General features: G+C 38.9%; 6 protein-coding genes, 3 long non-coding RNA genes and 1 pseudogene across 41 annotated transcripts in view; 7 read left to right on the forward strand and 3 right to left on the reverse strand.

The window, feature by feature from the left end:
• Nucleotides 1-56,798: 56,798 nt before the first annotated feature.
• LOC121766889 lies at nucleotides 56,799-60,762 on the forward strand (the record flags this gene model as incomplete). The annotated part of the gene is made up of 3 exons (XM_042163121.1): nucleotides 56,799-57,929; nucleotides 58,287-58,958; nucleotides 60,334-60,762. Coding segments are annotated over 3 exons (2,232 nt in total), but the record flags the coding sequence as incomplete, so codon positions are not given.
• Nucleotides 60,763-67,351: 6,589 nt separating this feature from the next.
• On the forward strand, nucleotides 67,352-68,125 carry LOC121766890 (uncharacterized mitochondrial protein AtMg00810-like). The gene is made up of 2 exons (XM_042163122.1): nucleotides 67,352-67,396; nucleotides 67,583-68,125. The coding sequence occupies exons 1-2, from the start codon at nucleotides 67,352-67,354 to the stop codon at nucleotides 68,123-68,125; spliced, it is 588 nt and encodes a 195-aa protein (XP_042019056.1).
• Nucleotides 68,126-68,766: 641 nt separating this feature from the next.
• Nucleotides 68,767-71,701, forward strand: LOC121769453 (G-type lectin S-receptor-like serine/threonine-protein kinase B120). Of its 2 annotated transcripts, none has more exons than XM_042166259.1 (7): nucleotides 68,767-68,961; nucleotides 69,036-69,963; nucleotides 70,041-70,145; nucleotides 70,246-70,448; nucleotides 70,534-70,748; nucleotides 70,825-71,185; nucleotides 71,261-71,701. In XM_042166259.1, exons 2-5 carry the CDS (start codon nucleotides 69,759-69,761, stop codon nucleotides 70,708-70,710), a joined length of 690 nt encoding a protein of 229 aa, XP_042022193.1. In that variant the 5' UTR covers nucleotides 68,767-68,961; nucleotides 69,036-69,758; the 3' UTR covers nucleotides 70,711-70,748; nucleotides 70,825-71,185; nucleotides 71,261-71,701. The 2 variants fall into 2 exon arrangements, with proteins under 2 accessions (XP_042022193.1, XP_042022192.1); XM_042166258.1 differs by having other exon boundaries at nucleotides 70,825-71,068.
• Nucleotides 71,702-71,739: 38 nt separating this feature from the next.
• LOC121769452 (G-type lectin S-receptor-like serine/threonine-protein kinase At1g11330) lies at nucleotides 71,740-74,740 on the reverse strand. The gene is made up of 6 exons (XM_042166257.1): nucleotides 73,459-74,740; nucleotides 73,280-73,387; nucleotides 72,984-73,186; nucleotides 72,439-72,893; nucleotides 72,212-72,362; nucleotides 71,740-72,138 (listed from the first exon to the last, which is right to left on the reverse strand). The coding sequence occupies exons 1-6, from the start codon at nucleotides 74,729-74,731 to the stop codon at nucleotides 71,854-71,856; spliced, it is 2,475 nt and encodes an 824-aa protein (XP_042022191.1). The 5' UTR covers nucleotides 74,732-74,740; the 3' UTR covers nucleotides 71,740-71,853.
• A 40,508-nt stretch (nucleotides 74,741-115,248) lies between these two features.
• On the forward strand, nucleotides 115,249-117,072 carry LOC121769454. Of its 2 annotated transcripts, none has more exons than XM_042166260.1 (2): nucleotides 115,249-116,553; nucleotides 116,760-117,072. In XM_042166260.1, exons 1-2 carry the CDS (start codon nucleotides 115,977-115,979, stop codon nucleotides 116,798-116,800), a joined length of 618 nt encoding a protein of 205 aa, XP_042022194.1. In that variant the 5' UTR covers nucleotides 115,249-115,976; the 3' UTR covers nucleotides 116,801-117,072. The 2 variants fall into 2 exon arrangements, with proteins under 2 accessions (XP_042022194.1, XP_042022195.1); XM_042166261.1 differs by having other exon boundaries at nucleotides 116,769-117,072.
• A 12,101-nt stretch (nucleotides 117,073-129,173) lies between these two features.
• On the reverse strand, nucleotides 129,174-135,656 carry LOC121766891 (annotated as a pseudogene).
• Nucleotides 135,657-148,721: 13,065 nt separating this feature from the next.
• Nucleotides 148,722-164,426, forward strand: LOC121769457. 3 transcript variants are annotated; one of them, XR_006043582.1, is made up of 26 exons: nucleotides 148,722-148,867; nucleotides 148,937-149,069; nucleotides 150,721-150,879; nucleotides 151,012-151,198; nucleotides 151,335-151,449; nucleotides 151,537-151,638; nucleotides 153,989-154,192; nucleotides 154,345-154,598; nucleotides 154,690-154,807; nucleotides 155,127-155,267; nucleotides 155,474-155,557; nucleotides 156,219-156,321; nucleotides 156,397-156,484; nucleotides 157,246-158,482; nucleotides 158,581-158,775; nucleotides 159,576-159,654; nucleotides 160,012-160,392; nucleotides 160,479-160,562; nucleotides 160,690-160,771; nucleotides 160,923-161,050; nucleotides 161,118-161,183; nucleotides 161,772-161,934; nucleotides 162,047-162,341; nucleotides 162,795-163,097; nucleotides 163,694-163,793; nucleotides 163,862-164,426. It is a non-coding gene; the product is annotated as an uncharacterized LOC121769457 (long non-coding RNA). The 3 variants fall into 3 exon arrangements; XR_006043583.1 differs by lacking the exons at nucleotides 148,722-148,867; nucleotides 148,937-149,069 and adding an exon at nucleotides 149,754-149,770; XR_006043584.1 differs by lacking the exons at nucleotides 148,722-148,867; nucleotides 148,937-149,069; nucleotides 150,721-150,879; ... (1 more) ...; nucleotides 151,335-151,449; nucleotides 151,537-151,638 and adding an exon at nucleotides 153,265-153,886.
• Nucleotides 164,427-169,105: 4,679 nt separating this feature from the next.
• LOC121769211 lies at nucleotides 169,106-184,261 on the forward strand. 28 transcript variants are annotated; one of them, XR_006043499.1, is made up of 26 exons: nucleotides 169,106-169,370; nucleotides 169,440-169,572; nucleotides 171,144-171,245; nucleotides 173,597-173,800; nucleotides 173,953-174,206; nucleotides 174,298-174,415; nucleotides 174,735-174,875; nucleotides 175,082-175,165; nucleotides 175,827-175,929; nucleotides 176,028-176,092; nucleotides 176,854-177,189; nucleotides 177,258-177,344; nucleotides 177,636-178,090; nucleotides 178,189-178,383; nucleotides 179,184-179,262; nucleotides 179,620-180,000; nucleotides 180,087-180,170; nucleotides 180,298-180,379; nucleotides 180,531-180,658; nucleotides 180,726-180,791; nucleotides 181,380-181,542; nucleotides 181,655-181,949; nucleotides 182,403-182,705; nucleotides 183,302-183,401; nucleotides 183,470-183,561; nucleotides 184,114-184,261. It is a non-coding gene; the product is annotated as an uncharacterized LOC121769211 (long non-coding RNA). The 28 variants fall into 28 exon arrangements; XR_006043505.1 differs by having other exon boundaries at nucleotides 177,890-178,090; XR_006043504.1 differs by adding an exon at nucleotides 178,605-178,696 and having other exon boundaries at nucleotides 176,854-178,090.
• A 55,096-nt stretch (nucleotides 184,262-239,357) lies between these two features.
• LOC121767259 (heterogeneous nuclear ribonucleoprotein F-like) lies at nucleotides 239,358-244,277 on the forward strand. 2 transcript variants are annotated; one of them, XM_042163494.1, is made up of 2 exons: nucleotides 239,358-239,500; nucleotides 243,481-244,277. In XM_042163494.1, the coding sequence occupies exon 2, from the start codon at nucleotides 243,702-243,704 to the stop codon at nucleotides 244,176-244,178; it is 477 nt and encodes a 158-aa protein (XP_042019428.1). In that variant the 5' UTR covers nucleotides 239,358-239,500; nucleotides 243,481-243,701; the 3' UTR covers nucleotides 244,179-244,277. The 2 variants fall into 2 exon arrangements, with proteins under 2 accessions (XP_042019428.1, XP_042019427.1); XM_042163493.1 differs by having other exon boundaries at nucleotides 239,360-239,500; nucleotides 243,392-244,277.
• A 43,699-nt stretch (nucleotides 244,278-287,976) lies between these two features.
• The window catches only part of LOC121767831, a 1,583-nt gene continuing 1,201 nt past the window's right edge, over nucleotides 287,977-288,358 (reverse strand). Inside the window, exon 2 of the long non-coding RNA XR_006043215.1 lies at nucleotides 287,977-288,341. This is a non-coding gene — a long non-coding RNA (uncharacterized LOC121767831). The remainder of the gene's footprint in view (nucleotides 288,342-288,358) is intronic.

Consider the following 288,358-nt stretch of genomic DNA (forward strand, 5'->3'; position numbering starts at 1 on the left):
CCTCATGGACCATAAAGTGGCATTTCTCGAAATTCAAAACCAAATGCTTCTCCTGGCATCTTCTCAGCACTAAGTCCAAGCTCGCCAAACATGAGTCAAATGAATTCCCGTACACAGTGAAATCATCCATAAAAATCTCGATGCAATCCTCCAGAAGATCCGAGAAGATACTCATCATACACCGCTGAAAAGTGTCTGGCGCATTGCACAGACCAAACGGCATCCTTCTGTAAGCGTACGTTCCAAAGGGACACGTGAAAGTTGTCTTCTCCTGGTCTTCGGGATCCACATAGATTTGAAAATACCCACTATATACATCCAGGAAACAGAAATATTGCTTTCCCGCCAATCTTTCCAACATCTGGTCAATGAAAGGTAACGGGAAGTGATCCTTCCTAGTAGCCTCGTTCAGCTTCCGGTAGTCAATACACATCCTCCACCCAGTAACAAGTCGAGTGGGGACCAACTCATTTCTATCGTTCTTGATCACCTGTATTCCTGACTTCTTCGGTACCATATGTACTGGACTAACCCATTCACTGTCTGGTATGGAATATATGATTCCTAGGGATAGCAACTTCAATACTTCCTTCAGCACTTCTTCCCTCACGTTCGGATTCAATTTGCGTTGCGGATCCCTACAGGCTTTTGCTCCTTCTTTTAGGCGAATGTGATGCATGCACATATCTGGACTGATTCCAACCAAGTCAGAGAGTGCCCACCCAATAGCCTTCTTGTTCCTCCGAATTACCTTCAGCAATTCCTCTTCTTGTCCCTCGGTCAAGCTGCTGTTAATAATCACTGGGAAATTTTCATTCCCCTCCAGATACGCATACTTGAGCCCAGGTGGAAGCGTCTTCAATTCTTTCTTGGGAACATCTTTTTCCTGGGGCAAGGGATTTTTCTCTGTCGACTCAATTGCTATTCCCTTCTTAGACTCTGTAGAACTGTCCATGCTCGCCACATAAGATGTGTTCCTTGATCGAGCTAGCTCCGAGTTCGTACAGAATTCCAGAATCGCTTCAGCTAGCTCATCGTCTGATAACTCACTCGTGTTCATTTCTTGACACCAACTAGCTACTTCTCTATCAATGGCATGACTCATCTCGGAATTCTCGATCTGTCCCTGCATTAACTCTGTCTCAAGATATTCTTGGACCAAGGGGTTAATAACATCTACAGCATGCAAATTTTCAATGTCAAGATAGTCTTAGCGGTACGCAGGAAGGGTCTCCCTAGTAGTACGCCGCCAGACTCTGCAGACTCATTATCACTCATTCTAATTACATGGAAATCAGCTGGGTACAAGAAGTCATGTACCTTTACTATTACATTCTCAAGCACTCATTCAGGACAAATGCATGACCTGTCTGCCAATTGGATCACAACTTTGGTGTGCACCATGCCTACACCTACTAACTTCTTGTATATAGACAGTGGTAACACATTTATGGATGCACCTAAATCACACATAGCATGGTCGATTTTTACATCACCAATAGAGATGGGTAAGGTAAACATACCTGGATCATTGCATTTCGAAGGCATCCTCCACTTTTGAATCACTGCAGAGACGTTCTCGCCTATCAAAATTTTCCCACTGGGTCTAGCCTTCCCAGCTATAAATTCCTTGATGAACTTGCTAAACACCGGAAATTTCAAAGCCTGTAAAAATGGTAGATTAATCTCCAATTTCCCAAAAATATCCATGAAATCCACCGGTTCTTCCTTCTTCTTCTTGGCTTCCCCCGGCTTGGGAAAGGCTTCAGTCGCCTCCCTGCTCCGATAGAGCTTTCAACTGAGAATTCTCCGATTTCTTCCCCTACTGCCTTACTTCTCAATGCTGGCTCTGGATCGAGGAAGATGGTTCAGTTGACCTAGGCAGAGGTTTCTCCAAATCTCCTGTCTTAAGGTCATCTTGACCAAGGAATTTTCTCCCTCCAAGTTCCTAGACCTAGGAATTGTATCCTCTTCCTTTTTGCCTTCCTTGGGGTCTGTTGCTTCCTTCATTCTTACCTATGGCCAATCATATCCCCTCCCGGATCTCAAAGTAATCTGACTTATATTCGCTCTGTCCGGTGGCCTTACCGAGGCGGGAATCTTTCCTTCATTCCCCCTCATATCACTCAAAGAAGTGGCTATCTGGGATAATTGCTTGGCCAGCATATCCATTGCTGCCTTCTGCTCATGTTGAGCGTCTCAAAGCTTGTGCACGACGTCATTGTTAGATTGCAGGTTGTTTTGCATATGTTGTTGAGAACTGACGAGATCGTGCACCATATCATCGATACTCTTTGGTGGCTTTGGTGGCTGGCTGGGCCCTGACCCTATACTCAGAGTCGGTCCACCTATTTGACCCTGACGAGCGTTTCCTTGATCTCCTGAAGAGTTGTTGTATTGATTTCCTTGACCCTGGTAATTGTTTTGAAAATTCCTTTGGTGCGGTGGTACATAAGAGTTCCCTTGATTGTTCTAATTTCTGTTTCCCCAGTTCGAGTGGTCTCCTTGGTTCCGATTGATCCAGCTGCCCTGCCCCTCGTGATTCCTTCCTGACCAGTTAGCTTGTCTCTTGGGCTGAGGTTCAAACTGCTGATTTTGTTGTGGTGCTGGCTGATTCTGCTCATTGTCAGTCCATCTGAAATTTGGATGGTTTCTCCAGGGCGCATCTCTCTATCTCCCTGGATTCCAGCTCCCATCGGGATTCCAACTTCCTATTGCATTGACCTGGGCCTGATAATCTCCTTCCTGGGTCCCGTAATATTGCTGAATTTGATTATCTCCTTGACCAGGAGATTTATCCTTCCCTTGTGAAGCTTGAGGAATTGTCTTTTCAATCGCGTTCAAAAGAGCCTTCTCGAGCCTGTCAATCCTCGCTTCTACTTTATCATCTTCTTGTTCTCTTATGGCATGCACCGATCCTCTTCTCACTGCATTCCTAGGGTTATCGTACGCCTTCTTAGCATCGATCAACTTCCCCAGGATTTCTCTTGCTTCACTTCCCCTTTTTCTTGTGAAATTCCCCCCACTCGAGGAATTCATTAAAGTCTTTTGACTCAAGAGTTGTCCCTTCGTAAAACAGAGAGTAGGTTTCTGCCTCTATCATTCGGTGGTTCGGGCACGCATCCAACAACCCCTTGAATCTCGACCAATACTGACTCAGAGACTCATCGTAATCTTGCTTACACTCTAGTATTTCTTTTTTCAGTGCATTCGTCTTGTTAGATGGGAAGAAATAATCTAAGAATTCCAACTTGAAGTCCCTACATGTGCGGATAGAATCCGGGGGCAACCTCAATAACCACGTATTAGCTTCCCCTTTCAAGGTAAACGGAATTGCCCGTAGGCGATAATCCTCCTCTGTTGTTTCATTCGGCCTCTTCTGAATTCCACACAACTTACTGAATTCATTTAAGAACTCATACGAACACTCATTTCTGCGCCCAGAGAACGTTGGCAAGATGCCGAGTATGTTTGTCTTGATCTCAATAGTCCTCTAGCGCTGGTTCATTACTATGGCTTGGGCTGGTTCTCCATCTAAATGGGCAGTGAGCGAGCCGATCTCTGGATCTGGATCTACTACGTGCGTCATGACTACTTCCTCTGCTTCCCCTTTTTCTGACTCTGTTTCTGATTCGGGTGGTGACTCTGGATCTTCGCGTCCTGACGACGTCCAAGATTCGTCGCTAGTAAATTCACTCGGAAACGGATCTCCCGTGGTAAACCCTGATCTGGTGGTCACAGTAGAGACTGTATCCTTAACCCGCCAATTTAACTGGCCGTGCTTCCACCCAGATGAGTTGCTCCAGTAGGTAGATCTTGAGCCTCTGCTCATAAACTACAAATAAAAAAGAAAGAAAATAAATCAAAACTATTTACACCACAGACTCTGAACACTTAACACAAAGCACCCCATCCATCCCCGGCAACGGCGCCATTTGAAGGTAAACATCGCTGTGTTTGTGTATTACGAAGTAAGCAAGTGTGCACAAAGAAAACTAATGCAAGTGCTTGGTCAAGACACCACGCTCCTTAAATCCACTGGATCACCATGTCCAGGAACTCAAGAGAACACAGAGTATTTTTGTCATTGGACACACTCGACTCCCCTTCAAAAAATATTAAATCCCTCAACCCGAATACTATAAATTAGTATAGGGAAGCGGGGTCGATCCCACGAAGATGGATTCGTGAAGTAGTGCTTAGAGACTCTGGAAACAAGCGGTTGCTGCCACGCAAAAGGGTTGAGAATTTTAACTACTTCTAGACCTAGACACGAAATGTAAATGCTAGACCTAGGACACAGAACATGTAATAGAATCAGACTTCAATACTGAGAGACACATTTTGCTTCCTAGATGGAGTAGACGACTAACTAATTAAGACTAGACAGGGAGAATAAAACAGCAGGGACCAAGACTCCAATTATAGCAAGTACGGCTAAAGCTACAAATAACAAACTCATGCTCCAACTAACAACGACATGCAATTTCCTTACCGATTCAAGCACGCAAATGGAGAAAACAGAGCATATATCTAGATTCGAACAGAATATAAAGATTTGGATGCCGGAAACTTGCTATGAACCGGAAATACATCAGATCTACAAAACTAGGTGAAATGAAATAAAAACACGTAAACTAGGCATGAAATTAAATTAATCTTGCTCAGATTCACGTCGGATGCTTAATCCACTTCGGATCTAAGCGAACCGAACCCAACAACAGACACAACCGACTCCATTACTCCGGTTTTCGCAGATCTGCTCCGATCAACTCCGAATTCAAACAACCACAAACAACTCCACAACTCCAGTGAACTCAACCCTCTGATTTATCCACAAACAGACTCCGATCACCCAGATCTAACTACAAACTTGCATAAATTCAGAAAACAACTGCGAAACGCATCCAACTCGAACAATCCAACTACAAAATTCCGAAAATCAATGTAACAGAAAATCAAACTTGCATTAAAATTATAGAATATTCAGCAAAACAAACAAATAGAGCTCCGAGCTTCGAACAGCGAAGCTCGGCGAAATCAGGAAAGTATGAAAGCAGAAATTAAATTGTTTCTTCGCCCCACAGAAGGACGGTGTTACAACCCACAATAGCTTCAAAGAAAACTAAACATGAACCCCGGTGCGAACCCTGAATCTCCCCACGAAAAGAACCCAAGTGTGTGAAAAGTGAACTAAGCTACAGGCTGTTAGCGAGGCCTCCCACCCAAAAGGTCCCTCCAACGTGCATGCTTCTCCCTTTTATAGATGCGGACATAGCCTTCTAGAGTCTTCGTAGAAATCTCTATTCTACCCTTCAACTCCGAGGTTTCCTCCGTCAAGTAATTTTCCGCATAATGTCCACTCATGCGCCTATTTCCTAGGTCCACGCAACTGTCCTCCTCCTTTCCTGGACCTGGCGAAAAATCTTCACACACCTGGCTTAAAACGTGCGTTAGACCCAGAAATTTCACGAATTAAAGCCCCTAGACCTATGCATGAAATTAGCCTTATCAGGAATGTTAGGAGAATTCAGGTGAAAAGGGCGTCAGGATGTTGCTATCCTGACCAGTATGCATGCTAAAAAGGCTCGAGATGGAGAAGAAGGATAGCTCGGAAGATTAGCCGCAAGCAAGGGGGCAAAAGAGTCACTTCATGTTTGAAGTCTACCCTAAAAATCAAGGGCAGACCTCCCTATAAAAGGAAGCCACTTGGAGAGAGAATCATCATGAATTAGTTCATGAACTCCTACGCTTAGTTAGCAATCTCTCTTCGGTAGATCAATCCTTCAGCATTGTCCTTCATATTCTCGTTCCTCGCCGACAGCCATGGTCACCTGAAGCTCATCAGTTCGCCGGAGTTCCACATCCTCTCGTTCCAGCTAGCGTGTTTCGTAGAGTTAGCAGTTTCATCGCCCGGAGTGGCAAACAATCTTTAATTGCTTTCTTAGTTAATCTTTACGTGTTTCCTTACGTTGGACCTGTTGCACTTTCAATTTCCGTTTGCTTTTGAAGAATTTCGTTTAGATCCAAACACCTTTTATGCAATGAAGTTGTCTTTGAGCATCGTTTTCTGTTGAATCTGTTTCATTCTGCCTAGGTAGCTTAAATCCAGTAGTTACGGTAATTTCCAGTGTTGAATCGCATGTTTTCATTTCTATAGTTAATCTGCCTGAGTTTGCAAGTCTAGATAGCTGTTAGATTTTAGATCTGAAATGGTTAAATGTGAAAGCTTAGTTTACGTAGTTTCTGCCACCTTGCATGTCACCCAGTAAGCATGATTTCAGTTTCGCTAGATTAATCTTTTGATTTGGAGTTTTTAATTTTGGATCTGAGCTGTGAAGTTTGTTAATCTGTGTTTCTCGTTCATGAAATCTGAGATTGTTGATCTGAGTTATTTCATGTTGAAGAAGATAACATCCACATCCAAGTTCGGGACCACTTTTACTTTTTAGTTACTTTTTACTTTTGTCCTTTACTTTTTCTACCTTTTCAGCTGGTACCATACAGATCTGTCAGTCTAGTCACCTAACTACCTCTTTTCCTCTGATATTCTGTTTATCTTTTTATAGTAATCCCGTACCTTACACATATTTTCAGAGACATAATGTCCCCTACTCTCACGTACACAGTTGTTTATCAAACGTCTCTCACACCTCCTAATCAGTAGAGTAACATCTTAACTTCCAGCCTAGATAAAGTCTCAACCCAAAGCGTGGTAGCTAACTAAACCTCTCCAGAATTTCACCACAATTCCCATAGCGCATTCATCTCTGTGGGATTCGACCCTTACGTCTACTATACTAGTCAGTAGAAGTGGGCTGAGGAATTATTGATACCATGTTCAAGCATAGCTGGGGTTCCATCCTGATCAGTAGGATACATCCTGTGCTCGATACGACACCTGACACAATCCTGCTCTTTCAGCGTGGCAGCAGCCGTTTTCTAACCAAAAATCTCTAGATGCTTTCTTATGTGTCCATCTTCGTGGGATCGACCCCTTGCTTCTCTATACTAGTCTATAGTATAACGGGTTGAGGGATCTTTGAACGCGAGAGTTTGTGTGTCCATCGACAGAGTCTTCCGCGTCGCCTTGAGTTCCTAGACCTAGTGTGTAGTGGATTCATTGGACTTGGCAGCTCGATCTAGAAGTTTATTATACACACACTCACACTAATGACAAGCGTGTTTCAAATGTCTTATTCATGCCTTCTGCCACACCATTCTACTGTAGTGTATGTCTAATAGTGTTGTGTCGAACAATCCATCCGTTCTTGCAGAACTCATTAAACTCAAACGAACAGAACTCCAAACTACTATCAGTTCTCCGTCGCTTGATCTTCTTCCCTGTCTGTTTTTCCACCAAGGTCTTCCACTGTTTGAACTTCTTGAATGCGTCACCTTTATGCTTCATCATAATCACCCAAGTCATCCTCGAGTAGTCATCAATCATCGAACAAAGTACCTGTGACATCCAATAGATTCAGTCCGTGATGGACCCCAACAATCCATGTGAATATAGTCGAGTGTCCCCTTGGTCCGATGAAAACCCTTCTTTGGGAACTTGTTGCAATGAAGCTCCCAAAAACACAGTGTTCGCAGAAATTCAGATTCTTTACTTTATGCCCATGGAGAAGATCACGCTTTGACAAAATTTATATCCCTCGTTCCCCCATATGACCAAGTCTCATATGCCATAGCTTTGTCATATCCTCTGCCGGAATCTCGGATGATGCAATATCAACAGTGCCTGTCATGATGGAACCTTTCAGAACATACAAGGTACCACGTTTCAAGGTCGTCAGAACCACCTTTGAACCTTTCATAATATGCATTATTTTACCTTCACCTTTGAAGTTGAGTCCCTTACTGTCAAAGGTACTCAGAGATATCAGATTCTTCGTCATCTGTTGAACATGCCTGACATCGCTCAAGGTGTAGAACACCACATCATGCGTCCTTATCTTGATAGAGCCAATGACAAGCACCTTACAAACAACACTATTGGCCATGGTAATATTGTCTCCATCCATCTGCTCGTAAGTGGTAAAATACTCCATGTGTGGACATAGATGGTACGATGCTCCTGAGTCAAGAATCCACACATCATTACAGTGTGGTTGTTCATCTGCAACCAGAGCCAGGCTTTCTTCAGAATTCGTTTCATCACCTTTGAAGTTGAGTCCTTTACTGTCAAAGGTACTCAGAGATATCAGATTCTTCGTCATCTGTTGAACATGCCTGACATCGCTCAAGGTGTAGAACACCCCATCATGCGTCCTTATCTTGATAGAGCCAATGCCAAGCACCTTACAAACAACACTATTGGCAATGGTAATATTGTCTCCATCCATCTGCTCGTAAGTGGTAAAATACTCCATGTGTGGACATAGATGGTACGATGCTCCTGAGTCAAGAATCCACACATCATTACAGTGTGGTTGTTCATCTGCAACCAGAGCCAGGCTTTCTTCAGAATTCGTGTCATCAGTTTCTGCCACAGTTGCTGAACCGTTAGCACCCTTTTTCTTGCCCTCTTTCTTTTTCTTCTTTGGATAATCAAACTTCTAGTGCCCTGGTTCTTTACAATATCTGCAGATGTTGCCGAGCTGGGGACCTTTGGAACCTTTTGAGTTTGACTTCTTCTTTCCAAATTTCTTCTGCCCTGTAGTAGATAATCCCAACGCTTGACTTTCTGTGGCTGAACTAGTTGCCTATTGCCGATCTTCTCTGATGTGGAGAGCAGATCGAACATCTTCCAGAGACAGAGTTTCCTTCCCAGTCATAAAAGACTCAACGAAATTCTCGTATGACTCAGGTAAAGAAACCAGCAGAGTTAAAGCAGCATCCTCATCTTCTACTTTAACATCAACATTACGCAAATCCAGCAAAAATTTTCCAGATGATCCCAAAGGGGCATACCTTCATGCATGCGTAATCAGAACATACGTTGCTTCAGAAGCAGCTTATTAGTTAGAGAATTCGTCATATATAAACTCTCCAACTTTGTCCAGAGGGCGGCCGTGGTTTCCTGATCAGTGACTTTGATGATAACATCGTTAGACAGGCACAACATGATTGTCGAGTGAGCCTTTTCATCTAGGGTTACCCACTCGTCATCCTTCTCATCTGTCTTTCTTCGCTCTTCCCTTTTTTCGTTAGCGGCGCCCACAACCCCTGCTGTTTCAGCAGAGATCGCATCTTGATTTTCCATAAATCGAAAATATTTCTCGCAGTGAATTTGTCGACCTTCACGTTTAAAGTAGACATCTTGATCGATTAACACAGAAACCCTAACAGATGCGGAATTCAAAACCTTAGTTCGAAAACCAGGCTCTAGATACCAGATTGTTGTGACGGAATAGAGTAATTGTGTAATCGAGGTAAACAGAAACGTAAAGAAGACACAGATTTACGTGATTCACCAACGTTGTTGGCTACGTCCACGGGCAGGACACGGAGAACAGATTGTATTCAGAGTGTTTTCAGATTGTGGTTACAGATTACAGAATTATGTCTACGGATTTCAGATTGGATTTCATATCACAAACTTATGTGACCTACTCTCATATAAATAGGCACACATGAGATCATATCCCAATTAGGAAACATAATCTATACAGATTCAAGGCATACTAACAATGAAAATTCCATTTTGAACCGTCCTGTAAAAAATTGTCTCTTCTATTTTTTGGTAACTTCTTTCTCACAAATAAGGTAAGCTTTGTTCTCCACTAATAATGCTATAATTACTTTTTCTTTCTATTTTTCTTTTACTTTACCATTTGTGCATCAAGTATTGTCCCAAATGTTCATATTTTTATGAAACAGGGGGAGTAGTTATTTATGTTGCATATATATAGAGTTAGTTTCTCATAATAAATTGTATCCGAAAATGATAGTGAAAGTCTCTAGCTTGACATCATCTCTAGACGTAAAAACTCATCATATCAAATTATGTAAATAATTCATTATATTCATCTCTTTTATATTTATGATTACATGTATTATTTTCCAAACAATTAGTATCAAGAGCCTAGGGTTGGAAGGATTGTTGGGGTTTTGTGTCCCTTGCAAAACGGAAGTCTTGCATTCACAAATAAATCAGACATACATATCTATTTGGCTGATTATGGGAACAATTAATCATATATTAAATAATCAATTGCATAGTAGAACATATATAATTCATAAGCAAAGAATTAAAACTCTAATTGATGAATTCCCACGGTTTAGAATTACCGGTTTGATTCTCCAAGAATTGTCGATTGCTTGCGCCTTCTCCACATGATGTTCTTCGTACTCAACCACGAACCTTCTAATCTGTATTTTGAATTCAGATAATGACATATGGGCGGGCAAAGCTTGTCAGAATCAAAAGGACTTGACTAGGTGGAAGACTGAACTTCAGTTCTGTGAAACTGAACATTTAGTCCACCCTCTAAAAGAGAGGGGCACGAATTTTGATGATTAAAATCATTATTAAAAGTTTACTATCTAGTCTCCTTTTATATAGAGTTATAATGGACTAGAATAGGGATCCATGGATGTTGGACTTGGGCCAAACCTATTGGGCTTTAATTAAATTGAGCTCCAATTTTAATACGAGTCTAATAGAATATTATTATCCGTCACTACAGTAATCTAATATTGACTGCTTGTTCAATCCCAAATTACAAGTAATTCGGGCTTTTACCTCTTTAATTAATTATTTTCTGTGTTTAAGATATAAAAATATTCATTAATTTATTTAAGTCAGCTATTTGACTTTAATTAATTAATACATTTTCCAAGAGTTGTCTAGTTCAAAATCTTTATTTATTATACTGGAATAAATTACAACCGGTCAAGTTTCTAAATAATACTCCCTCCGTCCGTGATTAAATGTCTCATATTTGACCGGCACTGGTTTTAAGAAATTGTTTGACTTTATGCAGTAAAGTGGGTAGAAAAGTTAGTGGAAAGTGTAATATACTTTTATGTATTAATTTTATAATAAAATGAGAGTGAAATGAGTTGGTGGAATGTAATGTCCATTTCCCAAATATAGTAAAAATGAATGGGACATTTATTGGCGTACAGACGAAAAAGGAAAAATGAGAAATTTAATGGTGGACAAAGGGAGTAAAACCTTTTGGGAACACATCTTGATGATATTATCAAACTGGAATTACCCAGCACACGATTTATTGCAATAACAATGTTAGCACCTCTAGACATTGATCACCACTACCCAAGATATCAGGATTCTTGGATTACGAAAATCTACATCATTTGATAAATCAAAGTAGTGTATAATCAATAGCGTATGCTCAATGTTATGTCAATAATGATTAAAAAAATATAAATTATCGAGACCTTGTATTTCAGTAAATAACAAGAAGTTTTATCTCAACTGTTAGATCCTCCAGTGCTATACCACACCAGTGTCGTTTAATTCCTAAGGTAAGGAAATAGGCGGACAGACAATACAACATTTCACGATATGTAGTCAAAGCCTATCTAGGTTATGAAATTTTATTTCTCTTCTGCAAAAAAATCGACTGCGTCACCTTCCGTGAACGTCGTACACGACCAGCTTACTATGTAGAAGAATTGGACTTGTTTGCTTCTTATAAACATATTATAAATGCATAAGCAAATACCAATGCGATAAAATTGCTTCTTCTCGGCCTTTGGTTAAAAATAGATTGTAGAATTCATTGTATACAAGATATTCTATCCGTGCAACATGCTCGAAATATGTTTTTCAGTATATCAATCATAACAGGGACTCATGACGTCGATAGTTGTGGAGAAGTTCAACAAATCTGATTTCAAGGAACTTTACGTCCCTATCGTTCATATTAGTACAAGGCACCCCATGTGGCCTCTCGATTTCCCTATAGAAAAGATCAACTATGTGCATGACGTCACTAATCTTCCGCATAGAATAAAGTGTGTCATCAAGCAGAATCTATCTACCACAACGAAAATGTTATCATTTTCTTATGTTAAGAAGGTAGGCCTAATACAAAATCCATTAACAAATCTATTCAAAGATAAATAAGTATGGGTAGATGTGTACAAAGACCAAAGTTGCAACTTCTAAACTTATCTTGCCTACATTTAACATAAGATCAGTTCTCACTCAAGATGTCGTATGTTTTTGTCAACCCAAAATTCTCACTCAAGACGTCGTATGTTTTTGTCAACCCAAAATTCTCTATAAATCGTCAATGTGACTCTCTGCTTATAAATATCGTCAAGCTTCATCTGATGTGCTAGTAATTTATACTCCCTCCGTCTCATCATAAGCGAGTCACTTCTTTTTGGCACAAGATTTAAAGAATTAATATTAAAAGAGTTAAAGTGGAGGAAGAAAAAGTAGAAAGAATAATAAGTGTGAGGATAAAGTAATATTGAGAGAATGTGTTACATTTTGCTAATTATGCCTAGTAAATAATGAAGTACACACTCAGTAAGTGCTCGGGCATGTTCTCACTCAAGATGTCGTATGTTTTTGTCAACCCAAAATTCTCACTCAAGATGTCGTATGTTTTTGTCAACCCAAAATTCTCTATAAATCCTCAATGTGACTCTCTGCTTATAAATATCGTCAAGCTTCATCTGATGTGCTAGTAATTTATACTCCCTCCGTCTCATCATAAGCGAGTCACTTTTTTTGGCACAAGATTTAAGGAATTAATATTAAAAGAGTTAAAGTGGAGGAAGAAAAAGTAGAAAGAATAATAAGTGTGAGGATAAAGTAATATTGGGAGAATGTGTTACATTTTGCTAATTATGCCTAGTAAATAATGAAGTACACACTCAGTAAGTGCTCGGGCATGTTCGTGTTTACCGAGTGCTTGTATACTCGGCAACTCAACAAACACATTCCTAAATGATAATTAGGTGAAAATTTCTACCACAATTTTACTATTCATCGTTGCTTGCAAACTGCTTGATAAATTTTTCATTGCTCATTGAAGTGTCACACATTACTCAATAATCGAGTCAAGTTAGTGGTAAGTGTTTTTAGCTAAATCCCGTGATTTTTGTAGTGAATTATCATGAAAATCTTATATTGAAATAAATTTTATGTCTTGACTCTCATTTGCACCTTTACAAATTCAGATACTTTGTGTAATACGTATCAAAAATACTTTTTGCGCGTACCGTTAATTGAAAAGTGAACAACCTTAGTATCATTATTCAATTCCAATTCAATCCTTTCTTATTCCATTCTATCATACCAAGAAGAATCTAAGAACGATTTTAGGTTAAAAAATCTAAGGGCTTACTAAAAATCCGAGTTATAATTTTCAAACTACATCGAGGTTATGGGTATCATGATCTCTTTTATTTATGAAATAAAACACATGCTCAAGCCTGCATTTGAGACTAGTTGTTGTTCGACAACCAAACGTCCAACTATAAACACAATAACACAACTGTTAGTATGCCTTGAATTTGTCTCCTAATTGGAATAGGATTATGTTTCCTAATTGGGATAGACTTATTTTCCTAATTATGATAGGATCTCATGTGTGCCTATTTATATGTGATTAGAGCACATAATTCTGTGATCGTGATCTTAGATCTGAAATCTGTAACAACAGTCATAATATAATTTGTTCTCCGTTCTTGCCCGTGGACGTAGCCAATTGGCGAACCACGTAAATTCTGTGTCTTCTTTACGTTCTTTCGTTTGTCGATTGCACAATTACTCTATTTTGTCACAACAAACTGGTATCAGAGCCTGGTTTTTGAACTAGGGTTTTGAATTCCGCATATATTAGGGTTTCCGTGTTAATCGATCAAGATGTCTGCTCTAAACGTGAAGGTCGACAAATTCACTGGGAGAAATAATTTTGGCCTATGACAGATCAAGATGCGATCCTTGCTGAAGCGGCAGAGTTTGTGGGCGCTGCTCAAAACAAAGAAGGGAAAGGAGGATGATGAGGAGTGGACAACCTTAGACGAAAAGGCCCACTCGACCATCATGTTGTGCCTGTCTGACGAAGTTATCATCGAAGTTGCTGAGCATGAGAGTGTTGCAGCCCTTTGGACGAAGTTGGAGAGTCTTTACATGACGAAGTCTCTAACCAACAAGTTGCTCCTGAAGCAACGTTTGTTTCGATTACGCAATTAGGAAGGTATGCCCCTTCGGATCATCTGGAAAATTTGAACAAAATTTTGCTGGATTTGTGTAATATTGATGTCATGAGTTGTTAGTTGCCCGTGGAGGATAAATTTGAGGTAATGATGAAGAAGTTTGTTTGTTTGGTATTATGATGATGCATTTGGAAGGAGGATTCAAGTAAAGGTGGAGATTTGTTAGTATGACTTGAATTGTATCCTAATTGGGATAGGATTATGTTTCCTAATTGGGATAAGCTTATTTTCCTAATTAGGATAGGATCTCATGTGTGCCTATTTATATGTGAGTAGAACACATAATTCAGTGATCGTGATCTTAAATCTGTAACATCAGTCATAATATAATTTGTTCTCCGTTCTTACCCGTGGATTTAGCCAATTGGCGAACCACGTAAATTCTGTGTCTTCTTTACGTTCTTTCGTTTGTCGATTACAAAATTACTCTATTTTGTCACAACAACAACCAAAGGAAAAAGCTAAACAACAACCAACACAAAACCACAAACACAGATATATCGAGCCATAACCTAACAACAGTAAAAGAGAAAACTAGCACATATAGCACACCACCCAAGAGAGAAACCTAAAGCTAAAGCCACCTAAAAACTCTCCCATGATCAAGACACGAGGAGACAAAAGAGAAAGGTTAAACAAAAAAATGAGGCCAGCCCTGCATTCCTCTAAATCAATTTCTTGAATTCTGTTTTGGCTTTCCGGCTCCCGTTGGAGCTTTTGTCACTTTGTTGATTCTTAGAGCATGCACATCGGTGCTCTTGCGCAATGACGGCGTCCGTGCCGTCGGCAAGAGCAGACCCCTGCTCGCCGCTGTGCTCTTGCCGACGGCACGGCCCTGCTCGATGCATCGAGCACGTCCGTGCCAACGGCAAGAGCACGAGCATCCGGCATGGCATGCTCTGGTTGGCCGGTGGGTTATAATTTTTTATTATTTTTTTTAAAAAAATTTTGAAAAAATCTGAAAATTCAGATGTGATAAAAAAAATTCCACTTCCTAATAAAATATATTCATTTTTTCCACACTTTAAATTTATTTTTCATTATCTTTTCCCCAAAATTCATACTTTCATCTATAAATACTCCCATTTCAAACAAAAAAATATCACACTAAACCAAACAACTCTCTCAATCTCAATTTTTAGGATTTTAATTATGTAATTTTTAATTTTTAGGATTTTAATTATGTAATTTTTAATTTTAGGACTTTAGTTATGTAATTTTTAATTTTTTAGTAATTTGTAATAGTATTTTGGGTATTTTAATGCATTTTAATATTGAGGAAATATTTTTATTTAAATTAGATAATAGAATGGTGAGACCTTTGAGTATGTCCTTGCGGAAGAGCATGGATATGGGTGTTGTGCTCTTGCCAAAAAGCAGGGAGCAAAAGCATGAATGTGGATGCTGTTAGGTTCTCTCCAAGTTCTAAATTAATTCCATTCATCTCCTTTAAGTGATATGAGAAATTTTGGGCACTAACCTCAAATCCAAGTACTGAGTCTCCAGAATAAACATTTTTTCTCGAACTCCCAATTGAGTTGACACTCTTGAAGGCTAAGGCTAACCAAAGTTTCTTATTAAACTTTTGGAATGAGGGGCTTTTCCATGCTATGAAGTTACTAGTGGTTCTCTGTAAAGACTCATCACAAAATACCCTATAATTAAAGACAATGTGCTCCATTGTCTATGGTTCCCTCTTGCAAAGAACACAGATCATTCTTGGTATCCCGGACATCCATTGTTGAAAGTCTTTCTTTAGTATTGAATTTGCCATAAAAAATCACAAAAAAAATTACATAATGGCGGATATCAGAATATCATAATTATTTAAATCATGTAGTACCTCATAAATAATTAGAGAAAAACAATTCCAAATTCGAAATTAAATAAAATTTAATACCAATAATTACGTAACATCGGATACAAAGAATCTCATAATTATTTAAATCATGTAGTACCTCATAAATAAGTAGAGAAAAACAATTCCACCATTCGAAATTAAATCAAATTTAATTAGAGTATAATTTATCTTATGGTTTTCATTGGGCCACCATTATAACCTTGTCTACCAGAAGTCAGAACTCATCACAGACAAATGTCGAAGGTTCCATTGAAATTCGTTTACAAGTTGTACATATCCAAGAAATGTCAATCCCTCAACTATAATTATTTAAAAATAAACTGGGTACATTTAATCATTTCAATATTTCTAGACTTGACGAAAAGTGGAAATTGAAATGGTCTATGTTGGTGTGAAATCATATACAAAATCTCGCCCACAATTCCAGAAACTCTTTTCGATTATTTATTAGGGAACACTCGTTTAACGTATTTGCATGTCTTGCGTGCTTAATTCAACTAATTATAAAAAATATAAAGATACAACATGAAATTCTACTGAGATAAGGTTTTATTAGTCAATTACTTTACCCCCTCCCCCCTCCCCAACCACCTACTGATTTGATTTTAAACTTCCTAATTCAAAAGATAAAATTTAAAACTAACTATCGACTTGATAGTAAAATAGGCCAAACTAACTACATAAATAATGAGACGATCATTGGAGTCCTATACTAAAACTAAGCTTTAGATCTTCTTATGCATAAATGATTCTAATCCCTTCCTCCTATTAAAATAGACATTCTTTTCATTTTAGTTCGTCCCATAAAAACAGACAACTTTTATTTTTAATAACTTTTTTTTCTAATGAATTGGCCTCATTTTTCCACTATTAATCTCCAATCAATTTTTTTTATATCTCTTCTATTTTACCAGTTGTCCATTCAAACTCGTATCATTCAAAAAATTTCCATTTTACGAGACGGGGGAGTATTATTTAGCATGTCGAGAATGAGATATTATTGTTCAAGGTTTTCTTTTTTACACTCTTTTATACTTAATACAGAAATAGATTAATCTTTTATATAGCTGATTTTGTGATGGATCCAGAATCATAAATCAGTCAGTCAATTACTTTTAAAATAAGTAAGTTCACTGCCCAAATTCACATTGAGATAGGTTTATTTTTTTATGATGATGAAGAACGAGATTTAAGAGATTATTAGTTCTTAAACCATGTAAACAACATTAAGTATACCTTGACTGATTATGCGCTATTTTGATATACTCCATCTGTCCCATTAAATATTGCATATTTAAGAATCGGCATAGGATTTTATGTAATACTCCCTCCGTTCCTTATTAATAGAGGCGTTTCTTTCCGGCACGGAGTTTAAGAATAGTGTGTTGAGTGGATGGTGAATAAAGTAAGAGAGAATAAATTAAGAGAGATGAAGAGAGAATAAAGTAAGAGAGATGGTTGCTTTTTGCCAAAAATAAAAATGACTCAATTAACTTGGAAATTTCCGAAATAGTAAAATGACTCTATTAACATGGAACGGGTGGAGTATTGTTTTGTGAGTTAATGCATAGAGAGAAAAGTAACAGAGATGAAAAAGTAGAGAGAGAGCTGTTTCCATTTCAGAGAACGTTTCGTTTTTAATTTAACAATCCAAAAAGAAAAATGTTTCATTTTAATGGGACATGAGAAGTATATACTAGTAAGAAGGTATAATCAATTGCTAAATCATCCCTTAATTATTTATTACAATTAATTTAAGACCATAAAATATTACAAATCTAATGGTTTATAAAATTAAAATGCAAAAGAATTAAAATGTCTTACAATTACTTCAAATATATGGTGGATAAAATACATAAGAAAACTTAAAACCATAAAGAAGAATTTAAATATAGAGATACAAAGTACAATGAATTAAAAGAGAAGAAAATAAAATGTAATTAAGTAAGCTAATAAGATGCACAAAACGGCTATATATGGGTTAAAACTATGTAAAAACACACACACGCACACACACAATTAAAAAAAAGCGACGTTTTCTGAATCTAGACTTTAATAATACAATTATTAAAAAACAATTAGACTAATTAGCTGCATAAAATTAAACTACGACGATAAAATTATAAAATACACATGAAAAACAGCTCGGACAGAAATGAAACATGGGACAATAACACCATTACCTTCTTTTTATAATCAAACAGTCTCAAACCACTAAGATGGTGAGTGAAAATCCGCAAAGCAACAACATCAAGACAAGATCCTAAAAACAATAAAACCAACCAACAAACTCCATATAACCACTAGCACCAAAAACACATACTAGAAAAAGCAGCACCAAACAAGAACTAAGACCCAAGGAAAAAGGAGCAAGACACCACTTCGAAAGAAAACAAGATAGACATAGAGGCTATCCGGACACACTCTGATGGTTGGGCGAATTTTTGATGGTAGTAAATGCAGGTAATGAATATAGATCACGACACAAGGAATTACGTGGTTCGATTTACTGAAGTAAATCTACGTCCACGGGAAGAAAGGAAGGCAAGATTGTATTGCTTGATCTGGTTTACAGCTTACAAATACAGACTTGCTATATGTTATTTGATGTCTCGAGCCCCTCCTCTATCTGATCTAAGTTCTATTTATACATTGAACTAAGATCGTGGCTTGCATCACCACTAACTAGGTCGTGGCTTGCATCACCACTAACTAGGTAGTGGATGTCGTGGAGGTCATGAGATCCTGCATGGGTCCACTATCTCTTTGTTTGGTCCGCTATCCTGCATGAGATCCTGCATGAGTTGACACCACTAAATAGATCGTGTAGTGGAGGTCGTGGAGGTTCTGCATGAGTCCACTATCTCCCAGTTCGGTCGAATACTGAGACCGAACTTCTGAACTATTGCCGAGCAGCTTTTGCCGATCTGAGAGTAGAGCTTGATTGGTCGGCTTTTACCGAGCTGTAGGCTGGGGCCGAACTCTTTGGTAATGCCGAGCTGTAGGCTGGGGCCGAACTCTTTGGTAATGCCGAACTGATACTCTTCCTTGGGCTTTGGGCTGATGGGCCGTCACTGCTATTGGGCTTGTTTAGTACGTACCCCATCACTACCCCCCCCCGAAAAGCGAAGTGAATCACTTCGGCGAAGCGAGTCACTTCGGCATTCTGGATAAAGGTACGGGGGAGGCTGACGTCAGGGGACGTGCCTTGCGCGTGACTGCATTAAATGCGACAGTAAAATCCGGCCGTTGAATCCTGAAAAGGTGGGATTCGAAACGGTGCGATGATTTTGAAATCTTCTCCGAATCTGATAAATACGTCCTTTCTTCATTAGTTGAACACTTTTGCTATTGCTTCTTCTGCAATCTCTCTCTTTTGCGTAAAAATTTCCTTCCGCTTTCGAGAATTTCTTCAGAATTTCTTCAGACTTTCAAAGAGTAAGAACCATGTCTTCTTCTTCTTCTTCTGAGTCAGGTAGCGGTAGGAAAGGGGATAAGGGGTCTTCTAGCCGGAAGGAATCCGGGGAGAAGACCGTAGAGTATTTTCACAGCATCTTGAGTAAGGATACTGTGATATCCTTACACGAAAAATATTTTTTTCCTGGGGGGAAGGTTGCGATTCCCGACGACCTTCATAGGGCTGACTCGCCGCCGGAGGGTTACGCCACCGTTTATGAAGCCGGCTTGGAATGCGGGCTTCGTTTCCCTCTTCCCCCTGCCTTTGTAGAGCTGCTAGATTTTTTTCAACTCCCTTTAGGTCAGGTGACTCCGAACTCTTGGAGGCACTTATCGGCCTTTGCTGCCGAACTGCGTAGGCTAGATAAGGATCTGTCTCTGAGGGCAATCCTTAATTTCTTCCAGTTTAAGAGGAAAGGATCTTGGTTTTACTTGATCCCTTTACAGCCTTTTAGGGCCTTCTGCAAAACCAAGTGGCCAAAGTGGCAACATCGCTTCTTTTTTTATAATAGGACAGCGGCTCCGGGCTTTCCCTGGAGAGGGCCGAAGTCCGTGATTCCTCATCCTCGGTTAGAACCGTTGGACGAGCTCGAGGGCGAGCTCAATAAGATTCCTATGATTAGGAAGCAGTACCTGGAGTCTGAGCTCGTCAAGGGCGACTTCGTGTTCGACTCCTCGTCTTCGGACGAAGAGACTGAGGGTGAGGAATTCTTTTTTATGCATTACTGCCTTGACGACGAAAACTAACCTTGTTTTCTTGCTTTTTGGCAGTGAACTTGCTGAACAAGATTAGTCGCAAATCCTCCGAATCTAAGGAACCGGAGAGGCCGAAAACCACCAGCTCGGCGTCTGATGCCGAGAAGAATCCGAAGAGGCAAAAGACCTCTTCGGATCCAAAGAAGCCGGAGTCGACTTCGGCAAATAGGAAGGGGAAGACCCAGAAGCCCCCAAGAGCGCCAGAGAAAGACGTGGTCTTGGCGCCTCCTTCGGAACATATCTGTGAGCCATTTTTATGGCCCACGGACTTCGCCGAGGTGAATTCTCTTCTTGATTTTCTGGCCTTGCTTTTTTCCTATATTTTTTGTGGCCCCTCGGTTGACTTTTTCCTTTTTCCATTTTCAGAGGAACGATATGCTCTCCAAGCTCGTCGCCGTTGAACTCTCCAAAGCGTCCAACGATTATGCTGAGATGCAGAGGAAGTTGGCGGCTGCTCGTCACCAGGCCGAACAGGCTAAGGCAGACTTTGAGAAGGCCAGAGCTGCTAGGATCTCGGCCCAGGATGAAGCCCAGTTTGCCAAAAATCAGCTCGTCATCCAGCGAGAGCAGACGAAACGGAGGGATGCTGCCGCCGTGGTTGCCCAAGGGGAGGTTCTCCGTGCTTTCGCGGAGAAACTCTTTCTGAGCAATCAATTTTCGGCCTTTGTCGGTGATCTGCTGAAACTGATGACCGATAATGCCGAGCAGGGGCCCGAAGTCGTTCTGCCGCTGTACGGCCGAGAGATAGCAGCTCGTCTCCAGAGTCTGCCGCTCCTTGAGGAGCTTGCTTCGTCCTCGGTCCTGCTTTCTGCTGACCGAGTTCGTAGTTGCCGAGCTGACCGGGACGGGAATATGGAGGCTATCTTTGCCTCCTTAGGGCCAGTTTCACCCGCTCCAATTTTCCACGGAGAGGGTGAGAGCGAGCAGCTTGATCTGCAGACCGGAGACAGGCAGGCCGAGCAAGAGGTGCTGCTGATCGGTGATGGGGGCACCGAGCAGGCTGGGGGGAGCAAGGAGGCCGAGGCTGAAGCTGAGGCAGACAAGGAGAAGGAAGCTGAACTTCACCGAGGAGCCGGAGACGAAGCTGGCGGAGTATGATTTCGTCTCCCTTCTCTTAGTTTAGTTTCTTCCTTCTTGTAAAATGGCCTTGAAGCCCGCCTTGTGTAAAATTTTTTTCTTATGAATGAAAAAATTCTTCTTTCTGCACTTGTGTCTTCGTATAGCTTTTCGTACTCTCTTTTACTCCTGTTGTGGTTTACTACCTGCTCAGCAAACTGAAATGCCGAACTGACATAGGCTGCTTTGTATTCTTAACTCTTAAGGAGCTGGAGGTACTTCACTGGAAGCAGCTGTACTCTTCCGCTTTAGACGAAGCTGAGAAAAAAGCCATAGCTGACCAGATGAAGAATGACGAACTCTTGGCTTGTTTAGTGAAGCTGGAGGCCGACAATAAGGACTTAGAGTCCGAAAAGAAAGATCTGGAGGCCGAGCTGAACACTGCCGTCGCTGAGAGGACTGCGTATGAGGATTTCATCTGCAGGCGTGGGGGAATGACCATCTCTGAAGTTCAGGAACGAGTTGACGAACTGTGGGAGGAATATCACGTACTCCGGAGGAACAATGCGCTGGAGAGCTCGGCTTGCCAACAAGTCGTGAAATCATTGCGGCGCTGGGCTTCTCGGTACGACATCATTCTTTCCCGGCGTCCCTCAATCGAGAGATTCCTTAGGCATTTCCTGCCAACAGATGGTCGCACTCCAGCTCAAACCCCTGATTCACTTGCTCAAAACCCTACTCCACGTCAGCAACGAACTCAGGAACAGCCGGAAACGTCAAGACGAGAACGGACTCAGGAGCAACCGGAAACGTCAAGACAAGGACGGACTGAAGTTCGTAGAGGAGCTGTGATTATGAGTGAGCAAGATCAACAAATGCTTCGTGAAGAGACTCTTCACCGCCGAGGTGCTAGAGCTTCCCGGGCTCAGGGAAGAGGCGGTAGGTCGATTAGAGCACCTCGTCGACCTGCTTATTCTTCAGCTGCCGAGAACGCCCGAACTCGGCTTCACGAGGATTTTGTGAATAGATGGCTCAACTTTAGCAACCAGGGACAGTAGAATAGTCCTTTGTAATAGCGTAACGCCTTCTCGTAGGGCAGCGGAGTTGTATGCCGAACAAGTTTTAATAAATGAAATCTTCATTTCGCTTCTATCACTGCGTATTTACAGCTCAGCGAAAAGATTTCATCGTGCTCGTCCTCGGTCTTATGAAGTAAACTTCTTTGACCGGACTCGTCCTCGGTCTTATGAAGTAAGCTCCTTTGACCGGACTCGTCTTTGGTCTTATGAAGTAAACTTCTTTGACCGGACTTGGTCCTCGGTCTTATGAAATAAACTTCTTTGACCGGACTCGTCTTTGGTCTTATGAAGTAAACTTCTTTGACCGGACTCGTCTTTGGTCTTATGAAGTAAATTTCTTTGACCGGACTAAGCTTGTGTCCTAATTTGGCGAGTTTTATCGCTCGGATCGGACTTTCCCTTGTCCTAATTTGGGGATCGGACTTTCCCTTGTCCTAATTCGGCGAGTTTTATCGCGTGGATCGGACTTTCCCTTGTCCTAGTTCGGCGAGTTTTATCGCGTGGATCGGACTTTCCCTTTGTTGCAGTTCGTTTCAGACGAACTGCTTGTTTCTTAAGCTGAATTGTGGTCTTGTATCCTCCTTAGAAGCTTGGACTCACAATCGTTGGCTTATATATGTTCTAAAAAGGGGATCAGCCTTCGAAGAACAAGATACCTCAGTAACATTTGTAAGAGACGACACGCATATAGACAGACAAAACGCACATAGACGAACAAAACGCACATAGACAAACATGAAAAACAAGTAAAAAACAAAGAAAGCACATACCCCTAGGACCGAACTAGACATAAGACTGACTGACCGGACTGTCTCTTACAAATGGAACTTCTTGAGGTTGGAAATGTACCATGTTCGGGGTACTTGTTCTCCTGACATGTGAGTCAATTTGTAAGACCCTTTGCCGAGGACTTCTGACACCCGATATGGACCTTCCCATGTGGGTTCGAGTTTGCCCAGCTTTTCTGCTCGGCTTACTTCGTTGTTTCTCAAGACGAGATCTCCCACTTGAAATTGCAGCTTTTTCACCCTTTGGTTATAATACCGGGCTACTTGCTCCTTGTACTTGGCTGCTTTTATGCAGGCCAATTCTCTTCTTTCTTCGGCCAGATCTAGTTCGGCTCTCAGTCCGTCATCATTCATTTCTGAGGAGAAATTTAGAGTTCGAGGACTGGGTATGCCGATCTCAACCGGAATCACGGCTTCAGTGCCGTACACCAGACTGTACGGAGTTTCACCGTTGGAGGTTTTGGGTGTAGTTCGGTAGGACCATAGGACTTGAGGGAGATTTTCTACCCATTGTCCTTTGGCTTGTTCTAACCGAGCTTTTAACCCTTTCACCAAGATACGGTTTGTTACCTCCGTTTGTCCGTTCGCTTGTGGGTGGGAGACCGAAGTGAACCGCTGTTGAATATTCAGCTCTTGGCACCAATTCTTGAATGTCTTGTCGGTGAACTGAGTCCCATTATCCGAAATGAGGATGTGGGGTATGCCAAATCGGCACACTATGTTCTTCCAGACGAAATCCAATGCCTTCGAGCTCGTTATCGTAGCTAATGGTTCAGCCTCCACCCACTTCGTGAAGTAATCCACGGCAACGATAAGGAATTTCATTTGCCGAGGAGCTTGTGGTAGTGGTCCTACTATGTCTATGCCCCATTGCATAAAAGGCCAAGGGCTTTGCATAGCACATAGATCGGTCTGCGGCATCCTTGGGATATTTGCATGAATTTGGCACTTCGTACATGTCTTGACGAGCTGCACTGCTTCTTGTACCAAAGTTGGCCAATAATATCCCCATCTCAGAACTTTTTTAGCTAAAGCTCTAGCTCCATGTGGCTACCGCAAGATCCTTCATGAACTTCTCTAAGGATGTAGTCCGTCTCTTCTGGTCCTACACATCGCAATAACGGTTGAAGGTAGGACTTTCTGTATAGGACTCCTTCATGAAGTTCATACCGAAGTGCTCGGCATGTGATTTTCCGAGCTTCTCTCTTATCCTCGGGCAGTTGTCCTTGATCTAGATACTGTAAGATCGGCGTCATCCAGTTCGGCGAGCTGGTTACTGAATGTACCTCAGCTTCATCAATGCTTCGGTGTAGTAATTCCTCCACCTTTGAGCTCGGATATGAGGCCAACTTACTTAAAGTATCTGCTCGGCTGTTTTCCGCTCTGGGAATGCGGATTATCCGAAAATAAGAGAAACTTCGGCTAATGCTTTGCGCTTTGTCCAAGTATTTTTTCATCCTCTCATCTCGGGCTTCACTTGTGCCCAGCATGTGATTCACTATGACTTGTGAATCACAATGGATTTTGAGAGATTTGACAAATAGACTTTGCGCTAAGTGAAGTCCGGCAAGGAGGGCTTCGTATTCGGCTTCGTTATTAGTAGTTGGGAATAAGAACCGAAGTGAATAAGTTACCTCGTGTCCGTCGGGAGCGATAAGTAGAATACCAGCTCCACTTCCCGTCTTATTCGAAGCTCCATCTACGAATCCACTCCAGCAGTCCGGCGGTTCTACTTCGGATTCTTGGGGCTGTGTTAGTTCGTCATTGGCAGGATTTTTCTGTTCGGCAATAACAGGGATTGCTTGATCGAACTTTGCCTCTGCAAGAAAATCTGCCAAGGCTTGTCCCTTGATGGCTTTCCGAGGTAGATATTCTATTGAGTGTTCTCCCAACTCTATGGCCCATTTGGCGATTCTGCCTGATGCTTCTGGCTTGGTCAAAACTTGCCGAAGTGGCAGATCGGTTAAGACGCATACCTTGTGAGCATAGAAGTATGGCCGCAGTCTCCTTGTTGCATTTACTAATGCCAGAGCAATTTTTTCCAGAGGTTGATACCTTGTTTCTGGACCTCTTAATGCTCGGCTTGTAAAGTAGATGGGAAGCTGCTTTAGGCCTTCTTCTCGTACAAGCACCGCGCTAATGGTTTGATCTGATGCCGCTAAGTATAAGAATATCACTTCGGCATCTGTTGGAGCAGAGAGAATTGGAAGCTTGGCTAAATAACTTTTGAGCTCGTCAAAAGCCTTTTTCTGCTCGGCTCCCCACTCAAACTTTGGTGCCTTTTTCAATACTTTGAAGAACGGTAGTTGCTTTTCGGCTGCTTGGGAAAGGAATCTATTCAGTGCGGCTAGACATCCAGTTAGTCTTTGCACATCATGTATGGACTTCGGCATCGCCATGTTCTGAACAACTTGAACTTTTGAGGGATTTGCCTTGAGTCCGTCCCTTGAAACCCAACAACCCAGAAACTTTCCCGAATCTACCAAAAAGGTACATTTTTGGGGATTGAGTTTGAGGTTGGCTTTTTTGAGCACGTCGAGGGTGGATTTGAGGTTGTCTTCATACTCCGAGGTGCTTCTGCTTTTGACGACTATGTCGTCAACATACACTTCAACCTCTTTTCCGATCAAATGCCGAAAAAGCTTATCTACCATCCTTTGATATGTGGCTCCGGCATTCTTTAAACCGAATGGCATCTTTTTATAAGCAAAGATGCCGAAGTCAGTAATGAAAGCCGTTTTTGAAGCATCATTCTCATCCATTAAAACTTGGTGGTAGCCTTTGTATAAATCAAGAAAACAGAAAATTTCGAAGCCGATCAAAGCTTCTACTTTTTTATCTATGTTCGGAAGGGGATAGCAATCTTTAGGACAGTGCTTGTTTAGATCAGTAAAATCTATGCACATCCGCCATCCTCCTTCTTTTTTCTTGATCATCACAGGATTGGCCACCCAAGAAGGATATTTCACCTCGAATAATACATCCGCTTTCAGTAATTGGCGGACTTCGTCATGGATGACTTGATTTCTTTCTGCCGCAAAGAGTCTTTGCTTCTGTTTTATAGGCCGGACTGAAGGATCAATATTTAACCGATGAGTGATTACCTCAGGGGGCACTCCGGTCATGTCCAACGGAGACCATGCAAAGACATCTTTGTACTTCTTGAGGAGCTGGATGGTCTTTTCCCGGAGTAGAGGCGTTCCCGCGAAACCGATCTTGACCGTTCTGGATGGATCATCTTCGTATAACTGAACGGTCATTGAGTTCGACTCTGGTGTGACTTCGGTCATTTCGCTTGCCTCAGACTCCGGCTGCTGTGATTGCTATGCTTGATGATGCCGATCTGATTGCTCGGCGCTTTTAAGCGCAATCTGCAGACACTCTTTTGCTCTCTTTTGATCACCTCGGATGACCGCTATCCCACCTTTAGTGGGAATCTTGATGGTGAGGTGATAAGTAGAGCAAACGGCCCGAACTGCGTTGAGCCAGTCTCTTCCCAAGATGATGTTGTACGGGGACCGAGCTTTTACCACAAAGAACTCGATCATCGTACTGGAGCTTGTAGGCGCTTTTCCCACCGTGATCGGAAGGCTGATAATACCTTCAGGGCGGGTGTCCTCCTGGGCGAAACTTTTCAGAGGAAGTGGAGCTGGACTGAGCCGAGCTGGATCCACTTCTAGTTTATCGAAACATTCTTTAAAAAGAATGCTGACTGACGCTCCGGTATCCACAAACACTCTGTGGATCAGTTTGTTTGCCACTCCGGCTTGGATGACAATAGCGTCTTGATGAGGAGAGATGGCCGGGACGGGATCTGCATCTGAAAATGTAATCACTTCGTCCTGCTTCAGCCTTTTATGCGTTGGCTCCTCTCGATTGAAGCCTCTGCGCTCTGACTTCAGGGACGATTTAGTCTTCCCGGCAGGGAGAGCATCAATAGTCAGGATTACTCCATCATATTGCAGCTCGTCATCGTCTTCGGGGTCCTGTTGCTTTTTCGGATCCTGAGGAGCGCAGTTCGCACCTCTCTGCTTTTTGTTCTTTTTCGGCTGCTTGCTTTGGTATTTTTTTAACGTCCCTGCTTTCACAAGAGCATCAATACCTGCAGCCAAATGTCGGCACTCCTCGGTATCGTGACCGTGGTCTTGATGGAAGGAGCAATATTGATCCTGAGGTCGACGCGCGGCCGATTTCGTCATCCGCTTTGGTTTTTCGAACATATCGGAATGCAGTTCGAAAATTTCCGCTCTCGACTTGTTCAATGGTACGAACTGAGCGGGCGGCTTCTCAGGATTGAGACGTGGCCCCAATCGGTCTTGCACCGGAGCCCTTTGAATCCTTTCAAAAGGAGTTCGGCGAAGATGTCCCTGATCGCCAAAAGGAGTTCGGCGAGGATGTCCCTGATCGCTATGATCGGGCTTTCTCCTGTCTCCTCGGGATGAGCTGTCTAAAGACCGTTTGCGACGGTCTGCCTCATCGGCACGGGAGAACTGGTCCGCAATGTCCCACATCTCTTGAGCTGTTTGCGGACTGCATTCCACGAGCTTTCTGTAGAGAGCTCCGGGCAGGATTCCATTTTGGAATGCCGAAATGACAAGTAGATCATTGAGATCATCTACTTGTAGGCATTCCTTGTGGAATCTCGTCATAAAGTCGCTGATCTTTTCGTCGCGACCTTGACGTATAGAAAGCAGCTGAGCCGAAGTGATTCGGGCTTCCGCTTTCTGAAAGAACCTCCTGTGGAAAGCATCCATTAGATCTCGGTAAGATCTAATGCTGCCTTGGGGGAGGCTATCGAACCACCTTCTTGCGTTCCCGATAAGCAGCTCGGGAAACAGCTTGCACATATGGACCTCATTGAGACCCTGGTTCGCCATGTTATACTGATAGCGTCCCAGGAAGTCATGAGGATTCTCTAACCCGTCATAAGTCATCGACGGAGTTCGGTAGTTCTGTGGCAAGGGAGTTCGGGTGATATCGTCCGAGAACGGAGTCTTCAATGCTCCGTACATGGCGAACCCGACATCTCTTCGGTATGGAGGAGATGGAGTTCTCCTGTGATTCCGGTACCGAGGAGGAACAGGAACATGTCGGGGTTGAGGATTCTTCTTCCTGGAAGACACGGCACTACTGCGGTAGTGACTTTCATGTCTGGATGAGGAGGGAGAATCCACCGTTCTCGTCTCCAGCTTTTGGCCCTTTTGCAGGAAAATTAAGAACTCTTCCTGCTTCTCGGCCAAAAACAACTTGACAGCCTCGTTCAAATCGGGCTGCTGGGAAGACTCGGTGCGATGAGTCTTTGAGCGGCTTGTTCCTTCTCCGTGAGAACTGGAAGTAGATTTCTCCCGAGGCTGTTTTCCAGACCTGCGGGCTGGACTAGCTTCCTCATGGTTATCATGAACGGTATTACGGGTGTTACGTGATCTGGTATGCATTTTTTTTTTTTTTTGGGTGGAAAAAGGGTCAAAAATTCGCTTTATCACAAATTTGGTTCTCTATGTTCCCACAGACGGCGCCAGTGATGGTTGGGCGAATTTTTGATGGTAGTAAATGCAGGTAATGAATATAGATCACGACACAAGGAATTACGTGGTTCGATTTACTGAAGTAAATCTACGTCCACGGGAAGAAAGGAAGGCAAGATTGTATTGCTTGATCTGGTTTACAGCTTACAAATACAGACTTGCTATATGTTATTTGATGTCTCGAGCCCCTCCTCTATCTGATCTAAGTTCTATTTATACATTGAACTAAGATCGTGGCTTGCATCACCACTAACTAGGTCGTGGCTTGCATCACCACTAACTAGGTAGTGGATGTCGTGGAGGTCATGAGATCCTGCATGGGTCCACTATCTCTTTGTTTGGTCCGCTATCCTGCATGAGATCCTGCATGAGTTGACACCACTAAATAGATCGTGTAGTGGAGGTCGTGGAGGTTCTGCATGAGTCCACTATCTCCCAGTTCGGTCGAATACGGAGACCGAACTTCTGAACTATTGCCGAGCAGCTTTTGCCGATCTGAGAGTAGAGCTTGATTGGTCGGCTTTTACCGAGCTGTAGGCTGGGGCCGAACTCTTTGGTAATGCCGAGCTGTAGGCTGGGGCCGAACTCTTTGGTAATGCCGAACTGATACTCTTCCTTGGGCTTTGGGCTGATGGGCCGTCACTGCTATTGGGCTTGTTTAGTACGTACCCCATCACACTCCATGATCCAGTTAATCCATTTCCTTCCAACGCCCATGCCTACTAGCGTATCCTCAAGAAATTCCTAGCGAATTGTATCGTATGCCTTTTGAAAATCTAGTTTAACGATCGCACTGGACTACCATTACTAATTTGGTATTAATACACTCCCTCCGTCCCATAAGAATATGCACTCTTTTCTTTTTCATCTGTTCCACAAGAATATGCACTTTCTAATTTTGGAAACTCTTTTCTCTCTAAGGAGGTGAGATCCATTTCCCACTAACAATACTTTAATTATTTTTCTCTCTACCTCTCTTATTTCATCAATTTTGCATTAAAACCTGTGTCGACCTTAAAGTGCATAATGATAAGTCTCGTTTCATGCATTGATTTTGGATTAGAATTCTGTGTTTTCGGAGCACTAATGTATGTTTCTACGTTCAGGTGCGTAAGAAATTTTCCAGACCCAGAAGTTTGTGCTAATTGACCTGGCAGATGCAAAAGAGATGATTTTGAAGTGAAACACCAGAAATTGTCGCTCGGACCTAGGAGAATCAGGAAGTTGACGACAGGAGCGGAAATAGAGTAAGGATCAAACTTTAAAAGATCCTACTCAAGGGGCACAAGCGTCAATTCACCAAGAAGATGCTCTAGGGATCAGAGCCTCACCTATTTAAAGAGTTCAACATTGCAAAAGAGAGCATCTTGACACACACATTCGCTCCAACACCTTTCAGCTCACTTTCTTAGCTCCACACTTCAAAATACACTTCAATTTACTGCACACTTAGACATGGGGTGATTTTCGGCTGCCGTGGTGGTTTTTCGTCTAGATTCTGCTGTGTAACACCGTCCTACGTGGGCGAAGAAACAATATTTCATTTTCTGCTTTAGATTACTTCTTAGTTTCAAGTATTTGCTGGTTTTTAGCTTAGTAGTTTCTGATTCTGACTTTGATCTGGTGGATTTGAACTTAGTTATGAATATTATGGAAGTTTCTGTTGGTTTTTATTTGGATCTTGCTGAGTTGATGTTTACATTTTGTTATTCTGTTCGTATTGAGTGATTGTTGGTTGTTTGGAGTTGGAATTTGTTGGATTGACGTTGGATTTGGTGGATCTGGTTGTGGAGACGTTGGGATCTTGTTGAATCGTGGTGGATCTGAATCTGAGATTGGTGGATCTAGAGTTTGCTGTTTAAATTTTGCATGATTATGGCTGTTTACTGTTCATTCTCGTATCTGCTTGGTCCAATAGTTTAGATCTGTTAGTTTAGGCTTTAATTTCTTGTTTAAACTTAGATCTGGAACTTGCTCTGTTTTCATGGTGTTTGATGCTCTGTTTTATTTTATATTCTCGTTGGATTCCTGAAGAAGACGAAGTTTGTTAGTGGCTAGGATCAGATCTGCATTTGTTTGTGCTTTCTGCTTGTCTTTTGTACTTTCTGCAGCTTTTCCAGAACCTGGTCAGTTAGGGCAATTGAAAAGGCCTTAATTTAAGCCAACTATGAAGCCCTCTAAAAGTGAGTTAAAAGCCTAGAGTAGAACACTTTCTACTAAATAACGAAAAAAACAGAGAGGTTGTCATTGATGCTAAGAGACAAATGACATAGGTAGTGAGGACTAAAGGCAATAGGGATAGCCACTTGAGCTCAATTCTTTCGAACCTGCTGAACCTGCCTCATTGGAAAGGCACCCATTAGTGAACACTTTGAGCCTACATTGAATCTTCCCCATCTTTTTGAAACTATTGGCCTTCATGCCATGTGAACAAGGGGACAGGAATGGAGCAGCTCACCAATCGGGGTAGGAAATAGGGTAATAGTGCTGGGGTTTGGAGCCCCTTGCACAGCGGAAGACATGCATTCACAAATAAATCATACATATGGATCTATTTGACCGATTATGGGATTAACTGATTCACATGTAAAACATTGAATTGCATACAAGAACGCACAAAAATCATGCTTAAGGAATTAAAATCCTAATTCATGATATTCTACGGTTTAGGATTATCGATCTGATTCTCCAAAGAATCGACAATTGCTTGCGCCTTCTCCACGTGATGTTCTTCGTACCCAACCACGAATCTTCTAATCTGTATCCCGAACTCAGATAATGACCTTTGGGTGGGCAAAGCTTGTCATAATCGAAAAAGGCTTGACTAGAAAGAAGACAGAATATCAGTTTTCTCAAAAACCGATTTTTTCGTCCACTCCCACTGGGGAGCACGAAAATTAAGAGTAAAATCACTTTTATTTTGTCTTCTATTTAGTCTCCTTTATATAGAGTTATGATGGGCCAGATTAGGGATCCATGGAGGTTGGACTTGGGCCAAACCTGTTGGACTTTTACTAATTAAATTGAGCCCCAATTTAATACAAGTCCAATACAATATTATTATCATCCACTATAGAATAATAATATTGACTGCCCGTCCAATCCCAAATTACGAGTAATCCGGGCTTTACCTCTTTAATTTATTATTTCTCGTGTTTAAGATATAAATATCCATTAATTAATTTAAGTCTGCTATTTGACTTTAATTAATTAATATCTTTTTCCAAGAGTTGTCTAGTTCAAAATCTTTATTTATTATTCTGGAATAAATTCCAACCGGCCGGGTTTCTGAATAATAAAACCTTTTTCGAACACCTCTTGAGGATATTATCAAACTGGACTCACCCAGCACACGATTCATTGCAATAACAATACTAGCACCTCTAGACATAGATCACCACTACCCAAGATATCAGGATTCTTGGATTGCGATAAATCCGCACCATTTGATAAATCGAAGTAGTGCATTATCAATATCGTATGCTCAATGTTATATCAACAATGATTAAGAAATAACAATCACCGAGACCTCGTCTTTCAGTAAATAGCAAGAAAGACTTATCTCAACTGTTAGATCCTTCAGTGCTATACCACACCAGTGTCATTTATTTCCTAAGGTAAGGAAACATGCGGACTGACACTGCAACCTTTCACGATAGGTAGCCAAATCCTATCTAGGTTGTGAAATTCTATTTCTCTTATGCAAAGGACCGACTGCGTCACCTTCTGTGAACGTCGTTCACGACCAGTCTACTATGCAGAAGAATTAGACTTATTTGCTTCTTATACATTTAAATGTTTGAGAAACATCTTATAAATGCATAAGCAAACACCAATGCGATAAAATTATTTCTTCTCGCCTTGGGTTAAAAGTGAATTGTAGAGTTTATTGTATACAAGCAATTCTATCCATGCAACATGCTCGAAATATGCTTTTCAGTATACCAATCCTAACAATCTCCCACTTATACTCAAAATCATGCTTTCGAGTATACCCACTGCCAAAACTCTCTCACTTATACTCTAAGCAGGTCTCGAACCATGATACATCGAACTACCATACTTTTCACCTCATGTGTAAATCATGTTACCATATAGGCATTTTGTGAAAAGTTCTGCCAGGTTGTTCTCTGATGATATCTTGGAAACCATAACGTCTTGCTGCGCACTTAATCCTTAATTAATTTCATACTTCATCTCTATGTGATTGCTTAGCTTTATCAGATCGTGTTTCCCTCGAGTTAGACATATGACTAGAGTAATTATAACAAAATATAATACTCATACACATACTCGGAATCACGGTCAAAGCTATTAGGAAATTACTGAGATGAACAACTACCTTAGTAGTTTCCGATGAAACCATACTTGTAATTTTCATGATAGAGTCTATGATTTGATCAACACTCCTTCATGTCTCAATATTCAACTCCTAGAGTGAACACATAGTCAGAGGATGACTCGATCACCGATCAATTATAAAATCGAGTCGATGTAACCTAAAGGACATAACATAGATATCTGGTAAACTAGAGCATACCGTTTAGTCTTCTTCAAGTACTATAGTATATTCTTTACCCAATCCAATGTCCTTGGCCATGGTTAAAATGATATCATGCTTCTATGCCAACGGCAAAACTAATATCTAACTTAATACACATCATAGCATACATGAGACTTCCGATTATGGAACTTGTCTCATTCTTCTTGATCTCATTCAATGTCGAAAAACACTTGACTAGAGACAAAATAATTCCGTCTAGAAAAAGAAAAACCTTTTCTTGGAATTTTCAATGCTAAAGTGTTTAAGTATTGTGTAGATGTAGGATTCTTTAAGAAAACATACATTCTTTTTCTAGCAATCTAATGACATAGATGCTTAGAATGTAACTAGATTATCTTAAATCCATCATCCTTAAACTGGGTAGACGACCAGTTTGCTGCTAGATAACCCTCTTAGTTGTTTATCAACTTTTATAGTGCACTTTCAACTTTCTTGCCCTGTATTACATAACCATTAAGATGTTCCATGCAGATGATCTCCTCAAGACTTCTACTCAAAGAAACATGTCTTGACAATCATAGTACATACATCCTAATTTATGTAGGCTACAATAGACAATATACAGATCGACTTAGGCAAAAATAGCAGACGAGAATATAATTCTCTCTGGGTATAACCCTTTGCCATTATTCTAGCCTTTTGAGATCCATGCTTACACTTGCAGGTCCACTAGCTCCCACTGACTGAAATAGTCTATGGGTAGTATCGCAAGTCTTGCAAACATTCTTGTCTATTTAAGATTGTTATTCAGAATCTATCATCTTATCAAGAATGATTATCTGAATAAGTCATTGCGCCCTTGTAGTTACAGGGATTATGTTCAAGTTGATCTAAGACTGAGTCTTAAGACTCTTCTAGACCCATGAACTTATTATGTTCGCAAAGAACGCTCCCACTACGACACGACTCTTACAATCTTAGGTACAAAAGTTGATTTTCTTAGTGCATAAGTTTCTAATGGTATGACTTCTTGGTTAAGATGGAAAATATATATTCTCATTATCTTGAGAATTATCATGCTTGTTAGGCTTGTAGTTCTTCACATAATCTTCATGAAAGAATCTAGTATTCGTGTAAACAAACACTTATCTTGCGTGGAAGATTATAGAACTTGTACCTTTTCTATCATTTGGGACAACCTTAAAACATACCTCAGTACACAACTCCAATTACTTGGATACCTTTTCCAAAACATGTCTTGGAATAACTTCACACCTTGAGATGTGCTGGACTAAACTTACCTCTAGTCCACAACTCGTGTGTTGTAGAAGGTAGTGATGTTATGGTAGTTTCTTTAAGGTATAACTCGTTGTTTCCAACGTATATCCCATCAATGATAAGGTGTTATTGAGTAAAACTGTTCACTTATCGAACTTGTCTTCGAGAGACTTCGATATCTTCTTATATGACTATCCTATTCTTTAGAAGAATGCTTGGAGTAGTCAACTAGGATTTAACTCCCACTACTGATCTTAACTCATTTGCTCGTCTCCCATGGTATAAACCATTGAGACTTACTAGTCTTTCTATGTTGCATCTCTATAAGTATTCTGAATCCCTTGAACCACCAAAGGATTCTAACTTTTAGTGCATCAACCAGACTTTCTTGACCTTCAAGCTATTTAACAAGCAAGTTGTTAAAATCTCGATAGTCATTTGAGTTAGACAAAATCAGTTTGAACAATTACTAAGTACTTTCTTGGCCTTAAGTCTAAGTGCCATAAATACTTTATTGTTCATTGTATAAGAAGTTGAACTGTTGTGTTAAACTCAATCTTGTTGCAATTACATTGTTTAGATACTATGATGTATAATTTGTTTTTCTATGGTACCATGATTTATATTCAATCCACATTTCTCAATAATGCAAGCATTATAAAATGAAATTGAACATCGTAGAATCATAAATGAGTTTAGAAACTGAATATAAATTCATTCTAAACAAGACTGTACCAATAAAACAAAATCTCTAACATCAAAACAAAACAATAAAGTGAGCATAAATAAATAGCTCCCACTGTAACAACTGCCCAACTGGATCTAGATCTCTCTTTTAGAAATTGCATTGTTATCTAAGTCATTGTCCTTCTGTAGAAGAGGTCAATCCGACTCACAATGCATCTTCTCTTTGCATTTTCACCAAAATTTTTCTTGTCTTTCTTGTTTTGAGCAGACATTGATGACAATTCAGCTCTTCCCTCTTTCCATTACTAGTCTTCTGTTCGATTGAACTAAGACATAGGAAAGATGCAGCTTTAACGAATTTGTCATCTATCATGATATCTTCCTCTATTAGTAATAAAGTGAATATCATGTAGAAGGTTTCCAACTTTTAAGTACTAACCTTCATATAATCACTTCCTATTATATTTGGCGATGAACTGAGTGTAGAAACTATTTGAGTAACTGAATCAGAAGATTCCTCAAAACATTCTATCTCTTTTGGATGTTTCAACAGAATCTGGACAACGTCCTCATTGGATATCCCTCTTTCATCAATATAAACCAAGACGTGTCTTACTATTTAAAAGAAAGTAGTTTGACCTTCTATCTCAAAGAACTTGTCAAGTACATGCATGAAATGCATTCTTGAACTTTCTTTATAGAATTTTGTCGAGGAAATGGAGGACATGAATTGGTGAGTACAAACTTTAAGTTTTCAGCAATGAGAATCTTATCCATTTAATATTTCCAGTCTACATAATTTTGGCCTTCGGGTTTGATTTCATTAAGGTTCGCGGACATTATTAAGAATTTGGCTAAGAAGAAATAAAAATATTTATCACATACTATGCTTAATACATAATTGCAAACAACCACAAAACAATTTATGTATCTCGCAGCTGCCAAAACCAAAATAAGTACGCCTCTAGGGAGGTCATACAAATTCGGATTCCAACAATTTCCTGGTCACAATACCGACGGATAGTCCAGAGACCACTAAGGTGGCATGGCCGCCAAATATTGCCTAAGCATTTACCATAAATATTTGCATCTAGGAATTTCATTTCTGTTTTGATACTCCTTCTAGGGAAGGTCGTACGCCACTAACAAAATTCCATAGCTATCTTATAAATATGTTTAAACATATGAACTTGCAATTTCACAGGATTATGGCTCCCACTAAGGTGGGTCGCGATCATATTAGAAACTCGCTTCTAGTTTAAACAATTTACTATTAAGAAGTCTAATCTTATGAACTTGCTATTTCGTAGGATTATTGCTCCCACTAAGGTGGGTCACGATAATATTAGAAACTGCTTCATATATAGACCAATTTATGGAGACCATATACAACGCACTGTTGTAATTATCGCTTAGTCATTTTAAACATGGTTTTTGCATAATTACCACATAAGTAGATAAGGCAGATAATCCACTTAAAACATATTAACACCAAATAAATAGATAAGTCCATTTACTTCATGGTAATTAATCACACTGGATAATTATTGAAATTATTTAATAAATCTAGGGAGATTTAATTAAATAATTAATTCTTATCTTATCCAAAATAGGAATATCGAATTTGATAAGATTTTTCTTGGATAATGATTATCCAAATTAATTTAGGATTTATCTAGATAGAGTTGAATCTATCTAAATCCATTTAAGATTATTCTAGATTTTATAAGAATAAAACCAAATCCAAAATTCAAGATAAAACTGACCTTGGATTATCCTTATCTAAATCATACCAGGATATTTCAGGATGAAAACAAATTTCTCCAAATCCATAAGATAAAGATAAAACCCAATCATTCCAAGATTTAAAGAAATCTTAGATTATTTAGAATAAGAACCTAGAATATAATTAGGATTTATTCTAGATAAAATTAATTTTATCAAAATCCAATTAGAAAAGGATTATCTTGTATTATCTTTATCCAAATTTATCTAGGATATTTTCTAAATAGAAATAAATCTATTTATATCCATAAAATTAAGATAATCTATAATTAATATTAATTTAATTCAAACATGATTTAACTTGATAGAACTAAATCTATTTTAAATCCAAAAGATAATACAATACTGGATTAATAATTATATAAATCTACTAAGATATATTCTAGATAGATATGAATCTATCAATATCTATAAGATATAGATAAACTTAATCATCTAAATCACATGGATATTTTCTTAATAGAATTAAATCTATAAATATCCACAAGATAAAGATAAACATGGATTTTAATATCCAAATCTACTAAGATATATTCTAGATAGATATAAATCTATCAATATCTACAAGATATGGATAAACTTAATTAATGTTTATCTTAGTCTATCTAGGATTTATTCACATAGAATTAAATCTATATAAATCCATAAGACAATAAAATTAATTGTTATCCAAATTTATCTAGGATTTCTCTAGATATAATTAAATATATCTAAATCCATAAAATGAGGATAAAATCCAAACTTTATTAATTTATCTAGTCTATCTAGGATTTATTCACATAGAATTAAATCCTACGTAAATCCATAAGACAAAATAAAATTAATTAGCATTATCCGAATTTATCTAGGACTCATCTAGATAGAATTTAATCTATCTAAATCCATAAAATAAAGATAAATTTCCAATTAATCCATAATTTAATTAAAAATTAAATTTTTAGATAATCCAATTAAAGATATATTCATATCTTATTCTAATTCATATCTCGAAACATATCCAAAATTAATTCCTAGGGTTTAGGAAACCCTAACTCAATTTTGGAAAGGTTTGTCGAGTCCCACTCAATTCGAACTCCGTGCAACTGCTGATCGGAGTTCTACCGTCACAGCACTTCGAAAAACTCAATTCGCACAGCTTGGCCAAATTCCCAGCTCGGCCAGTCTGCTGTGCAGCTGATGCACAAGGTCGCCCAGCTGCCGCCTGTGATGATCACCGCAAACTGCCGCTGCTCGGAGATGTCACTGCTGCTGCAAACAGCCCGACGTCGCAGCTTGTCTAGCTGGTCGGCCTGCCCAGTATCGCAACAGCCTCCACCGCGCTGCTGCCCCGTGACTTCATATTGACGCCGCCATCTTGGTCAAACAGCCCAGCCCGATAGCTAAGGGCAGTTAGCGTCTTTCTCTCGTCACATCCGGAATGGACGACGCAATCCGCCATGACGCCAAACAAATTGATTCACATATTTGATGTTATCAACAATAATAATATTGTAATTCAATTCATACATCAAATAATCAATATGTAATCATTATATGTTAGAAGTCGGCGATTCAAGCATAACGATTCACAATTCGAAAATTACGGCAACAACATAAAATAATTCAAATCCATGTAATCATTACATGTATATAATGAATACAAATTGAATATTAAGTATACTCATTACAAAAATATAATGAATTATACAAACTAATTCACGTGATTGAATTGGTCAAGCGTCATTGTCGCAAAAACATGAATTTCGTGATCTTAAAGTTCGAACTTTGTTTACACGTTAAAAAACACATAAACAACGAACACAAATATGCGATCAAGCATTTCACATAACATGAAATTAATCCACACAATCAGAGCCAAAAATTGGCTCTGATACCAATTGCTGGGGTTTGGAGCCCCTTGCACAGCGGAAGACATGCATTCACAAATAAATCATACATATGGATCTATTTGACCGATTATGGGATTAACTGATTCACATGTAAAACATTGAATTGCATACAAGAACGCACAAAATTCATGCTTAAGGAATTAAAATCCTAATTCATGATATTCTACGGTTTAGGATTACCGATCTGATTCTCCAAAGAATCGACGATTGCTTGCGCCTTCTCCACGTGATGTTCTTCGTACCCAACCACGAATCTTCTAATCTGTATCTCGAACTCAGATAATGACCTCTGGGTGGGCAAAGCTTGTCATAATCGAAAAAGGCTTGACTAGAAAGAAGACATAATATCAGTTTTCTCAAAAACCGATTTTTTCGTCCACTCCCACTGGGGAGCACGAAAATTAAGAGTAAAATCACTTTTATTTTGTCTTCTATTTAGTCTCCTTTATATAGAGTTATGATGGGCCAGATTAGGGATCCATGGAGGTTGGACTTGGGCCAAACCTGTTGGACTTTTACTAATTAAATTGAGCCCCAATTTAATACAAGTCCAATACAATATTATTATCATCCACTATAGAATAATAATATTGACTGCCCGTCCAATCCCAAATTACGAGTAATCCGGGCTTTACCTCTTTAATTTATTATTTCTCGTGTTTAAGATATAAATATCCATTAATTAATTTAAGTCTGCTATTTGACTTTAATTAATTAGTATCTTTTTCCAAGAGTTGTCTAGTTCAAAATCTTTATTTATTATTCGGGAATAAATTCCAACCGGCCGGGTTTCTGAATAATAAAACCTTTTTCGAACACCTCTTGAGAATATTATCAAACTGGACTCACCCAGCACACGATTCATTGCAATAACAATACTAGCACCTCTAGACATAGATCACCACTACCCAAGATATCAGGATTCTTGGATTGCGAAAAATCCGCACCATTTGATAAATCAAAGTAGTGCATAATCAATATCGTATGCTCAATGTTATATCAACAATGATTAAGAAATAACAATCACCGAGACCTCGTCTTTCAGTAAATAGCAAGAAAGACTTATCTCAACTGTTAGATCCTTCAGTGCTATACCACACCAGTGTCGTTTATTTCCTAAGGTAAGGAAACATGCGGACTGACACTGCAACCTTTCACGATAGGTAGCCAAATCCTATCTAGGTTGTGAAATTCTATTTCTCTTCTGCAAAGGACCGACTGCGTCACCTTCTGTGAACGTCGTTCACGACCAGTCTACTATGCAGAAGAATTAGACTTATTTGCTTCTTATACATTTAAATGTTTGAGAAACATCTTATAAATGCATAAGCAAACATCAATGCGATAAAATTATTTCTTCTCGCCTTGGGTTAAAAGTGGATTGTAGAGTTTATTGTATACAAGCAATTCTATCCATGCAACATGCTCGAAATATGCTTTTCAGTATACCAATCCTAACAAATAGAACATGGGAGAAAATGAAAAAAAAATTAGGAAAGGAATGGGCAGGAAAAGCTGTCACCCGGGAAAAAAATCAGAAAAGGAAACGGGCAGGAAAAGTTGTAACTTGACCTGGGAAAAAAAATTAGAAAAAAAAATTAGAAGAAGGAAAAGCTAAGGGCAGGAAAATTGTGTAACCTGGCCCAGGAAAAATAGGAAAAGAAAAAGGGCAGAAAAAAAAATTTGATCTGCCCCGGTAGAAAAGAATAGGGAATAAGGCCAAAATGGCTAGGGAACATCTCCAAATTTTAGGAAATTAGAATTGTACATAGGGAGGTTATCTCCAAATTTTGTCCCTAAGTTCACATGTCTGCAGTATGTTTTTACTTATACTTCTTGAACTTCGGACCCCTAGGACTCTCACCTATATACCCTGTAATCCCCTAGCCTCATTACAACCTAATGAAAAGACCTTAAGGAACTATTCTGTGTCAGTCGACCTCAAGGCATCAGTGGGATGGCAAAATGATGAGAGAATGATCCTAACATTCCTGGTGAGGAATGAGTGATCGAGTGAATCCAACAGATGGTAAGAATAAGGGCTATCTTGACGAACTGACAAGCTGACCAGATAGAAGAAGGGAGGGAGAGGAATCTGAGACTGTAGACGATTGGATTAACCTTAAGCTTGTGGGGACGGCTGCTAGAAAATCAAACCAGTTTATGCACTTATGTTTTGATGTGTTTTTTCTTTGTGTCTTTCTGTGTGTTAGAGTAGTGTTTTGTGTGTCCATATGTGTTTGAATCTTAGTTTGGTTTTTGTTCTTTTTCTTTAGAGTCGGTTAAAAGGGTAACCATGCATTGAAACTTGTCTTATTTCTTTTTCCTGTCTTTTATACTAGAGGACAAGTATGGTTTAAGTGTGAGCAGTTTGATAAGGCTCGTTTCATGCATTGATTTTGGATTAGAATTCTTTGTTTTCGGAGCACTAATGTATGTTTCTAAGTTCAGGTGCATAAGAAATCTGTCGGACCCAGGAGTTTGTGCTAATTGACCTGACAGATACAAAAGAGATGATTTTGAAGTGAAACACCAGAAGTCGTCGATCGGACCTAGGAGAATCAGGAAGTTGACGATAGGAGCAGAAATAGAGTAAAGATCAGACTTTAAAAGATCCTACTGTGAAGATTGGGATCTTGTTTAAACACTAGTTTGATTGGGATCTTGTTGAATCGTGGTGGATCTGAATTTGAGATTGGTGGATCTGGAGTTTGTTGTTTAAATTCTGCATGATTATGGTTGTTTACTGTTCATTCTCGTATCTGCTTGGTCCAATAGTTTAGATCTGTTAGTTTAGGCTTTAATTTCTTGTTTAAACTTAGATACAGAACTTGCTCTGTTTTCATGGTGTTTGATGCTCTGTTTTATTCTGTATTCCCATTGGATTCCTGAAGAAGGCGAAGTTTGTTAGTGGTTAGGATCAGATCTGCATTTGTTTGTGCTTTATGCTTGTCTTTTGTACTTTCTGCAGCTTTTCCAGAACCTGGTCAGTTAGGAAAATTGATCCCCACTTTTTGTTGCTAGTTTGTTTGGCCATTTTAGGAAAGTTAGTCTAGTTCTCCAGCTCTAGTTACGTTAGTTTAGTTCTCAAGCTCTAGTTACTTCAAGCAGTCCAATTTCGTTTCTTAAGTTATTTTAGTGTTCTGGGTCATGCATGTGTCGTACGTTCTTGTTTCCTAGACCCAGTAGATAGAGTAGTCTAGTTTTAATTTCCCAAGTCCAGTAGTTTAAATACTTAACCCACATGTTGCGTGACAGCAGCCGACCCTTCCCAAAACATCTCAAATGCAGTTTCGTAGCACGTCCGTACTCGTGGGATCGATCCTTTACTTCCCTATACTAGCCAATAGTGTAGTGGGTTAAGGTTTTGATGAGCTGTAATTTCGATAGTGCACCCAACGACACCCGAATAGGTTTAGTAAATCCTTTGGACCAGGTGGTTTAGTAAATCCTTTGGACCTGTTTGCTTGCTTCTTATTTGATCTAATTAATCCAGTGTGTGCGCAATGAACTTTAAAAGCTAACATCACATATCCTTTGGGGATGGAGGGAGTATAATACTAAAGTTTGGGGGAAGAGTTGTACTCCTTTATTAGCTACTGGATTCACAACTATTAAGTATAAAGTGTCCACTATAGGGGCGGCGCGCTGGCCGCTCCGGAAGCGGCTACGCCGCGCCTGTCTATAGTGGGCGGGGCGGGCGTCCGCCCTGAAGTGGACAAAAAATCGGGGGTGGAAGGGCGTTCGGCGAGAAGGGGGCGAGGACGCGGCTGAGGAAGAAGGGGTGGGGCGAGGGCCACGGCGCCCTATTGCGTGGAAACGGGGCGGACGCAAGCGGAGCGGCTATGAAACGGCTGTGCGAGAAGGGGGGCGGCGGTGGGAGGCGGCTGTCCTCCTATAGTGGACACCCTAAAACCCCCAAACTATTCTCATTCGGATTTTAATTTTTGTTGTAAATCCCTTCGTCTCCTCTGTTGTCGCACCGTTTGTAGTTAATGCCTTCCCCTAGAGGACGAGATATTGAAAAGACATCCGACAACAAACCATAGATCATTTGTTTGTTTCCTCCATTATTATTATTATTATTATAGCGGTTAATAATTTTGTATTCTGCGTGAAATTATCGAGGAAATGGCGCATGCATTATCAATGTGTAGAGTGATATAAAAACTTGGAATTGTAGCATATATGTTGGGTGTAGGTCAACGTTAATTTATTAGAGTAAATTGGGGATCATACAATATGTATATGTATAACGAAACATATCACAAGAGAATAGTTATTGTTGTTGGTATTTTAGTATATATGTTGGTGGTACGTCAACATTAATTCATAGAGTAAGTTGGGGTTCATACAATATGCATATGTATATGTATAACGAAACATATCACAAGAGAACAATTATTGTTCTATGGTTACTTGACACATTTTAAATGACTTATGCCAATAGTGCTTGCATTCTCCATTATGGTTTCATCTAAAAAGCAAAGGATTAAGTGCATGCAATATCCAGAAGTATAAGTCAAATTTTGGTTTGTTTCGTAATTTTTAAATTTGAATAAAAAATTATCAGTTTAACAAATTCTCAATTGTCTAAAATGAATTTTAAGTAATGTGTACGCATATAAAAATTGTTGATGTCGATGAACAGTGATGTTACGTGACAATATGAATGATTAAGAATCTAAAAAATTTAAAAATAAAATGATATAAAACAAATTTGTTGAAACATGACGATTAAGAAATTTTGAGACTTTGTGATTTATCATTCAAATTTGGAAAGAGGGGGGACAAACCAATATTTAATCAAACAATATGATTTTATATGCAATTAATCCAAAAATAGATAACTTTCCTACATTTTTAGAAACTGAAAGAGGGTACTGATGGAGTTAGTAGATTATTTAGACAAATTCTATTCGTGCAATTATAAACATGTATCATGCATATAACTTGAATTAAATTATGTTTTTGATTAATTGAAATCTTAAACATGATTTTCTACAAAGAGAATAAATTACCCTCTTGATTCTCCAAAGAATCGCAGACAAGTGGCTTGCTACTTCTTCACGTGATGATCTTCAATACTCGACAGCGAATCTTCTAACTGGTACCCAAACAATATTCTGATATCAGGGTGGGCTGATCTTATCAAAATATATAGGAAAAATAATGAAGAGACGGAAATCTCACAGAGAGAGGGAGTTGAAAATTGTGATGTATCCACATTATCTCTCATTTATTCTCCTATTAATTAAGTTACATATTGAGCTCAGATAGGAATCTATGGAGGTTTGGATGCAAGCCACCCCAATAGGCTTTAACTATTAAATTGAACCTCAATTTAATTTAAACATAATATGGAATATTATCATCAGCCACTATAGTAATAATATTGATTTACCTATCAAAATCTGAAATTATAAGCAATGTGGGTTTCCTCGTTTAAATAATTATTTCTCACGCTTAAGATATAAAGATCAATTGATTAATTAATGTCTGCAATGGATTTAATTAATTAAGATCTTATTTACTCCAAGAGAGGACTCAGCAAGAAATGCTTATTAATTATTCATGGAATAAAATTCCAACTAGCTAAGTTTTGAATAATAATTTTATTTCCTCTTGAGAAAATCATCAAACTAGAATCACCTGGGGCTCGATTCAACATACTTGCAATCCTAGCACCATTAGATATTAGTTAAAGCTACCCAAAATATCATGATTCTTGGGAAAAACCCGTACCATTTTATAAATCGAAATAATGCAGAATCAATAATGTATGCTCATGCTAAATATATTAATTAAGAAATGGCAGTTTATCAAGACTTCATCTTTCAGTAAATAGCATAAAGATTTGTCTTACTGTTAGATCCGTTCAGTGTTATATCACACCAATGCCATCTTATTTCGTTAAGGCTTAGAAATATGTGGACCGACATTGCAACTTTTTACGATAGGTATGCAAAGCCTATCTAGATTGTAAATTACTATTTTTCATTTGTTCAGAACTGACCATGTTACCTTAAAGTGAACGTCACCCACAACCGGTTAACTAAATTAAAGACTTCAACTTGTTTTGTTTCTTATATATTTAAATATGTAAAAATAATCATTAACTGTAAAAACATAACACTATTATGACAAAATAATCTGTTTTATTCCATGGAAAATAAAATAAAAGTTTTTACAATATCCAATCACTCAAAAGGTGATTTAAAGTATACAAAACTCTAACATATTCGTTTTAAAAATATATGATCAATCCAAAATTTAATACTAACACTTACGAAGTACTACCTTCATCCCATCTTAAGTGAAACATATACTCCCTCTGTCCCTCTGTGGTAGAGGCGTTTCATTTTCAGCACTAGTTTTGAAAAAATGATAATAAATAATTAAAATAGATAGAAAGTAAAGTAAGAGAGAGAACAATATAGAGAAGACTCTGATACGAGAATATCTCTACGAATATCCCCAAATCTCTCTTATTTAGTTTAATATTGATTTAGCATATATTTCCCATATATTATTAGGATGTTTATTTTCTTGTTCTCTAAGTCGGGATAGTCTTATAAATATGAGGCATTGTATTCTTCTCATTCATTCAAGAAATATCAATTATCCTTCTATTTTATTTTCTCTTACTCTCTTTTCTTTCAAACGTGCAAAACGCACAAAACCCTAATTTTGACGCCGGATTGATCGACGGGCAAAAGCTCCCGCGACGTTCGACGCAAAATCTACGAGTTAAGGAACTTCATTCTTAACAATTGGTGCTTTCATTGAGATCTCTTCCTCCGAATCACTGTCTACATGTCGTACAGCTACACCGGATATCAACTCCGGCAGGCGGATTACCACCCATGGCAGCCCGTCGTATCTCAACCTCTGCTCCATCGCTGCCTCGCCGACCAACCGGGCGATTTCGGATTGAGGGACTACCCACGCTGATTGGAAGATGTCTATTATCTTCCCGTGCTTAGACTGCAAGCCCTCTCGGTCTATCTTCTCCAAAGGCCAACGGCAGTTACGCAGTGGCTGCACACAGTGGGCGGGGTGTACATCGACAAGCTGGAAGTCAGCCGAGGGGGGACGAGTTGGACCAGACGGTAAGTCGGCTTTACGCACCAACCACCGGACCGGCGCTGCACCTGCCGCCCTACGGAGATGTTCAGATCTAGGGACCAACTATGATGTTTGGGAGATGTCTTATATTCTTTCTCCTCTCCACGTGCTTAAACTGCAACTTCTCCAAAGGACACCGGCAACTATGCATTGGCAAGCAATGGGCAGTGTGTTGAGCGACAAGCTGGAAGTCAACCTAGGGCCGACGTTGGACCAGACGGCAAACTCGTCTCTACACACTAACCATGAGACCAACGCTGCCCTGCTGCGCCTCCATGGAGATGTTAACACCTATGATATTTGGGGATATTCGTAGAGATATTCTCGTATCAGACTCTTATTTGTATTATTCTCTCTCTTACTTTACTTTTTCTTTACTTTTTCTTCACTTTAACTATTTATTATCATTTTTTCAAAACAAGTGCTCAAAATGAAATGCTTCTATTACAGAGGGACGGAGGGAGTATTTTTTATTACGTCACAACTTAAGTGAGACATTTTTTTAGCAATATTTAACTCATATGGGATTAGCTTTCTTTCATTTTTTTTTTGTTTGTTGGAGATGTGTTGTTGCTCTGAGTATTTAGATTTTTCTATTTCTTGAGTTTTTGGTGTCTTTTTAGGCCAAGGGATCTCCTTTGTCTCTACAACTTTTTTAGCTTAATGTGTATGGTGCTCTAAGTTTTTTTGTTGGTTTGTTGTTTTGTTTCTTTTATTTGCTTTGAGACTCTCTACTCACCAGTTGTCGGGGGTTTGAGCATTTTAATGCATTGATTGCACTTATCAGAAAAAAAAAATTCACTCATCTCTTCTATTTATGATAAAAAAAAAAAGTAAGAGAAAGTAGTGTTAGTGGATTGTGAGATCCGCATTATAGTAGTATTTAAATGTTTAAAACTTTTCATATTTAGAAATTAGTCTAATTTTAATGGACGGCCCAAATAGTAAAACTAATATATTTTTTATGGACATAAATAATAGTTTATGTCCTCTTTTTATTTCTTACTTTATTTTCACTCTTATTTTATTACATACTTCTATTCTCACTTTTATTCTATTTGTTGAAGAGATATTGTAATGGTAAGTTTTAATCACATAAAAACTCTTATTTTATTACATACTAGTATTAACCTCCTTACTATGCACGGGACATAAGAGTTTCAAATAACGAATACAAAATATAATAAAAATATAGAAAAGAAGAACTCAAAGCAATGTGAAGATTTAAAAAAAAATGGACTTATCTTCTCTCACTCTAAATGAAGAATTTACTACTCCTTAATGAATGTATTATTTATATACAATTTTAATTTATGATCCAAGTGGAGTAAAAATAATAAAATTAATGACAAAAAGAATATGTGTAACTAAGGATCAAAGAATATAAGTTAATTAGAATAAAGAAAATATGTGTGAGTAAAGATCAAAGAGTAGAAATTGGAATAAGAAACGTACAATAACAATATACTCATATTAGATAATTCAAAAAATATTTTAATTAATTAACTATAAATTTTAAAATAAATATTAACTAAAACACACTAAAATATATAATATATATAGAGCATTCACACTTCAATGACATACTACAACTTCGTATAAAAATAGTAGTATTTTTTTAATATTCAGTTAAACTCAAGCATAATTAAAACTTTCGGTCATTCAATTTAATCGAATATAAAAAATGTCTTTATTTTTATGAGGATGAAATATTAAATATTTTAATTAAATAAATATAGTATGAAAATTAAATTATATATTTGTGTTGCCATTTAGTTTATAGATTAATTCAGAGAAGTATTACAATGATGAATAAAATTTTAATTTTAATCCAAATAGAAGGCAAATTAAACTCTTTAGCACAATTCCAATTTTAACTCAAATAAAAGGCAAAATAACAATACATGAAGAATTAATTTGATGGCCCGAACGAAATTAAAACCATGCCTAAGTTCATCATTTTTTTTTGGCCCAATTCAATTTAACACAGAGAAAAAAAAGTAGCCCAATTTAAAAAATATACTCCCATCCGTCGACTGCCTCTCTCTCTTCTCTTCTCCACAATCCATTCCTCCCCCAAAATTGAGGATCGGCGAAACCCTAGCTCCATCGCCACCACCATTTCCCGTTACCATCGCCGACCACCACCGTGCCGGACTCCGCCTCTCCTCTCTCGCCTCGCTTTCAAATTTTCCAGCTTAGGTAGGAACCTTAGCTTGACGTGAAACCGGAATCCCCCCCTTCGCCGCCAGTCGACCACCGCTCTTAGCGGCACCGACGCCTTGGCGGAAGCCACCGTCCGTCGGCTCGCTCTCACGACGGTAGGAATACATCCGTCGATCATCAGTGCCATGCGCCCACTGTTCGTCGTCTCCTCTCGTCACTCCACGGCGACCCGGCGCGCCGGCCTTGGTGTCGCCGTCGTCCAGCCTCAGCAGAGGGAAAAAGAGCATCGATCCCCCCTCCGAGCTCCGGTTCCGATCGAGAGCCCAGCCACCCGTCGGCCAGTAGCTAAGCCCCCCCCCCCCCTTAAGTCCTCGATGCACTCTTTCTCCTTCCTCTTTCTTCTTCTCACCCTTCTCTCTCTACGTTTCATTTTGCAGATTCAATGTTGCTTTTTAATTGTTCCAAAGCTTACTTGGGAAGCTATCATTTTATTGGACCAATTTTCTTCCAATGTTGCCATTTTTTTAAATGACCAAAAGGGTAACTACAGATGCTTTGAAGTTTCCCGTCAAAAAAGGCAAAAACGTCTTTTCAACAAACTGGCACTTTAGATTAGTACAGATTTCTATTCTCACTTTTATTCTATTTTGTTGAAGAGATATTGTAATGGTAAGTTTTAATCACATGAAAGCACTCACCATTCACTACCTTTTCACTTTCAATCGCATTTATAAAATATCTGCATTATTTTTTACAACTACCGATGTTATATCTTTTATTTTCATTGTATTGACGTGCTTGTACTCTCAATTTATTGATTTATTCGTAGAATTAAATTTGGATTTAAATATTAATATGCTCTTGCAATAATAGACTCCAGCAGATTGGAGTCGTTAATTTTATCTCCGGGCTTCTAAGCCCACTATGAGCATATATCGGTTTAAAAATTAGGCATCAGCCCAATAAGTACAAGCTGCATCGATCACCACATAAGTTGACCGGTTAAAGAAGTTGGGCTTAGAATTAGAATTAGAACTGGAATTGAAATTAAAATTTGATTTTTCAATTTCAAATTTAATATTTGGATTTAGATTTAGAATTGAATAACAATGTTAAATTTATCAGTTTCATAATTTCATGTTAATCACTCAATTTACCGAACTATAGTAATTTAAAATTAATTCAATTCAATTCAATTCAATTCAATTCAATTCAATTCACTTTCATAGAATTTTAACCCAATTCAACTTCATTTCCATATACAAATAGAGCCTCAATAGTCAATATAACAATTTAGTACTTCCGAAACTATAAATGGTCACTTGTCTAAAAAGAGAAATATATAAAAATCAAGCACGGACTATGTAATCATCACTCATCACATGATTTTTCTTAACATGTGGAGTACTAATATTATTTTTTTAGTCCGTCCAAAAATTATTAGCAAAATCGAAAAACTTGTCCAATGCACATGCTTTCGTTAAACGACTACATAGCCTACATGTTTTCTCTTTATTTTTTATTCATTCATATATATAAATATCCGTTATTTATTTCATTTTTACTATGTAATTCCAATTCTTTGCAATTTTTTCTCCAGCTTCTTTCTATATTTGAATAATTTTAACAATCAAATTCTTCTTCTTTCGATATAGATCAATGCAGCGCCGGTAAGATAAATCCGACGAAGATAGTTCGTCACATGACATTTTGAAATTACCGAGAGTGTTGTTGTGAGTTGATCATGCACGATCGTGAAGCTATAATAAGATTTAATTATAGAAATTTGCGTTCACTTGAGTCCTTAATAGATGATTATAGTTTTTAAATACCTATTTAACTTTTTAGAATGGTCTAAGGAATAGTACTCCATCCGTCCGATATAAGATGACACATTTTTCTTTTTAGTTCGTCGCAACTAAGATATTACATTTCATTTTTGGAAACTTTCTCTCTCCAATTAAATACAATAAATAATAACTCCTAAAATTCCATGCCAAGAAACCATTTACTAGTACAAACAATAAGCCATGAAAATGAAATACAATTACATATGATGATGATGAGTTGATTAGATATGTCACAACTACTTTCTTCCGGTTTGGGACAACTACTTTCTTCCGGTTGCCCAAAATAATCATCTCACCAAAATTGGCAGAATCACCAAACCACCAGCTCACTTAACTGATTACATTTGTAACTCAGTTTCTTCTTCTTCCTCATATCCCATCTCATCATACTTTTCATTATCAAAATTATCACTACCTCATCTTAAATTTATCATTCTGATGACTGCTATTTTCGAGCCATCATCCTACTCTCAAGCTATCACCAGCAGCAAGCTATGGCTGAAGAACTAGCAGCTTTGATAAAGACCAACACTTGGTTAATCACTGCTCTTTCCCCGGGAAAGATTCCTATTGACTGCAAATGGGTTTATAAAGTAAAATTTAGAGCTGATGCATCTGTGGAGAGATACAAAGCACGTTTAGTTGCTAAAGGCTACACACAACATGAGGGAATTGATTATCTTGATACTTTCTCTCATGTGGCTAAGTTAACAACAGTCAAGTTTATTTTGGCTCTTGCTGCTATCAATGGTTGGTCTCTCTCACATCTTGACATTAACAATGCCTTTCTCTATGGTGATCTAGAGGAAGAAATTTATATGAATTTATCCACTGGGCTTCTTGTTGAGGAGGGCACTAATCCTACAGTAAAGCTTGTATGCAGGCTCAAGAAGTCACTTTATGGTTTAAAATAGTAATGTGAATCTTATGGATTCAAGATACATATGTTTGTCCCGGACTTGCTCTTGTAAATATTTCAATAACTCAAACAAACCCAACAAGAAATGAAACAATAAAAATGGTGGAAAAGGGAGAAGGTGAAGGTGTTATGATTTAGATAGATGCTTTGTAATGTCCGTTTTTTTTAATTAAAGGGTGTTTGCTTTTTGTGAATATCTTGTTTAAGATATGGTGTGGTATGTTTTATTTGTTTTACATTATTTATGGGTGTGAATATTTAGTTTATGGTTTTTGAAAAGCAAATTAATATCCTAATTAATAAATTAAATATCTCTCTCTCTCTCTCTCTCTCGGTTTCTCTCCCCCTCCCCACTACTTTCTCAACCTCCCCACTCCCTCTTAACCGATACATCATCCCCTTTCCAATCTCTCCCCACATCGGTTTTTCTCTTTTCTCTCTTGCAATTGCTCTCAACACCGGTAAGCTCCCTCTCTCCTTCTCCCTCTCGGTTCTCATCTTTTTCATTCACTCCCTCTCATCATCGTCTTGGATTCCTCAAGGTGATACCCCCTTCGTCGTGAATCAGAGTCGTAAGAGGAAGTAAAGCTTTTTCACTACGTTGAACTATCCGGGAAAGGTAATACAAGGCCTCAACTCTCGTTTAATTCGAAAAACATGCATGTAGGACGTTTTGGAGGGGTAGAATGCTGAATAAGTTGTGGGATTATGTGTTTGTGTGAAGCATGTTTTTGATGGTAACTGACAGTGGGTTCCGACCCCTTTTTGACTGAGCAAACGATCTCCTTTTGGTACGAAATTTTAACCGTATAAACTTGGATGTGTCTTCGGTGTGGTGTGTAAATTTCAGCTTCATTGGATGTCGTATAATTTTACTATGATTTTTGCAAGTAAACTGCGCAGTTCTGCGTGTGGTGTGTTCTGGGTGATGTTTTCATGTGCAATGGTTGGGTTTCTGAGTGTTGTGCTTTTGTGATGTATGTGGGTGTGTTTGGCCAAGAGATGGCTCGGAGGAATCAGTGTTTGGTTCGAGAGTTTTCGTGTGTGTTGGCCGAGAGTTGTTGGGTTCAGCCTAGGGCAGATTTGTGGAGAGTCTGGAAGGGATGATCCCAGGTGTTTGGGTGTGTTTTGGGATGTAGAATGCGTGGTGTGTTTGTCGTATAGGGTTTGAGAATCGGGGGTCAGAGGAAAAGGGGTGTAAACTAGGTGCCGAGCAGACGGCCGAGGTGGTCGGCCGAGGTGCCGAGCATGCGGCCGAGATGGCCGGCCGAGGTGCCGAGCAGGCGGCCGAGACGGTCGGTCGAGGTGCCGAGCCGGACGGCCGAGATGGTCGGCCGAGGTGCCGAACAGGCGGCCGAGACGGTCGGCCGAGGTGCCGAGCCGGACGGCCGAGATGGTCGGCCGAGGTGCCGAGCTGTGCCGAGACAGGTGCCGAGCTGTGCCGAGACATGTGCCGAGCTGTGCCGAGACAAGTGCCGAGCTGTGCCGAGACAGGTGCCGAGCTGTGCCGAGACAGGTGCCGAGCTGTGCCGAGACAGGCGGCCGAGGTGCCGAGCCAGGCGGCCGAGACGGTCGGCCGAGGTGCCGAGCCAGGCGGCCGAGATGCCGAGCCAGGCGGCCGAGACGGTCGGCCGAGGTGCCGAGCCAGGCGGCCGAGACGGTCGGCCGAGGTGCCGAGCCAGGCGGCCGAGACACCGAGCCAGGCCGAGACGCCGATCCTTTTTCCGAGCTTTTTCCGAACCTTTTCCGAGCCAAGTGAGCCGTTGCACAGTAAGGGTATGCCAGGAGTTTGAGTGTTGTGTGTGTGTCGTGTGCGTGTTTTGGGTACGTCGTATGCGTGTCGGGTGCGTGCGGGGTGTGTTTTCGGGCGTGTCTTTGTGTGTTTGGCTTATGAGATGTTGTTAAGTGTGTGTTCGTGTAACGTGCTAGATGTTGAAGTCGTCCACGTAGGAATCATGCATTGTCGTTTAAACATCGTCTACCCTGACTCTAATCATGATTTATTTATCTTTCAAAAAGGGTGATCTTTTACGAGGAAAGTGTGGTTGAAGGGAACTGTTTTAAAAGCTAAGCAATCGAGGTGGGCTTTTCTACCCTACTTTTATGTGGGTTATCTTTAAATACGGACTTTGTTCCGGAAATGTTTATGGAGGTGAACTGTTTGTCTTGCCAATTGTTTTGTTTTGAAACCTATCTGAAGTGGTTTACCACATATGTTTAATCGAATTCGGGTCTGTTGGGCTGCGAACCCTCAGGCTAGTGTACACGAGACCGGGAGCCATCTGAGAGCAAGTTGGCCGGTCTAGTTGACCTGGGGTGTGGCCACGCCCCTTGTCATGGTTGGATCAGATAGTGTATGTTAGTGGGAATAAGGGTGGCAATATCTGAAAATGACTGCGCAGTCGAATTTATGAAATATATTTTGTGTACTTGGGTTACTTTCTTACACTTAAAACCCCAAGGTTACACTGATGTGGCATGACAAACTATGATTTTGGCGTGTGTCCACTGAGTGCAATAAGTACTCAGCCCTGCATGTTGTTTTCTTAATGTGCAGGTTGAGCGGCGATGGGGATGACGGATGTTGAGCAGTGAAAGCCAAATGAGTGTTTTTACTTGGTCTTTTGGATGGTGTCGTGTCGTCATACCCGGCATCATCTGTCTTTTGGTCTTTTCCGCTGCTTTGTAATCCGATACATTGTTTTTATTTAACTCTGTTTACATTAACTTTAGAAATGTCTTCTTAGTACAATGTTTGAAGTGAACTTCTTTTTAATAAATGTTTTTGGGTCAAATATTCCTGTTCTCCCCTTTCTTCCCCGCTTCTTTATCCCTCCCCTAGTCGCGGTCCACCGTACTTCCTATCCTTAGGAAATGCGGGCGTGACAGAGTGGTATCAGAGCCTAGGTTTTCTCTTTCTGCTCTGGACCCAAAAAATTCTTTTTCTGACTGGAGTAAGTTTTCAAAAGTGTCATTGGCTCAACATCCGACTCATCGCACTCAACCTGAAATGAGGTAATGAAAATTTTGAAATTTTGGAAAGTATATGGAAGTGGAGGAAATTGTGATTTTGGTGTTGAAAATGATTTTTATGTAAAGTTTAAGTAAATGTTGAGACATGTGGAAGGGTACAACGTGATGTGGAAAAGTTGGAAATTATTTGAGTTATGAACTGTTATGGTGTTATGAACTGTTGATGTATGATGAACTTATATGAAAGCATGTGGCTGATGTGTGATGATATGATGACGTGAATGTTGATGTGAGCTTTTATGTGAGTATGTGTTGGCCTTTTGAATGTTTGAACTTAGACGTGATAGAATTTCACTAGTGCTTCTTGGACCTATGATAGATAAGAGCTTTTGGCCTTTGAACACCAGCGGGTTTGGGTTAGAACAGCGATACGTGCATACACACTCTCTCTCTCTCTCTTCTTCGGTTATGTACTCTGTTTTTTATACGCGAGGCGGTTGTTTCTGTTTTTCTATAGATGGCGCGTATGTTCCGAACCCCGCGACGGAGTGATCGCGATAGACTTAGGGCACAGAGGGTGCTCAGGGATTATAGAGTGTACCGGAAGAAGGATCACGTACCGTTGATCGAGTTCGTGGCACACTTCGACACCCTCTGGAGGGCAGCTCAGGAGTTCGGAGTGACAGAGCATGACGGCATTGAGAAGCTAATAGATTTGCTTCCCGATAGCTGGAAGGAGTGGGCCGAAAGAACGGCGAGGAGGTACACGTGGCATGAGCCCGCTACCGACGACATGGTGGGTGACATGGCTGGCTTTCGGAAAGCCGTGTATTGTGCACTGGTGGACTCTCGAGAGGAACAGCCCCCACAGGAGGTGGAAGAGAGGGTCGTGTATCAGGACAAGTATGTGAGCATGTACGAGGGTGAACAAGGGTATGAAGATGATTATGAGGAGGCTCTGCCAGGGAACTCCGAGGAGGACGACGACGAAGACCCGGAGGAAGGGCCTATGGATGAGGATGATAGAGTCGTAGTCTAGAATTAGAATAGTTCGTTGTCTTTTCAGTTTTTGCTTTCAGTACGATCTACTCTTGGGAACAATGTTGGCCTTCTTTCTTTTAATGAGAATTTGATTTTGATTTATATCCTATGTGTTGCATCTTATACTACATGAAGGTTTTATAAGAAAATTTTGAGAAAGTGGTAATTTTGGATGAGAATTGTAGTAACACTTTTTGGATATTGAATCAGAATGCCGCCAAGACGTGCACGCCAACCACGACAAGGACCCAACGTGGAGGCACCACCTCCACCACCACCGCCACCACCACCTCCACCCCCGCCTCAACAAGAAAGATTCATAGTTACGTTCTCAAGGCAGAATCCCCCAAAATTTGACGGACAAGGAGACCCATCCAAAGCGGAAGAGTGGATACGCGGCCTCGAGCGTATCTTCAGGGTCATGGAGTGCACAGATAGGGAGCGCATTGCTGGTGCTACCTTTCAACTGTCAGGTGCTGCCGATTACTGGTGGGAGACTCGGCAAAGAACTATGAATCCTGCCCGCCTGGAGGCGCTAACATGGGAGGAGTTTAAAGTGGAGATCGATAACAAGTATGTCCCAAAGACGTACAGACGGGCCAAGGTGGTAGAATTCCACACGCTAAGCCAAGGCCGAATGACTGTGACTGAGTATGACCGAGCCCTCGCGCAGATGGCACGATATGCGCCCGAGTTGATGGACACCGATGAGAAATGGGCGGTGAAGTTCCGGGCCGGGCTCAGAGATGAGATAAAGGCCGCATTGGCCTGTCGAGGAGAACTCTCCTACTCGGAGATCTTGACTTGTGCACTGGACGTGGAAGATGCACTCCCTAAGCCAAGAGTTGTGGCAACAACAAACGCGACACCTCTACAAGCTCAGCCGGGCCACCAAGAGAAGAGGAGGTGGGATGGTGACCAGGCTCAGTATGGTGGTAAGAGGCCACAACACGTGAGGAACCCACCCTACAATGGCGGGAGACAGAATACTTTCCAACCGAGGGCAAACTTTCCGCCGAGGAACCCTCAATGTGGAAGGTGCTTCAAGTACCACGCCGGGGAGTGTCGAGACCCTAGGTGCTTCAACTGTGGTGGGAGTGGCCACTACATCCGAAATTGCCCAAACAAGCACATGGGAACGGGAACGAGACAGAACCAGCTAGGTTTCCGTCCACAATCCCAGGCACTACCTGCACCTCCACCGCAACAACGCCGCCAAGGATTACCATCGCAAGCAATGGCCTACGCCTTGAAGGGGAAACAACCGGCAAACGGGAAAGAAACCTTTGAGCAAGGAAACTTGGCAGGTATGGGCACACTTCTCAATATGCCTATAGTTGTCTTGTTTGATACGGGTGCGTCGCATTCCTTTATATCAACGTCTTGTGTGGATACTTTGGAATTACCTACTGTTAAGACCGAACCCACTATGAGTGTGACCTCACCGATAGGCGGGGCTATAGATATATCCCGATCTTGTGCATGTGTGAACTTTGGAATAGGTGAACTCAGTTTAGTGGCTTATAATTTGCAAGTAATGACGATGGGTAGCGTAGACATAATCTTGGGTATGGATTGGTTAGCGGAGAACCACGTTACCCTTCATTGTAGAGAAAGGGAAATTTCGTTTGAAACCCCCGGAAAAGAGCCGATGAAGTTTCACGGAGTCCCAATGAGCCGACGCAAGTCCATTATCTCTGCGCTGCAAGCCACTACAATGATGAGGAAGGGATGTCCAGCGTACCTTGTTTATTTGAATGGGGAGGAGAAGAAAGACAGGAAGATAGAAGATGTGGCGATAGTGAGTGAATATCCCGATGTCTTCCCCGATGCATTGCCGGGACCCCCACCCGACAGGCAAGTAGAATTCACGATCGATCTGGAGCCCGGATCGGCACCAATATCCAAAGCACCTTATAGAATGGCGCCAAAAGAGTTGGAGGAGCTTAAGGTGCAACTGCAAGAGCTACTGGAATTGGGATTCATTAGACCTAGCGTGTCACCATGGGGAGCACCAGTGTTGTTCGTAAAGAAGAAGGATGGAACGATGAGGATGTGCATCGACTATCGGGAGCTAAACAAACTAACGCTGAAGAACAAGTATCCACTACCAAGGATAGACGACTTGTTTGACCAACTTCGAGGGGCAGGAGTCTTCTCTAAGATGGATTTGAGGTCTGGGTACCATCAGCTGAGGGTTCGGCGAGAAGATGTACCCAAGACAGCTTTTCGAACAAGATATGGTCATTATGAGTTCGTTGTAATGCCTTTTGGACTGACGAACGCCCCGGCAGTGTTCATGGACCTTATGAACCGCGTGTTCCATCCTTTTCTGGATCGGTTTGTCCTGGTTTTCATCGATGACGTGCTCGTTTACTCAAAGAACGAAGAGGAGCACAAAGAGCACTTGAGAACCGTCTTAGCAACTCTAAGGGACGAGAAACTATATGCCAAGTTCAGTAAATGCGAGTTTTGGCTCAAGGAAGTAAATTTTCTTGGACATGTAGTAACTTCAGATGGAATTCGTGTAGATCCGGCCAAGGTAGAAGCGGTGCAAGAGTGGAAGTCACCTTCTACACAAAACGAAATCCGAAGCTTTTTAGGACTGGCGGGCTATTATCGAAGATTCATCGAGGGATTCTCGAAGATAGCAAGGCCAATGACGCAACAACTGAAAAAGGGAGTCAAGATGATTTGGACGCCAGAATGTGAGGCGAGCTTTCAGTTGTTGAAGGAGAAATTGACCACCGCACCAATCTTAGCTGTGCCGGAGCCAGAGACTGACTATGCGGTATATACGGATGCGTCGAAGGTGGGACTGGGATGTGTGCTTATGCAGAAGGGGAAAGTGATTGCATATGCATCGAGACAATTGAAGCCCCATGAACTGAATTATCCGACGCATGACTTGGAACTGGCAGCTGTGGTACATGCTTTGAAGATCTGGAGACATCATCTTTATGGAGTCCGTTGTGAGATATACACGGACCATAAGAGTCTAAAGTACTTCTTTGAGCAAAAGGAGTTGAACATGCGCCAACGTAGGTGGCTCGAGTTGGTAAAGGACTACGATTGTGGTATAAATTACCATCCGAGAAAAGCAAACGTAGTGGCCGATGCTCTTAGTAGGAAGTCTCAATCTCAGCTGGCCACCTTTCTTACTATCGAGGAGAGTATAATCCAAGAGTTCAGTAAGATGCGCTTGGAAGTGGTGAGAATGCCCGAGACTGTGGAAGGGATAGTAGCCACGTTGGTGATGGAACCCGACTTAAGAGCCAGAATTGTAGAAGCTCAACGGCGAGATACGTTACTAGAAAAGATTCGCTCAGAAGTGAGGACGGGTGAACTCGGAAATTTTCGTGAGGCAGCGGATAATGGTCTCACATACAAGGGAAGGTTGTGTGTGCCTAAGGATGAAGGCCTGAGGATGGAAATCATGAGAGAAGCACATGAAACCCCATACGCTGCTCATCCAGGGAGCACCAAAATGTATCAAGACTTGAAAAGACAGTTTTGGTGGAACGGTATGAAAAAGCATGTTGCGGCATTTGTGGAGAGATGCCTAGCATGTCAACAAGTAAAGGCGCTACACCAACGGCCCTATGGGAAATTGCAACCCCTCGAGATTCCGGAATGGAAGTGGGAACATATTGCAATGGACTTTGTGGTAGGACTGCCAAAATCCCAGCGAGGGAACACGGTGATTTGGGTGATTATAGATCGCCTCACCAAATCTGCCCATTTTGTGCCGGTTCGTGCCACTTATGGATCCGATCAGTTGGCTAAGGTATATGTACGGGAAATTATACGCTTGCATGGAGTTCCAGCGACAATCACATCTGATCGTGATGCTAAATTCACTTCTAGATTTTGGACAAGCCTGCAGAGCGAGTTGGGGACTAAGTTGAATTTCAGTACAGCGTTCCACCCGCAAACCGACGGGCAGTCGGAGAGAACGATACAAGCATTGGAGGACATGCTACGAGCCGTGGTGCTAGATCGAGGTGTAGGTTGGGAAGAAGTGTTGCCCTTGGTAGAGTTCGCTTACAATAATAGTTACCAGGCGACTATCAAGATGGCCCCATATGAGGCCTTGTATGGAAAGAAGTGTAGATCGCCACTTTATTGGGATGAAGTGGGTGAGAGAAGAATTCTCGGACCAGACTCTGTAGAAGAGATGATAGAGATTGTCCGACAAATCCGTGGGAGGATCAAGGAGGCACAGGATCGACAGAAATCTTATGCGGATGTTCGAAGGACCGATTTACAATTCGAGGTCGGAGAAAAGGTCTTTCTGAAAGTTTCCCCTTCTAAGGGAATAACTCGTTTTGGAGTGAAGGGAAAGCTGAGACCCCGATTTATTGGTCCATACGAGATTTTGGATAGAGTCGGCGTGGTAGCATACAGGTTGGCTCTACCACCAAGCTTTGGAAATGTGCACAACGTCTTCCATGTGTCACAATTGAGGAAGTACGTGTTTGACCCCACACACATCGTTCACCAAGAAGAGATGATGGTCCTAAATCCCGATCTAAGCTATGAGGAGAAGCCCGAGGCCATTTTGGACCGAAGAGTGCAAGAATTGAGGAATAAGTCAATTGCTTCGGTGAAAGTACGGTGGAGGAATCATGGAGTCGAAGAAGCAACATGGGAATTAGAAGATAAGATGAGAGAGAAGTTTCCGGAGCTGTTTGAATGATCTTGGACGAAATTTCGGGACGAAATTTTTTTTAAGGTGGGAGGAATGTAATGTCCGTTTTTTTTAATTAAAGGGTGTTTGCTTTTTGTGAATATCTTGTTTAAGATATGGTGTGGTATGTTTTATTTGTTTTACATTATTTATGGGTGTGAATATTTAGTTTATGGTTTTTGAAAAGCAAATTAATATCCTAATTAATAAATTAAATATCTCTCTCTCTCTCTCTCTCGGTTTCTCTCCCCCTCCCCTTAGAATGGTCTAAGGAATAGTACTCCATCCGTCCGATATAAGATGACACATTTTTCTTTTTAGTTCGTCGCAACTAAGATATTACATTTCATTTTTGGAAACTTTCTCTCTCCAATTAAATACAATAAATAATAACTCCTAAAATTCCATGCCAAGAAACCATTTACTAGTACAAACAATAAGCCATGAAAATGAAATACAATTACATATGATGATGATGAGTTGATTAGATATGTCACAACTACTTTCTTCCGGTTTGGGACAACTACTTTCTTCCGGTTGCCCAAAATAATCATCTCACCAAAATTGGCAGAATCACCAAACCACCAGCTCACTTAACTGATTACATTTGTAACTCAGTTTCTTCTTCTTCCTCATATCCCATCTCATCATACTTTTCATTATCAAAATTATCACTACCTCATCTTAAATTTATCATTCTGATGACTGCTATTTTCGAGCCATCATCCTACTCTCAAGCTATCACCAGCAGCAAGCTATGGCTGAAGAACTAGCAGCTTTGATAAAGACCAACACTTGGTTAATCACTGCTCTTTCCCCGGGAAAGATTCCTATTGACTGCAAATGGGTTTATAAAGTAAAATTTAGAGCTGATGCATCTGTGGAGAGATACAAAGCACGTTTAGTTGCTAAAGGCTACACACAACATGAGGGAATTGATTATCTTGATACTTTCTCTCATGTGGCTAAGTTAACAACAGTCAAGTTTATTTTGGCTCTTGCTGCTATCAATGGTTGGTCTCTCTCACATCTTGACATTAACAATGCCTTTCTCTATGGTGATCTAGAGGAAGAAATTTATATGAATTTATCCACTGGGCTTCTTGTTGAGGAGGGCACTAATCCTACAGTAAAGCTTGTATGCAGGCTCAAGAAGTCACTTTATGGTTTAAAATAGTAATGTGAATCTTATGGATTCAAGATACATATGTTTGTCCCGGACTTGCTCTTGTAAATATTTCAATAACTCAAACAAACCCAACAAGAAATGAAACAATAAAAATGGTGGAAAAGGGAGAAGGTGAAGGTGTTATGATTTAGATAGATGCTTTGTAATGTCCGTTTTTTTTAATTAAAGGGTGTTTGCTTTTTGTGAATATCTTGTTTAAGATATGGTGTGGTATGTTTTATTTGTTTTACATTATTTATGGGTGTGAATATTTAGTTTATGGTTTTTGAAAAGCAAATTAATATCCTAATTAATAAATTAAATATCTCTCTCTCTCTCTCTCTCTCGGTTTCTCTCCCCCTCCCCACTACTTTCTCAACCTCCCCACTCCCTCTTAACCGATACATCATCCCCTTTCCAATCTCTCCCCACATCGGTTTTTCTCTTTTCTCTCTTGCAATTGCTCTCAACACCGGTAAGCTCCCTCTCTCCTTCTCCCTCTCGGTTCTCATCTTTTTCATTCACTCCCTCTCATCATCGTCTTGGATTCCTCAAGGTGATACCCCCTTCGTCGTGAATCGGAGTCGTAAGAGGAAGTAAAGCTTTTTCACTACGTTGAACTATCCGGGAAAGGTAATACAAGGCCTCAACTCTCGTTTAATTCGAAAAACATGCATGTAGGACGTTTTGGAGGGGTAGAATGCTGAATAAGTTGTGGGATTATGTGTTTGTGTGAAGCATGTTTTTTATGGTAACTGACAGTGGGTTCCGACCCCTTTTTGACTGAGCAAACGATCTCCTTTTGGTACGAAATTTTAACCGTATAAACTTGGATGTGTCTTCGGTGTGGTGTGTAAATTTCAGCTTCATTGGATGTCGTATGATTTTACTATGATTTTTGCAAGTAAACTGCGCAGTTCTGCGTGTGGTGTGTTCTGGGTGATGTTTTCATGTGCAATGGTTGGGTTTCTGAGTGTTGTGCTTTTGTGATGTATGTGGGTGTGTTTGGCCAAGAGATGGCTCGGAGGAATCAGTGTTTGGTTCGAGAGTTTTCGTGTGTGTTGGCCGAGAGTTGTTGGGTTCAGCCTAGGGCAGATTTGTGGAGAGTCTGGAAGGGATGATCCCAGGTGTTTGGGTGTGTTTTGGGATGTAGAATGCGTGGTGTGTTTGTCGTATAGGGTTTGAGAATCGGGGGTCAGAGGAAAAGGGGTGTAAACTAGGTGCCGAGGTGGTCGGCCGAGGTGCCGAGCATGCGGCCGAGATGGCCGGCCGAGGTGCCGAGCAGGCGGCCGAGACGGTCGGTCGAGGTGCCGAGCCGGACGGCCGAGATGGTCGGCCGAGGTGCCGAACAGGCGGCCGAGACGGTCGGCCGAGGTGCCGAGCCGGACGGCCGAGATGGTCGGCCGAGGTGCCGAGCTGTGCCGAGACAGGTGCCGAGCTGTGCCGAGACATGTGCCGAGCTGTGCCGAGACAAGTGCCGAGCTGTGCCGAGACAGGTGCCGAGCTGTGCCGAGACAGGTGCCGAGCTGTGCCGAGACAGGCGGCCGAGGTGCCGAGCCAGGCGGCCGAGACGGTCGGCCGAGGTGCCGAGCCAGGCGGCCGAGGTGCCGAGCCAGGCGGCCGAGACGGTCGGCCGAGGTGCCGAGCCAGGCGGCCGAGACGGTCGGCCGAGGTGCCGAGCCAGGCGGCCGAGACACCGAGCCAGGCCGAGACGCCGATCCTTTTTCCGAGCTTTTTCCGAACCTTTTCCGAGCCAAGTGAGCCGTTGCACAGTAAGGGTATGCCAGGAGTTTGAGTGTTGTGTGTGTGTCGTGTGCGCGTTTTGGGTACGTCGTATGCGTGTCGGGTGCGTGCGGGGTGTGTTTTCGGGCGTGTCTTTGTGTGTTTGGCTTATGAGATGTTGTTAAGTGTGTGTTCGTGTAACGTGCTAGATGTTGAAGTCGTCCACGTAGGAATCATGCATTGTCGTTTAAACATCGTCTACCCTGACTCTAATCATGATTTATTTATCTTTCAAAAAGGGTGATCTTTTACGAGGAAAGTGTGGTTGAAGGGAACTGTTTTAAAAGCTAAGCAATCGAGGTGGGCTTTTCTACCCTACTTTTATGTGGGTTATCTTTAAATACGGACTTTGTTCCGGAAATGTTTATGGAGGTGAACTGTTTGTCTTGCCAATTGTTTTGTTTTGAAACCTATCTGAAGTGGTTTACCACATATGTTTAATCGAATTCGGGTCTGTTGGGCTGCGAACCCTCAGGCTAGTGTACACGAGACCGGGAGCCATCTGAGAGCAAGTTGGCCGGTCTAGTTGACCTGGGGTGTGGCCACGCCCCTTGTCATGGTTGGATCAGATAGTGTATGTTAGTGGGAATAAGGGTGGCAATATCTGAAAATGACTGCGCAGTCGAATTTATGAAATATATTTTGTGTACTTGGGTTACTTTCTTACACTTAAAACCCCAAGGTTACACTGATGTGGCATGACAAACTATGATTTTGGCGTGTGTCCACTGAGTGCAATAAGTACTCAGCCCTGCATGTTGTTTTCTTAATGTGCAGGTTGAGCGGCGATGGGGATGACGGATGTTGAGCAGTGAAAGCCAAATGAGTGTTTTTACTTGGTCTTTTGGATGGTGTCGTGTCGTCATACCCGGCATCATCTGTCTTTTGGTCTTTTCCGCTGCTTTGTAATCCGATACATTGTTTTTATTTAACTCTGTTTACATTAACTTTAGAAATGTCTTCTTAGTACAATGTTTGAAGTGAACTTCTTTTTAATAAATGCTTTTGGGTCAAATATTCCTGTTCTCCCCTTTCTTCCCCGCTTCTTTATCCCTCCCCTAGTCGCGGTCCACCGTACTTCCTATCCTTAGGAAATGCGGGCGTGACATGCTTGGAACCTATGGACCTTCTACAAAACAATGAAGACAACTCAAGGCAACTTTCACCAAAGCAAGAATCTAATGGCTCCACAAAACTAGCAACACAAGAACTAGAATTGCATACCTTAACATTCAATCTAAGCCCGACAATAGATTAAAATGCAACCACAAGGGATTTTGATAAATCTTCAAAGATGAAGAGGAATGCTCACAATGGAGTCTTTGGTAGGTTTATAAAATGTTCAAAAGCTGCTCAAGAAAAAACCCTAACATGTCTATTTATACTAGAAGTGAAAAAGGAGCAAAATAAAACAATTCTTGGTAAAAAAGACAATTGATCTCTCGACAAAAACGCCCGACCGGGCGTTTTGCATGAGGAAAAACGCCCGCCCGCACGTTTTGTTCTGCATTGCGCGGCTTTCTTAAAACGACCATAGCTTCCTCATCCTGGATCCGATTGAGGCGTGCAAGATACTCACGCGAAGCTATTTCGACAATGAAGACAATGGTAGTCTCTGGAGAGGATTTGGACTTTATCTTCATAGTGAAATTCCAGTTTGAATCAGACCTCTGAATCTGGCTTGGCTCCTTGTCATGTCTCCACCCTCTTCTCAGACCCCAATCAACCCATGGCCCTCGATGTCATTGTATCCTATGATTGTGAATACCCGGATTCACATCATCCTCTCCATCTTTGCGAAAGGATTTGTCCTCAAATCCGGTCTTCGATCCTTCTTCGGGACACCCGAATTCACATCATCCCCTCCTTCTTTTGAAGGATTTGTCCTCAAATCCAGTCCGCGCGTACCTACAAGAGTAAACACGAACATATCAAGTATCATAGGACGATAAAAGAGATAAAAGGGATGAAGACCACAACAACCTCCAACTCTAACCTCAAGATCATACAAGGGAAGGTCAATAACAACCATTAACACCTCAGTCATGCCCAAGTAAGTGCTATTCCACAAATTGGCAAACTTATATGCAACACATAGAGTAGGTTCATCACAATTCACATCATGTTTGCAAGAAGATATATCAATCAACAAACAAATTTTATCAAAAATGATTTCACTCAATTGCCCCAACAATTTTAAAACATGAGCACAAATATGAGAACAATACATTGTTATGCCATTAGTCACAACACAAACCACATGTGACATGTGAGTGGCAAAATCCTTCACAAAACGGCCATAAAACATTCCAATCCCATTGAAGGGTTTAACCATTTCGCAACGAGAATATAGCAAACACCAAGTTCTAAATTCATTAATAATTTCACTCCTCTTGGTTCTACTATTCCCATCCACATAATCATGAAGCACAAAATCACCAACAAACGAAAGCTTAGTTATCTTTGTATGAAAGGAAGTCATTCCAATATTCAATATAGAATCCACGAGAAAAATCTCATGTCTATTAATACTTGGATTTATCAAGAAATGATCAACATACGAAGCAAAGATGGATTTATGATTTAACAACTTAAGCTCTTGATGCCACATATCACACACATCAATAATGACAAATCGATCAACACAAATAAGCTTCTCTAATCCAACCACATTCAAAGTGGCATCAAAAGGAGACAAGGCTAGTGCACTTGAACCTTTGGCAAGGAGTTCCTCGACTTGCTCTTGTTCTTATTGATCCATCACCGCTAGCGTAGTCTCCAAGACAAGTGCAACATGATGCTCCACTCCCGTGCCTTCACTTTTGCTTCCTACAAATTTATCAACACAAAAAGACATACAAGAAGTGTTAGTGGGTAAAAGCTTATATTCCTCACCAAGGGCAAAGGGTAAAGGATTATCTAGTGCCCACCCAAGGTTGGCCTTAGAATCTAACAAGCACCCTTCACTCACTTGTGCTTGTGGTAATTCTCTCATTTGGTGTTTATCTTTTCTCTCACCCCCTCCACTCTCTCTTGACTTTTTCATCTCACGCTCAAGTCTTTTTTCACACTCACTTGGCTTTTTAGGCTCACTTTCACTCTCAAGCCTTTTTTCTCTCTCTCGGTTCTCTCTCAAGCGCTGTTTCCATTAGCAACCTCATGTAGCTTTGGTTCGGTGTTCAAGATTTGAAGGGCATTCAACGGCTCACATTCATCTTCGGCTTCCACTATGCTAGACACGCCATCATTGAAAGTTGGGCGTGCGTCTTCTTCATATATGATTGTGGACTCTTTTTCATCGTCACATTGCTCTTCATCTTTGTTGGCAACAAAATTCACCCTATATTTGACACACTCTTTAACAATGCGGTTAACATTGTCATGTTCACTTTGAATCAAGCTCTTTGAAGGAGCGAAATTGGATGACAACCATGACGAAACCTTCGTTCGATAGCTAGAATGAGATAGGTCCACCTTCTTTAGGGAAATGCTCCTTTGGATCGTGTCACCACCACCAAGTCGGGGGTTAAAGCCTTTCCAACTCGAAGTAGTGTTTCTTGGATAAACTTGCTTGTTTATAGAGACACTGTCTTTAAGCATGGTATAGGTACTAGCTTGCATTGTGGACACACGTGTATCTATCTTGTCCACCTTATTTATCAAAGTGGCCAACATCTCCTCAATTGAGGACTCGGCATACGAACCCATATTGATGTACCTATAAAACAAAATGTACAAAACTAGGGACAAGTCCCTTTTGTTAGTAACACAAATAACACACACACCCGAGAATTGAGAATTTAGTGAGGAGCTCACTTCCCATATTTTGTACCCCTTTTCCCCAAAACTCACACCCAATGTCACTCGGAGGGCTTAGAAATTTTGGTGGCTAGGATACTCTCCCTCACTTGCTCTCAAGATGATAATCCACAAGGGTAGCACAATTCACAAACAAGATATGCAACTAGGCAAGTAATTACTAGTTCTAGAAGCCAAAAGATAAGTGAAAGTAAGGTGCTAGGCCAATGGGACAAATCAACAAACACTTTGTGTGCACAATTTCACCCAACAACAATAGACCCAACAATTGATGTACTTTTGGTCTACAACTTTGGAACAATCACATTGACATACCCAAGAACACATATATCAATTTATAGCTAAAGCCCATGGATATATTTTGAAGTATCTTTTTTTTTATAATTTTCTAACAATTACAAGAACAAGAACCAATGGCTCTTGATACCAAATAATGTGAATCTTAAGGATTCAAGACACATATGTTTGCCCCGGACTTGCTCTTGTAAATATTTCAATAACCCAAACAAACCCAACAAGAAATGAAACAATAAAAATGGTGGAAAAGGGAGAAGGTGAAGGTGTTATGATTTAGATAGATGCTTGGAACCTATGGACCTTCTACAAAACAATGAAGACAACCCAAGACAACTTTCACCAAAGCAAGAATCTAATGGCTCCACAAAACTAGCAACACAAGAACTAGAATTGCATACCTTAATATTCAATCTAAGCCCGGTAATAGATTAAAATACAACCACAAGGGATATTGATAAATCTTCAAAGATGAAGAGGAATGCTCACAATGGAGTCTTTGGTAGGTTTACAAAATGTTCAAAAGCTGCTCAAGAAAAAACCCTAACATGTCTATTTATACTAGAAGTGAAAAATGAGCAAAATAAAATAATTCTTGGTAAAAAAGACACATCCCGGACAAAACGCCCGATCGGGCCTTTCCCTAGGTTCATTTCGCCCGCCCGAGCGAATTTTCTGGACAAAAACTGATCTCTCGACAAAAATGCCCGATCGGGCGTTTTGCATGAGGAAAAACGCCAAGACAATGGTACCTAAAACTCTCTGAAGATTTAGCTAATTTTGGTCTTCAACAATCAGCCTCAGACCACTCCTTCTTCAAACATGACAACATCTGTTTCTTTGGCATTGTTGTATATGTAGATGACATTTTGGTAGCTACAAACAACCCTGATCAGATAGAAAAATTCAAGGAATTTTTTACTCTACACTTCAGGTTAGAGACCTTGGAGTCCCAAAATACTTTCTTGGTTTAGAGATTGCAAGAAACAAGAAAGGGATCATGATCTCTCAGAGAAAATATGCCATGGATCTTATCAGAGATGCAGGGCTATTGGGATGCAAGCCCTCTCCCGTTCCTATGGATCCTCTAAAACAGCTCAAACAAGATTCTGGTAACTTGATGGAGGATCCATCTAAGTATAGAAGATTGATTGGGAGATTGCTATACTTGTGTATAACTAGGGCGGATATAACTTTTGCGGTTCACAAACTCAGTCAATTTGTGTCAAAACCTTGTGAAAAACATTGGGAGGCTGGTGAAAAGGTCCTAAGATATCTGAAGGACACACCTGGGCACAGCTTATTCTACTCAAGTGCTGCTAATTCTATACTTAGCAATTTCTCAGATGCTGACTGGGCAGCATGTCCAGACACTCGAAGATCAATGACTGGTTATTGTTTTATTTCTTGGAACATCATTAATCTCCCGGAGGGCAAAGAAACAACATACCATATCAAGATCATCAGCATAAGCTGAATATCGTGCTATGGCACAAGCATCTTGTGAGGTAGTGTGGACTGCATAGCTGAATAATTTTGGGGTCGAAAGAAGAAGGGCGGTGCCCCTATTTTGTGATAATCAAGCTACAGTATATATATGCTCAAATCCAGTTTTCCATGAACGCACTAAACACATAGAGATTGATTGCCACACGGTGCGAGAGAAGTACTTGGAAGGAGTCATCAAACCAATGCACATCAGAAATCACTTGCAGTTAGCTAACATATTCACCCTTAGGAGCATCTGTGTAATACCCGCTTTTATTATTACCTTTTCATGATAAGATGTTGTTTGAGAACGAGCAGATGATATGATAGACCGTGAATAAAAAAAACTGTATTTATTTTGATTGGTTGCGACTGGAAATATTAAATACTTGAATTGTTGTTGATTAATCGTGTGGTGTAAGTAGTCGACGAGAATGACGTGTGATTCGTCGATGGAAAAATTTGAGCGTTCGTTTAGTACTTGGAATAACACCAAAGTACTAATATAAAATACCACAATTTAATCAATACTCAAAATCAAATATTTCGCCCTATCACTTTTATCTATTTTGTTAATTCTTTCTGCCGTCAAATATTTGGTTAAATAATTATCCTAACTTCTCCCACACGGTTTACCCCATATCCCATCTTTTCTCCAAAATCTCCAACTGAAGAATCAAATCTTTCTTCCTCCTTATTGTAACGCACGCAGTCTTCTTTTCCTCACACATTCTTCCATCCGAAATCTGAGAAAAAAAAAAGAAATCGCAAAATACCTTGAGTTTGACATCCAATCTGCCGTTATTTTCTTCTCTTCCACGAAAGGTATTTTTCTCCTCCTAAACTCCATTAAACAAAACAATTTCGTGTATTAATCGCCAGCCACAATTTCTTAACAGAGGAGAACCGAGAGAGCTCTCAAACCCTCCTATTTTGCTGGCAAGTTTTCTTCTTTCCAAAGGTATACCCCTTTATTTCAGAAACTCTGTGCATTCATCCCATGACATAGTCCCATATATTCACAGTAGTTCACAGGAACAAATTCTTTTGAAAATCTGGAAACATGTATGTTGATACATTTTGTTAAAGCCTCGATCTTTAATGCTATTAGAAGTTGCCATTTTGTTTTATCTCTTCAACCTTAATTCTGGAAGATACTTCTGGCCACTAATATTTGATATTTGAATAATTAGAGAATTTAATAAAAGGTTTAGAATGGGGAAAAGGGGATGGGACTTACCTGTTATGCGAGCAGTGCTGCTCGGCGACGGCTGCGAATTGCAGCGGCCATGGACGGCGGCTGCTGGTACAGCAGCGAGCGAGAGGGAGATGGATACTCTGTTTCTGACTTTGGATGAAAATTTGAGGGAGGGAGAGAATCTGTTTAAGGGATTTTTTGTGTCTACTTGGATATAGAGACGAGAACTTGAGCTTGGTATTGAGGGAATTGTTTGTTGTGAATTTGTGGAAGCTCTAATGGTCTGGAATTGCCTATTTGTAGTTGTTTGAGAGGGTTTGAGCCTGTGAATGAGGAAGAATGGGGGAGAGGGAATTGGACTAATGGTTGTAGGAGGAAGAGCCAGTTGCAGTGTGGAGACGATGGATTTGAGAGGTTGCGGTATATGAAGGTTCCGGACTTTGCTCAACCCTTGCTTTCGAGGGTTCAAGACGAGTGTCAGACCACGTGTCTGAGGAACTGCTCATGCATAGCTTATGCTTATGATATTAACATTGGTTGTATGTTTTGGAGTGATAGCTTGATTGACACACAGGAGTTAGACCGTGCTGGTGTTGATCTCTACGTTCGTCTCTCTGCTTCTGAGTTTGGTAAGTTTCTTCAAAATTTTTACTAGTTAATGATGCATCAAGGTTGAATGAATTTAAATGATCTCTTTTTTATGCAGATAACCACAAGGAGAGAAAGTTGTTCATTATAATTGCAGTAGTTGTGGGTTTTGTATGCATATCTTTTATACTGTTTATTGCTTGGTGGTTGATGAAGTGGAAAGGTGATTGGCCTATTGATATACTATTAGTTTTGAAACATTAAGTATATAAATTGTTGCATGTCACTCTTGAAATGATCATGTCCTTTATCAAATTAATCAGGGAGAAAAGCGCAAGATTCAAGTATTTTGGAATCAGGGCAAATGTTCACGACGGATTCAACTGCAATCGTGCAAAAAAATGAAACAAGGGAGGTTAATATTGGCGATTTGCCAAAGTTCACATTCGAGATGCTTGCTAATGCAACCAACCAGTTCCATGAAGATAATCTTCTTGGGAGGGGAGGTTTTGGTCCTGTTTACAAGGTACAAAAACTTTACAATTAGATGCACTCAGTTTTGAACTGATTGAATGGCAAGATCTTATGATGACTGGTGTGTGTTTTGGCAGGGAGTTCTGGCAAGCGAGAAAGAAATTGCTGTGAAAAGACTATCTGCAGAATCTGGGCAAGGGATGCAAGAATTCATGAATGAAGTGATAGCCATTTATTTCCAAACTCCAACGCAGGAATCCTGTGAAACTGCTGGGAGGTTGTGTAGAGAAAGAAGAAAAGATTCTAATATATGAATACATGCCAAACAAAAGCTTGGATGCTTGTCTCTTTGGTCAGTTCAACGATCTTCATACGCATGTAAAAACATGTTCAACAGAAAGTTTTCATAATCTGTATGTTTTGAACAGGTTCTACCAACTCAACAAAGAGGTTATTAGATTGGAATATGCGTTCCAGCATTATCGAGGGCATTGGGCGAGGCATCCTGTACCTTCACAGAGACTCAAGACTAAGGATCATTCACAGAGACCTCAAGCCAAGTAATGTTCTGCTAGATAAGGACTGGAATCCAAAAATCTCAGATTTTGGGATGCCAAGAATATTTGCAGGCAATGAAGACCATGGCAGTACTGCAAGAGTCATGGGAACATAGTAAGTTGATATTCAACAGTTGTATACAGCTTCGGAGTGCTGATTCTTGAGATTATAAAAGGGAAAAAGAACACACACTATTTCTATGATGAATTGTCCTTGAGTCTCATAGGATGTGTAAGCAGTTGTAAAATTTTTTATAATAGTTTGAAACTATTCCTGGTAGTTAAATAAGTTATGCTTGAATTTCAGGCATGGAAAATGTGGAATGAGGGTAACGGTTTGAGTTTCGTGGAGGAAAACATCGTAAGTAGGGAGACGGAGGAAGAGATGGTTCGATGCATTCAGATAGGCCTACTGTGTGTGCAAGAATATCCCAAGGATAGACCTTCCATTGAAATCGTGCTTTCGATGCTAAGTGGTGATATTGTGGAGCTACCAGTGCCTAAGCAGCCAGTGTTTGCGGAAAATGGTTCGACACCAGGCCTTAATGGATCAACACAGCAAAATATTTACTCCAATAACGGGCTCACTCTCAGCGTGCTTGAGGGACGATGAATATATTAATTGTTATCCCTTCTTGCTTTGTAGTAGTACTACAATTTTGTTTCCAAGAGCTGTTTGTATTGTTAATGTCCTTTCTTTTTATATTAATTAAAGATGAATACCCGAAATAGATCCAAGAACATCTTACTGAAAGTTGTGTAGCTATGAAAAGATTCGACGAGGAATGAGACGCCAAAACTATATATACCAACCAAATATTGATTTAGAACGTGAAAACACTATAAAAAAAATAGTATATCAATCAAAAGTGAATAATATAATGAGAGTTGGAAAAAGATTCATCGTCCATCAAGCACACTATGAGTGAGCTCGTAGCTTGTGTAAACATTCTGGTCTGTTGATCCATTTTCCGAAAGCACTGGCTGCTTTGGTGCTGCCAGCTCCACGATATCATGATTCAACATCGAAAGCACCATTTCAATGGAAGGTCTATCCTTGGGATGTTCTTGGACACAAAGCAGCCCTATCTGAATGCATCGAACCATCTCTTCCTCTGTCTCATTACTTGCGATGCTTTCCTCCACAAAACTCAAACCGTTACCCTCACTCCACATTTTCCAAGCCTGAAATTCAAACATAAATAATTCAATGGCTGGATTAGTTCACAATAATATTTGAAAGTTGGGAAGTGCTTACACATCCAATTAGGCTCAAGGACCATTCATCATTGAAATAGTGTGTGTTCTTTTTTCCTATTATAATCTCCAATATCAGCACTCCAAAGCTGTAGACATCAGATTTTTCTGAAAATCTGCCTTCCATTCCGTATTCTGGCGCCATGTATCCGCTGTAAAATTATCTCACCGTGTTAGCAAAACTTACTGGTTTATTCTTAGCATGGTAACTGATTAAGACCAACTTACTATGTTCCCATGACTCTTGCAGTATTGCATTGGTCTTCATTGTCTCTGAATATTCTTGCAATGCCAAAATCCGAGATTTTGGGATTCCAGTCTTGGTCTAGCAGGACATTACTTGGTTTCAGGTCTCTGTGAATGATCCTTAGTCTTGAGTCTCTGTGAAGATACAGGATGCCTCGACTTATGCCTTCGATAATGTTGTAACGCATATTCCAATCTAACAACTTCTTTGTCGGATTCGTATGACCAAAGAGACAAGCATCCAAGCTTTTGTTTGGCATGTATTCATATACCAGAATCTTCTCTTCTTTCTCAACACAACCTCCCAGCAGTTTGACAAGATTCTTGTGTTGGAGTTTGGAAATCAGAATCACTTCATTCATGAATTCTTGCATTCCTTGTCCGGAGTCTGCTGATAGTCTCTTTACAGCGATTTCTTTCCCATTTGCCAGAATCCCCTACCAAAATACACATCAAACATCGTATGATCTTACTGTTCATTCTATTGGTGCTGAATTGAGAACATCTAACAATTAAAGTTTTTGTACCATGTAAACAGGACCGAAACCTCCCCTTCCGAGAAGGTTATCTTCATGGAACTGGTTTGTTGCATTAGCAAGCATCTTGAAAGTGAACTTTGGCAAATCACCTATATTAACTTCCTTTGTTTCATCTTTTAGCACGATTGCAGTTGAATCCATCGTGAACATCTGTCCTGCTTCCAAAATACTTGAATCTTGCGCTTTGCTCCCTGATTAATTTGATAAAGAACATGATCATTTCAAGAGTGAGATGCAGCAATATATACTTGTTGAGTGAAAAGCAATACTAATAGGTCAATCACCTTTCCTCTTCACTATAAACCACCAAGCAATAAACATCACAACAGATATGCAAACAAAACCCACAGCAACTCCAATTATGATGTACAACTTTCTCTCCTTGTGGCTATCTGCATGCAGAAACAGATCATTCAACCTTGATACTTTATCATTAACTAGTACAAACTATGAAGGAAATTACCGAATTCAGAAGCAGAGAGACGAACGTAGAGGTCAACACCAACACCATCGAACTCCTGAGTGTCAATCAAGGTATCACTCCAAAACATACAACCAATGTAACTATCATAAGCATAAGCTATGCAGGAGCAGTTCCCCCGACATAAGGCCGCACACTCGTCTTGAACACTGGAAGACGAGGGTTTAGCAAAGTCCGGAACCTTCATATACTGCACCCTCTCAAATCCATCGTCTCCACATCGCAACTGGTTCCTCCTCCTGCAACCACTAGTCCAATTCCCTCTCCCCCATTCTTCCTCATTTACAGGTTCAAACCCTCTCAAACATCTACAAATAGGCGATTCGAGAGCATTGCAGCTACCAAACACCCCACACTTGCCATAAACATCACACTCGTTTTTCGGATAGGCCACCACGTCCCATCTCTTCTCCATTTTATTCCACACCTTTCGTATCACACTTCCTGAAGAATTCCATATGACAATCCCATCAATCGGCGGAGGAGAGAAGAAGATATTGCCAGCACCATCACTATTCACTTGAGCGATCGCATCTAAGTAGGCGTAGAACACGTCCTTTATCCCAAGAAATATCTGCCCGTTCCACGGTCCGCTCCTCCAGTGCGGCCGCCCGTCATTCCACGAGAAAAGCTGCACGGTCCCGCTCATGGCGTCGATGCCCCCTGTAAAGCTCCCCATCCCCGGGTCGGTCTCGTTTTTCCATGCCGTCAGCAGCACCTGTTTCCCGGTGTTTACGTTCTGGCTTATCCTCATTCCCTGAACCATAGCATCCGTAGGATGTGAGAAAGACTCCCACAACGTGTCTCCAGAGTCCTCTTCCCGCAAGACGAGATTCCCAGTATCCAGGATTTGGACGATTGAATTAATGACGGGAGAGGTAGTGGTGAGATTGGTCGACCAAACAGTTCGATTAGTCCCGTCCAAGACGACGAGATTGCCGTCTTTAGACAGAGTAGCGGCGCCGGAAGAATCTTTAAGGGGTGTGTCTCTGTTGGCGACCCAAATCACGGTTTCTTCCGACAAGGAGAAGGAGATTCCTACGTAGCGGTTGGTGGTGTTTGGAGGAGAGAAGAATCTCAATATGTAGTTCTGCTTTGCTGATACCATGGTTTCTCCATCTTTGATCACCACACCGGCTGAAATTGTGTCATTTTGTAAGCTCAAACATACAGTGCTTTGAAGAATTAGAATAAGTGTTGATGTATGAACAAAGAATTGAGTGATTATTTGAGACATCGTACGAGCCAAACACATCCTTATACGCATAAGAACTCATCTTTATAGTTTTGAAGATATAAATAATTGAATAGTAGACGCATGGCAGTAGAGTGGACTTTGATTAATCTTAATTACATCATGTGACATAACGGCATTTTCTTATTTATTTTTTTAAAAAAATTAACTCCTATACAAGGAGGAAATTACAAATAAACTCATATACTATAGAAAGGAGGAAATTACAACTGATGTCAAGATGGCTCAAACTCGACACCTCATACAATAATGTCTAAGCTCCTTGCTGCTAGAACAAAAATGAGCATATGATTTCCAATAATTGAAGTACTCGCATGGGCATTTTATTTCAAATTTTTTCAATATAATGCATGTACAGTACCGTGTACTTGTGTTGAAATACTTTTGTAATTGTGTTCACATTTGTAATTCGCCATGTTAATATACAAAAACCATGAAAATATCATATGATAATGGAATGACAATTTTACCGATTTTATTTGCTATTTATTGAAATTCATGAACTTTAATTTCATCTACTCATCTCGAATCTAGAAGTGTAGATTTAATCATAATTTTGAATTATAATACTATAAATATTATAAGAGGACTACTGGATGGTACATGGGTATTACTCTCTCCGTTCCAGATAGTTTGTCTCACTTTGACCGGACATGAGTTTTAAAAGATGTAATGAAAAGTGAGTTGAAAAGGTTAGTGGAATGTGAGTCCTACTTTTATATATTAGTTTTATAATAAAATGTGAATAAGAATGAATTAGTGGAATATGAGTCCACTACCAAAAATGGTAAAAAGTGAAATGGGACAAACTACGTGGGATGAACCGAAATGGAAAAATAAGACAAACTATCTGGGACGAAGGGAGTAACTATTAAGATCGTCTATTCACACTTTAGTGTCCTAATTCCAATTATCACTTTTAATACAATCTTTAATCATTTTATTGCGTTAATTAGAATGAAATGATGTTGTGGTCACCAAGGGGGAGACTTTGAAAATTGATTGCAGGAGACTTGGACTTTTGATTCTTCCAATTAAAGCCAAATAAATTTTGTTTGCAATTGCAGCAGTATCATTTTTCTCCATTTTGTGGGACCGGTGCCTAGTAAGTTGGCTTAATGATTCCGCTCGGTAGAAGAGAATGACACGTAAGAGTAATTTGATTATCACATTGTGATTAAAAAAAAATCAAAAAATCATGTTTACTAATTTTATTTCATGTTGAGTTGCGTTTTTCCTAAAATTTTGGTCTATGAGAATGTATCTTAGCCACTTCATAATGCCAAAATTAAATTATATTTCATGATTAACAATTTCACTTTTATCCTAAGTCTAACTTAACTTTAAAAAAATCTTATTGTTGTTTATCGCATATTGTATTTTATCTTTATCTTGGATATTGCGATTGGTGTTAATCCATAGTATTATTCAAATATGTAGAATTTGAACTATAATGGCACCAGAAAGTATAGGCATTTAAAAAATCAAATTGAGGTATAATTTTGGATTAATTCCCCCTAAAATGGACCGATACATAAAAACACGTATTTTTTTAAAAAATTTGAGACAACATCATGTATTCTATGCCCGATGAATCAATGTAAACATGTGCCCCCATTGTCCGGTGAAAGCCGTGCCCCCATTCTCCGGTCAAAGCCGGGATTGTTTATTAGGCCAGAAATCGGGTTCGGATATCCAAATTTTTTTGACGTGGATACTCGATTCGATACCCTAATTTCTGGGAATAACATCTCCTTCTTACAAGTAGATGATAACATCCATGTCCTCTTAAATAATTTCCATGATGAAATTATTTCATAGTTCTTGGGCTTGTTTATTTTTCTTTAGTGAGTACGGATTTTAAATTAGTGCAACTAATAATGCAATTCCAAGTGTGGTTGGCCGTTAAATTATGCTCTTCCGATTCTCACGTAACCACAGAAAAATTACATACTCGTTAGAATTTTCTCCATTTCATAAAGATTTTAGCTATTATAAAAAAATTTAGAACTTATTGATATTAACACTGCCATAAACCATGACGTAATTCGCTATAACAGAACCCGCAACTTTCAAGAATAAAACGCATTTATTATATTACCCCTTCACTCCCTTATTGAATAAGTCCATGAAATCGAAATAAATGTAGGATAAAGAAACTATCTACCACTTCAAATTTCAAGCATCAACTCTCAAGTCGTGGAGTAATTTATTTTTAAATTTCAGGCATGGAAAATGTGGAGTGAGGGTAACGGTTTGAGTTTCATGGAGGAAAGCATCGCAAGAAGGGAGACGGAGGAAGAAATGGTTCGATGCATTCTGTTGAAGGGAGGAATTATATTCATTCAAGTATATACAAAGGAGAGGGAGTACACGCCTCATATAGGCAGAGAGCATTCTACATATGGTAAGATATATACATGATTTACCCTAGCTAAAATTAGGGAAAGAATAATTATAATTGATTCCGTAATCTTCGTGTTTCTTCCGTGATTTTGTATATCTTCCAACACTCCTCTCAAGTTAAGTAAGGGGATTTCTCATTCTTAACTTGCCTAATACTTCACCAAAACTTCTCGCATCCACTGCTTTCATGAGGATATCTGCTAGCTGGTCTTTTGAACGGACATATGGGAGATCTATCACTCTTGCTTATATGTTCTCTTTGATGAAATGTCGATCTACTTCAACATGCTTCGTTCGATCGTGTTGTACCGGATTTTCAGATATACTGATCGCTGCTTTATTGTCACAAAAAAGCTTGCACGACTCCTTTGACATCAAGCCAAGTTCTGTCAGTAATTTCTTTAGCCATAGGATCTCCGTTATCCCTCTCTTGATCCCACAAAATTCTGCTTCTGCACTTGATAGGGCTACCACCTTTTGCTTTTTTGCTTCTCCAAGTCACCAGATTACCCCCAACGAAGGTAAAGAACCCTGCAGTTGATTTTTGATCATTCGGGTTCCCTGCCTAGTCTGCATCTGTGAACCCATGCACTTCCAAGTTCCCGTGGTTCTCGAATAGGATCCTATGCCCTGGTGTTCCCTTCAGATAGCGCACAATTCTTAGGGCTGCTTCCCAGTGATCAACTTGGGGTTTGTGCATGAATTGACTGACTACTCCCACGGCGTATGCAATATCAGGTCTAGTGTGGGAGAGATAGATGAGTTTACCCACCAGTCGTTGATATCTCGTTTGATGAGTGAGTTCGGCTCCTTCAGTCAGTCGCAGACCGTGGTTCTGCATCATCGGGGTGTCTGCAGGCTTGCAGTCTAGCGTTCCTGTTTCAGTCAAGAGGTCCAGAACATACTTCCGTTGGTTTATAAATATTCCCTTCTTTGATCGCATTACTTCAATACCTAGAAAATATTTCAATAGGCCCAGGTCCTTCATCTCGAACTCGGTAAACAAGTTCTCCCTCAACTGTCTGATTTCTTCCTCATCATCCCCAGTAAGGATCATATCATCCACATAAATAATTAGACAAGTGATCTTTCCCTCTTTCCTTTTTATGAACAGAGTATGATCGGAATTACTCTGTTTGTATCCATATTTCTTCATTACCTCATTAAATCTTCCAAACCATGCCCTTGGTGACTGCTTCAAACCGTAAAGTGTCTTTTTGAGTCTACACACCTCCCCTGCCTTGAACTCTCCATCGAACCCTGGTGGAGCTTCCATATAGATTGGCCGAGTCAGCTCTCCATGCAAGAACGCATTAGTTACATCAAACTGATGTAGTGGCCAGTTTTTCGTCGCGGCAATAGAGAATAGTACACGAATAGTGTTCATCTTTGCTACGGGTGAGAAAGTCTCTGCATAATCGACTCCATAGGTTTGAGTATAACCTTTCGCCACCAGTCTTGCTTTGTAACGGTCTATCGATCCATCCGGTTTCCTCTTGATGGTAAAAACCCAGCGGCATCCCATGGGTCTAGATCCCTTTGGCCTCATACATACTTCCTACGTTTTATTCTTCATTAGTGCCTTCATTTCCACAAGCATTGCTTCCCTCCAATGTGGGATTTTTATTGCCTCCTCTGCTGTTCGGGGAAGCTCTTCTTCCTCGTATAATGCGGCCATAAAATCCTTTGCCATTTCGGTCTGATTTGCCGTTGCCAAGTTCGCCACTGAATATCTGCTTTTCTTTGATATACGCTCGGGACTGTATCTTTTAGATGGAACACCCCTTGTGCTCCTGTCTGGGAGTATGTATTGTCCAGTGTCCCCATCAATCGCAGCATTCTCCGTGTGTTCTACATCAGTACTGTTAGGAATAGTTGCACTATTGACATCAGTTTCAGTGGTTACCCCGAATATCACTGGAGGAGAATGGTCGGGTGTGGGTGACTGAGGAGGCTCTGCTGGTGACAAGACGGGCTCGACGGCAGTGGTAGCTGTCTCTGTTGGTTCCGCCGCAGGGTCGCTTGGTGATGACACAAACCAATTTAGGGGTCCACTTGACCGATCAATAGTTCTACTCTCCCCCTGACCACTAAGATTGGTGTAGTAGTACTCACACTCCAAGAAGTTACAGTTCATGGTCGTTATAATCTTCCTAGACGATGGATCATAGTACCTATATCCTTTCTGATTTATTCCAGAAAACACACTTTATTGCGCACGCGGAAAATTTTGTTCTCTCGTGTTTAGGTACATGGACATATACCGAGCATCCAAAGATTTTAAGGGGTAGGGTAAGGGGTTCAGGCACATCGGCTAGAGAAGACAAAAGATGCAACGGAGTTTTCATTTTTAAGATTTTCGTAGGGAGACGGTTCACCAAATAAACAGATGCAGCAACAGCTTCATGCCATAAAAATTTTGGAACATTTGAGTCAAAAAACAAAGCACGAGTTATTTCCATAATGATCCTATTCTTTCTTTCGGCCACTCCGTTTTGTTCGGGGGTATAGGGGCACGAGGTTTGGTGAACTAACCCTTTATCCATGAAAAACTTTGACATGTCCCTGTTAACAAATTCCCTCCCATTATCAGACCTAAGGACCTTTATAGTTGTCTGAAATTGGGTCTCGATCAGTTTGTAAAAAAGGATAAATTTTTCATAAACTTCAGATTTGTTTTTCAAAAAATATACCCACGTCATTCTTGAACAATCATCCACAAATAATACGAAATATCTAAAACCATGATCACCAATAACGGGCGCGGGGCCCCAAACATCAGCATGCACGAGTGAAAAAAGACTCTTAACACGAGTTTTAGTAGACTTAAACGATTGTCTGTGGCTTTTCGCCAAAACACATTACTCACAATCAAAATCCTTAAGATTAGAAAATTTTGGATAAAGTAGTTTAAAATAACCAAGAGATGGATGACCTAAACGTCTATGCCACAACCAAGCATCTCGAGTAGCAGATCCGTGAGCCAGCATTGCTGCACTGTCTTGGTGAGCCATCTCGTCAACATAGTAGAGGCCTTGACGCTCAGTGCCACGCCCAATTATTGTTAGGGTTTTGTATACTAGAAATCACATTTCGAGTGATTGGATACTGTAAAACTCTAATGGCTATTTTCCAATAAATGCAACAGATTATTTTTGTCATAATGTTGTTATGTTTTACATTTAATGGTTGTTTATTGCATATTTAAATGTATGAGCAAACGTAACAAAGTCTAAGTCTTTGTTTTAGTAGACCGGTTGTGGGCGTCGTCCAATTTAAGGTAACAAGGTCAGTTCTAAACAAAGAAAAATAAGAATTTCACAACCTAGATAGGCCTAGACTACCTATCGCGAAAGGTTGCAATGTCAATCCGATTATTTCTAAACCTTATTGAAATAAGATGACATTGGTGTGGTATAGCACTGAATGGATCTAACAGCAAGACGAGTCTTTATGCTATCTACTGAAAGACGAGGTCTTGAGAATTAATTTCTTAATCAATGTACGTTAGCATTGAGCATACAATATTGAGTATCTACTACTTTGACTTACCAAAGGTGCGGATTTTTCGTAACCCAACGATCCAGGTATATTGGGTAGTGGTGATAATTATCTAGAGGTGCTAGGAATGCTATTATGTTGAAACGTGCGCGAGGAGAGTCTCGTTTGATAACATCCACAAGAGGAGCTCGAAACGAGGTTTTATTATTCGGAACCTAGCTAGTTGGAGTTTAATTACTCTATGAATAATAAATAAGAGTTTCTTGCTAAGTCCACTCTTGGAATTCGAAATATGTTAATTAATTAAGTCTATAGCAGACATTAATTAATTAATGGGTGTTTCTATCTTAAGCGCGGGAAATGAATCAAATACAATTAAAGGAAACCCGGATTACTTGTAATTTCAGATTTGGAAGGCAGTGCAATATTACTTCTGTAGTGGCTGCTCGTAATATTCCAATATAAGCTTATATTAAATTGTGGGTTCAATTTAATTAGTAAAAAGCTAATTGGGTGAGGCCTGTTCCAGATTCTTCCTTAGATCCCTGACTGGGCCCAATATGTGACTTATATAAATAGGAGAATAAAGGAGACAGAAAACACAACAATTATTTTGCAAAATTTTCGTCCCCCCCTCTTGAGAGAGTTTTCGAAAATTGTGCTCCCTCCATGAGCTGAGTTCTGTCTTCCATTATTCGAGTCCTAGTACGTTGGTGAGATTTGCCCACACAAATATCAGCGTATAGTCCGGGACACCAGTCAGAAGATCCGAGGTCTTGTATTGAAGATCTTCACGAGGAGACGGAGCAAGCCATCATCGATTCTTGATTGAATCAACGAGGTAAATTGGCTAATTCCGTAGTAAGCATGTTTTAGGAATTTTATGTGCTAAAGCATGTTTTAATTCAAGTTATGAGCATGATACATGTAATAATTACGCGAATAGATTTTGTCTAAATAATCTGCTAAATAGATCAAATTCATGTGATCCGTTTTGTACGCACGCTTCCGCTGCCAGCCCCTTCAGTTGGTATCAGAGCTAGTCTTTGGCTCTGATTATTTGGATTTAAATTTCGTGAAATTCATGTATGCATGTGTTATTTGATTGCGAAGCATGTTCTTGGTGTTTTTATTTAACTTTATGCATGATGAACTCAAGAACTATCGAATCAAAGAACTTGAATTGCTCGAACGCACCACGTGCGATCGAGGTAGGGATGTCGAGACAGTGGGAGCCGGGAGCCGTGATCACGGGGTGACGCGTAGATGAGTGGGGACTCGTGCACGCTGCCGGCCGAGACCACGCTCACCAGACGGAACCCAGGTCGAGGCCGACACGGCGGTGACTGGCACGGAGTGGTGGCTCGTCCGAGAGCCACCGAGACACCGGCAGACACCAGTCCGAACCCTAGGCGGAAGGCTCGAGCTGGCCGAGAGCGGCCGCGCCACCGCGCGCACCGCTGGCCGAGAGCTCGTGCAACCCGACGGTTCGGAGGATCGAGCCGGGCGCCGAGACGCTGGCCGAGAGGCGCACGCCGCCGCGCGGGCGCCTGGCCGAGAAGCGTCGGCACCCGTCGAGCCGGGTGACGAGACGCTGGCCGAGAGGAGCCGCGCCACCGTGCAAGCTCCTGGCCGAGCACCGCGTCACCCGACGGGGCCGAGACGGGCGTCGAGCAGCTGGCTGAGAGGTGCGTGCCGCCGTGTGCGCGCCTGGCCGAGAAGCTGCGACACCCGACGAGCCAGGCGGTCGAGACGTTGGCGCGCCACCTGCGCGCCGGTGTCCGAGACGCTGCGTGCGTCGTGATTCGACGATGAATTCGTCGGATCTTCGTCGTTCATCGTTCGTTCGAACCTCGTACGATGAGATAACGATGAAAGATTATTTTAATGATTATTTAATTATTTTATTAAAAGATATCATTAAAATAATATTATTTAATGGAAATAAAATCTTTTTGGAAGATTTACCTAGATTTTAGGAATATTTTTATTATTATCTATATCTATGGAAATAAATAATATTATTTTATTCCTAGATGATATAGAAGAGAATAATTTAATAGTTTCCTAATATTTATATATCTAAGATCTTAAAAAGGATAGATATGTATGAATACATTAAATAATGAAATATCTCTTCCTAATCTTGAACAAGGAATTAATTTGAATTTAATTTTTCATGTCTTATTAAGAATAAAATAATTCATTTATTTTAGTAAAATCTTATAGTAGACATGAATAAGAATTATATTCTAGAATAATTATTCCCTAAAGGAAGATACCGATTAATAAAAGATTTAATTATCCAGTAGATTAAATACCAACAGAATTTAATTAAGCCTTAAACTGCCTCAAGGCTAAGGATAATTAAAGTAAAACCATAACCCAAAATATCTAAGCTATAATTACGAACTCAACGTTTGTATATGGTCTCCATCAATTGGTCTGCAATTTATGAAGCCTTTTTCTAATATTATCGCCACCTGATCTGTGGGGACAATAATCCTAAGAAAATAGCAAGTTCATGAGGGCGGACTTTTCAAATATAAATAGTATGAACTAGAATGTAGTTTCCAATATTATCGCCACCTGCTCTGTGGGGATAATAATCCTAAGAAACTGCGAGATTCAGAAGTTCACACAGGATTTATGAGATAGCTTGATCTTGTTAGCAGCACACAAGCATTGTTATGGGAGTGTGTTGTAGAAATGAGACTCTGTAATGCTAAATTCGGTGGTCTTGCTTAGGCAACATTAGACGGCCATGCCACTCTGTGGTCTCTGGACTATTCGTCGGTGTTGTGACTAGTAAAATTGTAAGATTTTAATGCGTATTGACTTCCTCTGGAGGGTACAAAATTTTAATTTTACAGTTGTAAGATTTTGAAAAGTTTTATGGTTAATCTAATCAAACTTCTTACATAAGTTTATGACAATAGTAAAATACTCTGTTTTGCAGTGCAAATCAAATCGTCAATATGTCGTTTAATCCTCTTTCCGCAATTCTCAAAGAAAATAAACTCGAGGGCCAAAATTACATAGAATGGAAACAAAAATTTGGACATCGTTCTCACAGCAGATTAGTACATCTTTGTGCTCACCACCCCGCGACCTCCAGTGCCGGCGGCTACCACTGCGGCAGGAGTCAGAGATGCACACAGACGGTGGCATAAGGCGAATGAGATGGCTAAGTGCTACATGTTGGCATCTATGTCTTCAGTACTCAAGCATCAGCATTCAGCCATGGAAACAACAGCCGAGATTATGCAGAATCTCAAAAATCTTTTTGGTACTCAGAATCGAACGACGAAGTCTCAAGCCTTTCGGAGTATCATGTCGAAGACAATGAAGGAAGGCTCGTCTGTGAGGGACCACGTCCTCGAGATGATGGGCCACCTCAACCAAATTGAGGTCTTGGGAGGGACGATCGATCCCGAGTCCCAGGTGACTATCATCCTTCAAAGTCTTCCCCCTAGCTTCCAACAGTTCAAGCTCAACTTCGAGATGAACAAAAGGAATTACACCTTGGCAGAGCTGTTGACTGAACTTCAGTCGGCAGAGGACCTTATGGTCCAGGCTAAGGCGACCATGATGATTTCGGCGCCTCGTTCCTCTGGCTTAAAGCCTAGCAAAGGAAAAAGGCAGGCACCGAACTCAGGACCGACCTAGATAGCTAAGGGAAAGAAGAAGAAGAGGGCTAACAAGAAGCCCACGGGGAAGTGTTTCAAGTGTGGAGAAAAGGGGCATTGGAAGCCAGACTGTTCTAAATGGGGCAAGGCTACAGGTATGCACCAGGCTCTAGTTGTCGAGTCTTGTTTGACTTCGACATCAATTTGCACTTGGGTTATTGACACAGGAGCCACTGATCATATTTGTTTTGATCCTGACTTATTGCAGGTGACAAGACGGCTACATGATCGTGAGATCGAAGTCCAGCTGGGCGACGCTACCAAAGTGGCGGCCGTTGCAGTGGGAGACATTTATTTGCGTTTTAGTAGTGATAGATTTTTTATTTTGAAGAATGTTTTGTTGATACCTTCTTTTAGAAGAAATTTAATTTCAGTTTATAAATTGGTTTATAATGGATATTCGATTTCTTTTAATGACAACTGCGTTATTAAGAAAGATGGTTCTTATATCTGTCGTGGTATCATGGAAAATAATCTGTACACAATCACTTCTACACAGTTTAATAATCGCAAATCAGAACTCAATACAACATCAAAAATTTCAAAGAAACGAAAAGAACCTTCAAATTCAATGAACGAAACGTACTTGTGGCACCTTAGACTTGGTCATGCCAATGAAAGGAGGATCCATTCTCTTGTTCAACAAGATCTTATCAAAGGTTTAGAGGAGGAACCTTTTCATAAGTGTGAGTCATGCTTAGAAGGCAAGATGACCAAGAGGCCTTTTAAGGCTAAGGGCAATAGGTCCAAGGAAGTACTTGAGCTCGTTCATTCCGATGTATGTGGACCAATGTCAACTGAGGCAAGAGGTGGTTTTCGATACTTCATCACATTTATTGATGACTTCTCGAAAATTGGATATGTCTACTTGATGCGTCACAAGTCAGAGTCTTTTGACAAGTTTAAAGACTTTAAGACTCTTGTGGAGAAGTATCATGGGAAGAATATCAAATGCCTACGATCTGATCGTGGAGGCGAATACCTCAATGCCGAATTTTTGGACTACTTATCGGAAGTGGGAATTCAATCCCAACTGACTGCGCCGGGCACGCCCCAGCAGAACGGCGTGGCTGAAAGAAGGAACAGGACCTTATTAAACTTGGTTCGATCGATGATGAGTTATGCACGTCTGCCTATTTCGTTTTGGGGGCATGTCTTGCTTTCCGCAAGTCACATTTTAGACAATTTACCATCAAAATCCGTGACTAAAACTCCATATGAGTTGTGGACTGGGCGTAAGCCCAATCTAGCACATCTCAAGGTTTGGGGTTGCCCGGCTCATGTATTGGAAAAGGATCCAACTAAGCTAGGATCTAGGACGGAGGTATGTTTGTTTATAGGATACCCCAAAGGAACGAAAGGTTATGAATTCTTTAGTCTCCGAGATAAGAAAGTCATTGTGAGCACTCACGCGACATTCTTAGAGAAAGACTATGTAATGAATCATAAACCCAGCAATGAAGTGGCTCTTGATGAGCTAACTTCAGTCACAAGTTCCATTAACCAAGAACAAGTACCAAGTGTACAAACAATTCCCGAAACTTCAACTTCTACACAAAATATTGTAGTGCCGCGCCGCAGTGGGAGGGTCTCACATGAGCCCGACAGATACATTGGTTTGGGAGAATATATGGATCACTCCTCGGACAGCAATGTATTAGATCCCTGGAACTTTGCGGAGGCGCAGACAGATATCGATCATTGCGAATGGGTAAAAGCAATGGATTCGGAACTACAATCTATGATAGACAAAGACGTCTACGATTTGTCCGTCCTACCCGAAGGTTGTACTGCCATTGGGAGCGAGTGGATATATAAACGTAAACGTGGACCCGATGGACGAGTTAAAGTCTTCAAAGCAAGACTAGTGGCCAAGGGGTATACCCAAAAGGAAGGCATCGATTATGATGAGACCTTCTCCCCAGTGGCCATGCTTAAATCGATCCGGATACTGTTGTCTATTGCAGCTTATATGGATTGGGATGTATGGCAAATGGACGTTAAGACTGCATTTCTAAATGGCAGTCTTGAGGAGACCATCTACATGGAACAACCCGAAGGATATGCCATAAAGGGCAAAGAACACATGGTTTGGAAGCTTAAGAAGGCCATTTATGGCCTCAAGCAAGCATCCAGATCGTGGAACCAATGTTTCGATCAAACTGTATGCAAGTTTAGATTCGAAAAGTGCCCAAGTGAAAGCTGCGTGTATAAGAAAGTTGATAAGGGGAATGTGGTGTTCTTAGTTTTATATGTAGATGACATTCTTCTAATTGGAAATAATAAAAAGATGTTGTCATCAGTTCGAACATGGTTATCAAACCAGTTCGAGATGAAGGATATGGGAGACGCGGGACACATCCTCGGGATCAAGGTTCTTTGGAATCGAGAGAAGAAGATGTTGTGCTTATCTCAAGAATCTTACATCGAAACAGTACTTAGTCGTTTTAGCATGCAGGACGCCAAGGAAGGTTTCTTACCTTTTAGACATGACATCCATTTATCTCAATAGATGTGCCCTAAAACGCCGTCTGAGATACAAGCAATGAGAAGGATTCCATATGCTTCGGCAGTTGGAAGTCTCATGTATGCTATGCTTTCTACTAGACCAGATATTTGCTTTGCTGTTGGCATGGTGGCAAGATATCAGTCGAATCCGGGCCAAGGACATTGGACTGCCGTAAAGAACATACTCAAGTACCTTAAACGGACGAAGGACTATGCTCTAGTTTTCAATGCAGCCGAGCTCTTTCCTTTGGGATATACTGACTCAGACTTTCAAGCTGATCAGGACTCGAGAAAATCTACTTCAGGATATGTGTTCACCTTAGGAGGTGGAGCCGTAATTTGGAAGAGTGTGAATGTCACAACCGAACTTCCTAAGGATAGGAAGCACGGGAAAATCGTGACTAGTGGGGGAACTAAGAAGCAGGGAAGAAGGGGGAATAATCAATTCCAGGCAATACAGCTTAACAATTCAAGAGGGAATTCCATTTAAGTCGTTCAACGTTTCAAAACCCAAGTCTCATAATGAAAGATAACAGAGTGCGACCATAAAGGAAGTAACAGAGTTCAACAGTTCAAAGAAAATAACAGAAATTCTGAAAACATTGAGTAGCGGAAGCAAATTTTGAGAGTGTAGCTACTACTACGTATGAAGACATAATAGTAACCGGAACAGTGATTTGATACGTTCTTGGATCATCGCTCAACATCCTCCGCCTCCCGACCTGGCTCAACCTGCACATAGGGAAAACATATGCAGGGGCTGAGTACTTAGTGCACCCAGTGAACTCATGCCCAAAAAACATTCACCGTTAAGATATGTCAAGCCATCGTCGAGTGAATCCCGGGTTTTACTTTAAAAGGCCGAGAGACACTAAAGTTCATTTCCTTAAAAAGTGTCCGCGCGGACTAACATCATCCTCCATCATATACCATATCTGAACCATCATGTGAAACGAGACTGTGGCCACAATCTCGATCACTGGACCGGCCGACCTAGGGGACGGCTCACGATCCCCATCAGTGCACTAGTCTAAGTAGGGCGTAGACCCTAGTTAGACCCGAATTCGTTAACCATCAAAGTCTAGTAGAGTTTTATTCTAGTAGACAATCAGATAGACAGTTTCAAAACATAAACACGGCATGACATACTTATAGAAACATCCTTATAACATCGTAAGCATATTGATTCAAAATAAACGTTAAAGAATAAAGCCCACCTCAAAAGCTTAGGATTTTCGTAAAATTCCTCGTTCCGACTTTTACCGTGCGTGCGAACCACCTTTTCGGAAAACACATAAAATTCATATCAAACCTCTGTAACGACGATAATTAGAATGCATGCACTCTAATTAAAATCTTTTAATTCTCTTTCTCGATTTTCGCGCATTTTCGGTTATTCGGCGGCCGCCCAAGGCGTCGCGTGCGACGCCGGTCGGTCGCTTACGCTCGTTCTTTCCTCCGTTGGCCCCTCGTATTTTCCATAACGTCGAAAATAATTTCTATAAATTATTTACGCGCATACTTTAATTTCCGTAATTATTTACCGTTGAAAAAGTATTAATTCATACTTAGGTAAATTATTCGTTCCTTAAAAAAAAAACAAAACTCCCGGGAATTAATTAAATAATTTCTCCCGATTAAAATTTTAATTATCGGCCCAAGCGAAATAATTCCTTAGCCATTTTAATCCTCCAAGAATTAATTAGGAAGTCCATCAATTTAATTAGACTTCCATTTTTTTTAAAGCCCAACAACAATTAAACTATTCCAAGGCCCAAATAAAAACACATGGCCCAAACCACTTATCTCACTCTCTAACATCTCTCTCTCTCTCTCTCTCTCTCTCTCCTCCATTCTTTCTCTCTCCCCGTCTCCTCCCTCTCGGCCGGCTGCACCCACCGCAGAGCCGCCGCCGCACATCGTCGGGAGAGCTGCTGCCCGTCGGAAGACATTGCTGCCGTCGGGAGCTGCTGCCGTTGCCAAGGGCGCTGCTGCCGTCGCTGCCATTTGGTCGTCGCCGTCGCAGACTGCAGGGGAGGAGCCGCTGCTGTCTCGCCGGGGAGCTGCTGCCACGGGAAGGGTCGCACGACGCTGTTGCCACGGGGAAAATCTCCTGTCGTCGGAAGCCGTCGCCCGCCCCGGATCGTCGAGCACGGCTGTCCGCCGCTGCCCATCGCCGGCGGCGGTTTTTCCTCCACCGAAACCATTCCGAACCCGCCCGGAAACACTCCGCAAAGGCTCGCAACATGTGATATTAACATAAAGCTAAGTTCTTTCTAAGTTTCGGTTACGCGCGGCGATCGTTTGGAAGATTCTAAGTTGGTTTCTATTTAGTTTGGTTACGGAAGAAGATCAAGGCTATATGCATCATGCAAGACTATATTAAACTCATGCTTTGAGGATGGAAGGAATGGTATACCTCAAGAGCTTAAACTTGATGTGGTTGAAACAAAAAGAAATGGAACCAACTCCTTCTCCCCTCTTCTTCCCGTCGACTTCTCTCGCCGCTTCTCCTTCTTCTCTCTTCTGTCTTCTTCTTTTTTTTTTTGCCAAATGAAAGTGATGAGTGGGTTAGAGGAGGGTGTAGGTATTGAAGAGGGAAGTGGAGGGGTGGAGATAACCGATCGGTCATCATGGGGGGGGAGAGGAGAACCGTCGACGTGGGGGAAAGAAGGAGGAAGGAAAAAAAAATTAGCTTGGGCTTAGTTAATTTAAATTCATACTTGGGCTTCCATGATTAAATTCTATTGGGCTAAAATCAACAATTAAATTACAAGCCCAAGAGTTATTAAAATTCAAGTTACTTTATATTTAATTGGACTTCAAATTTATTTTGGAAAGTCCAAAATAAATTCATACATTTATATATTTTTTTTTTCGTATTTTCCTTCATCAATTAAAATTCACGGTCCTTTATTAAATTTTGTTATCTCGTTCTTCATAACCAAAAATAAGTACGAGAAATCGTACATAAATTATATTTGGTGTTGTTCCAAATATAATATTCATTCAACCGTTCCTTGCTTTACGCGCGTCGTTATCCATAAAACATATATTTCTTTCCGCTTAATTCATTCGTCTTGCTAAAGAATAGCAATTTCATCATCGACCTTTTAACGAGACCTTAAACGTGTCTCCCAACGTTCATTTTTAAAAAAGAAAACACATTCCTTTTTTTCCATCAAACCCATAAACCATAATTTTTCCCAAAACACATCTATCGAGAAGCATAGCATTTTCGAAATAATTTTATCAATTATTCCGTTACATAAAAGTAAATTTCAAACTTAAGGTACGGGTGTTACATTCTACCCACCTTAACAGAAATTTCGTCCCGAAATTTACTCATTTCCAACGAAAAGTTCCGGGTATTTCTCTTTCATTTTAACCTCGAGTTCCCAAGTAGCCTCCTCGTGGCCATGGTGTTTCCAAAGTACTTTCACGGACGCGATCGATTTGTTCCTCAACTCTTGCACTTTCCTGTCCAGAAGTTTCTCCTCGTAACTCAAGTCAGGATTCAGAATCATTTCCTCTTGATGAACCACGTGTTTGGGATCGAACACGTACTTTCGTAACTGTGATACATGGAAAACATTGTGCACAGTCCCAAAACTTGGTGGTAGTGCCAACCTATACGCTACGGGTCCCACCTTCTCAAGGATTTCATAAGGCCCTACGTATCGTGGCTTCAACTTCCCCTTTACACCGAACCTCGTTATCCCCTTCGACGGAGACTCTTTCAAGAACACCTTATCTCCCATATTGAACTGTAAATCCGTACGCCGGACATCAGCATATGACTTCTGTCGGTCTTGAGCTTCTTTTATCCTTTGTCGAATTTGTCGCACAATCTCAATCATCTCCTCAACCGAATCTGGCCCGAGTATTCTTCTTTCACCAACCTCATCCCAGTAGAGTGGTGATCTACACTTCCTCCCATACAATGCTTCATATGGGGCCATATTTATTGTCGCCTGGAAACTATTGTTGTAGGCAAACTCGATCAAAGGTAGTACTACTTCCCAATTTTCTCCTCTGTCGAGCACCACAGCTCTTAGCATGTCCTTAAGAGTTTGAATCGTTCTCTCGGACTGTCCATCGGTTTGTGGATGGAAAGCAGTACTAAAATTCAGTCGTGTACCAAGCTCCCGTTGCAGACTTATCCAAAATCTTGAAGTAAACCTTGTATCCCGGTCTGACGTGATTGTCACTGGTACTCCATGTAGCCGAATGATTTCTTTTACGTAAATCCGAGCTAGCTTGTCGGATCCATGAGTTATAGGGATAGGTATAAAATGCGCACTCTTGGTGAGGCGGTCTATGATTACCCAAATGGTCGTATTCCCTTGCCGGGTCTTTGGTAAGCCTGTCACAAAATCCATAGTGATATGTTCCCATTTCCACTCCGGAATCTCCAACGGTTGCAACTTCCCATAGGGTCGTTGATGTAAAGCTTTTACTTGTTGACATGCCAAACATCTCTCTACAAACGAAGCTATGTCCCTCTTCATTGCATCCCACCAAAATGATCCCTTCAAGTCCTGGTACATTTTTGTACTTCCAGGATGGGCGGTGTATGGAGTCTCGTGTGCTTCGGTCAAAATTTCGTTTCGAAGTCCTTCGTCGCCTGGCACACATAGTCTCCCCTCGTAGGTGAGAGCATTATCAGCCTCTTCTCGAAACTTCTCTTGTTCGCCCTTCCTCACCTTCAGTCGAATTTTCTCCAAACTTCCATCATTGCGTTGCCCTTCTATTATCCTCGTTCGTAGATCGGACGCAATTACCAAGGTGGCAATCGTTCCCTTCACAGTTTCCGGAGCTCTCACCACCTCCAATCGCATCTTGCTAAAATCGCGAATCAACTCCGCTTCCTGAGTGAGAAAAGTAGCCAACTGCGGTTGAGCTTTCCGGCTCAAAGCATCCGCCACCACGTTTGCTTTACCCGGATGGTAGTTAATACCACAATCATAATCCTTGACTAGCTCGAGCCATCTGCGTTGCCTCATGTTCAAATCTTTCTGCTCAAAGAAGTACTTCAGACTCTTATGGTCGGTAAAAATCTCACACTGAACTCCATAGAGGTGGTGCCTCCAAATCTTCAATGCGTGCACAACAGCCGCTAGTTCTAAGTCATGAGTAGGGTAGTTCAACTCGTGTGGCCTCAACTGCCGCGAAGTGTAGGCAATCACCTTACCATTCTGCATCAGAACACACCCCAGTCCAATCTTCGATGCATCAGTGTAAACCACGTAGTCTACTCCCAGTTCCGGCACGGCTAGAACAGGTGCGGTGGTCAATTTCTCTTTCAACAACTGGAAGCTAGCCTCACACTCCGGTGTCCAATTGACCTTGGTCCCCTTCTTCAATTGTTGAGTCATTGGTCTTGCGATTTTAGAAAATCCTTCAATAAATCTTCGGTAGTATCCCGCCAGACCAAGGAAACTCCGAATCTCGTTTGGGGTCTTTGGCGCCTTCCACTGTTGTACGGCCTCCACCTTTGCGGGGTCAACTCGAATCCCTTCGGCTGTCACAACATGCCCCAGAAAATTTACTTCCTTTAGCCAGAACTCACACTTACTGAACTTGGCGTATAACTTCTCTGTTCGGAGTGTTTCCAGTGTGATCCTTAGATGCTCCTCATGTTCCTTTTCATCCTTCGAGTAAACTAGCACATCATCTATGAATACCAGGACGAACTTGTCCAAGTATGGATGGAATACTCGATTCATTAAGTCCATAAATACCGCCGGTGCATTTGTCAGTCCAAATGGCATTACTACAAACTCGTAATGCCCATACCTCGTTCGGAAAGCCGTCTTGGGTATGTCCTCCCTTCGTACCCTCAACTGATGATATCCCGACCTTAAATCCATCTTCAAAAATACTCCTGCTCCCCTGAGTTGGTCGAACAGGTCGTCTATTCTCGGTAGAGGATACTTATTCTTGAGAGTCAACTTGTTCAATTCCCGATAGTCTATGCACATTCTCAGTGTCCCGTCTTTCTTCTTCACAAATAGCACCGGTGCTCCCCACGGCGACACACTCGGTCGGATGAAACCCAAGTCCAGTAGTTCCTGTAGCTGGATTTTGAGTTCTTCCAACTCCTTCAGTGCCATCCTATATGGCGCTTTCGATACAGGTGCGGCTCCTGGTTCCAGATCGATAGTAAACTCCAGCTGTCGGTCAGGAGGAGGGCCTGACAACGCATCGGGAAATACGTCGGGAAACTCACGTACCACTGCCACATCTTCAGCTTTCCTCTCTTTCTTATCATGTCCTTGTAGATACACGAGATAGGCCGGACGCCCCTTTCTAATCATCGTGGTTGCTTGAAGTGCTGATATCACACAAGTTCGTTGATTCATCGAAATTCCGTGGAAGGTAGAGGGCTCCTTCCCCGGGGTTTGTAACGAGATTTGCCTCTCTTGGCATCGGATAGTGGCATAGTTTTCAGCTAGCCAGTCCATCCCCAGAATAATGTCCACATTATCCATCGGCATAACGTGCAAGTTGTGCGCCACTAAACTAAGTTTTCCCACCGTGAGTTCTATGTTCGAGCAAGATTGTGAAATTTCTACAAGGCCTCCTACCGGTGAGTTCACATTAATCTCATGTTCTAGTTCATCAACAGGCAGTCTTAAAGCATTCACGCAGGAGTGCGATATAAAAGAGTGCGACGTACCCGTATCAAACAGAACAGCAACAGGCATGTCAAGTAATGTTCCCATACCTGCCAGATTTTCTTGTTTCGGCTCTCCCTGTGGGGCTTTCGCTTGCTTGCGTCCCAAGGCATAGGCCCTAGCTTGAGTCGGGTATGGTTGGCGACGCTGCTGCTGCTGCGGAGGTGGTGTAGGATTCCCTCGGGGTCCGTTCGGCATTCCCCCACCTCCAGTATTATTGTTGCTCGGGCACTCTTTGGTGAAGTGTCCGACTCCACCACACTTGTAGCACACGTTGGTCCCAACTCTGCATTCTCCCATGTGGTTCTTTTGACATTTGGCACAAGGAGGTGCTCTCTGACGGAAATCTCCACTTTGGAAGGGAGCAGCTTGCTTTCCTTTTCCCTGGGAAGAGTTTGGGGTACTCTGGAACCTCTTGTTGTCGAAGGGTGCGCGGTTCCCGTCCCATTTCCTCTTATCCCGGAAATTCTGCTGTGAGGTCGGCGGTGTTGGAGTAGTGGGTATAACCGTCCTTTCCCGTGGCATCGCTTCCTCCACGTCCAACGCATGAGATAATGACTCGGCATACGAGAGTTTACCACGGCATGCCAACGCCATCCTGATTTCGTGCCTCAGACCGGCACAAAACTTCTCCGCCATCTTCTCATCGGTGTTTACTTGCTCGGGTGCATAACGAGACATGTCACATAGGGCCCGGTCATATTCTGTCACAGTCATCCGCCCCTGTTTTAAATTGTAGAACTCGGCCTCCTTTGCCTTACGGTAGCTCCTTGGAATGTATTTGTCATACAGTTCCTCCTTAAAGTCTTCCCACGTCAGGGTGTCTAACTGCTCCTGCGTCATTGTCCGTTGCTTAGTCTCCCACCAGAATTCTGCGGACCCGGTGAGCTGATAAGTCACGCACGATAGGCGCTCCTGGTCAGTGCACCTCAAGAACTTAAAGATGCGTTCTATGGCCCGAATCCAGGTCTCAGCCTTGGTTGGATCTCCCATTCCATCGAACACGGGAGGACGTTCCTTTCGGAACTCTTTCTCGATGTTCCATTCCAGCTGTGGCGGTGGAGGTGGTGGTGGTGGTTGTTCTTCAGGACCCACACTGCTTTGGGTCTCGTTGCTTGCCCCATTCTCGTGGTGAACTGCGGCACGTCGGGGAGGCATTCTGTTCAACACATGCATTAGTATAAAAACCAACTTTACCATCACCACTCCACGCAACCTTTCCAAAGCGATAACACAACTTTCCATACACAACATGGTAAAACGAACACAACGATAAAACAACGGGAAACTTCATTATCTTAAAACCAACAAGTACGTGTTTCACAAGGTCTTTGAAACAGGGAAGGAAAAACAAACGTCAAAAGAAACTACTACATAGTTCGTCAAAACAAAACATTCGAAACTAACAAAACAGTAAAAGAACACTACTCCTCGGGAGCTCTCTCATAATTCGCCCCTTCCTCGCTATTAACTTCAACCTCTCTCGCAAGGGGCTCTTCTTCGGGGTCTTCCTCTTCCTCCATGGGATCCTCCTCGTCTTCAAGGGGATCTTCTTCCTCTTCCTCACCACTCTCCCGCACATCAGTAGCGTCGTCGATATGCTCATCGACTACAAGGACTTCCGTCGCGGGAGGTGCGGAGGTGCGCATCCCAAGCCTTCTCCTCTTAGGGCAGTTTGGTTGCGGCGTCTCACTCTCGTATCGACCCCCGCTGTAGGGACTGCGGCTCGATGAGGACACCTCCTTCCTAGGAGGAGCATAGGGTGGCGGTCCACCACGAGCATCGACCAGTGCTTCCAAGAGAACCTTCACAAAACCATGCATGTCTCCCTGCATGCTGTAGTCGGGAAGCTTATGCCAGATGTATGACCGTGAAGCCTCGTCGGCCCACCTATTCCAAGGTGCCGGTAGTCCATCAATCAATCTCTTGATTCCCTCATAGTGCCTCACTCCACAGCCATGAGCATCCCGCCATAAGGTCAAGTAATCGGCGACATAAGATATCAAAGGGGCCCTCGCGTCCCTCTCGAACTCGCGATACATTTCCACCGCCCGCAATCCATTCTTGACGTACCTTCCCCTTAGCGGTGCGTGGATCGTGATCGCCATCTACATAAAAGTAAGTTCCCTTAGCAACCAATCGTAGAAAAAGAATCAGCGAGGTAGAAAAGATAAAACGCGTAGAGAACGTCATACGTGTTACCGTGCATATACCTGTCAATTTCCATAGGAAAAAGTCATAACAGTTCTTTTCATGTTAAGTTATCATCTAAGGATAGATGTTTCGTATTTTATAATCGTGGTACCTTTGCAACTTCGTCTATCCTTCAATCTAACGCAAACCGCGCTTCACAAGGTTATCCTTGTCTCGTCATTTCATCGTCCTTTGGAATTCGCACCTTTCTGCGCTCCATTCATTCTATCATTTCTATTATGCTTCGTTTCAACTTTTGTCTTATTTCATGTTGAGCGCGGCGAGACGGAGTGTTGAGCTTTAAACGGATACTCTTTTAGTCTAGCGAAACGAGTCAAGACTAGATTGAATAAACGACTCTCGGTCCAGAGCGGAAGGAAAAACACGGCTCTGATACCATTCTGTCACGACCGAACTTCCTAAGGATAGGAAGCACGGGAAAATCGTGACTAGTGGGGGAACTAAGAAGCGGGGAAGAAGGGGGAATAATCAATTCCAGGCAATACAGCTTAACAATTCAAGAGGGAATTCCATTTAAGTCGTTCAACGTTTCAAAACCCAAGTCTCATAATGAAAGATAACAGAGTGCGACCATAAAGGAAGTAACAGAGTTCAACAGTTCAAATAAAATAACAGAAATTCTGAAAACATTGAGTAGCGGAAGCAAATTTTGAGAGTGTAGCTACTACTACGTATGAAGACATAATAGTAACCGGAACAGTGATTTGATACGTTCTTGGATCATCGCTCAACATCCTCCGCCTCCCGACCTCGCTCAACCTGCACATAGGAAAAACATATGCAGGGGCTGAGTACTTAGTGCACCCAGTGAACTCATGCCGAAAAAACATTCACCGTTAAGATATGTCAAGCCATCGTCGAGTGAATCCCGGGTTTTACTTTAAAAAGGCCGAGAGACACTAAAGTTCATTTCCTTAAAAAGTGTCCGTGCGGACTAACATCATCCTCCATCATATACCATATCTGAACCATCATGTGAAACGAGACTGTGGCCACAATCTCGATCACTGGACCGGCCGACCTAGGGGACGGCTCATGATCCCAATCAGTGCAGTAGTCTAAGTAGGGCGTAGACCCTAGTTAGACCCGAATTCGTTAACCATCAAAGTCTAGTAGAGTTTTATTCTAGTAGACAATCAGATAGGCAGTTTCAAAACATAAACACGGCATGACATACTTATAGAAACATCCTTATAACATCGTAAGCATATTGATTCAAAATAAACGTTAAAGAATAAAGCCCACCTCAAAAGCTTAGGATTTCCGTAAAATTCCTCGTTCCGACTTTTAGCGTGCGTGCGAACCACCTTTTCGGAAAACACATAAAATTCATATCAAACCTCTGTAACGACGATAATTAGAATGCATGCACTCTAATTAAAATCTTTTAATTCTCTTTCTCGATTTTCGCGCATTTTCGGTTATTCGGCGGCCGCCCAAGGCGTCGCGTGCGACGCCGGTCGGCCGCTTACGCTCGTTCTTTCCTCCGTTGGCTCCTCGTATTTTCCATAACGTCGAAAATAATTTCTATAAATTATTTACGCGCATACTTTAATTTCCGTAATTATTTACCGTTGAAAAAGTATTAATTCATACTTAGGTAAATTATTCGTTCCTTAAAAAAACAAAACAAAACTCCCGGGAATTAATTAAATAATTTCCCCCGATTAAAATTTTAATTATCGGCCCAAGCGAAATAATTCCTTAGCCATTTTAATCCTCCAAGAATTAATTAGGAAGTCCATCAATTTAATTAGACTTCCATTTTTTTTTAAAGCCCAACAACTATTAAACTATTCCAAGGCCCAAATAAAAACACATGGCCCAAACCACTTATCTCCCTCTCTAACATCTCTCTCTCTCTCTCTCTCTCTCCTCCATTCTTTCTCTCTCCCCGTCTCCTCCCTCTCGGCCGGCTGCACTCACCGCAGAGCCGCCGCCCCACATCGTCGGGAGAGCTGCTGCCCGTCGGAAAACACTACTGCCGTTGCCGAGGGCGCTGCTGCTGTCGCTGCCATTTGGTCGTCGCCGTCGCAGACTGCAGGGGAGGAGCCGCTGCTGTCTCGCCGGGGAGCTGCTGCCACGGGAAGGGTCGCACGACGCTGTTGCCGCGGGGGAAATCTCCTGTCGTCGAAAGCCGTCGCCCGCCCTGGATCGTCGAGCACGGCTGTCCGCCGCTGCCCGTCGCCGGCGGCAGTTTTTCCTCCACCGAAACCATTCCGAACCCGCCCGGAAACACTCCGCAAAGGCTCGCAACACGCTATATTAACATAAAGCTAAGTTCTTTCTAAGTTTCGGTTACGCGCGGCGATCGTTTGGAAGATTCTAAGTTGGTTTCTATTTAGTTTGGTTACGGAAGAAGATCAAGGCTATATGCATCATGCAAGACTATATTATACTCATGCTTTGAGGATGGAAGGAATGGTATACCTCAAGAGCTTAAACTTGATGTGGTTGAAACAAAAAGAAATGGAACCAACTCCTTCTCCCCTCTTCTTCCCGTCGACTTCTCTCGCCGCTTCTCCTTCTTCTCTCTTCTGTCTTCTTCTTTTTTTTTTTGCCAAATGAAAGTGATGAGTGGGTTAGAGGAGGGTGTAGGTATTGAGGAGGGAAGTGGAGGGGTGGAGATAACCGATCGGTCATCATGGGGGGGAGAGGAGAACCGTCGACGTGGGGGAAAGAAGGAGGAAGGAAAAAAAAAATTAGCTTGGGCTTAGTTAATTTAAATTCATACTTGGGCTTCCATGATTAAATTCTATTGGGCTAAAATCAACAATTAAATTACAAGCCCAAGAGTTATTAAAATTCAAGTTACTTTATATTTAATTGGACTTCAAATTTATTTTGGAAAGTCCAAAATAAATTCATACATTTATATTTTTTTTTTTCGTATTTTCCTTCATCAATTAAAATTCACGGTCCTTTATTAAATTTTGTTATCTCGTTCTTCATAACCAAAAATTTAAAGTACGAGAAATCGTACATAAATTATATTCGGTGTTGTTCCAAATATAATATTCATTCAACCGTTCCTTGCTTTACGCGCGTCGTTATCCATAAAACATATATTTCTTTCCGCTTAATTCATTCGTATTGCTAAAGAATAGCAATTTCATCATCGACCTTTTAACGAGACCTTAAACGTGTCTCCCAACGTTCATTTTTAAAAAGAAAACACATTCCTTTTTTTCCATCAAACCTATAAACCATAATTTTTCCCAAAACACATCTATCGAGAAGCATAGCGTTTTCGAAATAATTTTATCAATTATTCCGTTACATAAAAGTAAATTTCAAACTTAAGGTACGGGTGTTACAGTGAAGCAGAAATGCATCGCGGACTCGACCATGGAAGCCGAGTATGTGGCCGCTTCAGAGGCTGCAAAAGAGGTTGTATGGTTCAAGAACTTCCTTATGGATTTAGGTGTGGTTTCGAATCTGCCCAAGAGCATCACCATTTATTGTGACAATGCTGGTGCTGTGGCAAACTCGAAAGAAGCAAGAGCTCACAAAACGAGCAAACACATAGAGCGGAAGTATCATATCATTAGAGATATAGTGCAGAGAGGAGACATAAAAGTGGTCAAGATTGCGTCAGAGAACAACCTGACAGATCCTTTTACAAAGGCTTTGGCGGTAAAACCGTTCGAGTGCCACGTTGAAGGGATGGGAGTTCGACTCATTCAAAACCTCAACTCGCTTTCAGTATAAGTGGGAGAAATTTAGACGTGTGCACTACTATTTTGTGTACTTGAAAGCTGTTTTGAGTATAAGTGGGAGATTGTTAGGGTTTTGTATACTAGAAATCACCTTTCGAGTGATTGGATACTGTAAAACTCTAATGGCTATTTTCCAATAAATGCAACAGATTATTTTTGTCATAATGTTGTTATGTTTTACATTTAATGGTTGTTTATTGCATATTTAAATATATGAGCAAACGTAACAAAGTCTAAGTCTTTGTTTTAGTAGACTGGTTGTGGGCGTCGTCCAATTTAAGGTAACACGGTCCGTTCTAAACAAAGAAAAATAAGAATTTCACAACCTAGATAGGCCTAGACTACCTATCGCGAAAGGTTGCAATGTCAGTCCGATTATTTCTAAACCTTATTGAAATAAGATGACATTGGTGTGGTATAGCACTGAATGGATCTAACAGCAAGACGAGTCTTTATGCTATCTACTGAAAGACGAGGTCTTGAGAATTAATTACTGAAAGACGAGGTCTTGAGAATTAATTTCTTAATCAATGTACGTTAGCATTGAGCATACGATATTGAGTATCTACTACTTTGACTTACCAAAGGTGCGGGTTTTTTGTAACCCAACGATCCAGGTATATTGGGTAGTGGTGATCATTATCTAGAGGTGCTAGGATTGCTATTATGTTGAAACGTGCGCGAGGAGAGTCTCGTTTGATAACATCCACAAGAGGAGCTCGAAACGGGTTTTATTATTCGGAACCTAGCTAGTTGGAGTTTAATTACTCTATGAATAATAAATAAGAGTTTCTTGCTAAGTCCACTCTTGGAATTCGAAATATGTTAATTAATTAAGTCTATAGCAGACATTAATTAATTAATTAATTAATGGGTGTTTCTATCTTAAGCGCGGGAAATGAACCAAATACAATTAAAGGAAACCCGGAATACTTGTAATTTCGGATTTTGAAGGCAGTGCAATATTACTTCTGTAGTGGCTGCTCGTAATATTCCAATATAAGCTTATATTAAATTGTGGGTTCAATTTAATTAGTAAAAAGCTAATTGGGTGAGACTTGTTCCAGATTCTTCCTTAGATCCCTGACTGGGCCCAATATGTGACTTATATAAATAGGAGAATAAAGGAGACAGAAAACACAACAATTATTTTGCAAAATTTTTGTCCCCCCCCCTCTTGAGAGAGTTTTCGAAAATTGTGCTCCCTCCGTGAGCTGAGTTCTGTCTTCCATTATTCGAGTCCTAGTACGTTGGTGAGATTTGCCCACACAAATATCAGCGTATAGTCCGGGACACCAGTCAGAAGATCCGAGGTCTTGTATTGAAGATCTTCACGAGGAGACGGAGTAAGCCATCATCGATTCTTGATTTAATCAACGAGGTAAATTGGCTAATTCCGTAGTAAGCATGTTTTAGGAATTTTATGTGCTAAAGCATGTTTTAATTCAAGTTATGAGCATGATACATGTGATAATTACGCGAATAGATTTTGTCTAAATAATCTGCTAAATAGATCAAATTCATGTGATCCGTTTTGTACGCACGCTTCCGCTGCCAGCCCCTTCAATTATCCTCCTCGTCCTGATATCCTGTAATACACAGAAATTGGGATGCATCAGTAAAGTACAATTCAATTCCTTCGTCATGTGACTAATCGACATCAACTTATGTGACAATTTGGGAACATAAAGACAATTTGACAATTTCAATGTCGGAGAAATTTCAATTGTTCCACTCCCCTCTACGGAAGTAAATTCCCCATCTGCAGTCTGTATTTGACTTTTCATAGTCCCACTAAAATTCACGAAATCCTGTTTATCATGGGTCATAATATCGGTCGCCCCATAGTAAAAAATCCATCGATTATCTTTTTCTCTAGTCTTATGTTGTACCGCTCATGCAATGGGTAATTTATGCAATATTTCAAAACTGTTGGGGCTAATACACAAATCATCACACAGCATGGGGTTCCTTTTATAATTAATCAAAGGTCGGGGGGCAGAATGCTTATTTCGGGGGTTAATTAGTAATTTTTTAGAAATTGGAGGTGCATATGTAAAATGATATGGGCTAGGTTTCAAAAACTCTAGCCCATTACCTCATTCGTCGGCGCCGCTCTCCATTCCCCCGAATCGACCGGCGAAAGCTGCCTGGCCAACCTCCTCCGCTCGCTTGCCGCCGCCGCCGCGTGGAGTGACGACGTCAGTACCCCGTCCATGGGTGGTGCTCTCTGTTCCGCCGGTTTCCTCCACTCCGATAGCCAATTTGGCCTTCCCCTTTTGGCTCTCGTCCTACCACTCTGGGAATCCGATCAATTTGAAGTAATTATCCCGGGTATGTTTGTTCATCCCGCAGTTTGAGCACCATAACTTTGTTTTATCTGGCTTGGTGGCTCCGCGGCGATTATTGGTGGCAGTGAGCGGTTGTCCGGGACGGATCGGCGCCGGTTGTGTCTGGAATCTGGTTTGTCGGGCTCCGAATCCAAGCCCTACCCCGTTAGCTGCTGTGGTTGAGTCGGGGTTCGCCGATAGCATGATTTTAAGCCGTATGGCTTCTCGCTTGACCCAGCCGTATGCAACGTCCACTGGAGGCGTTGGACTCTCTTTGAGGATGTCTCGTCTGGTTCTTCGAATTGGGAGTTTAATCCCGCCAAGAACTTGTACAATCTCTTCTGATTAATGATGCTACGATACTCACATATTCCCTTATCACAGCAGGTGATGGTTTTGGTTTGGCATCGATCAATTTCGATCCAAACCCCATGTAGAGTCCTCCAATAAGTCTCCAGATCCATGTCCCCTTGGACAATCCGGCTGGCCTTGTCCTCCAAATCATATATCATGTATGAGTCCGACGTACTCTGGTACGTTACGGCCAAACTATCCCAAATCGCCTTCGCACTCTGGTGGTGTGCGAAATCTGCCACAATCTTGATCTCCATGTTGTCTACGATCAAGGAGAAGACCACTAAATCAGTCTCCTCCCACTCCAGATAATCTTTATCTGTGGGTTTTGGGGGTTCCGGCACTCCGGTGATATGCCGCAGTGCCCTTCGGCTTCCGATTGATACCCGCATTAATCGGGCCCATAGTGCATAGTTTCTTCCATTTAGCTTGAATGCTACTGTCACATTCTTGCTTGCTTTCAATTTGAGATCACCGGTCTTGACATCTTCTGGTATTCGGGCAATGATGAGATTATATTCTGAGCCTTTGATTATTTGGCTCTGATGCCATGTTGAAGGGAGGATTTGTATTCATTCAAGTATATACAAAGGAGAGGGAGTACACGCCTCATATAGGCAGATAGCATTCTACATATGGTAAGATATATACATGATTTACCCTAGCTAAAATTAGGGAAAGAATAATTATAATTGATTCTGTAATCTTCGTGTATCTTCCGTGATTTTGTACATCTTCCAACACATTCAGATAGGGCTCCTTTGTGTGCAAGAACATCCCAAGGATAGACCTTTGACAAACACGGATTTTACATGTTTTTAAGGACTAGATTTGACTTATTTTAAATGTCAATCATGCAAATTATGTTCTTAAATTGCATATTTTATGCATTTCTATTTTTGACGTATTTGTTGATAAATGATAGAAAAGGGTGAAAAAAAGGCCAAAGTGCAGCAGCATCAGTTCAAGCCGATTTTTCCAGCAAATGTGAAGTCCAATCAATGCTTAATGCATACCATTCTCTTTTTCTTCGAAAGAGCTTCGCGTGGATATCTCGCACGTCTCAATCGGAGTTCTGTGGAGAAAGTTATGACTATTCTACGAACGTTGCACAGTACAGTCAAAGCTGACTAGAATTTAAGTGGAAATTCACGAAAGAAAAGAAATTATTATATTGTGAAGCCAAATCTCTCCCATTTCTTGAAGGTCATGAAGTTATCAAATATAAACCTTTTTCCAACCTATAAATACCTTTAACCTAATTCACAATCTTCATCTAAGAGCCTCCAATCCTTCTCCTCTCTACACATTCATCCATCTCATATTCCACACATAATTCATCCACCTTCCACTGGAGCGGAGCTCTGGATGCTCTGCAGATCCAGGCAAGAGAAGACTAAATATTGAAGATTCAACCTTGGGTTTTATCAATTTCTTTCATATCTCATACTTTATTTGTAGTTTTTACTTGTCTATGAGTAGAACTTCAATTGTTGAATTTTTGGTGAAGATATTCAATTGGTTTTCCTTGTTAGCTCTTGCAGTTATTTGATTTATCCTTGTGCCTTCTATATTCAATTGATTAACTACCTCTTGAATACAAGTTAGAGTTGATTATAGTACTCGGGAGACACGAAATAATTGATTTGGAAAAGGGATAATTCACATTTTAATTCAATAGAACTCGGTAGAGTTGAGGTTTCAAGTGAGGTCATTGGTCTTAACGATCTTTTAGGAGTTAGATGTTAGAGATATAAAGGGGACTTTGATTTCAACACCTAATCTACGGATTTCTCACCTCGGGAGGGGGTTTAATCTAGTTAAGTGGCCGACTTCTAGAGACCGTAATTCAAGGAAGTCGATTGTGTTTTGGGTCCTAAAATTCTACATTCATTCGCCTATTTTGTATCATATGTTTTTACGCTTTTTGTTATTTGTTTATTTATTTTCCGTCTAGCTTTATAAATCAAATCCAAAAATCTTCATGTCTCTAGATAGTATATGACGCTTAGTATATGGTAGTCAGTTGCAATCTTATTCCCTTTGTTCGATATCCCGATACTGACCTTTAGCTATACTAGATCTACCTTATATGTTTGCAGGTATTTTTAGTGCTAATAAATAGTGCATCAACCTTCCATTGAAATCGTGCTGTTGATGCTGAGTCGTGATATTGTGGAGCTGCCAGTGCCGAAGCAGCCCGTGTTTGCAGAGAATGGTACGACACCCGGCCCCAAGGGATCAACACAGCAAATTGTGTACTCCAATAACGAGCTCACTCTTAGTGTGCTCGATGGACAATGACTCTATTTCAGACTCTTATCATTATAATGTCCCCAGTTTCTTTATACTAGTAATAGAATTTTGTTTTCATAGATCAATTTGAATTGTTTATATCTTTCATTATAAAAGTAATACGTACTGTAGTATTTGACTGGTCTTTGTTTGTGGACTAATTATACTAATAAAATTCTGTAGGGATTGGTAGCGGAAGCGTGCAAACAAACGGATCACATAATACGGATCTATTTAGCAGATTATTTAGACAAAATCTATTCGCGTAATTATCACATGTATCATGCTCATAACTTAAATTACATACATGCTTTAGAACAAATAAATCCTAAAACATGCATACTACGGAGTTAGCCAATTTACCTCGTTGATTCTCCAAAGAATCGTCGATTGCTTGCGCCTTCTCCACGATGATCTTCAATACTAGACCACGGATCTTCTGACTGGTGTCCCGAACTGTATTCCGACATCAGGGTGGGCTGATCTTATCGAAACACTAGGACTCGAATAAAGAAGACAGAACTTTCTCACGGAGGAGGAGCTGAAGAACTCACGGAGGAAAATTCTTCAAGAAAATCGTTCCTCACTCAAAATATGAGGGTGGACGAAAATTTCATAATGAAATTCATCATCAATTTCTGTCTCATTTATTCTCCTATTTATAATAGTTCATATTGGGCTCAGTCAGGGATCTATGGAAGGTTTTGGATATGGGCTCACCCAATTAGCTTTTTCCTAATTAAATTGAACCCACAATTTAATACAAGCTTATATTGGAATATTACGAGCAGCCACTACAGACGTAATATTGAACTCCCCATCCAAATCCGAAATTACAAGTAATCCGGGTTTCCACTTTATTAATTATTTATTTCCCGCGCTTAAGATAGAAATGTCCATTAATTAATTAAAGTCTGCTATGGACTTAATTAATTAACATCTTATTAATTCCAAGAGTGGACTTAGCAAGAAACACTTATTTATTATTCATAGAGTAATAAAACTCCAACTGGCCAGTTTCCAAATAATAAAACCTTGTTCAAGCTCCTCTTGAGGACATTATCAAACGAGACTCACCTCACGCACGATTCATCATAATAGCAATCCTAGCACCGCTAGATAATGATCACCACTACCCAATATACCTGGATCGTTGGGTGATGAAAAACCCGCACCTTTGGTAAGTCAAAGTAGTAGATACTCAATATCGTATGCTCAAAGCTAACGTACATTGATTAAGAAATAGATATTTATCAAGACCTCGTCTTTCAGTAGATAGCATAAAGACACGTCTTGCTGTTAGATCCATTCAGTGCTATACCACACCAACGTCATCTTATTTCAATAAGGCTTAGAAATAATCGGACTGACATTGCAACCTTTCACGATAGGTAGCCAAAACCTATCTAGGTTGTGAAATTCTTCTTGTTCTTTTGCAAAGCATTGCATAGAACCGACTGTAGTTACCTTAAAGTGGACGACGCCCACAACCAGTCTACTAAGCAAAAGACTTAGGCTTTATTTACTTCTTATGCATTTAAATGTTTATAAAACATCTTATAAACGCAAAAGTAAACACAATGTAATAATATACTGATTCTATTCGTGCAAACTGCTCGAATAATACTGAATCGGGTTAAAAGTGGATTGTAGAGTTTTTCCGTATACAAGCAAAATTCCTATTCGTGCGAATGTGCTCGAAACATGCTTTTCAGTATACTAAACCCTAACAATCTCCCACTTATACTCAAAACATGCTTTCGAGTATACCCACTGCCAAAAACTCTCCCACTTATACACAAAGCAGGTATTGGAGCTAGATATATCGAACTACCATTCATTTCACATCATGTTTGAAACATGTTGCCACAAAGGCATTTTTATGTGAAAAATCTGCTTGGTTGTTCTCTGATAATATCTTTTGTGTCACTATGTCTTTGCTGCGTTCTTGATCTTTAATTAATTTCATCTCTCTATGTGATTGCTTAGCTTATGATCTCGTGTTCCTCTTGAGTTAGCCTGTGCTAGCGTAAAAATACTCATAGGCATACTCAAACTTACGATCAAAGCTACTAGGAGTATACTCCTAATGTAAACACATAAACTGAGGATGACTTACTCGATCACTGATTAGTCATAAGGCTTGGTCAGTGTAACCCTAAGGACATTACAAGAATGACTGGTAAACTAGAATATAGCGATTAGTCTTTCTCAAGTACTATGGTATATTCATTACCTCAATCAAAGTCCTTTGCCATGGTTAATATGATATATACTTGCTATGCAAAAGCACAACTAATATCAAACTTAGTACACATCATAGCATACATGAGACATCTATCTGCAGAACTAGTCTCATAATTCTTGTTCTCACTAAGCGTCAAACGACACTTGACTAGAGACAAGACAATTCCATCTTGAAAGGTAAAAACCTTTTCATGGAATTTCCAATGCTAAAATGTTCCAAGCTATGTATAGATATAGGATTCCTAAGAGAATCTGAACATTCTTTCTAGCAATCTTAAAGACTTAGATGCTTAGAATGTAATTAGTTTCTCTTAAATCCTTTATCTTAAACTGGGTACAAACCAGTTTCCTACGCTAGATGCCAATCTTAGTTGTTTGCAACTTTTATAGATTTCATCATCGTAGAGTACCAATAATACCATATTTAATGCACTTTCAACTTCCTTGTGCTTACAACACATTTAAGGGCACATGTCAAATTTCAAACATTTGACAATCTTGATAAAACACATATACTCTGACTTAGACGCTTGCCAAAGACCACAAAGGTCTTCATAAGCTTCCAATCATGTGTTTCTTGCCCTTTATTACATACCCATTAGGATGTCCCATGTAGATGATTTCCTCAAAACTTCTATTAATAGAAAGCTGTCTTGACAATCATCATACATACATTCTAATTTATGTAAGTTTCGAAAGACAATAGGATCGAACAAATTTTGGCACAACGACAACGAGAAGATGATATTTCTCTTTGGGCATAGCCCATTGTCATTGTCTAGCCATTTGAGATCCACGTTTACACTTGCAAATGTACTAGCTCCCACTGACTGACACAGCCTGTAGGTAGTATTGCAAGTCTTGTAAAACATGTTGTCTATCTAAGATTGTAGTTTGGAATCTATCACCTTTCCAAGGATGAATATCCAAATGAACCAATTATACATTGTAGTTAAAGGGATTATGTTCAAGTTAATCTAAGACCGAGTCTTTTGACACTCTTAGATCCATGAACTTGTCATGTTCCTGGGAACGCTCCCACTACAACATGGTTCTAACAATCTTAGGTGTTGAAGTTGATTTTATTAGTGCAAAAGTTTCTAACGGTATGATTCCTTGGTAATATGGAAAAGCCGATATCTCTCTTTTTGAGAATTATCACGTTGTTAGGCTTGTAGTTCATCTCTTGATCTTCATACAAGAATTGTATCTTTGAAGATTACAGAACTCATAATCTTACATCATTTGGGACAACCTTAAACATACCTCAGTACTCAACTCCAATTACTTGGATACCTTTTCCAACATGCGTTGGAACAACATTACACTTTGAGATGTGCTAGACTAAAGTCGCTCTAGTCCACAATTCGTGTTTTGTAGAAGGTACTGATGCTGGTAGTTTCTTTAAGGTGTATCTCGTTATATCTAACGTTTATCCCATCAATGATAAGATTTTCATGAGTACAACTCATCACTTAATCAAACTTGTCTTAGAAAGACTTCGATTCCTTCTTACATAACTATCCAATTCTTTGAAAGAATGCTTGGATTCGTTAATAGAGATTAGATTCCCACTACTGATCATAAAGCTTTGCTCGTCTTCTTATTGGTGTAAACCATTGAGACTTGCTTGTCTTTCTATGTCGCACTTCTATAAGTATCCTGAATCAAATGATCCTAACTCATAGTGCATCAGACAGACATTTTCTACTTTCAAGCTATTTAACAAATTGTTAAAATCTTGATAGTCTTAGATCAGTTTGAACAATAACTAAGTATTTTCTTGGCCTTAAGACTAAGAGCCATAAATACTTTATCATTCATTGTTTAAGAAGTTGATGTGTTGTTTAATACTCAATCTTGTTGCATCTATATTGTTTCAATACTATGATGCCTTAAACATCAACCATAAAACAATAATTGAGCATTAACAGCTCCCACTGCAACAAAGAGCCTATATGGATCAAGATCTCTTACTTAGAAGTGCATTTTCAAGTAAGTCATTGTCCTTCTTGTAAAGAGGTCAATCTAACTTACAAAGCATCTTCACTCGCTTTAAACAAACTTTGATGACAATTCAGGCTCTCCCATTTCCATATCTAGTCTTTTGTTCAAATGAACTAGGACATAGGAAAAATATAGCCTATACGAATTCGTCATCTACCATGTTACTTTCCTCTAACAGTAATATAATGACTAATATTCTGAAGGTTTTCTACTTTTCGGTTAAACCTTCTTTTAGTCATTTCTTATTACTCAAGGCGATGACTTGAGTCAGAAACTATTTGAGTGATCAAAAGATTCCTCAAAATATTCTGTCCATTTAGGATATTCCAATCGAATCATCTTGACAGATTCTATTGATATCCATCTTTCATCGTCACTAACCAAGACTTGTCATGCTACATAAAAGAAAATAGCTTGACCTTATTCCTCAAAGAACTTGTCAAGTACATGCAAAAAGCATTCTCGAACAATCTTCGTAGAATTATGTCGAGGAAATGGAGGACATGAATTATTGAGTATAAACTCCCAGTTTTAGCGATGAGAATCTTATCCATTTACATTTCCAGTCCACATAATTTTGGCATTCGAGTTTATTCCATTAAGATCGCAGACAAAATATGAATGACATAATGAAGATTTGGCAAATAAACTTATTATCACATACTTATGCTCAATACATAATCGCAAATAACCACAAAACAATTATGTATCTTACAACTGTAAAATTAAAATTTTGTACCCTCCAGAGGAAGTCAATACGCATTAAAATCTTACAATTTTACTGGTCACAACACCGACGAATAGTCCAGAGACCACAGAGTGGCATGGCCGCCTAATGTTGCCTAAGCAAGACCACCGAATTTAGCATTACAGAGTCTCATTTCTACAACACACTCCCATAACAATGCTCATGTGCTGCTAACAAGATCAAGTTCTCTCATAAATTCTGTGTGAACTTCTGAATCTCGCAGTTTCTTAGGATTATTGTCCCCACAGAGCAGGTGGCGATAATATTGGAAACCACATTCTAGGTCATACTATTTATTTTTGAGAAGTCCGCCCTCATGAACTCGCTATTTCTTAGGATTATTGTCCCCACAGAGCAGGTGGCGATAATATTAGAAAAAAGCTTCATAAATTGCAGACCAATTGAGGGAGACCATATACAACGCACTTGTTGTAATTATCGCTTAGATATTTTATATGGTTTTTGCATAATTATCACATAAGCAGATAAGACAGATAATCCACTTAAAATAGATAAACACCAAATAAACAGATAATTCCATTTAATGCATGGCATTTAAACACACTGGATAATTAACGACATTATTTAATCTATTCAAGGGAGATTCAATTAGGATTTATCAAGATAGTGTTGACTATCTAAATCCACTTAGGATTATTCTAGATTTTATTTCGATAAAATCTAATCCTTCAACTCAAGATAATGTTGATCTAGGATTATCTTTATTTAAATCGTTCTAGGATATTACTAGATAGAAACGATTCCATCATAATCCATACGATTAATAAAATCCAATCAACCTAGATTTATACAAATCTTTAATTCTATTTAGAATAGATGTCTAGAATATATCAAACATTACTTAGGATTTCTTAGATAAATAAGTTTATCTAAATCCAATTAAATAAGGATTTTCTCATATATTATCTTTATCCCAATCTATCTAGGATATAATCCATAAGATAAGGATAACTTGGATTAATGTTTATTTTAATCCATCTAAGATTTGTCTTAATAGAATTAAATCTATTCAAATCTATAGGATAAAATAAATTAATATAAATATTAATCCTAATCCATCTAGGATTTATTCTTGGAGTTAATCCATATAAATCCAAAGAATTAGATAATATTATATTATAATTATTCATATCTATCTTAGATTTATCTAGGAACAAATCCATACAAATCTATAAGATAAGAATAAAATATTATATTATCACTATCCAAATCCAACTAGAATTTATCTATGAGTAAATTCATATAAATTCACAGGATAAGAATAAAATAATATTATCATTATCTAAATCCATCTAGGAAATATCTAGGAATAAATCCATATTAATCCATAGGATATAGATAAATGATTAGATTATTATTTTCCAAATATAACTAGGATTTTATCCAGGAATAAAATCCATATAAATCCAATAAATAAGGAAAGAATCTAATTAATCCATGATTTGATATTAAATCAAATCTCATATAATATATATAATTCACAAAAGATATATTCAAATCTTATCACCATATTTATCTTGAATCTAGATGAATATTAGGAAACTATTAAATTATTCTCATCCATATCATCTAGGAATAAAATAATATTATTTATTTCCATAGATATAGATAATAATATAAATATTCCTAAAATCTAGGCAAATCTTCCAAAAAGATTTTATTTCCCTTAAATAATAATATTTTAATAATATCTTTTAATAAAATAATTAAATAATCATTAAAATAATCCTCCATCGTTATCTCATCATACGAGGTTCGCACGAATGATGAACGACGAAAGTCCGACGAGTTCGTCGTCGGATCACGACGCACCCAGCGTCTCGGCACCAAAGGCCAGGGGGCGCACCAGCGTCTCGGCCAGGTGACGCGTCGGGTGGCTCGGTTCCTCGGCCAGCCCGTCGCCTCCGTCTGCGGCCAGCGTCGCGCACAAGGCGCAGATGCTCTCGGCCGTCTCGACCATCGGGTACCGACGTATCTAGCCAGGTGTCTCGACGGATGGCGCTGGCTCTCAGCCAGCGCCTCGCTACCCGTCTCGGCCTATCTGGCTCGTCGGGCGACGCGTGCTCTCGGCCAGGAGCTTGCGCGGTGGCGCAGCTCCTCTCGGCCATCAGCTTGTCGTCGTCTCGGCTCTCCCGAGCCACGATGCTCCCACTCATGCGGCACACGTCGCGCCAGTCGGCGCGCACGTCTCGACCAGTGGCTTGGAGCTTCGTCTCGGTCCTTCCGCCTAGGGTTTGGGCTCTCGGTGCCTCGGTGTCTCGGCCAGTTCTCGGTCGAACCGCCGCACCGTGCCAGCCTCCGTGTCGATCTCGACGCGGGTTCGTCTGGGGCGTGCGGTCTCGGCCGGCGGCTTGCACGAGCCCTCACTTGTATGCGCGTCGTCCCGTGATCGTAGCTCCCCTGCTCCCACTGTCTCGACATCCCTATTTCAATCGCGCGTGGCGCGATCCGCCTCGGCGCAAACGCCGACGGATCGCACATCTCGTACGATCGAAAAATTCAAGTTCCTTGATTCGATAGTTCTTGAGTGCATCATGCATAAAAATTAAACAAAACACCAAGAACATGCTTCGCAATCAATTAACGCATGCATACATGAATTTCGCGAAATTTAAATCCAAATAATCAGAGTCAAAGACTGGCTCTGATACCAATTGTAGGGGTTGGTAGCGGAAGCGTGCAAACAAACGGATCACATAATACGGATCTATTTAGCAGATTATTTAGACAAAATCTATTCGCGTAATTATCACATGTATCATGCTCATAACTTGAATTACTTACATGCTTTAGAACAAATAAATCCTAAAACATGCATACTACGGAGTTAGCCAATTTACCTCGTTGATTCTCCAAAGAATCGTCGATTGCTTGCGCCTTCTCCACGATAATCTTCAATACTAGACCACGGATCTTCTGACTGGTGTCCCGAACTGTATTCCGACATCAGGGTGGGCTGATCTTATCGAAACACTAGGACTCGAATAAAAAAGACAGAACTTTCTCACGAAGGAGGAGCTGAAGAACTCACGGAGGAAAATTCTTCAAGAAAATCGTTCCTCACTCAAAATATGAGGGTGGACGAAAATTTCATAATGAAATTCATCATCAATTTCTGTCTCATTTATTCTTCTATTTATAATAGTTCGTATTGGGCCCAGTCAGGGATCTATGGAAGGTTTTGGATATGGGCTCACCCAATTAGCTTTTTCCTAATTAAATTGAACCCACAATTTAATACAAGCTTATATTGGAATATTACGAGCAGCCACTACAGACGTAATATTGAACTCCCCATCCAAATCCGAAATTACAAGAAATCCGGGTTTCCACTTTATTTATTATTTATTTCTCGCGCTTAAGATAGAAATGTCCATTAATTAATTAAAGTCTGCTATGGACTTAATTAATTAACATCTTATTAATTCCAAGAGTGGACTTAGCAAGAAACACTTATTTATTATTCATAGAGTAATAAAACTCCAACTCGCCAGTTTCCGAATAATAAAACCTTGTTCAAGCTCCTCTTGAGGACATTATCAAACGAGACTCACCTCGCGCACGATTCATCATAATAGCAATCCTAGCACCGCTAGATAATGATCACCACTACCCAATATACCTGGATCGTTGGTGACGAAAAACCCGCACCTTTGGTAAGTCAAAGTAGTAGATACTCAATATCGTATGCTCAAAGCTAACGTACATTGATTAAGAAATAGATATTTATCAAGACCTCGTCTTTCAGTAGATAGCATAAAGACACGTCTTGCTGTTAGATCCATTCAGTGCTATACCACACCAACGTCATCTTATTTCAATAAGGCTTAGAAATAATCGGACTGACATTGCAACCTTTCACGATAGGTAGCCAAAACCTATCTAGGTTGTGAAATTCTTCTTTTTCTTTTGCAAAGCATTGCATAGAACCGACTGTAGTTACCTTAAAGTGGACGACGCCCACAACCAGTCTACTAAGCAAAAGACTTAGGCTTTATTTACTTCTTATGCATTTAAATGTTTATAAAACATCTTATAAACGCAAAAGTAAACACAATGTAATAATATACTGATTCTATTCGTGCAAACTGCTCGAATAATACTGAATCGGGTTAAAAGTGGATTGTAGAGTTTTTCCGTATACAAGCAAAATTCCTATTCGTGCGAATGTGCTCGAAACATGCTTTTCAGTATACTAAACCCTAACAAATTCATCCTAGATCCTAAAGGTAAAAACATCAATGTGAATGAATTTGCATGTCTTTGTCACCGACTAAGCTGAAACGAGACGCAAACTTTGGAATTGGTCCAGCAAATTGAGAAAAATGCTACTCCATATTTCTGCAATAGCAAACAAGTAATTTTCGGAATTACATGAAAGACTCAAAATCCAAGTCTCTAGTCTTGTAAAATGAATTTTCAAAGTCTTCCACCTTTGGTTACCACAACCTCTTTCATTTCTTTCTTATTTTCTAAAGTATTTTCAAAACAATCGATACGAGTATTGTAGTGGTGTTAGATTTTGATAAAAAAATGGCACCCAAATTCGAGCATATCGTAATTCATAAATCAATTCTTCTTCTTATAATCATCCAAAGTGTTGCATGTTTGAGCATGGAAACAGACACAATTTCTACCGGTGTAGTGATCAAAGATCCACAAACAATCACATCCCAAAAACAGATATACAAATTAGGATTCTTCAAACCTCCAAACACTACCAACCGCTACTTAGGCATCTTCTTTACCTTCTCCCAAGAAACCGTGATTTGGGTCGCCAACAGAAACAAACCACTCAAGGACTCCTCCGGCTCTGTTACTCTGTCTCGAGACGGAAATCTCGTGGTCTTGGATGGGACTAATCAAACCGTCTGGTCCACCAATCTCACCACCACCTCTCCTGTCAGTCTGATCGTCCAAATCGTCGACACTGGCAATCTCATTTTGCTGGAAGAGGCCACAGAAGACGTGTTATGGGAGTCGTTCTCACAACCAACAGATGTCCTGGTGCAGGGAATGACGTTAAGCCAGGTGTTACATTTTCTAACACCTGGATGATAACGGTTACAGGTGTTACATTTTGGAACTGAGCTACTACCTCTCCACTGCTTGCAACAGACATAGATTGGGGCTCTGATTGTCTCCCGGATCTTCCCCCTTGAAATTTGTATGGCGTGGAGTGTTGGTCTGCTTTTGCACTTTTGGACTGTCTTAGGAGGTGCGGCATATCTTTTACCCTCTGATTTTGTTTCACATGGCATTTGCATATATTCTTCGGCATAACGTGCTCGTGCTACCATGTCAACAAAAATAATATCCCGATGGGGGGCAATTCTATCTCGAATGGCAGGATTAAGGCCCCTAAGGAAGCGGCTGCACTTGTTCTTGTCTGTTGGAACAAGTTGTTGGCAAACTTGGAAATCACCATCAACAAGCCATGGTCATCGAGCTGAAGGATGTTGACATGGATGCAAATCCTGGGCAAATAATCAAGACAGTGAGTGAGCTTGCCTTGGATGACAAGATGCCTACACGGCGCTCCACGTCGCACAATGTGGTCCCTATGCTGAGCTGGAAGGATGTGCTCCTGAGAGGAAAGCAAGGACCGGGCAACGTGTTGACAACACGTGAAAGTGTGGCCGGATGAAGACAAGTTTGTTATTGTGTCTTGTCTCTTTGTTTGAGCTGTCATATTGTTGCAGCTAGGGTTTAGTAGACTAGTTCTAGATCCTTCCCTAGATGAATATAAATAGCCTCTGTAATAGAGCATGAACCGATGAAAAATCTGAATACACAGTTTGAGCTCAAAAACAATGTCTTCTTTATATTTATTTATTGCTTCTTTACATGAAAGTTTCCTATTTCATCATGGTATCAGAGCAGGATTTCGATCCTGACTCTATACCTCTCTTCTGTAACCTCTTTTCTTTCATTGTTTTGTATTCATAAATGGCAGATAGCGAAGGTTCAAGTTCATCCTTTGGAGATGCACATGCCTCACTCCTTTCAAACACACCAGCCTTACCCCAAAACCATTCTATCTCGCTCAAGTTAACAGACTCCAACTACTTGATCTGGAGTCAACAAGTGCTCGCTACTGTCGAAGGATATGGATTGGAGCATTTCCTCTACGGGAATGTAGAGCCACCCTCTTCGACAAGAAACACAGCTGATGGACTCACGGAGATGAATCCGGAGTACCTGGCGTAGAAGCGCCAAGATCGAAGGCTCTCGGCATGGATACAGTCTTCGCTGTCCGAAAGCTCCATGGTGATTGTGGTTGGTCTGAAGACCACGAAGGAGATCTGGGAAGCCCTCGAAACAAACTTTGCGAGTCAGTCCAAAGCAAAGATAATGCAGTACAGGCTACAGCTGCAGACTATCAAGAAGGATGGACAACCGATGCAAGAATACTTGAACAAGATGAAGGAGTGTTGCGACCTCTTGGGCGGCTGGATGCCGCATATCAGACGATGATCAAATTCTCTATATACTTGGAGGACTTGGGCATGAATATGACCCTGTCATGGTGTCGATCACTTCGAGAATCGACCCTTGGAAAGTGCAAGAAGTGAGAACAATACTCTTGAGTTATGAGACCAGGCTCGAGGGTGATAAGCAGTCAAGTGTGAATTTAGAAGGATCACAACCTTCCATCAACCTGGTCCATCAAGCTCAACATAAGAAGGATGTGCCTCCTCAACAAGGCCGAGAAGGATACCACACGAGCGGAAGAGGAGATAGCAGCCGCGGAGGTTACAGATCAGGAAGAGGTGGTAGAGGTAGAGTCTCCGGAGGCAAGTTGGTTTGTCAGGTTTGCCAAAAACCGGGACACGGAGCAGAAAGGTGTTGGCATCGTTTCGAGCATAACTTTGCTCCTCAACCGCAACAAAACAGAATCAGCCATTATCCTCAGTCCAGTCCCTCAGCTCACCTTGCTCACATCAGACAGCCACCCCACCATCAAATGGCTCCCTCGATTGCAAATACATCTGAATATGGCTATGATGGAGCGAATGCAGTGTGGTATCCAGATTCGGGAGCCACCAATCATGTGTCCAATGACCTCGGAAATCTCAACATCAGCTCCGAATACCACGGAGGTAAGAAACTTATACTTGGTAATGGTCTAGGTGTATCTATCTCTCATATTGGTCAAGCACATTTTAAGACTGGGAACTCTAGAACTTTACTTCTCAATAATCTTCTTCATGTCCCTGACATTTCAAAGAACCTACTTAGTGTATCACAATTTGCTAAGGACAACAAAGTATTTTTTGAATTTCATCCAAATGTTTGCTTTGTCAAGGACCTGCAGTCCAGGGAAATCGTGCTCAAGGGAATCCTTGATCAGGGCCTATACAAATTCCTCATCTTCAATTCCAATGCCAAGAATTCCAGCCATTCCAGCCTTCCTGCTTTCAATCAAAATGATATTGCTACACCAGCAGCATGTTCAGCCACTCTAGGAAATTTCAGTTCATCTTCTTCTAGTCTAGCATCTAGTCTTGCCTTATGGCATCAGAGACTTGGGCACACTGCCCTCAATGTAGTTAAGCTAGCTCTTAGCAGTTGTAATCTTCCTTTTCAATCAATGAATTTTGATTCTACTTTGTGTCATCCTTGTTGTGTTGCTAAAGCTCATAGACTTCCATATAATTTATCAAACTCTCTCTGCACAGCTCCTCTACAAATTGTACATAGTGATTTATGGGGTCCTTCACCTGTCCTCTCTAGAAATGGCTACTCTTATTATGTTGCTTTTGTTGACCAATTTAGTAGATACACCTGGATTTATTTACTAAAGCATAAGAATGATGTATTTGCTGCTTTCAAACAATTTAAAGTTGTGGCAGAGAACTCCTTATCTTGCAAAATTAAAACTCTCCAAACTGATTGGGGAGGTGAATTTCAAGGCCTCACATCCTTACTCAAAGACAGTGGTATACAACATAGGCTCTCTTGTCCGTATACCCCGCAACAAAATGGAATTGCTGAAAGAAAACACAGACACATAGTCGAGATGGGATTATCTTTGTTGGCTCAAGCTGGTCTACCTTACAGATTCTGGGATGATGCTTTTATAACTTCTATTCACCTCATAAACCTCATTCCGTCTAGTGTCATAAAAAACATCTCACCATATGAAAAACTCTTTCATGCTAAGCCCAACTACTCATCTCTTAGAGTGTTTGGATGTTTGTGCTACCCACTTACCCGTCCCTATAACAAAAATAAGTTGGAATTCAGATCCCAACGAGCCACTTTCTTAGGTTATAGCCCTTCTCACAAGGGATATAAAGCTCTCCTCCCTCAAGGAAAACTCATCATAACTAGAGACATAATCTTTGATGAATCAGTGTTTCCTTATATCACCAAACCAGATTCACCGTCTTCTCATCCTCAGCCAGCTCCCACTGTCACTTTTTCTCTAAACCATTATCCTACACCTGCAGCTCAATACTCAGCTCCAGAAACCTCCATTTATACACATATTCCCTCATCACTTACTTCCCCACCATCACCTATAACAGCATCTCCCATTCTTTCAAGTGAGGCCTCTCCAATATCTTCACCTGAAGTGACTTCCTCTGCTACTCCCCCACCTATAGATCTACACACAATGCCCTCACCTCCAAATGATGTCCCTTCTGCTATTTCCCCTGCTGATCAACCAACACAAACTAAGCATCCCATGATTACTCGTGCTAGAGCTGGCATTTTTAAACCCAAACTCTTTACCATTTCTGTCCCAGCTTCATTAATTCCAAAATCAGCACTTGAAGCATTGCTCATTCCTATTTGGAAAGCTGCTATGCTCTCTGAGTTTTTGGCCCTACTTAAGAACAAAACTTGGGTCTTAACAGGTCTACCACCTGGTAAGAATTTGATTGGCTGCATTTGGATTTTCAAATTGAAGAAGCACACATAGCCAGACACAAAGCAAGGTTGGTTGCACAAGGCTTTGCCCAACAAGAAGGATTTGATTTCAACGAAACATTCAGTCCTGTGGTTAAGCCAACCACTATCAGGCTAATCCTAAGCATTGTTGTATCCAATGGGTGGATCACCACTCATCTTGACGTCAACAATGCATTTTTGCACGGAGAGCTTCAAGAGGACATCTACATGAGGCAGCCACTTGGATTTGAACAGGGAGGTCCTCACCTAGTGTGCAAGTTGAAGAAAGCAATCTATGGATTAAAACAGGCTTCAAGAGCTTGGTTTTACACAGTATATTCTGTCCTACTAACTCTTGGTTTCTCACAATCCAAGGCCGATGCTTCTTTATTCTACAGAGTTAAGGGATCCGAAATTATTTACATACTTATATATGTTGATGACATGCTTGTCACTGGTAACGTTCCTTCATCTATCAAGGCTGTCATTGCTCAACTAAGTTCCCATTTTTCCCTAAAAGATCTTGGGGAGGTGAGTCAATTCCTGGGAGTTGAAGTAATGAAGACTACTCAAGGCCTACTTCTCTGTCAATCATCTTATATCAAGGATCTTTTGCAAAAAGTGAACATGGTTGATGCCAAAGGATGTCCGACTCCTATGATCTCAAGTTGTGAACTCAGCAAATTTGTGGGAGATCCTATTGCAAATGAAAAGATCTATAGAAGCACTGTAGGAGCTCTTCAATATGCGACAATAACAAGACCGGACATCTCCTTCGCGGTGAATAAAGTGAGTCAATACATGTCTGCACCTCTAGACACGCACTGGAAGGCCGTCAAAAGAATCCTAAGGTACTTGTCTGGAACAATGGACTTTGGGATTCACATTCGTAAGTCAAATGCTACAATTACAGCGTTCTCTGATTCGGATTGGGCAGCCGACCAAGATGACAGAAAATCGACTAGTGGCTACTGCACCTATTACGGCTGCAACCTGATTTCCTGGTCTGCCAAAAAGCAATCTGTGGTGTCGAGATCGAGCACAGAGGCTGAATATAGAAGCTTGGCCAATGCAGCAAGTGAAGTAACCTGGATGAACTCATTATTGAATGAGTTGAAAATCAAACAAGATAGGCGTGCAGTTATCTGGGTTGATAACATGAGCGCAATAGCTTTAGCTTCAAATCATGTTCTTCATGCAAGGACCAAACACATAGAATTGGATGTGCACTTTGTTAGAGACAAGGTGTTGGCAAAAGAAATTGAGCTGAGACATGTGCCCTCACTGGACCAAGTGGCAGACATTCTGACGAAGCCACTGGGACAACAATTCTTCACTCGGTTGAGGAACAAGCTCGGGGTTGTTCCAGCATCCGCGCTCGAATTGAGGGAGGGTGTTGGCAAACTTGGAAATCACCATCAACAAGCCATGGTCATCGAGCTGAAGGATGTTGACATGGATGCAAATCCTGGGCAAATAATCAAGACAGTGAGTGAGCTTGCCTTGGATGACAAGATGCCTACACGGCGCTCCACGTCGCACAAGGATGTGCTCCTGAGAGGAAAGCAAGGACTGGGCAACGTGTTGACAACACGTGAAAGTGTGGCCGGATGAAGACAAGTTTGTTATTGTGTCTTGTCTCTTTGTTTGAGCTGTCATATTGTTGCAGCTAGGGTTTAGTAGACTAGTTCTAGATCCTTCCCTAGATGAATATAAATAGCCTCTGTAATAGAGCATGAACTGATGAAAAATCTGAATACACAGTTTGAGCTCAAAAACAATGTCTTCTTTATATTTATTTATTGCTTCTTTACATGAAAGTTTCCTATTTCATCACAAGTTCACGAGCGTACTTGCTTAATCTTATAAATTCGGCATAATAATCTTTAACCTTCCTCTCTCCTTGCTCGAGGTTCAAGAACTGAAGCTGCATATTTTCCATAAAAAGCTCCCCCACATATTCTCGCTTGAATTCATCAAGAAAGAACTTCCAAGTAACCTCATTCTCTGGGACCGTTGCACGAACCATTTCCCACCAGTGGTGGGCTTCTCCCTGGAGAAGGGACTCAACGCACCTCAACTTTTGTTCTGGGGAACATTCAAGATTTTTCAATACTCGCTCAGTACTTTCTAACCATGCTTCGGCCTCAGAAGGGTCGATTCCGGAAGTGCCATAAAATCTCTCAGCCCCCATCTTCTTAAGACGAAAGATAGGGTCACTGGGAGGCGTATGTGCTACTGACGTCGCAGGGTTTGAGAAGGCTCGAACAGTTTGGCCAAGAAGTCCCATAAAGTTATGCATGAATACTTTTGGATCAATGTGGTTTTCTTGAGCCGGCGCTCTAGGCGGTGAGTGTGTAGCACTCTGATTTACTTCCCCTTCAAAGCCATGAGGGGGAATGTCTTCAGGAATATGTGATGATAAGGACTTAGGATGACTTTCGTCACCCGTTTGACCGACACCAGAATTATTTTCAGACATTCTGCATTAGTACAAGGAAAATAGAGGGGTGAGGCACGTCGATAGCACATTAAAAACACATCCTAGTGGCATATACATAGTTTAGTACCTCATAAAATCCAACTAAAGCATGAAACATAACCCAAGTTATGAGTCCGAGAATCGACTCAATTTTGAGTTAACCATGCTCTGATACCACAACTGTAACACCCCAAACCAAAATAGAGGATACGGCTCATGAAAAATTCTAATGTTAAACATTTAACTAAGATCATAGCTAATTAAACTTTATCACCAAAAGTCAGTTACAGGCAAACAAAATAATTACACTCCAAAAGCTTAAGTATATGCCACTAGAGTTTAAGTTCAAAAGTATATACAAGCAACACTGAAGGAACAGAGACAGGTGTGCTATCGTGCCGAATTTCCCCCAATCTACTTTTCCCTTGTTGAATCTACAAGAATGCAAGCAATAGAAGAGTAAGTTATTGGTTAAATTAGTGGGATTGCAATAACATAAATAACAGAGTGCAATATCAGACACACTCCAATAATTAAATCAAATGTGCACTTTGTAGCTAATGGACACAAACTATTTGAATATTAAATCTTTATACAAAAGGCCTTGAACCAAGACTCTCAAATACTTCGTATTTCATCACAGAAGCACCATAACAGGAACTAAACCATCTATAACGAGTACGAGATGGAGACTACTTGAGCCTTTGGGATAGATTCAGAATGGAAGTTATGCCATCCATAGAATATTACAGAATGGAGGCTAATCATTCCATAGGATAGGCCTGGCATCCTACGGACTATCTATGTGCCATTCCACAGAATCCCAAGGCTATAACATTTCATCCACCACTCTACAATAACAAGGAAGTACAACGTAAAATATTATGGAATTCTCAACCATCAGTGTAATAAATTCCACAAATTCGAAGGTACAATTGTAATTTTCAAAACTCATATTCCTACTGTGGAAATTTCCATCTCCATTTCCATAACTATAATAGGCAATGCAGACACTAATTCAAACATATTTAGTCTTCCACAAGTCACCAATATTTATGAAATAAGCAAGAGTTCATAAAATGAAACAAGGATAAACATTGTCTCCAATAACAGGTAAAAATACTCCACTCAAAGGCAATTAAAGGAAACAACACAAAATCGAAAAGTAAGAGAGTTTCTATGATTAATTTCGTGTCTACAAGGCGAATTAAGCAAAAGTTGAGCTCCTACCTTATTATGCCAACTTAACCTTGGTGTTGCCTTCAAGCTCTAAGTTTTTACTTCCATGGAGGAAAAAGTGAGGAGATTAGGAGGGGGTAGTCTAATCAAGGAATCTTGGACCCTAGAGTGCACGGTGGTGAGCGAATTGGTAGTCCGTTCACAGCAGAAGGTCGATACCGAGAGAGAGAGCTTCTATTTTACTTCAAGAGCTAAATTTTTCAATGTTGGGCTCTTTCTCGATTCTTCTCTTAAAAGAGAAGAATTGAGCTCTTTTTGTTTGTAATTATCCCCAACTAGGATCACTTAATGGCTTTCCCCTTATTTTTCTTCTATAATATTTTAACAAATCTAGTTTAAATACATAAAAAAATACTTATTACTAGATGCATAAACCAAAGGTCTAATAATTTCTTGACCCAAGTTCTTGGGTCGTCACAGGAGGACCCAGATTCGGAGGGGCACAGATGCAGCGCTTGTCGTGTTCACGGCGACGGAGGAACCACGGAAGAATACGGCGGGTGGCAAGAAGGAAGTCAAGAGGAGCATCGGAGAATGACTGAAAATGAGAAAATCCACTCCCAGACTAGTCAAGAAAGGAGAAGGCAAAAAGAGGTAATCTAACACCTTCACCTAAGATTAAGCCGGTGTTCAAACACTCAATAGTTTGTGATAAATATGAAGGAGGAAATCCCAAGGAGGTTCACAAACGCAAGCTTTTGGAGGACCTAGACGATGCGTCGGAAGAAGGTGAGGAAGAGGCTAATATTATATCGCGCAAAGATGAGAATCAAGGGAACGAAATGGTTTAACCCTATGGTGCAGAGATGGAGAAGAGCCGGAAAGGGGGGTTGGAAATAGAGTTAGCACTGGTGGAAGGTCAGATTACGCCAGAGACCTTGGCGGGGGAACCTCTGACTCGGAAAGAATCCTCTGCTGGGCAGATAGCATCGCCGGAAAATGTGGTGGCTCAACCGGAAAAATCAGAGTTGACCGTTGGAGGGGACAACCCACATCCACCAATGGACAACCAGGCGGTACAGGACATGCAGGCCATTGTTTTAGTGGGTTCTCAATTTGAATACCAGATTGGGAAAGTGGAGTACAATTGAAGTCAAATATAGAGCCTAGCTGGTCAACATCCCCCTTGCCTTTTGTCTCAAAATGACATACATCTAGATAAAGTAATACCCCAATCTTGGATGATGTGGAAATTCAAATGGCAGCCATACCAGGTTCCAACATCCTCTGTAGCGAAAACTTCCCTCCCCTTCTCCATGGAACGACGAAGTCTCTTACTGTGAAATTTGAAGGTATGCGGCAAAAGGAGAATGTATGGAGTCGGCAACCAGCATCTGCAGGGGATTATATCTTTTTAAATGACCAAAACGGTGGTTCGAACGTGGTGGTGTTTCGTAGAGAGGAGGAACTCGTTCTCCCGATAAAGATGAACTTGTTAAGGACCTAAATCCTTAACGTCGATTTCCACACAAAATCAAGAAACGAGATGTCGTCGTTGTCGAGCACCCAACGTTGGGTCGTGACTTGGACGGCAAAAAGGGGCGGTTGAGCACGAGATCAGCCTCGTCGGCAACCTTAGGAGATGTTTCTTGTTTGCTACTCAATTGAGCCAAAAGAATGATAATTTCATATATTGATTGAATGAATAAAAAGGATAACAGTTTATCCTATTTATAATACTACTGACTTAATGAACAAGAAAACAAAGATATAGAAAAAGATATGCTAAATCCCTATAATATTTAAACTAAATAATAATAATAGAGGTTCGTATCAACTCCCCACGGTTAAAATCCACCTTGTCCTCAATGTGGGAACCACGAAGCAAAAAGGAGAGTTGAAAGCAGAAGCTTCGGCGAGGCAACTCCTACCGAACAGATGAACGTTTCCCTTCTTCACTTCCATAAAAAATCAACAAAGGAGACCCAACTTTGTCGGAAAAATTCCTTGCCAAATCGAAAAACTTGTCCACGCCTCCCAGAATGCCCAAGCATGGCATGTCATTACTCGGAGGGATCAACCTTGCATCTTTGTCGAGCGATGTTGATCGATGATTCATACTTGGAACATCATCACCGAATACTATCGTGGGAGTATTATCAGTTTTCTCTTCGGCTAAATTCTCATCTTGAATGTTCTCCTCAAACTCCTCCTCATCATCCGCATAACAGAGAATGCGTTGTTTACACACATGTCCCATCACCCATTTCTTGGGACAGTGCCAGCAGAGACCCAACTTGGACCGTTCTGACTTCTCCGCCTGGGAGACCCGTATTAGCGGCAGGTGTGGCTGCTTCGGAGTTTGACTGGTCACACGTGCGGGCTGACTGTACAGGTCCCGTATTGGCTTTTCGGTGAAGTAGCGGGGCTGGTGGGAGGCGGGCTGGACTCGCGCTCTTACCTCCTCCCGAGGGCGAGGTCGGTCCCAACACGTCTCCGAGCGTCGTGCCCGGTCAACGGTCGGGTAGCCGCGGTCCTGCTGTTGCGTTGGTAGGTCCCAGCACGTTGGGCGGTGCCGCTGCGTTGCGGTTGTCGGGTACCGATCAAACCCTAATTGGGTCTGATGATCTCCGCGATCAGATAGGTGGCCACCCCCCTCGACGTAGCCACCGCGGTGTCGGGGCCAAGCATCTTGCGCGCGATCGCGGCCCCCGATGGCCTGGTATCTCAGCCGTGGGCGACGATCAGGTGGATCCAAGTGGTGTGAGACGTAGGGTGATTCTGGATCAGGCCACGACGGCGGGCGGAGTACTTCCACCCAGCTGCTCGGAGGGTCCCAACTGGTTACACGGCGAGGTTGGGCCGGCTGGTAGGGACGGAATGGCTGTGTGGCCTGAGGGAAGTCGTATTGACGACGGCGATAGCTGGCGTAGTCGTATGACATGTTGACGGACTGAATCGTGGTTGCGGTAGAAATGGTGGTGATTTATTTGGGGATATGGATGAACGTAGACGGAGGATGTTGAGCTCTAAATGAAAGCACCAGTTGTTAAGGACCTAAATCTTTAACGTCGATTTCCACACAAAATTAAGAAACGAGATGTCGTCGTTGTCGAGCGCCCAACGTTGGGTCGTGACTTGGACGGCAAAAAGGGGCGGTTGAGCGCGAGATCAGCCTCGTCGGCAACCTTAGGAGATGTTTCTTGTTTGCTACTCAATTGAGCCAAAAGAATGATAATTTCATATATTGATTGAATGAATAAAAAGGATAACAGTTTATCATATTTATAATGCTACTGACTTAATGAACAAGAAAACAAATATATAGAAAAAGATATGCTAAATCCCTATAATATCTAAACTAAATAATAATAATAGAGGTTCGTATCAGAACTCCTCTATTCCAAACAACTTTGACAGGCCATCTATGGCTAGTAAGGTGGTGAATGGAGTTACTGCTACCAAAAGCAATGAGCCGTTCGTTCTCCAACCTGATAAGATCAAGAAGATTGGCTGCACGGGACTAAGGGAGGGTCGGCCTTCACTTTATTTATAGGGAGAGGACACAAACTTCCTTGCGGAGAAGATGGGGCACGCGATTATTGGTAAGTTCTCTCACTCGACTACGTCCACTAACCAAGTCCAGAAAATGCTAGGAAATATCAAGTTCATCAAAGGCTTCAAGTGGAACTACATCAATGCAAAGCATCTCATCATCCAATTTGAATTTATCGAGGATTATGCAAAGATGTTGAATGGGCCTAGCGGTACACCGGTATGGTATGTTGATCATCATCCGATGAGGGTGTTCAAATGGACGCCGGACTTCGACTCATTCTTTGAAACGACAATTGCAGCAGTTTGGTGCAAAGTGATAGGTGTGCCTATCCATCTATTTGAGGTGTCAACACTATACGCAATCGGCAATCCCATTCAGCTCGATCATGACACGACAAGCAGGAAACGACTATCTTTCGCCCGCATTTGTGTGGAAATTGACATATCTAAACTGCATACGGAGGAGGTAGTGCTAGACATTCTCGGGAAAGAGACGATCCTCAAAGTCAAGTGGGACAAAATCCCATCTTATTGTAGGGAGTGCAAGCACGTTGGCCACTCTAGTAGAAACTGTCATGCTTTTGGTAAAAAGGATACTCCACCAGCAAACTACCCCAATCTAGCCTATAATAGGCGGCAATAGAACTACCAGGCTAAGCAACCTGCACAGAGCGAGGGGCAAAATCACACCCTCAAGAATATGAGAGAGCTTGTTTTTGAGAAGGAGAAAAGGAAGCAATAAGAACTGCAAATGATGAATGAGGAGGGCCACACCCATGGGAAGGACTCGGGTAATATTGTCCGTCCAAAGTCTCCGACAATCGCGGACTTCATTAATGAGGATGGATTCATTAAACAAGGTCACCGAGGGAAGAAAGATAAGCAAGGTAACAATAGAAATGGTCAGATACCGAGATCAAACTCAGTGGGGAAGAACATAATGGATGCCAAAAAAGTGGATAATGTGGAGCTGGGAGTGAGGGCCTCTTCTGCTACGGCAGATTCTCTAAAACCGAGGAACTCGGAGAGCCGATCACAATGGGATCAGGCTACTTGGTCATTACAACAATTTGCGAAACCCAAGTTCTTCCGACATCTTGAACAGAGGGCATTTGTGGAGGACCCGATTGGTAAAGACTATGTGATGGAGGAAGTTTTGACTCTACTTAGTTGGGACGAAGCGAATAAGTTTTGGGGTTTTTCTTGTACTTTTGGATTTCATGCATTGCATTTCATTAGTATTTTTTAATCTTCATTCCACACCTTTCCATTCAGTTCCACACTACCAACTTTCAATTTCCACCGGGACTCATTCTTCCTTCGCCTCAACATTTGTCATCGTCGGCTTATCATTGCCAAAGCTAATTAAGACAAAATCTAGAATTAGTCTATCAAAAATTTTAACATGTTAAATGTTTTATTAGTAATTTATGTAAGATATGATTACTAATTTGCATAAAGAATTAATTATAACTAATGCCGAAATAATGACACGAACACAAGCTTTAAATCAAATTTAGTGCTTTAATTTTGATTTTATCTTTGTGTTAACCAAGATGAAGGGCTCATCTCCAACTAATATTGAAAACCATGAAAATTTAAAGATTTATATGATTTTAAAACTAAGAAAAAAATGTCTAAAAATTAAAATTATTTTACAGTGGAAAATTTTGATAATGAGAGGTTGTTTTTAAAAGCTTTTTGGCCAGACATAGTCCAATGAGTTAGCCAGAAACGTGATGGATAAGGTTAGGGTTGAAACCCGAAAAATTCATAACTCGAATAGCCCCACCAAATAGCCTGACAACCCGAACGAATTAGCCCGATAGACATCCCTGCCACAACACAAAATAAACTAAGCAGTAGCGTGGTTGATGCTCGGACCAAAGGTCATGGGTTCAAATCCATAGTGGCAGCTTTTAAAATTTATATTCATTTGCTATTTGCTAATAAAAAAAAGGATAGACCATCACCAACATACTAGTCTTCATTCCAGCTATTATTAGAGGTATTATAATCTGTTTGATCTATATTTATTTTAGAAGGAGTTGATCGAACTGAAGAAAAAAAATACTCCCTTTGTCCCATTAAAAATGAAAAGTTTTACTTTTTGGGTTGTCCAATTAAAAATGAAACGATTCTTAAAATGGAAATAAAATCATATCCACTTTTCTCTCTCCGTTACTTTATTTTCTATTTATTATCTCACAAAATATCACTACATAAAATCACATGTCGAAAAGCAAATGTTTTGTATTTAATGGACGGAGGTAGTATTAAATGAGTTGAAATTAAGTGCTAGTTCCTTATATATTTCTAAAACTTTCGTGAAATTCAATCAATTTTAAAATCTACTTCCTCCGTCATGCCACGTGATGGTTTTCTTTTGGACACAATATTTAAGATAATGATTTATATTGATAAAAATAATGTATGAGAGAGGAAAAAGTAGGAGAGATAAAGAGAATAAAGTAAGAATGAAAGAATAAAATAAGAGAGAGTTAAAGTTTTATTTTTTGTTAAAAGAGGAATTTGATCACTTGTGGTGGGATAACCCAAAATGGAAAGATGATCACTTGTGGTGGAACGAATGGAGTATATGTTTGTCACTGAATCATTGATTTGGTATAATTATACAACAAATATGTTGATTTCAGCCAAAACAAAATAATTTTTGACAAGAACTCCCTCCATCTAAAGGAAGATGACCCATTTCTTGGGTGGTACATAATTTTAAGTAACTTTATTTTGTGGGTTAAGTGGAGAGAATAAAGTAAGAGAGATAAAATAAAGTAGAAATAAAGGTTTTTCCATTTTTAGTAATGGGTCATTTTAGTTGGGACAAGGACAAATCGAAAAAGTAATGCAATCTCAATTTAATCCGCCTTCACCGTCAAAATTAGAACAAGTACCATTTCAGAAACAATGGAGTGAATATAATACAATCTCATTTTAATCCGCATTCAGTATTGGCACGTCAAATTTAGAACACCATCCTCTAATAGTACCATTTCGTAAACATATACTATTTAATAAGATAATATCGAATCATTACTCGATGATAAAGCAAAGAATTAGTAGTCACTAGTTATTAGGCTTCACAAAAGCTTGTGTGTAATATTTTATCTCACACTCCTAAAAAACTAATTATTAATTTTGACAATGAGATAGATAGACAGGCTAGTCTCGTTAAGAGAATAGACGTCTTAATCCAAGTCTAACTAGAACCAAAAATAAATAGAGTTTCTCAACATTACTGAAACAGTTGAAAAATGAAAGATGAAGCTCCACCTGTTCTTGGATGAAGCAAAAAATATCAGGCATCTAGCGAATCGACTCTTAAACTTAGGCGGAGTTCATGCGTCAAAGCAAGGTAAAACCAAACTACTCCATGTTTGTTCAAGAGATTTTGTTGGGTTTTTTTGGAAAAAGAAAAGAAAATATTGGGGGGAGTGGGGGGCCCATACCCATTATCAGCTAATGGATCTATGGTACAATCCTTTGACTGCCCTGATCTCAAATCATTCCCAGCAGCAGATCCTGTTTGACCCATCCCCAAGCCTAAGAGAAATATTTGCTGAGAGGGGTCGTTTTCATTAAATGCCAAGAGATTGTCTACTAAATAAATATTAGTATTAGAGCAGCAGATCCCATGGCAGTCTCTGTAGCAAATGCATAGCCATTTAAAGATGAACGGCAATTAAGATGGCCAAGCTGCATTTCAACTAAAGAAATCAGAGTTAATGTGATGATGGAAACTGAACTTTACCATTATCTAGACCAGTGTTAATGTGGTTGGCAGCAGAAGAAATCAGAGGTTCAATTTCTTCGTCAGAAGCTATTCGATCATTAAATCCAAGTGTTGGATCAATGCTAAGAGAATTAGTTTCATATTCAATACCATTTACCATAGAGAAATGAAGGGTTCCCCCACCATCCTGATTAACAAACACTAACATCTTCACAATCTCTACCACTGCCAGTAGCACTGCTGCTCATATGATAATTTGGCCATTGTTAATAAAATTTCTTCGAACCTATATATGCAGGTAAAATTCCCTAAAAATCATCTGATTTCCCGGCTACCTTTCTGGTTGTTTATCACCCCTAGTCAAAGACCAGCATTACTATCTGAAGCGACGACATCAGGTTTAACTGGTTTATGATCCATTTTCTGTCTCAATGGATGCACAGAGAGTTCCGTTAGGTGAATGCCATAGGCCAAGCTCCCCAAGACCCTGGCGGTCACTCTCTGCTCTGCCTTAACACACCACGAGCCATCAGGCTTCACCTCAATCTCTGCTACATCTTCCCCACAATTTTTCATCTGTAATGCATTTCTGGAAAGTTAAGAAGAAAAAAAATTGACCTCATGACAATCCATGAAAATACCTTAGATGTGATCCGATTGAAATAGGCATGGCATCTATGATGATTTTCTCCAAAGAATAATTCTTCAAACATATAGGACATTGCCACTACATCCACAAACAACAATTGAAATACATGAGCAGGAAAGTGAAAAAACATTTAAGTTCTGTAAGCAAGTAATTGCAAACCAAAGACCAACTTTTTTTATAATTGAAACTATAAGGCAAAAAATAAATAAATAAATCTTATATTTACTTACCTTCCTTGACCGCTGGTTCATTTCCACGATCAAAACAGCCCATGTGAGCATGGAGTTTAAATCTTCCAGCTACCTTCATTCTTATACCGCTCACCTGGCAAGCATTAATAGGATTTTCAATTTGACCTGGGCAAATGAAGCAGATCCTCCCCGTGTGAAGACATAATAATAGAAAGGCCCCTACAACAAATCACATTGAGCCACTTACTACTAAGAATACGTTGAAACTTGTAGGTAATTACATATAAAGATTTATTTTTAATACTCCCTCTCCCTATCACATTTCATTTTCTTATGTGCTCGTTTTAGAAAAATGATACTCCCACCGTCCCAGCTCAAGTGATTGATTTCTTTTTGGCCGTTGTTTTGCGAATGTTAGAACTCGTAGGGGAAATTATTCGTGTTATTCATTGTGGACATACCGATTACATGTTATACAGACTAGGATATTCTACATATAAGGTAACCCTAATTTACAATTAATTACAATATATTTTCCATATAATTCCCCTGATTTGGTGTGATCTTCTCCTTGATCTTCTCCTTGATTTCGTGTATCTTCTGACAGCGAAGATGATAATAAATAGTTAGAGTTGAGAGAAAGTAAAGTAGTATACAAAATAATACTCCCTCTGTTTCACCATAGTTGAGGCGAAACTTTTCGGCACGGAGTTTAAGAAAGGGATATTGAGTGTGTTGAATAAATAGATAAAATAAGTAAGAGAGAGAAAAACGTGGAGAGAATAAAGTAGAAAGTGAATAAAATAGAGAGATAAAAGTAAGAGAGGGTAAAGTAAGAAAGAGAAAATAATTACTATATATGGAAATGACTCAACTATGAAGAAACTTCCCGAAATAGAAAAATGACTCAACTATGAAGAAACGGAGGGAGTATATAAGTGAGTCGTATCTACATTGTTCTCTTACTTACTTTACTTACTCTTCACTTTAACTAATTATTGTCATTTTTTCCCAAACACGTGCCGAAAAGCAGTCAATCACTTGAGACTGGACGGAGGGAGTAATAAATAGTTAAAGTGGAGAAAGTGGGTAAAGTAAGAGAGAGAAATGTAATAAATACTTCTCTACATTATTCTCTCTCTTACTTCGCACTCTCTCTACTTTAACTATCAATTTTTCAAAACGAGTGCAGAAAATAAAATATGACAAATTTTCCCAAGGAAAAAAGTTTTTCAAAAAGTTTCATGGTAAACTATTTATGCAACTATTATTGTAGACCGAAAACATAAATCAGAGTTCATAGATTGGTGCGTATAGTTTTTAGAATAGACCTTGCAATAGGTACCAGTTTCCGTTGTGGCCTCAACTTTTGGCCAGCGCATCGTTGTCCGCCTCCTTACTCGGAGACGGTTCAAAGGTCCGCGCACCTAGAGACGGTTCAAAGGTCCGCCCTTCAGGGATCTGCCATGGGATGCAACTTTGGATGGCAGCCGAGGTTTTCCCTAGCTCTTGTTACGTATTTCCATTGCGGAATATCGATGTTATTTTGGGTGTTACGTGGCTAGCCTCGCTAGGCAAGGTCATGGCAAGTTGGCGGGGTTCATCGATGGAGTTAACTTGGAGTGGTAGGCTGGTGAAGATTGAGGGCGACCCCACCCTCCCTCGCAGAGCATGCTCATCCCACGACATCAACACTCCGAATGACGACGATCCCAATTAGATTCTGCATTCCATGCTAAGCAATGACCCAACTGCGGATTTCGCGACCCCTCCATGCCGCCGAAAAACCACTCTCAGTTACAGGCATTAGTGGAGGATTTTCCTTCGGTCATCTGACAAACGACGGAACTACCACCATTTTGCTACACTGATCATCACGGTTCACCCATACCGATACAATCATATGCAGAAGGATGAAATGGAGCGTTTGGTAGCAGAAATGTTTGCCTCGGAGATTATACAGCCTAGCACTAGTCCCTACTCTAGCCCAGTGCTACTCGTCCGTAAAAAAGACTATTCGTGGAGATTTTTTTGTAGATTATCGAGAGTTAAACAAGCGCACCTTTCCAGATAAGTATCCAATCCCGGTCATTCAGGAATTGTTAGACGAGCTACATGGAGCTCGATGGTTTAGCAAGCTCGACCTTAAGGCGGGTTATCATCAAATCTGAGTGGCCACTTCGGATGTTCCCAAGACAGCTTTTCGCGCGCACTCAGGCCACTACGAGTGTCTGGTTATGCCTTTCAGGCTAACCAATGACCCTGCCACTTTTCAAGGCCTTATGAATGACATTTTCCGGCCCTGGCTTCTCAAGTTCGTTCTGGTGTTCTTCGACAACATATTGGTTTATAGTGCATCTTGGGACTCCTATGTGGAGCATTTGCGTCAGGTGTTTCGCACCTTAGGGGACCACTCTCTCGTTGTTAACCCAAAAAAGTGCCTCCTCAGTCGGCGGTAAGTGGAGTATCTTGGTCATGTGGTGTCCGCCAAGGGAGTTAGCATGGACCCAGCCAATGTTTTGGCTGTCCTACGTTGGCCCACACCCACATCCCTCAAGGTTGTTCGCTGGTTTCTTGGCCTCACCGGATATTATCGCTGGTTCATCCGCGACTATGGCAAGATAGCTGTGCCCCTTACCCAATTACTTAAGAAGCCGGCAGACACCAACAAAAGCAAGCTTGGGTGTGGCCGGTCGAAGCAGAGCAGGCTTTTAAGGCTTTGCAATCGGCTTTAACCTCTGCCCCCTCTTGAGGATGTCGGATTTCTCAAAAGATTTCGTCATCGAGTGTGACGCATCAGGACGAGGTTTGGGGGCAGTCCTTATGCAAGATAAATAACCGGTGGCTTACTTTAGCAAGACCCTATCCAGCAGATGGTTCGCAAAGTAGGCATATGAAAAAGAGCTCATGGCATTGGTCCTTGCCATTCATCACTGGCGGCCATATCTCTTGGGTCGTATTTCGTGGTTCACACCGATCAACAAGTTTGAGGCAGCTTCTTGTCCATCCCCTTTCCATGCCGACACAACAAAATTGGGCAGCGAACTTGCTCGGTTATGATTTCACTATCGCCTATAAAGATAGCAACTTGAACAGCGCGGCTGATGCCCTATCGCGGCGGGACGAGGAGGCAGTTGAACTATCGGCTTTGTCTCGCCCAACCTGGCCCGAGTGGTTGACTATCCAGGCAAAACTGACGGAGGCCCCTGACCTCTACAAGATCAAAACCAACTGGGAAAATGGGCGGAAGTCCAGACCCCATTTTGAATTGGTCCACAATGTTTTATTCTATAAGTGTCGGATCGTCGTGCCGGCTCATTCCCCTTGGACTCAGCGGCTGATGGCGGAGTATCATATCACACCCTCGGGAGGCCATGCAGGAAATTATCGTACATATAGATTGCAGGTTTGCTGGTTCCGTTACCTATTCCGGAGCGGGTTTGGGAAGACTCGGTATGGACTTCCTCTCAGGTCTACCCAAGTCTGGCGGCGTTGATTGCATGTTTGTGGTGGTGGATCGCCGGTCAAAGTACGCCCATTTCATCGCTCTTCGCCACCAGTTCTCCCCAAGCAAGTCGCAAATGTTTTTACTAAGGAGATCGTTCGCCTACACGGGATTCCAGGCTCAATCGTCTCTGATCGGGACCCGATATTTTTGAGATCCTTCTGGCGTGAGTTATTTCGTGCCACTGGGACGAAACTACGCATGAGCTCCACCTACCACCTGGAGACGGATGGCCAAACGGAGGTCCTCAACCGATGCCTCCAAACATACTTGCATTGTTTTGCCTCCGAGCGGCCCAAGCAATGGCATAAATGGCTCGCGTGGGCGGAATACTACTACAACACAAGTGCCCATTCCGTGTCAGGGACCACCCCCTTTGAAATAATGTATGGCCGATCCCCACCTATGATTCACAGTTATTTTTCGGGGGAGATTCGCGCCCAGGCAGTAGTCGACTCCCTACAGTCCAGAGCCGCGGCACTGGGCGTTGAGATCAGAGAGCAAACGAACATGAACATGTCTTAACAGGAGATGAAAGAAAACAGTTTTATTATAGTCATATTACGTCTGAATCTGAGGGATCTCAACTCTCAATGGAAGTTAGGGGAATAAGTAATACCATTGATTTGCAGATCTGCATACAGTGGCCACTGCATCCTAAATGTACCTTGTCATTAAGAAGCATGCACCATGCCTAATGACAAATACCTTCAAATCAGCACTGAAGCAATAAAATACTGATGTCATAGCAACCAACCTGAATATCATATTCCTGTTTTGACAATCTAACCTCAGGAGTTTAAATGTTCTCTCAATGCTCTGACAAGGGTTAGAGTTGAAAAGTAGCATATCCAAACCAACAAATAAGACCTAAAAATGTTTTTTTTTAGTTTTACACATCCACAATTACATAAAACTTTTGATACCTTCACAGGATAAACCAGGCAAAAACCCGGTAAACCAGAAAGGCGTCATTATTACAGTGACATAAGGTGAACAGCACAAACTCATCCGGCTGTTGGAACATTACTGATATTCAACTTCACTGGGTGTAGGGGATTTGCATCTATCAGCCAGAAGCTGCATATTAAAAATTAAACAAAATTGTAGCATTCAAATAGTTTTTCTTTGGGTAACATAAGAATAACATTACAAATAATGATGGTAATAATTAACATAATCAGCATCACATTGGAAATATCAGCTGCAATATAAGTACCAACAAAGATCATGTAAAAAAATAGGAATAACAAACTAAAACTCTCCCCCCCTCCCCTCCCCTCCCCACTATATAGCAGTTGAACTTGAATAACATTATGATACGATCCCACATCGGTTTCACACGAAAGTGTGGAATAGCATATAATAGGGAGTCAACCCTTTACCTTTGACCATGGTTTTGGGTTAAGTTAGGGCTTCCTATCTTATATGCTTATCAATTTGGTGCGGTGAACGTGGATCCGGATGTCCTACGGAAAGGGGCTACCCGTAGGTGTGACCAAGGGGTGCCACCGAAAAAAACGTGGGCCCGAAAGGAAAAAGGGCCGTAAAGCGGATGGTGGGCCCGTGGCGTGTGCCGTCCGTGGACGTCCGGTTTAAAAGAGGGATGGATTGATACGATCCCACATCGGTTTCACACGAAAGTGTGGAATAGCATATAATAGGGAGTCAACCCTTTACCTTTGACCATGGTTTTGGGTTAAGTTAGGGCTTCCTATCTTATATGCTTATCACATTATTAAAATATTGAGAAGCATTTACAAGTTATAAGCTGTCCAGGGGATATGTTGTGAGCTTATACTTGAATTTTGTACTTTTGGTTACATATACGAGCAAGCAATGCAGTGAATTTTTAAAAGAAAGAGTTAGTGGAGTGATCAGAAAATCGAATATTCTATCAATATGAAACGATAAATATGAACAGGATGATCTTACATGTAAATGCACATAGAAATGTGGAAAAGTCCACTTACGGGTCAGCTCTATTCATGTAAAAGATGATGAAATATGATCATGCAGCGTGAGCTTTGCAGCAGAGAAAGATATAGAAATTAAAGTTGGAAGAGTTGGTGCTGTGATGAATAAAATGGCGCGGTGTGCATGCATGCTAAGTTAGCATCTGATGAGTTGGCACGTCATCAGCAAATAGATAAGAATAAAGAATTAGTTGTGAGTTAGTTAGATGTGGATATTGCTTGTTTAGCTAGCTGGCTTTGTAGCCTTAGTATAAATAGCTTTTGTTGCTGCTTTGTAACTTCTGAAGTTTTGAATCAATAAAGTGCTGGTTTCTACATGGTATCAGTTGACAATTAAATCCTTCCGCTTGTTTGTTTCTTCATCTTCTCCGATATGAATCGCAACAAACGAGGTGCTAATGCAGCTCCTCCGGTACCTCCAATGGAGGATAGCTCTAGCCCGTATTATCTGCATCCCAGTGATAATCTGAGCCTTCAACTTGTTCCTCATGTTCTCACTGGCTCCAATTTACTTCAATTGGAGTAGATCGGTGACGACTGCTCTTATAGCGAAGAACAAAATTGTTTTTATCAACGACATTCTTCTTCAGCCGGGCGATGATGATTTGTTATTCTTTGCTTGGATTCGATGCAACAACATGGTTGTATCGTGGCTGCGGAATTCTGTTTCTGCTTAGATATGTTTCATTATCATGTACCTTGATGGTGCTCATGAGATCTGGTCCGATCTACGTCTGCACTTTTCTTAGCTCGACACTGCTCGAGCTTATCATTGCAACAGAAAATCATGTATCTCTCATAAGGGTAGGCAGTGCTTATTTCACCAACTTGCGTATTGTATGGGATGAATTCAAGCACTCTCAGCCTAGTGCTTGGTGTAGCTGTGGAACTTGCAAATGCAATAGTGCGTCGAAATGGCATGATTACCAGGAACAATAGTGCACGATGTAGTACCTAATCGGTCTCAACTTAGTTTTTTCTCAGATCTGATCAAGCATCCTTTCAATGGTTCCTCTTCCTCCTTTCATAAATTAAGCTCCCATTCTACAAAATTTGCATTGAGGTGGTCGACACACACCATAATCACATCTATGAGAAATGCAGACAACCCCGCTTCATTTAGAGTATCAAATAGGAAAGCCCAACTCACGATATCATATGCTTTCTCCATATCAACCTTTATTGCCATAATGCCCTTCTTCTTTCTCATAGAATGGATCTCCTCTTTCATCCACTTATTATTAGAACTAAAAATACCTGCAAGTATAAAGGGTAAATCTAGTATAGCTAAAAGGTCAGTACCGGATATCGAATATAAGGATTAATTTTACATATTGTCTACCACTACTCAGCCTCATATACTATTTGGACACAAATTTGGGATTTGATTAAACTAAGAAAAACTATAAATAAGAGCAAGTAAGAAAGCAATTAAATGGAAACCGTGAAATAGTTTCGCAGTTTGCATTTAACTTGGTTTGAGAAAACATATGAGACAAAAAAATTCTAGGGTAGGGATTTCATTAACTCATTAGTAATTCTAATTATTTAGTTTTATGTTCATCTGACTCAAGCTCTACTCAGGGTTATGTCTATCGTGTATCAACACTCATGTCACAAATATTGCATTGACACATAAAATATAAACTAATCAAAGTCATCACTGATCAAAGATTGACAATAATCAAGGTAACAGCCAAGCAGTTAAATATAAACTATGGAATAATAAAGTAAAAAGAGTTTTGAACAGTAAACAAATAAAAAGAACTACATAGAGTCAATTACTTTCATCCCGTAGGATTCTATAAATTTAGCTATCCATAGACAGACAAATGAAATAAATATAAGTAAAATAAGACATGTTCAATCTAACAAAAACTAGATAAAATCCGGAAGAATTAATATTGCTCTTGTTTGATCTCCTTTTGAATTCTTTGCTCCTTGTAGAAGATGGAGTAATGAAGGAATTTATGGGTAAGGTGGGAGATGGAATGAAGGCTCAAGATTGGTGATTAATATGAATTAGGTTATGGGGTATTTAGGGAGTGATCAATTGTTAACTCAATCTTTAATTACTTACTACAACTAATTTAAAATCAAAAGATTTATAGAAATCTAGTGGTCTATAAATTGTCATGTGTAATTTCGTTTTATTACTCCCTCAGTCCCAAAAAAGTATGTGCATTTGGGATGGCACGGAAATTAAGAAAAAATTGGTAAAGTAAGAGAGAGGAGGAGAATGATAGTTAAAGTATGTTAGTGGATATTGAGACCTACATTATTAAATTGATATAACTTTCTAAAAATTGAATGCACATATTTTTGTGGGACGAACGAAAATGGAAAAGTGCATATATTTTTTTGGGACGGATGGAGTATTATTTAAATTTAAAAAGATAAGAAAATTATCAAAATTAGGATTTTGGATCAAAATGTCAATATAGTGTATTAAACATATCAATACGATTCATTGAATATGTCAACACAATTTAGCATTGACATTGTATATGTATTATATTGACATATTATGATAGCTACATTGACATTGAGCTGCTTTTTCAAAAATACAAAAATTCAAAAACAAAATACAAATTTTGACATCAGAACATATGCAAGTTAGACCTCGTTAGAATCCTTATAAAATTAACTTTAATTTGATATAAGTTGTATAAAAAATAATTTTAATTGAGATAGTTATAATCATTTAAAACTTGTAGATATTTTTTAAAAGTTAGTTATAACTAACTTTTGGTCAATTGACATTAATACCCCTAATTGACATTTATGTGTATTGCATTGATACTCATGAATGAATGATATTGTGCATTGATTTCATGATACAATATCTATCATTTAGTTGAAGTAGTTAGCAATTTAGGAATTAGTTAGCAATATAACACACCCCTACGGTATTTATAGGCTAGAAAAAGGTTTGGAGAAGGTAAATTTCGTGCTTCATAGGTTAAGGAAAATATTTGGCTTCATAAGGTAATATCTTCTTTCCTTCCTTGAATTTCCACCTAAATTCCCACCAGCATTTGACTACAATGCGCGACGTTCATAGAATTGCCATAACTTTCTCCACATATTCTGATTGAGATGTTCTAGGTACCATCGCTAAGCTCTTTCGAAGGGGAATAGAATGGTGTGTAGAACGCCCTGATTGAACTTCATAATCTCCGAAAAAATGGGTTTGAACTAAGACTGATGTGCGCGGAACTCCCAGCAAGGCGCTGGAATGGGCCTGATCTCTCTGTGCAGCTTTTAGCGACTGCTGGCCCAGCGGGCTGCTGGGTTGTGCTTCTTCTCCAACTTCTAGATTTTGACTTTGTTATGCCCCTTTTCAGCTCTATTTTGCACATTTCTCACAAAACATGTTAAATTACCAAAATGGATAAATATGCAAATAATGGACATGTAATGCAAATTTGACACTCAAAACGGACCAAATAATGGCCTTAAGACAGTGCAAAATTTGAGCGTATCACTCTTGTGCTATGACTACATTATCAGTAATATACCTTCCTGCTATAAAGCTAGATTGAAAAGGCCCAATGATGAGAGGCATTAGCTGCTTCAAGCGATTTGCAATAGTCTTTGTTACCAATTTATACATCACACTGCAAAGAGAAATAGGTTGAAATTGGGTTGTGAGTGTTGGGGCTTTCACCTTAGGGATAAGACAGAATGTCGTTCAATTCACCCTGCCATCCATCATTCCACTCCACAGAATTCCAAGAATATCAGCGCAAACATCTGCACCTACCACGGCCCAATGTTTTTGAAAGAAGTATGCTTAAAATCCATCTATGTCGAGTGCTTTCCATGACTTCATGGCAAAAAGAGCATCCTTGAGACTTCCTTTGAAGAAAACTGCACTCTTATCTCATCAGCAATGGTCAATAGCTGGGAAACAATCACGTTGCGAGTATAGAGGCCTATGAAGCTTATCTTCTTCATATAACTCCTTATAAAAGGATACTGCCAAGCGTTTGTAATCTAACCCGGTCATTTACCCACTCGCCATCTCCATTTTTAAGCAGCTCTATTATGTTGCTCTTTCTTCTTCGAATCATCCTCAAATAGAAGAAAGAGGTATTTTGGTCCCCTAGTTTGATCCAGTCACTCTGAGATTTCTGTTGACATAATGATTCCTCGTGCTGGAGAACTAAATCCAACTCTTTCTTTAGTTTAGGCTCTAGTGCCAAAAGACTAGACGACCCTCTATATTCTAGTATTCTTTATAGCTCTGTAATTCTAATATAGAGATTCTTATCACCGAAAATATCCCAAAAACTTCTTTATTCCATACCTTAATTTGCTCCGTAAAATGATGGATAGAATCTATGCAACCATGTCTTTGTATCCACGAGGAAGTGACAAAGTCATTATATTGATCACGTGACATCCCAGCTCTAAAAAAATGGAACGGTCTCAAGAGGAAAAAATGCAAAGCTTTAACAATAATGGTCGATGGTAACGTGCTAGGTGAGTCATTGAAGCCTGTGGGAACACCAACCTCCAATTTGAACAACAAAGGCTTTTGTCCAAACTCTCACAAAGATTTCCCCGTCGCCAAGTAAATTGTGGCCCTAGAAACCCAAATACAAACATGAATATATTGCGAAGCTGTTGCAAGGATCTCAACATGCCAAAAGTCATCCCATAATAACCAAATACCTCTAGAAAACCCTATTGCTTCCACTGTTGCGTAATACCTCTTGATTGTTCTGTCAACTTGATCCCCACTAATGTGTGGTTCAAACAACACAATTACATGTAAGTTATGCATTTTAATCACAGTTTCCAAAGCTTCGATAAATAGACCTTGACAATTCCAACTTTAAATCATTAAAAAATGACTAAAAATTCCCCATAACCATCTCCCTTCCTTGCGTATGGCACGGTACCACCTCAATCATATTTCCATCATCATTTGTGTTGAAATTCTTAATATCTTGTCCCACATCGACTTGGTAACGATCCTAGCTCACCTACAAAAGTATGGATAACCCTCCCCCTTATAAGGCCATTTAAGGGGTGAGTGGCTCATTTCTAATATGGTATCAGAGCAGGCCCAAGTCGATGCTGGATTTTATTTCTTTATCTCTTCTCTTGCCTACCCACGTGATGGAAGTCCGATGTGTCATTCCGGCCCACACGTGAGGGGGCGTGTTAAAATTCTTAATATCTTGTCCCACATCGACTTGTTAACGTGAGTGGCCCATTTATAATATGGTATCAGAGCGGGCCCAAGTCGATGATAGATCTTATTTATTTATCTCTTCTCTTGCCTACCCACGTGATGGAAGTCCGATGTGTCATTCCGCACGTGTGGGCGTGTTAAAATTCTTAATATCTTGTCCTACATCACTTGGTAACTTGAGTGGCCCATTTCTAATATGGTATCAGAGCGGGCCCTAGTCGATGATGGATTTTATTTATTTATCTCTTCTCTTGCCTATCCACGTGATGGAAGTCAGATATGTCATTCCGACCCACACATGAGGGGGCGTGTTAAAATTCTTAATATCTTGTCACACATCGACTTGGTAACGATCCTAGCTCACCTATAAAAGTATGGATAACCATCCCCCTTATAAAAGTATGGATAACTCTCCCCCTTATAAGGCCTTTTAAGGGGTGAGTGGCTCATTTCTAATAATTGGGGCTTAAACCCGATGTCATCGTAAGAACATCATTCCCTCGATCTGGTGGTCTTCCCAGTTCCTGCATGTCCTGCATCTCAACCGTTGGTTTCATAATCATATCCTCACACACCCTCACCTATGCACTACTATGGTTGCCAACCTCATGTATTTCTCTCGACTTTTGTGACAAAACCCCTTGTGCATCTTTCGTCACCGAACGCACTATCTTCTCCTCTAATCGCGCCTTGCTTTTGTATTTAAACAGCTCACCAAACGTGGCTTTAGCTGGTTTAGAGTTTCTTGACTGAAATCTGATGAGACTCATTTAGTGCCTTGGTTACTGGTTAGTTTACCATGTTTTTAACGGGTAATATGTAAAACAGTTGCTGAAGTGTGCAGGATTAGGTGCAAGTGAAAGGAGTCAAGAGGAGTTCGGATGAAGGAATTGAAAAAAGAGTGTTATACTGCCCAGAATACAAGCTATCAAGCTCAAGTTGGAGACAGAAGAAAATTGCTCATAATAACCAACTCCTAAGAAGGGCAAGGATGCCATTTCATGAGGGGAGAAACCCTAAAGATCAGAGGAAGTCGTTCCATAAATAGGAGGTCACAAGAAGAGAGAAGTGTGCTCGGTTACCAGTTTCACTTACCTTCGGAGGCAAGCCCTACCCTTTCCATTCTCATTCCTCATTTAGATCCAACGTTCACTTACCTGCTTTCGACCACCTGCTAGAGGAGCGTCATCACTATTCCAGTTCGCTGTCCAGTCAGAAGCTTCACCGGATTCTGCAACAATTTCACTCATTTCATCTTGCAATTCTAGTTTAATGTTTTCTAGTGTGTTAACACTTTGAAGGAGATTTTAGTTTGATTAACAACTTGGGTATCGTGTTTGGATCGCGGTTTCAATGGAGTCTTTCAATTTATTATGCATGATTTTTCATTCCAATTGCTTATTTACCTTTATAGTTGTTAGATCCGAGGATTAACCTTCTATCCTCTCGCTTGCATGAAGAATTGTTTAAGTTAGTAGATCTAGAGGTTTTGATTGAGTATTGGAAGGGTGGTCTTGATAGAATGCATGAGATCTATTTGATTTTTGCAATCTTGTACTATCTGTCAACCAGTCGGCGTAATTGTTGGGTTCAGTATGATTAGTCATTTGATTTTGCAAATCGAGTTCCAATTGTAGGAATATTTATTCCTATATGTGACCTATGTAGATATTGGTTTAATATTAAAGATCAAGTTCAAACATATCAGTTGGATTCTAATATAAAAGACGATACTGTGATGGATCGGTTTCGATTAAAGAATTAGAATCGGGTGTATTGATAACCCTCTTCTCTTGCCTTGCATAGATGGTATAAATATGTGTACATTAAAGTGTATAGAAGATGGAAAGCTGTAGAATAAAGTCTACAGAAAATCTGATGGGTTTTACATGAAAGGGTATAAGTGAACGGATGCAACCTTTCGTGAAAGGTTGCGTATAACTTATATAAACAAATCAGATTTTCAGATTTGAATGTTACCAAAATCTCTACAGAATTCTATACACATAAAGGGAATACAGAAAAGTCATATTGTTATCAGATTCTTCTCCATCGAAAGAATTTGGAAAGAAAAGGCGAAAGAGACGATAATATCAACCGCAACTTTTAGGGGAAACATCAACTCATGGAATACAACCCTACATCAAATATAAGCTATGGATGGAGGTTGGTAAATCTTCTCTTTGATGATGTATATGTAGTGGTTGAATTAATACAAATCTAGTATCAGATTTCGGTATAGAAATCGGTAAAGGGGCTAACACCAATCTGATATTGCGTTGTGTTTTTGTTTGATCCTTCATCCATGGAGTTGGGTTTTTGTATTTTTGTGTTTCTTGGTGAGGACGATAACCCAACCATCTGAAATAGGGACCACCGTGTGCTTGTTGCCATCTTTAGCTTTCCGTCCTTTCGTCTTTACAGCTTTTCTGTGCCCACCAACAGACTAGATTGGAAGTCCAAAACCATTATGTGTTTAATGCACAACAGTTTACCAATAGTCACGTAATCACATCTTATTTTTATTTTTCTTCTCAATAACACTGAACTATTTCTATGTTACATATGCGGCACAGGTTAGTTACCTTCGTGAACGCCTATCTTTTAGAGGAAAGGCGTAGGATCAAGGAGCATGAGAAGTGCTCGTCCAAGTGGCGAGGAAGAAATAAACTTCAACTCCACAAAATATATATTTGATGAAACAGTAATGAAATAGCAGGAAGGGAAAGTCGACAATATTATTGATAAAAAGAATGACAAGGAAATAAGAATCCTCCACAGGAGGCCTACGAAATTAATTGTCCCAAACTCTAAGTTTTCCAAGATATTTCAATCTCACGCAGGAGGTCCTTATTTATACTAATGGTTGCAGCTAAAATAAAGGGAATGAAATAACAATAAGGAAATAACAATAATTTGTTGATGACTTCTGCAAAGGTGAGTCCTCATAACCACTCAGCCTTCTTCCGTAACAAACTCCTCTTCTTGCTCTGCTGACTCGGTCGGCCAAACAACCTCCCGAGATCCTCTCTGATCCACTATGTATCACATGTTTATTCATGTTCCTCGGCCAAACACTACTCTCTCTCTCTCTCACTATGTTTTGTCCCTCTTTCTCTCTCCCGCCTCTCTCGGACTATGTTCAGAATCCGACCGTTAAGAAAATTAACAATTAATCTGGAGTCAGTCTCTGTGGTGTAGAGATCAACCTCAAAGACTCTTAACTATGGGAGCCAACACAGGTATAGCAGCAACAACATTTGAATTGGGCTTCAGTCTCGGGACCTTTTACTGGAAATTTCTCATGCAATTAGAAGAAAAGACCGCCTTGCCAAGTCCAAAAAAAAGATAAATATTAGTAGTAAATACAAACAAACATGATTTTGTCAAGTGTTTAGTGATGGTTATATCTTCGAAACTTGAACAAGAAACTCTCTAAATAATAATTTTGTTGAACAAGAAACTGCTACATTGTTGTTCTTGAATGTGACCAAATCACTTTTTTGCCACCCTCTTCACATAGCTCATGAATGTAACGATACAGACTTGACTTTTACTGTAGATGTAAATAGCATCCATCGCATGAAACTGAAAGAATCAAACTTTTACCTGTTTGCTTTCTGGACTCCATGCGAGAAGATTTGATCGTCCACCAACCTGAAAGTATGAGTCGACTAACCATGACCATTGTGTTAAAGGGAACTGTTTTGAATTTTATACGCTCCATGTTAGAAAGGTGAACTTTCGGCATTGTAGCCGAATATGATCATTGTATTGCACCACTGACATCACAAGTCAAACATAATACATCTTTAAATCAAATCCCATAAGCCCCATTGAATATATTTCCTGAACCTGGCAACCTCGTATTGCATTCTTCATAACCACTGTAGAACTTGCTGCTATGTCCCAACCGCTCAGTTCTGAGCAGCTCAGCCATAACAAAATTATTTACACTCCGGGCTTCATTCCACCCATCACATTGACGATTAGAAGTTATTCCATTTCTAGACTGATGTAGGTTGAGCTGTGAAAATGGAAAGATATTATTGGATAGCATCTGCTCGACAACTGGAGATACAGATACCTGAGATCTTGAAATTGTTCAAGGAAAGTAGAGAAAGAGATTAAGGGTACCAAATCAAACAAATTACTAGTAATCTAATTTGAGAAAACACAAACAGAGTAGCTAGCGTAGATGTTTGCGTAGCTCAAACAAATTATCTAGGAACTTGCTCAAACTAATCAGCCAAATCATATAAAAAGAAAGACAAAGATAAAGGTCATCAAATGTTTTTTTGTCATAGATTGTTTAAACTAAATAAAGGTGAAAATAGATATATCAGATAAGGAATATATCCCATATTCTCTAATGTTACAGATCAAGAGCACTCTATCTATGCCACTCCAAGAGGGATGAACAAGCACCCAAACTATGCAAGTCTAACATTACCGGGGGAGTGCTATATTGCTAACTCAATACTTAATTGCTAACTATAATTAAATAATAGCCATTACATATTCAAATCAAGGGCCTAGATCATTAGCCCCGAAATGTCAATACGATCAAGAAAAAACGTCAATAAGGGTGTTAGTGTCAATTTACAACAAATTAGTTGTAACTAACTTTTGAAAAATATCTCATAACTTTAAAACGCATATAACTTTCTCGATTTGAATTATTTTTTCGCACAACATATATCAAATTAAAGATAATTTCATAAGGATTCTAACGAGATCTCACTTGCATATGTTTCCATGTCAAAATTTGAAAAAAATTTCAAAAATTTTCATAAATTTCGGTAACAACTTTATATCAATACACGACACATAATATGTCAATACAATGCCTGTACAATGTCAATATGAAATTGTATTGACAATATCATGTCTTTGTGTTGATATATTTCATACACTGTATTGACATTGTGTTTCTAAACCCTAAATTTGCTAGTTGCTATTATTTTTTAATATAAAAAAATGAAAAACAAAATTACACATGACAAATTGTAGACCACAAGATTTTCAAAATCCTATGATCTTAAATTAGTTGTAGTTAGCAATTAAATGATGAGTTAACAATTGATCACTCCCCAACATTACTAAATAAACAGATATTTTCAAGATAAATTTGCATAATTTTGAACCCCAAACAAAAGTGAAAAAGATAGTCAAATACTACCTCTGTCCCTTAAAAACAGAAACAATTTCCATTTGGTCCATCCCTAAATAATATAAACTTTCTATTTTATGAACTGGACCCCATAATCTACCAACACTACTTCATCTATTTTTTTCTCTTCCTCTCTCTTTACCCATTTTTCTCTCCCTCTCTACTACTCTACCCTTTTTCTCTCTATGTCTTTCTTACTTAACCAATTGTGCATTAAAACCCATGCCGTTTCAAAAGTTTCTATTTTTCACGGCCACATGTAGTAGGTAGTACTTAAGAAAATTATGAATTACTATTAACTTACAAGGAGGCTTGTTGGAAGAAAATTGAGTAACATCGTTAGTAAAATAATCTTGTTATGTGCCAGTTGAAACAGGTAAGCCAATCGTACAAACATTTTCGTTTCCTCCTCTCTAGCAAACGAAAATCTTGACTGACTGCTATTCGGAGCTTTCCAGGAACCTAGTGCTCCATAAGACCCTTGTCGTCTATCAGTTTCACCTAGCAACTTTGCCAGGTTCTGAGGTGAAGTTACAGACTTATCCCATGAGTCAAAGTCTAGTGATAAAATATTTGATATAATGTTGCTCTCCCCTGTATCAATAGCAGAAGCACCATTGCCCACTTCAGTTTCATATCTCCCAAACTGAGATATTTTCTCTTTTCTAAATAAAAGAGTGGAATCTACAGTACCATTATTGAATGTATCCTCGAGATACACACTTAGAATATTAGAAGTTGGAACCTTCAAATTACCACTTCATATACAGCTTGCCTATTAGAATCAATACTGGTCTTTGTCAAATGCAGGAGAAATAAAATCAGAATGCTTTAAAATAAGTGCATCATAAAACTCTGGTACTCTATGGGAATCAATCTCATGATCCTTAATCCTTTGGCTATGAAAAGATAACAAACCATCGTCCAGTTCTGGAAGGTCGACTTTAGTTACTTCATCGGGCCTTCCAAGATTTTTAAAAATAATTTTACAATAAAATAATTGAATGTGAAATAATATTATTATTTATTTGGATGGTAACATTAAGAAATTGAGTATATATGCATGTAGTCATTTTATATAATTTACAAATCTAAAAATTATTTAATACTAATAAAACAATTTGATGCGGATGACTATGATGGTTTCATTTAATGATAAAACTCAAAAATTAAATATATATGGGTGGATGTAGTCGTTTTTATATTGAAATTTTAAAAATTATTTAATAATAAAATATTTGATGTGAATGAGTATGTTTATTTCATTTGATGGTTTCATCCGATTCCTTAAATTTTAAATTCCTATGTTTGTTTCCGTTTTTAATCAAACTGGGAAAGTAATCAAAATCCTGAAACAAGGAAAATTAGTACAACTTTACAGGATTCTGAATCCTAACTTTTCTTAGTTATTCTTTTTCCCAGTTTTAGGATTCTTACATATTTAATGCAATATAGTATAGTTTTATTATTATTATTATTATTATTATTATTATTATTATTATCATCATCATCATCATCATCATCATCATCATCATCATCATCATCATCATCATCATCATCATCATCATCATCATTATTATTATTATTATTTATTACACTGTTTTAAAAATAATTTAAAAGTATAAACCATACTTAATTTCAGGGTAATAAATAACTATAATTCAAATTATCATAATTATAACTATATAATTAATATTTATATTTAATTTTTATTATCATAATAATAATAATTTATTAAATAAGTAAATATAATTATAATTATATAATAATATAATAATTATTACTTTATAAATTAGTAATTAACAATAAAATTGTAGTAAAATTTTAAATTATAAAATTTATTCAATTAAAAATTTAGTAAATATAATAATAATAATAATCTGATTTATTATTATATTATTATATATTATGATGTATAATCCATATTTAAACTATCCATCATAATAATAAATAAAATAATATAATTATTATCATTTGTAATTAATATTTTATTAAATAATATGTATTATTATTTTTTATAAATAAGAAATGATAGGTATATTTTTAGTTTAGTGTTTAAATCAAATATAAACTTTAAAATCTTGATATTTTCCAAACAAGGGAAAGTAAAGTTATTAGGAATCATATTCCCGGGATTCATTTTCACAGGAATCATTTTCCTTGCCAACTTTACTTTCCCGCCAACCAAACATGGCCTGAATGTATGTAAATGATTATTATGAAAAAATTAGCGTTTCCTAAATAATCATAGAAGGTTAATTATGTAAAATATTAAATTAAATAATCATCATAAATTTAATATAAATGTAAAATACCCAAACTATCCAGTTTTGTATACACAATTTTTGTTAATTTATCACTCCTCTCAAGAGGTTAAATTTTAACCATGAATTTACCTTACTCCAATTATGAAGGGCACAAACATTTAAAAGAAGATTTAGACTCAACTATTAAAATTTTAGAGAATTTATTTCATAATAAAGAATAATTAAAAATAAAACTAAAAACTTAATTAATTGAAAGTCCATCCTTTAGCCAAGAAATAAAAATGAAACCCTACTCTATTCAAATTCAAACTCTCGCTTGCGCCTCCTTCCCCCCACGCCTCTCTCTCTCTCAAATCTCCCTTCTCTCTCGCCTCTGCCGGAAACGTCTGCCACCGCCGGCACCGATCAGCCGCCGCCGGCCATCTCTCCCTTCTTCCCTTCTCTCCTTCTTTCCTCTCTTCTCACTCTCTCTTTCGGTCTCCCTCTCCGCCAGCACCGCCGCCGGCTGGAAACTGCCGCTGCTGTCGTCGGGCTGCCGCCGCCGCTGCGCCGGCCGCCGTCGCCGTCGTCGCTCGGGAGGTAAGTATATTTCACTTTTAATTTGTAAAAACAAGTTTCTAAACCTTGAATCTTTGCTTCAATTTTCAGAAATTAAGAGGGGTTGAAAAGGAGCCAAGAAGTGTCGTTGTTTGCCGGATTTCGCCACCACCGCCGGATGCTGTCGCCGCCGCCGACCCGGCGCTGCCTCTGTTGCTGACAGAGGGCAGAAACTCCAGCCAGGGTATGATTTCTTACTTCCTTAGTCAAATTCTTAATTGAGTGGCTTATGTATTTGTGATTGAAGAGGGCTAAGGTTTTTCCTATTTATGCATAAAAGTGGAGATCTTGAAGAAACACTAAGCATGCTTGTGTTTTGGGTTTTGGGACAGAGATATGTACTAAATTATGGCTTGCTTTGAACAAAGAATTTTGGTAGGGAACTTACTTAGATATGAGAAAAAGCTTGATGAATGAACAATATGCAACTTTCCTTTCCTTGCTAGCTAGACTCATGAAGCACTTTCTTCTAAACTTGAATGTGTGGAAACATGGATTTTTGTGGGTGGGATAGATGAATTTATGTGATGAAACTGATGAGTGATTGTGATGGGAAAAAGGTTGATAGGGATGTTCTATATATAGTGAATTTCTTACCGAGTGATCTTGAATGTGGCGACAAGATACATAAGGCTCCTCTCCTCTCATTCTTCATACTCATTATGGTGTTGGGGACTTTGTTCCTCTGATTCTAATTAACTCACTGTTGGAGCATGCATGGGGAGGGATTGTTCTTGCAAGATTTTGAAAGATGATAATGCGTGTGTGCTTTGGTGTCACCACAAAGAGAATGGCGTCAAAGTTGTTGAACCAACCCGAAATGCCCCGCAAGAGGTCCCCTCTTCTGCTTGAAATTACTAATTGGGCTCTAGGTAGCACTACTAGGTACAGTCCGTCCAGTTTTGAGAAGTAAATGATTTTGTGTGCTAATTTGTTAATCCTTGTTCAAATGAGTCTGGCTAGTTGCTAAATTTGCCTTGGTTTCTTTCTCAGCCCTATCTGTTCGATTGGAAAATGGGCTGTGCTTCTCGTTGGTGAAATCTGATTTTTTTCACCATCTTCCTGCATCGATAGATGTTTAGAATAGTTTTGAGGTGTGGGTGTTTGGATGCATGCTTCTTTTTGTGGTTGTAATTTATCCTATTTGTGTGTGCATGCAAGGTTTTCTCTTTATTGATTGTTACCAGACACTTTTTTTATCGTTTATTACGGTTGGCCTGCAGTACGTTGTTGTCACTTACTAACTTCTGGAGAACTAAGATTCCCTAATTTAAAAAACCTAATATTTTAATAATATGTTAAAATGAATCTATGCGGCTTCTAAATAAATTTGTTAATCCTTATAGCTATAGTTTCACTTTTGACTTTTGACTGCAGTACCTTGTGACTTTTGTTTCACTGGTAGGTTTCACGATTTAGTTTAAATAAATTTGGAAGCCTTTATCAAGATTAAAGAAATACATAGGCAATGCATGTTTCCGTGTCATGTAATCATTGATGCATATCATGTCTGAAAAACATACTTACTTTTAACCAACTGGATGATGAAGTTCCTTCCAGCGTATATTAAGTGGGTCCCTAATCCTGATGGTATGGCCACATGATTTAGATGTGTGGAGAGTTATAATGGTCTCTTGATATTTTATCTGTGCTGAACGTGTTCTATTGATGTTTTTTCTGTTGGGTGGGATTTACTTATTGGAGCAATAATACTAGCAAATAACTTATAAATAATTTGTTCAAGTGTTATGTTAATTTAGTCCAGTATGTATGGGTTTGGAATTCATATTGTTTGTATTTTGTCCTTGTTGCATATTAACCTTGTTTACATGCAGTCCAAACCATTGAAGGGGAAACAGATAAACAAATTTCTGTTAGGAGAAAGCATAGAGACAGCGTTGAGCCACTTTTTTTATGCTAGCCTATATGCGCAAGGTCAAATGAGCCCTTTATGCTAACCAGGCCACTTTTCACATTCACAACGAGTTTATGAGGTGATTCTTTAACAAATTCTAGGATATCTAAGTTGATTCACGTGGCCAGATATGTATAGTCTCTAGTTCATCTTTGTGATCTTTATTTGTATCTCATTTAATTTTGTCATTTTGTCTGCTGTATTTTTCTAGTTTTCTAGAGAATCGGTCCACCTAGAGCTCAAATGCGTTTCCAATTCCCCCCCCCCCCGGCTTCGTCAGGAATAAGTGGTAGCGTTTACTCATCTAGCCTTGTTAGCATTGGAATGGGTGCTATGCCCTAAACACCGGAAATTGGCTCTGACGATATAGAACCTGTTGGATCCCAGATTCCTTCTAGGTTTGTTTAGTTTATGTTTTCTTTTGATTTTTATATCATTTATTAATTATTAGTTTTGTTTTCCTATCAGTAAACCTTGCGGGCAACTAAAAACAAAAATGAATCAAATTAGTAAAATTATGGTGATCGTTTTCAGTTCCTTCATCTCACATTTCAATTGGCGATGGTCCACAAACTCTTGAAAACGACATCATTCCTTCATTCTCTCTTGCTTTGGCTAGCTACTGATGGAACCTTCCAGTTATGCAAAAGTGAGTACAATCTGTTTGCATATCAACCATTGTTTGCTTGTGCAATTTTTTACCTGTGCACTCTATTAATGCACTTTATCAATGCAGGAAACTGGAAATGCTGCATATCCTACTAATGCAACTCTGTCTTCCTAGCATCTTGGGACTAATGTCTGTGAGCCATTTATGTACCATACTATCTCAGAGAAGGTATATATACTATGAGCCCTTACTATTTAAATATCAATTTCTTAAAACTCGTGCTTTAAAAAGTGCCTCGCTTATGGTTGGAAGGAGGGAGTAAAAAATTACAAACTATAGCTATAAGTTTATTTGAGTATTACCTTAGTTGTTATCCTCCAATATGTTGATGTCAGCTTATTATGTGGTATTCCTTTTTCTAAAATGACATGGTGGATTGAGCATAAAACATTTAGAATGTTGACTTTTCCAACTCTTGATACGATCATGCATTTTACCTAGACTTCAATTGAAGAATCCACATCTAACATGGTGCGAGTGTTAGGTGATAAGCTAATTACTTGTCTAAAGTTGCATTTGCATCATTCATGGACATTAGATTCCTATGTAGGTGAATTACTAACTTAAGCATATTGTTCTTGATTCATAACTGTTTGCAAAGAACCGAGCTTAAGCATATTGTTCTTGATTTGCTCAAAGTACGCACTAATTCTCCAATGATGCACTGTATAATTTCATATGCTGGCCTCGGTTTAGATGTGGGAATGATGTCAATCCTACATTGTATGTAAAATTAATGTGCACAATGTATTTATTGTTTTGTTAAGATTTATATGTTCTTCCTCGATATTAGAATGAGTTGTTTTGATGATAAAACCTCATTTTTTAATATTTCTACAATATGTGTGCCTGCGTTAGATAATGAAGCACAAGTATGAATAGCAGCAGCCGAAAAGGTTACAAATTCTATCGGATTCTTTATCTAGAACTTGCTGTCCAACATATTAAGTTGTATTTAAGTGGATACTTTTGAATATGCACTTTAAGTATTTGTTACTTATGTTGTGCTTCATTTCTTTATTTTTATTTATCAGCTGCTTTATATAATTGATTTTATTTGTTTTGTGTTTGTTGTGTAGGAGTTGAGGAGGAGCTAACTTCTAAAGGGGTTATTAGTGTAGACTTCGTTTTTCTCAAGGGTTGATCTGCAAACTTAGTTGTTGCTTACTAACTTCTGAAGTCCTAGGTTTCCCGTGCTTCAAATAAGTGATAACAGTGTTCTTTGTTGCCCGATTTCTTGAGCTAAGGAGAGAGAACTATTCCGGTTTTGAAAAATTAATTGAAAAAGCCATAGGGCCGATCGACTGAATGAGAGCTTTATGTGTTGCAATCTTGTTGATATTGGTGCATAAAGATGATTTAGGCAATAGGAATAAAGACCTCATATCCAAATTATCACATGCCTGACCCTGCATAAACCCCTAGTGAGCCAATTTGAGCCCCAAAAGCCTAATTTCTTTGTTGAAAATTTTGAAGTCCTTATATCTGCTTACCTATTATATCCCATTTGTTGGCCTATATTTTCTACCCTAGTCACTAAAATTAAAGTGCTAGCACATTCTTGGGAGGGTATTATGGTGGCAAGAAAAGATGGAGGTTTTGTACCATTCATTAGGTGGTATTTATTTATAAGATACAAAGTGAGTGAAAAGCTGTCCCCTTCAAACGAAAATAGAATAAAAAGGCAGCCTTTCATGAGTAAAAAAAAAGCCAAGGCTAGAAAAAGATAAAAAGGCAGCCTTTCATTAGTTAAAAAAGCCAAGGCTAGAAAAAAATAAAAATAAAAAAGGCAGCCTTTCATGTCTAAAAAAAAGCCAAGGCTAGAAAAAAAATAAAAATAAAAAGGCAGCCTTTCTTGAGTAAAAAAAAGCCAAGGCTCGAAAAAAATATTGAGCGAAAAATAGAAATGATTCAAAAGAATAAGTTGACAGATGGTCGAAAAATCTTATGTTTGGGGTGTTGAGCTGTAAGAAATTTGTATGCAGTGAGTGAGATGTGAAAGGTTTTGTGATGGATGTGCTAGTATTTTAAGAATGGTGGTAAGCTACTTAACCAAATATTATCTCACCTCTACCAAAAGCCCCATTACATCCCAATGAATAAGACCTTTTGATTTGTGCATCATATTGACTTGGGAGTGATGAATTTTGCTTGATTTTGGGAGAAAGATCTTATGTGCTTAAAATAAAGAATAGCTAGAAGAACTTCTCTTTATGAATTAGTGACGATGGTTTGAGACTCCCAAGACACAACTCGAACTTAGATTGAAGCATGGGATGCCTAGTTCTTAGGGAATTAGTTCGTGTACAATTCTTGTTCTTAAGTTTTACCCGCGAGTGAATTCGGGGTCGGCCTAATTTCCCTACTGATTCATATGGTTTGGCGTGACTTGAAGCAGAGGATTATCCAATATCTTGTGAGTGTGATTTATTGTGTAACTTGCTCGAGGGCTAGCATGACTTAAGTTTTGGGGGTGTTTGATGTGAGTGGGTAATTTTCTAACTTGTTCCTCGTACAGTATACAATGGAATGGAGGGTAGCGTATTACTGCTCCTAGCCAATTTTGGCCACTTTGATATTAAGTGTCTCTCAGTTCATACTAAAGCCGTCAATGAAGAACTACTGCAAAATCTGTCTGATGCTCTACGCTTGACTGTACCTGATAAAATTGGAGTTGATCTTGCTTTGTCTAAAACTGACGATCACGATATCAGGATGTGTGGTTAGCTATTCTCCTCCTTATACATACATTTAGATATAATTTTTGTTTAGTTGTAGGAAGTGGAATACATACAATAATTTATTATTTTTATTTCCTTGGATTCTTTCTATATGTTCCACTAAACCCTTTTACCCTTTTCTTGTTGTATGCAGGAAAGAATTTTTCTTTGAGTCAGATTAAAGAGCTGTGTGCCTATCTATTGCATTTGAGGCGACTGAGATGATTCAAAATATGCTCGTGTTACACTTAGTTGATCTAACGGCTAAGCATTCAGATTCATTCTTGCAAATGTTAGCTCTTGTGCAACTAAGGTGCTTTCCGTGATAGTTCCTCGTGCAAAAATAGACTAGAATTTCTTAGTCAATCTGAAGGCCAAGGCCCAACTACGTGGAGATCACTTCTTCAGGTGCTTTCAGTGAAACTGCCTAGTGCATAAATAGACTAGAATTTGTTATGGAAACCAATTTTTACATTTATGCTTGTTTATATTAGCGTAGTTTAAAACGCGCCGCGCAGGTGGAAGAGCAAGATCTGGGGACGGCGGCCCGGTGGGGGCAAGTCGTATGGCGGTAGGGGGAGACTTAGTTCTTAACTTATAAGAAGCCGGGGGAAATGGTGAGCCTGCTTTGCTTAATCTTCTTCTTCTTGGTTGTAGCGAATATATTTTTCTACTTATTTGATTCAATTTCTGCTGCCTTTTGCAGCTTCATAAATCTATCACATATATTTTTGGGTATTATACTGTGCCTGGTGATTTCCTACTTTTTCTAATCCACTTCTTGCTACCTTACATCTATTTAATTAATATATACTTATTATCCTATTTTTTTTCGTCATATGCCGTGTACATAAATGTGCTATAATAGTATTTCTTTTCTTTGATATATAAACCCCATTGATTGTCAAATCTTGGCATGTTAAATTGTTTTCACAGGCTCTTTCCCAAGTACTTCCTAGATATGTTTCTTTTTTACTTTGGCATTCGGTTTGCTGTACCTGCATTAAAAAAGAAATCATGGGCCTTGGAAGCTGGATGAGCACTCAATTAGTGTCTAGTAAAGATGCTTTGTATGAGGTTAGTGTTTTCTATTTTTAAAAATCCCTCCCTATTAAGGTCCCAAGGACACATAGAAAAGCAAGTTAATTTCTGTTGTTGTGTAAAGAAATCATTCTGTGAGATATTATTTGCCAAGACTAATTTTTGAATTTGCATCTGCCAGTGCCATCTTGTGGTCTGTTATAATTGTAATTTCATGCTCCGGTTTACGTGCATGCCTCCAGGAATAGATCATGTTTCTGAAGGATGTTCAGGACCTATCTCCTAGTCACATTCAATCTTTGGGTTCACTTTTGAATATCTTTCTGGTATGAATCTGGGCATGAAATTATTGAATCCATAGTCTGGTTTTGTTGTTGTATTTGTCATGATGTATAGCCAAAATTTCATGTACTATATACTGTGACATGTTGTGCCTCTTAGGTTATGATTTCTTTTTCTTATGTATGGTGTTGGATTGATTTAAGCATCAAGTAGCTGGTTCAGAATTTTGAAGTCAATTTCTTTGTATGAAATGGTAACTAATGGATTATGCTATCATATTAGAGATGTCATATGCAAGCACTTCCAAGAAAACTAAAGACTATCTCTATTTATTACATTAACTCTCCACTTCCTCTGATCATTCTCAAGATTTTAATATTTCTGCAATGCCAGCTTATTGCTACTTCTATGGCTGGGTGACTCCAGAAATCATATAAGCTCGTGTAGGAAAATCAAATCAAAATTTGGACATACATATTGGAGAAGTTTCCTACATTGCTTGATTTTAGAAACAATTTTCCTGCAGTAAATTATTTGATTACCGCTCTGGAAATGTTGTGATACACCCAAAATTTTAAATATTATTCCAGCAGTTGAGTTTGTCTACAACAGTTTGATCAACTATCGCGGGACCAAATTTTCTATAGATTGCAAACTTGAGTTTACTCGTATTGCACATCTAAATTCTGCTGTTGTTCATTCCAGGTTGTGTGTAAGGCTGCGTAGCAAGTAGAACTCAGTCCCGTGTTGAGAGCACTACTTCAGTGTTGATAAGTTCTAGAGATGTCCCCTGTTCTTCTTCAGTGAGGTGTTATAGCTGTAACCACTAACCTCTACTCATAGCATTCTTATGCCAGTACACTTTGATCACTCACTTTTGTAGGGACTATTCCCGGAGTTGTCCAGGTTTTCGCTTCCTGTATAGGGGTGTGATCCTGGCACCACCCCTTACTTGCTTTCGACCCTAACAAGTGAGTATTCTATCTCCTTTTACATTTTCTAGTCCTTCACATTGAGGTGTGGGTGTATGCGTGCATTCTTCTTTTCTTTGTTTTTGCATGCAATGTTTTTTCTCTTGCATGCAATGTTTTCACTCTTGATTGACACCAGACACACTTTTAATGGGTTATTAGTGTACCCTTAGTTTCTCTCAAGGGTTGGAGAACTAAGATTTCCTAATTTCAAACACCCAACTTATTAATATTTTAATATGTGAAAATGAACAAGACATGCTGCTGAACAAGACCAAGTACATATCTTATATTTTCGATGGTGTCTTGATACATTCTTTGTGGTGATGTTTTCATTGATGAATGAGATTTATTTATTAAAGCAATAATACTAGCAAATAACTTATTAAAAATTCGGTAAAGGCTTGTGTTAATTATGTCCATTGTGTATGTGTTTAGAATTCACAGTTTTTTTTTATTTTGTCCTTGTTGCATTACCTTGTTCACATGCAGTCCAAACCAATGATTGGGAAATAGATCAACAACTTTCTATTAGGGGAAAACATAAGAGATAGTGTTGTGCCACTTTTTAAAATGCTAGCCTTTAAGTGGCAGGTCAAATGTGACCTTTGTCCTAAGCTAGGCACCTGTCACATTCACAACCACAAGTTTATAAGGTGATACTTGACAATTTTTAGAACATCTAAGTTGATTCACGTGGTCAGATATATATTATCTAGTTCATTTTTGTGATCTTTATTTGTGTCTAATTTCATTTGCAGGAATCACTAACAGAGTTGACATCGATGAATGGAATCCATCCACTGATACACATCTTCCTTGATTGATAACCGCTCTGCAAATGTTGTGATGCACTCAAAATTTTAAATATCATTTCCAGCTTTTTTGTTTGTCTACGACAGTTAGATCATCTATCGAGGGACCGAATTTGCTTTAGATTGCAAACTTGAGTTTGCTCATACTGCTCATCGAAATTCTGCTGCTGTTCATTCCTGGTTGAGTGTAAGGCTGCGTAGCAAGTAGAAGTCAGTCCCGTGTTGAGAGCGCTACTTCAGTGTTGATAAGTTCTAGAGTATCCCCTGAGCTTCAACAGTGAGGTGTTATAGCTGTAACCATTACTCGTAGGATTTTTATGCTAGAGCACTTTGAGCACAAACTTTTGCAGGAACTAACCCGGAGTTGCCCTGGTTCTCACTTCCGGTATAGGGGTGTGATCCTGACACCACCCCTTAATTGCTTTCTACTCAAACAAGTAAGTATTCTATCCTCTTTACATTTTTTGTCCTTCACATTGAGGGTAATGTTTAGAATAGTTTTGAGGTGTGGGTGTCTGCGTGCATTCTTCTTTTTGGGGTTGTAATTTATCCTATTTGTGTGTATATGTAAGGTTTTCTCTCTATTAATTGTCACCCGAAACACTTTTTAATGGTTTATTAGTGTAGACTTAGTTCTCTCAAGGGTTGGAGAACTAAGATTCCCTAATTTAAAACACCTTACTTACTTATATTTTAATATGTGAAAATGAATTTGTGCTGCTGAACAGGACATGCTGCTGAACAAGACCAAGTACATATATTTTCTATGGTCGCTTGAAATTTTCTCTGTGGTGAACGTGGAGTCTGTTGATGTTTTTTTCCGTTGAATGGGATTTACTTTTTAAATCAATAATACTAGCAAATAACTGATATAAAAACATTGGTAAAGGCTTGTGTTAATTTAGTCCATTGAGCATGGGTTTGGAATTCATATTGTTTGTATTTTGTCCTTGTTGCCTTTTTTAACCTTGTTTACATGCAGTCCAAACCAGTGATGGGGAATAGATCAACAACTTTCTATTAGGAGATAGCATAGAGACAGTGTTGTGCCACTTTTTTTATGCTAGCATTTATGTGCAAGGTCAAGTGAGCCTTTTGTCCTAAGCTAGGCCACCTGTCACATTCACAAAATGAGTTTATGAGGTGATTCCGGACAAATTCTAGGACATCTAAGTTGATTCAGGTGGTCAGATATATATTATCTATTTTCATCTTTGTGATCTTTATTTATGTCTCATTTCATTTTTTCATTTTGTTTGCATCATTTTGCTCGTTTTCTAGGAAAGAATCGATCCATCCAGAGCTCAAATGCATTTCCAGTTTGCCCCTCTGCTTCGTCAGTGGGTGGATTTTCCTGGAAATTTGCATCTCTACTTCTGACCAAATGAGTGTTAGCACTGGAATTGGTGCTATTCCCCACACACCTGAAATTGGCTCTGACGAGATGGATCCTGTTGGATCCCAGATTCGTACAAGGTTTGTTTAGTTTATGGTTTCTTTTGATTTTTATACCATTTATTAATTATTAGTTGTTGTTTTCCTATGACTAAACCCTGCGAGCAACAAAAACAAAATTGAATCAAATTAATAAAATTGTGGTGATCGTTTTTAGTTCCTTCATCTCACATTGCATTTAGCGATGGTCCACAAACTCTTGAAAATGACATAATTCCTTCATTCCTTCTTGCTTTGGCCAGCTACTGATTGACACTAATGCAAATCTGTCTTCCGAGCATCCCGGGTCAAATGTCTCTGCGCCTTTTATAACCTTTGGTGATGCATTGCACATGTAACATACTATCTCAGAGAAGATATATATACTATGCGCCTTAACTCTTAAATATCAATTCCTTAAATCTCGTGCCCAAAAAATTGCCTCGCTCATGGTTGGACGGAGTGAGTACAAAATAACAAACTATAGCTATATATTTATTTTACTATTATCTTAGTTGGTAATTGGTATCCTCCAATATGTTGATGTCAACTTATTATGTTGTTTTCCTTTTTTAAGACATGGTGGATTAAGCATAAAACTTTTACTGACTTTTCCAACTCTTAATTTGATCATGCGTTTTACCTAGACTTCAATTGTAGAATCCACATCCAACAAGGTTTGAATGTTATTTATTGAGCTAATTACATGTGTAAAGCTACATTGCTTTGCATCATGGACATTAGATTGCTATGTAGGTAAATTACTGCTTCTATACTGTTTGCAAAGAACCGAGCTTAAGCAGATTGTTCTTGAGTTGCTCAAAATATGCACTGATTCTCAGGATAATATTTCCGATGATGACTATATAATTTCAAAAGCTGGGCTCGGTCTAGAAGTGGGAATGATGTCAATCCTACATGGTATGTAAAATTAATGTGCAAAATATATTTATTATATTGTTTTAGATTGATATGTTTTTTCCTTGATATTAGAATGTGTTGTTTCGATGATACAATCTCATTTTTGTATGTTTAAACATATGTGTGTCTGCTTTAGATAATGAATCACAAGTCTGAATAGCAGCTGCCGAAAAGGTTACTAATTCTGTCGGAATCCTTGTCTAGAACTTGCTGTTCAGCATATTAGGTTATATTTAAGTTGATATTTTTGAATATGCACTTTATGTATTTGTTACATATGTTGTGCTTCATTTCTTTATTTTATTCATCAGCTGATTTATATGGTTGATTTGGTTTGTTTCTGTGTTTGTTTTGTAGGAGTTAAGGAGGAGCTAACTTCTAAAGGAGGCAAGATGAGGGAAGAAATACCTAACTTCCCATGCAAACAAGAGAGTATTTTGTTTCCCCTCACATTTTTTTCCTTCACATAAAGGGCAATGTTAAGATTAAGATTTGGGGTGAGGGTGTTTGTGTACATGCTTGATTATGTGGTTGTAAATAATTTTATTACTCTATCTCCGATGTGTTGATTCTGAAGGACCCTTTTTCTGAAGTGTATATAACGATGCGAATACTAAAGAAGTTATGTGTTTTAAATAGCAGGACTATGCCATGGAGCCCGATGAGAAACTTATGCGAAATGCAGCACATTAGATGGTAGCAAGGTTGGCAGGAACTCTTGCTAATGTAACTTGTTAGGTATAGATAACCTTTGCTTTATTACTCTCTTGTGTGCTGATTGAAAAGGCCCGTACATCACATTTAGGAACCTTTACGTGGTTCAGTATCAAGCCAACTCAGAAGGTCACTTCAGGGCTTGGCCATAGCAAAGGATCTTCTGGAGCAATCATTTTAGCGGGTGACTAATGGTAATCTCCTTTCATACAATGTGTCTTTATTTCCATGATTATATTAAATTAAAAGAGATGCGAATAAAAGATGTTAGCATCAACCAAACTAATTGGTTTTAATTAGAAATACCATACGGCTTTGCAGGAATCACATGCAGCGATGATACCGATGAATGGAATCCATCCACTGATACACATCTTCCTCGATCGATAGCCGCTCTGGAAATGTTGTGATACACACAAAATTTTAAATATTATTCCATCATTTGTATTTGTCTATGACAGTTAGATCAGCTATCGATGGACCAAATTTGCTTTTGATTGCAAACTTGAGTTTGCTCGTGCTGCTCATCTAAATTCTGCTGCTGTTCATTGCAGGTTGAGTGCAAGGCTGCGCTGCAAGCAGAACTCGGTCCGTTGTTAAGAGCGCTATTTCAGTATTGATCATGTTCCAGAGATGTCCCCTGATCTTCAACAATGAGTTGTTATAGTTGTAACCACTAAACGTAGGATTTTTCTGCTAGTAAACTTTGAGCACACCCATTTTTAGGGACTAACCCCGGAGTTGTCCAGGTTCTCGCTTCTGTTATAGGGGTGTGATCCTGGCGCCATCCCTTACTTGCTTTCTTACTCAAACAAGTGAGTATTCTATCTCCCTTTACATTTTCTTGTCCTTCACATTGAGGGTAATGTTTAGAATCGTTTTGAGGTGTGGGTGTTTGCATGCATTCTTTTTCTTGTGCTTGTAATAAGGTATCCTATTTGTGGGTGCTTGCAAGGTTTTCACTCTATTGATTAAATTTGTCACCCGACACTTTAATTATGGGTTATTAGTATAGACTTAGTGTTTCTATCAAGGGTTGGCCTGCAGAACGTTGTTGTCACTTACTAACTTCTGGAGAACTAAGATTCCCTACTATAAAACACCTATTAATATCTTAATAATATGTGAAAATGAATTTGTGCTGCTGCTGAACAAGACCAAGTGAACCAAGTGCATTTCTTAAATTTTTTCAATGGTCTCTTGGTATTTTCCATGTGGTGAACGTGGATTCTATTGATGTTTTCCCTGTTGAATGAGATTTACTTATTAAAGCAATAATACCAGCAAATAGCCGATAAAATTTTTGGTAAAGTCTTGTGTTAATTTAGTCCATTGTGGATGGGTTTGGAATTAATATTGTTTGTATTTTGTCCTTATTGCATTTTAACCTTGTTTACATGCAGTCCAACCCATTTATGGGGAAATAGATCGATTACTTTCTACTAGAAGAAAGCATAGAGACAGTGTTGTGCCACTTTTTTTAATGCTAGCCTTTATGCTCGAGGTCAAACGGAAGCCCTTTATCCAAAGCCAAGGCACATGTCACATTCACAACGAGTTTATGAGGTGATTCTTTGATAAATTCTAATATATTATCTAGTTCGTCTTTGTGATCTTTATTGGTATCTCATTTCATTTTATTATTTTCTTTGCCGCATATTGCTCTTTTTTCACACAGAATCGATCCACCCAGAGCTCCTAATGCATTTCCAGTTCGCCCCTCGGCTTCATCAGGAGCTGGATTATCCAGGCAATTTGCATCACCACTTCTGACCAAATGAGTGCTAGCATTTACTCATCTGGCCTTGTTAGCACTTGAATTGGTGCTATGCCCCATACACCGGAAATCGGCTCTAACGAGATAGAACCTGTTGGATCCCAAAAACTAAAAGGAATCAAATTAGTAAAATTCCGGTGATCATTTTTCAGTTCGCTCATCTCATATTTCAATTGGCGATGGTCCACAAACTCTTGTAAACTACATCATTCCTTCATTCCCTCCTGTTATATATATGCCATTGTTTGCTTGTGCACTTTTTTACCCGTGGAATTTGTAAATGCATGAACCTAGAAATGCTGCACATCCTACTTATGCAATTCTGTCTTCCGAGCATCCTGGGACAAACCTTGATATTAGAATGAGTTATTTTGATGATACAATCTCCTTTTTATATGTTTAAACATATGTGTGTCTGCTTTAGATTATGTAGCACTAGCACAAGTTCGAATAGCAGCTGCCGAAAAGGTTACAAACTCAGTCAGATTCTTAATCTAGAATTGCTGCCCAACATATTAGGTTGTATTTAAGTTGATACTTTTGAATATTCAATTTAAGTATTTGTTACATATGTTGTGCTTCATTTCTTTATTTTTATTCACCAGCTGATTTATATAATTGAATTTGTTTGTTTCTGTTTGTTTTGTAGGAGTTTGGGAGGGGCTAATTTATAAAGGAATCAAGATGAGAGAAGAAATACCTAACCCCATCACCTAACTTCCCATGCAAACAAGGGAGTATTTTGTTTACCATGCAAATAATTAGATTACTCTATCTCGTTGATTCTGAAGGACCCTTTTTTCCATAGTATATATAACAATGCAAATGCTAAAGAAGTTATATGTTTTTAAATGGCAGGTCTATGCCACGGAGCCTGTTGAGAAACTTATACGAAATGCAACACATTTGTAGTAGCAAGGTTGAAAGGAAGTCATGCTAATGTAACTTGAAGGTAAAGATAACCTTTGCTTTATTACTTTCTTGTGTTATAAATGTTAATGATCTTGTGAATTGTCAGAACACTACTTTATATACCTTGCGTGCTGATTGAAAATGCCTTTACATCACATTAAGGAACCTTTACGTGGTTCAATATTTAGCCAAACTCGGAAAATCACTTAACGGCTGGGCCATAGCAAGTGATCTTCTAGAGCAGTCATTTCAGCTCAGCTGGTGGCTAGTGATAATCTCCTTTCCATCAACGTGTTTTGATTTTCATAATAACTATTTAAATAAAACAAGATAGGCGAATAAAGACTTGTTAGCATCAACCAAACTAATTGGTTTTAATTAGAAATACCATACGGCTTTGTAGGAATCACAAACGGAGTTGACACCGATGAATGGAATCCATCCAGTAATACACATCTCTCTCGATTGATAACCGCTCGGGAAATGTTGTGATACACTCAAAATTTTAAATATTATTCCATCATTCGTGTTTGTCTACGACATTTAGATTATCTATCCAGGGACCATATTTGCTTTGGATTGCAAACTTGAGTTTGCTTGTATTGCTCATCTAATTTCTGTTGCTGTTCATTCCAGGTTGAGTGTAAGGCTGCGTAACAAGCAGAACTCGGCCCCGTGATGTGAGCTTTACTTCAGTGTTGATCAAGTTCTTGAGATGTCCCCTTTCAACAGTGAGGTGTTATAGCTGTAACCAATACTCTTAGGATTTTTATGCTTGTACACTTTGAACACACACTTTTGTAGGTACTTACCCTGGAGTTGCCCTGGTTCTCGGTTCCGGTATAGGGGTGTGATCCTAGCACCACTGCTTATTTGCTTTCTACGCAAAAAAATAAGTATTCTATCTCCCTTTACATTTTCTTGCCCTTCACATTGAGGGCAATGTTTAGAATAGTTTTGAGGTGTGGGTGTTTGCGTGCATTCTTCTTTTTGTGGTTGTAATTTATCGTATTTGTGTGTGTTTGCATGGTTTTTTCTCCATTGATTGTCACCAGAAACACTTTTTTATGGGTTATTAGTGTATACTTAAGGCTTGGAGAACTAAGATTCCTTAATTTAAAACACCTTATTAATATTTTAGTATGTGAATGAATTTGTGCTGCTGAACAAGGCTGAACAAGACCAAGTACATTTCTTATATTTTCTATGGTTTTTTGATATTTTCTATGTGATGAACAAGACCATGTACATTTTTTATAGTTTCTATGATCTCTTGATATTTTATATGTGGTGAACATCGATAACTTGCTACCCCACATATTAATTTGTATTTAAGTTGGGTATGCACTGTTAAGTATTTGTTTACTTATGTTGTACTTCATGTCTTATTTTTATTCATCGGCTATTGATATAGTTTATTTTGTTTGGTTTTTGTGTTTGTCAAGTGTTTAGTGATGGTTATATCTTCAAACTTGAACAAGAAACTCTCTAAATAATAATTTTGTTGAACAAGAAACTGCTACATTGTTGTTCTTGAATGTGACCAAATCACTTTTTTGCCACCCTCTTCACATAGCTCATGAATGTAACGATACAGACTTGACTTTTACTGTAGATGTAAATAGCATCCATCGCATGAAACTGAAAGAATCAAACTTTTACCTGTTTGCTTTCTGGACTCCATGCGAGAAGATTTGATCGTCCACCAACCTGAAAGTATGAGTCGACTAACCATGGCCATTGTGTTAAAGGGAACTGTTTTGAATTTTATACGCTCCATGTTAGAAAGGTGAACTTTCGGCATTGTAGCCGAATATGATCATTGTATTGCACCACTGACATCACAAGTCAAACATAATACATCTTTAAATCAAATCCCATAAGCCCCATTGAATATATTTCCTGAACCTGGCAACCTCGTATTGCATTCTTCATAACCACTGTAGAACTTGCTGCTATGTCCCAACCGCTCAGTTCTGAGCAGCTCAGCCATAACAAAATTATTTACACTCCGGGCTTCATTCCACCCATCACATTGACGATTAGAAGTTATTCCATTTCTAGACTGATGTAGGTTGAGCTGTGAAAATGGAAAGATATTATTGGATAGCATCTGCTCGACAACTGGAGATACAGATACCTGAGATCTTGAAATTGTTCAAGGAAAGTAGAGAAAGAGATTAAGGGTACCAAATCAAACAAATTACTAGTAATCTAATTTGAGAAAACACAAACAGAGTAGCTAGCGTAGATGTTTGCGTAGCTCAAACAAATTATCTAGGAAATTGCTCAAACTAATCAGCCAAATCATATAAAAAGAAAGACAAAGATAAAGGTCATCAAATGTTTTTTTGTCATAGATTGTTTAAACTAAATAAAGGTGAAAATAGATATATCAGATAAGGAATATATCCCATATTCTCTAATGTTACAGATCAAGAGCACTCTATCTATGCCACTCCAAGAGGGATGAACAAGCACCCAAACTATGCAAGTCTAACATTACCGGGGGAGTGCTATATTGCTAACTCAATACTTAATTGCTAACTATAATTAAATAATAGCCATTACATATTCAAATCAAGGGCCTAGATCATTAGCCCCGAAATGTCAATACGATCAAGAAAAAACGTCAATAAGGGTATTAGTGTCAATTTACAACAAATTAGTTGTAACTAACTTTTGAAAAATATCTCATAACTTTAAAACGCATATAACTTTCTCGATTTGAATTATTTTTTTCGCACAACATATATCAAATCAAAGATAATTTCATAAGGATTCTAACGAGATCTCACTTGCATATGTTTCCATGCCAAAATTTGAAAAAAATTTCAAAAATTTTCATAAATTTCGGTAACAACTTTATATCAATACATGACACATAATATGTCAATACAATGCCTGTACAATGTCAATATGAAATTGTATTGACAATATCATGTCTTTGTGTTGATATATTTCATACACTGTATTGACATTGTGTTTCTAAACCCTAAATTTGCTAGTTGCTATTATTTTTTAATATAAAAAAATGAAAAACAAAATTACACATGACAAATTGTAGACCACAAGATTTCCAAAATCCTATGATCTTAAATTAGTTGTAGTTAGCAATTAAATGATGAGTTAACAATTGATCACTCCCCAACATTACTAAATAAACAGATATTTTCAAGATAAATTTGCATAATTTTGAACCCCAAACAAAAGTGAAAAAGATAGTCAAATACTACCTCTGTCCCTTATAAACAGAAACAATTTCCATTTGGTCCATCCCTAAATAATATAAACTTTCTATTTTATGAACTGGACCCCATAATCTACCAACACTACTTCATCTATTTTTTTCTCTTCCTCTCTCTTTACCCATTTTTCTCTCCCTCTCTACTACTCTACCCTTTTTCTCTCTCTGTCTTTCTTACTTAACCAATTGTGCATTAAAACCCATGCCGTTTCAAAAGTTTCTATTTTTCAAGGCCACATGTAGTAGTAGGTAGTACTTAAGAAAATTGTGAATTACTATTAACTTACAAGGAGGCTTGTTGGAAGAAAATTGAGTAACATCGTTAGTAAAATAATCTTGTTATGTGCCAGTTGAAACAGGTAAGCCAATCGTACAAACATTTTCGTTTCCTCCTCTCTAGCAAACGAAAATCTTGACTGACTGCTATTCGGAGCTTTCCATGAACCTAGTGCTCCATAAGACCCTTGTCGTCTATCAGTTTCACCTAGCAACTTTGCCAGGTTATGAGGTGAAGTTACAGACTTATCCCATGAGTCAAAGTCTAGTGATAAAATATTTGATATAATGCTGCTCTCCCCTGTATCAATAGCAGAAGCACCATTGCCCACTTCAGTTTCATATCTCCCAAACTGAGATATTTTCTCTTTTCTAAATAAAAGAGTGGAATCTACAGTACCATTATTGAATGTATCCTCGAGATACACACTTAGAATATTAGAAGTTGGAACCTTCAAATTACCACTTCATATACAGCTTGCCTATTAGAATCAATACTGGTCTTTGTCAAATGCAGGAGAAATAAAATCAGAATGCTTTAAAATAAGTGCATCATAAAACTCTAGTACTCTATGGGAATCAATCTCAGGATCCTTAATCCTTTGGCTATGAAAAGATAACAAACCATCGTCCAGTTCTGGAAGGTCGACTTTAGTTACTTCATCGGGCCTTCCAAGATTTTTAAAAATAATTTTACAATAAAATAATTGAATGTGAAATAATATTATTATTTATTTGGATGGTAACATTAATAAATTGAGTATATATGCATGTAGTCATTTTATATAATTTACAAATCTAAAAATTATTTAATACTAATAAAATAATTTGATGCGGATGACTATGATGGTTTCATTTAATGATAAAACTCAAAAATTAAATATATATGGGTGGATGTAGTCATTTTTATATTGAAATTTTAAAAATTATTTAATAATAAAATAATTTGATGTGAATGAGTATGTTTATTTCATTTGATGGTTTCATCCGATTCCTTAAATTTTAAATTCCTGTGTTTGTTTCCGTTTTTAATCAAACTGGGAAAGTAATCAAAATCCTGAAACAAGGAAAATTAGTACAACTTTGCAGGATTCTGAATCCTAACTTTTCTTAGTTATTCTTTTTCCCAGTTTTAGGATTCTTACATATTTAATGCAATATAGTATAGTTTTATTATTATTATTATTATTATTATTATTATTATTATTATTATTATTATTATTATTATTATTATTATTATTATTATTATTATTATTATTATTATTATTATTATTATTATTATTATTATTATTATTATTATTATTATTATTATTATTATCATCATCATCATTATCATCATTATCATCATCATCATCATCATCATCATCATTATTATTATTATTATTATTATTATTATTATTATTTATTACACTGTTTTAAAAATAATTTAAAAGTATAAACCATACTTAATTTCAGGGTAATAAATAACTATAATTCAAATTATCATAATTATAACTATATAATTAATATTTATATTTAATTTTTATTATCATAATAATAATAATTTATTAAATAAGTAAATAAAATTATAATTATATAATAATATAATAATTATTACTTTATAAATTAGTAATTAACAATAAAATTGTAGTAAAATTTTAAATTATAAAATTTATTCAATTAAAAATTTAGTAAATATAATAATAATAATAATAATAATAATAATAATAATAATAATAATAATAATCTTATTTATTATTATATTATTATATATTATGATGTATAATCCATATTTAAACTATCCATCATAATAATAAATAAAATAATATAATTATTATCATTTGTAATTAATATTTTATTAAATAATATGTATTATTATTTTTTATAAATAAGAAATGATAGGTATATTTTTAGTTTAGTGTTTAAATCAAATATAAACTTTAAAATCTTGATATTTTCCAAACAAGGGAAAGTAAAGTTATTAGGAATCATATTCCCTGGATTCATTTTCACAGGAATTATTTTCCTTGCCAACTTTACTTTCTCGCAAACCAAACATGGCCTAAATGTATGTAAATGATTATTATGAAAAAATTAGCGTTTCCTAAATAATCATAGAAGGTTAATTATGTAAAATATTAAATTAAATAATCATCATAAATTTAATATAAATGTAAAATACCCAAACTATCCAGTTTTGTATACACAATTTTTGTTAATTTATCACTCCTCTCAAGAGGTTAAATTTAAACCATGAATTTACCTTACTCCAATTATGAAGGGCACAAACAAAATTAAGGCAATAAATACTAAAGCTTCAACAACATAACTTACTGGTTAAATAAATCTAACTTCAAAAATTAATTATAATCATCATAAAAGTTAGACTTGACCATAAAAGAAGATTTAGACTCAACTATTAAAATTTTAGAGAATTTATTTCATAATAAAGAATAATTAAAAATAAAACTAAAAACTTAATTAATTGAAAGTCCATCCTTTTAGCCAAGAAATAAAAATGAAACCCTACTCTATTCAAATTCAAACTCTCGCTTGCGCCTCCTTCCCCCCACGCCTCTTTCTCTCAAATCTCCCTTCTCTCTCGCCTCTGCCGGAAACGTCTGCCACCGCCGGCACCGATCAGCCGCCGGCCATCTCTCCCTTCTTCCCTTCTCTCCTTCTTTCCTCTCTTCTCACTCTCTCTTTCGGTCTCCCTCTCCGCCAGCACCGCCGCCGGCTGGAAACTGCCGCTGCTGTCGTCGGGCTGCCGCCGCCGCTGCGCCGGCCGCCGTCGCCGTCGTCGCTCGGGAGGTAAGTATATTTCACTTTTAATTTGTAAAAACAAGTTTCTAAACCTTGAATCTTTGCTTCAATTTTCAGAAATTAAGAGGGGTTGAAAAGGAGCCAAGAAGTGTCGTTGTTTGCCGGATTTCGCCACCACCGCCGGATGCTGTCGCCGCCGCCGACCCGGCGCTGCCTCTGTTGCTGACAGAGGACAGAAACTCCAGCCAGGGTATGATTTCTTACTTCCTTAGTCAAATTCTTAATTGAGTGGCTTATGTATTTGTGATTGAAGAGGGCTAAGGTTTTTCCTATTTATGCATAAAAGTGGAGATCTTGAAGAAACACTAAGCATGCTTGTGTTTTGGGTTTTGGGACAGAGATATGTACTAAATTATGGCTTGCTTTGAACAAAGAATTTTGGTAGGGAACTTACTTAGATATGAGAAAAAGCTTGATGAATGAACAATATGCAACTTTCCTTTCCTTGCTAGCTAGACTCATGAAGCACTTTCTTCTAAACTTGAATGTGTGGAAACATGGATTTTTGTGGGTGGGATAGATGAATTTATGTGATGAAACTGATGAGTGATTGTGATGGGAAAAAGGTTGATAGGGATGTTCTATATATAGTGAATTTCTTACCGAGTGATCTTGAATGTGGCGACAAGATACATAAGGCTCCTCTCCTCTCATTCTTCATACTCATCATGGTGTTGGGGACTTTGTTCCTCTGATTCTAATTAACTCACTGTTGCATGGGGAGGGATTGTTCTTGCAAGATTTTGAAAGATGATAATGCGTGTGTGCTTTGGTGTCACCACAAAGAGAATGGCGTCAAAGTTGTTGAACCAACCCGAAATGCCCCGCAAGAGGTCCCCTCTTCTGCTTGAAATTACTAATTGGGCTCTAGGTAGCACTACTAGGTACAGTCCGTCCAGTTTTGAGAAGTAAATGATTTTGTGTGCTAATTTGTTAATCCTTGTTCGAATGAGTCTGGCTAGTGGCTAAATTTGCCTTGGTTTCTTTCTCAGCCCTATCTGTTCGATTAGAAAATGGGCTGTGCTTCTCGTTGATGAAATCTGATTTTTTTCACCATCTTCCTGCATCGATAGATGTTTAGAATAGTTTTGAGGTGTGGGTGTTTGGATGCATGCTTCTTTTCGTTGGCCTGCAGTACGTTGTTGTCACTTACTGGAGAACTAAGATTCCCTAATTTAAAAAACCTAATATTTTAATAATATGTTAAAATGAATCTATGCGGCTTCTAAATAAATTTGTTAATCCTTATAGCTATAGTTTCACTTTTGACTTTTGACTGCAGTACCTTGTGACTTTTGTTTCACTGGTAGGTTTCACGATTTAGTTTAAATAAATTTGGAAGCCTTTATCAAGATTAAAGAAATACATAGGCCATGCATGTTTCCGTGTCATGTAATCATTGATGCATATCATGTCTGAAAAACATACTTACTTTTAACCAACTGGATGATGAAGTTCCTTCCAGCGTATATTAAGTGGGTCCCTAATCCTGATGGTATGGCCACATGATTTAGATGTGTGGAGAGTTATAATGGTCTCTTGATATTTTATCTGTGCTGAACGTGTTCTATTGATGTTTTTTCTGTTGGGTGGGATTTACTTATTGGAGCAATAATACTAGCAAATAACTTATAAATAATTTGTTCAAGTGTTATGTTAATTTAGTCCAGTATGTATGGGTTTGGAATTCATATTGTTTGTATTTTGTCCTTGTTGCAATTTTTTACCGGTGCACTCTATTAATGCACTTTATCAATGCAGGAAACTGGAAATGCTGCATATCCTACTAATGCAACTCTGTCTTCCTAGCATCTTGGGACTAATGTCTGTGAGCCATTTATGTACCATACTATCTCAGAGAAGGTATATATACAATGAGCCTTTACTATTTAAATATCAATTTCTTAAAACTCGTGCTTTAAAAAGTGCCACGCTTATGGTTGGAAGGAGCGAGTAAAAAATTACAAACTATAGCTATAAGTTTATTTTAGTATTACCTTAGTTGATATCCTCCTATATGTTGATGTCAACTTATTATGTGGTATTCCTTTTTCTAAAATGACATGGTGGATTGAGCATAAAACATTTAGAATGTTGACTTTTCCAACTCTTGATACGATCATGCATTTTACCTAGACTTCAATTGAAGAATCCACATCTAACATGGTGCGAGTGTTAGGTGATAAGCTAATTACTTGTCTAAAGTTGCATTTGCATCATTCATGGACATTAGATTCCTATGTAGGTGAATTACTAACTTAAGCATATTGTTCTTGATTCATAACTGTTTGCAAAGAACCGAGCTTAAGCATATTGTTCTTGATTTGCTCAAAGTACGCACTAATTCTCCAATGATGCACTGTATAATTTCATATGCTGGCCTCGGTTTAGATGTGGGAATGATGTCAATCCTACATTGTATGTAAAATTAATGTGCACAATGTATTTATTGTTTTGTTAAGATTTATATGTTCTTCCTCGATATTAGAATGAGTTGTTTTGATGATAAAACCTCATTTTTTAATATTTCTACAATATGTGTGCCTGCGTTAGATAATGAAGCACAAGTATGAATAGCAGCAGCCGAAAAGGTTACAAATTCTATCGGATTCTTTATCTAGAACTTGCTGTCCAACATATTAAGTTGTATTTAAGTGGATACTTTTGAATATGCACTTTAAGTATTTGTTACTTATGTTGTGCTTCATTTCTTTATTTTTATTTATCAGCTGCTTTATATAATTGATTTTATTTGTTTTGTGTTTGTTGTGTAGGAGTTGAGGAGGAGCTAACTTCTAAAGGGGTTATTAGTGTAGACTTCGTTTTTCTCAAGGGTTGATCTGCAAACTTAGTTGTTGCTTACTAACTTCTGAAGTCCTAGGTTTCCCGTGCTTCAAATAAGTGATAACAGTGTTCTTTGTTGCCCGATTTCTTGAGCTAAGGAGAGAGAACTATTCCGGTTTTGAAAAATTAATTGAAAAAGCCATAGGGCCGATCGACTGAATGAGAGCTTTATGTGTTGCAATCTTGTTGATATTGGTGCATAAAGATGATTTAGGCAATAGGAATAAAGACCTCATATCCAAATTATCACATGCCTGACCCTGCATAAACCCCTAGTGAGCCAATTTGAGCCCCAAAAGCCTAATTTCTTTGTTGAAAATTTTGAAGTCCTTATATCTGCTTACCTATTATATCCCATTTGTTGGCCTATATTTTCTACCCTAGTCACTAAAATTAAAGTGCTAGCACATTCTTGGGAGGGTATTATGGTGGCAAGAAAAGATGGAGGTTTTGTACCATTCATTAGGTGGTATTTATTTATAAGATACAAAGTGAGTGAAAAGCTGTCCCCTTCAAACGAAAATAGAATAAAAAGGCAGCCTTTCATGTGTAAAAAAAAAAGCCAAGGCTAGAAAAAGATAAAAAGGCAGCCTTTCATTAGTTAAAAAAGCCAAGGCTAGAAAAAAATAAAAATAAAAAAGGCAGCCTTTCATGTCTAAAAAAAGCCAAGGCTAGAAAAAAAATAAAAATAAAAAGGCAGCCTTTCTTGATTAAAAAAAAGCCAAGGCTCGAAAAAAAATATTGAGCGAAAAATAGAAATGATTCAAAAGAATAAGTTGACAGATGGTCGAAAAATCTTATGTTTGGGGTGTTGAGCTGTAAGAAATTTGTATGCAGTGAGTGAGATGTGAAAGGTTTTGTGATGGATGTGCTAGTATTTTAAGAATGGTGGTAAGCTACTTAACCAAATATTATCTCACCTCTACCAAAAGCCCCATTACATCCCAATGAATAAGACCTTTTGATTTGTGCATCATATTGACTTGGGAGTGATGAATTTTGCTTGATTTTGGGAGAAAGATCTTATGTGCTTAAAATAAAGAATAGCTAGAAGAACTTCTCTTTATGAATTAGTGACGATGGTTTGAGACTCCCAAGACACAACTCGAACTTAGATTGAAGCATGGGATGCCTAGTTCTTAGGGAATTAGTTCGTGTACAATTCTTGTTCTTAAGTTTTACCCGCGAGTGAATTCGGGGTCGGCCTAATTTCCCTACTGATTCATATGGTTTGGCGTGACTTGAAGCAGAGGATTATCCAATATCTTGTGAGTGTGATTTATTGTGTAACTTGCTCGAGGGCTAGCATGACTTAAGTTTTGGGGGTGTTTGATGTGAGTGGGTAATTTTCTAACTTGTTCCTCGTACAGTATACAATGGAATGGAGGGTAGCGTATTACTGCTCCTAGCCAATTTTGGCCACTTTGATATTAAGTGTCTCTCAGTTCATACTAAAGCCGTCAATGAAGAACTACTGCAAAATCTGTCTGATGCTCTACGCTTGACTGTACCTGATAAAATTGGAGTTGATCTTGCTTTGTCTAAAACTGACGATCACGATATCAGGATGTGTGGTTAGCTATTCTCCTCCTTATACATACATTTAGATATAATTTTTGTTTAGTTGTAGGAAGTGGAATACATACAATAATTTATTATTTTTATTTCCTTGGATTCTTTCTATATGTTCCACTAAACCCTTTTACCCTTTTCTTGTTGTATGCAGGAAAGAATTTTTCTTTGAGTCAGATTAAAGAGCTGTGTGCCTATCTATTGCATTTGAGGCGACTGAGATGATTCAAAATATGCTCGTGTTACACTTAGTTGATCTAACGGCTAAGCATTCAGATTCATTCTTGCAAATGTTAGCTCTTGTGCAACTAAGGTGCTTTCCGTGATAGTTCCTCGTGCAAAAATAGACTAGAATTTCTTAGTCAATCTGAAGGCCAAGGCCCAACTACGTGGAGATCACTTCTTCAGGTGCTTTCAGTGAAACTGCCTAGTGCATAAATAGACTAGAATTTGTTATGGAAACCAATTTTTACATTTATGCTTGTTTATATTAGCGTAGTTTAAAACGCGCCGCGCAGGTGGAAGAGCAAGATCTGGGGACGGCGGCCCGGTGGGGGCAAGTCGTATGGCGGTAGGGGGAGACTTAGTTCTTAACTTATAAGAAGCCGGGGGAAATGGTGAGCCTGCTTTGCTTAATCTTCTTCTTCTTGGTTGTAGCGAATATATTTTTCTACTTATTTGATTCAATTTCTGCTGCCTTTTGCAGCTTCATAAATCTATCACATATATTTTTGGGTATTATACTGTGCCTGGTGATTTCCTACTTTTTCTAATCCACTTCTTGCTACCTTACATCTATTTAATTAATATATACTTATTATCCTATTTTTTTTCGTCATATGCCGTGTACATAAATGTGCTATAATAGTATTTCTTTTCTTTGATATATAAACCCCATTGATTGTCAAATCTTGGCATGTTAAATTGTTTTCACAGGCTCTTTCCCAAGTACTTCCTAGATATGTTTCTTTTTTACTTTGGCATTCGGTTTGCTGTACCTGCATTAAAAAAGAAATCATGGGCCTTGGAAGCTGGATGAGCACTCAATTAGTGTCTAGTAAAGATGCTTTGTATGAGGTTAGTGTTTTCTATTTTTAAAAATCCCTCCCTATTAAGGTCCCAAGGACACATAGAAAAGCAAGTTAATTTCTGTTGTTGTGTAAAGAAATCATTCTGTGAGATATTATTTGCCAAGACTAATTTTTGAATTTGCATCTGCCAGTGCCATCTTGTGGTCTGTTATAATTGTAATTTCATGCTCCGGTTTACGTGCATGCCTCCAGGAATAGATCATGTTTCTGAAGGATGTTCAGGACCTATCTCCTAGTCACATTCAATCTTTGGGTTCACTTTTGAATATCTTTCTGGTATGAATCTGGGCATGAAATTATTGAATCCATAGTCTGGTTTTGTTGTTGTATTTGTCATGATGTATAGCCAAAATTTCATGTACTATATACTGTGACATGTTGTGCCTCTTAGGTTATGATTTCTTTTTCTTATGTATGGTGTTGGATTGATTTAAGCATCAAGTAGCTGGTTCAGAATTTTGAAGTCAATTTCTTTGTATGAAATGGTAACTAATGGATTATGCTATCATATTAGAGATGTCATATGCAAGCACTTCCAAGAAAACTAAAGACTATCTCTATTTATTACATTAACTCTCCACTTCCTCTGATCATTCTCAAGATTTTAATATTTCTGCAATGCCAGCTTATTGCTACTTCTATGGCTGGGTGACTCCAGAAATCATATAAGCTCGTGTAGGAAAATCAAATCAAAATTTGGACATACATATTGGAGAAGTTTCCTACATTGCTTGATTTTAGAAACAATTTTCCTGCAGTAAATTATTTGATTACCGCTCTGGAAATGTTGTGATACACCCAAAATTTTAAATATTATTCCAGCAGTTGAGTTTGTCTACAACAGTTTGATCAACTATCGCGGGACCAAATTTTCTATAGATTGCAAACTTGAGTTTACTCGTATTGCACATCTAAATTCTGCTGTTGTTCATTCCAGGTTGTGTGTAAGGCTGCGTAGCAAGTAGAACTCAGTCCCGTGTTGAGAGCACTACTTCAGTGTTGATAAGTTCTAGAGATGTCCCCTGTTCTTCTTCAGTGAGGTGTTATAGCTGTAACCACTAACCTCTACTCATAGCATTCTTATGCCAGTACACTTTGATCACTCACTTTTGTAGGGACTAACCCCGGAGTTGTCCAGGTTTTCGCTTCCTGTATAGGGGTGTGATCCTGGCACCACCCCTTACTTGCTTTCGACCCTAACAAGTGAGTATTCTATCTCCTTTTACATTTTCTAGTCCTTCACATTGAGGTGTGGGTGTATGCGTGCATTCTTCTTTTCTTTGTTTTTGCATGCAATGTTTTTTCTCTTGCATGCAATGTTTTCACTCTTGATTGACACCAGACACACTTTTAATGGGTTATTAGTGTACCCTTAGTTTCTCTCAAGGGTTGGAGAACTAAGATTTCCTAATTTCAAACACCCAACTTATTAATATTTTAATATGTGAAAATGAACAAGACATGCTGCTGAACAAGACCAAGTACATATCTTATATTTTCGATGGTGTCTTGATACATTCTTTGTGGTGATGTTTTCATTGATGAATGAGATTTATTTATTAAAGCAATAATACTAGCAAATAACTTATTAAAAATTCGGTAAAGGCTTGTGTTAATTATGTCCATTGTGTATGTGTTTAGAATTCACAGTTTTTTTTTATTTTGTCCTTGTTGCATTACCTTGTTCACATGCAGTCCAAACCAATGATTGGGAAATAGATCAACAACTTTCTATTAGGGGAAAACATAAGAGATAGTGTTGTGCCACTTTTTAAAATGCTAGCCTTTAAGTGGCAGGTCAAATGTGACCTTTGTCCTAAGCTAGGCACCTGTCACATTCACAACCACAAGTTTATAAGGTGATACTTGACAATTTTTAGAACATCTAAGTTGATTCACGTGGTCAGATATATATTATCTAGTTCATTTTTGTGATCTTTATTTGTGTCTAATTTCATTTGCAGGAATCACTAACAGAGTTGACATCGATGAATGGAATCCATCCACTGATACACATCTTCCTTGATTGATAACCGCTCTGCAAATGTTGTGATGCACTCAAAATTTTAAATATCATTTCCAGCTTTTTTGTTTGTCTACGACAGTTAGATCATCTATCGAGGGACCGAATTTGCTTTAGATTGCAAACTTGAGTTTGCTCATACTGCTCATCGAAATTCTGCTGCTGTTCATTCCTGGTTGAGTGTAAGGCTGCGTAGCAAGTAGAAGTCAGTCCCGTGTTGAGAGCGCTACTTCAGTGTTGATAAGTTCTAGAGTATCCCCTGAGCTTCAACAGTGAGGTGTTATAGCTGTAACCATTACTCGTAGGATTTTTATGCTAGAGCACTTTGAGCACAAACTTTTGCAGGAACTAACCCGGAGTTGCCCTGGTTCTCACTTCCGGTATAGGGGTGTGATCCTGACACCACCCCTTAATTGCTTTCTACTCAAACAAGTAAGTATTCTATCCTCTTTACATTTTTTGTCCTTCACATTGAGGGTAATGTTTAGAATAGTTTTGAGGTGTGGGTGTCTGCGTGCATTCTTCTTTTTGGGGTTGTAATTTATCCTATTTGTGTGTATATGTAAGGTTTTCTCTCTATTAATTGTCACCCGAAACACTTTTTAATGGTTTATTAGTGTAGACTTAGTTCTCTCAAGGGTTGGAGAACTAAGATTCCCTAATTTAAAACACCTTACTTACTTATATTTTAATATGTGAAAATGAATTTGTGCTGCTGAACAGGACATGCTGCTGAACAAGACCAAGTACATATATTTTCTATGGTCGCTTGAAATTTTCTCTGTGGTGAACGTGGAGTCTGTTGATGTTTTTTTCCGTTGAATGGGATTTACTTTTTAAATCAATAATACTAGCAAATAACTGATATAAAAACATTGGTAAAGGCTTGTGTTAATTTAGTCCATTGAGCATGGGTTTGGAATTCATATTGTTTGTATTTTGTCCTTGTTGCCTTTTTTAACCTTGTTTACATGCAGTCCAAACCAGTGATGGGGAATAGATCAACAACTTTCTATTAGGAGATAGCATAGAGACAGTGTTGTGCCACTTTTTTTATGCTAGCATTTATGTGCAAGGTCAAGTGAGCCTTTTGTCCTAAGCTAGGCCACCTGTCACATTCACAAAATGAGTTTATGAGGTGATTCCGGACAAATTCTAGGACATCTAAGTTGATTCAGGTGGTCAGATATATATTATCTATTTTCATCTTTGTGATCTTTATTTATGTCTCATTTCATTTTTTCATTTTGTTTGCATCATTTTGCTCGTTTTCTAGGAAAGAATCGATCCATCCAGAGCTCAAATGCATTTCCAGTTTGCCCCTCTGCTTCGTCAGTGGGTGGATTTTCCTGGAAATTTGCATCTCTACTTCTGACCAAATGAGTGTTAGCACTGGAATTGGTGCTATTCCCCACACACCTGAAATTGGCTCTGACGAGATGGATCCTGTTGGATCCCAGATTCGTACAAGGTTTGTTTAGTTTATGGTTTCTTTTGATTTTTATACCATTTATTAATTATTAGTTGTTGTTTTCCTATGACTAAACCCTGCGAGCAACAAAAACAAAATTGAATCAAATTAATAAAATTGTGGTGATCGTTTTTAGTTCCTTCATCTCACATTGCATTTAGCGATGGTCCACAAACTCTTGAAAATGACATAATTCCTTCATTCCTTCTTGCTTTGGCCAGCTACTGATTGACACTAATGCAAATCTGTCTTCCGAGCATCCCGGGTCAAATGTCTCTGCGCCTTTTATAACCTTTGGTGATGCATTGCACATGTAACATACTATCTCAGAGAAGATATATATACTATGCGCCTTAACTCTTAAATATCAATTCCTTAAATCTCGTGCCCAAAAAATTGCCTCGCTCATGGTTGGACGGAGTGAGTACAAAATAACAAACTATAGCTATATATTTATTTTACTATTATCTTAGTTGGTAATTGGTATCCTCCAATATGTTGATGTCAACTTATTATGTTGTTTTCCTTTTTTAAGACATGGTGGATTAAGCATAAAACTTTTACTGACTTTTCCAACTCTTAATTTGATCATGCGTTTTACCTAGACTTCAATTGTAGAATCCACATCCAACAAGGTTTGAATGTTATTTATTGAGCTAATTACATGTGTAAAGCTACATTGCTTTGCATCATGGACATTAGATTGCTATGTAGGTAAATTACTGCTTCTATACTGTTTGCAAAGAACCGAGCTTAAGCAGATTGTTCTTGAGTTGCTCAAAATATGCACTGATTCTCAGGATAATATTTCCGATGATGACTATATAATTTCAAAAGCTGGGCTCGGTCTAGAAGTGGGAATGATGTCAATCCTACATGGTATGTAAAATTAATGTGCAAAATATATTTATTATATTGTTTTAGATTGATATGTTTTTTCCTTGATATTAGAATGTGTTGTTTCGATGATACAATCTCATTTTTGTATGTTTAAACATATGTGTGTCTGCTTTAGATAATGAATCACAAGTCTGAATAGCAGCTGCCGAAAAGGTTACTAATTCTGTCGGAATCCTTGTCTAGAACTTGCTGTTCAGCATATTAGGTTATATTTAAGTTGATATTTTTGAATATGCACTTTATGTATTTGTTACATATGTTGTGCTTCATTTCTTTATTTTATTCATCAGCTGATTTATATGGTTGATTTGGTTTGTTTCTGTGTTTGTTTTGTAGGAGTTAAGGAGGAGCTAACTTCTAAAGGAGGCAAGATGAGGGAAGAAATACCTAACTTCCCATGCAAACAAGAGAGTATTTTGTTTCCCCTCACATTTTTTTCCTTCACATAAAGGGCAATGTTAAGATTAAGATTTGGGGTGAGGGTGTTTGTGTACATGCTTGATTATGTGGTTGTAAATAATTTTATTACTCTATCTCCGATGTGTTGATTCTGAAGGACCCTTTTTCTGAAGTGTATATAACGATGCGAATACTAAAGAAGTTATGTGTTTTAAATAGCAGGACTATGCCATGGAGCCCGATGAGAAACTTATGCGAAATGCAGCACATTAGATGGTAGCAAGGTTGGCAGGAACTCTTGCTAATGTAACTTGTTAGGTATAGATAACCTTTGCTTTATTACTCTCTTGTGTGCTGATTGAAAAGGCCCGTACATCACATTTAGGAACCTTTACGTGGTTCAGTATCAAGCCAACTCAGAAGGTCACTTCAGGGCTTGGCCATAGCAAAGGATCTTCTGGAGCAATCATTTTAGCGGGTGACTAATGGTAATCTCCTTTCATACAATGTGTCTTTATTTCCATGATTATATTAAATTAAAAGAGATGCGAATAAAAGATGTTAGCATCAACCAAACTAATTGGTTTTAATTAGAAATACCATACGGCTTTGCAGGAATCACATGCAGCGATGATACCGATGAATGGAATCCATCCACTGATACACATCTTCCTCGATCGATAGCCGCTCTGGAAATGTTGTGATACACACAAAATTTTAAATATTATTCCATCATTTGTATTTGTCTATGACAGTTAGATCAGCTATCGATGGACCAAATTTGCTTTTGATTGCAAACTTGAGTTTGCTCGTGCTGCTCATCTAAATTCTGCTGCTGTTCATTGCAGGTTGAGTGCAAGGCTGCGCTGCAAGCAGAACTCGGTCCGTTGTTAAGAGCGCTATTTCAGTATTGATCATGTTCCAGAGATGTCCCCTGATCTTCAACAATGAGTTGTTATAGTTGTAACCACTAAACGTAGGATTTTTCTGCTAGTAAACTTTGAGCACACCCATTTTTAGGGACTAACCCCGGAGTTGTCCAGGTTCTCGCTTCTGTTATAGGGGTGTGATCCTGGCGCCATCCCTTACTTGCTTTCTTACTCAAACAAGTGAGTATTCTATCTCCCTTTACATTTTCTTGTCCTTCACATTGAGGGTAATGTTTAGAATCGTTTTGAGGTGTGGGTGTTTGCATGCATTCTTTTTCTTGTGCTTGTAATAAGGTATCCTATTTGTGGGTGCTTGCAAGGTTTTCACTCTATTGATTAAATTTGTCACCCGACACTTTAATTATGGGTTATTAGTATAGACTTAGTGTTTCTATCAAGGGTTGGCCTGCAGAACGTTGTTGTCACTTACTAACTTCTGGAGAACTAAGATTCCCTACTATAAAACACCTATTAATATCTTAATAATATGTGAAAATGAATTTGTGCTGCTGCTGAACAAGACCAAGTGAACCAAGTGCATTTCTTAAATTTTTTCAATGGTCTCTTGGTATTTTCCATGTGGTGAACGTGGATTCTATTGATGTTTTCCCTGTTGAATGAGATTTACTTATTAAAGCAATAATACCAGCAAATAGCCGATAAAATTTTTGGTAAAGTCTTGTGTTAATTTAGTCCATTGTGGATGGGTTTGGAATTAATATTGTTTGTATTTTGTCCTTATTGCATTTTAACCTTGTTTACATGCAGTCCAACCCATTTATGGGGAAATAGATCGATTACTTTCTACTAGAAGAAAGCATAGAGACAGTGTTGTGCCACTTTTTTTAATGCTAGCCTTTATGCTCGAGGTCAAACGGAAGCCCTTTATCCAAAGCCAAGGCACATGTCACATTCACAACGAGTTTATGAGGTGATTCTTTGATAAATTCTAATATATTATCTAGTTCGTCTTTGTGATCTTTATTGGTATCTCATTTCATTTTATTATTTTCTTTGCCGCATATTGCTCTTTTTTCACACAGAATCGATCCACCCAGAGCTCCTAATGCATTTCCAGTTCGCCCCTCGGCTTCATCAGGAGCTGGATTATCCAGGCAATTTGCATCACCACTTCTGACCAAATGAGTGCTAGCATTTACTCATCTGGCCTTGTTAGCACTTGAATTGGTGCTATGCCCCATACACCGGAAATCGGCTCTAACGAGATAGAACCTGTTGGATCCCAAAAACTAAAAGGAATCAAATTAGTAAAATTCCGGTGATCATTTTTCAGTTCGCTCATCTCATATTTCAATTGGCGATGGTCCACAAACTCTTGTAAACTACATCATTCCTTCATTCCCTCCTGTTATATATATGCCATTGTTTGCTTGTGCACTTTTTTACCCGTGGAATTTGTAAATGCATGAACCTAGAAATGCTGCACATCCTACTTATGCAATTCTGTCTTCCGAGCATCCTGGGACAAACCTTGATATTAGAATGAGTTATTTTGATGATACAATCTCCTTTTTATATGTTTAAACATATGTGTGTCTGCTTTAGATTATGTAGCACTAGCACAAGTTCGAATAGCAGCTGCCGAAAAGGTTACAAACTCAGTCAGATTCTTAATCTAGAATTGCTGCCCAACATATTAGGTTGTATTTAAGTTGATACTTTTGAATATTCAATTTAAGTATTTGTTACATATGTTGTGCTTCATTTCTTTATTTTTATTCACCAGCTGATTTATATAATTGAATTTGTTTGTTTCTGTTTGTTTTGTAGGAGTTTGGGAGGGGCTAATTTATAAAGGAATCAAGATGAGAGAAGAAATACCTAACCCCATCACCTAACTTCCCATGCAAACAAGGGAGTATTTTGTTTACCATGCAAATAATTAGATTACTCTATCTCGTTGATTCTGAAGGACCCTTTTTTCCATAGTATATATAACAATGCAAATGCTAAAGAAGTTATATGTTTTTAAATGGCAGGTCTATGCCACGGAGCCTGTTGAGAAACTTATACGAAATGCAACACATTTGTAGTAGCAAGGTTGAAAGGAAGTCATGCTAATGTAACTTGAAGGTAAAGATAACCTTTGCTTTATTACTTTCTTGTGTTATAAATGTTAATGATCTTGTGAATTGTCAGAACACTACTTTATATACCTTGCGTGCTGATTGAAAATGCCTTTACATCACATTAAGGAACCTTTACGTGGTTCAATATTTAGCCAAACTCGGAAAATCACTTAACGGCTGGGCCATAGCAAGTGATCTTCTAGAGCAGTCATTTCAGCTCAGCTGGTGGCTAGTGATAATCTCCTTTCCATCAACGTGTTTTGATTTTCATAATAACTATTTAAATAAAACAAGATAGGCGAATAAAGACTTGTTAGCATCAACCAAACTAATTGGTTTTAATTAGAAATACCATACGGCTTTGTAGGAATCACAAACGGAGTTGACACCGATGAATGGAATCCATCCAGTAATACACATCTCTCTCGATTGATAACCGCTCGGGAAATGTTGTGATACACTCAAAATTTTAAATATTATTCCATCATTCGTGTTTGTCTACGACATTTAGATTATCTATCCAGGGACCATATTTGCTTTGGATTGCAAACTTGAGTTTGCTTGTATTGCTCATCTAATTTCTGTTGCTGTTCATTCCAGGTTGAGTGTAAGGCTGCGTAACAAGCAGAACTCGGCCCCGTGATGTGAGCTTTACTTCAGTGTTGATCAAGTTCTTGAGATGTCCCCTTTCAACAGTGAGGTGTTATAGCTGTAACCAATACTCTTAGGATTTTTATGCTTGTACACTTTGAACACACACTTTTGTAGGTACTTACCCTGGAGTTGCCCTGGTTCTCGGTTCCGGTATAGGGGTGTGATCCTAGCACCACTGCTTATTTGCTTTCTACGCAAAAAAATAAGTATTCTATCTCCCTTTACATTTTCTTGCCCTTCACATTGAGGGCAATGTTTAGAATAGTTTTGAGGTGTGGGTGTTTGCGTGCATTCTTCTTTTTGTGGTTGTAATTTATCGTATTTGTGTGTGTTTGCATGGTTTTTTCTCCATTGATTGTCACCAGAAACACTTTTTTATGGGTTATTAGTGTATACTTAAGGCTTGGAGAACTAAGATTCCTTAATTTAAAACACCTTATTAATATTTTAGTATGTGAATGAATTTGTGCTGCTGAACAAGGCTGAACAAGACCAAGTACATTTCTTATATTTTCTATGGTTTTTTGATATTTTCTATGTGATGAACAAGACCATGTACATTTTTTATAGTTTCTATGATCTCTTGATATTTTATATGTGGTGAACATCGATAACTTGCTACCCCACATATTAATTTGTATTTAAGTTGGGTATGCACTGTTAAGTATTTGTTTACTTATGTTGTACTTCATGTCTTATTTTTATTCATCGGCTATTGATATAGTTTATTTTGTTTGGTTTTTGTGTTTGTTTTGTAGGAGTTATTGAGGAGCCAACTTTTTAGGAGACACGATGAGAAAAGGAATAGCTTAACCCCCACCACCTAATTTCCTATGCAGACAATGGAGTATTCTGTCTCGCCTCACATTTTATTGTTCATCACATAAAGGGAAATGTTTAGATTCATTTTGGGGGTGTAGGTGTTTGTGTGTACTATGTGCACCATGTATTTTATGTATAGTGTGAGTGTAGGGTAGTGTAGTGTAGTGTAGTGTATGTGCACAATATGTGTGTTTTGTGTTTAGTGTGTGTATTTTGTGATTTTGCGTGCAGTGTGTATGTGTGTTTGTAGTGTGTATTTTATGTATGTGTGTGTACAGTGTGTTGTGTGTATTTTGTGTATGGTGTGAAAAGTGTGTATTATGTAAAGTGTGAGTTTGTATTGCATGTATTTTGTGTATAGCGCGGTGTTTATATTGTGTAGAGTGTAGATATTTGTAGACTGTGCATATGGTGTATGTGTAGCTCAATGTTTGTATTTTGAGTGTAGTATGTGTATATATATGAAGAGTATGTTGTGCTTTTGCAGTGCATGTATTATGTGTATAGTGTTTAGTATAATGTGTGTAGTATGTGCGCAGTGTGTTTATTGTGTAATATGTATAATAGTGTGTAATTTCCTTACATGTGTGTATTTCCTTTACGTGAATATAGTTTTTTGTTTACTTTGTGTTTTTTTTTCTTATAGTGAACGTGTTAGTATATTGTTTGCAGTATGTAGTGTATGTATTAATTTACCCTACATGTGTATGTTTTTGTGTATATACTCTGTGTTTTCTTTTATAGTATGTGCGTTTATATACTGTGTGCGCAACTTGTAAAGTTTGTAGTGTATAATAACAATGTGTGCAGCAGCGTGTTGTGTGCGTTTTGTATATGGTGTGCGTTATGTTTATTGTGTGCATTTTGTGTTTAAAGTGAGTGTGTGTAATGTAAAGTGTGTTATGCGTGGAGTGTTTATATAGTGTCTGCAGTGCGTGTATAGTGTGTACTTTTTATACAAAGTTTGAAGTTTTTGGTAGTAGCTTAATATTTTATGTGTATTGTACGTATTATGTGTATTGTCTGTGTAGTGTATGTACTTTGTGCAATGTATGTGTGTTAAGTGTTTGTATTATGTTTCTTGGTTGTAATATGTGTGTAGTTTGTATAGTGTTTATTTTTTGTATAGAAATGTGTATGTAATATTTATGGTTTGTGTATGTATGTTTATTTTGTGTATTGAGTGTGTGTAGCTATTTTTTGAGGATTGTATGTATTATGTGTACTGTGTGCCTTATATGTATGTATATTGTGTTAAGTGTTTGTATTATGTTCCTGTTTATAATTGGGTTGTAATTTATGTGTAGTGTGTATAGTGTGTATTTTTTGTATAGCAATATGTAATATTTATGATTTGTGTATGTGTGTTTATTTTGCATATTGAGTGTGTGTAGCGCAATGTATGTATTTTTTGTGTATATGTGTGCTTCTGTATATACTTTGTGTTTTCTTTTTACGGAGTGTGTTTGTATAGTGTGCAGTTTATATTGTATGTATTTTTCCTGGTGTGTGTTTGTATAGCGTGCAGTTTATATTGTATGTATTTTTCCTACCTTTGTGTATTTTATTTATATTTTGTTTTCTGTTTGTAGCATGTGTTTGTACGGTGTGTGCAGCTTGTGAAGTTTGTAGTGTGTAGTATCAATGGATGTATGCGTGTGTGTTATGTGTGTATTTTATTCTTAAAATGGGTGTGTAAAGTAAAGTATGTAATGCGTGGAGTGTATATTAAATGGGTAGAGTGTGTATAGTGTGTATTTTTTTTGTATAATATGCTGCACATTGTTTGTAGTGTGTTGTGTATGTATATTATGTGAGTATGCATTATATGCATATCTGTGTGCAACATAAGTAGACTACGTAGCGTGTGTTCTGTGTATATGTGCATTGTGTATATTTTGTGTAAAGTGTATGAATTATGTATAATGTGTGTAGTTTGTGCATAATTATGCTTATTTTTGGTGTAGTCTATACAGAGTGTGTTTGTATTTTGTGTGGTGTTTCTAGTGCTTGTATTATGTGTATACACATCAGCCTTGTGTGTACCTTGTGTGTGTATATTGTGTGTAGTTTGTGTAGTATGTGCAATGAGTGCATATTGTACCAGTAGTGTATGTGTAATTTTTGTAATTTTTGTAATTTTTTTGTTTTATCTATATTTTGTAATTTTTTTGTTTAATATAGGAGAAATGTGTGCAATGTGTGTATTTTGTAGTGTGTATATTATTTATGTTTAGTGATTTTTTTGTTTAGTATAGGAAAAATGGGTGCTATGTGTGTATTTTTTGTAGTATGTGATTTTGCGTGTACTGTGTTTAGTATGTGTATAGTGTGTTTATAGTGCGATGTTTATATTGTGTATAGAGTAGATATTTTATGTGTAGTAAGCTAAATGTTTATTTTTTTATAGTGTTTGATTTTGTGTATAATGTGTTTAGTATGTAAGTAGTGTGTGTACAACGCTGTGTTTATATTGTGTATAGAGTGTACATATTTTGTGTACTATGCATATTATGTATGTGTAGCGCAATGTTTATATATATAGTGTGTATATATGTGAATTGTATGTTATGCTTTTGCAAAGCGTGTATTTTGTGTATATGTATGTGCGCGTGTATTTTGTCTAGTGTTTAGTGTAATGTGTGTAGTGTAGGCGTTGTGTGTTTATTGTGTAATATGTGTAATAGTGTGTAATTTCCTTACATGTGTGTATTTTCCTTACATGAATGTATTTTTTGTTTACTTTGTGTTTTTTTTTTACAGTGTATATGTTAGTATATTGTGTGCAGTATATAGTGTATGTATTAATTTATCCTACATGTGTATGTTTTTGTGTATATACTCTGTGTTTTCTTTTATAGTATGTGCGTTTATATACTGTGTGTGCAACTTGTAAAGTTTGTAGTGTATAATAACAATGTGTGCAGCACCGTGTTGTGTGCGTTTTGTATATGGTGTGCGTTGTGTGTATTGTGTGCATTTTGTGTTTAAAGTGAGTGTGTGTAATGTAAAGTGTGTTATGCGTGGAGTGTTTATATAGTGTCTGCAGTGCGTGTATAGTGTGTACTTTTGTTACAAAGTTTGAAGTTTTTGGTAGCAGCTTAATATTTTATGTGCATTGTACGTATTATGTGTATTGTCTGTGTAGTGTATGTACTTTGTGCACTGTATGTGTTAAGTGTTTGTATTATGTTTCTTGGTTGTAATATGTGTGTAGTGTGTATAGTGTTTATTTTTTGTATAGAAATGTGTATGTAATATTTATGGTTTGTGTATGTATGTTTATTTTGTGTATTGAGTGTGTGCAGCTATTTTTTGAGGATTGTATGTATTATGTGTACTGTGTGCATTATATGTATGTATATTGTGTTAAGTGTTTGTATTATGTTCCTGTTTATACATGGGTTGTAATTTATGTGTAGTGTGTATAGTGTGTATTTTTTGTATAGCAATATGCAATGTTTATGATTTGTGTATGTGTGTTTATTTTGCGTATTGAGTGTGTGTAGCGCAATGTATGTATTTTTTGTGTATATGTGTGCTTCTGTATATTTTGTGTATACTTTATGTTTTCTTTTTACGGTGTGTGTTTGTATAGTGTGCAGTTTATATTGTATGCATTTTTCCTACCTTTGTGTATTTTATTTTATATTTTGTTTTCTGTTTGTAGCAAGTGTTTGTACGGTGTGTGCAGCTTGTGAAGTTTGTAGTGTGTAGTATCAATGGATGTATGCGTGTGTGTTATGTGTGTATTTTATTCTTTAAATGGGTGTGTAAAGTAAAGTATGTAATGCGTGGAGTGTATATAAAATGGGTAGAGTATGTATAGTGTGTATTTTTTTGTATAATATGTTGCACATTGTTTGTAGTGTGTGTTGTGCATGTATATTATGTGAGTATGCATTATACGCATATCTGTATACTTGGTTGTTTACTATGTGTGCGCAACATTTGTGGCTTGTGTATAATTTGTGTGTATTGAGTGTGAGTAGCGCAGTGTATGTATTTTTTTGTGTATTGTGTGCAACATAAGTAGACTATGTAGCGTGTGTTCTGTGTATGTGTGCGTTGTGTATATTTTGTGTAAAGTGTATGTATTATGTATAATGTATAATGTGTGTAGTTTGTGCATAATTATGCTTATTTTTGGTGTATTGTGTATACAGTCTATACAGAGTGTGTTTGTATTTTGTGTGTTGTTTGTAGTGCTTGTATTATGTGTATACACATCTGCCTTGTATGTACCTTGTGTGTATATAGTATGTGCAGTATGTGCAGTATGTGCAATGTGTGCATATTGTGCCAGTAGTGTATATATTATCTTTATTTTGTGATTTTTTTGTTTAGTATAGGAAAAATGTGTGCGATATGTGTATTTTGTAGTGTGTTAAGTGATTTTTTTGGTTTAGTATAGGAAAAATGTGTGCAATGCGTGTATTTTTTTTGTAGTGTGTGATTTTGCATGTACTGTGTTTAGTATGTGTATAGTGTGTGTATTTTTGTATAACGTGTGTAAAATGCGGTGTTTATATTGTGTATAGAGTAAATATTTTATGTGTAGTAAGCTGAATGTGTATTTTTTTTAGTGTTTGATTTTGTGTATAATGTGTTTAGTATGTAAGTAGTGTGTGTACAACGCAGTGTTTTTATTGTGTATAGAGTGTACATACTTTGTGTATTGAGTGTGTAGCAAAATGTATGTATTTTTTTGTGTATTGTGTGCAACATAAGTAGAGTTTGTAGCATGTGTTCTTTGTGTATGTGTGCGCTATGTATATTTTGTGTATGAGTGTGTATTGTGTTTATTTTGTGCATTTTATGTATTTTTTGTGTAAAGTGTATGTATTATGTATAATATGTGTAGTTTGTGCATAGTTCTGCGTATTTTTGGTGTAGTATGTGTACAGTCTAAACATAGTGTATTTATATTTTGTGGTGTTTGTAGTGCTTATATTTTGTGTGTAGTTTGTGTGCTGTGTGTAGTTTGTGTAGTATGTGCAATGAGTGCATATTGTGCTAGTAGTGTATATTATCTATATTTTGTAATTTTTTTGTTTAATATAGGAGAATTGTGTGCAATGTGTGTATTTTGTAGTGTGTATATTATTTATGTTTAGTGATTTTTTTGTTTAGTATAGGAAAAATGGATGCTATGTGTGTATTTTTTTGTAGTATGTGATTTTGCGTGTATTGTGTTTAGTATGTGTATAGTGTGTTTATAGTGCGATGTTTATATTGTGTATAGAGTAGATATTTTATGTGTAGTAAGCTAAATGTGTATTTTTTATAGTGTTTGATTTTGTGTATAATGTGTTTAGTATGTAAGTAGTGTGTGTACAACGCAGTGTTTATATTGTGTATAGAGTGTACATATTTTGTGTACTATGCATATTGTGTATGTGGAGCGCAATGTTTATATATAGTGTGTGTATATATGTGAATTGTATGTGTAGTAAGCTAAATGTGTATTTTTTATAGTGTTTGATTTTGTGTATAATGTGTTTAGTATGTAAGTAGTGTGTGTACAACGCAGTGTTTATATTGTGTATAGAGTGTACATATTTTGTGTACTATGCATATTGTGTATGTGGAGCGCAATGTTTATATATAGTGTGTGTATATATGTGAATTGTATGTTATGCTTTTGCAAAGCGTGTATTTTGTGTATATGTATGTGCGTGTGTATTTTGTGTCTAGTGTTTAGTGTAATGTGTGTAGTGTAGGCGTTGTGTATTTATTGTGTAATATGTGTAATAGTGTGTAATTTCCTTACATGTGTATTTTCCTTACATGAATGTATTTTTTGTTTACTTTGTGTTTTTTTCTTACAGTGTATATGTTAGTATATTGTGTGCAGTAGGTGGTGTATGTATTAATTTACCCTACGTGTGTGTGTTTTGTGTATATACTCCGTGTTTTCTTTTTATAGTATGTGCGTTTGTATACTGTGTGTGCAACTAGTGAAGTTTGTAGTGTATAATAACAATGTGTGCAGCAGCGTGGTGTGTGTATGTTTTGTGTATGGTGTGTATTGTGTGCATTTTGTGTTTAAAGTGAATGTGTGTAATGTAAAGTGTGTATTCTTTCTATAGCAATGTATATTTATGGTTTGTGTATGTGTGTTTATTTTGCGTATTGAGTGTGTAGCGCAGTGTATGTATTTTTTGTGTATATGTGTGTAGTATATGCATAATGTGTTTTGCGTGTATTTTCCCTACTTATAGTGTATGTGTTTGTATAGTGTGCAGTTTGTATTGTATGTATTTTTCCTATCTTTGTGTATTCTGTTTATATTTTATTTTCTTTTCATAGTGTGTGTATTTGTATAGTGTGCATTTTGTATTGTATGTATTTTTCCCACCTTTGTGTATTTTGTTTATATTATCTTTTCTTTTCCTAGTATGTGTATTTGTATAGTGTGTGTGAAGCTTGTGAGTTTGTAGTGTATAGTATCAGTCTTTGCGTGTGTGTTATGTGTGTAGCTTGTTATGTGTGTATAGTGGGTATTTTATGTTTAAAGTGGGAGTGTGTAATGTAAAGTATGTAGTGCGTAAAGTGTATATATAGTGTGGAGTGTGCATAGTGTGTACTTTTTGTATAATGTGTTTAACTCAGGGCATTGTTTTGTAGTATGTGTGCGTGTGCTGTGTATGTATAATATGTGAGTGTTTGTATTATACGTATATGTATACTTGGTTGTTTTTTGTGTACAGTGTACAATGTGTGCGCAACATTTGTGGCTTGTGTATTAGTTGTATGTATTTTGTGTATTGAGTGTGTAGCGCAGTGTATGTATTTTTTGTGTATTGTGTGCTACATAAGTAGACTATGTAGCGTGTGTTCTGTGTGTATGTGTGCGTTGTGAATATTTTGTGTGTATTTTGTGTATCGTGTGTATTTTGTGCATTTTATGTATTTTTTGGTGTAAAGTGTATGTATTATGTATTATGTGTGTAGTTTGTGCATAGTTATGAGTATTTTTGGTGTAGTGTGTGTACAGTCTATATGGAGTGTGTTTGTATTTTGCATGGTGTTTGTAGTGCTTGTATTATGTGTATACACATCTGCATTGTGTACCTTGTGTGTGTATATTGTTTGTAGTTTGTGTAGCATGTGCAATGAGTGCATATTGTGCCAGTAGTGTGTATATTATCTATATTTTGTGATTTTTTTGTTTAGCATAGGAAAAATGTAACCAATGTGTGTATTTTGTAGGGTGTATATTATCTATGTTTTGTTATTTTTTTTGTTTAGTATAGGAAAAATATGTGCAATGTGTTTTTTTTAAAGTGTGTGATTTTGCGAGTAATGTGTTTAGTATGTGTGTAGTGTGTATATTTTTTTGTATAACGTGTGTATAGTGCGGTGTTTGTATTGTGTATAGAGTAGATATTTTATGTGTAGTAATCTAAATGTGTATTTTTTTATAGTGTGTGATTTTATGTATAATGTGTTTAGTATGTATGTAGTGTGTGTATAGCGCATTGTTTGTATTGTGTATAGTGTAGACATTTTGTGTACTGTGTGTATTTTGTGGATTGTGCATGTGTAGTGCATGCAATGTTTGTATTTTGAGTATAGTGTGTGTTGTGTGCAGTGTATGTGGCAGTGTATGTATATTATGTGATTGTTTGTATTATGTGTATATATACATGGTCATTTTTTGGTGTAAAGTGAGCGTACAATGTATGTTTTTTGTATAGCAATGTGTGTGCAACATTTTGTGGTTTGTGTATTACTTGTGTTAGTGTGTGTATTTTGTGCATTGTTTATATTTTGTGTGTAAAATGTATGTATTATGTATAACATGTGTAGTTTGTGTATATTTGTCTGTATTTCTTATGCAGTGTGTGTATACTCTCTACGGAGTGTAGAAAAAAAAGTTAACCATTGCAATCCAAATGACCTACAAACTTTCATATTACGATCTCTGTTAGGTAATAGCTCAAAGATAGGAACATTTTGGTTGATTTAATATTATAGTAGTCGTCATATCTTAAAATCTTATTTCATAAGATCGCTCTAATATGTGTGTTTAATTGGCCAATAAGTAAACCTTTTGAACTGAAATTTCCTCACACACATACATTTTGTGATATCTGTAATTTAATGGAATTGATGACGGGATCATTTTGGTCATTAGAGCATAATAATCATCGTTGCCCCGTTGAAGTTCATTTAAAGCTTAATTTTGTTATATTTGGGTGACTTGGCCAACAAGCAAATCATTTCGTTCCAAATGAATTACAAACTTTGATTTTACGATCTCTGTTACGCAATAGTAGTTATCATATCTTAAAAGTTTATTTCATAAGATATCTTAAAAGTTTACATACAGATCTTTTCATGGCAATTCAAGTGGCAACCATACCAGGTTTCAACATCCTATGTAGCGAAAACTTCCCTCCCATTCACCATGGAACAACGAAGTCTCTTGCTGTGAAATTTGAAAGTATGCGGCAAAAGAAAAATGTATGGATTCGACAACTAGCATCTGCAGGGCATCAGATCTTTATAAATGACCAAAAAGGTGGTTCGGACGTGGTGGTGTTTCGTAGAGAGGAGGAACACGTTCTCTCGATAAAGATGAACTCCTCTGTTCCAAATAACTTTGACAGGCCATCTATGGCTAGTATGGTGGTGAATGGAGTTACTGCTACCAAAAGTAATGAGCCGTTCGTTCTTAAACCTAATAAGAACAAGAAGATTGGCTGCGAGGGACTAAGGGAGAGTCGGCCTTCACTTTATTTTTAGGGAGAGGACACAAACTTCCTTGCGGAGAAGATATGGCACGTGATTGTTGGTAAGTTCTCTCACTCGACTCCATCCACTAACCAAGTCCAGAAAATGCTAGGTAATATCAACTTCATCAAAGGCTTCAAGTGGAACTACATCAATGCAAAGCATCTCTGATGTGAATTTGGGTATTCACAATCATAGAATACAACGACGTCGAGGGCCATGGGTTGATTGGGGTCCGAGAAGAGGGTGGAGACATGTCAAGGTCCCAAGCCAAATTCATAGGTCTGATTAAAACTGGAATTTCACTATGAAGATAAAATCCAAATGCACTCCTCAGACCACCATTGTCTTCATTGTCAAAAGAGCTTCGCGTGGGTATCTTGCATGCCTCAATCGGAGCCCGGATGAGGAAGTTATGATCGTTTTAAGAAAGCCGCGCAATGCAGAACAAAACGCGTGGTCGGGCGATATTCCTCATGCAAAACGCCCGACCGGGTGTTTTTGTCCAAAGATCAATTTTTGCCTAGAAACTTCACGCGGCCGGGTGAAATGAGCCTAGGGAAACGCCCGATCGGGCGTTTTGTCCGGGATGTGACTTTTTGACCAAGATTTGTTTAATTTTGCTCCGTTTCACTCCTAGTATAAATAGATATGTTAGGGTTTTTCTATGCAGACTTTTGAACATTATTGAAGAACAAAGACTCCATTGTGAGCACCCATCTTCATCATTAAAGATTGATCCAAAATCCCTCGTGGTTGCATTTAAGTACACTTACCTTATCTCCTTGTGATGCCCCATTGAATATGGTTGGATTAGAGAAGTGTATATGTCCTTGTGATAAATTTGTCATTGTTGATGTGTATAATTTGTGGCATCAAGACTTTGAATTGTTAAGTCATAAACCCATCTTTACATCATATGTAGATCCTTTCTTGAGAAATTCAAGCATTGATAAGCATAATATTTGTATTGTGGATTCTAACTTGAAAGATAGATTGCATGCTAAGATGTCTAAGCTTTCGTTTGTTGGTAATTTTGTGCTTCATAAGTATGGGGATGAGAATAGTAGAACCACGAGGAGTGAAATTGTTGATGAGTTTAGAACTTGGAGTTTGCTTTATTTTCATTGCAAAATGGTTAAACTCTTCAATGGGATTGGAGTGTTTTATGGCCGTTTTGTGAAGGATTTTTCCACTCATATGTCTCTTGTGGATTGTGTTATGGATAATGGTATAAAAATGTTTTGTTCTCATATTTGTGCTCATGTTTTGAAATTATTTGAGCAAATGTTTGGGGCTTATTTTGATAGGAATCTTATGATAGTTGTTGTTTCTTTTTACAAGTTTCATATGCATAGTGTTGTGCTTATTTTTCATGTTAAGCATAAAGGTTTATGGATACATTGTTCCCATATTTTTTATCATTTCTTGAAATTGTTGGGGCAATTGAGTGAAATACTTTTTGATAAAATTGGTTTGTTGATTGATATATCTTCTTGAAAGCTTGATGTGAATTGTCATGATCCTACTCTATGTGGTGGACAAGAGTTTGTCAATTTGTGGAATGGTATTCCTTATTTGAGTAAGAATGATGTGTCAATGGTTGTTGATGGTCTTCCCCTGTATGATCTTGAGGTTAGAGTTGGAGGTTGTTGTGGTCTTCATCCCTTTTATCTCTTTTATCGTCCTATGATACTTGATATGTTCGTGTTTACTCTTGTAGGTACGCAAGAACTGGATTTGAGGACAAATCCTTCAAAAGAAGGAGGGGATGATGTGAATCCGAGTGTCCCAAAGAAGGATCGAAGAATCAGATTTGAGGACAAATCCTTTCATAAAGAAGGAAAGGATGATGTGAATCCGGGTATTCACAATTATAGAATACAACGATATCGAGGGCCATGGGTTGATTGGGGTCCGAGAAGAGGGTGGAGACATGTCAAGGTGTCAAGCCAAATTCATAGGTCTGATTCAAACTGGAATTTCACTGTGAAGATAAAATCCAAATGCACTCCTCGGACCACCATTGTCTTCATCGTCAAAAGAGCTTCGCGTGGGTATCTTGCATGCCTCAATCGGAGCCCGGATGAAGAAGTTATGATCGTTTTAAGAAAGCCGCGCAATGCAGAACAAAATGCGTGGTCGGGCGATATTCCTCATGCAAAACGCCCGGTCGGGCGTTTTTGTTGAAAGATCAATTTTTGTCAAGAAACTTCACGCGGCCGAGCAAAATGAGCCTAGGGAAACGCCTGGTCGGGCGTTTTGTCCGGGATGTGACTTTTTGACCAAGATTTGTTTTATTTTGCTCCTTTTCACTCCTAGTATAAATAGACATGTTAGGGTTTTTCTATGCAGACTTTTGAGCATTATTGAAGAACAAAGACTCCATTGTGAGCACCCATCTTCATCATTGAAGATTTATCCAAAATTCCTTGTGGTTGCATTTAATCTATTGCCGAGCTTAGATTATTTGTTAAGGTATGCTTGCTAGTTCTTGTGTTGCTAGTTGGTGGAGCCATTAGGTTTTTGTTTGTGAAAGTAGCCATTGGGTTTTCTTTCTTGAGCTTGAATCTAAATCATAACACTTATCATCATCTTCTTCTTTTCCATCTTTCTATTGTCATATTTCTTGTTTGGGTTATTGGATATTATTGCAAGAACAAATCCGGGCAACATATTTTTCTTGAATCCTTAAGATTCACATTAATCTCATAATCCAATTTGAAGATATCGAGGATTATGCAAAGAGTACAGAGTCGACTGTAGTACTTCGAGTGTCGAACCACAGGGAGGCGTAGGTTATTTAACAAGAATTGACAAAATTAATAAACTAAATTTACAAACTAAGGTACGAAAATGGAGATAGATGTCACTCCAAGTTGCTCACGAGGCTTGTATTATTCTACACCTTTAACAATGAAACATACGAAGGGATTAAAACATCAACCTAATCGCGTGCACTGAACATGTTTGCGACGTATAATTCACAGTCAGCTGAACACTTGTTCCATGAATTAATTTTCAATGATATTAAATTCCTGCGGAAGCGCGGGAATAAAAGATCATCTACTATAGTCACCTACTTAATCCACTATCAAATTATCCTCTGAACAATTCTAATTCGATAGCAATCCAACAATCAATCAATCCTAAACTATGTTAAAGAGACAATAGCAGAGAAATTAACATCACTACGTTATTAGCCAAAAACATAGTGAATAAATATTGAGCACATTGTTGTACACAAACATATGAAATCAATGGTGTAAAAACATCCATACAAGCCTAGATTACAACTTGGAGCAACATAGAGAGCTTAGCCTATACACATGGTGAATTTTGCAATTAAAACCGTAGGATTCAAGCTCTCGTGAGTGGAGTTGGGATTCGGAGTCGGATCGTCGGAAAGTTGGCCTGAACTTCCTCTTCTCTTCTTCCTCCATTTTCTCTCCTTTCCCGTCGTCTCCCCCCCTCTCTCTCCAATCCACCTTTTTCTTATTCTCCTCTCCCCTGACACCTTTTTCTAATCAGCCCTTTTTCCAACCAATCACCTTTTTCCTTTTCCTTCTTTTTCGTCCCCTCCTAGGGAAAAGAAACTGCTGTATAAACCGCAAATCTGCAGTTCAAATAACTACCCGGCCGGATATATTTTACAGCGGAAAATTCACCCGGCCGGGCACCTCATTTTGACCACTTTCTGGAATTTTCGTGTTCTAAACATCACACCCGGCCGGGTGAATTATTAGGCATAAAATACACCCGGTCGGGTGGCCAATTTTGAGAGCTTTTCGCACAACTTTTTCACCATCCGAGCTTCATTCTTTGTTTCACCATTTATTCCTCTTCCTACACCACAAAACCTACTTTTGCAAGCATCAAACTATATAAATCATGTAAAGTTAGGGGAATAAAAATGTACAATTTGATTCACATCAATGTTGAATGGGCCTAGCGGTACACCGGTATGGTATGTTGATCATCATCCGATGAGGGTGTTCAAATGGACGCCGGACTTCGACTCATTCTTTGAAACGCCAATCGCAGCAGTTTGGTGCAACGTGATAGCTGTTCCTATCCATCTATTTGAGGTGTCAGCACTATACGCAATCGACAACCCCATTCAGCTCGACCATGACACGACAAGCAAGAAACGACTATCTTTCGCCCGCATTTGTGTGGAAATTGACATATCTAAACCGCCTACGGAGGAAGTAGTGCTAGACAGGAAAGAGACGATCCTCAAAGTCAAGTGGGAAAAAATTCCATCTTATTGTAGGGAGTGCAAGAACGTAGGCCAGTCTAGTAGAAACTGTCATGCTTTTGGTAAGAAGGATACTCCACCAGCAAACTACCCCAATCCAACCTATAATAGGCGGCAATGGAACTACCAGGCTAAGGAACCTGACGGCACAGAGGGAGGGGCAAAATCACACCCTCAAGAATATAAGAGAGAGCTTGTTTTCTCCGACAATCGCGGACTTCATTAATGAGGATGGATTCATTAAACAAGGTTGCCGAGGGAAGAAAGACAAACAAGGTAACAACAGAAATGGTCAGATACCGAGATCAAACTTAGTGGGGAAGAACATAATGGATGCCAAAAAAGTGGATAATGTGGAGTTGGGAGTGAGGTCCTCTTCTGCTACGGCAGATTCTCTAAAACCGAGGAACTCGGAGAGCCGATCACAACAGGATCAGGCTACTTGGTCATTACAACAATTTGCAAAACCCAAGTTCTTCCGACATCTTGAACAAGGGGGCATTTGTGGAGGACCCGATTGGTAAAGACTATGTGATGGAGGGAGTTCCTGGGCTTTGGGAGAATGGTGAAGGTTACACAGAACCCCAGATAGGCCACATAACATTTCCAATAAAGATTCCGAGAAGAGCGGGTGCAAACTGTCAAAGGGGTTCTCCGCCCCATACTCGACATAGTCTCATGATGTCGTGCAACATCTTGGTTTGGAATGCGCGGGGCTGGCTAATGGCAATACCCAGAGCGTACTAACCATCTAATTATAACATATAAGTTATCTTTTGTAACTATTATTGAGCCTCTAACTCTTCCACTTCAGAAGATTTGCAGGCTAGTTAAACTGGACTTCAAGGGTGGCAACATCACAACTAAAATTTGTATCTTTGCTGAGCGGCCGTGTCCAATGGTCTTTTCTGATCAAAGTCTTGCGGCAAATGGGCTTTACAAACAAGTGGCTTGGACTGGTAGAGAGGTGCATTAACTCAAGTTGGTTCTTGGTTCTTATCAATGGAACAACAGTTGGGTTCTCGGTTCTTATCAATGGAGTATTCTATCTCCCCTCACATTTTATTGTTCATCACATAAAGGGAAATGTTTAGATTCATTTTGGGGGTGTAGGTGTTTGTGTGTACTATGTGCACCGTGTATTTTATGTCTAGTGTGAGTGTAGTGTAGTGTATGTGCGCATTATGTGTGTTTTGTGTTTAGTGTGTATTTTGTGATTTTGCGTGCAGTGTGTATGTGTGTTTGTAGTGTATATTTTATGTATGTGTGTGTACAGTGTGTTGTGTGTATTTTGTGTATGGTGTGAAAAGTGTGTATTGTGTGAAGTGTGAGTTTGTATTGCATGTATTTTGTGTATAGCGCGGTGTTTATATTGTGTAGAGTGTAGATATTTTGTAGACTGTGCATATGGTGTATGTGTAGCGCAATGTTTGTATTTTGAGTGTAGTATGTGTATATATATGAAGTGTATGTTGTGCTTTTGCAGTGCATGTATTATGTGTATAGTGTTTAGTGTAATGTGTGTAGTATGTGCGCAGTGTGTTTATTGTGTAATATGTATAATAGTGTGTAATTTCCTTACATGTGTGTATATCCTTTACGTGAATATATTTTTTGTTTACTTTGTGTTTTTTTCTTATAGTGTATGTGTTAGTATATTGTTTGCAGTATGTAGTGTATGTATTAATTTACCCTACATGTGTATGTAGTGTATGTATTAATTTACCCTACATGTGTATGTTTTTGTGTATATACTTTGTGTTTTCTTTTATAGTATGTGCGTTTGTATATTGTGTGTGCAACTTGTGAAGTTTGTAGTGTATAATAACAATGTGTGCAGCAGCGTGTTGTGTGCGTTTTGTATATGGTGTGCATTATGTGCATTTTGTGTTTAAAGTGAGTGTGTAATGTAAAGTGTGTTATGCGTGGAGTATTTATATAGTGTGTACAGTGTGTGTATAGTGTGTACTTTTTATACAAAGTTTGAAGTTTTTAGTAGCAGCTTAGTATTTTATGTGTATTGTACGTATTATGTGTACTGTATAGTGTATGTACTTTGTGCACTGTATGTGTGTTAAGTGTTTGTATTATGTTTCTTGGTTGTAATTTATGTGAAGTGTGTATAGTGTTTATTTTTTGTACAGAAATGTGTATGTAATATTTATGGTTTGTGTATGTATGTTTATTTTGTGTATTGAGTGTGTGTAGCACGGTGTTTGTATTTTTTGAGTATTGTATGTATTATGTGTACTGTGTGCATTATATGTATGTATATTGTGTTAAGTGTTTGTATTATGTTCCTGTTTATACTTGGGTTGTAATTTATGTGTAGTGTGTATTTTTTGTATAGCAATATGTAATGTTTATGCTTTGTGTATGTGTGTTTATTTTGCATATTGAGTGTGTGTACCGCAATGGTGTAGTGTGTGTACAGTCTATATGGAGTGTGTTTGTATTTTGCATGGTGTTTGTAGTGCTTGTATTATGTGTATACACATCTGCATTGTCTACCTTGTGTGTGTATTGTGTGTAGTTTGTGTAGCATGTGCAATGAGTGCATATTGTGCCAGTAGTGTGTTTATTATCTATATTTTGTGATTTTTTTGTTTAGCATAGGAAAAATGTAACCAATGTGTGTATTTTGTAGGGTGTATATTATCTATGTTTTGTTATTTTTTTGTTTAGTATAGGAAAAATATGTGCAATGTGTTTTTTTTAAAGTGTGTGATTTTGCGAGTAATGTGTTTAGTATGTGTGTAGTGTGTGTATTTTTTTGTATAACGTGTGTATAGTGCGGTGTTTGTATTGTGTATAGAGTAGATATTTTATGTGTAGTAATCTAAATGTGTATTTTTTTTATAGTGTGTGATTTTATGTATAATGTGTTTAGTATGTATGTAGTGTGTGTATAGCGCATTGTTTGTATTGTGTATAGTGTAGACATTTTGTGTACTGTGTGTATTTTGTGGATTGTATATGTGTAGTGTATGCAATGTTTGTATTTTGAGTATAGTGTGTGTTGTGTGCAGTGTATGTATATTATGTGATTGTTTGTATTATGTGTATATATATACTTGGTCATTTTTTGGTCTAAAGTGAGCGTACAATGTATGTTTTTTGTATAGCAATGTGTGTGCAACATTTTGTGGTTTGTGTATTACTTGTGTAGTGTGTGTATTTTGTGCATTGTTTATATTTTGTGTGTAAAGTGTATGTATTATGTATAACATGTGTAGTTTGTGTATATTTGTCTGTATTTCTTATGCAGTGTGTGTATACTCTCTACGGAGTGTAGAAAAAAAAAGTTAACCATTGCAATCCAAATGACCTACAAACTTTCATAATACGATCTATGTTAGGTAATAGCTCAAAGATAGGAACATTTTGGTTAATATAATATCATAGTAGTCGTCATATCTTAAAAACTTATTTCATAAGATCGCTCTAATATGTGTGTTTAATTGGCCAATAAGCAAACCTTCTGAACTGAAATTTCCTCACACACATGCATTTTGTGATATCTGTAATTTAATGGAATTGATGACGGGATCATTTTGGTCATTAGAGCATAATAATCATCGTTGCCCCGTTGAAGTTCATTTAAAGCCATTAGAGATATAGTGCAGAGAGGATACATACAAGTGGTCAAGATTGAGTCAGAGAATATCCTGACAGATCCTTTCACGAAGGCATTAGCGGTCAGTATAAGTGGGAGAATTAGACATTAGCACATTTATTTTGTATTCTCGGAAGTGTTTTGAGTATAAGTGGTAGATTGTTAGAGTTTGTATACTAGAAATCACCTTTCAAGTGATTAAATACTGTAAAACTCTTATTTTATTTTCCAAGGAATAAAACAGATTATTTTTGTCATAATGTTGTTATGTTTTATATTTAATGGATGTTTATTGCATGTTTAAATGTATAAGTAACTTAACAAAGTCTAAGTCTTTGTTTTAGTAGACCGGTTGTGGGCGACGTGTTGCAATGTCAGTCTGCATATTTCTAAGCCTTACTGAAATATGATGACATTGGTGTGGTAAAGCATTGAATGGATCTAACAGCGAGACGAGTCTACTGAAAGACGAGGTCTTGATAAATGTTTATTTCTTAATCAATGTATGTTAGCATTGAGCATACAGTATTGATTATGCACTGCTTTGACTTATCAAATGGTGCGGGTTTATCGCAACTCAATAATCTTGATATATTGGACAGTGGTGATTAATATCTAGCAACAGTGGTGATTAATATCTAGCGGTGCTAGAATTGCTATTATGTTGAATCGTGCGCGAGGTGAGTCTCGTTTGATAATGTTCTCAAGAGGAGCGCGAAACAAGGTTTTATTACTAAGAACATAGTTAGTTGGAATTTGATTACTCTATGAATGATAAATAAGAGTTTCATGTTAAGTCCACTATTGGAATAAATAAGTAGTTAATTAATGGACATTTATATCATAACCGCGGGAAATAAAAGTTAAAACGAAAACCCGGATTACTTGTAATTTCATATTTGGATGGGGAGTTCAATATTACTTCTTTAGTGGCTGCTCGTAATATTCCAATTAAAGCTTGTATTAAATTGTGGGTTCAATTTAATTAGTAAAAAGCTAATTGGAGGAGCCTACATCTAAAACCTTCTATAGATCCTTGTCTGAGCCCAAAAGGAACTTAATATAAATAGGAGAATAAATGAGACAGAAAACAGACTTTATTTTTCCTAAAATTTTCATCCCCCCCTCCTACTAAGAAGTGGGCGATTTTTCTCCTTTAACTCTCCTCTGTGAGATTGATTTTTCTGTCTCCTTTAGTTAAGTCCTAGTATCCCGGTGAGATCAGAGCGGGGATAGAATACCGCTGGGACATAGCATTCATGCATATCATATGATAAGTTTTGGTTATAAGTTGCATTGCATTTATGTATTAGGAACATGGATATTCCTGATCAAGGATCACCGAGGAGAGAAGGGTCAGCCACCTTGCATCATTCATTAACTGTTCAAGGATCTCATATACGTGCTGCATCATCTAGGGATAATCAATATATACCTAGGTTGGTTGAACAGGAAGTACAAGGGCAAATAATGAAGCAAAGAGGTAGAAACTTTAAAGAACTCCGAAAAATGGGAGTTGTTGACTTTTATGGGTTTATTGATCCAGCTGAGGCTGAGATATGGCTGAATAGGACAGAGCGTGTCTTTAATCAGATGGGTTGTATTCTAGAAGAACGTTTTGATTATGCAGTGTCTCTTCTTCAAGGTGATGCTTACAATTGGTGGGAGACAGTCCCACATGCTATGATACAACCTCCAGTACTCAGTTGGGATGACTTTCTTAGAGAATTCAGTGACAAATATATGCCAGCAGTTTATCGTGATGAGAAGCAGAGGGAGTTTTTGTCCCTTAAGCAGGCAGATATGTCAGTTGCTGACTATGAAGTGAAATTTACTCAGCTTTCTCGATATGCATCTGCAATGTTGCCTACAAAACAAGATAAGTGCAGACGTTTCGAAGAGGGGTTGATATACGAGATAAGGAGCAAGATCACACCTTCAGACCTTCATTCTTATAGTGATTTGCGTGCAGCGGCTATTCGAGTTGAGAGATAACAGAGAGGACCACCACAGTATGGTAGTGAGTCGAGTCCTAGATTTCCAAGACGACAAGGCTCTTTTTCAACGACATCTAGTTTCAGTAGAGGGGATCCATCTACTCGAGAGGTGGACGTATACCATCTTTTAATGCTAAATGGGCACAGGGATTCGGCATGACAACATATACACGACCTTTGTGCGTGCACTGTGGACGACCACATGTAGGGGAGTGTCGAGCTATTACATAAAGTTGTTTTTACTGCGGCAACAAGGGCATTACTATAAGGAGTGACCCTCACGACTTGATAGCATCTCCAGTGGTAGAGCAATGACGCAACACACAGTACAAAATCTTTAACTTGCAGTGGTCGTGGTCGTGGTACAGGACACACTATGAATGCTCCTATGGGTAGAGGACGAGGACAGTCAGAGGAACATGGATCTACACTTCAGGGACATGCTCGTGTATTTGTTTTAACCCAACATGAGGCATCTAGAGCACCAGAGGTCCATTACCGGTAAACTTTATTTATTTGACACTATGATATATACATTGATAGATCGGGGATCTAGCCATTCATTTATATCACCTGTCATAGCATCGCATTTGCATAGAGAATCTAAACCTCTGGAACATAGCTTAGGTGTACACACACCTTTGGGTGAAGTGATTTTAGTATACTCAGTTTACCGAGATTGTATAGTACGAGTTAATTCAGTAGACATGCTAGCAGATTTGATTCCCTTGTTCATACATGAGTTTGATATCATCCTGGGTGTGGATTGGTTGTCACGTCACCGAGCTAAAGTAGATTGTTATGCTAAAGAAGCAGTGATAGAATCGCCAGGACGAGATCCAGTGATATTCTACGGCAATCGACAAACTGTTCCAACTTGTCTTATTTCAGCTACATCGGCTTTTCGATTAATACAAGGTGGATGTGAGGCATACCTTGCTCATGTTATAGAGTGTGCTACAGTTCTTGATAATGTGAAAGATATTCCTGTTGCTAGAGATTTTCCTGATGTTTTTCCTGAAGATTTACCTGGATTGCCACCTGATCCAGAGACATAGTTTACAATTGAGTTGCTACCAGGTACCGCATCTATTTCGATTCCTCCTTATCGAATGTCTTTATTGGAGTTGCAAGAGTTGAAGAAACAATTACAAGAGTTGTTAGATAAGGGATTTATACGACCCAGTGTTTCACCTTGGGGAGCACCAGTATTATTTTTGAAGAAGAAAGATGGCACATTGCGACTTTGTATAGACTATCGAAAGTTGAATCAAGTGACGGTGAAGAATAAATATCCATTGCCGAGAATCAAAGATTTGTTCGATCAACTTCAGGGTGCACAAGTGTTTTCAAAAATAGATCTTTGATCTGGATACCATCTGTTGAAGATAGCTAAAGAGGATATTCCAAAGACAGCTTTTCGAACACGGTATGGCCATTATGAATTTTGGGTAATGCCTTTCGGACTGACAAATGCACCTGCAGCTTTTATGGCACTAATGAACAAAGTATTTCAACCATTTCTAGATCAGTTTGTGATTGTTTTTATCGACGATATATTGGTTTACTCGCGGAGTAAGGAAGATCATGTCAATCACTTGCAATTAGTACTACAAGTTCTACGAGAAAAATAGCTTTACGCAAAGTTGAGTAAATGCGAGTTTTGGCTTAGATCATGTATTATTCTTGATCTCGTCAAGAATATGTTTGATTGTTGGAATTAAATGTAATGTTTATATACACTGAGTTGTGGCTCAAATAAATCACTATAATTTTCCAGGAATAAGATATCAGTGAAGTTTTTACTTGACGTGGGTCGTAGGAACTGCACGTGTAATCAGGTTCGGCGGCTGACGTGTTTTAGCAACCTTCTCCTCCTCATCATTTTTGCATGTAGATAAATGTGTAGTATATAGAGTGGTGAGAGGGTCCCACTACGGTTTAGAATGTTTTGAAATATGTACTTGATAAATGTTGGTTTTTGAAATTATTTAATGTGTGTTTTATTTACTTGACGCGTGGATTATTTATTTTAAATTTTGAATTTATTTTGTAACACCCGTACCTTAAGTAAGAAATTAATGTTATGTAACGAAATAAGTGATAAAATTATTCCGAGATGCTGTGCTTCTCGACAAATGTGATATGAAAAAAAATTATGGTTTATGTGTTAAATGTGAAAAGGAACGTGCTTAATTGTTTAATTGTGAACGTTGGGAGACATGTTGGAGGTCTCGTTGAAAGAATGACGACGAAATTGCTATTTTTAGCAAGACAAATGAAATACGTGGAAAGGAATAAATTTTCTATCTATGGATAACGATGCACGTAAATCGAGGAATGGTCGAAGGGATATTATATTTGGGACAACACCAAATATAAATGATGTCGTTAAACGTACTTTAATTTTTGGTTGTGAAGAACGAGATAACAAAATTAAATAAGGAACCGTGAATTTTAATTAACGAAGGAAAATACGAAAAATATAAAGTATGAATTTATTTTGGACTTTTTCAAAATAAATTAGAGTCCAATTAACTACAAAATAATTTGGATCCTAATCACTCTTTTAATCCACCAAGTAAGAGTATTATTTCTAACTTGGGCATCCAATTAAATTGAGCCCAAACCAAAATAAATTATTGAAGCCCAAGCATGGATTTAAAGTAGACCAAGCCCAAACCCCATTTTTCTTCTTCTCTTCTCCTCCCCATGACCGACGGCTTTCTCTCTTCAAGGAGGGGAGACCCTCCATTTTTCCACCCCTCTATCTTCCACCATTACTTCCACAGCCGAAGAGACAACCACTACTTCTTTAATCTCCTCTCTAACACTTCACATTCACAACTTCACAAAAAAAAAGAGAGAGAGAGACGTGCGAGAAGAATAGCCGAGAGGAAGGAGGGAGAAGAAGAAATTTGCTTTCCACCATTCTTGTTCAACCACCATCAAGTTCAAGCTCTTGAGGTATACTATCTCTTCCATCCTCAAAGCATGAGTTTTCCATAGCCTTGCATGATACATAGCCCTTATTCATCCTCCATAACCAATTAAGTAGAAATCAACTTAGAACCTTCCAAACGATCGCCGTACGTAACCGAAACTAAGAAAGAACGTAACTTTATAATCATAACGTGTGTTTCGGGGTCGTTCGGGGTAGTTTCGAACGAGAGGAAGTTACCGCCGGCGAAGGGCAGCGGCGGACATGCCGCGCTCGCCGGTGCTGACGGCGTGCAGAGACGGCACGACTTGCGGCCTTCCCGGCGACGACCGCGACGCTCCCTCCCCGGTGAGACAGCAGCGGCTCCTTCCCTGCGGTCTGCGACGGCGACGATCAAATGGCAGCGACGACGGCAGCACCCTCGGCGACGGCGGCAACTCCCGACGACAGCAGTATCTTCCGGCGGGCAGCAGTTCTCCCGGCGACGAGCGGCGGCGGCCCTGCGATGGGAGTGCAGCCGGCCGAGAAGAAGGAACGAGAGAGAGTCGGGGAGAGAGAGAGAGAGTGGAATAGAATTTGGGCCAAGTGTTATTTTTTTGTTGGGTCTTATAATATTAATTGGAGGTTTAGGTTGAATTTTGGGCTCTCTTTGAATTGATGGGGCTCACCAATTAATTCGGAGGAATAAGGTGGGCTAAGTAATTTAATCTTTTAAGCCGGCAATTAAAATTTAATCGGGGAAAATTATTTAATTAATTCCCGGAATAATTTTTGAAGAATGAATAATTTTATCCTAAGTATGAAATAATACTTTTTCAACGGTAAATAATTACGAAAATTAAAGTATGCGCTTAAATAATTTTTAGAAATTATTTTCGACGTTATGGAAAATACGAGGAGCCAACGGAGGAAAAAAATGAGCGTAAGCGGCTGACCGGCGTCGCACGCGACGCCTTGGGCGGCCGCCGAATAACCAAAAATGCATGGAAACCGAGAAAAAAGATTTAAGGAATTTAATTAGAGTGCATGCATTCTAATTTTCGTCGTTTCTGCGTTTTGATATGAATGTTATGTGTTTTCCGAAAAGGTGGTTCGCAGTCACGCTAAAAGTCGGAACGAGGAATTTTACGGAAATCCTAAGCTTTTGAGGTGGGCTTTACTACTTAAATTCTTTTATTTTGAAATGATATGTTTATGGTGAAATAAGGGTGGTTTAAAATAGTATGTCATGCCGTTTTTATGTTTTGAATTGCCCATCTGATTATCTACTGGGATAATATCCTACTAGACTTTGATAGTTAACGAATTCGGGTCTGACTAGGGAGTGAGTCCCTACTCGGACTAGTGCACTGATAGGGATCGTGAGCCGTCCCCTAGGTCGGCCGATCTAGTGATCGAGATTGTGGCCACAGTCTCGTTTCACATGATGGTTCAGATATGGCATATGATGGAGGATGATGTTAGTCCGCGCGGACACTATTTTATGGAAATGAATTTTTGCGCTTCTCGGTTCTTTTTAAAGAAAAACCCGGGATTTACGCGATGATGGCTTGACATATCTTAATGATGAATGATTTCGGGCATGAGTCCACTGGGTGCATCAAGTACTCAGCCCCTGCATATGTTTTCCCTATGTGCAGGTTGAGCGAGGTCGGGAGGCGGAGGACGTTGAGTGATGATTTCAAGAAATTGTTCGGTTACTACTATGTCTTCATACGTAGTAGTAGCTACACTCTCAAATTGCTTCCGCTATTCAAGTCCTTAGAACTCTGTTATTTTCTTTATTGTCGAACTCTGTTATCCTTCATTATGCAAATTGGGTTTTGAAACGTTGGTTTAAATAAATGGAATTTCATCTTCGATCGATAAGTTGTATTGCCTTGAATTGTTTCCCCCTTCTTCCCCGCTTCTTAATTCCCCCACTAGTCACGATTTTCCCGGGCTTCCTATCCTTAGGAAGTGCGGTCGTGACAGAATGGTATCAGAGCAATGTTTCCTTCGGTTCTGGACCGAGAGTCATTTATTCAATCTAGTCTAGACTCGTTTCGCTAGACTAAAAGAGTATTCGCTTAACACTCAACACTCCGTCTCACCGCGCTCAACGCGAAAGAAGGCAAAAGTTTGAAACGAAGTATATTAGAAGTGATAGAACGAACGGGGCGCAGAAGGGCGCGATTTCCAAAGAATGATGAGGTGACGAGGCAAGGATAACCTTGTGAAACGCGATTGTGATAGATTGAAGGATAGACGAAGTTGCAAAAGTACCACGTTTATAAAACACGAAACATCTATCCTTAGATGATAATCAAAAAAAAAAAAAAAGAATTGTTACGACTTTTCCTTTTGGAAATCGACAGATGGCGATCATGATCCACGCACCGTTAAGGGGAAGGTACGTCGATAATGGATTGCGGGCGGTGGAAATGTATCGCGGGTTCGAGAGGGACGAGAGGGCCCCTTTGATATCTTATGTCGCCGATTACTTGACACTTTGGCGGGATGCTCATGGCTGTGGAGTGAGGCACTATGAGGGAATTAAGTGGTTGATTGATGGACTACCGGCACCTTGGAATAGGTGGGCCGACGAAGCTTCACGATCATACGTCTGGCATAAGCTTCCCGACTACAGCATGCAAGGGGACATGCATGGTTTTGTGAAGGTTCTCTTGGAAGCACTGGTGATGCTCGTGGTGGACCACCCCCCTATGCTCCTCCTAGGAAGGAGGCGCCCTCATCGAGTCGCAGCCCCTACAGCGAGGGTCGGCACGAGAGTGAGACGCCCCAACCAAACTGCCCTAAGAGGAGAAGGCTTGGGATGCTCACCTCCGCACCTCCCGTGACGGAAGTTCTTATGGTCGATAAGCATATCAACGTCGCTACATATGTGCGGGAGAGTGATGAGGAAGAGGAGGAAGATCCTCTTGAAGATGAGGAAGAACCCCTTGAGGACGAGGAGGATCCCATGAAGGATGAGGAAGACCCCGAAGAAGAGCCCCTTGCGAGAGAGGTTGAGGTTGACAGCGAGGAAGGGGTGAATTACGAGAGAGCTCCCGAGGAGTAGTGTTTCTTTACCGTTTGTTAGCTTTTGAACGTTTTGTTTTGGCGAACTATGTAATAGTTTCTTTTGACGTTTGTTTTCTTTCCTTGTTTCGAAGACCTTGTGGAAACACGCACTTGCTTGGTTTTAAGTTATAGGAGTTTCCCGTTGTTTTATCGTGGTGTTCGTTTACCTTGTTATGCTTGGGAAGTTGGTGTTATCGCTTTTGGAAAAGTTGTGTGGTGTGGTGTGGTGATGGTAAAATTGGACTTTTGTACTAACGCATGTGTTGAACAGAATTCCTCCCCGACGTGCAGCCGTTCACCACGAGAATGAAGCAAGCAACGAGACCCAAAGCAGTGTGAGTCCTGAAGGACAACCACCACCACCACCTCCACCACCGCCACAGCCGGAACGGAACATCGAGAAGGAGTTCCGAAAGGAACGTCCTCCCGTGTTTGATGGAATGGGAGATCCAACAAAGGCCGAGACCTGGATTCGGGCCATAGAACGCATCTTTAAGTTCTTAAGGTGCACCGACCAGGAGCGCCTCTCGTGCGTGACTTACCAGCTCACCGGGTCCGCAGAGTTTTGGTGGGAGACTAAGCAGCGGACAATGACATAGGAACGGTTAGACACCCTGACGTGGGAAGACTTTAAGGAGGAACTGTATGACAAATACATTCCAAGGAGCTACCGCAAGGCGAAGGAGGCCGAGTTCTACAACTTGAAACAGGGGCGGATGACTGTGACAGAATATGACCGTGCCCTATGTGACATGTCTCGGTATGCACCGGAGCAGGTAAACACAGATGAGAAGATGGCGGAAAAGTTTTGTGCCGGTCTGAGGCACGAAATCAGGATGGCTTTGGCATGCCATGGAAGACTCTCGTATGCCGAGTCATTGTCCCGTGCACTGGATGTGGAGGAAGCGATGCCCCGGGAAAAGATAGTTACACCCACTACTCCGACACCGCCGACCCCACAACAGAATTTCCGGGACAAGAGGAAATGGGACGGGACCCGCGCACCCTTTGACAACAAGAGGTTTCAGAGTACCCCAAACTCTTCCCAAGGAAAAGGAAAGCAAGCGGCTCCATTCCAAAGTGGAGATTTCCGCCAGAGAGCACCGCTTTGTGCCAAATGTCAGAGGAACCACATGGGAGAATACAGAGTCGGGACCAGCGTGTGCTACAAGTGTGGGGGAGTTGGACATTACGCCAAGGAGTGCCCAAGCAACAATAACACTGGAGGTGGGAGAACACCGAACGGACCTCGAGGGAATCCTACACCACCTCAGCAGCAGCAGCAACGTCGCCAACCATACCCAACTCAAGCTAGAGCCTATGCCTTGGGACGCAAGCAAGCTAAAGCTGCACAGGGGGAGCCAAAACAAGAAAATCTGGCAGGTATGGGAACATTACTTGACATGCATGTTGCTGTTCTGTTTGATACGGGTGCGTCGCACTCCTATATATCGCATTCTTGTGTGACTACTTTAAGACTGCCTGTTGTTGAACTTGAACGTAAGATGAATGTGAACTCACCGGTAGGTGGCCTTATAGACCTTTCACAATCTTGCTCGAACATAGAATTTATGATGGGAGAACTTAACTTAGTGGCTCACAACCTACATGTTATGCCAATGGAAAACATTGACATTATTCTGGGGATGGACTGGCTAGCTGAAAACTATGCCACTATCCGATGCCAAGAGAGACAAATTTCATTACAAACCCCGGGGAAGGAGCCCTCTACCTTCCACGGAATTTCGATTAATCAGCGAACTTGTGTGATATCGGCACTTCAAGCAACTACGATGATTAGAAAGGGACCTATCTTGTGTATCTACAGGGACATGACAAGAAAGATAGGGAAGTTGAAGATGTGGCAGTGGTACGTGAGTTTCCCGACGTATTTCCCGATGCGTTGCCAGGCCCTCCGCCTGATCGACAGTTGGAGTTTACTATCGATCTGGAACCAGGAGCCGCACCAGTGTCGAAAGCACCCTATAGGATGGCGCCGAAGGAGTTGGAAGAACTCAAAATCCAGCTACAAGAATTACTGGACTTGGGTTTTATCCGACCGAGTGTGTCGCCGTGGGGAGCACCGGTGCTGTTTGTGAAGAAGAAAGACGGGACACTGAGGATGTGCATAGACTACCGGGAATTGAACAAGTTAACTCTCAAGAACAAGTATCCTCTGCCGAGAATAGACGACCTATTCGATCAACTCAGGGGAGCAGGAGTATTCTCGAAAATGGATTTAAGGTCGGGATATCACCAGTTGAGGGTACGAAGGGAGGACATACCCAAGACGGCATTCTGAACGAGGTATGGGCATTATGAGTTTGTAGTAATGCCGTTTGGACTGACAAATGCACCGGCAGTATTTATGGATTTAATGAATCGAGTATTCCATCCATACTTGGACAAGTTCGTCCTGGTGTTTATAGATGATGTACTGGTTTACTCGAAGAATGAAAAAGAACATGAGGAGCACCTAAGGATCACGTTGGAAACACTCAGAACGGAAAAGTTGTACTCCAAGTTCAGTAAGTGTGAATTCTGGCTAAAGGAAATGAATTTTCTGGGGCATATTGTGACGGCCGAAGGGATTCGAGTTGACCCTGTAAAGGTGGAGGCCGTACAACAGTGGAAGGCACCGAAGACCCCAAACGAGATCCGGAGTTTCCTTGGACTGGCAGGATACTACCGGAGATTTATTGAAGGATTTTCTAAAATCGCAAGGCCAATGACTCAACAACTGAAGAAGGGGACCAAGGTCAATTGGACACCGGAGTGTGAGGCTAGTTTCCAGTTGCTGAAAGAGAAGTTGACCACCGCACCTATTCTAGCCGTGCCGGAACCGGGAGTAGACTATGTGGTTTACACCGATGCGTCGAAGGTTGGACTGGGGTGTGTTTTGATGCAGAATGGTAAGGTGATTGCCTATGCTTCGCGGCAGTTGAGACCACACGAGTTAAACTACCCTACTCATGACTTAGAACTAGCGGCCGTTGTGCACGCATTGAAGATTTGGAGGCACCATCTCTATGGAGTTCGGTGTGAGATTTTTACCGACCACAAGAGTTTGAAATACTTCTTTGAACAGAAAGATTTGAACATGAGGCAACGCAGATGGCTCGAACTAGTCAAGGATTATGACTGTGGCATTAACTATCATCCGGGCAAAGCAAACGTAGTGGCAGATGCTTTGAGCCGAAAAGCCCAACCACAGTTGGCGACCTTTCTCACTCAGGAAGCGGAGTTGATTCGCGATTTTAGCAGGATGCGATTGGAGGTAGTGAGAGCCCCGGAGACTGTGAAGGGAAAGATTGCCACCTTGGTAATTGCACCCGATCTACGGACAACAATAATAGAAGGGCGGCGAAATGATGAAAATCTGGAGAAAGTTCGACTGAAGGTGAGGGAGGGCAAACAAGGAAAGTTTAGAGAAGAAATTGATAATGCTCTACGAGGGGAGACTGTGTGTGCCAAGTGACGAAGGACTCCGAAATGAAATCTTGACCGAGGCACACGAGACGCCAAACACCTCTCATCCTGGAAGTACAAAGATGTACCAGGACTTGAAGGGATCATTCTGGTGGGATGGAATGAAGAGGGACATAGCTTTGTTTGTGGAAAGATGTTTGGCATGTCAACAAGTAAAAGTTTTACATCAACAACCCTATGGGAAGTTGCAACCGTTGGAGATTTCGGAGTGGAAGTGGGAACATATCGCCATGGACTTTGTGACGGGATTACCAAAGACCCGACAAGGGAATACAACCATTTGGGTAATCATAGATCGCCTCACCAAGAGTACGCATTTTATACCCATTCCTATAACTCATGGATCCGACAATCTGGCCCGGATTTATGTGAAAGAGATCATTCGACTACATGGAGTGCCAGTGACAATCACGTCAGACAGAGACACCAAGTTTACTTCGAGATTTTGGATAAGTCTACAACGAGAGCTGGGTACACGACTGAATTTTAGTACTGCTTTCCATCCACAAACCGATGGACAGTCCGAGAGAGCGATTCAAACTCTCGAGGACATGTTGAGAGCCGTGGTTCTTGACAGAGGAGAAAATTGGGAAGTTGTACTACCGTTGATCGAGTTCGCCTACAATAACAGTTTCCAGGCGACAATAAATATGGCCCCATATGAAGCGTTGTATGGAAGGAAGTGTAGATCACCACTCTACTGGGATGAGGTTGGTGAAAGAAGAATACTCGGGCCAGATTAGGTCGAAGAAATGATAGAGATTGTGCGACAAATCCGACAAAGGATAAAAGAAGCTCAAGACCGACAGAAGTCGTATGCTGATGTCCGGCGTACAGATTTACAGTTCAATGCGGGAGATAAGGTGTTCTTGAAAGTATCTCCGCCGAAGGGGATAACGAGGTTCGGTGTAAAGGGGAAGTTAAAGCCACTATACGTAGGGCCTTATGAAATCCTTGAGAAGGTGGGACCCGTAGCGTATAGGTTGGCACTACCATCAAGTTTTGGGACTGTGCATAACGTTTTCCATGTGTCGCAATTACGAAAGTATATGTTCGATCCCAAACACGTGGTGCATCAAGAGGAAATGATTTTGAATCCCGACTTGAGTTATGAGGAAAAGCCCGAAGCTATTCTGGACAGGAAAGTGCAAGAGTTGAGGAATAAGTCAATCGTTTCCGTGAAAGTGCTTTGGAAACATCATGGTCACGAAGAGGCTACTTGGGAACTCGAGGATAAAATGAAAGAGAAATACCCGGAGCTTTTCGTTAGGAACGAGTAAATTTCGGGACGAAATTTCTGTTAAGGTGGGTAGAATGTAACACCCGTACCTTAAGTAAGAAATTAATGTTATGTAACGAAATAAGTGATAAAATTATTCCGAGATGCTGTGCTTCTCGATAAATGTGATATGGAAAAAAATTATGGTTTATGTGTTAAATGTGAAAAGGAACGTGCTTAATTGTTTAATTGTGAACGTTGGGAGACATGTTGGAGGTCTCGTTGAAAAAATGACGACGGAATTGCTATTTTTAGCAAGACGAATGAAATACGTGGAAAGGAATATATTTTCTATCTATGGATAATGATGCACGTAAATCGAGGAATGGTCGAAGGGATATTATATTTGGGACAACACCAAATATAAATGATGCCGTTAAACGTACTTTAATTTTTGGTTGTGAAGAACGAGATAACAAAATTAAATAAGGAACCGTGAATTTTAATTAACGAAGGAAAATACGAAAAATATAAAGTATGAATTTATTTTGGACTTTTTCAAAATAAATTAGAGTCCAATTAACTACAAAATAATTTGGATCCTAATCACTCTTTTAATCCACCAAGTAAGAGTATTATTTCTAACTTGGGCATCCAATTAAATTGAGCCCAAACCAAAATAAATTATTGAAGCCCAAGCATGGATTTAAAGTAGACCAAGCCCAAACCCCATTTTTCTTCTTCTCTTCTCCTCCCCATGACCGACGGCTTTCTCTCTTCAAGGGGGGGAGACCCTCTATTTTTCCACCCCTCTATCTTCCCCCATTACTTCCACAACCCAAGAGACAACCACTACTTCTTTAATCTCCTCTCTAACACTTCACATTCACAACTTCACAAAAAAAGAGAGAGAGAGAGACGTGAGAGAGGAATAGCCGAGAGGAAGGAGGGAGAAGAAGAAATTTGCTTTCCACCATTCTTGTTCAACCACCATCAAGTTCAAGCTCTTGAGGTATACTATCTCTTCCATCCTCAAAGCATGAGTTTTCGATAGCCTTGCATGATGCATAGCCCTTATTCATCCTCCATAACCAATTAAGTAGAAATCAACTTAGAACCTTCCAAACGATCGCCGTACGTAACCGAAACTAAGAAAGAACGTAACTTTATAATCATAACGTGTGTTTCGGGGTCGTTCGGGGTAGTTTCGAACGAGAGGAAGTTACCGCCGGCGAAGGGCAGCGGCGGACATGCCGCGCTCGCCGGTGCTGACGGCGTGCAGAGACGGCACGGCTCGCGGCGACGACCGTGACGCTCCCTCCCCGGCGAGACAGCAGCGGCTCTTTCCCTGCGGTCTGCGACGGCGACGATCAAATGGCAGCGATGACGGCAGTACCCTCGGCGACGGCGGCAGCTCCCGACGACAGCAGTATCTTCCGGCGGGCAGCAGCTCTCCCGACGGCGGCCCTGCGGTGGGAGTGCAGCCGGCCGAGAAGAAGGAACGAGAGAGAGTCGGGGAGAGAGAGAGAGAGAGTGGAATAGAATTTGGGCCAAGTGCTTTTTTTTGTTGGGCCTTATAATATTAATTGGAGGTTTAGGTTGAATTTTGGGCTCTCTTTGAATTGATGGGGCTCACCAATTAATTTGGAGGAATAAGGTGGGCTAAGTAATTTAATCTTTTAAGCCGGCAATTAAAATTTAATCGGGGAAAATTATTTAATTAATTCCCGGAATAATGTTTGAAGAATGAATAATTTTATCCTAAGTATGAAATAATACTTTTTCAACGGTAAATAATTACGAAAATTAAAGTATGCGCTTAAATAATTTTTAGAAATTATTTTCGACGTTATGGAAAATACGAGGAGCCAACGGAGGAAAAAAACGAGCGTAAGCAGCCGACCAGCGTCGCACGCGACGCCTTGGGCGGCCGCCGAATAACCAAAAATGCACGGAAACCGAGAAAGAAGATTTAAGGAATTTAATTAGAGTGCATGCATTCTAATTTTCATCGTTTCCGCATTTTGATATGAATGTTATGTGTTTTCCGAAAAGGTGGTTCGCAGGCATGCTAAAAGTCAGAACGAGGAATTTTACGGAAATCCTAAGCTTTTGAGGTGGGCTTTACTACTTAAATTCTTTTATTTTGAAATGATATGTTTATGGTGAATAAGGGTGGTTTAAAATAGTATGTCATGCCGTTTTTATGTTTTGAATTGCCCATCTGATTGTCTACTGGGATAATATCCTACTAGACTTTGATAGTTAACGAATTCGGGTCTGACTAGGGAGTGAGTCCCTACTCGGACTAGTGCACTGATAGGGATCGTGAGCCGTCCACTAGGTCGGCCGGTCTAGTGATCGAGATTGTAGCCACAGTCTCGTTTCACATGATGGTTCAGATATGGTATATGATGGAGGATGATGTTAGTCCGCGCGGATACTATTTTATAGAAATGAATTTTTGTGCTTCTCGGTTCTTTTTAAAGAAAAACCCGGGATTTACGCGATGATGGCTTGACATATCTTAATGATGAATGATTTCGGGCATGAGTCCACTGGGTGCATCAAGTACTCAGCCCCTGCATATGTTTTCCCTATGTGCAGGTTGAGCGAGGTCGGGAGGCGGAAGACGTTGAGTGATGATTTCAAGAAATTGTTCGGTTACTACTATGTCTTCATACGTAGTAGTAGCTACACTCTCAAATTGCTTCCGCTATTCAAGTCCTTAGAACTCTGTTATTTTCTTTATTGTCGAACTCTGTTATCCTTCATTATGCAAATTGGGTTTTGAAACGTTGGTTTAAATAAATGGAATTTCATCTTTGATCGATAAGTTGTATTGCCTTGAATTGTTTCCCCCTTCTTCCCCGCTTCTTAATTCCCCCCACTAGTCACGATTTTCCCGGGCTTCCTATCCTTAGAAAGTGCGGTCGTGACATATTTACTATAAGTAATTACGTCAGAGAGGGTTGGGTCTGAAAGTTTTCTTCTGCATGCTTATGTTTGTTTGCGTTGTGTTTTTCTCCCACTTAGCCCATTGCATGGTCTAAGTGTGAGAAGTTTCAGTTATGAAGCATGTTTTGTGTAGTTTTGTTTTTCTCCCACTTAGCCATCTTCTTGGTCTAAGTGTGAGAAGTTTCACTATTTTCCTGTTTTATATGTGTTTTGCGTATATTCTGTTTTGCCTTCTCCCACTTAGCCCACTGCTTGGTCTAAGCGTGAGAAGTTTTGTTTTTCTTGTTTTGACACTACCAACCCTGTTTTCCACTTCATCACATTCGCTTGTGGACAAGCTGAAATAAAGTGGGAGGAGGGGACAGTGGTGTAGTTAGTGTATGCTTTATGTGAGTTTGTGTCAGTTAGGAATTATATGTTAGTTGTTTTGAACTTATGTGTTTTAGATATGAACTGGTTTAATCAAAATAAAGGCAAGATTCCCTTAGTAAGAGTGATTGAAGAGAAGATACATGTTGATTTGTGAGATTCTCTACTTCAATAAACCAAAGTCGGTTTGGAAGATGTCAGAACGATGGAAATGCTTTAATCTAGATTTTCTGTGAAGCCCTCTAAAATGTGAGTTAAAGCCAGAGTAGAACACTTTCTACTAAAATAAAAAAAAAAATAGAAAGGCTGTCATTGATGCTTAGGGGAAAATGACATAGGCTAGTAAGGACCAAAGACAATAGGAATAGCCAGTTGATCCTAACTCTTTCGAATCATATGAACCTGCCTCATTGTAAGGGCACCCCCTAGTAACACTTTCTGAGCCTGAACTGTAATTATCCCTTTTTGTTGAAAACCTTAAACTTTCATGTCATGTGAACAAAGGGATAGACTGTGGCAACTCACCATTTGGGATAGGGGATAGCCTGTGAAATAGGAGAATATAAAGTAGAAAGTTAGAAAGGAAATGGGCAGAAACATAGTAACCTGACTCGGTAAAAAAAGAGAGAGAAAAAAAGTTATAAAATGGGCAGGAAAAGTGTGTAACCTGACCCAGAAAAAAAAGGGAAAAAAATGGATAGGGAAATTTGTAACCTGACCCAGTAGAGGATAGCCAGTAAATAAGGCCAAAATTGCCAAAGATGTCTTCAGGTTTGGGAAACATTCAATTTGTACACAGGGAGGTTGTCCTAGTTTTTATCTCTAAGTTCACATGTCCTTCATAAGTATTTTGATTACACTTCTTGAACTTAGAACCCTTAGGCTCTCACCTATGCACATTACTAACCCTGACCCCATTACAACCAAAGAAAAGACCTTAAGGAACTAGTCCTTGTCAATAGAACTCAAGCATCAATGGTATGGCAAAATGAATGAGAGAATAGTCCTAACAATTATGGTCAGGATTGAGTGACTGAGTGAATCCAACAGTTGAAAAGGATAGAAGCTATCTTGACAAACGGACAAGCATGATTAGGTAGAAGGGGGGAGGGAAAGGAATCTGAGACTGTAGACAATTGGATTGACCTTAAGTGTGTAGGGACAATTGCCAAAAATATAAACCAGTTCATTTTTCTCCTTTTACTTAACAATGTGTTTCTTTTACTTATGTGTTTTTCCTTTCCAAGATTTTTTACATGCTTACTTCTGTTTTATAATGTTTTTGAATAAGAACCATGCTTTGAAACTTGCCTCTATTCTTTTTTTTCCTTCATACTTGAGGACAAGTATGGTTTAAGTGTGAGTAGTTTGATGAAGCTCGTTTCATGCATGTGTTATGTGATAAAACTACACTCAATTCTGTGATCTAACGTCTAATTATGAGCCAAGTGTGTGTGAAAGTCCGCCATATTCAGAAAACAAGTGAATCAGTTGGGCGGACGAACGGATCAAGGAGAAGGAGTCAATTTGCTGCGCAAATGGTTCAAGTCAGACTACATGACATGGGGCAGGAGCACCAGACTAGAAGATTGAGCGTCACACAAGAAAGACCCCAAGGGCGAGGGGTAAGAAAGACTTTTCGAAGGGCAATTGCCCTAGGGATGAAGACCTCACGCCTTCCTATAAATGGAAATAAAGAAGGATGAAGGAGGCAGCTTCCATCTCTTAGCACTCACTTAGATTCCAGCTCTCTTCTAGGGTTGAAATGGGGGCTCCCAACAGTCCAAACTCCTGATTTCCGTCACATGCACACTTGGTTTTTAGTTTAGTTTTAGTTTAGCAATGGTTGGGTGTTAGTTTTCGCACTTTCGTCATTTTGGTTCTGTAATTCCGTTCCGAGAAGGGACGATGAAATAATATATGTCTTAGTTTGTTTTCTTTTGGTTTACGTTGTGTTTGGTTGCAGACTCTGGATGTTTTCAATTCAGTAAATTTAGTGTTATGATTTTTGCTCATGTTGAAATGCTCTGTTTACCATGCATATATTTTCTGATTCACCTTTGAGTTTCGATTTATGTTACATGGCTTAGATGAGTGTTTTTACTACTGTTAAATCTGTTGGATCTGAGTTTTAACTTACTATTTCTGCTGGATTGCGAATAAAATTATGGATAAGTTGTTTAGATATGGTTGTTCGTAGCATCGTAGAATAGATCTAGGATGATTTGTGATTTCTGCATGATTATGGTTGAGTAGTTATTTACGTAGATGTAGTTTAATTCCTTAGCGTAGATCTGAAGTTATAAGTTTATTAAGTTAAGTTTGTTGTTAGTTCACAAGTGTTTGGAAATGTTTAGATCAGATTATACTCTGTTTCTTTTGATGTCGAGAAGAAGATGAAGTTGTTAGAAAAGTTTTACTTTATCGTACGTTTTGCAGTAGACTGACAGTGATTCGCTTTATTCTGTTTGGCCATTTCAGGAAGTTGCAGTATGAGTTGATCAAGTAGATTTTAGTTCCGTTTTTCAAGTGGATCAGTTTAGTTAGTTTAGTCTTTCAGTTCGTAGCTTACTTAACCCACCCTGTAAAGCGTGGCAGCAGCCATTCCCATCTTGTCCGCAACTAATGTAAAACACATCGTCTCTGTGGGATCGATCCTTATCGTCTCTGTGGGATCGATCCTTACTTCCCTATACTAGTTAATAGTATTGTGGGTTAAGGTTTTAAAACGCTCTGAGTTCCTCCACTGGCGCACTCAAGTCGGATTAAGTCAAGTTGACCAGTTTGAATTTCCACTAGATCCACTCACCGGCATTCGCAGGTAGAAGGCATACATTTGGCCAGCTGGATCAGTTTGACAACCTAACTTGAGCAGTCCACAATGACATGAGAGAAACACAACAAATCAAGAAGCAATACTTCATGAGTTTATTTCCGCAGAGAAACACAACAAATCAAGAAGTAATGGACAAAACACAATACTTTATTTCTGCAGAGAATAACATGAGTTTATAACTTCATGTTCAAAACACAATATAGAGCAATAACCAAAACTACTCCCACTGAACGGAAGTACCCTTAAACAACATAACACTCATTTCGGCTACATGCCTATGAAAGACCTTGGGTGATAGTCCCTTAATTAGCGGATTTGTCATCATCAAATCCGCTCCCTTATGCTCTATATGTATTTGTCCTTTCCGAACTCTTTTTATTTAACAACTAGGAAGCTCCTGTTGTTTTAGAATATAATACTGAAGAGTTATTGTCATAATATAACTTAAGTGGCTTTCAATACTTTAACAATATGCAACCTTGTGACAGAATTTTTGCAGTCATATTCAATTAATAGATGCCCCAAAACAAGTTACGAATTTTGTTGTCATGGCTCAGCACTTCTCCACGAAATGGCTCCACAGCCAACAGACATACTTAACTTAAAATGGATCATTTCTTGTATTGGCATCTAACAAAATCAGAATCAAAATTCCTAAAGATCTCTCCAAATGATCTTATTTTCTGTATGTGAGCATTAATGCTTAGTTCTATGTATATATCTCATAACTCATTTTGCTGCTTCCTAATTATCTATATCGAGTTATTGAGATATCTGCCCAACATATAAACAATTAAAACCAAAAACTGGGTCTAATACATACTTGAGCACACATTAGGCTCCCGATTGCCGAAGCATATGGAACCTTCTGCATTTTCTAAATCTCACGATTTATTTTAGGGCACTAAATGAGACTAGGTATGTCTCCTTTAGTCATAGGGGTATTTCTTTACTTACAATTATGCATCTTAAATACTTTAGGCACTTTTTCACTATATCCCTTTTGTGACAATCGAAAATTATTTCTTTCAATTCCAAATACAAAAGAGGCTTCCCCAAAATCTTTCATCTCAAATTTCTTCGAGAGAAAATTCTTGGTGTTTTGTACCATTTTCTTATTATTAATGACAATCAATATGTCATTGACATACAATACCAAGAAGATGCATTTGCTCGAACTGAACTTGTGATACGCACAACTAGGAGTGCACAAACCGAACTGGCCTAGCGGTTAACCGCCGGTTCGGGCCCGCCGGTTCATGAACCAGAACCGGGACCGGCGGTTTGAACCGTCCGGCGGGTTGCCGGTTCCAACGGACCGGTTCAGGGTCGAAGGATGCGTGAACCGTGAACCGGCGGTTCAACGGTTCAACGGTTCAAACCGCCGGATCAGGGTTGAACCGCCGGTTCAACCGATTTTTTTTAAAAAAAATTATTTATAAAAATTGATATTTATATTTAAAATCAATTTTTACAAACAAATGAATACAAGAAATTCGTAATAGCCCATATATATTTGATGGGCTTCCGAATTTATGAAATCATTCTTGGTTGTTTCTCTTTTATAGAGACATCCTTGAATCTTTTATGTTCCACTTTCGATGTGGGACAAACTCATTCTTGGTTGTTTCTCTTTTATAGAGACATCCTTGAATGTTTCATGTTCCACTTTCGATGTGGGACAAAATCATTCTTGGTTGTTTCAGAGAAATCCTTGAATGTTTTATGTTCCACTTTCGATGTGGTACAAAATCATTCTTGGTTGTTTCTCTTTTATAGAGACATCCTTGAATGTTTAATGTTCCACTTTCGATGTAGGACAAAATATGTTGAAGTACTTTCTTTTATAACTACATGTTTAGAGCATTCATTCATCTTTTTCCAATATGGGATACAAAACTTTCTTTTGTCTTCTACTTTTCTTCATGTTTTGTATGATATATATAAACAAAATTATTATTCAAATATATTCTTGATTGATAAAAATAAAGAATTATTGAGAAATGTGATTTGTATATAGAAAATATTTATTTGTATAATAATTATTGTTATGTTTATACAATTTGTATAAGAATTATTCTTTCAATGTGTATAATATTATTTATTAGTTAACATATACATAAATTTATAAACATAAGCAAATCATTAATGATAAATAAAATATTAAGTAGTGTTTATTAATTTTTGTAAATAAAATATATTCATTATAAGTTGAAATACACTCTCTATAATTCAATACACTCTCTATAATTCAAGTAGTGTTTTCCCTATAATTCAATACACTCTCTTCCAATTTAAATGCTCAAGTCCAATATTAAGTATTGATATTTTAAAAATCAAAAGGTTTAACTTTAAGTAGTGTTTATTAATTTTTGTAAATAAAATATATTCATTATAAGTTGTAATTTTTAGTCTAATTCAAATTTATTATCAATAAAATTGTAATTTTCACCTTATTGTTTGAAATTTGTTTAAGCACATTTTATACATAATAAAGACTAAAAAGACAAAAAAAAATTACTCCATACTTAAAGTTGGATTTGATTTTTAAAATGCCAATGCTTGGATGAGAGTATATTGGATTTTATTTAATTTAGAAGATAGTATATTGAATTATTCTCTTTTATAGTTACACATTTTGGATGTGTTACTCTTTATTTCAATGTGGGATAAAAGTCTTTATTTATAAGTATATTATAGATCGTCCATCATTCTTCGTCTATATTAATACTCTATCTTCTATTATTATAATTTAATAACAAATATTATTACATAAACTATTATTCATTAGTTCTTTATCATTAATGATTTGCTTAGGTTTATAAATTTATGTATATGTTAACTAATAAATAATATTATACACATTGAAAGAATAATTCTTATACAAATTGTATAAACCTAACAATAATTATTATACAAATAAATATTTTCTATATACAAATCATATTTCTCAATAATTCTTTATTTTTATCAATCAAGAATATATTTGAATAATAATTTTGTTTATATATATTATACAAAACATGAAGAAAAGTAGAAGATAAAAGAAAGTTTTGTATCCCACATTGGAAAAAGATGAATGAATGCTCTAAACATGTAGTTATAAAAGAAAATACTTCAACATATTTTGTCCCACATCGAAAGTAAAACATAAAACATTCAAGGATGTCTCTATAAAAGAGAAACGACCAAGAATGATTTTGTCCCACATCGAAAGTTAAACATAAAACATTCAAGGATGTCTCTATAAAAGAGAAACAACCAAGAATGGTTTCATAAATTCACAAGCCCATCAAATACATATGGGCTATTATGAATTTCTTGTATTCATTTATTTGTAAAAATTGTTTTTAAGTATAAAAATCAATTTTTATAAATAAAAAGTATTTTTTTTTAATTTTCGATTGAACCGCCGGTTCAAACCGGTGAACCGCCGGTTCATGCCAAAAACCGGCGGTTTTGAACCGCCTCGTGAACCGGTGGTTTTTGGAACCGGAACCGGAACCGCCGGGACCCGTGGCGGGCCGGTTCCGGTTCAAGCATATGATGAACCGTGAACCGCCGGTTCATGAACCGGAACCGGCGGTTCGGAACCGTTGTGCATGCCTACGCACAACCATTAATGACATTCTTTCTGAATCCAAATGAAAGAACTACTTCATAAAATATGTGGTACCATTGACGAAAGTCTTCGTTGAGGTTGTTGAGGTTGATTTTGGATTATCTCATCAACATGAGATTGAATGTTTACAACATTACCATACTGAGCTTCTTGATCTGCTTCTTCTTCAATGGTAGGAATTGATCCCTAAACATTGTCAGAAGCAGTATTAGGTGTCAAAGCAGACTCCTCCTCGAAAGTAATGTCCATTTTACATTCTTCTCCCCCAAACTCAACATCCTCAAGGGATACTATATTTCTCGACCCAAGCTTAGTTCCTTTTGTGGGATCATAAAATTTAAAAACCCCTAAATTCTTATGGATGACCAAAGTGAGAATATATCCTCCAGTCTTTAATGCCTCTCCCCAAAGTGAATGTGACAATGAAGAATGAGAAATCATATTCCTTTACATATCCGTAAGAGTTTTATTTCGTCTTTCAGCTACACCACTCATGCTAAGCGAACCCGGCATGGTGTACTAAAGGAGGATCCCACACTCTTCCAAATAGAAGGCAAAAGGTCTTTGACATTGTTCACCTGAGCAATCATTTCTGTCGTAGTATTCGCCACCATGGCCAGATTTGACTTTCTTAATGCCTTTGTTGAGTTGGAGCTCAACATCAGCCCTGAAATTTTGAACTTGTCTAAAGCCTCAGACTTCTAGTAGATTAAATGTAGGTGCCCAAAACAACAATATTCGCATATGAATGGTATAAAATATTATTGATCATTCCAAGAAATCGAAGGGAATGAACCACAAATGTCTGTATATATCAATTCAAAATGTATAGCTTTATTGGCATCTAATTTCTTATGTTTGGCCTGCTTTCCTTCGATACATTGAACACACAAATCAAGTTCTGAGAAGATAAGTATATTCAATATAACATCTGATACAAGTCTCACAATCCTTTATTTTGAGATATAACCAAAACACTTGTGTCATAAATTAATCAAATTTTTATTATTTAATTTGCTTAGTCCTTTTTGATTCAACATGTAAAGCTTCTGAATATGAAGTAACATAATTGAGTATACAAAGATTGTTATATGCACTTAAGGAAACAATGACCACAATACTAGAATTATTTGAAGGAAGAATGGTAGGGCTTGTTACAAGCATGGTTTTATAGGGGTTTATTACACTAAATGGTTGATAATGTGCGAAAAAGTGCTGAATTTGAGTGTGCAGGAGCTATAAAGTGTTGAAGCGGCAAAGTGCAGGAACAACTTGATTAACTCAGGAAAGCAGCGAAAAATGATCAGAATAGAAGATAAGTTGATCAGTTGCGGACAAGTAATGAAGCCTGCTTAGACAACAAGTTGATCAAGTGAAATTCACCACAAGAAATGATGAGTCAGATGAGAAAAAAGAAAATATGCCATCTCAGGGGCATTAATGTCAAGACATGATGGGCTTACTCTATGAATTTGGGCCCAATGTCATCCTATAAATAGTAGATAGAGTGCACACAAGAGGGAGTTCGACACCATCATCCTTTTCCTTCACCACATTCCACATTTTCACCCTTTACATTCATAGCATGGAGTAAGAAAGTTAGCAGGAGTCGAAGTCGTCGTTCCACTCTACTTTCATCTTTTCTTCCTCGTCAAAGAAGGAGGGACCTGGATCCAGGGACGGACCTAGCAAGGGCCAAGCCGGCGCTCCAGCGAGGGCTTGGCCGGTGCTAGTCCCTGTACTTCAACCATGGCAGCCCCGCTGCGCTGCACATATTTTTACGTTTTCTTCTATAGAAAGAAGGAAGGATAGGAAGGGGAAAGGGGAAAGGGGAAAAGGAAAAGAATTAATTTTAATTATTTAGTTTACAGCTGCGTGGGGTCCACTATTAATTTATGTTTTATTTTTCTGCGTCTAATTAAGTTGTATTGGGAATGCATAATTATATTGGGAATGCATACTTGTAGTAGAGTATAATTCTTATCGAGAGATTTGGAAATACATTAACATTATTATTATAATGATAGTACTAGAATTTACACTCTTTTTATTTGAGGAATAATAATGTAGGCTTATTTTCTTGCATTTATAGTCTGTTACTGAATTTAGCTTGAAAAGATTATTTTGCATATCGTCATAATATCATAATTTATGTGAAATTTAGTTAAAATCTAGTTAATTTATTTGAAAGTAATATATAAAACATGAATTTTAGTTTTTTATTAGAACACATATTTTTTATTAGAATACATATTTATTTATTTTAATCTATAAAAATAATTGAAATTTATTATTTAATATTTTGATTTTAAACATTATAAGACTGACCAAAAGTTACTAAATTTTAATCTGAGCGAATATATTTTGCATTTGAATTGATTATGTATTTGTGTTTCCATCAATTCATAGATATGTAAAATAATAAAGGAGGTAAGGATAATAAAATGCTCCATAATTTTAGACATTACTATATACTACATACAGTATTTTTTTTTTACAATTTTTAGCAACAGGAAATGACCAGTTGGGCCTTTTTCTTTCGAACCAGATGAACCCACCTCATTGTAAGGGCACCCTCTACTTACCCCAATTTGAGCCTACATTTTGAATTAATCCTCTGTTGAAACCATTAGCCTCCATGCCATGTGAGTTAGGGGATAGAATGGAGCAGCTAACCAATTGGGGGTAGAAGGGATAGAAAGGAAAAAGTTGCAGCCAAGCTGGTAGAAAAAAAGAAAAGAAAGAAAGAGAGAAAAAGAAAAGGGCATGCACCTATAACCTGGCCCAGAAAAGGAGGGAAATAGTTGAATAAAGGGCAGGAGAAAGTGTAACCTGACCCTAAAAAAAAGAAAAAAAAACAGAAGGTTAGTGGAATAAGGCAAAATGGCCAAGAAATATTGTCCAATTTTGGAAAGTTTAAAGATGTAATAGGGAGGTTGCTCCACTTTTGTTCCTGAGTTCACATGTCCTTAGTCATTTTTCAAGATTTTTATGAACTTAGGACCCATAGGACCCTTACCTATTTACATCATAACCCCTTGCCCCATTACAACCCTAATAAAGACCTTAAGGAACTAGTCTTGCCTATGGAACTCAAGCATCAGTGGTAACGCAAAATGAATGAGTGAATGGTCCTAACATCTCTGGTGAGAAATGAGTGACTGAGTGAATCGAACAGTTGGCTAGAGTAGGGGCTATCTTGACGAACTGATAGGCTGATCAGACTGAACAAAAGGGGAGGGAGGAATTTGAGACTGCAAAATATTTAGAATGACCTTAAGCTTGTGGGGAATATTGCCAGAAGTTGAGCCAGTTTCAAACATGGAGATGTAAATATTTGCTTAAAGTGTTATTTTTGAGTCAGTTGTGTGAATATCTGTTGAGTCTGTTTAGTTTTTAGGAGTCGGTCAGGGACCCATGCATGTAACTTGCCCTTTTCTTATTGTTCTTTCATACTTGAGGACAAACATGGTTTAAGTGTGAGCAGTTTGATAGGCCTTTATTACACTAACATGGTTGATAATGTGCGAAAAACTGGTGAATTTGACTGTGCATGAGCTATAAAGTGTCGAAGCGGCAAAGTACAGGAACAACTTGATCAACTCGGGAAAGCAGCGAAAAATGATCAGAACAGAAGATAAGTTGATCAGTTGCGGACAAGTAATGAAGCCTGCTTAGACAACAAGTTGATCAAGTGGAATTCACCACAAGAGATTATGAGTCAGAGGAGAAAGAAGAATAGATACCATCTCAGAGGCATTAATGTCAAGAAGGATGGGCTTACCCTAGGGATTTGGGCCCAATGCCATCCAATAAATAGTGGAGAGAGTGCACACAAGAGGGAGTTCGACACCATCATCCTTTTCCTTCACCACATTCCACATTTTCAGCCTTTACACTCATAGCATGGAGTAAGCAAGTTAGCAGGAGTCGGAGTCGTCGTTCCACCTCTACTTTCATCTCTTCTTCCTCGTCAAGGAAGGAGGGACCTGGATCTGCCAAGAAGTCTTCGTAGTTTGTGTTTTCCTTAAACCCCGAGGGGTTAAAATAATTTCTACTCTGTTTTTAGTTCATCTTTTCCGTATCTTAGTTGTTTTTAATGTGTTTTGCTCAGTTGCTACTCTAATTACTTTCCTAATCGATCTTTAAATCTTTGTTTTGGATTCTACTTTAGTTGTGTTTATTTAATATCGTTTATGAAATGGAGTTTTTAATGCACGATGTTTTGGATCTGATGTTCTATAATTTAATTGCTTTCGTAAGTTTTAGTTCCGCCTTGTTTATGATTTTCCCGTAGATAGATTTACGTTTCAGTTCGTCAACATGCATGAGAATAGGGTAGACACTTTAGATTTGTTTTCTTTACTTCAAATTTACATGGATCTGTGCTTGATTTGTCTGATTTCCGTTTTTATATTTGTTACTCTGTTTAGATCTGTTGTAGGTATTTTTATTTAGTTGCTTAGCGAAGAAGAAGGTCGTAGTTCGTTAGAATAGAAATCTCTGTAACCTTTTCCTTGTTTACAGCTTTTAGTAGTGCACCTATTTGTGTCAGTGGTCCCTAGGTACTTTACCTTTCCATTCTTAGTTTAGTTGATCAAGTCAGCTATTCCTTCGTTTTGAGTATGTTTTGTCTAGATTGATCAGTTTAGTTTAACAAGTTGATTAGTTCCCATTTCTTAGTTTAAACTTAATCCACTGAAAAGCGTGGCCGCAACCAACCTCCCAATGTCCCAAACGCAACTCAACTCGCTTCTGTCCCTAAAGGATTCGACTCTTACTTCCCTTTACTAAATCATAATATTGTGGGTTAAGGTCTTGAAAGCCCTGAGTCTCTCCGTTCGCATACCCAACGACTAGTAGTTGTTAGCCGACTTGAACCATCTATTGTCTAACTTGATCAAGTTGCACAACTCTACACGTTTTTAATTTGCATGTAAACTCAGAGTCATTTAAAGGAAAATCAAGCTTTCAAAGAACTTTACTATTTCCGAATATACAAGAGAAACCAAATTTGTCCAAAGCAGAAATAGAAACCAAATTTTGTCTAAAAGACAGTACAATAATAAAGTATCCTTCAAACTCGAAAAATTTCAATCTTTAATAACAATCTATAATGCCCAATAGTTTATACTTCCACCGATTTGTCATATCACACTTAGATGCATCTTTCACCATTAATTGCCTTTCGGCAGTTCAGACAACCTTATAACCTTATGTCAGTAGTAGTATCAGAAATTACCCACCAAAATATCATTAGGGACTGAAGTTTAATTAAATTCAGAACATACCAAAAAAAGAATTGTAACTTCCTTTGCACGTCACGCGTGATATTTACAATTCTTCTTTTTATATCCATGTTTACCACAAAAGAAACAACTATCATTATCCTTATGTTGTTTCGTTTGTGATGAACCATTATCCATAGCAGCATTCTCAATACACTTTTTCTTAATGCCCTTTACTTTATTTCTTGAAATATTGACCAGATGTGCAACACCAAATGCACAAGCAAGTCTTTAGAATTCAAGTTTAAGTGAAGCAACGTGAGATATTTTCATAATGTGCTCCTTTATGTTGCACTTGCCCTTATACTTTATTGAGATCAAGCACGCTTGTCTCGGCCTTATCGTTTTTGGCAAAACGTTCTTTAATTTTGGCAAGGTATTCACTGACCTTAGTAATATTCTCAGATGTAGTACCTCGAAAGGCTTCTAGGATGCTATACTTAATGATCATTAGACTTACACGATTCAAGCATTTTCACTTCTCATAATTTCTCTTTTGATCAAGAGGACTACTATCCTTACGAGAAACAAATTGCTCGGTCCTTTGCACGTAATCTAGATCCATGCAACCCAGAGTAATCAGAATATTATCTTTCCAATCCTTAAAATTTGATCCATTTAACATTAATATATTGTTTATATTGAAAGAAACTGTAGAAGCAGATATCATATCTGAATAGAGTACAAAACCGAAATAATTGTCATGCTCACATAATAAAATCCAAATAAGAAGGTAACATCTCGAGGTACCGGCACAACATCCATATCAAGTCTTTTGAAAGTAATACCTCATCGCAGTGATCAAACACTGACAATAAGATCTGGTCAAGTAGTGTCCACCTTTTGACATCACACTACTCACATGAACACTAAATAATTATCACGTATTTATCACCACAGGTATATATGTATTTCGTGCCAAACCTTAATCTTCCATTTGGCCGACTAATATCTGCATTAAAATACACACACATACCGTCCTAACATTCGCAATAAAGAAGTCTAGACAAGAGAGGTTACCTTTCCAACGTCATGTTTCGATTAATCTATTTTGAACATTAGTAAAACATTATGAGGTTCAAAGCAAAACATCCACATCAAGTCTTTTGACAATAATATGAACTTGTAAGTGAAAACCTCCTTACAGTGGTTAAACACTGACAATAAGATCATGTTAAGTGGTGTCCACCTTTTGGCATCACATTACTTACACGAAAATAAAATAATTGTCACGTATTTATTACCACAAGTATATGTGTATTTCGTGCCAAATATTAATCTTCCTTTTGGCCGACTAATATCCGCATTAAAATACACACTCATTAATAGAAAATAAGGAACATAAGATACACCCAAAAATTTGAATTTAAAAATAAAACTTAAAACCGAATATAAATGCTCGCAAGCGAGTTATTAATAACTTTCCAGAATCTAGTGGCTAGCCAAGGAGGCACTGGGTTCGCATACCTTGCAAACTCAGCAAGTTAAATCCTTACGGCCAGCACAATAGCTCCCTAGCAAATCGCAAATTCCTGACTCCTAATGGAATTCCATATAATTTTTCCAAATCCAATTTTCCAAAAAAAAATCGAATTTTCATGTTCCCAAGATCGTAACCAACGAACATCAACATGTAAATAACCTAAAGGAACATCAATTACAAATATACGTAAAGCCAAACTCAAACCAGATTCTCGGTAAACATGCAAAACATTATCTTCACAGATAATTTCCTTTAAACCCAAAGGTTTCAGTTTTGCAATCCAATCATCATAACTAATTTCATATATGTTTGCGCAATCAAAAAAAATTCTCGGCATGATCTGCATTATCATAAATTCATAAAGGTAAGCGCAAGAATATACGTACATAGGCAATACATGTGCATAACCAATTTTTCACAAAATTAGACTTACCTCATGCGTGTGCTTGAATTGAAATCAATTCATAAAGGCAATTATACAAAACGAGATTATTATATAATAAAGGCAATCATTCAATCTTGGTAAGTGTGCACAGTTATTTACCATATTGAATGAATTCATTAACATAAGGAAATTGTCAGGAGCATAATCACAATGAATTCACCAAGATTCTATTGCAACACCTTATTTGAATTCTCAAGGCAACTACACGCACAAAAAGCCCTGAATTTCATCTCAACAATTTCTAATAGTATAATCTAATAGATTTCACATGGATCTCAATTCATTAACATAAATCGGCGTGCATAATTAAGAAATTAAAAACATAAATTCATGAACCTGATTAGAAATATTATACACGCAGCCAACACTCGGCATATTTTATTCCATAAATCAAAGTCCTAATTCTCCTTTTCCCAATTGTCACAGAATCATCAAAAGAGTGGCTCTGGTAGCACTTGTTGAAATAATTGAATGAACAATTATATAAAGTTCTCTATGATGATTAACCGAGAATGATGGAGAAGAAGCTTAAACTGTAAAACCCAAGCGTACCTTGATCCATAACGAATTGAAAGGCGGAATTGCTTTGCAGCTGCTATGGATCTTCCAAATGATCAGAAGTGTCCTTCACAATATTCTGCCGAGAGAATACAGAGATATTAAACGTTTTTCTGACGTCTGGGGACCATAACCCTAGTTTATATTTATATAAAATATAAACCCCATTATTTTCTATTCGGTCCCTCATCAAATAGAAAATCACATATGATATCTACACCTATTTCCATAACAAATAAATACACTTTTAGCCCAAACTTTAATCTATATAGAATTACTTTAATTGAGCAACTGAAAGATAATCATACACATTAAATTAGTCATGTGGAAGCCCAAATTTCTAACAGTCTTCCTTTATATTACTCTCTCAGTCCTGGAATAGGAGTCCTATTTAGTTATGACAAGAGTTTTAAGAAATGTAAAGAAAAGTAGATTGAATAAGTTAGCGGAATATGAGTCTCACTTATATACATTAGTTTTATAATAAAATGTGAGTGGAATAATTTGGTGGAATGTGGAGCCTACTTACCATTTATAGTAATATTAAAATATGACTCTTATTGTGGAACAGACCGAAATAACAAAACATGACTCTTATTGTGGGACAGGTGGAGTACTATAAATGGATTTGGTGTGCATGTGTATGCGCACTTTGATCCTCCAAACTAGGTTCCCATCATATATGGCCTACATCGATATAATTTTGGACCCATTATTATTAAATACTAATGAATTTTTATGCCCACACATAATTATTCCATACGAAATTCTTCATTGTATACATTATTCCAAATTTAAAGATGTTAATAAAACCAAGTGAAGGGATTTACATTATAATTAAATAGTTTCATTTATTACGTTATTTCAAATGAATTCACTAATCATCAGTGGCGATCCAGAAGTTTTGGTTTGGGGTACGATAAATAATTATAGTGAGTTGGATTTTTACATTTGAGACTAATTTTTTATTTTATCTTTAATATATTTTCATAATCATAATCATTTTATAATTAAGAGATTTTATAATAGAAATAAATGAGTTACTACTTTTTAGTATTATTACTTGGATAGCTTTCACTAAGTAAACTGGATCTTAGTAATACATGAGTGGCCACAACGCGTCACGCGGGTGGCCCGTATTTCGTCACGAAAGGACGAGACGGCGGCGTGACGCGTTGCAACGCCCCGTCTCGTCCCCAGCCCGACCCCAGCCCGTTCCGCGTTCCGTCCCGCCGTGACGAATGGCGAGACATCTTGCCACGCGCCGAGGCAACGTGGCGCGCTCCGGCGCCATGCGTGACGCCCACTCGCCGGCCCGCGGGTGGGCATCGTCACGCTGATGCAATAATTCATTTTTTAAAAAAATCAAATTCAATAAAAAAAATGACAAAATGAAAAACGATAATATTACCGTTATATTACTGTTTTTCAAATTTTTTTATTTTTTACTCTATAAATACTCCTAATTCATCCTCATTTCACACACTAATACACATCTATTCTTCCCAAATCATCTCATTTCCTCTCCAATTTTCATCTAACCTCTCATCACAAAATGTCCGGCGACGGAAACTCTGGCGGTGGCGGCTCCGGCGGGTTCGAAATCAACGCGTTCGGCGACTTGGGGGGCATGTACAATGTCTTCGGTGGTGGTTCCGGTTCGTCGACGCCGGGCACCCAGGGTTCGTCGACGCCGGGGGGTACCAACCACCCCATTTTGATGTGGATGCATACGCCCGTCCCTCCGCCTGAGGTATTTCGCAGGCATTATCGCAGATTCGGGAGGATTATTCCGTTGATCCCACTCCGGAAGAAGGCCGGGGCGGTGGAGGAGGCCGAGGCGGTGGAAGCTCCAGGGCGGTGGCTGAGGCGGACGAGTAGGAGGAGGAGGATCTAGGCCGGCATCCGTACGGCCCTAAAGAAAAGCTGGCGGTGTACAACGCCTGGATCAACGTCTCGTACGATCCCATCGTCGGGAATCAACAACCCCGGAAGTGCTTCTGGGAAAAGGTCACTGAGGCTGTCACGACCGCCCTCACTAAGGATAGTAAAGACGGGGAAATCGTGACTAGGGAAGGGACTAAGGAGCGGGGAAGAAGAAGGGGAAAACAATGAGAGACAACATCTTAAACAAAGCTTCAAAAGAAGAGTTTTAATCGATTAAACAATTAAGGAGCGGGTTAATATCTCAAGGTAAATAATGTTAAAAAGTAGTGTGGGGCAAAATGAAAAACTTTAACAAGAACGATTCGAAACACGGCAGCGGAAAAACAAGTATCAGAGGAGAGTCATAGGATGACGCCCATGTTTGAAGACACGACACATCCGGGAATTCCTAAAGCTCACTCAACATCCGCCGCAACATCACCCCCTCAACCTGCACATAAAGAAAAAGGATATGCAGGGCTGAGTACTTGTTGTACTCAATGGGCTCATGCCGAAACATTTTATAACAGTTATGTCATCCATACCGGTGAACTCGAGTTTTTACGTTTATTTAAGAAATATCACGAGTATCACAAAATCACTTTTCACAGACCGGCCGGTCAAAACAATCTCCCCACTTTCTCATCAATCAATCAATCACATCCTCTTACCATAGTGCGACGAAAGTGTGGCCACACTATTCGCCCACGAGACCGGCCGACTAGCAAGGACGGCTCACGATCCCCTCTGTGTACACAGCCTGATAAGGTTTGCGGCCCTACTCAGACCCGAATTCGTTTATCATAGCCCTATAGCCTAATGGAGCGAACTCACAAACTAGGCATCAAGCACAATCTCAACATAGCCCTATAGCCTAACGGAGCAAGCTCAAACGAACTAGGCATCAGGCAAAAATCTCAACATCAAAACAATCACGGCATGACATAACACTTTAAACCACCCTTATAACACCACATCATATTTTCGGAAAAAAATAAAGAGGTTTGAAAAGAAAGCCCACCTCGTTCGCTTAACAATTCACAATCCAACTTATGGCAACTCTCGCTCCTCGAGTTCACGAATACAATCACCCTTATCAACGACAACACAAGTCAGCCTTCCACATAATCATATTACCATGCATGTCCTATCGTTTCTTTCACCGTTCTCTCAAAATTACCCAACCCAACGTTCGTCACAAAGATGGAAAAACACACCATAGTATATTTCGACGTATCTCACGCGATCACATCATTAAACACGTTCCTTGAATATACATGCATCATATAATACTTTTAAACTTGAAAATAAATATCCTTTTATCAAGGCATAAAACTGGCAGAACTGCGCGACCGTTTTGTAAAAATCACTATAAATTCACCCGACCTCATATGAAGCTAAATTTTGGTCACAATACAGAGGACACATTCAAGTTCATCCATAAAAACTTTCACATCGAAATCACGTCATTTAGTCAGTCATATCACATATTAAACTCTCTGGTCGGAACATACAATTTCTGACAGAACTGCGCAGTTCATTTGAAAAATTTACCATAAATTCATCCAATTCCCAAAAAGAATGAAAATTTAACACGACTCAGAAGACACTTCAAATTTTCATCTAGTTCAAGAATCACATCAATCGGAGGTCATTTAGTTAGTCAAACAGAAAACGAAACATTCTTGGCGAGAACACAAGTTTCTGACAGAATTGTGCAGTCAACTTCAAAAATTTATTAAAAATTCATTTTTCGACAAAAAGGGCTGAAATTTACACGAGACACAGAAAACACCTTGAAGTTTATTCAGTAAAAATTGCATGTCAAAATTCGATCGTTTGATAGGTCAATTATATATCAGAAACCGCTGTTTGAACATCACAAATTTCAGGCTCACAAATTCGAATTTAGGGTTTCTTCTTCATTCATCCAAATACAATTTTTTCATGCTTATAATACACAATCATGCTTAAAAAGGTTCTCATAACCATGTTTGCACATAAACTCACATCATTCACCAAAGATTCAAATCAAACTTCACATGAACTCATTCAAAATCGCATATTCATCAAAGTTCTCATGCAAACACAAATTCCCCACCGATTAAATCCTTAGATTTGAAATCCCTACACTCACTAGATGCATGAGGGAGTCGAAATAATGTTTGGATGGAGAGGAATGAAGAATAGAGGTTTGATTGTACCTTTCTTGAACGAAACAATCGGTAGAAACGAATATAACTCTTGATTCTTCAACAAACTCTTGGCGAATTGAAAGGATCTTGAGTAGAGTAGAAAAACAAGTGTGGGAGAAGATGGAGCAAGGGGAGGGGCGTGTGAGATGGGTTTAGGGTTAGGTTTTTGGTTTTATTTATAGAGTTAGGAAATAATATATCCCACAATTAATTGACGATTTGGGAGAATAAATCAAATAAAGATTTGAGAGATTTGGGGGGGAAGGAGGCGTGAATTATGGGGAGAAATAAGGGGAGGATTTTTTAAAATCATAGCTATTTAATTAGCTTATGATTTAATTTGGTATTTCACGGAGTAGAATAAAATAATACGGAGTAAAGAAATTTGTAAAATCCTCCAAAAATAATGAGAAGTAGGCGTGTGGTTTAAGGTTCCTCCAACCAGAAAAATTTCCAAATCTTTAATAGAATAAAGTAAGGCAAGATTGGCTAGAATATTCCAATTCATTCATGGAAAGAAATAAGTAAGAAATCAATTATAGAATACTTAATTTCTCCTCTCCCAAAAATAGGAGATTTCGAAAATCATGGAAAAATAAATAAGAATATTTTGGTTTTGGATTTAATTTGGATAAATATCCCAAAATAATTAAATAAATCCAAGAAAGAAGATATTACTTCCAATAAATAGAAATGCCGAAAAGAATTTGAATAAGGTAACTGGCACAAATATGCATGATCCTATTTAATTAAATCCCGCCCATTGGAAAACATATCATATTATTCCACATAACTCTCAACCATTAATTTCACATCGTTAACACAACCTCATAGAAATCAATTTCCAAAAATGCATTTCCAAATCAACATCCACATTAATGAAACGAAAATAAGCCATCAAATAAAAAAAAGTCAAAAATTTTCCCAGGTGCTACAAAGGCCTACCACGAGATTAAGCCGAAGGGGTCCCGCCGCCGCACATATAAGATGCTCCGCGCTCACTTTGACCGAATCGACAGAGAGGTCAAAAGATTTTGCGTCATCCATAAGAATGAAGCGGCTCATTACGAAAGCGGAGCCACGGGAGCTGACATTCTGAGGTCGGATTTGCGAGTCTACTTCGACTACACCGGCAAACAATTCAAATATGTCGATATTTGGGAGGTCGTCAAAGACGAGAAAAGGTGGGTCGGCGGTGTCCGGTCCAGCTCGAGCTCGACCTCGAAGCGCACGAAGCACACGGAGGGTGGCCAATACTCGTCTAGTGAGGGCGGTTCGGGCAGCGCCCCACACGAGTTTGCCTCGCAGGAGGTTGAGGCCCCGGCAGACGATGCCGGGGGGTCCTCCCGTGGGCGCCGTCGGCCGCAAGGGAGAAATGCGGCGAAGGCGGCTAGAGGGAGGAGGGCCGAGCCAAATCAAGCCAGGCTGGCTCGGGGGGACCCTCGAACTCCCTTATGTCCATGTACATGACCGCCACAATGGCGGACATTTCCCGCATGACGCCTCCCCAATACCAAGCCTATCTTAACGGAATTGCGTTTATGGCAGCATAACTTTGCATTCCGCCTCCTCATGGCTTCAGTGCACCTCCACCGCCTTCGGAGGATGATTCGCCAGCGGAGTAGTTTTTTTTTATTTTCTTTAAAATTGTATTTTAAATTATGTCATTTTTATTTTTTAGGATTTTAATTAAGTGTTTTTTTTAATTTTAAGTTGTATTTTTATTTTATATTGTAATTTTATTTTATTTTTAATGAAGTGTTTTTTTTAATTGAATTTGCTTGGAAATAAAAATAAAAAATGAAATTGAATGAATTGTAATTTAAGGGCGGTTAAGGGACGGTTAAGGGACAGAGGGTTGCAGGTTTCGTTCCTTAATTAAGAGATGGAGTAAAAAAGTACATTGGGGCCCATGAATAGTAATTTAAGGGACGGATAAGTGACAGCGTTGCGGATGACCTTATTATTAAATACTAATGAATTTTTATGCCCAGACATAATTAATCCATACGAAATTCTTCATTGTATACATTACTCCAAATTTAAAGATGTTAATAAAACCAAGTGAAGGGATTTACATCATAATTAAATAGTTTCATTTATTACGTTATTTCAAATGAATTCACTAATCATCAGTGGCGGATCCAAGAGTTTTGGTTTGGGGTACGATAAATAATTATAGTGAGTTGGATTTTTACATTTCAGACTAATTTTTTATTTTCTCTTTAATACATTTTCATAATCATAATCATTTTATAATTAAGAGATTTTATAATAGAAATAAATGAGTTACTACTTTTTAGTATTATTACTTGGATAGCTTTCACTAAGTACGGATCTTAGATTTATATTATAAGATAATTTATTTCAATTTTAGAAGTTTTTATTGTTTTAAAAATAAAAATAATACATTTTAATTTTTTAAATGAATTAGGAACTGAAAAGATAAAAAATTTTAATGCATTAAGTTAAAATAATGGAGAAAGAAGTGAAAGAACAGTAAGAAATGAGATTAAAAAAAAGTTAAATGTAATAGAAGAAAATTAAAAAATGTAAACAGGAAAAAACTAAATGTATTAGAAGTAGAAAAGGCTAAAAAAGTTAAATAGTGTAATTATAATATGGAAATAAGCGCTTAAAGTAGTTTAAAAAACATAATCCATTAAAGGATAAATAAAATGCTGAAAATAATTAAGCTTAATCAGTAAGAATAAATCTATGCATACTAAAAATATAATGCTACCGCCAGGATACCGGGATCTCAAACACTGCACAAGGGTACTTTCACCACTGCGCCACTGATTGGATTTGTATTTGGGGTACAGTTGTACACCTTTGTATTGAATTGGATCCGCCAATCATGAACAAATTGAAAAAGGTATATATATACTTTAGAAAATACACTATCGGTAATTATTCGTCAAATTTCCAGAAGTAAATTGTCGAAAAATTATAAAATTTGATCAAATTTTAATCTGTTTATTTTTCAATTTTAATAAAAATCTAATTTGAATGAAATTGTATTTAATGTGATATCTACAAAATTCAACAAGATTAACACCATTTTATCATTTTTATAACACAATTAGCAAATGAGGAGTGATCGTTTGCTAATTTATCATTTAGTTGCTGACTACAACTAATTTAAGACCATATGATTTTAGAAAACTTGTGGTCTACAATTTGTCAAGTGTAATTTTCATTTTTATTAATTAAATCAAAAAAGATAAAAAAAACTACCAAATTAGGGTTTTGGATGAAAATGTCAATATAGTGTTTCGAAAATATTACACAATGCTTTGAGAATGTTAACACACTGCTACATCTATTATATTGACATATTTTATATATCATGTTGACATTTTTTGTTGTACAAAAAAATTAAAAAATTTCGAAACTTTTTTCAAATTTTGACATCAAAACATATGCACGTGAGATCTCGTTAGAATCCTTATGAAATAATCTTTAATTTGATATATGTTGTGCGAAAAAATAATTCAAATCGAGAAAGTTATATGCATTTTAAAGTTATGTGATATTTTTTAAAAGTTAGTTACAACTAATTTGTTATAAATTGACATTAATACCCTTATTGACGTTTTTTGTTGATCGTATTGACATTCCGGGGCTAATGATCTAGACCCTTAATTTGAATATCTAATTTCTATTATTTAGTTGTAGTTATCAATTAAGTATTGAGTTAGCAATATAACACTCTCCATTAGCAAATACTCTCTTTGTTCACAAAAAGTAGTCTCATTTGTGAACGACACGGGTTTTAATAAGAAATTTGTAAAGTAAAAGAAAATATGATAAAGTATGTAAAGTAAGAAATATGAGGAAAATGTAGGTAAAATATGGAAATGAGGAGATAAAGTGGAAAGAGTACATTTTATTTAGAATTGGAAATATCTTTTGTGGACATTCCCAAATAGCAAAATAAGACTATTTTTCGTAAGTTAATTATGTCATCAATTTGAAATACGTGTGTACCAATTAATAATATATTACAATAGAAATTAAAAATTTCTATTATTTGAAAATTGCAAAAATATTACACTACATAATTTTTATTAAATTGCGAGAAAATATAATTTTTTTTTACAACTTGTGCTTTCCAAAATATTGGGTCAAAGTTTGAGGGTAATAAATTTCCAAAGCCGAATTGGTAGATTTATATTTCCGGCTAGGGTTTATAATTTCCGCTCACTTCCTCTCGTGGAGAATAAAAGGACTCTCTTTGATCCGACCTTTCTACTCTTCACCACACCGTATTGGATTCTGTGTTCGCCGCTGCCATGTACGGCCACAGGGGGTATGGACCTTGTCAATTTTGAAATTATTTGTTTAAACGAATGCCTATCTATTGATTTATATGCGACTGATTAGAATTTATATTTTCTGGGTGTTTCCGCGGTGAAAAAGGATTAGTTTTTCTTTTGATTTTGTTGATTTATGATTGAATTGAATTGACTTTTAGTACGAAATAGTAATTTTTTTCCTTTTTATAGATGCAAGGTTTTTTTTTCGATTCTGGTGAATTTGGGTTCTGCTTTTTAATGGTATGAGAAAAATATTGCTTTGTTACTGGTTTGAATCTGGTGCGGAATCGGGGTCGCCGGGAATCGGAACAACGACCGGAATTGCACCTACTTGAACTGAACCACGAGAAGGAGAATAGAAGGAAGAAAGAGTAAATTTCATTGATATTCTGAGAATTGAGCTTACAAATGAGGAGAGTTCATCTTATATAGATGAACTCTCGTAACTAACTCTCACTTAACCGTAACTAACTTGCAGTTATAATCAACTAACTGAGCTAACTCTTCTTCATGCCACGTGTCATTTTCCTTTACTTCCATGCACACGTGAAGAACTCGTTTCATGCACCAAATCTCCCCTCCTTCAAATAACCTTGTCCTCAAGGTTTGGTATCTGTATATTTCCTTCAACAAAAGGTTGAAACGTTCCTCTGAAAACCTGAAAGACGCGCTCCGTGCGATGCTTCGGTTCTTCAATCTTATGTGGAGCTGAGGATCCAAATAAGCCTGGAGGCGCAGAACTTACCCTAAATTGTGGGCCGGTAGTGGCAGTGGCAGTGGCAGTGGATGAAGCCGATGTCGACGAGCCAAATAGCCCTGAGTTCAGTGCCAGGCCCGACCCAAATGCCGGGGCGCTGGAGGCCGTAGTTGATCCAAAGGGATGGGGCGTTGTACTAGCCCCTGACTCAAAAATAGAGCCGGTATTGCTCGCGGAAGAAGAAGTATTACCAAATAGGCAGGGGGTTGGAGTCGAGGTGGGAGTCGACGAACCAAATGCATTAGCTGTTTGGCCTGTGCCTGCAGACGAGAATCCGAAAACGCCAGAACTCGGAGCTGATCCAAAATTGTTGGAGCCAGTGGCCGCGGCGGAAGAGGATGAGCAGAAGAGCGAGGAACCGCCGAACAGAGATGAGCCAGACGACGCAGCTCCCGATCCAAAACTAAATGAAGGTGCGGAGGAGGCGGAGCTAGGGTTGGAAGCAAAGCCAGAAGAAGGTGTCGAGGAAGAGGTCGTTGCAGTGCCAAAGCCAAATGAGGCTCCGGAGGCGGCGCCAACAGCAGGCGATGTGATTCCGAAGGCAGGTGCGGGTGAGGAGGAGAATGAGAATCCTCCATTATCAGCCATAAGCTTCACCATCAACTTAGAGTTTTGGACTTTCATAGCAACGAAACCATCCCGCAGCTCCTTCAAGTTTCTACTCGCATACACATCCACATCCCGATTGCTGCTCGGGGTGTTTTTGGGTGCCTCAACTCCATCAATTATGACCATTCCTCGTGACATCAGTGACACGTCCTTGTTAAATTCAGGAATCCTTGAGGATTGCTCAGCTGTCCATGGCTCTAGCTCATCAGAAATTCCCTCTTCAGCACATGCCATTCCTCCTATAGTAAACTGACCTATTAAGGTCCGTCGTGGATTCGATTGCGTAGCAATTTGATCTGGTAGAATTTCAGCCCCAAAACCATTATCTTCAATTGCATTTATAATGTCTTCATCCTGGAGCAGGGACGAATTGAATGAAATGTCAGCCTTGTTCTGCAGCAAGGCGATGGAGGCCGCAACAGAGAGAGCTTGCTCATTTTCTGCAACCCTATTCTCATTCAGCTCTATTTTAGCCTCCACGGTAGAATGATGTTCCTCACCAATCTTGGCCACCTCTACTTCCTTCAAGTTTGATTGATGTCCATCATTGTCCTCCACTTTAGCTACGGATGCCACTTCTAGATCAATAGACACATTTTGTTTATCACTCGAATCTACCTGCCCTTCATCTTTGCTCTCGGTCTCTTCCACATCAGTAACTCCCGAGACTTCAACCGAACCATCTCGGTTCTCTTCCAATTTCATTTCGAAGTCTTGAACAACATCATTAGTTACCTTCTTAGAACTAGAGCTAGCAACACCACTAATATCAGCAGCTATAGCACGCTTAGCCAGATCGTTTCCTCCATTCTTCTCCACACACACTTCATTTCCTAAACTCCTGTCCTCATCAAATTCCAGATTCATCAACCCAGCATCAATTCCTAACAAGTACAGTTGCTTCTCATCACAACGACACACCCCGCGAGCTCTCTTATCATCCATTCCGTCCTCCGTTAGTAGTCTCCTCGGTGTTACCTCCGGCATAGAAGGGGTGGGAAATAATGGTGTAGTAGGGTAAGAAGGCTCTGAATCAACCGCCACAAACCTTTTAGAACTAGAACCCTGAGAATTCCCCTCCCGAGGGGAAGTACATAGATCCTGCAATCGAGCCAGAGCATACGCATGCACCAATGTTTGAGGCATAAACATGCGCACCGCTTTTTGATCAATTGGTTTTAAGCCATTTATGAAATGATTAATAGCATAGGATTCAGGGAGGGACACACGACCAAACAGCCATTCAAAACGATCGCGATAATCGGCAAACGAACCTGTTTGTTTGAGGGCCAATAGTTCAGTCATCGGATCGCCATTCGTCGCCGGAACAAAGCGAGACGTAATCTCGTTCTGCTGCATCTGGATGGCGAGGAGGTCCTCACGCAGCTCCCTGCTTGAATCAACCTTAGATACGGTCGAAACAGCAGCATTCAAGGTTCGAGCCTTCGATTGTTGCCGTAGCTCCTTCAAGGTTTGATCGTAAGTGCGATCAGCTTGATCACGCCTCCGATTGGACTCGTCGAGCCTCCGCTTGGACTCGTCGAGCCTCGAGAACAAATCGCCCATAGCTTTGCGAAATGTGTCCTCCAACCGCAACAGATCTGCCGATGGATGTTGGATCGACATCTTCATAGTCTGATCGCGAGCGTCGATCTCCTCCTGCCGACGATCAGAATCGGCGATATTGGAGAACTCAGTAGAATCGCGAGCGCCATCAGAATCAGAGAACGCAGCTATGGCGGTCGTGAAGCGCTCCTTCAGTCGGCGCAGATCGCCGGAGCGGGTTTCCACCATCACAGGCGATGGATCGTGAAGTCTGATACCATTTGGTGCGGAATCGGGGTCGCCGGGAATCGGAACAACGACCGGAATTGCACCTACTTGAACTGAACCACGAGAAGGAGAATAGAAGGAAGAAAGAGTAAATTTCATTGATATTCTGAGAATTGAGCTTACAAATGAGGAGAGTTCATCTTATATAGATGAACTCTCGTAACTAACTCTCACTTAACCGTAACTAACTTGCAGTTATAATCAACTAACTGAGCTAACTCTTCTTCATGCCACGTGTCATTTTCCTTTACTTCCATGCACACGTGAAGAACTCGTTTCATGCACCAGAATCTTGATACAAAAGAAATTGGGTTTTAGGGCTTTCTTTTTAGTTGTATTTGTTTAGTACCTATTGATTTTCTAAATCCCATTGCACTGCTGTCTTTGATTGATTTTTATCGATGTGAATATGCTAAAGATGTGTTTCCAAGTGCTTCCTTTAGCTAGGTAAGATGCATTTATCTGAACTGGTGGTTTGCTTGGTGAATTATTGCTATCATGCGTGTTTAACTGAAATCCTTGCTTTTCAATATCAATAATATCTATTTCTGCGACTGGGTTCATGAGTTATCGTTATTCTTTAAGAGCTTGAGATGCAAAAGAAAAACTAGATGGGTTGGGATTGGCTTTTATTAACGAGGTTGAGTGGGGGGTTTTTCCTTCCTTGGGTATTGGATAATTGAAGGGCAATGTTTGGGAGCGGGGGGGTGTCGGACGGGTACGAGATCGGCTCAAAGAGACCAAGAATGATGGAATCGGGTCCCTACTTCGCAGTGAGGAGCAGCGGTGGTTCAAGCAGTTACCAAACACAAGGCTACGACACCAGTTATCCGCCTTCTTCCACTTTTCCTGTGGTTCGTCTGAGGGGCCTCCCGTTCAACTGCACCGATGTGGACATCTTCAAGTTCTTTGCTGGACTTGATATTGTGGATGTCTTCTTGGTGAACAAGGAAGGGAGATTTTCTGGGGAGGCATTTGTTCTCTTTGCAGGGCCTATGCAGGCTGATCTTGCTCTCCGGAGGGACCGGCAAAACATGGGAAGACGATATGTGGAGGTATTTAGGTGCAAGAAGCAGGACTATTACCACGCAATAGCATCCGAGGTTAAAGAAGGATCTTATGGCAGTGTTGACCACCGTGGTTCTCCACCACCTGTCCGACGCAAGAGGTCTCCCGAGAAGGAGAGGATGGAGCATACAGAGATCTTGAAGATGCGTGGTCTTCCTTACTCTGTGAAAAAGGTGGAGATCTTGAAATTCTTCGAAGACACGGTCAGTGTGAAGGAGGAGAAGATTCACATTGTCTGCCGATCAGACGGGAAAGCAACTGGGGAGGCGTATGTGGAGCTTGGTTCGGTCGAAGAGGCAAGGAAAGCCATGTCTAAGGACAAGATGATGATTGGATCAAGATATGTGGAACTGTTTCCTTCAACACCTGAAGAATTGAAGCGAGCTGCATCAAGATCACGTTAGTGAATTTTAATAGAGTTTCTTCCTCTTTGTCTCTGTTGTCAACTTACATTAAATTGTTACATTGAAACTTGAGCTTTGAGTTAATTGTGTTTTCCTCAATCCGTTGAAGAGATGCTTGAAAATTATCAACACTGCCATTTTACTCTGAGATTAATCTATTAAATCAAATTTTTATGATACATCGTCATAAGGAGAAACACCATTAATAACATTGATTATTTGTTTTAATGATATTTGTTAATTTGATTGTTGATTTATATTCAATAAGTAACAAGTAAAATGTTCTCTTCTAGTTATAAAATAAAACATAAATTGTAGTACTCCGTATAATATTTGAATTCTGGAATTGGTTTTGATCAGTAAAGCAAAGCTTCTAGAATGGGAAAGTCTTTTGACCATTGAAAAACTCCTGCGATTTCGCTCTCCTTCGTTCTCATCTTTTTGTTTATCGTTATGGCTTGCTCAAGTTGGATTGTCAAACTGATCCGGCTGGCCAATTGTACGCCTTCTACCTGAGAACACAGGTGAGTGGCTCCGGTGTAGATTCAGACTGATCAACTTGACTTAATTTGCCTTGAGTGAGATGAATAGAAGAGTTCAAACGTGTGTTTTCAAAACCTTAACTCACAATACTATTAACTAGTACATAGAAGTAAGGATCGATCCCACAGAGATGATGTGTTTTACATTTGTTTGCGGCCACGAAATGGGAATGGTTATGACCACGCTTTTCAGGGGTGGGTTAAATTGAACTACTAGACTTGAGAAAACTAAACTAACTAAACTGATCAACTTGCTAAACTTAACTAAATTCTACTTGATCAACTCATATTGAAACTTTCCTGAAATGGACAAACAAAATAAAGTGGACGACTGTTAGTCTCCTTCAAAGCGTACGATAAAGTAAAACTTTTCAAACAACTTCATCTTCTTCACAAAATCAACATGAAAAGCAGAGTAAAAGTAGATCTGAACAATTACGAACAACGGAGCATCATAACAACTTGTAAACTTAAATCTACTCCTAAGAACTAAACTACATCTACGTAAACAAGAAACTAACCCATAGTCATGCAGAATTAAAAACGCATCTTTTAGATCTAAACATCTTACGACAACTTATCCATAATTTCTTGGTAACTAGACTGAAACTTAAACTGAAAACTCAGATCTGACCAACTCAAAATGAAACAACACACTTGAGCTAAGAGATTGCATCATAAACCGAAAATCAAAAGCAAATCAGAAATATCATGCATGGTAACAAGACGTATCAACTAGAATTGAAACAATAACTCTAAATTTACTGAATCAAATCAAGAGTCGACAACATCAAAAGTAAACTGAAAATAAACATTGAAAACAGGAAATTGTTTCATCGCTCCTTCTCGAAGCGGAATCGTAGAACCTAAAGATTACGATGATAAAAACCAACACCAAACACCTTCTAATCTAAACTAAACAGGCACAAAGTGTGTATGCAGCGAAATTTAGGAGGGTGGAGTGTTGAGAGCTCCTCTGTTCAGCTCTGGAAGAGAGCTGAAAACTATTGAGCGCCACGGGTTGGAAGCAGACTCCTTCCTCCTTCTCTATTTCTATTTATAGGAAGGCGTGAGGTCTTGATCCTTAGGGCATTTTTTCTATGAAAAGTCTGCTTTACCCATTAGCCTTGGGGATATTTCTGGTGTGACACATCAGTCTTCTAGTTGGGTGCTCCTACTGCATGCCATTTGATTCAACTTGATCCGTTTGCGCAGCAAATTTGACTCCTCCTCCTGATCCATTCGTTCGCCCAGTTGATCAACTCATTTTCTGAAAATGGCGGACTTTTACACACACCTGGCTCAAAATTAGACGTTAGTTCATAGAATTTGATGCAGTTTTATGACAGAACACATGCGTGAAACGAGCCTCATCAACCATCACTAAAAAGCATCCCCCATGTGAGAAAATATTCAGTGGTCTAGACACACTACGTGGCATGATGACGTGGTGTGTCCCACTAATTAGCATTTGACAAGTGTAAGTAGGAAGAATCTAAAGATATAAACTATTTAAGGTATTTAGTTTAAATGAATGATATAAAATCTTGAAATTTGGAAACTTTCTAAATTATTCAATGAATAATACATACACACATATAAATATATATTTCATCCTTCATTTTCTATATCTATTTGCATATCTATGATTCTATTCGCATATAGGTTGATTCAAGATTAAATAAATATTTCTATTTTTGTACAATGAAAAAGTTATATATAAATATTTTATATTTCGTGCTTATAGTGCTAAAAAGATTAATTATAGTTTAATTATCATTATGCATTTTATTTGTGATTTTTTATACATAAATGAAAATATAAAAAATAATAAATATAAGTTATTATGGTTTCTTGATAAACATATAAATAAATTGGGTCATGTTAGGTTGAGATTTTTGGGCCTAATTGAGAACTAAGATGTATTTTCAGCCACTCATTCACAATTTTCGCGCGATGTCAACTACAGAGACATTATGTCAATTAGGGGGCATAATTGTCATTTTCGCGCGATGTCAACTACAGAGAGATTATGTCAACTACAATGTCAACAACAAACGTTATTTATGTCAACTATTATGTCAACAACAACATTTTACAAATAATTAATGTCAACAATAAATATTTTCATGTCAACGACCTATATTATTTATGTCAACAACAACGTTTTACATATAATATATGTAGATAGGGATGTATTCATTTCCTTTTTGTATCTTTTGTTCTATTGTTCTTTTTAATCTCAGCCCCATGATTTTATCATCCGACGGTTAGATTGATGCCACGTGTCATTTAATAATGCAGATTTTCAGTTGAATAATGCACACCGACTAATAATGCACCATTATAGTGTAATAATGCAGATTTTCAATTGAATAATGCACACCGACTAATAATGCACTATTATAGTGTAATAATGCAGATCATCACAACCTTCCAATTAAAGGATCCAAGGGCTGTGATCTGATTGAAGCTTGGACTGAAAAGCTGCGAAGGATCTTAACACATCCCTATGTAGATATATGTAGTTGACATTATATGTATGTAGTTGACATGGATTATATATGTAATTGACATGGATTGTACACATATTTGACATTATATGTGTATAGTTGACATGAATTATATATGTAGTTGACATTATATGTGTGTAGTTGACATGAATTATATATGTAGTTGACATGGATTGTACACATAGTTGACATTATATGTGTGTAGTTGACATGAATTGTATATGTAGTTAACATTATATATGTATAGTTGACATGAATTGTATATGTAGTTGACATATATTATATATGTAGTTGACATTATATGTGCGTAGTTGACATTAAAAAATGGAGATAGCTAAATCTTGGATCTAACTCTTATCAACTAATTCCCAACTAGGGAATATCACCAAACACCTAGAGTGCATTATGATTAAGCTTGATTCCCCAATCCAACTCACATCCAACACAATTGATAATCCAATTCATCCCGACTACCATCACCAAATCACAGATCAAAAGCAACGGATCAAAGATCAAAGTAAAAAATTCAAGCAGCCAGCTCCCCCGGCGGCCGCCTCGCCAGCTTCTTAAACTCTCTCTTCAATCTGCATGAATTGTGGAGATCAGCAATCTAAGCAGCAGCGCTCACCCCTAATTCATCTCTTCAATCAACCATATCCTACAATTTTTTTCATTCTTTTATTTTTTAACCTTGTTTAATTTTGGAGGGAAAATTGAGATGAACTGTAAAGCTCCGGCCGTGAAACTGGACGACGAGCAGTTGGCGGAGCTGCGGGAGATATTCCGATCATTCGACCGGAACAATGACGGTAGCCTGACTGAGCTGGAGCTCGGCTCGTTGCTGCGGTCGCTCGGTTTGAAGCCGGGGCCGCTGATCCAGAAGGCCGACACGAACAGTAACGGCTGGATAGAGTTCTCGGAGTTCGTGTCACTGGTTTGGGAGGAAGCGGCGGCGTCGCTCGCCGGCTACGCAGGGCGACGAGGAAGGCGCTACGTCTGAGGAAAAGAAAGAAATTACCATTCCTCCCTTTCATAATTAATTAATCTAAAAATATTTTCCATATGGCAAATTCTGGACCACTCATTTAATAAAAATGAGTGGCTGATAATGCATCTCAATTCTCAATTAGGCTAAAAAATCTCAATTGATCACAACCCTAAATATATATTCGGATTTCGCATCATTGTCCCACTAATTAGCCTTTGACAAGTGTAAGTGTCTCAATTTTCAACGCATTATAACAACTTTTGATCATTCACTAGTGATTTATTGTATGTTTCTTAATCATTAATGGGAGAATCATTGTATAAAAATATAACAAATGACTACCTTTCGAAATCAATATATTTTCATTAACTTCTTAATTAATAATTACATACATACATGTAAAAACGAAATGCATTATTCCTGCATGTAATAATGGAGTGCTCATTTCAGTTGGAAGAAGAAGACAGAAGTCGGTAAGCTCGGCTAGAAAGGAGTTCGGTAAGCTCGGCTAGAAAGGAGTTCGGTAAGCTCAGCTAGAAGGGAGCTCGGTAAGGAAGCTCGGTAAGGAAGCTCGGTAAGGAAGCTCGGCTTTGAGCTGGAATGAGCCGAGAAGAGAGTTCGGTCTTGAGCCGAGAAGAGAGTTCGGTATTGAGCCGAGAAGGAAGAAGCAACCAGTTCGGTCTGAGCCGAGAAGGAAGAAGCAGTTAGTTAGCCGAGGTGTAGCGGTTATTCTTCTTGTTTTCTTGATTCTTGTTGTAGTTAGTTAGTAGCAGTTGCTACTTGTTTGTAGAGCTTTAAATAGCTCAAATCCGTGTATGTAGTTTAGAGTAGTTTAATCAATAAAGAGTTTTCCAGTTTCTCTCCAAGGTTATCATCTTCAATACTCAAAGTGTGAGTGTGTGTGTTTCTGCATTGTGTGATCTCATACAACAGTGAGTGTGTGTGTGATCTTCTTGAGTGTGTGAAAGCCTTGTGTGCGTAAATCCCAACAAGTGGCGCCGTCTGTGGGAAGGGATATTGAAGCTGATTTGCAGAGGATCAAACGGTTTCAGAGATGGCAGCAAGGCTTGATGCAGAAAAGTTCACAGGCAAGAATGATTATAGCCTGTGGAAGATGAAGATGAAGGCGGTTTTGATTCAACAAGGCTTGGCCGCAGTTCTTGCAAAACCAGAGGAGAAAGGAAAGGCTCCAGTGCTTGTTGATAAAGCTCAGGCAAAGATGGAGGAGATGCAGCTCAAGGCACATTCTGCAGTGATTCTGTGCCTTGGAGATAAGGTCTTGAGGGAAGTTCAAGAAGCCAAGACTGCGGTGGAGATCTTGGACAAGTTAGATGAAGTTTACTTGGCCAAATCCTTGGCTAACCGGCTGTATCTCAAGAAGAGGCTGTATGCCTATAGTTTTTCTGGAGATAGGTCCATCATTGAGCAGCTAGAGGAGTTCAACAAGATCATTGATGACCTGGGATCTGTTGATGTCAAGATTTCAGATGAGGATAAGGCCATTCTCACATTGAATGCCTTGCCTAGCTCGTATGACCAGCTAAGTGATGCAATTATCTATGGAAGAGATAAACCTATCACCTATGCAGAAGTCTATTCAGCCTTGATGGCCAAAGAACTCCAGAAGACAGCCAACAGAGGCTCTGCAAGCTCCAATGTTCAAGCTGCAGAGGCCTTGAATGTGAAGAAGTTCAAGAAGCAGAACTTCAAGAAGAAGTTTGAGGGCTCTAAACCCTCAAGTTCTGATGCTCAGAAGGAAACCAGAGCTTGCTATTGGTGCAAGAAACCTGGACATTTGAAGAAAGATTGTCATGCATGGAAGAGAAAGATAGCCTCTGAGGGACACAACCAATCTGATTGTGTGGAGAGTGCTGATCCCCCGGCTCAACTCATGAATATTAGTGACAGTGGGGTCAGTCATAGGTGGATTATGGACTCAGGGTGCAGCTTCCATATGTGCCCAAATAGGAGCTGGTTTCATGACCTTCAAGAAGCAGCCGGCACTGTGGTGCTGGGTAATAATCACATTTGTCAGATCAGAGGAATAGGAAAGGTAAAGCTAAGCCTACAAGATGGCTCTATAAAGATCCTAACTGGGGTGAGGTATATTCCAGAAGTGAAGAGGAATCTCATCTCATTGGGAATGCTGGAGCAGAAAGGGTTCACCATATTGATGAGTCAAGGAAAATTGTTTGTTAAATCTGGAGATGCAGTGATGATGGAGGCTGACAGAGAGCATATTCTCTATTATCTGAAGGCTAAGGCTGTTGATGGAGAAAGCAATGCAGTGTCAGATGATTCCATAATGCTATGGCACAAGAGATTGGGCCACCCAGCTGAAGGAAGCTTGAAAGAACTCATCAAGAAGGGTCTGATCTCTGGAGATTTCAACAAGATGAACCCCTGTGAGCAGTGTATACTTGGAAAGGCTAAGAAGTCACCCTATCCTACAGGTATTCACTCTTCTACAGCCCCTTTAGACTACATACATAGTGATCTTTGGGGGCCTTCACCGGTGTGTTCAATTGGTGGAGGAAAGTATTATCTAGCTATCATTGATGACTATACAAGGAAGTTGTGGGTATATATTCTTAAAGAAAAATCTGAAACACTCACAAAGTTCAAGATATGGTGTAAGGAGGTTGAGCTAGAGAAGGGTAGAAGTGTTAAATGCTTAAGAACAGACAATGGCCTAGAGTTCTTGTCTGCGGAGTTTGATCTGTTTTGTAAAGAGAATGGTATGAAGAGGCATAGGACTGTTCCTGGTAATCCTCAGCAAAATGGTGTTGTGGAGAGGATGAATAGGACAATCCTAGAGAGGGTGAGGTGCCTACTTCTTGGTTCTGGTTTGAGCAGCAGGTTCTGGGGTGAGGCTGTGTATACAGCAGCCTATCTCATCAATAAATGCCCATCTACTGCCCTGAAATATGAAACTCCTGATTACATGTGGTATGGAGCTCATAGTGACTACTCAAAGTACAAGGTGTTTGGGTGTGTGGCCTATGCTCATGCTAGGCAAAGCAAGCTTGAAGCTAGGGCTCTGAAATGTATTATGTTGGGGTATCAGAGGGGTGTTAAGGGGTATAGGCTCTGGTGTATTGAGCCCGGTAAGCAGAAGGTCTTGGTGAGTAGGGATGTGGTGTTCTTGGAGGATCAGATGCCATACCTGAAAGATAAGCTGGACTCCAGTGAAGATGAGGGTGATTTCTTCAAGGTGGAGCCCGTGGGGGTTGGCCTAGGAGCAGGTGGAGTTATTGACTCAGGGAGTGAGTCTGATTCAGATAAAGAAGAGGCTCCAACTCAGGGCAACCAGGCTGGTGAGTCTATATCAGACTCTATCAGAGACTATCAGCTTGCAAGGGACAGAGTTAGAAGAGAAACAAGGCCACCAACAAAGTTCTCTGATGTTGTGTATTATGCTCTGTGTGCAGCTGAAAGTATTGATGGCGCAGATCCACTCACATATAAAGAAGCTATGCAGAGTAAAGATAGAGAAAGATGGATTGAAGCCATGAATGAGGAAATAGAGTCTTTACTCAAGAACAAAACATGGATTTTGGTGGACAAATCCAAGCTGAGTACAGATGGTAAGGAAAGGAGGCTGGTAAGCTGTAAGTGGTTGTTTAAAAGAAAGATTGAGACCACTGATAAGGATAGAGTCAGGTTCAAGGCAAGGCTGGTGGCTAGAGGCTTTACACAGCAGGAGGGAATCGATTTCAATGAAGTGTTTGCACCTGTTGTGAAGCACACTTCAATTAGGATCCTATTGGCTGTGGTGAATCAGCTTGACTGGGAGCTACAACAGCTTGATGTGAAGACAGCCTTCCTAAATGGAGATCTAGAGGAAACTATCTTCATGGAACAGCCAGAGGGCTATGTGAAGATTGGAGAAGAAGGCAAGGTGTGCCTGTTACAGAAAAGTCTTTATGGACTTAAGCAAAGTCCTAGACAGTGGAATAAGAAGTTTGATGCACAGATGAAGAAGATTGGCTTCTCCAAGTCAGAATATGATGATTGCATTTACATCAAGAAGGCAGGCAAGACTCCCATTGCCTACCTATTACTCTATGTGGATGATATGCTACTTGCAGGGCCTTCTATGACAGAAATTCAGAAAGTTAAACAAGATCTGAAGTCAAGCTTTGAAATGAAGGATCTAGGAGAGTCAAGGAAGATCCTAGGCATACATATTCAGAGAGATAGAGGCTGCAAGAAGCTGTGGATGCTGCAAACTGACTATATTGAGAAAGTTTTGCAGAGATTCAAAATGGAAAATGCAAAAGCTGCATCAACTCCTCTGTCCCAGAGTTTTAAGCTTTCAAAGGAGCAGGCCCCTAAAACTAAGCAAGAGGCTGATGAGATGGAGGCTATCCCTTATGCTAGTGTGGTTGGAAGTGTTATGTATACTATGATTTGTACAAGACCAGATCTTGCTCATGCTATCTCAGTGACTAGCAGATACATGGCAGACCCGGGGAAGGAGCATTGGAATGCTCTTAAGTGGATATTGAGGTACATGAAGTCAACTAAGGACTGGGGGATTGTCTTCAATGGCTGGGAAGGTGAATCTGAGGAGGTTGTGCAGGGCTATTGTGATGCAGACTATGCTGCAAACCTGGACAACAGGAAGTCCCAAACAGGTTATCTTTTCACCATGTTTGGAACTGTAATCAGCTGGAAATCAGGGTTGCAAAGTGTTGTTGCTCTCTCAACAACAGAATCAGAGTATATAGCTCTCACTGCAGCTGTACAGGAGAGCTTTTGGATTCAGGGAGTGATTTCTGACTTTGGTTTTGACCAAAAGACAATGGTGATTCATTGTGACAGCAGCTCAGCTATGTGCTTGGCTAAACATCCGGGTTTTCATGAAAGGAGCAAGCACATAGACATAAAGTTGCATTTTATTCGAGATGAGATCGAAAAGGGGAGAGTGAAGGTGATTAAGATTAACACCTTGCACAATCCGGCTGACATGCTAACAAAGTCTCTAGGTAGAGACAAGTTTGATCATTGCAAGAAGTTGATCAATGTTTGTGCAAGAACTGAGATGAGCCCTCAGGTGGAGAATTGTAATAATGGAGTGCTCATTTCAGTTGGAAGAAGAAGGCAGAAGTCGGTAAGCTCGGCTAGAAAGGAGTTCGGTAAGCTCGGCTAGAAAGGAGTTCGGTAAGCTCAGCTAGAAGGGAGCTCGGTAAGGAAGCTCGGTAAGGAAGCTCAGCTTTGAGCTGGAATGAGCCGAGAAGAGAGTTCGGTCTTGAGCCGAGAAGAGAGTTCGGTATTGAGCCGAGAAGGAAGAAGCAACCAGTTCGGTCTGAGCCGAGAAGGAAGAAGCAGTTAGTTAGCCGAGGTGTAGCGGTTATTCTTCTTGTTTTCTTGATTCTTGTTGTAGTTAGTTAGTAGCAGTTGCTACTTGTTTGTAGAGCTTTAAATAGCTCAAATCCGTGTATGTAGTTTAGAGTAGTTTAATCAATAAAGAGTTTTCCAGTTTCTCTCCAAGGTTATCATCTTCAATACTCAAAGTGTGAGTGTGTGTGTTTCTGCATTGTGTGATCTCATACAACAGTGAGTGTGTGTGTGATCTTCTTGAGTGTGTGAAAGCCTTGTGTGCGTAAATCCCAACACTGCATTTATTCATAAGTATGTCAATTCAACTCAAATCTATGGGTTGCCCTGAGCAACTTGATAAAATTAAAGGGTTAAGACTGAAAAATTATTACCCGGTTAGAAATCGGGCTAACCTGTTCAAGCTAGCGGGTTAGCAGGTTGGCCCGCTGGGCTGCACAAAAAATAAATATTTTTGACTTATTTAACATTTGCCACCATTTCATTGAAATCATTCCTCCACATTTCCTTCTTCTTTTCTCTCTGAATAATATTAACCTTATGTAAAAAATGGACGAAAAATTTATGTTTGTCTCAAACTAAAAAGAAAAAAGAAAATACAAATATATGTGCTTAAGAGATAATTATATTTCCTTGTTTTCTTACGAATTTAATACATTTTTTATACATCAATCTTACATTTTATTTTCTATTTTTTATGTTCAAAATATATTTTTATTTATAATGTTAAATTTGTTAATGATGCAGGTGTATATAAATTATTTATAAAAAATATAGAATCTTTATGATTAATAAATAAGATCGATTAGTTCGTTGGACTAACTCGAAACTCGAATATTTAAGGTTAGAGTTGTAATTTAACCCGATAAAATTTCAATTTGATTCGCCTACAATCTGAATTGGATTGGTCCGAACCTATTGTTATGGCTAGATTGACATCCTTACTTATTCTATTAGAAGAAATTTAGAATAATAAGGTCAAGCGTTTGTATTGTCATATAATCACCAAGTCTGCCACTCTAGTTCTACCAATCGCAAGCCTTCAATTTTAGTTCTCCTCATAAGAGCATCCACAACCGTGCTCTTGCCAGCGGCACGGTTGTGGGCCCGGGCGGTACTATTCATGCCTGCTCTCTGACAAGAGCACAACACCCACAACTGTGCTCTTCCGCAAGGACGAGCACAATTAATTTAAAATTCAATTAAACAATAACATTTCCATAATACTAAAATTCATTAAAAAACCACAATAAATATTACAAATTACAAATAAAATAAAAAAGACATAATTAAAATCCTAAAAATTAAAAATTACATAATTAAAATACTAAAAATTAAAAATTACATAATTAAACTCCTAAAAATTAAAAATTACATAATTAAAATCCTAAAAATTGAGATTGAGAGAGTTGTTTAGTATAGTGTCATTTTTTGTGTTTGAAATGAGAGTATTTATAGATGAAAGTATGAATTTTGGGGTTAAAATAATGAAAAAAATAAATTAAAAGTGTGGAAAAAATGGATATATTTTATTAGGAAGTGAGACAAATTTTTTTTTTATTAATTTTGAATTTTTCAGATTTTTTCGATTTTTTTAAAAAAATAAATAAATAAATGATAAATCAACGGGCCAATCGGAAGCTGCCACGTCGACGCGCTGTGCTCTTGCCGCTGGCACAGACATGCTCTATGCATAGAGCAGCGCCCTGCCAGCGGCAAGAGCGCAATGGTGGCGGAGCGCGTTCTTGCCAGCGGCAAGGACGGACGGTGAGCTGCTGCTCACCGTTGGGAATGCTCTAACGTTGGTGATAAATATATTGTTCTCCTTCCCCAACTGAAAGAGTAATTTTGGAATTTTGTTAAAAAGGAACACAAGCGCTAATGTAGATATGCCCAACAACTAATTAAGACTATATATTAGAAATTTCAAAATCTGACTTTCCAGAATTTTTGGTTAAATTTGCTAATGTTTCATAATATGGATGTCCGGTACGGGAATTTTTTAGAATAAGAGATTTTTGAGTTTTTTTTTACTATTTATGAGTTAATGAAGAGAGACTAAAGTAGCCAAAAAAAAGGTACAGATGATGTTGTTTCTAGTTTAGGAAACATTTTATTTTTAAGGGGATAGCCCAAAAAGAAAATATTTTTTATTTTTAATGGGAAAGTCCGCTTCATCTTAGCAATCTCTTCTTCTTCATTGTTTTTACGTCTCACCTCCAATGCCGCTGCTGTCGTGATGGCCCTGACCGGTGGCGCTCTTGATGCCGTGCTTGCTCGGTTAAATTCTTCGAGGTGGAGTCTGCTCCTTTACAAGACCGATTTCAGACGACAAAATTCTTAGCAGATTTTAGACAAAGAAAAATCTTATCACATCATTTCTGTGTATAGATGAAGACATATCCTTCCAATATGATGAAGGAGATGTCTTTAATTCCTAGCAAAATTCTTAGCATATTGATACGCTTGAATTGTACACTGTTTTAAGACCATTGTTTGGTCTATTTTGAGTGTCAAAGTTGTTTTACCATTATTTGTATATTTTATCCATTTTGGTATTTTTGACGTGTTTCGTGAGAATTGTGCAAAATAGAGCTGAAAAAGGATAGAAAATGTCAAACTCTAGGAGAAGAAGTGCAACCCAGCCTTCCGCTGAACCCTAGCCAGTAGTCGCTGAAAGTTGCATAGAAAGGTCATACACTTTCCAGCTACCCGTTCGCGCACAATAACCTTATTTCAATCTCATTTTGCCAACGATTCTGAAGTCCAATCAGGGCCTACTATATACCATTCTCTTCGTTTCGAAAGAGCTTAACGTTGGTACCTTGAACATCACAATCGGACTTCTGTGGAGAAAGTTATGGTCATTCTATGAACGTCGCGCAATGCAATCAAAGCTGACGAGAATTTAGGTGGAAATTGAAGGAATAGAGGAAAATATTACCTCGTGAATCCAAATCACCATTCCTTATAGGCCACGAAATCTACCTTTTCCAAACATTTTTCAAGCTTAAAAGTACTCATAACCTAACTCATAATAATAAATTATTTATTATTCTGAATTATTTATTCTGAATATATGCAATGAATTTAAGATTAGGGTTGCATCGCAAGTGCCACCTCTCGCCTTCCGCAGAGCAGCAGCGGCGGCGGAACTTCGAGGATGAGGCCGACGCGGCGCCAGAGGTGTTTGATCCTTTGCGGGCTAAGCTGCGCACCCTTGAATTGATTCACCAGTTTCATGCTTGAAAAATTCTCTCTTTTTCCATTTTATTTATTCTAAATCGTCTTGTGCAATTCAATTCGATTACTCCACCTGTATATATTTTGAACTTCAAATTGTGATTTTATTTGCAAATCCATCTATCAAGTTGTGGAGTTTCACAAAATTCTCTAGCGTGAGCTCTTCGGGTCTCGACTGCAAACACGAATTGGTAATTAGGTTTCAAAAAGGGAAAGAGAGATTTAGTGTTACGGTCACAAATTATAGAGAGGAAACGAAGCTCAGCTCAATCGGCTCAAAATTAATATGCCAGTTGGAGGGCCACGTCAGCTGAAGCGGAAATGAGAGAGAAGGAAAATTGAGGGGTCTAAATGCAAATAAGAGAAAAGGAAAACAGATGGAGTATAAATGCAGAGACTCTCCTCCGATAGCATTCATGAAAATTGTGTGAGCTTGCGAGCTGTGGTCATCATGAGAATGTGGTCATCGTGAGAATCCGGTGATCCGGTGATTCTCCGTTGAATGTATCGTGTTCATCTTATCATTGTATCTTTTGTTTCCATTTACATTTGAAGTTTCCATTTGTGTAACTCTCATCATCAATGCAGTTCCTATTCATTTGTTCTATCGATTTGTATCTTTGATTTTGGGTTAAGTTGCATCAAATCATGGAGGTGGTGATCGATTGGAGTTCGTCTTGTGGTTATTACTCTGATAATAGAAAAAAAGATGCAACAATTGGTATCAGAGCCGTCGATCCTCGGAGGGGAAAGACGGCTTGAATCACGGCAGTTCGATGCCGGAATCACAGAGAATCGAAGGAAGTTGGAATCACAACAATCCGATGCTCGATGGGAGAAGAATATGCAACTACTTCAAAATACCATCTCCTCAAAACCCGGTGGAGAAGTTGCAGCCGCGGATAAGGAATCGTCACCTGTTGAAGAAGAGGATCAGCAAGTCGAGATCCGATGGCAACAATTGAAGGCTCGATTGGAGGCTCATTGGTGTCGTAGGGATGTTATATTCGACGAACTGAAGAAAGCAATTCTAGATCTAAGCTTCTCGATCCAAGGTCGATCGATGGAGACAACGGATGCGAACTCCAGCAGCTATTGCAACACTGATTTTGAGCAATTGGAGTGTAATCGGTCTCCAGTGCAGAAAACAGAGGAGCTCGAACTGCCGCAAGTCGATCGCCCAGGATCTGACAACCTTAAATCACGAGACGAAGGCTGGGACGTCCACCAAGCAATAGCAACGATGGATCTGGACTCCGGCAGCCATGAATCACACGAAGAAGGAAAGCCACAACCTATATCAAGTACTACATTTGTGCAGACAGATGGAAGTTTGGGGAATCAGAAGGAAGAAATTGTGAACGAGCTATCACTGATTTGCAATCATACAAGCTGAGTTCCTATCAGAAATCAACGAGCTATCTGGCCGTGGAAATTTTGGATGCAGAGCTAGAGAGGATTGTGGTTCCACCACGGTTCATTGGTAAGGAATCTGACCATGTAGTGTTTGAATTTTCAGATTCAAAACAGCTAAAGAAAGCTGAATCCCTACCAACTGCTCGACCAAATGCCTTAGTGAGGGAGCTGGATGTGATTTCACCAATCTCTGCCTATTATTGTGTGTCCTTGTGGATGTTCATTTGGTATCCTAAGCCAATGGTAAAGATGAAGCGAGAAGAAGTAGCTCTAGAAGTTTGGTCACACGATTCATTGATGGCAAGGAATAATATTAAATTGCCTAGTACACATGGTTGCTTAGTATCAAATTGGTTTACTATGGAGGTGAATCAAGAGTTGCATAAGGAGCAGATGTCCTATGCCAATTTTAGTGCAAGTTTGGCATTTAAGACTATGTTGATTTCTGCATTCAATAGCAGTAATCATCCTTCACTGAAGTGGCTGTTTGTTTGGGTTACTAAACCTTTGGTGAAGATGAACTTCATGGTTCAACATGGTGAAGCGATTGGGGTGGATATGAATTCTATGAGTAAGTCCTTGTGTTTTTGGATGCTAAGGGCTTTTGGCTATTATTTGAAGAGTTTTGTCAGTAAGGGTCATGTGCAGTGGACCTCGGCTAAGGCGAGTGAGGACCGGGTTCATGCAGTTATATCAGAGGAGTTAGGTTGGTTTATTGTTGGAATATATGAAGGATTTAACAGAGCTGATGCCCTTAAATTCCTCAGGAGCCATTTGTACTATGTCATGTGTGATGCATCTCATGTTACTGGAAATTTTCATCCTTCTGATGATAATATAACTGATCAACAAGAGTTCGGGAGTAAAGAAGGTGAAGGAGGACTAAAATTAATTAAAGAGGTGATAATTGAAAGGGAAAACCATGGTAGTATTGTGGAAGAAGAGACCACCAGATCCATCAAGAAGGCTCTTACAATTTCTGGAAATGAGTTCGACAGTTCCAATAGCTTTTATCAACACCTTGATGTTGCTAGTTTTGTGAAATCATCTAACCTTGGTGAAGAGATGATTGGGAATCTAGAAAAGCAGCTCGATCTTGATAAGAGAAGACTACCGAGTGTAACGAGAGGACTCTGTGCTGACGAATGTTATGGTGTTTTCAAGTTTGCAGAGGATGCTGCGATCCTACAATTACGTGGCTTTAGCAAACCCATGAAGGAGCCAAAGGCAACTGCTTCTTCATTGTTCCTGATGCATAGCACTTTTGCTTTAGAACATTTATTGCATTTTCAAACCAAGGAGCTGAATGTAGCCTTGTCTGAGTTGTCTCCAACAGCATCGGGGCATTTGGTGAGGCAAGCATCTAAACATTTTGGAAAGGTAGAAGAAATGGCCAACAAACTAGATAATCTGCTTGAAGACATGAAAAGATTAGCGTTGTGTTTAGCATCCTCGTATGCAAGCTCAAGTATCTATTGTTCATTGAAGCGATTGTTAGTTCGATTTCCTAGGCCTATGGTGAAGATGAAACTTACTAAGTATGTCGGCAGGTCTTAGACAAAGAGCTGGAGACGGGCGATCTCTGCATTGAAATTGAGACACAAATTCTTGCTGATAATAGCATTTGATGTAATGATGAGAGATCAGTGGCTCATATTTTTTTTGGAGGCTTGATTTCCTTCCTTCCTTGAGGACAAGGAAGCTTTAAGAGGGAAGTAATTGTTGCATGATAAAATGAAGAGAAGTGGATGTGAGCTGTGAAGGAGAGTTAGTTGCTGAAGTGAAGGAAGAAGAGAAGAAGTGTGTTCCAATAATAAGAAAATCGTGTGAATAAGCGGCATGAGTTAGTGGAGGGCTTCGGTTAGAAGCAATGGACATATCAGATGAGAGAGAGAGACAGCTGGTGAAAGAGAAAGAGTCTTTGTTCTTGAGAGAGGCGGCTGGTGAGAGGCAACAATGGTAAAGAAGAAGGTCATGAGGCTTGTCTCCATGATTCCTTGAGGACAAGGAATCTTAAGGGGAATGGATTGTTACGGTCACAAATTATAGAGAGGAAACGAAGCTCAGCTCAATCGGCTCAAAATTAATATGCCAGCTGGAGGGCCACGTCAGCTGAAGCGGAAATGAGAGAGAAGGAAAATTGAGGGGTACTAAATGCAAATGAGAGAAAATGAAAACAGATGGAGTATAAATGTAGAGACTCTCCTCTGATAGCATTCATGAAAATTGTGTGAGCTTGCGAGCTGTGGTCATCGTGAGAATCCGGTGATCCGGTGATTCTCCGTTGAATGTATTGTGTTCATCTTATCATTCTATCTTTTGTTTCCATTTACATTTGAAGTTTCCATTTGTGTAACTCTCATCATCAATGCAGTTCCTATTCATTTGTTCTATCGATTTGTATCTTTGATTTTGGGTTAAGTTGCATCAAATCATGGAGGTGGTGATCGATTGGAGTTCATCTTGTGTTTATTACTCTGATAATAGAGAAAAGATGCAACATTTAGTAATTGATAAAATTGGGGAAGAAACCTACCGTAGGGGGAGATAAAGAGCGGATAGAGCTGCTTCAGTATCAATTGAAGGCCAAATGTGGTGAAGAGATTTTCTCAGCATTTTACGCTTTCCATTGAATGCGGAATTCACCTAACAACCATTGAAAGGAAATCAATTCTTGAATCATCTCAAAACCGAGGTCAAAGATTTTTTACCATTGAAAAGAAGCTCTTGAGGGACGAAATGTGGGGATAATCCCAAATTGCGTTTAAATTCATTTCATATATTTAGAATAAATAATTAGAATATAAGATTTCAATTTTAAAATAATAAAAAATCGTAATTAACAACTTAATTTGGTCAAAATCGGGATTAAATCTGTTGACCGTTAAAAACTAATAGAACAGTTAGTGTAGGACCAATTGTGATCCGAGTTGAAATGTTCGGGATTCAAAAATTCAAAAGAAAAAGTATAGGACCTATATCGTAAAATAGACATATGTTCAGGACCAATTTTGGCATTTACTCTTAAATATTTATTGGAAGGACATACCAAATAGGATTGCCACGTTGGTATTCCATGAGTAGGCCATTTTTTCTCCCAAAATTGGGGAACCTCCAAGGCTCATCCCTCTCTTCTCCAACCTTTATCCCTCCATATTTTTCCCTACACATAAATTCCTCCAACCATCATCCTGTTAGGGTTTGTATACTAGAAATTACCTTTCGAGTGATTGAATACTGTAAAACTCTAATTATTATTTTCCAATGAATGCAACAGATTATATTTTTAATCAATGTACGTTAGCATTGAGCATACGATATTGAGTATCTATACTTTGACTTACCAAAGGTGAGGGTTTTTCGTCACCCAACGATCCAGGTATATTGGATAGTGGTGATCATTATCTGGCGGTGCTAGGATTGCTATTATGTTGAATCGTGCGCGAGGAGAGTCTCGTTTGATAACATCCACAAGAGGAGCTCGAAACAAGGTTTTATTATTCGAAACCTAGCTAGTTGGAGTTTGATTACTCTATGAATATTAAATAAGAGTTTCTTGCTAAGTCCACTCTTGGAGATTAAAATATGTTGATTAATTAAGTCCATAACAAACATTGATTAATTAATGGATGTTTCTATCTTAAGCGCGGAAAATGAATAAAACAAATAAAAGGAAACCCGAAATACTTGTAATTTCGGATTTGGAAAGGCAGTGCAATATTACTTCTGGTGGCTGCTTGTAATATTCCAATATAAGCTTATATTAAATTGTGAGTTCAATTTAATTAGTAAAAAGCTAATTGGGTGAGGTCATGTCCAAATTCATACTTAGATCCCTGACTAGGCCAAATATGTGACTTAATATAAATAGGAGAATAAAGGAGACAGAAAATACAAATTTTCCACATCATAATTTTCGTCCCCCTTTGTTTAGAAAGAGAATCGAAAATTGCTCTCCTTCCGTGAGCAGATTTCTGTCTTCGTTATTCAAGTCCTAGTACACTGCTGAGATTTGCCCACACAAATATCAGTCTACAGTCCGGGACACCAGTCAGAAGATCCGAGGTTATTCATGTCCTAGTACACTGGTGAGATTTGCCCACACAAATATCAGTCTACAGTCCGGGACACCAGTCAGAAGATCTGAGGTCGAGTTCTCAAGATCTTCACGTGCAGAAGAAGCAAGCCATCTTCGATTCTTAAGTGAATCAACAAGGTAAATTGGCTAACTCCGTAGTATGCATGTTTTAGGGATTATTTGTACTAAAGCATGTTTAAAATCTAAGTTATGAGCATGATACATGTGATAATTACGCGAATAGAATTTGTCTAAATAATCTGCTAAATAGATCAGTTTTATGTGATCCGTTAGAACGCACGCTTCCGCTACCAACCCCTTCAATTGGTATCAGAGCCAAGACTGGCTCTGATTATTTGGATTTAAATTTTGCGAAATTCATGTATGCATGTGTTATTTGATTACGAAGCATGTTCTTGTTAGTTTTTGTTTAATTTTATACATGTTGAACTCAAGAACAATCAAATCAAAGAACTTAAATTTTTTGATCGTACGAGACGTGCGATCCGTCGGCGCTCGCGCCGAGGCGGATCGCACCACGCGCGATCAAGAAAGGTTAGTCAAAATAGTGGTAGCCGAGGGATCATAGGTCACGGGGCGACGCGCAAACAAACGTGGGCTCGTGCGCGCCGCCGACCGAGACCAAACCCTAGGCGGCACCCGCACCAAGCTCGACGCATGGAGGATGGCGTGGTGAGGAAGTTCGACCGAGAACGCACCGGAACACCGAGACGCCGAACCCCAACCCTAGGCGGAAGGTACCGACCATCCACCCCAGACAAGGCTGAGAGCGACGCACCCTAAGGCGCGACGCTGGCTGAGCTAGTGGGAGCGGCGGATGGACAGTGGCCGAGACGGGTCTTCGCGGCTGACCGAGAGCAGCGCCACCGTCGTGCACGCTGCTGGCCGAGAATCGCGGCACCCCAGGACACCGAGACGGAATCAGCGGCTGGCCGAGAGCTGAGGTGCCTATGCGTGTCTCGCCGGCCGAGAGCTGCCGAGACATCGACGAGCCGGTGTTCAAGCCAGGCGGCCGAGAGCATGCACTGCTGGCCGAGACGCCATGTGCGTCGTGATCCGACAACGAACTCGTCGGATTTTCGTCGTTCATCGTTCGTGCGAACCTCGTGCGATGAGATAATGATGAAAGATTGTTTTAATGATTATTTAATTTTTAATTAAAAGATATCATTAAAATATTATTATTTAATGGAAATAGAATCTTTTTGGAAGATATAACTAGATTTTAGAAATATTTTTATTATTATCTATATCTATGGTAATAAATAATATTATTTTATTCCTAGATGATATGGATGAGAATAATTTAATAGTTTCCTAATATTTATATATCTAGAACCCTAATAAGGATAGATATGTATGAATACATTAAGTAATAAATCTTCTCTCCCTAATCTTGGACATCGAAATAATTTGAATTTAATTTTTCATGTCTTATTAAGAATTAAATAACTTAATTATTATAGATATACTCCCTCCGTCCCATTAAATATGCAACATTTGGGAATCGGCACGGGTTTTTATGTAGTGTTGTTTTGTGAGTTAATGAAGAGAAAGTAAAGTAAGAGAGATGAAAAAGTAGAGATAGAGATGTTTCCATTTTAGGAAACGTTTCATTTTTAATGGGACAAACTAAAAAGGAAAACGTTTCATTTCTAATGGGACAGAGGGAGTATCTTATAGTAGACATGAATAAGAATTAAATTCTAGAACATTACTTTCCTAAAGGAAGATACCAATAATGAACAAAAGATTTAATTATCCAGCATATTAAATACAACAGAATTTAATTAAGCCTTAATCTGCCTCAAGGCTAAGGATAATTAAAGAAAAACCATAACTAAAATATCTAAGCTGTAATTACGAACTCAACATTTGTATATGGTCTCCATCAATTGGTCTGCAATTTATGAAGCTTTTTTTCTAATATTATTGCCACCTGCTCTGTGGGGACAATAATCCTAAGAAAAAGCGAGTTCATGAGGGCGGACTTCTCAAATATAAATAGTATGAATTAGAATGTGGTTTCCAATATTATCGCCACTTGCTCTGTGGGGACAATATTCCTAAGAAACTGCGAGATTCAGAAGTTCACACAGGATTTATGGGATAGCTTGATCTTGTTAGCAGCACATGAGCATTGTTATGGGAGTGTGTTATAGGAATGAGACTCTGTAATGCTAAATTCGATGGTCTTGCTTAGGCAACATTAGGCGGCCATGCCACTCTGTGGTCTCTAGACTATTCGTCGATGATTGTGACCAGTAAAATTGTAAGATTTTAATGCGTAATGACTTCCTCTAGAGGGTACAAAATTTTAATTTTACAATTGTAAGATTTTGAAAAGTTTTATGGTTAATCTGATCAAACATCTTACATAAGTTTATGACAAATAGTAAATACTCTGTTTTGTAGTGTAAAATCAAATCGTCAAGATGTCGTTCAATCCTCTTTCTGCAATTCTTAAAGAAAACAAACTCGAGGGCCAATATTACATAGAATGGAAACAAAACTTGGACATCGTTCTAACAGCAGATGAGTACATCTTTGTACTCACAACCCCGCGACCTCCAGTGCCGGCGGCTAATGCTGCGGCAGGAGTCAGAGAAGCACACAGACGGTGGCATAAGGCGAAAGAAATGGCTAAGTGCTACATGTTGGCTTCTATGTCTTCAGTACTCAAGCATCAGCATTCTGCCATGGAAACAGCCGCCGAGATCATGCAGAATCTCAAGAATCTTTTTGGTACTCAGAATCGAACGGCTAAGTCTCAAGCTTTTCGGAGTATCATGTCGAAGACAACGAAGGAAGGCACGTCAGTGAGGGGCCATGTCCTCGAGATGATGAGCAACCTCAACCAGATTGAGGACTTGGGAGGGACGATCGATCCCGAGTTCCAAGTGACTATTATCCTTCAAAGTGTTCCCCCTAGCTTCCAGCAGTTCAAACTCAATTTCGAGATGAACAAAAGGAACTATACCTTGGCAGAGCTGTTGACTGAATTTCAGTCGGCAGAGGACCTTATGGTCCAGGCTAATGCGGCCATGATGACTTCGGCGCCTCGTTCCTCTGGCTTTAGGCTTAGCAAAGGAAAAAGGCAGGCACCGAACTCAGAAGCGGCCAAGATGGCTAAGGGAAAGAAGAAGAAGAAGAAGAAGAAGAAGAAGAAGAGGGCTAACAAGAAGCCCACGGGGAAGTGTTTCAAGTGTGGGGAATAGGGGCATTGGAAGCCAGACTGTCCTAAAAAGGGAAAGGCTACAGGTATGCACCAAGCTTTAGTAGTCGAGTCATGTTTGGCATCGACGTCTACTTGCACTTGGGTTATTGACACAGGAGCCACTGATCATATTTGTTTTGTCCTGACTTAATGTAGGTGACAAGACAGCCATATGATCGTGAGATCGAAGTCCAGCTGAGCGACGCTACAAAAGTGGCGGCCGTTGCAGTGGGAGACGTTTATTTGCGCTTTAGTAGGGATAGATTTTTGATTTTGAAGAATGTTTTATTGATACCTTCTTTTAGAAGAAATTTAATTTCAGTTTCTAAATTAGTTTTTTATGGATATTTGATTTCTTTTAATGACAACTGCGTTATTAAGAAAGATGGTTCTTATATCTGTCGTGGTATCATGGAAAACGATCTGTTCACAATCACATCTACACAGTTTAATAATCGTAAATCAGAACTCAATACAACATCAAAAATTTCAAAGAAATGAAAGTAACCTTCAAGTTCAATGAATGAAACGTACTTATGGCACCTTAGACTTAGTCATGCTAATGAAAGGAGGATCCATTCTCTTGTTTAACAAGATCTTATTAAAGGTCTAGAGTATGAACCTTTTCATAAGTGTGAGTCATGCTTAGAAGGCAAGATGACCAAGAGGCCTTTTCAGGCTAAGGGCAATAGGGCCAAGGAAGTACTTGAGCTCGTTCATTCCGATGTATGTGGACCAATGTCTACTGAAGCAAGAGATGGTTTTCGATACTTCATCACATTCATTGATGACTTCTCAAAAATTGGATACGTCTATTTGATGACCCACAAGTCAAAGTCTTTTGACAAGTTCAAGGACTTTAAGGCTCAAGTGGAGAAGTATCATGGTAAGAGTATCAAATGTCTGCAATCTGATCGTGGAGGTGAATACCTCAGTGCCGAGTTTTTGGACTACTTATCGGATTCGGGAATACGATCCCAATTGACGACGCCGGGCACGCCCCAGCAGAACGACGTGGCTGAAAGAAGGAATAGGACCTTGTTAAACATGGTCCGATCGATGATGAGTTATGCACGGCTACCTACTTCGTTTTGGGGACATGCCTTGCTTTCTGCAAGCCATATATTAGACAATTTACCGTCAAAATCCGTACCTACTATTCCTTATGAGTTGTGGACTGGGCGCAAGCCCAATCTAGCACATCTCAAGATTTGGGGTTGCCCGGCATGTATTGGAAAAGGATCCAACTAAGCTAGCATCAAGGACGGAGGTATGTTTGTTTATAGGGTACCCCAGAGGGACGAAAGCTTATGAATTCTTTAGTCTTCGAGATAAGAAAGTTATTGTGAGCACTCACGCCACATTCTTAGAGGAAGACTATGTAATGAATCATAAACCCAGCAGTGAAGTGGCTCTTTAAGAGCTAACTTCTGTCACAAGTTCCATTAACCAAGAACAAGTACCAAGTGTACAAACAATTCCCGAAACTTCAACTTCTACTCCAAGCATTGTAGTGCCGCGCCGCAGTGGGAGGGCCTCACATGAGCCCGAAAGATACATTTTTTTGGGGGAATCCATGGATCACTCCTCGGACAACAATGTATTTGATCCCTGGAACTTTGCGGAGGCGCTGGCAGATGTCGATCATTGCGAATGGGTGAAAGCAATGGATTCGGAACTACAATCTATGATAGACAAAGACATCTACGATTTTTCCATCCTACCCGAGGGATGTACTGCCATTGGGAGTAAGTGGATATATAAACGTAAACATGGACCTGATGGACGAGTTAAAGTCTTTAAGGCAAGACTAGTGGCTAAGGGGTATACCCAAAAGAAAGGTGTCGATTACGATGAGACTTTCTCCCCAGTAGCCATGCTCAAATCGATCTGGATACTATTGTCTATAGCAGCTTATAAGGATTGGGATGTATGGCAGATGGACGTTAAGACTGCGTTTCTAAACGGCGGTCTTGAGGAGACCATCTACATGGAACAACCCGAAGGATATGCCCTAAATGGCAAAGAACACATGCTTTGGAAGCTTAAGAAGGCTCTCTATGGCCTTAAGCAAACATCTAGATCGTGGAACCAGTGTTTCGATCAAACTGTTCGCAAGTTTGGATTCGTAAAGTGCCCAAGTGAAAGCTGCGTGTATAAGAAGGTTGAAAAGGGGAAAGTAGTGTTCTTAGTTTTATATGTAGATAACATTCTTCTAATTGGAAACAATAAAAAGATGTTGTCATCAGTACGAACTTGGTTGTCAAACCAGTTCGAGATGAAGGATATGGGAGACGCTGGACACATCCTCGGGATCAAGGTTCTTCGGAATCGAGAAAAGAAGATGTTGTGCTTATCTCAAGAACCTTACATCAACACAGTACTTAGTCGTTTTAGCATGCAGGACGCCAAGAGAGGTTTCTTACCTTTTAGACATGGCATCCATCTATCTCAAGAGATGTGTCCCAAAACGCCGTCTGAGTTACAAGCAATGAGAAGACATGCAGGACGCCAAGAGATGCTTCGGTAGTTGGAAGTCTCATGTATGTTATGCTTTGTACGAGACCTGATATTTGCTTTGCTGTTGGCATGGTGGCAAGATATCAGTCAAATCCGGGCCAAGGCCATTGGACTGCCGTAAATAACATACTCAAGTACCTTAAACGGACTAAGGACTATGCTTTAGTTTACAATGCAGTCGAGCTCTGTCCTTTGGGATATACTGACTCAGATTTTCAAGCTGATCAGGACTCAAGAAAATCTACTTCAGGATATGTGTTCACCTTAGGAGGTGGAGCCGTAATTTGGAAGAGTGTGAAGCAGAAATGCATCGCGGACTCAACCATGGAAGCCGAGTATGTGGCCGCTTCGGAGGCTGCAAAAGAGGCAGTATGGTTCAAGAACTTCCTTATGGATTTAGGTGTGGTTACGAATCTGCCCAAGAGCATCACCGTTTATTGTGATAATTCAAGTGTTGTGGCAAATTCGAAATAACCAAGAGCTCACAAAGCGAGCAAACACATAGAGCAGAAGTATCATATTATCAGGGATATAGTGCAGAGAGGATACATACAAGTGGTCAAGATTGCGTCAGAGAACAACTTGGCAGATCCCTTTACAAATGCATTGGCAGTGAAACCGTTCGAGGGTCACGTAGAAGGGATGGGAGTTCGGCTCGTTCATGACCTCAACTCGCTTTCAGTATAAGTGGGAGAAATTTAGACTTGTGCACTACTATTTTGTATACTCGAAAGCTGTTTTGAGTATAAGTGGGAGATTGTTAGGGTTTGTATACTAGAAATCACCTTTCGAGTGATTGAATAATGTAAAACTATAATTATTATTTTTCAATGAATGCAACAGATTATTTTTGTCATAATGTTGTTACGTTTTACATTTAATGGATGTTTATTGCATATTTAAATGTATACGCGAACATAACAAAGTCTAAGTCTTTGTTTTAGTAGACCGGTTGTGGGCTGTGCTCAATTTAAGGTACGCGGTCAGTCCTGAACAAAGAAAAATATGAAGTTCACAACCTAGATAGGCCTAGACTACCTATCGTGAAAGGTTGCAATGTCAGCCCGATTATTTCTAAGCCTTATTGAAATAAGATGACTTTGGTGTGGTATAGCACTGAGTGGATCTAACAGCAAGACGAGTCTTTATGCTATCTACTGAAAGACGAGGTCTTGATAATTAATTTCTTAATCAATGTACGTTAGCATTGAGCATATGATATTGAGTATCTACTACTTTAACTTACCAAAGGTGCGGGTTTTTCGTCACCCAACGATCCTGGTTTATTGGGTAGTGGTGATCATTATCTGGCTGTGATAGGATTGCTATTATGTTGAATCGTGCGCGAGGAGAGTCTCATTTGATAACATCCACAAGAGGATCTTGAAACAAGGTTTTATTATTCGGAACCTAGCTAGTTGGAGTTTGATTACTCTATGAATAATAAATAAGAGTTTCTTGCTAAGTCCACTCTTGGAGATTAAAATATGTTGATTAATTAAGTCCATAGCAGGCATTGAGTAATTAATGGATGTTTCTATCTTAAGCGCGGGAAATGAATTAAACAAATAAAAGGAAACCCAGAATACTTGTAATTTTGGTACTTCTGTAGTGGCTGCTTGTAATATTCCAATATAAGTTTATATTAAATTGAGGTCATGTCCAAATTCTTCCTTAGATCCCTGACTGGGCCCAATATGTGAATTAATATATATAGAAGAATAAAGGAGACAGAAAATACAACTTTTCCATATCATAATTTTTGTCCCCCTCTGTTTAGAGAGAGAATCGAAAATTGCTCTCCTTCCGTGAGCAGATTTCTGTCTTCGTTATTCAAGTCTGATGGCCTATCGTCCGCGCCATCGGGCACCATTGTGGGTTCCGCGGACGATGGCACGCGTTTTTTAATTTTTTTTTTAAATGCTAAATTCAAAAAATTTGTATAAATACCCCCTACCCCGGCTTCATTTGTAACATTTCATTTCACGGTTCCACTCTCGAAACTCACATTTTCATTAAAACGAAATGGATTCAAGTCCCAATAGTCTGATGTTTAGTGGTGATGCGCGTTGGCCGGGTACAGAACCCGACGAATATCAGTCGTTCGACGCCAACACGCTGTATGATCCCGAATTCAGTACGAAATCGTATGGTTAGTCTGACATGGAGTCGTCTCCAAACCGACCCGCTGCCCCCTCCCGCCGCTGCTGCCCCCGCCAAAAAGAAGCGGATCCGACACCGCGCGTACAAGTTGCCACCTCCGGCAACGAATGAAGAGTACGCCCTCGGCCGTACGAACTACCAGCCGGATGAAACCCTCGTCTTGGCGAGGTGTTGGGTGGATATATCGGAGGACCCGATATTCGCCAACAACCAGAAGCAGCTCGCGTACTGGGAGCGCATCGCCAAGCGCTACAATGAGGCGAAGCCTCCGAGCGCGTACAAGCGCCAACGGGACCAGCTCTGCAAGCACTGGGATCAGGTGAAGAAGCAAGTCAACCTGTTCGTGTCGGAGTACGAGAAGTGCGCAAGGGAGAAGGGAAGCGGTGAGCGCTTGAGCGATGTGCGCGATAGAGTGTTGTTGTCGTACCAGTCCCTGTACGGCGACTTCAAGCATTTGGGCATATGTATGCTCTTGAGGGACAAGCAGATGTTCCAAGGCGGGATTCTGCACACCGGTGCAACAAATAGGACGAAGACCACCGCCGCTGGTGGTTACACGAGCAGCGAAAGCGGAACTCGTCCGGTGGACCTCAACCGGACGTACACGGAGGAGGAGAGTTCCGACACACCGATGTCCTCCCGGCATCCCATAGGCGTCAAGTCCGCAAAGAACAAGGGGAAGGCGATGGCGACATCATCCTCGACCGCCGCCACCCAATCGCCGCTCCCGGTCCCGACCCCGACGGCCGCCGCGTATGTGGGGTTAGCAAGAGCCTCGATGGCGCGAACGTTGTTGCAACCACACAAGGCCCTCGAGAAGTGTACGAACCCCGCCAAAGTCGAATACCTCCAGGGGTTGATCGATGAGCTGCGCCGGGAGTTGGGAATTGCGTAGATTAGCCAACTTGAATCATGTAACTTTTGTTAATCAATGCAGTCTTCGCCGGTTTTTAGCTACTCGTTGTGTTTTTTAATTAGTTTGCATTATATATTTGAAAATATTTAAATTAATTAACTAAATAATAGTAAAACATATAAGGCGCGCCTTAGGGCGCCCCATTGCTAATGCTCTTAGTAACTCTTTTGGTTTCATGTAATTTTAGTTTTTAATAACCGTTTTGTTCATTGCTTGATTTATTCTAAGCAGTGGATAATGCTTCATGTTTTAGTGACACATTCGATGATGATTTCTTGTCTTGTACAATAACTGAGAGGGGATTTGCACCTTAGAAGAACTTAGCTAACATTACAATTAATTCCATTTAATCGAGAGTGAGGACAACTTGAGAGTCTAATCGAGTTTTTTAGAGCTGCTAATCTAAGATTGACGACCTTAGTGTGTAGCCTACTTTGTGCCGCATGGACAATATTTATGTGACTCGTTCTAGTTAAGCATGAATTGTGCTAGGGTGTTGTGTTTGGAACTAGTATAATGTAACACCCACAATTTTCAGATAATAAAAATTTTCTTTATTGAATGCGATATGGTGATTAAAAGGAATTTATGAAAATAATATTTAATTTCTCGCGGAGCGAGGAATTAAATATTTTTAGTCACACAAAAATAATATGCTTTGTGAACTAATATAGGGCACGATGAATTCTTTAAGTCACACAAAAATAATATAGGGCACGATGAATTCTTTTAGTTCTTCTATGAACTTTGTGATATGTAAATCTTGGTTGATTAATCAGGGTGATATAATGATGAATTGTTGTAGTACTTGGCATAACACCAAGGGACTAATGGTTTGGATGTGCAAAGGGAAGTTCGTACTCTAATTATATAAATATTCATACTTCCGTAGGGTGAATTAATTGTTGATGATAATTTTCTATCTTTGTTGGAATTTAAAAGTACTATGGGTAGTACGTTGCGTGGTGGATTGAGGATCGAATGTGGAAGTAATATTTGGGACAACAAATATTAATTGACTTACATTGTACAAATTAATTTTCTTTGGGAAGGGACGATGCAATAAATTAAAGTCTTCTGTTGGACTTCAATTTTTAAACAAATGAAGGAAATACATTTGGGCTTCCCAAACAAATAATATAAAAGTCCAATGTTTATTACAAGATTGCTTTGGGCCATGGGAAATAAAAGAGTCCAAATAAATAATTCAAATGGTTTTGGGCTTAATTTAATCACAACAAATCGTCTTTGGGCCTGTAAATAATTCTACTCCACTCTTAGCCGTTACCTGCAGAATAAAATCACCAAATTAAATTCTAATCATGATGCTTAATCACAATTTATTTCAGCATTCTACTCTATGATATTCACGGTATTCTTCATTCCATACCATACTTCCACAATCTACAAGGTCACAAGCAGCAAACGACTCTCAAATTCCTCTCAATCTCACCATTACATACCAAGTTCTAAGTGCTAAGCGAAGACAAACAGAGAGGGGAAAGTCGCAATTCAATTCCTATATTAGGTAATTCCATTCAAAATTCATGTGTTGACAGAATTTTCAAGCATATACAACTCGTTGACAGAACCTTGATCCAGAGTAACAATCATCCCATAGAAATGAGTCATTCAACCTTAAGAGGCCTTCTAAGGAGGAGAGTTGTTATCCATACTTTTATAGGTAAGCTAGGATCGTTACCAAGCCGATGTGGGACAAAATATTAAGAATTTTTAACACGCCCCCTCACCTGTGGGCCCGAATGACACATCTGACTTCCATCACGTGGGAAGAGATAAAATCCATCATCGACTTAGGCCCGCTCTGATACCATATTAGAAATGGGTCACTCACCCTTTAAAAGGCCTTATAAGGGGGAGGGTTATCCATACTTTTATAGGTGAGCTTGGATCGTTACCAAGCCGATGTGAGACAAGATATTAAGAATTTTTAACACGCTCCCTCACGTGTGTGCCGAATTGCCACATCGTACTTCCATCACGTGGGTAGGCAAAAGAAGAGATAAAGAGATAAACTCCATCATCGACTTGGGCCCACTCTGATATCATATTACAAATGAGTCACTCACCCCTTAAAAGACCTTATAAGGAGTAGGGTTATCCATACTTTTATTGTCCCACATCGGCTTGGTAAAGATCCTGGCTCACCTATAAACGTATGGATAACTCTCCTCCTTATAAGGCCTTTTAAGGCGTGAGTGGCCCATTTCTAATATGGTATCATAGCGGGCCCAAGTCGATGATGGAGTTTATCTCTTTATCTCTTCTCTTACCTACCCACGTGATGGAAGTCCGATGTGTCATTCCTTCTCTTGCCTACCCACGTGATGGAAGTTCAATGTGTTATTCCGGCCCACACGTGAGGGAGCATGTTAAAATTCTTAATATCTTGTCCAACATCGGCTTGGTGATGATCCTAGCTCATCTATAAAAGTACGAATAACTCTCCCGTGTTTTAATGGGTGAGTGACCATTTCTAATACTTTCTCCACAATCTCAATCTTTCAAATTTCACAAGCATTTTCCATACAACTCAATCGAAAACATACTTGGGAAACTTAAATCAATCGAACATCACACAATTGAACCCCCTGGTTTCGTAATCGAAAACTTGAAAGGAACATAACTGAATGTAAAGAACTTATCTTTCAGATTTAATCGTCGGGGACTGTCCAAGTTGTTCGGGACGTCGGTATCCCTTTTTTTGAAATCTCTCTAGAGTTGAGTGAAGCTCTGAATTGGTGGATGCTAGGTCGTGGTCAGTCGAACCCCAACAAAACATGGCGGAACTGACGGAGGACTCAAATCGCCGGTGTACACCGACGGCGGACGTCCAGCGGGTTTTATGGCTGTCCCAATTTGGGAATCTCTCATTTTGGGGATGAAGGAGAAGGGACCGATGGTGGAGGGGAGTATAAGTTGGGCCTCTTGCCTTTTATTTTGGTAATTGCTTCGGCCGAGAATAAATAATTCCACTTGGGCTGATTTAATTTATGCAGTGGGCTATCCCGGAGTAATTTCGTTGGCCGATGAATAATTAATTGTGCAGAATTCATCCCAAGTCCGAAATAATTTAATTCTAGGGGAAATATTTACGAGAGTTTAATCACAGGCATAATTAAATCTTTGGATTTGATTATACATTGTGGAGGGAAAATACGAGGAGTTAAAGGAGGAGTCGTGGGCGTAAGCGGCCGACCGGCGTCGCGCCCGCTGAATAATCAAAAATATGCGAAATTCGAGAAAACGAGATATATCCTACAATGAGAGAATACATCTATTTATATGAAACAAAGATTTCCTCATACTAGGAAACATATCCGAAAATGAAATATATCCTAAAAACCTAAGGAGAGAATTGCATTTTTAGTCCACGGACATTGTACTAATATCATTCACGGTCCTTATTCTTTAAGAATATCACCAGATGTCCCTGGACATTGATATAACAGCGTTGGAAGAATTGTTTTTTACCTTTGAGACCTTTTTAGACAAAAATATCTCCAAGCTATAAGTCTTATTTATTTGTCATTTTCGTGAGAGGGAGAACCGCTGTTTTTTCCTTTCAACTATGTGCTGTGACAAGCAAATATTTGCCACATACTTTGACGACTTCTCTCAGGGGAATACAACATAATTGAATGAATCAATTACAATAGAAATTGTGGTTCTCTGTCATAAAAAATAGCTCTTATATGTTGGGTGTATTTTAATCCAAAAAGTTTTAAAAATTGCAAAAGTCTTTCTAGCAATATATCAATATCCAGGGATGTCTGTTGATATTTTTAAAAGAAAAAGAACCTAGGATGATATTAGTGCATTCTTCAGAGATTAAAAATGTTTTAAAATATATTATGAATATAATAAAAAAAACATATGGGCCTAAATTATTTTCTTTTATCCTTCATATATTCTCCCTCCATATTAATGGAGTCATTTTTCTATTTTGGGAAGTTCCAACTTAATTAAGTTATTTCTACTTTTGACAAAAAAATAATCTTTCCTTTTATTTTATTCTATTTTCATCTCTCCTACTTTATTCACTATTCATTTAATACATTATTCTTAAACTCTGTGCTAAAATAAAACACCTCTATTAGTATGGAAAAGGGGAGTACCAAAATACGTTTAGATTTTCTCATCTTTTTCTATATTTATTCTTCAATTCCAAGCACCATGACTACATTATTTGACTACTCTAAATTTCTAGAGCTATCAATAGGATTCTTTTGCCTGCAGAAGGACTAATTGGTAGAGAGCAATTGCATAATATTTGAGTGACGTAACTCCATTGATGTCAACTCAATAATGGTAGGTTTAGTTCCACCCATTTCCTTACCATTATTATTGCAATACCAAATGCCAAATTCCTCGGGTATATATAAGCACACAACCCAGTGTATACGGGGAGTTTAAGCAGAACCTCAACTCGTGAATAAAATCAAAATATATCATATTTCTAAAAATAACTTGGATCCAAAGATAAAACAAGAAATAATAAACTAGAAGCCCCGCAGGTCATGTACTACCACGCTATCAGAAGACATAAATGTATTGCAAGGAAAGAAATGCATGGAATGTCTGTTTTAAGTACTAAAGATTAAATCTATAAAATACCATGATAATATTACTCATGTACTACCAGGCTATCAGAAGACATAAATGTATTGCATGGAAATTATGCATGGAGTGTCTGTTTAAGTACTAAAGATTAAATCTATAAAATACCATGATAATATTACCTAATTAATTTCTTTATCAAACAAACTGATGCTCATATGACCAACACGCTTACAAGATTATGGCCAAATTGTAGAAGTCATATTTATGAATGAAAAGAAAGTGACACGTGGTCCATTATGATGGGAAAGATAGTTACACGTAAAACTAAAGCTGGCAAACACTTTGACTAAGAATTGTCCATAAACTTTACAGCCACAACACTATATGTTCACATTTGGGATTGACTCACGACTTCCTTTTGTGTCGCATATACTCCCTCCGTCCCGGGCTACTCGCTCATTTCCTTTTCGGCTCGGAGATTAAGGAATGAGTGTATAGGAAAGTCAAAAATGACGGCTGTAGGTGAAATTTTTTACTAAAAATGGAAAGTGTGCAAGTAACTTGGGACGCCCAAAAAGAAAATAAGTGCGAGTAGTGCGGGACGGAGGGAGTATTTATGTAGTTACATTTCTATAAATATACGAATTTCTAACGGTTTTTAAATTTTCCTCTTATTATTTTTTAAATATCAATACACAAACTTTTTAATTTTTATATTTTTCCCTTAAAGCATCTTCAATGAGTGAGATAAATGAAGAAGTAAAGTCTTATAACTACCATATTTACCTTCTTTTCATGAAAAATCATTTTCTAATAAAAAAATTATTTGAAAATGTACTATACGAGCATCTCCAAAGGGGAAAAGTAAATTGAGAATGTATATTTCTCATTTACCTTCTCAAAAAGGTAATTATACCTTTTCAAAGAGTAATGAACTCCAAGAGAAGAAGGTAAATTGAATGGCAAACAAAAATAACAAACTTTTTACCTTTGTTTAAAGAAGAGGTAAAATTATTTTTTCAAAATTAAAGAAGGTATAATACCTTCTCAAATACATCTTTCCTTGGAGAATGAATTTTTATGAAGGAGAGGTAAATATGGTAGTTATTTCTCTTTATCTCTTCGTTTACCTTTTTTCCTTGGAGATGCTTTTAGGAATTATTATTTCTCCATTAATGGGAATGTAAAAATCTTATAACTACTTATCATATTTGTCTTCTTTTTAAAAAATTATTCTCTAAGGGGAGAAGGTATTTGAGTAGGTATTATACATTTTGTTTTAGAATGCATCTGGTACTATTTTTTATATAGTAAAATATAATTTACCTTGAAAGAGTATATTTCCATTTTTGAGAATGTAAATAAATGATATACTGTATTATTTAACATATCCCCTTGAAGATGCTCTTATTTTAAAAATTGAACATTTTGTAGAAAATTAAAGCTTATGTGACTATTAAGAAGATATAGTTTTATTTTATTAATTAAAAAATAAAATAATTTTTTCGCCAACTATCTCTCCCTATTTCTTTCTCTCTACCTTTATATTCAAAAATTTAATTCAAAGGAAAACTAAAATATATTGAAAGGCCATATATTTATAAGTAAATAATGCTATAATTTTTAGAAAATTTTTGGTAAGTATGAGCTCATAATTGTGATCATAAGCAATAGTGAGGTACACAATAAACCCTAAACCCAATTGACTGGTATTTAGCACATGTTTTGACAAATTAAATAGTTAAAGTGGAGAAAAAATAAAGTAATAGAGAGAATGATGTAGAGAAAGTCTCAATGAACTAGAGAGTTTTTATACTTCTTCAAAAATGCAAAAATTGCTTCCCAGAATATATGTAAATTAGACTCCAGACTCATAAAATTAAGGATATTTTTCATTTTTGGATGTCCCATAAAATTAAGGATATTTTCATTTTTGGATGTCCCATAAACTTATTCCCTTTCTATTTTTGGTAACTTCATTCTCTCTAATAAGGTGAGGCTCATTTCCCATTAACAATACTATAGTTACTTTTTCTTTTTATCTCCCTTTTATTTTAACAATTGTATTTTAATTTTCGTGCCATTCTAAATGTCCATATTTTTATGGGATTAAGTAAGTATAAACTAATTTTAACTATTTTTTTTATCAAAAAATAGGACCCTCCGAACCAACTAGCTTTATAACTATTGATTAATTAATTTGGAATGGTTAGTCTATTAGAGTGTCCACAATAGGGGAGCCGCGGCTCCCGGGCAGGGGTGGCTCGGCCGCGGCTCCCTATTGCTAGAGCCACGAAGGGCCGCGGTGGGGGGGGGGGCATGGGAGAGCCACAACGGCGGCTCGGCCGCGCCTCTTGGGCGAGAGCCGCGGCTCAACCCAACTTTCTATTTTTTTTTCTTAATACTATAAATATACCCATTTTCTCCATTTTTTACCCCATTCCAATCTCCACTCTTTTCAATTTATCTCTATTCTACTTTCAAAAAATGAGTTCCGACGATGAGTTTCAACAATTGACCGATAGGGAGTTCGATGAACTGGTGGAAGAGGTGCAACATGAAGCTGACGAGGCGGCGGCAGTCCCTCGGCCGATCCATCATCGGCATACAATCCGCCGAGACCATGTCCGGGCCGACCAGCGGCTGATGGAAGACTACTTTGGCGATAACCCCCGTTATCCGCTAGAGATTTTCCATCACCGATTCAGAATGTCGCAATGGCTCTTCATCCATATAGCGACCTCATTGGTGCAGCGGTTCAGGTGCTTCACACTGCGACGTGATGCTAGCGGCCGAATCGGATTGTCGACATATCAGAAGTGTACCGCTGCAATTAAGCAGCTTGCCTATGCCGGTCTCGCTGACATGTTCGACGAATACCTACAGATGGATGAAACAACTTCCCTAAAGACGCTGAGACAGTTTTGTAATGGCATCCAGACTATCTTCGGTCCAGAGTATCTACGGAAGCCAAATGCCGATGAATGCCAGAGATTGATAAATATGCACGGGACGGTGCACCATTTTCCAGGGATGTTGGGCACTATCGATTGCATGCACTGGGAGTGGAGGAACTGCCCCTTGGCTTGGAAGGGGCAGTTGACATCTGGATTCAAAGGGAGACACCCTACAATGATCCTGGAAGCCGTTGCTGACTACCGTTTGCGAATCTTGCATGCGTATTTTGGTGTCGCAGGGTCAAACAACGACATCAACGTTCTACAGCCTTCTCATCTCTTCAATGACAAGTTCCGGGGTGAGGGTCCGACGGTCAGATTCATGGCCAACGGCACGCAGTACAACAGGGCATACTATTTGGCCGATGGGATATACCCTCGTTGGCCCGTGTTTGTTAAGACGATCTGGAAACCGGTTGGGCCGAAGCAATCCTATTTTGCGGAAAAACAAGAGGGTGCTAGGAGGATGTTGAGCGAGCTTTTGGTGTCCTCCAATCACGATTGGCCATTCTACGGTGCCCGGTACGAGTTTGGCACGAAAATGATGTCGCCTCCATCATGTATGCATGTATCATATTGCACAATAAAATAATAGATGACGAATGATTTGCTGTAGAGCGCTGGGTACCGGAAGAGGGTGCTAGTACAAGTCACAGTATTGCCACCGCCCCACTGCAGATGGGTGGACCGCGTACTAATGCATACATGATCCAACGGTTCACCGATATGCGGAGGGAAACATCACATACGACACTGCAGACTGATTTGGTTGAAGAGGTCTGGAATCGTAGGGGAGGGGGCAGAGCGTGATATGCGTTCGCGGTGTTGTTTGTGTGATGTCGATAATTTTCGTTGTATAATTTTACCCCTTTCTATAATACAACGAAGATTTGGTTTTAAATTTTTTTTATTAAATTATGCACTTTTTTATATTTATTATAGTCCGATAATTTTTATTCTACTTAAATTAAAATATACAAAAATGAAAAAAATAATTAATTGGTGGCTTGGGCATGTCCACTATTAGGATGAACAAGTTTTTTGGTGACCCGGCCAAGTTACATGGCCTGAGCCAAGTTTTTGTGACTTGGACATGGCCACGGGCTCTCCTACTGTGGACACCCTTACATATATCCTGCACATGACATATGGGAAGCAATTTTTGCATTTTGGAATAACTGTAAAAACTCTCTTTTTCATCACCGTTCGGCGTTCGTATTATTTTATATGGCTAATAGTCAATTCAGCTTCTTCCTACTAACTTTGAAAATGATAAAAAAAAATTACACACAAATTTTGAATTTGTAGTATTTCATAAAAAAATTAGTTTCGCCTATATTTAATTCTACATGACATATCAAGATGTCCATTATATTCGATCGCGGTTTGCGATAATATTGTTAATAACACCTTATATATACTACTTAATTAATAATTTTCTTGCTATTTTCTGTACAACCACATATCATGCTTTAGTAGATTCTACAATATTAATTAATGTTCATAAAGTTTGTTGGTTCATGCATTATTATCATAAATACAAAGATACAAGTACATAGAAAATAAATTAAGAAATTTGGAAACTAAATTAAGTTAAAACAAATTCTTGTGTAATTGGATCGTTGTCACTATTTCAAGAGGTTAGTATTTATCATTCCATATAAAAGAAACCTAAGATTTCATCACTAAATATAAAAGTATACTAACTCTTTAATAAGAGCAACTTGACCACATGTATTAATTATAGCCGGGACGGAGGGAGTAATAAATAATACTCCATCCGTTAGTAAAAATAGACAAGAGTTTTTCATTTTTGGCAGTCTCCTAAAATTAGACAAAGTAAAAAATTTTAAACTATTAATAACGTGGATCTCACAATCCACTAATACTATTTCTACCACCTTTTTCCTCTCTTTCTCTTGTTATTTTCTATCTCTCTTTTACTTTGCCGCACATTAAAATTCATGTCATATGCTCCTCCCGTCCCAAGATAAGTGAAACACTTTTTTGGACACGGAATTTAAGGAATTGATATTTAGTTAAAGTGGCTAGAGTAAAGTATTAAAAAGAGAGAAAAATAGAGAAGTAAAGAGAGAATAAATTAGGTGAAGAATAAAGTAGGTGGAGAATAAAGTAAGAAATAAGATTTTTGCTAAAAGGGGGAATGACTAACTTATAGTGGGACATCCCAAAAAGGAATATGACTTGTTTATCTTGGAAGGAGGGAGTACAACTTTGTCAATTTTTTGGGATGAAGGGGGTATATTATACTCCTTCCATCCCTCTATAGCTTAGTTGTATTCCTTTTTGGGTTGTCCCACTGTAGTTGAGTCATTTCCTTTTTTGGCAAAAAGTACTTTACTCTCTCTTATTTTACTCTCTCTGCGTCTCTCTACCTTTTTCCTATCTACTTTATTCTCCTTTTACCTAACTCATTTATTAAAAATTCTTAAATCTCATGCCGAAAAAAATGTCTCTACTACAGAGGGGCGAAGGGAGTAAAAAACATTAAACGTTACATATACTCCCTCCGTATTCAAAAAAATAGATACATTTGAAACGGCACGGGTTTTAATGCACAATTGATAAAGTAAGTGAGAAGAATTGGTAAAGTAAGAGAGATGAAAAGAAAAATGAGTAAAGTAAGAGAGAAGAAGAGAAAAAGTAGTGAAAGTAGAGTTAGTAGATTGTGGGGTCCATATCCTAAAATAGAATGATTCTAAAGTTTCTATTTTTAAGAAATAACCCAAAATAAAAATAGTTGCTAAGAAAACGCCATCTGTCAAAACGAAAATACAATATTTCCCTTACTAAAAGTATCATTTTCTTATGAAACATCATTCTATCAAAAAAACAACAAACAAAATATCGTTTTTCCACTAGTCGTTTTACTAAAGACCAACATCTTTTTCGCATATTTAGAATATTAATTCAATATGAAACATAATTCCATCAAAAGCAAAATATTTTAATTTTGGTATAATATCATACAGTTAGAATTTTGTTATAATTTATATAAAATTATCTTTAATTTAATGAAAATTTACAAAAGTATTGTTTAAATTAAAAACTTATGCAAGAATTTCAAAATATGAGTTATTGTAGAAGGGAGGGATATTGATTTTCATAATTTTTTTATATGAAAATAATTGTATGAAATCTTATACTTTCAACATTATCAAGAAAAAATTGGAAAAGCAAACTAAATTTTGAATGGAAAAGCAAACTTAATTTTGAACGCTGCATCGGGATGGTAAGTTATACTAGTACTTAGAGGTCCCCAAACCGAATCGAACCGGCCCGGAACCGTCACCGGCGGTTCCGAACCGGAACCGAAACCGTCGGCGACTGTTCCCCCGGGCTGGTTCAGGTTTCAATTTCATGCAAACCGTAACCGCCGGTTAAAAATGGTCGGTTTCATCGGAACCGGCGGTTCGGCGGTTCCCGACAACTTTTCAGGCCTATTTCCGACCTACACCCTAGCCTTTTCAGAAACCGGTTCAAAACCGCCGGTTTTCGTCAGAAACCGTTGACGGAACCGGCGGTTCCGACCCAAAAACTGCCGGTTCTGGCGGTAAACCGGCGGTTCCGCCGGATTTTCAAAAATTTTAAATTTTAAATTTTTTTATTTAATTTAATCACATTTTTCCCCTTTAAATACCCACTTCCTCTTCATTTCTACTCACCCCATTCTTGTGTTAACAAGTCTTTCTCTTCTCAATCTCAATTTCTCTATTCTCAAGCCACCATTCTCTCTAATTACTCAAGTTGTTTACGTTATTTGCGCTCATAATTTACTCACGTCACGTTATTTACGTTATCATATTCACACAATCACTAAATATCATTCTCTAGTCTCTATTCTCCACTTTCAATTTCCATAAATATCATGTCTTCATCTCGTCGTGGTGGTGATCGGGGCAAGGGAATTGCCCAAGATCAAAGTGATACTCGTCGTCGACGTGCCCCTACTAGAGCACAAGTTGCGAAGGAGGTAGGAAGGCGAGCCGCTCTTCGAGCGCAAGTAAGTTCTAATATGTTTTTTTTAATTCATTTTTATTAAATTCATAATTTCATTTTTTAACATTTATGTATCTATGTGTTTTATTTTTGTTAGTATTTTTACTTAATTGTATAATTTTCGTAGGAGGAAGAAGATCGAAATGCCGCCTTGGTCCTTCCCCTCGCCGACACCGACCAAGAAGGGGGGCATTCACATTCGGCTTCGTATTTCGAATACGATGTGAATCTATCATCGGACGAAGGCGATGATGTATCGCATCAATTCCCCCCTTCTAGCGCCGACCAAGTTGGCGAAAATGATGAGGAGGCCGATGCTCCTCCTTCTTCAAGACGACAAAAGAAGAAGATGCCTCCAAAGTTAAAATCTGATATTTTCACCAAACATTACAAGAAGGACCCGATGGTATTTTCAAATCCTAATGATCCGACCACTACCTTAGAGACAAGTGAGTTCAAAGCATATTGTAACTATTGCGAGAAAGTCTATCCATTTGGAACCGGTGGGGGATATGGTACTCTCCATCGCCATTTGAAGGTAAAACATCCCGTGGAATATGGGCATACTAAGTCCCAAAGCCAAATAAACTTCCCAGCCGGCTCATCGTCTCAAACAGGTACGCCTCTATTTTTAATATGATCCCAAAAATGTTACCGATGATATGGTAAGATGGACGGCAATGAAGCATTTGCCGTTTAATTTTTTTTAATGATAAAAAATATGAAGTTACTATGCAAACCGCATTTAATGTTGCTACAAAAAGAATTCCCCTCTCAACTGCTCAAAGATCTAACAACCGGTAGTTTTTTTATAAAAAAAGAGAAGTAGGAAAATTTTTATCTAACTTGGGACACAAAGTTAATATTTACTGGGATGTGTGGACGGATTCTTTCTAGAGAAATTCTTACATGAGAATTTCATGTCATTTTATAGATAATAGTTGGACTTTAAATAAACGTTTAATTGGTTTTAGACAATTTCCTTCACCACACACCTCACAAGCAATTGCATCTTTAATTATTCAAGTTTTGAATGATTATGATTTATGCAACAAAATATTTTCGATTGGTTTTGATAACGCAACCGCTAACACTGCAAGTATACCCGAATTAATTGCGGCTTGCTCCCCGGTGATAAGTGGTAAGTATTTTCACCAACGATGTATATGTCATATTTTAAATTTATGTGTACAAGATGCTTTGTCTTTATGGCAAAGACATATTCAACCTATTACAACAACTGTATCCTTGATCCACTTGGGAAGCCTCATATTGGCAAGGCGTGGAAGAAGTATTGTCATTCGAAGAAAATAAGGTACACAACTTTTACTTTAGATGTGTCTACTAGATGGAACTCTACATATGATATGTTGCATTCTACATTAGATCATATAGAATATTTGGTTGATTTTTATAGAACTTTCTCTGTAGATGATTTATATCTAACCTCTTCTTGTCAGGATCAAAGCATGAGTTTATTTAAATTATTCAAAGGTTTTAGAAATGCCACCATTGAGTTATCGGGTGTGTATTATTGCACATCCGTTCGTGTTTTAGAACATTGCATGTATATATCACTTGGTTTTAAAACTGCAATGAAAAATTCCGCAAATAATCCTGAATTAATGTGTGTTTTATATTATATGGTTGAAAAATGGCTTAAGTATTTCAATGAGATCCTAACGGTTTTTCTGCTTACAAAAGTTTTGGATCCAAAATAGAGACTAGTTGGTACTTTAAAAATTTTAGAATTTTATTACAACAATTTGGCTTCTATTGATCTTGAACCACTCCGAGCTTTGCAATCGAATGACGAGGACGACGACAACTACATAAACCTAGCCCAAAAATTCCAAATAAACCTCCCCCACCTCCCAACCCTGCAAAGAAGTTTTGAGTTCGACTTGCGGGCTCTCTTTCACGATTACGAAGCCAAGTACAACAGTACCCACCAAGTGAGACCTAGACCCCTCCCCCCGCGTCCAACACATAACTTTGGCTTCTTCCAAGTTGATGACCCCGACGCCCAATCCCAATTGGCGGACCTATACGGCTACAGCAGCGGAGAAAGGACGGCAAATTCGGCAAGTAAGTTAGATTTATATTTTGACTCACACTTTTCCTTCAATGATGAAGAAGGAGGTCTCGTTCCCCAACAAATCGACGTCCTAGATTGGTGGGGATCACACGAGAAAGATTTTCTCATCCTTGCATCAATGGCCAGGGAGATCTTTTCGGTTCCGGCTTCCACTGTCGCCGTCGAGTCCGCCTTTAGTGTTGGAGGCAACGTCTTGGACGATAGAAGAAGTAGATTCACCGGGCAAAACCTGGAAGCCACCATGTTACTTGATGATTGGTGCTCCGCCAAAATTAGAGACCAAGAACCGGATAGGGACAATCAAGTAGCACAACCCGACCAAGACTACTTCTCCGACGAAGAAGAGTAGGCCAATTCCTCCGATCAAGCCAAATAGGTAAGCAAGGTAAGAGAACTACGTGGACTTTGATTCCAAAATGCAATTGAGCATTGAGGATACGTAGGCATCTCAACTTAAATTTTAAATTTAAGTTGAGCTCAAGTCCTTTTCCTTTATTTCTTTTTTCTCCCATTTGGTTCGAATATGTAATTTGTAAATTGTAATCAAGACTAGTTTTTTGTAATTTATAATTTTTAAGTTGTAATTTGTAAATTTTAAGTTGTAATTTGTAATTTTAAAGTTGTAATTTGTAATTTTAAAGTAGTAATTTGTATCAATAAAATTGCATTTGTACATCGCATTATTCTAATTTTATTTATCCAAGTATGTTTACATTTTTTACCTGAATTACAATGTTAACAAAAAAAAATACATGAACCGCCGAACCGGCCCGGAACCGGCGGTTCCGAACCTTGACATGAACCGCCGGTTTATGGTTCAGGAACCGGAACCGTGGAACCTAGGACGGGCCGGTTCAGGTTCTAGATTTTCTTGAACTTCCGAACCGTGAACCACCGGTTCCCGAACCGTGGTGACGTCTACTAGTACTTTATTTGGACCATAAGTTATGACTTGCTTATTCGGTCAGTTGTGATTTTAACTGAACCGGTTTACTGGTTGACCGGTTTTAATTTTCCTAAATTCTAGAATCGGAATCAGAACCAGTCGGTTTCGGTTTGGAACCGGCCGGTTAAGAACCAGCCGATTCCAGTTCGAACAGGAACCGATATGTAATTTTAATCATAATTTATTTATAATTTTAAATAGTTCAATACTAAAAAAACAATAATCCAACATCTAGAAATATAACAAATAATACCTACAAATTCAAATAAATACACAAAAAATACAAACCAACAATACAATAATATCCATGTATGGGTAAGAGTGATGCCAAGTGTAGTACGTCGGACTAGTTTATGTTGACAATTTTTTTATAAAAAAAATAGGAGTTCTAAAATTTAGCAACTTTTTTTTAAATGAGTTTAAAATTTGAATTCCATTTTCTCTTTTTTGGATAAACAAATATTCAATGGAATTTTCAATACTAATTGATCTTGTTGTGACTTTTTGATTTATAATGGAATGGTTTATAATGGAACAGTTAATAAATTATTCACAAACGGGTTAAAATCGCATGTTAAATTAATTGTTACATAAATTTGTTATAAAGTTAAATTTCTATCGTATGAAATGATATTGCATTTGTAAAAGTTCTTTTGGAGATTAAAAACATTATGATGTTCTACTCATAGTAGTTAGTTCATAAAATATGGATTGAGGAAATAATTGCAGATTCAAAGTATCACGGTTTAAACATTTTAAATACTTTAGAAAACAGAGCTCACAAATTTAACACTTTTAAATCTTAAAATCACTTAATGTTTCAAATTATTTTACTTCAATTCAATATTAATTCAATTAAGTTAGATTTATTTGTATATTAAATTATAAAAAAATTGAATTATAATCTGGTTCCCGATTAGGAATCGGTCGGTTCCAGTTAGAACCGGAACTGGTTTTATTTAAACAGTTAGAACCGGTACCAGAACCGATTTTCCTATTCTCGGTTCCTCAATTAACCAGCCGGTTCCGCTTATGCTTTTTACTAACCGAGAACCAGAGAACCGTTTAAGCACCCCTAAGTTTAGTATGATCTTGTTTTTCGTTTATGAACACACATAAAAGAGAAACTCTACTATTTAAAATCATATTTTCTTAATGTTTATTTACTGATGTTAATATTTAAACTTAATTGATACTCCCTCCGTCCCAACTTAATTGTCACTCTTAAAGTGGACACGGGTATTAAGAAATGTAAAGAAAAGTTGGTTGGAAAAGTTAGTGGAATGTGGGACCCATTTTTTATATTAGTTTTATAATAAAATATGAGTAGAGTGAGTTAGTGAAATGTGAGACCTACTAAGAGCATCCGCAGCAGTGAGTGGACACCCGCCCGTCCGTCCGTCCGTCCCAGCGGCGAGGCACCGCCAGCTCGCGGCTGCGCTCTTGCGGCTGGCGCGGCGCTGCTCGATGTATCGAGCACATCCGTGCCAGCGAGCAGCTGACGTGGCACGTTCTGATTGGCCAACGGCATTTCTGTTGGAAATTTTTTTTTTAAAATTGAAAATAATACAAAAAATTAAAAATATATATATATTCAGATTCCCAAAAATATGGCCGTTTTTTTACCATTTTTTTGGAATATTTTTGATTTTTTTTATTTTTTTATTCCCAAAATCATCTATAAATACACACATTTATCATCCATTTTTCATATCAAATCATCTCTCATTCATCTCTCATTCATATTTTTTCATACAACTTATCTACATCTTCCTCTCTCACTCAAACCCTCTCAAATGGATTTCACCAATCTCATTGCGGAAGCGGAGCGCAAAGAACAAGAATACTATGATCAATATCGTGCCTCCTCGACCAACTAGATCAACTTGCCGCTACATCCATAGTGACCGGAAGGGAGCCAACGAAAGGCTCGTTGCCGACTATTTTTCCGACCAGCCGCGGTTTCCGGAAGATTACTTTCGGTGCCGTTTTCGCATGTCAAAACGCTTATTTATGCGTATTGTCAACACATTATCTGCCCGTGTTGAATACTTTCTGTAATGGCCACGGCCTAACTACCGAATTTTTATAAAAAAAATTAAAGAGACGTGAAGCGAGATGCCTCTCCCTAAACACTTTAAGTACGACAATGATACAATTCCTATGTTCAAACTTACGATTTATACACAACATAAATCTGGAAATTGATTTATAAGGAATCGAGCAAGGATCGGATAAAATGGAAGTGCATCCGTCTATTCCTTAAATAAACAAAATACAACGTATTAAATTACCGAGCTATGCCGTAGTTTACAAAGAAATAAAATAATAATAAAGAGATGAAAAATAATACACAACACGACTTGAATTTTTTTCGAGCTAAGACGCTCGACTACACTTGTTGAGAAAGGGACGAAGAAGAACAAAAAAAAAAGAGAAACACAATAGGGCTTGATCCTATTACAGCGCTGGGAACGCCAACGTCGGGCCTCTTCCCTTGGCCCGGATTTCGGCCCAAACCTTGACAGGCCGTCGGCCAAGGCAGCGAGCCAGCCCCTAAGGCTGTGTCAACGCAGCAGCCAGAATGTGTAGCCCCCCCTGCAATTTGAAAGCAA

The sequence above is a fragment of the Salvia splendens genome, chromosome 15 (assembly GCF_004379255.2).
Source record: "Salvia splendens isolate huo1 chromosome 15, SspV2, whole genome shotgun sequence".
In the NCBI taxonomy this organism is placed as follows: domain Eukaryota; kingdom Viridiplantae; phylum Streptophyta; class Magnoliopsida; order Lamiales; family Lamiaceae; genus Salvia; species Salvia splendens.

Excerpts from the sequence above, each read along its gene's own strand:
- LOC121766890 (XM_042163122.1), top strand. The coding sequence starts at position 67,352 with ATGCCCGATCGGGCGTTTTGCATGAGGAAAAACGCCAAGACAATG. Across the intron at positions 67,397-67,582 it reads GGAAAAACGCCAAGACAATG|GTTAGAGACCTTGGAGTCCC; the intron begins GTACCTAAAACT and ends TCTACACTTCAG.
- LOC121769454 (XM_042166260.1), top strand. The coding sequence starts at position 115,977 with ATGGTGTCGATCACTTCGAGAATCGACCCTTGGAAAGTGCAAGAAGTG. Across the intron at positions 116,554-116,759 it reads CAGCTCCGAATACCACGGAG|GACCTGCAGTCCAGGGAAAT; the intron begins GTAAGAAACTTA and ends TGCTTTGTCAAG.
- LOC121769453 (XM_042166259.1), top strand. The coding sequence starts at position 69,759 with ATGAAGGTTCCGGACTTTGCTCAACCCTTGCTTTCGAGGGTTCAAGAC. Across the intron at positions 69,964-70,040 it reads TCTCTCTGCTTCTGAGTTTG|ATAACCACAAGGAGAGAAAG; the intron begins GTAAGTTTCTTC and ends TTTTTTATGCAG. Across the intron at positions 70,449-70,533 it reads GTTTTGGTCCTGTTTACAAG|GGAGTTCTGGCAAGCGAGAA; the intron begins GTACAAAAACTT and ends GTGTTTTGGCAG.
- LOC121769452 (XM_042166257.1), bottom strand. The coding sequence starts at position 74,731 with ATGTGTTTGGCTCGTACGATGTCTCAAATAATCACTCAATTCTTTGTT. Across the intron at positions 73,388-73,458 it reads TCTCTCTGCTTCTGAATTCG|ATAGCCACAAGGAGAGAAAG; the intron begins GTAATTTCCTTC and ends TTCTGCATGCAG. Across the intron at positions 72,363-72,438 it reads GCAAGAGTCATGGGAACATA|CGGATACATGGCGCCAGAAT; the intron begins GTAAGTTGGTCT and ends ATAATTTTACAG.